Below are 254,098 nucleotides of genomic sequence, written 5' to 3'. Positions count from 1 at the left end.
TTTGGTTAAAATAATATAATTGCAGTTAATTTTTCAACTGTTTCAAGGATAAAATTTAACTCTGGTGTTACTAGTGGCTATACTAAATATTTATTTTACTCAAAAGCAATATAGAGGTGCTTTGATATCCGCATCCTTTATTATTGTAACTGCTGTTAATAGTGATAGGAATGGTGTCACTCAAATAATTCAGTCCAATAGAGAAAGGCCACCTTAAGTTATCAAAAAATACTTTCAAGTGCCATAATAATAGTTAGATAAGAGATTTTGGAGCCCCTTAGTGAGTGGGTAAGTGAATGGATAAGAATTGGTGAAAATTTCCAAATAGTGGGTGTGAGCCTAAATGCCCACCCTTTACTGTAATCTGAGGATGACTCACCAGATTTTAACAATCTCTGTATTATTTGAATTTTTTAACAGAATAATTGTGAAACCAGGGGAACTGCTAATTGGTAGAACTTCTGGCTAGATGATGAAAGCCAAATATAGAGATCCAGGCAGTGAGGGAGAAAGAAATTGAGGTTTTGCAGACTGTCCTGTTGCAGTTCCTCACCCCATCACAGTTTGTCATTGCTCCTTCTTTCCTTTCCCTTCAACTCCACCATTTGCCTAATATTGCTAAGATTATTATATTGCTAAGAGACGTTTGGGGGAGGAACAGAGGGTGGAGCGTAGCAATGTGACTTCTTTTGAGGACTGGAAGTCAGCTGCACCATATTTCTGTGCCATGCTTTTTAAAGTCTCGAAACTGCTATCTTCAGAAGAAATTTGTTTTTGCAGTCTGATTTATAGTATTAATTTGCTTAGTATATCTTGCCTTCTTCTTTCCTTCCTTCCTTCCTTCCTTCCTTCCTTCCTTCCTCCTCCTTCCCTTCCTCCCTCCATTTCTTTTTTAGCAAACAGGGCCAAGTTAAATTGTACCCAGCAATTATCTTCATCACAAATTCCCAACTAATCTAAAATAATGAGCAATCACAAAACACGGCAAGTAGAATAAAATTCATAATCTGGAGTTTGTTAGGTGCTGTGCTTAAGGAATAAATGAAAAAAAGCTGAGTTTGAATACACGAATGGGCAAATATGCACACACTCCCATGTGCCGTTCTTTCCCTCATGTTAAGTTGCCATAATCACTCTGAATAGCGAGGACCCTAGGCTCTGTTGAGCTGTCTCCTCCATCCGCTCCTATCCACACCCACTGCCTGAGTCAGTCCTGAATGTGCACAATAGCCCTTGTTTCCCAGCTCTCTCTTCTCCCATCCAGTCTCCCACATTGAATTAGCATGATCTATCTAAAACACAGATCTTAACCAGGCATCTATCCACTTGAAACTCTTGATGGCGTCTCATCACCCTCTGAATAAAGACTGTACATCTTAGAACAGTAAACAAAGCCTCTTTCCAACCTTGCTAAGCTCTTCCCTCCAGATTTGCCTCCATCCTCTCTCCCCCATAGTAAGATTTCTCACTGTCACTTACCTGGGCATCCTGTGTACCTTCTGACCTCTGAGCCCTCTCTCCTGCAGTTCGCCTCTGCCTGGAATTCCTCTTTGTCTTTGCTCTCCTGAGCTGCCTTCTCAAAGGCAGAAGTAATCATTTTCTCTTGCATTTTATGTAATATAAAACATTGTACTTTATTATAACACCTAACTTATTATTGTGTTAGTTTTGTTTGCTTTTCTATACTCCAACTTAAGAAACATATTCAATATCTTGTAATAACCCATAATGGAAAAGAATCTGAAAAAGAATATTTATTTGTATGTATAACTGAATCACTTTGCTGTACACCAGAAACTAACACAGTATTATAAATCAACAGTACTTCAGTTTTTTTTTTAAAAAGTAAACTGTAAGAAAAAAAAAGAGGGATAGCTATGTCCACTAATCATAAGGAAAATGCAAATCAAAACCACAATGAGCTATCACCTCACCTCTGTTGGTATGGCCATCAATAATAAGAACACAAATAACAAGTGTTGGAGAGAATGTGGAGAAAAAGGAACCCTCGTACACTGTTGGTAGGAATGTAAATTGGTGTAGCCACTGTGGAAAACAGTATGAAGGTTTCTCAAAAAACTGAAAAATAGTACTACCATATGACTCAGCAGTTCTACTCCTGGGTATATATCTGAAAAAAGCAAAAACACTGCAGTTCACAGCAGCATTATTTACAGTTGCCAAGATATGGAAGCAACCTGTGTGCTTATCAACAGATGAATGGATAAAAATGATGCAGTGTGTATACACACACACACACAATGGAATACTACTCAGCTATAAAGAAGAGTGAAATTTGCCATTTGCAGCAACATGGATGGACTTGGAGGGCGTTATGCTAAGTGAAATAAGTCAGACAGAGAAAGACAAATACTGTATAATATCACTTATATGTGAAATCTAAGAAATACCACAGACTAATGAATATAACAAAAGAGAGGCAGACTCACAGATATAGAGAACAAACTAGTGGTTATGAGTTGCAGGGAGGAGCAGTAGGGGTGGGGGCGTGGGAGGTACAAACTACTGGGTGCAAGATAGGCTCAAGGATGTATTGTATAGCATGGGGAATAGACTCAATATTTTGTAATAGCTGAGAATGGAAAGTAACCTTTAAAAATTGTAGAAAATGTTTTTAAAAATTTTAAAAAGAGACAGCTACACCTAGTTAATGTTAAGCCATGAAATGATTAAATTTGCCCAGTGAGACAGTATGAAGTGAGAAGAGATCCAAAAGCCAGAACTCAGGAAAAGCCTATATTCAAGAAAAAAAGAATCAGAATGTATTGAGGTGTAATCAGAGAGACAAGAGGGGAAGCGGAAGAAAAGGCTGACATAGATATCAAGAGAGGTGTGTCAGGAGGATCTGGTCACTAGGTTGGATGCTCTAGAGAAACAGGATGTGGTTGAGTTTGGCTTTTAGAAAGCTGTTGGTGATCTTTGATGAGGGAATTTAGTAGAGTAGAGGAAGGGAAGTCAGGTTGTCCATGGTGAGTAATTTTGGAGGAATTAAGAAGCAGAAATGCAAACTACTCTTTCTAGGGTTTGTGGCAGGGTAGAGAAAGAGAGCTGGAGCTAGTGAAACAAAGTCCAGAGTCCAGCCATGCTTGTGGGCTGGGGAGTGTGAAGTCACAGTTGTAAACTGACTGGAGTTATCATTCACAGCATTGTATGATGGCTAAAGTGGGTAATTAGATTGTGACAAGTTGCTTTTTGTTGGGAACTGAGGTGTGACCCTGGTAAATAAGACAGAGTTTGTTTTGTTGCCTGAAAGATGGCTTTGAGGGGAAATTTCAAGGTAAAGTTCCAAAAAAGCATTTTGAACAGTAACTTTTTTGGAAAGGACATATAGATTCTTAGGATGAATTTGGAGAACAATATTTGTGTGTATAAGTTCTGATGTCCTGGCAGGAAGAGATATAATTATTTCCATCTTACAGGTGAAGGCAGAGGTACAAAGTATTTTGGTTATCTTCCCTCCAAAGTCTGGCCTCTTCAGGCTGTCCTGGCCCTCTTTGCCTGTGAATATTGAGAAAGTCCTTGTTTGTATATGTTTTTCTACATTTACTACTAATGTGGGTAATACTGTCCAGTTTGAAGGCACAGAGATCATCTGGGTAGGGGTTGCTTGACTAGTTGCCTAGGCAAGATGTCAGAGATTGGCGTTACCTTGATGAAATCACCGGACTCCCAAGTCTAGTTTTGTGACCCAGGAACTTCACTTTCTCAGCCTACCCAAAAATGCATCTGACCCAAGTGGTCTGATTAAACTAACATCACTTTCCAAATTATCAGTTTATGATGGGCACATGACACATGCACATCTGCCCTGGGGAAGTTCTTCCTGATTTCACGATATCTTAAAGCCTGTATGGACATAAGTCAGTTGGTTGCTCTGTGAGCACAAAGTCAGAGCAAGGAGAGGGTGATGGTATGGCTGGAAGCTGAATGAGTCGTTTCTAACTCAGAGCAGGGCACTGCCCTTTAGTAAGTATATTTATTTTCCTTAGGTTCTCCCCTGAATAATGTTAGTCGGATGAACACTGCAAACTTTAGTTGTTCTCACCCCCATTTCTGTATTTCCATGTAGACCACCCTCTCTTACTGCAACATTCTTTACTAAGAGATGTTAATATCACACAGATAAATTCTCTTTCTGTTTTTGGTCAGGAATCCTTTTGATTTGTTTGTTTGTTTTTTAATTTGGCTACCTTTGGCCTAGGGGCTAATGTTTTTAAATCAGATCAGTTCTTTATCCCTTTTCCCTACCTACAAGGTACTGCCCGCACAGACATGGCTTGGTCTGAATGGGGTAACTACCACAGCTCCTTGCCAGCAGTTACTTTTAAAACTTTAATTTTGCTTGCTAAGGTAGCTATAAAAACACTGCTGGGGAAAATTTAAAAAATAACATAGCACTATTCCCCATAAGCTATTATCAGAGATTCTGCTCATTTATGTTTTGCTCCTATATTGGTTTGTTCTCCAAAAAACTCCCTTATGAAAACCTGGAGATCCTTGGACCACAAGCTCAGCTGCAGTATAGCTATTCAGGTTCTTAATACACTTTTTCCTTCGGGATGTGTTTTCCCAGATCCTATCTGCTGAATTCTTTATTAACTTGCTATTAAATGTCTTTATATTTATTTGGCTTATTTATCCATGACTGAAGACCATACTCTCCATTTGCAGTTGGTGCTCATTTTGTTTTGACTGAAACATTTTTTTAAAATTTCTTGATTTATAGTGGATATTCACCTATTCCTCAAATTATAACCTCATCTATAATGCAAACATAATACTAGTACCAATTTGTATTAGATTTTATCCATGAGTTCAGTCTCATATTACCTTCAGGCTTCCAATCACCTATGTTCTTTAGTTCCAAAGACAGGGAATTTTTATTGTGTTCTAGGAGTTAAGAAACTCTACTATCAAGTGAGAATGACTGGAAACCTTCCAAAATTCTAACTCACGTTCCTCCTCCACAGCCCTCGGGGATTTCCGAGTGGCATCCTGGACAGGTGCTGTCAGTGCCTCACCCAGATTCCTCCCTTGCCACCCCCGCATGCACTAGCCCACTTCCAGCTGCCAGTATCAGCGTCTCTTTGCCCGATGCCTGTTCCAGAGCCTTGTGCTCCTCTCAGATATAAGGGCTAGGCTAGAAGGAAGGAATGGGGAATTAATAACCCTGACCACTCTTAACCAAGAACTCTTGGGACCTGGTTTACAAATATCCAACAACTCTTCCTCTAGGGTGGATAATTTCATGGTGTGTATTATACCATTTGTTTCTAGCAGCGCTAAGCTCTAGTTGCCCACAGTAATGACTGGCTTGATAACACACCCTTTACTGCTTCCTTCTTTCCCCTGTCCCACTTCCTCATCCCTGACAGTGCTTTCTGCACCTCACAAATAAACTGCTTTCATTTCAGTCCTTGTCTCAGGGTTTGCTTCTAAGGTGAGATAATGGAGAAGAGGAAATGTCCCAGTCATAGGACCAATCAAATCCAGAAGTTACAGTTGGTGAACTGTAATGGACATAGTGGTTGGTACTTAATAATAATTGCTTTTCAGGTAATCACTGCTTGTGGTCCTCCTCTAAAAGAGTGCCCAATCCAGTTGGAGAGGCTGACATATAAACCATGAGACCTGAGTGCCATGTAGTTAGTGCTGTAGGGAAGTGTGAGAAACTTCCTGTGGGAGAATAGAGGTGAGGCAACAGTTCAGCAGGGTGGGATTAGGGGTGAAGGAGGGGTTTCAGAGAAAGCTTTATTGATGGGGGGCATTAGGTAGGGAAGTTGGAAAAGAGCATTTTGAAAGGAGGAGAATGAACACAGAGAGAGCAAGGAAAAGAGTTTTGAACGAGCCAGGAGTACTGTCACGGTGAGTGGAACAGTGGGCTAGAACACAGGGTGTTGGGGAGCAGTGACTGGGATGAGATGGTGAGAGGACTTAAATGTCATGCTGAGAAGAGATGGCCTCATCCTGCAAGTGCTGGGTAACGTGATCAGATCTTTGTATTAGAAATCTTGTTTCCGGATGTATGTGGAGTAAGTATGGGATATTTAATGCTATTCTTAGAGCTCAGTTTGTGTAGATGGGACAGTAGAAAATGAGTGGTTAATCATGTGGAGTGCCTTTATTTGAACATCAGCCCTACCACTTACTAATTGTGTGATTAAAATAACTAGCATTTATTTTTAAATATTTTTTATTGAAGTATATTTGACATACAATATTATATTAGTTTCAGGTATACAGCACAGTGATCCAGCATTTGTGTACATTGCAAAATGATCGCCATGATAAGTCTAGTTACCATCTGTCACCGTACAAAGTTAATACAGTATTATAGACTGTATTACACATGTTGTAATTTACATCCCCATGACTTATTTATTTATAAAGAGGAAGTTTGTACCTCTTTATCCCCTTAACTCATTTTGTTACCCCCAACTACCCTCTACTCTGGCAGCCACCAATCTGTGTTCTGTATCTATGATTCTGGGTTATGTTTTGTTTGTTTTGTTTTGTTTTGTTTTTTATACTCCACATGTAAGTGAAAACATGTGATATTTGTCTTTCTCTGACTGACCTATTCACTTAGAATAATACCCTCAAGTTCTATTCATGTTGTTGTAAATGGCAAGATATCTTTCTTTTTCATGGCTGACTAGTCTTTCCTTCCTTCCCTCCTTCCTTCCTTCTATCTATCTATCTTTCTATCTATGTAACTATCTGTCTATCTATCTACCACATTTTTGTTATTCATTCAGCCATCAATGGACACTTAGATTGTTTTTATATCTTGGCTATTGTAAATCATTTTGCAATGAACATAGGGTTGCATGTATCTTTTTGAATTACTATTTTTCTTTTCTTCAAAGAGATACCCAGAAGTGGAATTGCTGTATCATATAGTAGTTATAGTTTTCATTTTTTGAGGAAACCCCATATTGTTTTCCATAGTGATTGCATCAATTTACATTCCCACCAACAGTGCATGAGGGTTCCCTTTGCTCCACATCCTCACCAAAACTTGCTATTTCTTGTCTTTTTGATAATACCTATCCTTCACAATGTTCCCTGTACCCTTGAGAAGAATGTATATTCTGCTACTTTTGGATGGAATGTTCTGCATATATCAAGTCCATTTGATCTAATGTGTTGTTTAAGGCTGATGTTTCCTTACTGATTTTCTGTCTGGATGATCTGTTTATTGATGTAAGTCCTGTACTACTTTTTAATTAATTTTTTTTAATTTTAATTTTTCAGTATTTTTGGAGGGAGGAGGTTACTAGGTTTACTTATTTATTTTTTTAGAGGGGGTACTCAGGATTGAACCCAGGACCTTGTGTGTACGAAGCATACACTCTATCACTTGAGCTATACCCTCCCCCAGTTCCCTGCTATTATTGTATTGCTATCAATTTCTTCCTTTAAGTCTATTAATATTTGCTTTATATACTTTCATGCTCCTATGTTGAGTGCATATATATTTATAAATGTTGTGTTTTCTTGCTGGACTGACCCCTTTATCCTTATATAATGTCCTTTGTCTTTTATTACAGTCTTTGTTTTAAAATTCTTTTTTTTTTGTCTGATATGAATATACCTACACCAGCTCTGTTTTTATTTCTATTTACATGGAATATCTTCCTCCATCCCTTCACTTTCAGTCTCTGTATGTCTTTACTTCTGAAGTGAGTCTCTTGCAGGCAGCATATAGATGTCTTTTTTTTTTTTTTTAATTTCTTCAGCCACTTTGTGATTTTTGATTGGAGAATTTTGTCCATTTACGTTTAAAGTAAGTATTGACAGGTATGTACTTACTGCCATTTTACTATGTTTTCTGAATGTTTTTGTAGTTCTCTGTTCCTTTCTTGTTTCTTGTTTTATCTCTTTCCTTGTAGTTTGAGACTTTCTTTAGTGAAGAATAGTTAACATTTATTGAATGTACTGTGTGCCTGGCACAGTTTTTAGTGCTTACATATACTCAATTATTAAGTCACAACCTACAGTTTCTTCATCTGCACAATGGAGATAACATTATTTTATATTAAGAAGATATTATTTTGTGACAATATTTTCTGTAGCTGCCTTGCAGAATAGTTACTTAAATAAGTTTATTTGTGTAAACTTCTTATAACAGTGCCTGGTACATAGCAGGTAGCAGGTGCTGAGTAAATACTATTGTTCTTATTATATGTGCTCCTCTGCTCTGAGACGAGTTCATATAAATGGGAATCTATGATTTTGCCTAAGTTCCCTTACATCTGAGTTCAGACATTACTGAACAGGCACTTGCCCTAGTTGAAGGGCAGGTAGGAGGCTGATATGGTGCAATATCGCATAGCCTTACTTCCCTTATACAGCTGTAAGAATTTTTGTCCACTGAAAAAGCCGTTCAATGTAGACCAGACCCTGTGGGGAGCTGTTCTTTAGTGGAGGTGCTGAAGGAGTTAGGATACGTTGTTCAGCTGCCAAGGCACCTGAGTAGTGTTTTAGATCTTAGAATCCAGGAGGAAAAACAAAATAAAACAAAACAAAAAATAAAACTGGCAATGAGTTCCATGATCAAGATGAGAAGCAGTATCTGTCTGATGCACCTGACTCCAAAAAAGCTCTGCTCTGCTCTCTATGGAGCTGTCTGTAGAGACTCCAGTAAGCAAATAAGGAGTGGCCCAGCCCAGGGAGAAGATTCACACAGCTTCAAGTTGTCTGTGAAAAGGGCTGCTGAGTTTCCTTCTGGAAGGACCTTACTCCTGAAGCTTTAAGTTCTTGTTCCTAGTGCCCCAGTTGAATCAGCTATGGCATCTTGATGGACAGTGGGGAATGTGGAGTATAAAGTAATTGAGTTTCTTATACAGACAGCTTATGAAATTGCAGACTCAGAATTATGAATGTGGGCTTTAGGCTCCATGATAATTTTGGATTAGAAATCAACTTCCAAATTTCTGGAAACAAATGAGGTCTGGAAAGAGAGAGGTGTATTGATACTGTGATTTAATTTTTATATTTATAGTTTAAGCTAATTGGAACTCTTTCAGAAAAGCATTGCATGACCATGCTGCTTGCTTCTATGTATCCTTCCTGATGTTTGTCCTTTTCACTGAGTCTTCCACCCTGAGGCAAGCAGAAGAGGAGGAACTCAACTTTCTTAATAAAACATGATGAACTTGAGTCTTAAGAAGTTTCATGTCCACAAGGAACTTCTGGGCCATTTTCTGGTTTCTTTAAAACAGTGAGAGAGGACTATCTGCCCTTGATTGTGCCCATATATAACTATTGATAATCTCACTACATATTCTTGTCTCTTTCTTTTGTGTGTGTGTACTATTGACATCCAATTATATATGCTGGTCTGAAACCTGTTCACTTAAAAAAAATACATCACATTATAAAAATAACTTTGACATTTGCCAAATTTAACATTTTAAAGGATAGGTGTGAGATATCATTTTGCAGTTTGTGCTCCCTTGTGCCATGTAGGCAATAAGTGATATTTTGGTCTACACTCTGTAGTTCACTTTTTAAATTCAGACTTCAGCATCTTTTCAAAATAATATATATAAAACATTTTTTGTTTGTTTTGCTATGACAGAATGCAATAAAAGAGAATTCACTTGTGTCTACAGCCTAGAAATTAAATTACTGCTCTTTACTATCCATTTGGTTAATGTGTTTCTTATATTAGGTAAAATCTGAAGCATTAAGCAGGTTAAGTATCAACTAAGGAAATAACATTAGCCACTATTATCATCAGTGAGATAAGAAACATACTTTAGAATACCTTCATCCTAAACATACCAGTGATACCAAATTACAAGAATAAAGAATATTCAGCTTTTCACCACATAGCATCAGAAACCATCTGACCCGTTGCCCCTCTGGAGAGCATTTCTAAGTCCTATAAACAATTAGATAGCCTCACAGACGTTCAGAGTAAAACGCTTATTACAAAATCTGTTTAACAAGTGGTGAGACTGTCAGTTTATGCATTAAAAAAAATCTTTATGTATCCTATGGTCTTCCTACTCAAAGTGTGAACCCTTAACCAGCACCATTGACATTACCTGGGAGCTTGTTAGACTGCTGAATCTTGGGCCCTACTCTAGATAGTCTGAGTCAGAATCTGCATTTTAAAAAAGTTCCCTGACTCATTCATATGCCTATTAATTTGAAAGGCATTGCACTGGAGAGATAAAAACATAACTGAGGGAAGGTTTTGAAGGCTGAACCTATCTAATTGTAGAACTTAAAAATGCTCCCCAGATGAGTGAAAGAGAGAGTCAGGTGTCTCCTCCCCTTTTACTGCATCGATTCTCCATGTAGTGAAGTCTGCTGCCTGGTGTTGGAGGTATCAGGCTGCCTCTGTTTGAATCTTGCTTTACCCTTTTTATAACTTCTCTGTACCTCAGTTTCCCCACCTGTATAAAAGTAATAGTAGTATTTCAAACAGTTGTGAAGATTAAATGAATTAATATTTTTGAGGCTCTCAGAACAAGTGCTTTGCATATAGCAAGCACTCAAAAAGATTCATTACTGTCATTATCAAGGTCTGAGATTTGTAAGCCATTATCTTAAAATCTCAAGTCTTCCTCTAAGGCTGCTGCTGACAGAATGATCCAGAGATAAGGCCGGTCAGCTCAGAGAACGTGAGTTAGATGGGTTTGTCTGAAACTCCTTTAAGTAAGGTCTAGGCCTGGCATAGGACTGCCAGTTGGTAGCTTAGTGCCGAAGGGTAAAAGTCACAGAAGATTTTTAACCAATTCCCTGAAACTTGATTATCTTTACTTTGTAAAATAAGCCTCTTGAGTATAGTGAAAGCCCACTGTTAATCTATCTCCTTATTATGTAATCTGGTATCATTGATGGAATAAATTCTGGCATCTCTTCATTCTTCTCTTTACCCTCTGCAAATAATTGTAAGTAGAGTTAAGATGATAGACTGAGTGAGATGGAAATGGCAGAAACCTGATTCCATCCTTCACCAACTATCTAGAAGAGAGTAATGTGCCAGACCAAGGACTACTTGGTCAGCTAGAGATTTTGGTCTCTAATTCCAATATGGAGCCCTGGGGTATAAGGAGGAGTCCTGTTGCCTAGGTCACCACTTCTTAAATTTTAATATGCAAATAAATCACCTAATCATTTTGTTAAAATGCAGGTTCTGAGTCAATCTAACTGGGTAGGGCCTGAGATTCTACATTGCTAACAAGTTCCCAGGTAGAGTCAATGCTGCTGATCCATGGACCACCTTCTTAGTGAAGTCTAAGCTGGAACCAGTCTAAGTAGGTCAAAAGGATTCTTCTGCACCTGCTTGCCTGAGCCCTCACCTGACTCTTGGCCTTTTACATAACTAGTTCTCACCCCTTGCTCCACATTATAATCACCTGGGATCTTGGTCCCCAACTCCAGATATTCTCATTTGATTAGTTGGAGTTTATGGAAGAGAACCAAAAAGGAAGATGTCAGAAAGAGATGATTCTGGGAAAATCTGGACTTCTCACTCCCCTGTGTTAGCAGTGAAATTCCTCCTGGGCACTGTGATACAATAAAATAACCTTATCCTTGACCTTGACCAGATTTGGAGTAGAGAGTCAACAAGAATGTGGATCCTTGAGCTTTTCATAGAGGTGAATAATAATTGCATGCAATCAGCATGGATGTTAAACCATTTTTTAAAGCAATTCCAGAGTGTTTTTCAGAATGTAATACTGAAACATGTTCTTGGGAGAAAACTAAGTTCAGAAATTTTGGAATGCTGTTTTGCTGTGACAAGGGGACAACCAAGTATGTATTCACTTGAGATAAAACTGTATAAATGTGTGATCCTTTTCTTTGAGGACCTTATGCTCTATTTAGGAAGATAAGACCAATATATGTGTACAGTAGAAGCAGGTCTGGGTTGCCCAAAACCTGTACATGCCAAAGAAAGCCTGTCTCTATGATACTGGACCTTAGCTACCTCCTAGGAGATAACCTCTGATCCCTTAGGATATCCTGCCTGATAACAGTATCTTTATCTTTGAGGCTTGGCCCTACGTTAAGTCCAATCCAGAGCCCTCAAGATGGTGGCTGGCCACAATTTCTATGAAAGACTCAATTCAGGACAGTTAATGGAACAAGCTACAGTCCGCACTGGTGCAAATTGCCTCCAGGCTGTAGCTGATACTTATTGTCTACCTCCTCTAACCTCCATTCTAGATTCCCCTCCCCCTAGGCCTGCAAACTAAGCCAACAAAGTGCAAACTATAAGAAGTGAGCTTCTGGAGCATTTAAAGGAAATATATGGAATGTGTTGGATGGTTATTAAAATCCAAACTGATTCACTGTCTGGCTCTGTTGTACTCCAGGTGTGGGAATGGTTGCTGGTTGTGTAAGTAATAATTTACTTTGTGAATTGCTGTTACTGAAGGGAATATGCTATATCCCTGTGTGTTTTGAGGCAGAAAAAGAAGATTGAAAACTTCTGATCTGGAAAACAGCTAATATTTGAAAACTTGATTTAAATTTAAAATTTTCTAGAGAGTAAAGTAATATCTTGATTAAATATGTACAACTGATCATCCATAATTTATGAGACAAAGAAATTTTTTTATGCTTGTATGAGAATAATATCCTGTCATTTACTTAGTATCTACTGGAATCCTATTTCACAACACTGGTCAGTAAAGCCCTTAATTTATTACAGTGGTCAAATTATATTAAGACAACTAAATAAAAATTTAATGCCATCCCTCTTTAAATAAAATTACCAGAGAGGCTTATATTTAAGAAAAGTTTAGAAAAAGAAACACACACACACACACACACACACACACACACACACACACACACACACACACACACACACATATACACACACAGCAGTATCCTCTATTTCTGATTGGAATTAATTTCCATTTTAAGAAGGTAAAAGTTTGATGTCAGGTATGCATTTGACCAAGAGACTTTATGAAGTCAAGAGTTTAGTCATGTTTTTTTCTTCCCTCTAAATAGATAATCAGGGCAAACCTATTCAAAGAAATTAGAAAGTGTTAACATTATGATGGCAAATGCAATAAAAAATATATAAGATTATTTTATAAAAGACATAAAGATGAGATAAAACTATAGAGCTCAACTTTCACTATCACTGTTATTGTTGTTATGCGGGTCTGTAATTCCTTGTCTAAAACTCTTGGAGCTAGATGTGGGTCAGAATTCAGAATTTTTTTGGCTTTTGAAAAATAATACCATATATTTACTGTGTATTATGAAACAACTCTCATTTGGTCTGGGGAAGAATCCTGTAATGAACAAATAAATGTCTATGCTGCAAAATGTTGAATATTCAAAGCAAATGGTATAAATAAGAGCTGTGAGCAGTCTTACTCAGGCCAAGTTTTGCCATCAAATTAATTCAGATCATGTCAGATTTCACCACCAAATGAGTTATGAAACCTAGTTGGGGCTTTTGAGGCTTAAAAATTGCCATTATGGGTTTGTGGACTCTATTATTATTATCATTTTATAGCTCGCACTTGGATTCAAAAGGGCAAATATCACTTGTACCCAGAATGTTTGCTCAGCATCAGTGCTTAGAAGGCCCTTCTCATGGTGGAAGGAAATAGGCTTTCTTGTTAGACAGATTTGGGTGTGAATCAGACTTAAGAAAGCCATTTACCTACCCTCAGCTTAATTTTTCTTATCTATAAAATATGTATAGTAAGTCTGTGGACCCTTGACCCTCCCACAGGGTATATCTTGAGAGCTTGTGAAACTACAAGCTTGTGAATATCTCTGGATAATATAAATTCTCTCACAAAATTTGGTATATTGTTACTGAACCCAGTTGCTTATCTACTAGCTAAACTCTCACTGCTCACAAGTCATAGGAAGGTCTAGATGGTGGAGCTCAGATGAAGTGATTATTCAAAAGGCTCTTGGAACAAGAATGACTGTTGCTGGTTTGTTTGAAGACCTCAAATGCAGTGTCTCAGTCAGTTACGTGGAGACACACTTTGTTCTTCATGTGCAGCTAAATCTTGCCTTGAGCATGATACATCCACAAGAAATATCCAAATACAAAAATAAAATATCAGGCTTAGCTTGGACTTTTTATATCATGAAACAAAGTGCTTTTTGAAGCTCTCTACTTGAAGAAAAATATGTGTAGAAAACGTTGAAAACAGTAATTATTTATATTGAATAACTCAGTAATTTGAACTTCAGGAAATATCTCCGAGAGACTGAGAAAAAATAGTAAATACATCTTAGATAATGGCTTCCAAAGCAAGGGAACTTTAAATACTTAAACCTGCAGAAAGTTTGTTCATAAAACAAACTTGTAGAAACTTTAATTGTCACTTTCCTGTTCCTTGTATTCCTGTACATAAAAGGCATTTGGAAATAGACATTCTACTGATGTTATTTTTAATATAATGTGTGACAGGAATGTAATTTTCAAGCACTTTTTTGATGTTTAAGAATCCTTCACTTGGGGATATATGGGATTTAGGGGCTGTCTAGAATCATTTACATTTACCATAATCACTTACAATCCAGCTGAGCTTAAGTTTGGTTCATGAATTTAGAGCTGTACAGGATAAAGTTAAATAATTCAGAATGCCTTCAGTATGTCATTTTTTGGTATATAAGACTCAAAAGTGAGTCAAGTGAATTTTAAGATTTCACAATTAATAGCCAAAAAAGTAACACTTCAGTTCTATCTTGGGAAATTAAATGGACTCTCACGAAATCATATCCTCACAGAGTAGAAAGTCACAGAATGAAATCATCAATCAAACCTTGGAGAAGAAAAGAGACACTTGGTATCTTTGTAAGTTTTAAATAAGTACTATGTGTGCTTAGAAATGAAAGTCTGGCTGTCAAAGCCACGGACAGGCAATGAGAGACTTTTCATCTCTGTTCCAAGAGAATATTAATAATTCTTAGGGATGATGTTTAGAAGGAGCTGTGTTCTCTGAGCTGACCTTCGGCGTAAGAGCAATCAGTTATCTTGTGTGATTGAGTCTAGATGGTGTCCTTTTTGGGGTTTTCTTACTGTGTTTTAAAAAATGATAACCATTGTAAATGAGAATGCTAATGTTTGGCACTTTTGATACCACTAAAAATATAAAAACTAACTTCTAAGAAATAAGAACAAAATAATACATTAGAAGTCTATATCTGAAGATAATTTTCTTTTTCATTTATTCATTTATCACCTGGGCAAGTTATCAGACAATTTAATCTCCTTAAGTTATTGAAAACAATGCTAATGTTTTAATAAAATTTGATTGTAATTACTTTAAATAGTCTTCCATGCTCCTGGGATAACCAAAGTGCTTAGAGAAAAAAAGTTATTTATGAATCTTCTATTTTCTCTCCAATAGATTTTTCTTACATGGTACAACTGATGCCATCAAGATTTCACAAGAATTAGTCTGTGTCAGAATCATCCATGTTAGTCAGAAAAGCTCTAAATAGTAACATTTCCTCATTATTAAGACTTGTTTCTCTCTGAGATAATAAATCATGGGGCAATAGGGCTGTCCCTAATACTGAATGTAGAAATGATATTCTTTTATACAAGAAGGGTAGTTTTTAGGAAGAAATTGTGTATAGGCACGGATGCTCTATTAGTTTTCAGTAATCTGAGGCAGTTAATTGCTAATACCTAAGAAACAAATTGTAGATGTTCCATAATGAAATATTGTGGCTGGTTCAACAGTTTAAATACTTGGTTTATTTTTTAATGTATACATATACTTTTTCTTTTAATGTTTTAAACATTTTTTTAGGAATATTTCAAACACACAGAATTAGAGAGGTTTCAATAAGGCATTCATCCCCCAGCTGCAAAACCTTCAACTCTTGTTCCATCTAACTCACCCTCACTCCCTGCCCCTCTCCAACAGGATTATTATGAATCAAATTCCAGATAACATTTAATTTCATTTGTAAAAATTTCAGCGTTATCCTAAAATATAAAGACTCACATATGAAAATAACCCCAATGCCATCGTGACCTTAAAGAGGAAAGCAAAAATTAAAAAGATTGATACCAAAATTTGGTGAGCATGTGGAGCAACTGGAACTCTCATACATTGATGTTGGGAGTGTAAAATAGCACAATTACTTTACAGTTTATTATAAAGTTAAATATACATCTACACTATCACCTAGCAATTTCACTTGTAGGAATTTACCCCCAAAGAAACAAAAACATATACAGAGGGTCCCTAGCTTATGATTTTTCAGCTTTATAGTGGTATGAAAGTGATATGCATTCAGTAGAATCCATACTTGGAATTTTGAATTTTGGTGTTTCCCAGGCTAACAATATGCGGTATGATACTCTCTCATGATGGGGAGCCAAGCAGCGAGCCACAGCTCCCAGTCAGCCATGCAATCATGAGGGCAAACAGCTGATACACTAAAACCACTCTGTACCCAGACGATCATTTTGTTTTTCACTTTTAGTACAGTATTCAATAAATTACATGAGATATTAAACAATTTATTATAAAATAGGCTTTGTGCTAGGTGATTTTGCCCAACCATAGGCTAATGTAACTGTTCTGAGCCTGTTTAAGGCAGGTTAATTAAGCTAAGCTATGATGTTTGATAAGTTAGATGTATTAAATGCATCTTCAAGTTAATGACATTTTCATATAATGATTTTATCAGAAAGTAACCCCATCGTAAGTTGAAGACTATCTGAGTGCACAGAAACACTTGTGCAAGAATGTTTATAATGTTTTATTCATATGTCCCAAGCTGGAAAGCACCCAAGTGTCCATGAACAGTTTTTTGCAAACAATATTTATACAATGAAATACTACTGAGCAATAAATAGAAATTAACTACTAATACATGCAACAACATGTATAGATCTCAAAAATATTATTTTGATGTATACCCATTAGAATGGCTGTAATCAAAAAGACAATAACAGATGTTGGCAAGGGTATGGAAAAACTAAAACTCTTATACATTGCTGGTGGGAATGTAAAATGACAAAGTCACTTTGGGAAATAGTCTGACAGCTTCTTTAAAAATTAAACATAAATGTACCATATGAGCCAGCTATTCATCTCCTACTTATCTACACCAGAGAAATGAAAACATATGTTAGGACAAAGACTTACATATGAGTGTTCATAGCAGCATTTTCATGCTAGCCCAAAATTAGAAACAACCCAAATGCTCAACAGCAGATGAATGGATAAATAAAATGTGGTATATCTGTACAATGGAATATTATTCAGCCAATTAAAAGGAATGAAATAAAGATCCATGCTACAACATGGATGAACTTCAAAACATTACGCTAAGTGAAAGAAAAAGACACAAAAGACCACATATTGTATGATTCAATTCATATGAGTTGTCTAGAAAAGGCAAATGTGTGGAGATAGAAAATAGATTAGTAGTTGCCTGGGTTGGGTGTGGGACTTCAAAATGAGCATGAGGGATCTTATTAGGGTGATAAAAATATTCTAAAACTGGATTATATGATAGTTGCACATCTCGGTAAACTTACTAAAAGTCATTCAATTGTACAGTTACAATGAGTGAATTTAATGATATGTAATGATAAGTAAAAGAAGCCAGATACAAAAGAACGTGTTAGTGTATGATTCTTTTTATATGAGGTCCAAGAATAGGCAAAATTGATCTATGGTGCTAGAAGCTAGACATTGGTTGCTCTGAGTTAAGAATTGGGGTTATTGACTGGAACAGGAGGTAACTTTCCGGGTTGATGGAAACTTTTGACATCTACATCTATAATTTGCTTTAGGTGGTGGTTACTCAAATTGTTACAGGGGATACAGTTATTAAAACTGGTCATACTGGACACTTATGATCTGTACATTTTATTGTATGCAAATTATATATTCATTAAAATCATAACAATAATTCCCTAATACTATAGAATATCCAGTTCTGAATCCCCTAATTATTTATATATAATTGATTTGTTTAATTAGTTAAATAAATTTTATACATTGCCCTTAATTGGTATGTCTCTCCAGTCTTTTTTTTTCCTCAAGAAAAATAACAAAATTGATTTATAGGTAGTGTGTATTTTGCACATGCATTTCCTTCACTCTATTTTTTCAGTGATTTTTTGAGAAATAATTTACATATAATAAAATGCAAAGTCTCCAGTGTATAGCTTGATGATCTTTTGGATATGAATGTGTATTTCTAATTTTAAAGAGTAACTTAACCACATTGTAAAACAGGGGAAAATGAGAGAAAATAAAATAAAAACAACCACATCACCATTTTGATGTATTTCTTTTTTAACTTTTTTGAGGGGGTGGGTAATTAGGTTTATTTATTTATTTTTAGAGGAGGTACTGGGGATTGAACCCAAGAATCATGCTTGCTAAGCATGCACTCTACCACTTGTGCTATACCCTCCCCTCTTGATGTATTTCTTTTTATTTTTTTGCAACTGCCTCTTAGTGAAATAATATATATAAAGTTCAGTAGCTATTATGACTATTGTTATTACTATTATTATTCTTTCACAGCATACATTGCTGAGGAAATGGTCAAATTTGCAGCTATAAATCTTAGTAAATCAGCCAAATTGAATTTTGAAGCCCCATGCATGCTATCTGATGGATGCTATTCTGTCGTGTTAATACCTAAGCCATAGTTCAGTAAAGGACACACGTATGTAATAGCAGTATATAATTTGCCTGTCTTTTGATGGATTGATTTCTTTCAGATATTCACAAACCCGCTCAAATTTTTCTAAGGATTGTAGGAGTCTTTGTGTTAGATGCAAGGGAAAAGATACTGTATAATTCCATCCATCTACAGACCCATCCACATTCGCTCTCCAGTGTAGTTTTCCAGTTGACAGAAGGGTTACATAGCTCTTTCCTTTGACATTTTCAGGTTCTGAACTGAAGTATGTTTTCTTCAAAATGAGGTCATGTTCCAGCATGTGTTTTGTTCTACACTTATTGTAAACTGACTGACTCCTTACATGGGCTTTTTGAAAACAGTTTCCATGTAACACTTGAGGCCTTGATTTTTCTGCGATCTCATTAATGCCCTTGTAAATGCCAGGTTTTGTTAAGGAAGAAGAAACTATGTTAAATGATGGGAACCTTGGGACCTGGGTATTATTTTTACAAGTAGCATTTTTTGGGGTGGAGGTCTGGAAAATGTCACAGCATTTCTGTTTTTTTGAGTGGGCTGCTGTTCCCTTTCCTGAGATGTAATGAGATGCAATTGATCTGTCAGCAAAAACAGCTTTCAGAGGCTGCAGATTCAGTAAAATCAAATCAAAGCAAATGAGATTATCCTAAAAGTGCCTTTTGAATAAAAAGTGGTTATCCTACTTTCTGAACAGCCTTGAAAATAATACCAAAAGGATGAAAACACAATCAAAGGCAACTTAATGTTCTTAAAAGTTTATGAGAGCCTTTTCAAAAAATAGTGCTGGAGCAACTGGATATCCACAGGCGGGAAAAAAAAAAAAAAGAACCTCAAGTTAAACTTTGTATCTTATGTAAAAATTAACTTAAAAATAATCACAGACTTAATTAAGTATAAAATATAAAAATATAAAACTTCTAGGACAGAATATAAGAGAAAATCTTCAGAGCCTAGAAGTAGGTGAAAAGCTTTCAGACTTGACACCAAAAGCATGATTCGTAAAAGGAAAAATGTGATAAATTAGATCTCATCAAAATTAAAAGCTTTGCCTTGTATGACATTACTTATATGTGGAATCTAAAAAATAACAACAGACTAGTGAATATAACAAAAAAGAAGCAGACTCACAGATATAAAGAACAAACTCATGGTTACCACTGGGGAGAGAAGGAGGAAGGGGCAAGATTGCGTAGGGGATTAAGAGGTACAAAATACTATGTATAAAATACATAAGGTGCAAGGATATACTGTACAGCACAGGGGATATAGCCAATATTTTTAAATAACTATAAATGGAGTAACCTTTATAAATCACTATGCTGTACAACCTGAACTTTATGTTAATTATGTATCAATTATACCTCAATAAAATTTTTTTGATAAAAATAAAAAGATTCTAGATTTCAAAAAGGAGTTAAAAGTTTTGTTCTTTGTGAGGAGGATGAAAAGCCAAGCTACAAACTGGAAGAAAATATTTGTAAATCACATATTCAACATAAGTCCTTGTATCTAGAATATATAAAGAGCTCTCAAAACTCAATCTAATTAGAAAATGGACAAAAGATATTAACACACACTTCATTGACGAGAACACACAGATGGCAAATAAGCAAATGAAAAGATGCACAACATCGATAGCTGTTAGGGAAATGCAAATCAAACCCACAATAAGATAGCACTGTACACCCATGAGAATGGCTCAGATACTAAATAAATAAATAAATAAATAAATAAATAAATAACCATAACACCAACTGCTGGAGAAGATATAGAGAAACCTGATCACTCTATGCTGATGGAAAAGTAATATGGTAACATCACTCTAGAAAATGATTTATCAGTCTCTTATAAAATTAAACAAGCACTTACCATATGACCCAGCAATTGTACTCTAGGGCATTTATCTGAGAATTGAAAACTTACATCAACACAAAAACCTGTACACAAATGTTTGTAGCAGCTTTATTCATAAGAGCCAAAAACTAGATGCCCTTCTGTAGGTGAATGGTTAAATGAGATATAATGAAAAAGAGCAACCTGTTGATATCAACAGATATATAACAACTTGAATGGCTCTCAAGGGAATTATGCTGAGTGGGAAAAAAAAAACATTCTCTAAAGGTAACATATGATTCTATTTATTTAACATTCTTAAAATAACAAAATAATAGGAAAAATAGATGGCTGCTGCGGTTAGTAATGAGGAGGCGGGGAGGGGTCTATAAAAGAGTAGCACAAGGGAGCTTTGTGGTGATGGAATTGTTTTGTGTCTTTGTTGTGGTGGTGGTTATGAGAATCTATGCATTTGATAAAACTGCATAGAACTACAGACACATACACACACACAAAACAGGTAGAACCAGTAAAATCTGAATAAGCTCTATGGATTGTATCAGTGTTACTTTCCTGATTTTGATACTGTTCTATAGTTATACAAGATACTGCCTTTAGGAGAAACTAAGCAAAGGACACATAGGACCTTTGTAAATTTTTCTGGGCAACTTATTGTGAATCTATAATTATTTCAAAATAAGAAGTTTAAAAAGTTCATGAGAGCCAGGGTTGTGTGTTTAGTGAGAAGTCTGGGTGGTAAAAGACCATTGTTGTAATTTGTTCCCTCTCTTCCTTCTGCCTTCCTAAAAAATTGGTGGGTCTGGATCTTGAAAGTTTCATGGCAGTAAATAAATTCTCCTCTTTCTTGTCTCTTCTTCCTATTCTAGGCATTGCCACTCCTCATTATGAAATACACAAAAATGGAGTAAATTTGAGAAGTTTTCAAAACCCCCTCTTCCATTTAACGATTTCTTTTCATCCTCCATTTGTTAATCATTACCAAGATAGTAAAACTTATTGTGCACTTATTTCATGCCTGTCACTGGTGCAAATTTCAGAAACCCAGCTTAAACAAAAGAAAAGTGGAAATGCTTGATTTATGGAACTCTGAATGCCAAGGGATGGACCCGGCTCCAGGCACAGGCAGATGTCAGCATGTGTAACAGCTTCAATCTCTTTCTCTCTCCATTTCTCGTCACTACCTGGTGTCATTTCTAAGACAGTCTCTCTTCATGTGGTAACCCACCTGGTCCTTATGTGTCAGACTCACAGAGAAAGCCCTTGCCATAGCTCCTAGGCAAATTCAGGGATCAATCCTTGAATTGTGTGAGATTCTTGCAGAACAAAGAATGGTCTTCCAAAGGAAGGGATGTTATGCAAGCAAAAAGATTATACACCCTGATTTCACAAATATTAAAAACTGAATCTTTTAAAGGTCAATTATTATCCCAATGTCTTCCATCTAGTAGATGGAGCTACATGACTCACAGCCAGACTGTCCAGCTCCCCTGCTCAAGTTCTCAATCATGAGGTCACACTGCCTCCAAGAACTCTTCCTCTCTTGGTTAGATAATCCCTGTTTCTAACATTTCTATATTTATTTTTATTTTCTACCATATGCTTATTGACTCTTTTCTTTATAAATTCCAGGTTCTCAAGTCTCCCACACCAACTAAAACAGAATAGGAAATAGAGTTCAGGAAGATTATAAGCAAAGCTTTATACAGTGAAAGATCACTTCATCATTCCAATATAGCTTTAGGGTGTATCACCATTTATACAATAAACGTATGCTTAAAGGTTGTATACTATTATAAATAAAAGTTCTATAAAACAGTTTCTAAATTTTCCTTATTTATATATATTTTTGTGCCTACTACATGCCAAGTACTCTTTTTTTTAATTGAAGTATAGTTGATTTACAATGTTGTGTTAGTTTCAGGTGTACAGCAAAGTGATTCAGTTTATACATGTATATATGTTCTTCTTCAGTCTTCCATTATAGGTTACTACAAGATATTGAATATAGTTCCCTGTGCTATACAGTAGGTCCTTGTTGTTTATCTATTTTATATATAGTAGTGTGTATATGATAATTCCAAACTCCTAATTTATCCCTCCCCCACCAACTCCTTTCCCCTTTGGTAATCATAGTTTGTTTTCTATGTCTGTGAGTCTATTTCTGGTTTGTAAATAAGTTCATTTGTATCATTTTTTTAGATTACATATATTAGAGGTATCATATGATATTTGTCTTTCTCTGTCTGACTTACTTCACTCAATATGATTACCTCTAGGTCAATCCATGTTGCCACAAATGGCATCATTTCATTTTTTAAGGCTGAGTAATATTCCACTGTAGATATATCCCACATCTTCTTTATCCATTCATCTGTTGATGTTGATGGACATTTAGGTTGCTTCTGTGTCTTCACATCAAGTACTCTTAACACCAAGAACTTGAGTTACAAAACAATATGAAAGTGAATCCAAAATAAGTATTTTTTAAAGAGATAAAAGGATTAAAGACCTGAGTTGGAGTCCTCATTCTAGTGAAAAGAGACAAATAATAAACAAACCAACAACTATATAGAGATACCTAGTATGGTATGTCAGGTGATAATAAGTACAAAGGAGAAAAAGCTGTGTAAAAGTGACAGGAAATGCTCAGAGGAAGAGGGTGCTCTTTACTCTCAGGTGATCAGAGAAGGAAGACACCATTGATAAGGTAACATATTTGCCTTGAATGCTTTGCCCAGTGTAGAATTAACTCAATAGTCCTGAAGGTCTCTATTATATGGTAGAATGATAACGATATGGCGGGATATGATAGGAGTTGAAGGTAATTCTTTGATATATTCTTAAAGAGAATAATACTACAGAAGGATAGAAGAATGAGGAAAAGAAGCTCAAATGATTTTGATGGAGCAGCTACAACTGCCCTTGGTAGTTGAACCATCAGACATATGGATGCCATGATGAGGAAATCAGGGGTGACCTGCTTGGACACATACTGAGTTCAGACAATAATTGTCTTAATTTTATTTTTCACTTTTCTCTAAGAAGTAAATATATTGTCTACTTCTGCTTTTTCCTTTTAAGCTGTTTAAAAATTCTTAAACTGGAGTTGAAACTCAGAAAGGTTGAAAGTAGCTTGCATATGTTAGTAATGGGTGAAAATATAGAAAAAGGACCTCTGACTAATTTTTGAAAAAAAGGGATTTGATTACTTCACAGATGAACAAAGAGAAAAAAACTACTCGATTTTGGCTAATTTTATTCTTCTTGGAAGTGTCTTAAATTTCTCAAAATAGTATCATCTAGTATTTATTTTACAGCAACATGACATACATACATATACAACTTTGAGCATTTTATATCCACTGAAAAAATCAGAGTTAAAATTATTTGAGACTCTAGAGATAAAATGAGTAGTGATTACTCCTTTGATGATACTAAATGAAATGTCATTTGTTTTTATATCTCAGAACTCATTTCAGGTCTCTTCTGATTATTTTAGCATTTTTTAAATATAAGATCAAATTATGCTGATTTTTTTATCTTTATTTCTTTCAATTACCAAATACAGTAAAAATTTTGATTTTAACATGCCTATGTAAAGAAATTATGTATTTTTGTAAATACCAGATGTCTTTAGAAAATACAACAATGTTTTGATTCATTTTTAAATAGATTGAAAAACCAGTCTAGTGATAAAAATTGTTGTACAACTTACTGTGTAGAAATAATAAATTTTACTTGATCTATCCTTGTATTTTTATAGCTACCATTTAATTTTAGGTTCCGTTTTTACCTCATACGTCTGGAAGTATCTATTTTGCTGCCAGCTTTGCCGTGATGTGATTCATAAACATGTCAAGAAAATCTAATAAATCTTTCATTAGTACGTATTAATATTTTAATTGCAATTTAAGGAACAAAGGAGGATTCTGCCTTCAAAGGACTGGAATTTTTTTTAATGTCATGTTTCAAATTAGCAATAATGGTGCTGTTTTTCTATAATGGCTTTACCCTCAGAACATCTATCATGTGAAAATCTAGCCTTGTGGGCATTGATGTAACTGCAAAAAGTTATTGACTTTTTGCTTTTTAAAAAATTCTCTTATTACTTTTCCCCAAAGAAATTTATCTCTAAAGGCTCTCTGAGATAAATCTAGGCTGTTTTCAGGCTGCATGTCAAACTTTCCCTGGTCTGTGTGTAAAGAATTCAGTGACAGTATCTCCACCCACAACATCTCCTGACCTCAAGAGATTGAAGAGATGAAACCTAGCTCCTTTTGCAAAAACATTAGCAAGAATGTCTCTTGGACATACAGATCTTTTATTAGCCATTAGTCCACATGACAGTCACTATGTGCATTGGATAAACCTGAAAGCAACATCAAGGGGAAGGACTTTTTAATAATGTTGCTTATTATTCCTGTAAATTGTTCAAAATAAATTTTATCAAGTAATTAGAGAAAATAAGAAAAGTTATCCTCTTCTATAAAGGATGTTGTATTTTTTAAACTTTGTGAGCTGCTACATCGTTACCAGGATAAAGTTAATTATCCTACAGTAGTAAGTCTTAAGAAATGTAGATGTATTTGCTCTATGGTCCTCCATTTCTCTGTATTCATTATTCTTTCATTGTCTTTTAGAAAAGTGTTTCTTCTGGGTTGATTTCACAGTACAGTGTAGTTCATCCAAAAGTCTTTCTAAGTTAAGAGATTTTCCTGGAAACAGAGAGGTTGCATCTACCTAGTTTGAAGACGTAAGTAGGATAAGGAATAATTAGGATTATTGGAGTTACTATAAAACTCATGAAACATTATTGTTCAAAGAAACGGCAAAGCAATTTCTAAACTGGGATTCATCCAGATTCCAGAGATCTCTGTGGAGAGAGCTGAAAGGTATCCTTGTCACTAAATAATATATACCTGTCTTCAAAAATCAAATAGATCCCCAATCATTTGGTCATTTGTTTGTAACTGCCACAAATGACTATCTCCCCTTGAGTCTGAACTCTGTAGCCCTACAATTGGCTTCTACTCTAAGTTTTACTTAGAGACCATAGGCTAAATTGAGTTTTTGCAGTAGTTTTCTTTTAATTTCCACAATCTCAGCAGAACTTTATTCTTCACTTTTAGATGTCCTTAAACAAAAATTTTCTCTATTTCAAATTGGAAAAATAGGGTGGTATTTCTAAATGGATCATCCTGCATGAGCATAGGCAGTAAATAACAAGAAATTGGGAAGATTCATGACAAGGTGCAGATGGTCTTAGAAAAGATAGAACAGGACACAGAATTGTAAGCATTTTGTGAGTCTCTAAATCCTACAGCTGACACTGGATTAATAAATGCTCACTGAATGAATGAGTGAGCATCCTGTAAAACAGTTAGACAGAACAGGTCATCATTATTTCACAAATAGTATCCAGTTGCCATTATTTATATAATGAAGCTATTCATAGCTAACAGGTACATCAAAGTGACTATGAAAACCAACATTCCACACCTGGATTTTTTTTTTTTTTGTCTTAAGGACTGGGATGCCCAAGACAGTAAGGATATTATTATTATTATTTTTAATTGAGTTATAGTCAGTTTACAATGTTGTGTCAGTTTCTGGTGTACAGCACAATTTTTCAGTCATACATGATGGATTTTTTTAAAGCATTACCAAACTTCTCTTTTTTTTTTTTTTTCAAACTTCTCTTTTTTTATTGGAGTACAGTTCATTTACAGTGATTCAGGTATACAACAAAGTGATTCAGTTATACATACATACATACATATCTATTCTTTTTCAGATACTTTTCCATTATAAGTTATTATAAGATATTGAATATAGTTCCCTGTGCTGTGCAGTAGATCCTTGTTGCTTATTTTATTTATAGTAGTATGCATCTTCATCTTGGTTTTAGGAAGTATTTTCTGTCCTGAAAAATTACAGCTAATCACTATAGCATGGTGATTGATACAGACGTGTCTTAGGTGAATACCTTCACAAAGTTTGAGAGGAGGATTTTTCATAGTTACCAAGAACATCCAGGAATTAAATGACAATATTTGGATACTTCATGCCAAAAATAGACATATTTTTCTTATGCTAAATTGCATAGACTGCCACCATCCTTTGCAACAGGTCATTATTATTGTATCTTTTAAAAAGGAAGATTTCTTTCTTTAAAAAAAATTGTGATATAATTGATATGCCATAAAATTCATCCTTTAAAAACGTAGAATTCAGTGGTTTTTAGTATATTCACATTACCACTCTCTAATTCGAGAATGATTTCATCATTCAAAAGGAACCCCCATACTTATTAACAGTCACCGTTCTCTTTCCACAGCCCCTGGAAACCACTAATCTATTTTCTGTCTCTATGGAGTTGCCTCTTCTGGGTATTATGTATAAATGGAATCATACAATATGTAGCCTTTTGTTTCTGGCTTCTTTCAGTAAGAGTAATGTTTTCAAGTTTCATCCCTGGGGCTCTTTTTTCACAGGCTTTCCATGACTGGTTTCTTCTCATCTTTCAGGCCTCTTGTATCATCTCCCTCAGAGAGGCAACCCATAATAATCCTGTGTCAAGTATCTTCTCCCCAACTCCCAGCCACCTTCTATTATTTCATTACCCTGTTTTAATTTCCTTGTAGCATTTACTACTATCTGAAAATCTTTTGTTAACTTGCTTACTATCTGCCTCTCCTTGAAAATCTGTCAGTTCCATGAAGGCAGAGACTCTAACGACTTGATCACTGCTACATGCCCAGCTTCTAGAAGGGAGCCTAGAAGGTGCTCAATTCATATTTGAAGGAATGCATGTCTATCTTGCCTAACCCCTAAATCTTCCAGCTCTTGCCCCTAGTCTCAGCTCCTAAAGCTGGATCTCTTTACATGTTACTGGACTTTGCTATTGCCAACTACTGCCTGACTGAATTTCTGTCTATTGTTGACTCTCCCATACTCCTGACATTCAACCATCCTCCCCTTCCTAATGCTCTCTGTGATGACTTTTCTATTGTAAGCTAACATGTCTCACTGATTTGCAGGTCTATGTTCTAACTGAGACTTCATTTTTACAGGTTGTAAGCAGAAAGCAATGTCCAGTTGCCAATTTCCAAGAGATGAATAGGTGAGAAGAATCATCATGGTACCCAGAATCAAACTTTCAGTCTTGAACAGAGTAAGTGGAAATGCTTTAGATGCTGCACTACACCTGGGGGTATATACTGATGTATAATCTCAATTCAAATGAATGTGAACTTCTAAATGGAATATTTGAACAAAAGAAGACCTTTGGAATTAGCTTCCTTCCATTTAGTCATTTGTGGGATTCCCCAACCTTTGCTCCTAGTGTCTGTTTTCCCTCATTCCCCAATTCATCTTCTCTTATCTGCAAGTTTTTCTTAACCAGTTCTTCAAAAATAATGACTCATATACAGTAAGTAAAGGAAAAGCCATGAATAGGGAGGAAATAATGGCTACACATTTAACCAACAAAAGCTCCAGATGCATAAAGCATTTCTATAATGGGTAAGAAGAAAACTAACAACCTAATGGGGAAAAATGAGCAAAAGAAACAAATGAACTGAAGATAAAACAATAATGCCAATACATTTGCGAAAAGATATTCAGCCCCATTAGCAGTGGACATTGCAAATTAAATCCACAATGAGATGCCACATCCACCAGACAGGCAAAGATTTTTGCAAGGATGTACAACAACGGAAACTTCACGCACTGCTGGTGGAGTGTAAATTGGAACAACACATTGGAAAACAATTTAGGGTTTAACTAGATTATCCCCTATGACCTAATAACTCCACTGCTAGGGGTATAACTCAGAAAGCTCTCGCACATTTGTACCAAGGGCCATGTACAAGAACATCCAGAGCAGCCTGGTTTATGCAGGAAAAAACTTGTAGTACATGAGTCATTTCTTTTCTTGACCTGCTGGGGGTATAAAAAGCATCAAGCCCACTATTTCCAGGCTTCTCTGTTTTCACTGATGTCTCACCCGACATAGGCAGCTGAGACTAGTGATCTTTCAGTGTGCCTCCAGGAGACACAAGGAAGGCAATGGGAAGCCAGACCCCCCTCCACCTGCCCACATCCTTATGTCATTTACATCCTTTGTATTATTACTCTTTTACTTCTTTGGGAATAAATCGAAGTACAAGAATTCTTGAATCAAATCTGTTCTCATCCATCCTTGAACCTGGACCAGACTCTATAATCTGGCCTTGCACACATGCTTCATGGATATAAAGAACTTAAAAGTGATAGCCATTATTTTTTCACTTTGCCTATCAGGGTTATTTTCTTGCCTCTCTGTATTTCTGATAGAGCACTATCCCATTAGGCCTTGTCATACAGCTATTTGAGTCTGGGTTTGGGGTCCTTTACCAAATTGTAATTTCCTCTTTTTTTTTTTTTCTGGTGGTGGTGGAGAGGAGATAATTAGGTTTGTTCATTTAATGGAGATACTGGGGATTGAACCCTGGACCGCATGCATGCTAGGCATGTACTCTGCTGCTGAGCTTTACTCTCCCCTGTAATTTCCTTTTGTAATTTGGTGCAACATTTGGTGCTACTATGGAAAGCAGTATGGAGATTCCTTAAAAAACTAAAAAGAGGTTTGTGATCTAGCAATACTATTCCTGGGCATGCATTCGGAGAAAACACTAATTGGAAAAGATACATGCACCCCAGTGTTCATAGCAGCACTATTTACAAAAGCCAAGACATGGAAGTATTCTAAATATCCATTAACAGATGAATGGATAAAGAAGATGTGGTGTGTGTGTGTGTGTGTGTGTGTGTGTGTATATATATATATATATAATGGAATACTACTCAGCCATAAAAAGAGTGAAATAATGCCATTTGCAACAACATGGATGGACCTAGAGATTATCATACTAAGTGAAGTAAGTCAGAGAAAGACAAATATCATATGATATCACTTATATGTGGAATCTAGAAAATGATACAAATGAACTTATTTACAAAACAGAGACTCACAGACATAGAAAACAAACTTATGGTTACCAAAGGGGAAAGAGGGGGGAAGGATAAATTAGGAGTGGGATTAGCAGATACAAACTACTATACGTAAAACAGGTGAACAACAAGATCCTACTGTATAACACAGAAAACTATATTCAATACCTTGTAATAACCTATAATGAAAAAGAATACATATGTGTATAACTGAATCACTCTACTGTACACTAGAAACTAACACAACATTATAAATCAACTATACTTCAAAAAAATTGTCATTTCCTTTAGGAAGATTACTAAATGTTGTATCTTTGAGGACAAGCCTTGACTGCAGTGGATTGCATAGTTCATGTTTCGTACATTAAAGCCCCTAATTTAGAGAAGAAACACCTTCACAGAGTAGAATGGCCAGTGGTTCCCTCACATGATGATATCTTTGGGCAGATTGCCTATTATCTCTAAGCATCGTCAAATGAGAATCATAATACTCTTACATCCCAGAGACACCATGAATATTACATGAGATCGCATGGGAGAGTGCCTGACAGAAAGATGTCCCTTAAGAAATGTAAATGTGTTTCCTTCCTATCCTTTCCTCAGCATTCCTTTCAAAAGGGGGTCAGATAAGTTTCATCTAATTTCTTTCTGGAGAAGGAAATTAAACCGGTATCAGCCAGTGTCCTGGAAGAGGCTGCCTGGGGCGGGGGTGGGGGGGTTGGGGTGGTGGATGTTTCCACTTAGGAAGGAAGGTTTGGGGAGGGATAAACAGGTTACTCTGGAAATCAGAATGCATCAGCTAGGGAGTGACAGCAGGAGAAATGCATAGAAAAAGGAGTTGACTTGGAAATCCACAGGGCAGCCAGAGACCTTCTAGAACTGTTAGAAACGTGTGCGGTCAAGCCCCAGCCGTCCTTTCTTCCTGACCTTCTTTAACAGACAGCTGCATTCCTGGAAAGGCCTCAGACCTGGCATGAATTTGGGGAACACCATCACCTCTGAACCAGTTTCGCTCTAACACGCCCCGGGCGTTGTGCTAGGGGCTGGGGGATTGGAGAGGGAACAGAACAGAAGTGCGTGGACAGAGGTGGCTACGGGAGCTGTGGGACAGGAGGCACCGCACAGTCGGTTGGGGTAGAGAAGGCTTCACCGGGAGGGTGAAGAAGGGGCATCAGAGGCAGACTGTCGCAACCACCAAGTTTGAAAACCGGGATCCCAGCCTCTTGAGGCCGCCTGGTTTGCCATCCCCATCCAGCTCCAAATCCTTTCAAAGAAGAGAATGGACTTGCATTGTTTTAATTCCATTCCCCTCTCTCTCAGAGCCCCTAGGGCGGGGAGACCGAAAAGGCGTGGTACCCTGAGTCAGAAACTTCTGCGTGGGGCGCGGGTCCCGCTGCGGGATGGGGCGGGGGCTGGAAGCGGGTAGGGAGTGACGCGAGGGAGGCCGGGGGCGGCGAGGTGACGCGCGTGGGGACCTCGCCGCCTCAGCCCACGTGTCCGCGAGATTTAAAAGTTGGCAGCGCGCAGGGCGGTCAGTCTGGCCGCCGAGCCGGGCGAGCAGCGCGCCAGGGACGCAGAGGCTCGGCCACAGCATAGCGTGGAGCGCGGGTCGGTGTAGCTCAGGGTCCCGGGCCCCCAGCCGCCAGCAGGAGCCAACATGCCGAGAGCAGCAAGGCAGGTGGCCGCTGCGTCCCCGCTCCTGCTACTCTTACTGCTCGCCTGTTGCGTGGGCCGCTGCCGAGGTAAGCCCACCTCGCGACTCCCGGGGCACCCGCGCCGCGGTCGCGTCCCGCGCCGCTTCTCCCTGCTGCGATCGCCGCCCTCCCTTTCTCATCTCTTCTCTTGGCTCCTGGGATTTGCCACCCCCTGGAGCTGCGGGGCCCTCCAGGTTCTCTCTCTTAACCAGCGGCGCCGTTCGCCACCCCAGGGCAGCCAGCGGCTCAGGTCCCAGTAGCCCGGCTTGAGCAAGGACCTGGGCCTGGCCGAAATCCCCAGGCTGGGCAGCCTTCAGGTGGTGGAAACTTGTAGAGCTCCCTCAACTAGAGATGTCCAGCTCTCGTAGCCCATTGGTAACGGGAATTAAAACAGTGAAAATTAAGATGTTTTTCCTTTGATTGCAATTACTGGATGGTGAAGCAAAACTAGAGTGAGGTTGATACCTCACCTGCTGATGCCAGGTGAGTTTGGAAAGTGCTCAGCTTCCTTGGTGAGTGAGCTCCGGTTCTGTTCAGATAATCCTGAGCAGTAACAGGCCCCGCTGTAGCTTTCCAGTATTGATGGCGAAAGTGTAGGCTCTGTGCCTCATAGGTTTTCAGACATTACATCAGGAAAACGAGTAGAGAGACTTTCTCATCATACAGAGCTCGGGAAGCAAGTGTACAAGCCGGGCTTTCAGTCATTGCTACAGCTAAAACCACTAAAGGCAGATGCAGTTTGATAGCAGTAGGGACTTCCTGAACCTGGCTTAGAGGAGAGATGTGGGAAAAGCAAAATCAAGGACGGAGAGGGGTTTCTGAAGCCTGGGATTCAGGATAGAGCAGATACAATGTGTTCCAGTGGAGAGATCACTTCCCAGTTCTCTTAAGGTTACCTTTCCAGGTATCTCCAGGGGACCATCCTTCGCCTCCCAGCCCTGAGCCAGGGGCCCCTCTAGGGCCAGTCACTGCCCTGCTAGGACCATGAATTTTCTAGCTTCGCAACAGGTTCTCTTAGCTTCCTTCGGCTCTGCTGTCAGTGAGATAACAGTGGGCTGACTGTTCAGAAGTTAAGGATTTGAAACCATAACTGCAGGGACCTGGCAGAGCACTTAGACCATCCCTCAATTAGATGTGGGGAAACTGAAGATATTTCTTCCCTAATGTACTTGTTTTTGTTGCTGTCCTCTCATTGTTTTGATTTGCCCCTTTGCTTAAGGCTTTGGAGGTGGGGGTGGGGGACCTTCCCTGCTTGAAAGGCAAGGTAATTTGGCTTTGAAATCTAAGCATTCAGAAGCTAGGAGACCTAAACCTTCTCCATCACATACCCAGCAGTAATGCAACATGACATGCAAAGTAATGTTAATCTGTTTCGATTTTAAATCTGTTGTTGGTAAAATTATGATGGTAATAATTATCTACCTTATTAAGGAAACATAACTCTAATTTTAAAAGTGGCTTTTTCTGTAAAGCAAATGTACTTTCTGTGCATGTTACATGCTATATGCCTGCAGTAATTTTTGTATCAGTGGATGATAACTGGTTTTTTGGGTGGTGGGGGAGACTTTCAGGCTGCTGGTGATTGAGCAGAAACTATGAAAAGCCAGAGCTAATATCTAAAAAAGGCAAGTCTTGGGCTTTCTGAAAGAGCATGTCGGCCGGCCTACCAATCGTCTCATAAATATCCCCAGTATTTCTCAAGCAAAGGGAGGAGATACCTCTTACCCTACACAGAGACCCTCTAGACTACTCCTTTGTGCCTTCTTTCCCCTTCAGACCTGCTCTTGATACTATAAAATTAATTTTATCTCTCTAAAAATGTGATGAGGAGGAAAGAGGGTGAATTTACCCTCCTTTGATCTGCCCTGGTGATCTGCCTTAGTCCTGAGCCCCTAAAGATAGCACTGGGGGGTACGCATGACATGTATAAGCAAAGCTGGGAGATAATCTACCAAGATTAATGATTATGCAAGATGCAAAAAGATGCATCGAAAAACAATAAAGCACATACCACAAAGCCAGAGGAAAATAAAATAGTGCCAATAAGTACAGATCTTTGGCAAAAATGAGTTAGCAGACTATGTACTAGCAATAAGATAAAGCCACCGAATCTGTGGCTGGAAACGGTTTACTATTCAGAGAACATTAAAATAAAGAAGAAAATTTCCTAAAAGAGGGGCATATTTGGATATCTGCAACAAACCGTCACTTGATGTGTCCTGTGACAATTAAGTGATCAAGTGTCCAAGACTTAATTAAGAAGTGTCTTCTCCTACTCAGGCCCCTGCTCATGGAATAATTCTTAAAATTCAGTCAGCAGTGACAATTTCTCACTTCCAAATCCTACGCTAGTTGAGTACTAGCAATGAGAAAAGGAAATTGGCACTTTTAGAATAATCGTCTGTTTTTCTTTCTCTTACACATAGTGTATTTACAGAAGCACACGTTCTCTATCCATATTATTTGTATCAGTTAAATTGTACAGTATAAGACTAAAGATTGCATTTCACTACATAGTATGAAGTATAAATATCTTGAACCTGACTGATCAGAAGCAGTGCAGCTTTGTGATGTAGAAGATAGTGGTGTTGTCTCTGACAGTATTTAGGAAAGCATCTCCTATTTGATGGTAGAGAGCCCACATCTAGGATATAATGAGAGGAAAAAAATCACATCAACTTTATAAATAACAAATAGAGAAAGGGGGACATTTTTTCCTTTGGATTTGGTCATAGGATATAAGTGGTTTTCTATAAAGTATAGATAAACATTAAAATTTTTTGGCATCTCTACCCTTTTTACCCTGATACTGTGTTTGCATGTTTTGTGTAAAAGCCACAAGGTACCCCTTTTGATTATATAAGTACCTGGGTCTAGTTAGACATGATGACAATTTTGGTGTGGCCCATGCAAGCTTGGGGACATGGAAGGAGGCAAACTCTTAACGGTCTTGTCAAGGTAGTGTGGAGGTAGGAGATGGCCAGGAGGAAAAAGAATATGAAATTATGTTCTTTAAACAGCCGTGCCCTGTCAAACAGAAACTAACAGTGGTATGACGAATGGAGAAATCAGAAGTACAAGCAGCAAGTGGAATCCTTTGTATTTTTCCTTGCATCATAGTTAACTCTGGTTCTCTTAGATCAAATACTGCTCTCTCCCTCCATTGCTCTTTTTTTTTTTCAATTTTTCAAAGTTCACTCTTAGTAACGGCAGATGTGTACTGCATCCAAGTTGTAAGGAATGGGCCTATGGCCTTTTAGATTTTTTTCATGAGAACAGTCGTATCCCTGTTTTGGAAATATTCAGACTTGTTAAAGAGCTTAGACCTAAAACGTTTGTTTGAGCTACCTAGTTCTGTCAAATACGAGGTATCCTCCGTTTATTTCTAAAATGCAGTGCTAACTCCACTGGCTATTCAGTGTTATCCATGGACCAGCAGTATCTGTAGCACCAGGGAGCTTGCTAGAAATGCAGACTCTTGGGCCTGTTCCCAGCTGACTGAATCAGAATCTCATTTAGAAGATCACCAGTTGTTTTGCATGAATATTTGAGAAGCACAGCTTTATCCCTTCCTGAAAACAAAATCAGCTCAGAGTGATATCCACCAGACAACAATAACTTTGGGATATACATCTGTGCTAAGGTGAGAAATATATAATTGAGAAGTGTTTAAGATTGTTTGTCCACCTTGAATAGCAGTCCCATGTAAGAGGATTCCAATCAATCAACTCTCTACCACGGACTACATGACTCCAGTAAGTGACTTCTAAGGCTGAGTACAGAAAATGTAGTTAAATACTATTAATATTATTAGAGCTTAGATTAAATAATAGTACAAATCTGTGAGAACTCAAGGCAAGACATGACTGAAAGTGGTATAATTAGGGTAAAAAAATCCATCAGGATTTGGATTCAGCCAGACCTGGTTTGTAGTCAGCTTCTGCTAAGTATGTATTTCCTGAGACAAATTACTTAATCCTTCTTTCCTTCAGTTTCCTCATCTTTTTTTTTCTTTTTTAACATTTTTTATTGATTTATAATCATTTTACAATGTTGTGTCAAGTTCCAATGTAGAGCACAATTTTTCAATTATACATGAACATATATATATTCATTGTCACATTCCTTTCTCTGTGAGCTACCATAAGATCTTGTATATATTTCCCTGTGCTATACAGTATAATGTTGTTTATCTATTCTACAATTTTGAAATCCCAGTCTATCTCTTCCCACCCCCCACCCCCTTGGCAACCACAAGTCTGTATTCTATGTCTATGAGTCTATTTCTGTTCTGTATTTATGCTTTGTTTGTTGTTGTTGTTGTTGTTGTTGTTTAGATCCCACATATGAGCGATCTCATATGGTATTTTTCTTTCTCTTTCTGGCTTACTTCACTTAGAATGACATTCTCCAGGAGCATCCATGTTGCTGCAAATGGCGTTATGTTGTCGGTTTTTATGGCTAAGTAGTATTCCATTGTATAAATATACCACATCTTCTTTATCCCGTCATCTGTTGGTGGACATTTAGGCTGTTTCCATGTCTTGGCTATTGTAAATAGTGCTGCTATGAACATTGGGGCGCAGGTGTCATCCTGAAGAAGGGTTCCTTCTGGATATAAGCCCAGGAGCAGGATTCCTGGGTCATATGTTAAGTGTATTCCTAGTCTTTTGAGGAGTCTCCATACTGTTTTCCACAGTGGCTGCACCAAACTGCATTCCCACCAGCAGTGTAGGAGGATTCCCTTTTCTCCACAGCCTCTCCAGCATTTGTCCTTTGTGGACTTTTGAATGATGGCCATTCTGACTGGTGTGAGATGATACCTCATTGTAGTTTTGATTTGCATTTCTCTGATAATTAGTGATATTGAGCATTTTTCATGTGCCTATTGATCATTTGTATGTCTTCCTTGGAGAATTGCTTGTTTAGGTCTTCTGCCCATTTTTGGATTGGGTTGTTTATTTTCTTCTTATTGAGTCGTATGAGCTGCTTATATATTCTGGAGATCAGGCCTTTGTCAGTTTCATTTGCAAAAATTTTTTCCCATTCCGTAGGTTGTCTTTTTGTTTTACTTATGGTTTCCTTTGCTGTGCAGAAGCTTGTAAGTTTCATTAGGTCCCATTTGTTTATTCTTGCTTTTATTTCTTCTAGGAGAAAATTTTTGAGATGTATGTCAGATAATGTTTTGCCTATATTTTCCTCTAGAAGGTTTATTGTATTTGTCTTACGTTTAAGTCTTTGATCCATTTTGAGTTGATTTTTGTGTATGGTGTAAGGGAGTGTTCTAGCTTCATTGTTTTACATGCTGCTGTCCAGTTTTCCCAACACCATGTGCTGAAGGGACTGTCTTTATTCCATTGTATATTCTTGCCTCCTTCGTCGAAGATTAGTTGACCAAAAGTTTGTGGGTTCATTTCTGGGCTCTCTATTCTGTTCCATTGCTCTATATGTCTGTTTTTGCACCAATACCAGTTTCCTCATCTTAAAGTGGGAATAAGGAGAATAGCTATCTTAAAAGGCTGGTATGAAGGTTGAAGTGCCTGGTACCAATCAGTGTTAGCAGGTGCTGTCTTTATTTTTTAAAAGGTTCTCTAATGTCTGTTTTTTTAAGTATTTGATTTTACTGCATTTGAAATCTTAGACATATTTACAGTCTTCTTCTAAAGGATGTTTTCTTGATTTTAGTAAACGCAAGTGTATACATATAAGAAAATAAATAGTAATTGCATTTAATATTTATAACTTATGTAGCGTGAATTAGAAAATTAAACCGATGAAGAAAATGTTGTTTTTAGAGGATGTTAAGTAGTTAACGTTTTATTTCAACAATAACTAAGGCCTTAAGAAGTTATTCTTTTTAAAAAGATCTTTATTGAGATATAGATTATGATACATACATGTATACATGTATTATAAACTATATCTGTTTTAAGTATACAACTCAGTGATTTTTAAGTCAGTTTAAAGAGTTGGGCAGCCATTTGCCTGTGATGACTATGGTGAACACTGCTGTGTGGTGTATTTGAAAGTTAAGACAGGAGATCCTGAGAGTTCCCATCACAAAAAAAGAAACTTTTTTTTTCTTTTTTTGTATCGATATGAGATGACAGATGTTAACTAAATTTATTGTGTATCATTTCACAATATAAGTCAAATCATTATGCTATAAACCTTAAACTTACACAGTGCTGTATGTCAGTTACATCTCTGTAAAAGTGGGAAGAAAAAAACAGAAGAAAAAAAAAGATCCTCACTCATCAGAGTTAACATGCTATAACATCATACCATTTAAATAAATTTTACCTGATACTTCATCATCCAAATTCTATTTCAGGATCACATTCTGAATACCCTAGAGGCATTGTCTTACTTAAAAAATGTTATTTCAATTAGTTGAATACCATTCTTTACAAGATTTAAGTCAAACCAGGGTGAGCACTAAATCCAAACCAAAAAAATATGTCTATAATAAATTTTTGCTCCTGCATTATTTATTCATAATAGCACAGGTAACTCTTCAAGCAATCTGAATTAAGTAGAATTGATTTATCACTTTTTTATGCTCTGTTGTACAAACCTTTTTGTACTTTTACTTCTCCTTAATAAATACAATATTGATTCATTTCCACCCAAAAAAAAGAAAAAAGAAAGAAATGTGCAGCTATCACAACAGTACAATTTTCCATTATCCCCAAAAGGTCTGTTTTGTCCATTTGCAGTTAATCGCCACTCCTACACCCAGTCCCAAGCAACCACTAATCTTTCTAGCACTATAGATTTGCTTTCTCTGGGCATTCCATGTAAATGGCTTCCTACAGTAGTTGATCTTTTGCTTCTAGCTTATTGGATTTAGCATGATATGTCTGAGATTCATCTCTGTTGCAACATATATCAGTAGTTCATTCCCTTTTATGGCCAGTAATTTCCCATTGTATGTTTATCTGTTTACAGATGACGGACATTTGGATTGTTTCCACTTTGGAGCTATTGTGAATAATGCTGCTTTGCACATTCATGTACAAGTTTTTGTGTAGACATAGAAGTAATTCACTCTTGAGAGTAATGTTAATAAGGCTTATTTAGTAATTATGTCTCCTTATTCTAAGTCAAATGCTGAAATACCTAGTGGAAATAAGAGGGTAGAAAAAACAGTGAAAACAGTGAAGATGAGAAATATCATCCAAAATTGAATTGTATATAAATATGTAATTTTAGAAGAAATACTGTAAAATTAACATGTGAGTAAAACTTTATTTTTAGGTGCTCCAATATTACCTCAAGGATTACAGCCTGAACAAGAACTACGATTGTGGAATGAGGTAAAGAATTATTCTTACACAAATTAGTGTAAACTTTATCTTTGAAATTATCATGGTAAAATGAAATGATATAATTTAGCTTTGGGACAACTTTGATTTTACTAAATTCTGATATCATAATATTCATAATTATTTTTAAGGAAAGATAAAAAGGAAACAAAAATGTAGTAAATGGTAAAGTTAGATGGAAGAAATAAATCCTAATAATAGGGTAATTACAATAAATGTGAACGTGCTAAAATACACTACTTAAAAGATAGATTCCCAGACTGAATTCTTTAAAAAGATCCAGCAATATAGTCTCTATAAGAGTCACACTTAAAACAGAAAACAAGAAAATGTAAGCATAAAAGAATGGAACATGATGTACCAAGCAAATATGATCTGCAAGAAAATTGGAGTAGCAGTCTTAATATCTGATAAAATGGAATTCAAATAAACAAACCACTGTATCAGGCAAAGTGGTGTCTTATATGATGATAAATTACTACAGAGCAAAAAGATACAACCATCATTAATATATATTAACAAAACAACTTCAAAATTTATTTAACAATTGATAGAACTTCAAGGAAAAATAGATAAATGAATATTTATAGATGGAGATTTTAATATACCTCCCTACAAACTGATAGTTAAAGCAAGTAACATGCAGGTAGATATCACAAAGACCTAACAATACAATTAATAAATTTGAGCTATTAGAAATATTTTTTAAAACCTGCACTAAATAGTATGAATATTGATTCTGAGTATAATTGGAGCATTGAAAAAAATAGATCGTGACTTAGAAGACAAAGAAAGTTTTCATAAGTTAGAAAGAATCTATTTTATATGTTTTCCAATCATAATGTTTTTCTCCATAAAGCTATTGTATATTGTTGGTTAGGTTAATTCCTAAATTCTTACAGTTTTTGTTGCCATTGTGTAAGAATTTAGGAATTAACCTAACCAACAATATACAATAGCTTTATGGAGAAAAACATTAAATTTTAATAAAGAAAATAGAAGATGATGTGATTATATGAAGAGACATTCTTTGCTCTTGCATGGAACAGTTAATTTAATGTAATAAAAATACCGATTTTCCTCCAAATTAGTCAATTAAGTCCCATAAAAATCAATGCAATCCCAATCAGAATTCCAATCAATTTTAAAAAGAAACTTCATAAATTTAACCTAAAATTGATATGAAAAAATAAAAGTGTACAAATAGCTAAGGAAATTTTAAATGTAAAGAGCTAAGAAAGGAAACTTGCCCTACCAGATATCAAGAGATACTGTAAAACAGTAGTAATAAAAAAGTATGGTAGTGGCCATACAAGAACAGACAAATGAACCAATGGAACCAAGATGAGAGCTTGGAGAGTTAGGCAGACACTGGCAGTGCACTGTCATATCCTTTTGTCATGCTCTCCGTGGCACTCCAAACTCACTGTTTCTCTTTGCAACTGTGACTCTGCCTGCTTGGCCTGTGATTGGGGTAAACCAGAAGTGCCAGGGAGCAAATGCCCCCACCACTGAGAACAGCCTAACTTAGCTGCCTCCTGCCTCAGTTGGGATAACTCTGAGTTGTATTCTGCACTGACTCCCAGTGTTCCCTGGACGGATTGATCTCAGTTACCACTGGTGGTAACCTGCTTGATAATGTACCCTTTATTGGAGTCCTTGTCTTCCCTGCTTCACTTCTCCATTCTTCTACCAGTGTTTTTTGGGTCATCTTGGAAATAATCTACTCATATCCACATCCTTATCTCAAGGTCTGTTTCTGGGTTAAACCCACCTAAGACAGAAATGCATGTACACATAAACTTAACTCACAATAGAAATAACACTAAAATTCAGAGGGAAAAGGACAGATTATTGGGCAAATGTAGGTTGAGAAGCTGGCTTACTATGTGGGGAAGAATAAACCTAACACCCCATACAAAAGTGGGCTCTAGGTGGATTAAAGATCTAAACATACAGGGTAAAAATATAGATTTAATAGAAAATATCTTTTCTGTTAGAAAAATATTGTTGAGAGCTAGGAGCAGGGAAATAAAATAAAATTTGTTATAAATTATAAAAACAAAAACCTGATGAATTGAATTACAGTAAAAGTAAATATTTCTTTCAACAAAGGACTCCACTGAAAAAGGTAAGAGCCTTTGAAAAGATATTGACAATGTCTAAAACTGATAAGAGATTAGTTTCTAGGATATCTAAGATATTCTATTAAACTGATTAGATAAAGACAGGAATCCAAAGTAAAAATATTCAAAGAATAGAACAGACAATTTATAAAAGAGGAAACCTAAAAGGCCAGCAAGTATCTAAAGAGACACTCAAATTCTTTGGTAACAATGAAATGAAAATTAAGACAACAACAAAGTGTCATTTTCTACCTGTTGGACTGGTAAAAAATTGAAATCTAGATAATGGCAAATGTTAGCAAGGATGTGGGGTGTATGAATCCTCATCATTGCTGATGAGAGAGTCAACTGGTGAAGCCATCTGGAATGCCACCCAGATACCCCTATGGTCTAGCACTCCCTCTGCTGGGAACATAGCACAAATGTATTCACCTACAAATCCATATGTGGAGGACAGATACAAGGAGGTAATGGAAAGAATTGGAGGGAACCTGGCTGCCTATCACTGGGAAATGGGTAGGCAACATGTGGTGGGTACATATTATAAAGTACTCCATGGCAGTTAGGGGCAACATACTAGATGTGTCCAGAAGCATGGATAGATCTCAAAGTATAGTGTTAAGTTGAAAAAAGTAAGAAAAATACCATCCATGCACACAGCACAGATTTTACAAGAACATAAATGGAGGATACACATCAAATACATTAGAAGAGTTGCCTATGGGAGGATGGAATAGGAGCAGGAAATGAAAATAGAAAAGAATGAGTAAATAAAACAAGTCCAATCATGAAAGCAAGCTCTGAACTGAGGAGAATACCCTTTGTACCTAAGCCATCCCTAACAAGACCATAAGGGAAAAGATAAGATCCATGATAAGGGCCAAGTACTGAGTCTTTAATAGCATTGAAGTTCGTAAAGTCAATGTTAAGGGTCTCTGCCTTGGTATATCATAGTACATCCTAGAAATATATAAGCAGGACAAACAATAATTTAGAGAACAGATATTAATGTAGAATATAGAAATGTAATAGAATACAGAAACATTTTATTTTAGCTTGACATTAATTTTAATTATTAGTTTTAATAATTTCAATCTTATTAAAATTATTAAATTATTAATAATTATATTTATAAACAATTTATATTTATTATTACAATATTTATAATAATAAATTATATTTATTATTTATATTTATAAATTATAGTTGTTATTTATATTTATGAATTATAAAATTATTTATAAATATAAATAATTATTGAAATAATAAATTATTGATAACTGAGTGTATTTATTAAAATTATTAATTTTAATAATTTTAACATTAAAATATTTTAACATTTACTTTAGCTCTATTTCTTTGGAAAATCTTTGAAAAAACTTCTAGATGATAATTCTGGGGAAAGAAAACTCAAAGTTGTAAAAGCACTGGAAATTCTTTTCTAGAAAGAGATATTAAAAGAAGTTAAGATGCTAAGAACATAGAGTTAAGCTTTCTGCTAGAGGTTTTAAAAATTACGAATGTATTCAAACACTAGAAATACATACTTTTCAATCCGTGTAGAGACCTAACCATTTTGAAATAGATTCATCAATGGACTCTACAGAGTTCTCAAAAGCAGTTAGCAGCACTTAAAGCCATTAGGGCCATAAGCTGAGTAAAAGGAACAAGGCCTCATCCAAAGGAAAAGTGGGTGAGTGGTGCTGCCGTGCCTTTTAAAGAAAGGAGAACAAAGGCCGAAAAGTTTTGCAGTTACCTCCTAATTTTTCTAATTGGTGTTTTTTTATTCTGATATTTTTATTCAAGCAATAGTGATGCACTGATTAGTGAGCCTAGAGGTTCAAGGGTTTGCTGTTTTTGGACACAACCACTTCACACAGATGGGCAGCCTGGGCTGGGGGTGGACAGCTCTCCCCTGGAGCATGTAATGTCTTACCTAAACATCACAGAAATATCGGGAGGGAGCACTCCCTCCGACCTACTGAAGCAAACTAAACTGCATTTGGCAGTGATATATTAAGCACTGGTCACAATACAAAGCTTAGAAGTGGGGGGACTATGAGGGAGAACCCTTTTTTTTTCAGTAGGTGAAAGACTAAATTCCTGATGGTAACAATGAAAGTAGAAATGAGTGTAAAAATGTCATATTCTCAAACTTGTGAGGCAGTATATAGTCAAACAGATTCACTAATTTTTTTGTGTAACATAAAAGACTATGTAAAATTTTTTAATTAAAAAGTATTTCCTAGGGCTGTAGCTATTGGGGAGTTTCATTACCTGTTATGGTGCTTTTGACTTCCCCCTCTCAAATGACTTCTTTTTAAATTTTTTACCCCCCAAACTCAATGCAACTTAATTAAAGAATATTTATTGAACACTTATTTGGGCAAGTTAGATAGCCCCCACCCTCAAGAAGTTCACCGCATGAGTGTGTGTGAGTGTGTGTGTGTGTCTGAATCCATGATTCTGGGTTTGTATGGCATGGAAGAGGGAGCAGGAGGGTGGACACAAGGGACAAGCAGAATAAAACAATTCCCTAAATATCTGTGATATATAGAGAAGAGGACAAGTTCTGTGAGTGTAAAAAGGAGACAAAAACTTATGCTCTTCTACTAAATTAGAGAATTATTTATTTTAGTTCATGTTCGACCTGGAAACAGTAAGGAGCTTGAGAATTATGACTAAAGAGTACGATTATCCCCCTTCAGTTTGGTGTGAGAATGGAAATTAAATGAAACTGATCAACAAAGAATTGTGGAACTAGAAGGGGGCCCCTGAGATGTTATGCCATAAACAGGACTCAGCCTAAATCATCCCAGACAGATAAGACTCAGTACCATTTTAAAAGGCCACCAAAGAAATAAATACCATAAATAACTCCAGACATCCAGTTTAGTGCTTAATGTCTCAGCACAGTTTTTAATGATGAATATAAATCTCTCATACTACTGGCTTTCAAGTTTTCTTTTCAGGATAAAGGCTGATAACAGCTGGTTGCCAACTGTAATTCAATAAACCTTCATTGCAAAATAGAACTGTTTTCTAAAGCTGGCTCCTTGGTTGAGAACTGGAAGATGCCCCATGTTATGTAAGAGTTCTTATGGTGTGCTAGTTGTCATTTCCCATGTATGCTAGTATCATGTTAATTTCAATGGTGTGATTAAATCTCTGTGTTGTAAAGGACCACGATTGCAGGGTGCACCTTAATTTTGAGGCCATTCTTTGGTCACTACTCACATTTCTCAGGCTGAATTGTATTAGAAGCTTTTCCCTCTCAATGTTTGAAGCATCCTTATACTTGCTCTCTGATGATCCCTACTGACTACTAGTGGAGGCAGGTACCCCTGTGGCTGTGGGCAAATGTTGGGGAAATCCCAATTCTAGGACTTCCTTCAAAAGTTAAGACTCTTCTCTCCCAAATCCAGAGTCCTGAACTGTCGTGGAATTTCAGTTAATGTTACATATGTAACTTGACTTTGTAAGATCTGCTTTCCATTTTTTGCTGTCTTCTGTCTGTTTCCAATATGTAACTGGCATTGTTGTTTTCTACAGATAGGTGATGCTTGTTCGTCTTCCCTGTCCATGGATTCTCAGCCTCAGGTAATTCCAAATGGCAGTGTTCCGTAGTGACGTAAGCATTTCTGTAGTGCTGAAATACTATGTTTCTCCCTTTGGACCTGTCATTATTTTATAGGCCTATTAAAACATGTCAGCATATTAGAAATTATTATATCATCTGCAGGTAATTATCAGTGCTATGAGTTTCTGTTGTAAAGTGCTAGGCTTTTATCTTTAAGTAAAATAGGTTTGCAGGTAATATACACATATTTTGAAAATTTAAGTACTAATTCCAAAATCAAATTCTGTGTTAGATTAAAAATAATGTATCTTCTGCTGTATTTGGGGAGCTAATATCCTATCCCTCAATTGAGTTTGAAACCCATGGAGAGATGAACTTACAGAGTTAGACTTATGGAGAGCAAAGTATTGTAACTAAAGTCAGTTGATGAGTGTGACCTTAGATCTGATGCCAAGTGTGTTTGTTAATCTACCCCTAAAATTAAACTGAGATTGGACAGTGACTCAAGCCTCCTGCCAGAATCAGGTTGTCTGCCACAGGGCAGAGACCAGGCAAGGACAACCGGCCAGAGAGCTGGCTCGCTAAGAGGACAGGGCCGAACAACAGAGCATGCCCTCCTTCCTCCTCCCAGGCATCTGTCAGGTAACTCACTCCTCTCCCCACAGGAAAGGGTGAAGAGAGGGTTGGGGAGGGAGGGATGCCTGTACATGGGAACACAGGGACTGGGAACTAAGTGTTCCCCTTACACTGTCTCTACTGGACGCAGCTGCTTCTGTCTGCAGTTCTCTCTCTGAGTGCAGATATAGCAGAGTTAGCCTTAAGTGTCTTCACTTTCTCAATCAGTATCACTAGCCTCCTGGACAGAGAAGAGGGCTCAGCAGAGGCTCCTGGCTCAGCCTCTTCCAGCACAGTCAGCTGTGTGCCTGGGTGTAACCCCTACGTGGTCTGGCCAGGGTGCAGTGCCTGTGCTTTACGTAGTCCCTCCAGAAAGTCATCCTGGCCGGGGTGGAGAAGCAGCCTTGAACAGTGCTGTGTTTTCCCTCCTCAACCAGTTCCTTAGCCTGCAGAGGATCACGTGCAGCAAGCTAGAGGCATTAGATGGAAAAGCATGACCAGGATCACAACAGATGACATTTAGGAATAATATTTCAAATTGCTTGAGGAGTGTCAATGGATCCATACCATGTGATGGATATTAATCAGCATACAAGCTTTTGCATTGTACTTAAAATTCTGGAATGCCTTTAGATAGAATCAGTTTTATGTCTGCAGTACTAAAAGGATGAATTTTAAAGCACTCATCTAAGAACACCATCAAGATAAACTAAGGTTTTATTGGATTTGGAGGCTGTGCACCTTTTGAGGAGAACTTAGTAATTCACTCTGAAATTTTTTACATTAACTGATACATTTTAAAAAATCATTAATTTTCACATTAACTATTATTTTATTGTGTATGTGATTATCTGAATAGTTCTTCAAAACACTTTTACCAAATAGAAAAGAAAGGATCTTTAAAAGGTCCACAGATAAAAAATAAAATATTAAAAATCTACATGAGAAAAATCTTCAAAGAATAGTTGTAGCTCAGTAAATAATGGCTTCAAGTAAAGAGTTTCTGGGAACATGCAATTTGTTTTGAAATTTATTCTGTCAAACTTCAGTTTTGTTGGCAAGCCTCATCTAGCTTAGAGGCTGTTTTCTAAGGAGACATTCATGTATCTGAATGTATTCTTCAAAGAGACACATGACATTCAGTCAATATTTTCTTTTGATTGTTTTGTATGTTGCAACATTTCTAGATGGGCCATAAAAGGAAGTTTTGGGAATTTATTTCCAGATTTTTGTGGGGTAACCTGCGCACCCAACCCTGAAGGGAAAAAGAGAGAAAGGATGTATCAGTGTTCACACTCTACTTTTTTTTTCTCATCTAACTCCCAACTGTAGGCTTACAGTCAATACCAGTACAACACAGGGATGCCTACAGGTCAGACAGCCCAGCCGTGTGTGGTAGTGGGCAAGTGACAGAACCTCACTCCTTTGTATATGAGAATAACAATTCCCATCCTGCATACCTGTGTTTTCAAGACAAAATACGAATTATGTATAAGAAAGTGTTTTATAATTTATTGAAAGACTACATAAACTTGAAGAACCCCATTTAATGTTATTATTAAATAGTCCAACAATTTGCGTGGCAGGCAAACAAATAGGTGAGAAAAAAGCAGGCCTCTGACGTGCTGGGAAGGATGCTCAGAGAAGCTGCTTCATGCCTCCAACTATATCCATAAACTACAGCCAAACCTCTTAAACATGTGCTGTTGTTCAAAGGGTGAGGATATTGGTGGCCCTGAACAATCCTTTATGACATGTCTTCTGGGTTAAGAGGAACTGCAGCTGTAAATCAAGCTTTACTGGTCAGGCATTTTTTTAATGCTGCTGTTGTTAACTAATTGCTCTGTAAGTGGCACTGTGCTAAGAGCTTTACCTACATCTAATCCTTTCAAGAATTCTGCATTGATGTTGTCATCCCCAATTTATGGCTGAAGAAACTGAAGGTTGGAGAGGTTAGTTAACCAGCCCAAGGAAGGTAACACAGCTGATAAAGAGTAGACATGGAATTTGTACTGCTTTAGAGTTGCAGGCTGCTCAACTCCCTAGATACCATCCATGTCTCCCCCTCAGCCCCTCCCCCATACTGTTTCAGCTCCTCATTGCTTCCCATATGCATTTGCTAAATAATCAATTGTTTACGGTGCCAGTGTGCTGAATTCTGTGCAAAGCAGGTCTCGCCCCTGCTTGTCCATTTGTGCTTCTCCTCACCACACCCAGTTGGCTCCTAACCACGGGAGCCCTGCCCTGCTTCTGTGCTTGGATGCTTTGAAAAACCTGATCCTGTGGTGTACAGTCAGCAGCCTGGAAGGGTGGGAACTTAGATTAGGCGCACTGTGCACAGCTTCTTCCCCTCCAAACTCCCATTGTTAGCAAGCAATTGCAGGATTTTCAAATTAGCCAATAAGAGTAACATTTGGTGAGGCTCACAGCCTTGGCATGTAGATTCAGACTTTGCTACAAGCTGGGAAGAGTAATCCCTCTTTTGAGGTTTCCCTAGTTACTCTCAGTCATAGAGTTTCATAGAATTTTAGGAAATACTAAGAATGTTGTAACTGGACCCACAGTGAAAGCCTTTTTTTAAAGTGCTCATTTAGTTATTTTTTAAATTTTTACTCTTTTTTTTGAGGAGGGGGATAATTAGATTTTATTTTTTCAATTTTATTTTAATAGAGGTACTGGGGATTGATTCCAAGACTTCGTGCATGCTAAACACGCACTCTACCACTGAGCTATACCCACCCCCCAGCGCCTCCCTGATCCCCCTCCCTGCCCAGTGGAAGCCGTAATCAGTGCATATATACAATACATAACTTTTTTTTCCTTTTGCAGTTAATTAGGTAGAATTATTACACTTTGACTGTATATATACATTATATTGCATGTAAATACATGTATTCGATATACTGCGCATTTTACAATACATAACTTTTTTTTTTTCCTGATTGGAAAGAAGGTTTTACTTTTAGGAGCCAAGTTTTTATTGTGAGGGAAATCAAGGGATTCCAACAGTTTCAATAGGCCACAAGGATTCTATTTTGGGTGGTTGGAATATCCTTGGGATCCTAACATTTCATGATTATATCTTCCATGCAAATGTTGTTAAAGCAGAAGCATTGCCTATTTACCTTCTAATTTCCATTAGGCATCCAATGCATTGGAGGAGCTCTGCTTCACAATTACGCGGATTCTACCAAAGCTCCAGGTAAGGTTCAAAGAGTGTTTAATTGTAGGCAAAAAAAAAATTGTTCAGTGATATCTTGGAATGCCTCCTGGAAGAAAATATTTAGAAAAGCATGCCAAGAGGAGCTAGAAGAGCATAAACTGATTTTGGATAAGAAACAAATACTTCATTTTCTCTGACGCCTGAGAATTTAGAATCATATTAGTGGAGTTTGCAATCATCTAATTGGAAAATCACATGTTGCCCTGAAATATAAGATGTGTTCTAGTTCTGATGAGGGAAATTTGGGGTCATTTTGGCTCTTTTTCTTTCCCTGATTCATACTACAGCTGGAGCACAGACACATTTTTTCTAAGCTGGGAGGTTGGGACAATGTACTTTGTCAGAGAGGACATTGAGAATGCAAAAAAAGCAGACAATATCATCAATGTCAGGAAAATTATATTTTTCCTGTGATGTCTTGGTTTTTTATTAAAATTATTATTTGATTCTTCTGGAAGAACTTTTTGTCTTGAAGTGAGGCTATGGTATGGGAACTTGAAAAATGGCATAATGTACCTCAGTTTATATTCTGTATCTTGTAGGCGAACTTGTTTTAAAACTCCCTTATTAAAGATAAGAACCGCAGGTTTAGAAGTATATTTTTAATTAGCAATGTAATCTATGATCACTGGTACATTCTGACTTCCATACTTTCATGTACAGTAATTCTAAGAAAACAGAATATTTTGAAAGCATGTTTTCTGAAACAAAATGTGTTTACAACTGTATTTTTTTCTGATGTTTTAAATGGTGACACTTCCCAAAACACTTAATTGACTTTTTTCCTAATTAAGATAAAACAAATGACAATGGTGTTTATCCATGAGTTTCATTTTATATTAAAAGCAAATGAGAACAAAAAAGAACAACAAAGAAATGAATGATATGTCTCATTCTTTAAGTCAGATTTTTGGAGGGAGAGAGGAGTGTAGAAAAGTTTGTTAAAGAAAGCAAAAACAACCCATAATCTTATTATTTAGTGATACAACTACAAATATTTTGATATAATTCCTTCTAGTCTTTTTTCTCTGAATATTCTATCATGCGATTATATTAGAATTTCCCATTCTACCACTACTGAACATTTAGGCTGTTTCCAATTTTTTTACTCTTATGAATAATGCTGTAGTAAAGATCTTCATTCATACTTTTATTTATAAACAGTTTTTAATTAATTGCCCATTTATTTTTAGAGCAATATATGCTTAACCAATTTCAGTCCTATATTGTATACATTACATATGTGTCACATGTTTTAGAAATTATATAATAAATCTTATAATTTTATACTATATATTTATAATATATATACACAATATCTCTTTAAGATTTTATAATATAATATAATGATATTTATATATCTCCATTTTTAACAGGAAACAGATGAAAAAGATAATACCAAAAGGGTAAAGTGACTTTCATAAATATATACATTAAAAAATAATAAAGGAAACCACTAATCATCTATAGTAAAGCTCACTACTTTTTTTTTTTAACAGTTCTTATTTCATTATTCAAAGACACGAAAATTGGGCAATTCAAATGTTGTGGTAAGTTGTAAAATTACTTCTTATCAGTAATCACTAGTTTTTTTTTAAATCCTGTTTTTGTACTTTCTCTCTTAAAGGTAGATCAAAATTCATGTTTTTTCTTAAAAAGTGGATGGATGAACAAATGGAATGCAATATGTATTATACATTTACTTTATATCTCAATAACTACAAATACATTAAATTCATTTATTCATTCAACAATTTTTTACTGAGTTTCTACTGTGTGCCAAGCACAATTCTAAGTGCTAGAAATACAGTAGTAAACGTCATGGAACTTACATTTTAGAGGCAAAAAAGCAGATGATTAAGTAAGACAAATGTTTTGGATAGTGATTAGTGCAAGGGAAAAATATTTATCCAAAGTCATTATAAGAATTATTTTAAAAGATGATTGTCAAAAATGTAAGTAAATATAACAAGAAGTATCCACTTGTATTCCTAGGAGCTCCTTCTTTGTAACTAGGCATTTAATTTGAGAATTTATTCTCTAAAATTAGCCAGATAGCAATAACCTGAATTCAATTCACTTCTAAATTGTGTGGTTTTAGTGGTAGTTTTTCTTTTTATATTCATGGATTTAAAAAATACTTACCAACCTACTTTGCTGTTTCAACCTAGAATACTTAATAATTATTTGATTATAATATTCCTTCTAAACTTGTGACTCACTGCCATGGACCAATTTATAGCATGAGGAATGTAGTTATTTTAAATGTGTGTTTCCCTGTGGGAAAGTAACTGTAACTTGAAACTCAGCTTTAAATGTTTGTCCCATTGAATATTCTTACATGTGAGGAGTTGCAAGTTAGGTTATGCTGACTTTAAACCAAATACAAGTTGAATTGATTAACAAAGAACCATTATATGGGGCTTACAGTAATCCACTTGATGAATGAACTTAATATTTGTGAGTAGGTTCAGTTCAAGCCTTGCCTTTAAAATGAAACTGTATCAGGTAGACACATGTCTCAAATGTGCTTTTGTTTTCTTCTGCTTGGCATCTATACTTCTTGAGAAAATGTATCTTAGTCACATTTTTCACTATCGATGATGCATTGTCATTTTTTGTGTTCCCTGTTGTCTTGTTCCATATGTTCAGTTTTAAATGAAACATATATTTTATAAAGGAGATTACTGGATGTGTGTACAGTGTAATTTTCCAGATAAACATGTTAATGATGGAAAACTGATTCTCCCAGAGTTGGTTTCATCTGTCCCAAGTCATTTTGAGTAAATCTGGAAGCGGACAGACTGCTTCATCCTCTCAAAGATGCAGGCGGGGTTTTCCTTGTTGGCAGCTGATGATGGAGCTCAGGCCCTCAGGAAAGAGCTTTGTCAACAGAATGACCAAGATCCCAGCACAGAACTGTCGACTTTTATTCCATCTCTTGGCTTATTCACCACAGCTGATTGAAATGCTCGCAAAGGACTCTTAGGTCACATCTTTCTTGTTGTTTGTTGTCTGGAGCAAGGATAGTGGGTAAAAACAAAAACAAACAAGTAGGAAGCCGTCTTTTTGCCCAATGCTGAGAAGCCTTTGTGCTCATCATGTGTGTGTTCGTGTCTCTCAGTCATCTGTCCTGCATCCGCTGCTGCAGCTCGTTCCTCAACTGCATGAGAGAAGAATGAAGAGATTCAAAGTGGACGTATGTAACACAAACTGCATGCTCGCTCTGCCAGTCTGTGTGGGACAGCCCTTTCTGCTAATTCCCAATTGTGTTGGTTTATAAGATCTTCTTCTGGATGTGCCTCACATAGCACCCAAGTAGCCCACAGAACAGCATCTGCTTGCAGATGTGTTTTCACACTCAGGAAAATGAGAACTGTCCCCCTCCCCATAGTATGTCCCTTCTAACTCCAGCTGTGGGCCGTGGAGAAAGCTGGGATTAGACTTCCTTCCAAGAGTCATGACCCTCCCAGTGAGGAAGCCTATTGATTTTTGGTTTAAGTCAGGACATGGCAGTGTGCCTAGTCGTTAGGTAGGAAGAGGACAAAAGATTAAGGACCATTTACTGCCCCTCTGTGTACAGATCTGCAAATGGCTGGTATGGCTTTCTATCAAAGTATTAAAGTGATGGTAAGAGTAAGGCTCACAAAGTAAATAGTTCAGAAATTAAATGTAGGTATTTTGTTTTTTCCACAATTAACAAAAATATGGCCCAAATCCAGCATCTGTGTTTAAAATGAATGTTACTGAGATGACACATTTTTAAATTAGAAATTATGGCATTTTTATTGTCTTTTAAAAATAGTCCTAACTCTTTCGATGATGAAAGTTTCTAGGCATTATTTTTACGTAATGCCTTACATTGTTACAGCGCCTTGTAGTTTTCAGTCTTGTATTATCTCATTTTATTCTTGACAACTCTGTTGGTGCTTATGCAAGTATAGTTATCCCTGGTTTACAAAAAGGAAAACAACTCAGAATAGTTAAAGGAGTTTCTCAAGATCATAGCAGTAAAATGAGGTTAGAGATTACAACAATCTCTTCACTTCCAGTCTAGGCAATTTTTTTTTTCACTATGCTGTCCCCTTTATAGTCTAATCTTGACTACTTCTATTATTTCATTGTTAATTTTTTCTTAATTTATATACCATATTAATTTAATTCTACTAGCAAAAGTTTTCAAATACTTTAAAAAACACATACAGTTTAGGCAAATAAATTCCTCAAAACTTATTTTTATGTTCACATTTTCCTCCCTAAATTCTTCACATTCTTAAACTAAGCTTCCATCAAGGAAGGCAATACTGCTGCCAACTTGAATGAGAAGTGTAAGAGGAATTGTAGTAGCCCCTTAAAATTTTAGAATTTCCAATATTTAAAAAAACCAAGTAAGTTGTCCTTGAACCTTCTAGAAGTGGTACGTGCTTTTCTGGATTAACATTTACTTTCTGAAGTGGTTGCTTGACTTATGAATAATGTAAGATTTTAATTTAAATATGCAGTTTCTTAAAATATACCAACAAATTATTAGTTTACTACAAAACTTCAGTGTCATTATTTATTTACTCAGGTGTTGTGGCCAGTGGCCAGTTTGGTACTTTGAATGTTCCATCTTGAGTGAGACTATCTATATTTCCAGGTAACTAGCTGAAAATATGAATTCTGACTTGGTAATAATATCTTGATGGACAAATGACAACTCCTAAAAGTATTCAGCAGCAAGCCAAGTTTCCTAGCAATCTTTGAAAGAAATGAATGTAAAATATGAATTAAAAAAATTATAATAGAGTATTAGCTTTTCTGGGGTTGAGTCACCTAATTTTAATACACATTTTTGATAGTGAAGTATTTTGCACTCTTAAAGAAAATGAGTTTTCAGATCTCAGTGCATTCAAACACTTTTCTTAAGTTTTGTTTACTAGACATTCTCACTTCCATCCCCATAACTTTTTAGCTCTACCGCCCAAATTCTTTCATATACTGTCTTTTACTTATCTTATCTTACTTAGATATACTTATCTCCAGTGAGATAAGTATATAAAAAGATCTGTATATTTGAGTTTCAAAGTTTTAAATTTTGGCACAGTTTGAGTTACATTTTATCCTACTTTTTTTTTTTCTGTTTCATATAAAGTACATAACTGTTCTTATATAACCATATAAATACATAGTTTCTATGTGTACATTTTTAAATATTAAAAATTTCAATCTTTAATTTAGGGGATTTATCATCAGCATGAGAATTAGTGATAAAATGTTGAGAATTTAAGACACATTTATTGTAAAGCAAGGATTTCAGAATTTTAATAGATGTCAGAGCCATTGCTTAGATATAAAAAATATGATTGTGTTTATATTATGGAATACTTGTAAAAGGTCTTATTGACAAATTTCATGAATGCCATCCTGATACTTTTATAAGTAGTTATCAAAAATAGGAAGCTTTAAGAACCAATTTTATGGAAATCATAAAATGTTAAATATTTTTTCCATTTAGTTTGAAGTGAAATATTTTGAGAAAAGAAACACTTCAAAACGTACTCATTATGAATAATTAGTTTGTTCCTATTTGGTATTTTAAATATAATCATATTGGGAAAACCACTTTGAAGTTTCATTGAATAAATACTAGTTCATCCAAATTGTCCTTCAATTTCAATTTAAGTTCCTAAAGATATATTGTATATTTTAATTCTGACACAATTCTATTTTATAATTTAGCCTGTTCATTTGTTAGCACATACAATATGTATTTTAAAGGAATTATTTCATTTTAGCAAAATTCTGAAGGGATATTTTAAATATAGTTAATTATCCATTAAATGACTTCTGTCTACTTATTGATGAATATATGAACAACTGGCAAACTTCCTGGAAATAGAATCTGTTAGACTGGTAAAGAAATTATCTCAAAATACAACATTCTGATGATACTGCTAGTATCACTGAAAATTCTTCAGTTATAAATACAAAGATTACTTATTGGTATGAATTATATACTCAAGTCCTTGATTCCCTCCTTATTTAATTATGACAGATGAAACTAACTGTCCTCTCAAGAAGCGTTTGCACTTATTTTTACTGTTATTTGGTTTGTAATGCCCTTATTTTCCCTTCCAGGAAGAATTCCGAGGTCCTATGGCAAGCCGAAGTCACGGATATTTCTTATTCAGGGTATGCACATACTACATATTTTTTAAAAAAAATCAATCAACATCAGCATTGAAAAATACCATCACTGTGCATTGATTTATATTAACTCATGAGTTGCAATTAAGTTTTGGAATTTATCTAAAGGTATTTGATGTCAGATGTTATAGTCTGCGATTCACTTCTGTCACCACCTTACTTCTTTAATATTATGGCATCTCTGATATCTTCTCTAATCCACTGCTCATGTTTGTAAATACCTCAGATGACATTCACCTATTTCACAGTTTAGTTCCATAACATTTCGTATGCAGGAAATGACTGTATTAAAGATGCATTACTCCTTAAGTTCCAATACAATATTTAGGGAAAGAAGCATTAGCCAATGAATTATTTAGCTGAGGAATTTCAACTTTATTGTAAAGTCTAAGGGGAGCTATATGGTAAGACTTGCAACTTGGAAATTAATTCTAACACCAAATCAGAGAATGGATTGAAGGAGGAAGACTAGATGAGGAAGAAATATTACCACTCATTGAGCTCATTAGGCTGCATTCTGTGAAAATTAACTTCCCTTCCTAGTTACACTGATTTGTTTCTGACTTCTTATTTTCCAGCCACGCAATGGAAGAAGGTCAGAAGGTTATATTTAAAATGGTATGTGCTTCACAATTCAACTCAGTTTGAAAATTTTTGTCATTTTTCAGATCTTCAGAAAGTAAACTATGCTCAGTGTATTTCTATTACTTAATTGCATGTATACATTAATATTCTATATAAATACTACAAATATAGGGGCTGTGAGGACTTCATGTGATGGAAAATACTAGTGTTTTAGGGGCAGATTTGCTTTGCCTGTGTCATGTGTTCCTCACACTGTGTTGCAGTAGTCATCATCAATTTTGCAGACATTGACCTGATCATCATTTACTGTGCAAGAAGAATATGTTAGGGATCATGTTCTCATTGTGCTTATCAGTGCCTGTAACAGTAGGCCAGAACTTACAGCCGAAAGCATTTCTGTCTTCCAAATGACCTGTATTCAAAACTCTGTATAAGAGCTGTGATTTACCATTACTAGAGAACTAAGAAAATGTAGAAAGACAAGAGAGCATGACTTCTACTATGGGACTCCCAGAGTTTCCACATGAATGCTGGAGATATAGTAGACACTTAGTAGCTATTGAATGGCCCTACATGTTTAATAAATATGAATTTTAAAGTTAAATGCAAATGCACACTGAAAAATTTATATCACAGAAATAAAAAATATTCTAGTAACTTTATGCAGTCCTAAATACAGATTCTATGCTGAATGTATTTTTGCAAATATTTCATTCATATCATTTATCTCAACCCTTAAATACATATTTAGCAAAAGAATGTTAAAATGCTTAATATTTTCTTATAGAAACAAAAATCAAAACACACTTTCTATCTAAAGAAGATGACATCAAAATTATACAATATCTAGAAAATGAAGACAATGAAAACACTGCATTGTAATACTTATGGGACTCTGACAAAGCCATATTCTGTGGAAAATTCAAACAATTTTTACACTTTAAACTATTGTCAAGCAAGAAAGAGTGAGTGAATTAAGAATTTAAGTCAGTAAGTTAAAAAGAAAACAACATAGTGAACTTCAGGAAGCAGAGGATAAAAATTATAAAATGAAAGATGAAATTAATTAATTATAGTAAAAAGCAAAAATTGGTAAATAAACCAAAAATCTGATTCTTTGAAAAAAATGAAATATACTAGCCTAATGAGCCTAGGCTAATCTATAAAAAGGGAGCAACCATATATATACAAAAATACAAATGAAAAGAGGGAGATTAGAGCAGATACAGAAAAAAATGGGAATCACAAGAGTACTTTGCAAATCTCTGTGCCAATAAGTTTGAAAACCTAGATAAAATGGAGGATTATATAATAAAGTAGGTGCTACCAAAATTGACCTCAGAAGAGAGAAATAAATCTAAATACTGATGGCCATGGGAGAAGAAAAATGGAGAACGTTATCTAGAAACTCTCCCCTCAAAAATACTAGGCCAAGAGATTTTGTATTTTTCCAGCTCAGAGAAGGAAGAAAAAAATCTCAAAATATTTTTTATGAAGTCAGCAAATACTAATAACAAAACCTTACATTAGTATGAAAAAGGAAACTGTAGGTGAATCCTGTTTAGAAACATCAGTGCAAACATTTAAAATAGCAATATATTGAAAAATGATATGACCCCATGAAGTGAACTTCATTCCAGCAACTAAGATGGTTCAACATTAGGAAGCCTATTAAAATCTTTTCACTATTAGAAAAAAAATTATGCAATCAACTCAATACAGGCATTCCTCTGTTTTATTGCACTTTGCTTTATCGCACTCCAGATACAATGTTTTTTACAATTTGTAGTTTTGTGGCCTGTGTTGAGCAAGTCTATCAGCACCATTTTTTCAACAGCATTTGCTCACTTCATGTCTTATGTCACATTTTGGTAATTCTTGCAGTATTTCACACTTTCATTATCATTCTATTTGTTATGATCTGTGATCTGTGATCTTTGATGTTACAATTGTAATTGTCTGGGGTCGCCATAATCCACGCCCATGTAAGACGACAAACTTGATAAATGTTGTGTGTGTTCTGCCTGCTGCAGTCCTCATCCATTCCTCCATCTCTCCCCCTCCCCTTGGGCCTCCCTATTACCTGACACACAACAATATTTAAATTAGGCCAAATTAATAACCCTGCAGTGGCCTCTAAGGTCTAAAGTGAAAGGAAGAGTTGCATGTCTCTCATTTTAAATCAAAAGCTAGAAATGATTAAGGTTAGTGAGGCAGGCATGTCAAAAGCCGAGACAGGCCGAAGGCCAGGCCTCTTGAGCTAGTTATCCAAGTTGTGAATGCAAAGGAAAATTTCTTGAAAGAAATTAAAAGTGCTACTCCAGCGAACACATGAATGATAAGAAAGCAAATTAGCCTTATTGCTCATATGAAGAAAGTTTCGCGGTCGGGACGGAAGATCAAACCAGCTACACCATTCCCTTGAACCAGACCCTAATCCAGAGCAAGGTCATAACCCTTTTCAGTTCTCTGAAGGCTGAGAGGTGAGGAAGCTGCAGAAGAAAAGTCTGAAGCTAGCAGAGGTTGGTTCATGAGGTTTAAGGAAAGCAGCTTCTCTTCAAGTTGAAGCAGCAAGTGCTGATGGCAGAAACTGCAGCAAGTTATCCAGGAGATCTAGCTCAGATCGTTCATGAAGGTGGCTACACTAAACAACAGATTTTTGATGCGGACAAAACAACTTTCTACTGGAAGAAGATGCCATCTAGGACTTTCAAAGCTAGAGAGAAGCTTCATAGCTTCAAAGAACAAGCTGACTCTCTTTTTAGGAGCTAGTGTGGCTGGTGACTGTAAGAGGAAGGCAGTGCTTATTTACCATCTTGAAGATCCTAAGGCCCTTAAGATTATGTTGAATCTATTCTGCCTGTTCTCTGTAAATGAAGCAACAGAGTCTGGATGGCAGCACATCTTATGAAACATGGTTTACTGACTATTTTAAGCCCAGTGTTGAGACTTTCTGCTCAGAAAAAAAGATTCCTTTCAAAATATTACTGCTAATTGACAGTGTACCTGGTCACCTAAGGGATCTGATGGAGATGTTAATGCAGCGCCCCATGGATCAAGGAATACTTTGGACTTTCAAGTTTTTATTAATTAAGAAATACATTTTGTAAGGTGATAGCTGCCATAAACAGTGATTCCTCTGGGGAATCTGGACAAAGTAAATTGAAAATCTGCTGGAAAGGATTCATCTTTCTAGACACCATTAAGAACATTTATGATTCATGGGGAAAAGTCAAACTATTAATGGGAATTTGGAAGAAGCTGATTCCAACCCTCATGGTTGACTGAGGGATTCAAGGCTTCAGTGGAGGAAGTAACTGCAGATGTGGTGGAAATAGCAAGAGAATTAGAATTAGAAGTGGAGCCTGAAGATGTGACTGAACTGCTGCAATCTTATGCTAAATCTTTAACGGATGAGGAGTTGCTTCTTAAGGCTGAGTGGAGAAAGTGGTTTCTTGAGATGGAATCTACTCCCGGTGAAGATGCTGTGAAGATTATTGAAATGACAATTTTAATGACAAGGATTTAGAATATTACAAAACTTAGTTGATAAAGCAGTGACAGAGTTTGAGAGGACTGACTCTAATTTTGAAAGAAGTTCCACTGTGAGTAAAATACCATTAAACAGCATTGCATGCTACAGAGAAATTGTTCCTGAAAGGAAGAGTCAAATGATGCAGCAAAATTCATTGTTATCTCATTTTAAGAAATTGCCACAGCCACCCCAGCCTTCAGCAACTAACACCCTGATCCCTCAAGCATTCATCAACATTGAGGCAAGACCCTCACCAGCAAACAGCTTATGACTCAGCAAGGGTTCAGATGTTGGTCAGCAATTTTTAGTAAGACAGTGTTTTTTAATTAAGGTATGTACATTAGTTTTTTTTAGACAAAATGCTATTACACACTTAATAAACTATTGTATAGTATATACGTAACTTTTATATGCACCAGGAGACCAAAAAGTTTGTGTGACTTGCTTTATTGCAAAATTTTCTGGGACTGAAGCTGCAATATCTGAGGAATGCCTGTAGAAGCTTTTGGTAAAGTTCCACATAAATTTCTGATATTTTCAAAGAAGATCCTATAGAAAGAGATGAATCTTTAATAATAGTATTTCTTTAATGGTCTCAAACAAAGTCAGTAGAAGGCTTGATAGTAAAACATTTTGGAGCATTTCTATTAACATTAGAAACAAAACAAGGATGCTCTGTCCCCTTTTATTTCATGTAGTTCTAATGCATTAACCAATTCAGTTAGATGAGAAAGAAATAAAAGTTATTAATATTGGAAAACTGAAGAACAAATTTAATGTGCTCATAGGGCATAATTAGGAACTTGAATTTTCAAATTATATTTAGTATTAACTAACGTTTTGACAAAGGCATATTATGTTCACATTAAGAACATGAGCAAACATATTCCTAATTTGTTCTTTTTTCAAGGAACTAAGAATAAAAGTTGATGGAAAAGAAACTATCTTTTATAATATTACAAATGTAGAGGCATTTACAAAATGTGAACAAAAACAATTTAATACTAAATGGTAAAAATGTCATGATTATAATACCAAATTAAGTGTTAGAGTGGTCATAAATGTGAAGTGGAAAATAATCCACGATTTGATCAAGTTAGTAAAAAAAACTCTGAAATTGTGAAAAAGAGCTTTATTTGGGTTGTTTCCAACATTAGGGCCCACATGTGCTAATTCACTGAAGATTTCAATTTTATTTTGTCAATAGAGAAATAGTTCAATAATCATTTTTCTTTGTTTTGCTCACCTGATTATCTGAGGTCTTACTCTGTCCTTATAACTTACATTTAGAATGTGTTTGGATGTAGAATAGGATGATTTAATTGCAGATACCCAAAGAATAACTGCAACATTTTATTCATAAATCTTATTGGTATCAATGAGCTTTAGGAAACCTCTTTTATGTAGTTAAATAAAATAAAACTTTGGAAAATATAGGCATACAGAAAAAGTGCTTCATCAGGGAGAGATTAAATGACAGTTAAAAATATGCAGATTGAAGAATAGCTGAGAAATACCTCAGATGTCAATTTTATCATACGTGACAAAGTATTTATAGAAATGTCTATCTACAAGGAATTATATATAGATTATATTTATACTTGTTACATAGATACATTCACATACCATTTATATTTGAATCTAAATTGTTTTTTTTTTTAACAGGATGACAACTATTTTCTGCAGAAGCAATGCCATGGAATACAAAATGTACTGACATTTTTTTCTTCTCAAAAACTATCCTTGCTAAGTTTACAGATTTGAGAATCCCTGTGTTGTAAACATTCTCCGTAAACGCTGAGATTGTAAATGTTTAATTTGTTGAAAATTTAAAAAAGCATCTTAAAATATTTTTTCTTAGTGCTGTAATGATAAATAGTGTGTAATAAATCTGTAAATAATAATGTTCCTTAGATCCCTGAAGCTTCTGATGGAACTCATATACAATGCTCTTTTGTTATTTTTATTAAAGGCGCTTAGTAGAGAGTTGAGTTTTAATGAGATATTTTAGTTTATCTTATTTAGATTTCATCAGTGACAAAATCACCAGCTCTTATAAAATACCAGAATGCCCAATAGCTGTAATCTTAGAATGTGAATACTAACTAAAACTATACTAGTTGGAGGATTTGGCCATGATTCATCCAAAAGTCCAATAAGCAAGTTCTGATTTACATACTGTAAAATAGATGTCTGACTGCTACAAACAAATCATGAGACCAGCTTTTTCTACCAAGTAGTAGTATTCAGTTTATCTTAAAATAAGTTGTTTCATCCTGCAGCATCTGAAAGGCAACCAGCCTTGTCCATTACCAGAAAGAAAACCTTACTCGTAGGGGATCATGAACACAGTGGGTGAACTTTTTACATCAAACTATGTTTAATGGACACAGTGAACCTCAGATAGATGTTGAAATTATCTCCCTTCAGGTTCCCCTGAGTTTTCCCTTGCAACCCTATCTCTTGGATAACCACCTTCTCTACCAAGCAGGTTGCTGGCTGATTAAAGAAGGGCGGCTCTCCGTGTGGGTAGCATTAGGTTTATATTCTTCAGAGTAGAGTATCTAATAAGCCTTTGTCTTACTAACATTGACCACTAACTATAGCTTAAATTATGCCTTTTACTAACAAAATCCCTGAATTTCAATTCTTGTCAACCCATGTGAAGAACATAAGAAGGAGCAGAAGAGAACAAAAAGTACACCCTTTTTAAAAAAATGAATTAACTCAAAATGAAGCTCTTGCCATATGCATTGAATCCATAGCTCAGCCCCCAAAGCTTCCTCAAGTTTGGAAGTATAATTAATCAGATTGGCCTCTCCCCGGCTTTTCCAATGTAATGTTTTAATGCTCAGAAATTTCCAGCAAAGAAAATGGCCATGAATAAGGGAATGGTTATATAAAAGGATTTACATCTTTGCCACGGAATTATTATGTAGTCATTTGTTGATACAAATTAAGTTGGCAGAGCAGATTCCACCATCTTGGTATTGTACGTGGAAAAAAAAGTCATGTTCCAGAGAGAATGTGTGTCATATGAATGCATTTTTATAAAGCATGCAGTTACTAACAACCATACATGATTTCTGGGCCAGAGAGAAAAAGCATGAAGGATCCACAGCAGATCCTAATATTGGCTAATATTGGGTAGGGCGTGGGGATGGGCAGGGGGAGCACAAATGTATTTTTTTAAGATTCAGTACATATTGTATTTTTTCAAGATTCAGTACATATTTACATAATGCCTATCATGCACCAGTCATGATTTTAAGTGTTTTATAAATATTAATTCATCTAATCCCCTGACAACTACCTGATACATGTTCTTTTATTATCCCCACTCTATAGATGGGAAAACCGAGGAACAGAGAATTAAGTAATTATTCAGGCAAGCCCAGTAAGTGGTAAAGCTGAAATTCAACACCAGAGTTGGCTCACAGGCATGATGTCTGCTGTGTGTATAAAGGGGGATGATGGGACTCCAGGCAATTTTTACTTGCTTCATGGACTTTGGTATATTATTTAAATGTTTTATGATAAGTATGAACTATTTATTCAATTGGAAAGAAATAAAATATTATTTGCCCCCCTTAAAAAATGAATATTACATTGATGAGATGGGGACTTGAGACAGAAAGGGCCTTCTGCTCTAAAGCCATAAGTGCATAATAGGGCAACGAAAACATTAGCTAGTGGTGTGTAATGGAACCGGCCTGGATTTTGGATTGTCAGAATAAGAAAGGGGCTTCACTGCTAATTTAAGCAGCAATTCCAAGGGCCTCTCAGAAATCTGGAGAGACTTAGGCCCCTTATATTTTGGGGGCTCCCATAATATTAAATGGAAGGAGGAGGAGGAGGGGAAGCGGAAGGGGGAGGAGGAAGAGAAGAAAATATACCAAAACAAGATTATAAAAATGGTGGGATGTTTTAAAATAGTTTATGTTTTAACACATTCATATCACACAAGTACAACAAAACATATAGGCTATTGGGAGTGTAGGATTTGTATTAACCGAGCACTACAGATGGAATGGTCCAATGCTGAGCCCAAGTTTAAAATTGGATCCCTAAAAACATGTTTTCCCCTTCTTTTCCAAATCCTATTATATCTCTATGACCACACATATAACTATTTGGCAATAACACTAGATGTTTTCCTCATGTTTCTGGCAGCTCCCAGTAAACATCCTTTCCTTACTGTAAACACCAAGGAACCTAACTGTCTAGGTTTTTTACGTAAAGATAGAGCTCCTGCCTCCTAAGGCAGAGGGTTTTTAAGATGGGGGTGGAGAGCCATTTGAGAATCTGGTCCTTAAACACACACACACAGACCCACACACAGACACACACAGACACACACACCTGACCCAAAACTCACGCAGACTGCAACACCAAATGTGCTTAACAACAGAGGCTATACCCCCTATGCCGCCCGCCGCCCTCGGCCCCTGGGAGAGCAGGGGCCTAGTAGAAATCTTCCAGGTTGGAGTCTGGCTCTGAGCCTTGCTGGTTCTGAACGTGACCAGCACCAGTATCAACACCCCGAACAGGAGAGGCACCGCTTGGGGTAAATGCCCAAGACCAAGTGCGTCAGTACCCACAGCCACCTCCTGGGCCACGCCCCCGCGTTGCCTGGCAACAGAGCGGCGCCAAGCGCACCGCGTGAGAGGCTCTTGTTCTCCCCTGCCCCTCTCGATGGGCGGCGGGAACCGCTAGGAGCGCGGCGGGCTCCCTTGCCGCCTTGAGGGGCATCCGAGTCAGGAGTCCCCGCCAGGGCTAGGACGACGCCTGTGCGTGAGAAGCGAGGCGGAACACCATGCAGGTGGGAGTCGCGGCTGCCTTGGGGCATCTCAGCTGGGCCCCGGCTGGGCATGAAGCTGAGCACTGTCGGGAGGGAGGACTACGGGGGCTAGGTTCTAACGTTTGTTTTTTGTGAGAGCTAAACTTTTCGTGCGTCTCTGTCACGATTTGCTAGAAATTCAAATTAACCCTAGGAGAACGCCATTTTTCCAAATGAGTGTTTTGATTAAGACTTGGGTTTGTCGCTGGAGGAAGCTTTCCAATTGCATCTCACACCTGAATCCTGGAAATCTTAACTGCAGCACTATTTCTGACTTAAGAAATAGACCAGTAACTTTAGCCCAAGTGTAATTCAATTTAAGTATCCTGCCCCACCACATGAAACAAAAGATCAGATTTGCCTCATATTTGCCTCTGTCTTGATAAAGACCAGCAGTCCCTGGGGTTTCTCCGATGTGATCACAAAACTCAGACTTCCAGTAATTCCTAAGAAGGCTGTTCCTCTGTCTAAAGCTGCCTTACTAACTAGAAGCCTGTGCTTTCATTTTTTATCGGAGTATAATTATCTACTTCTGACTTCAGACACAGCTTCCCACCTGCTCCCCCAAATTAAAACCTTTATTTTTCTTGTTTTACATATTTAGTTTTGGTAATTGTGTATGCTGTATAACTTATTAACATGTTTTCAACATAAATTACGTATAATTTTTATGCATATTCCTTTTGTGTTAATAATAGGTTCCTAGCAAGTACGTTTTATTCACTATGTAAAAACATTGCAGATTTGTCCTGATCTCGCATCTGCTCTTCAAGAAATAGCCTGAAGTGTAATTGAGAGTGAAGGCAACAGCATGTTAATCTTTGTTCATTGATTGATTGATTCAACAGCCAGTTATTTGGTGCTTATGTGTAGTTATGGACTTGTTCTAAAAGAGCTTACTATGGGGGAGTAAGAGGGGGTCAGATTTAACTATTTATGTTATGATAAATGCCATAATACTTTTATCAAATAGATTATGGTGCCTATTTCTGTTTTTACAATTTCATAGATGATTTCTAAAAGCAAAGGGAAAAACAGAATATAGAGCATTTACTATTAAATCCTATTGCAACTAACTCCTAGATCAGTTAAGGAATAGCAGCTAGAGAGGTATGAATAAAACCATAAGTATTGTGATGTCATGAATATCAAGAAAGTGTTTCAACAAGAAAAGAATGACAAATTCTCCCCAGTTCTGCTTAAGGGATCAAATACAATGACTATCCACTGAAAATAACAACATGGAGCTCTTAGGTGACTTTAGAACAATTTCAAAAGGAATGCTAGAGATAGAAGTCAACTTTTTGAGCAGTTTGAAGAATGAACGAGGTAGAAGTGATTACAGCATATACAGACAATTACTTTAAGAAATTTGAGTAGGAAGGAGAAAAGAGAGGATGGTAAGGGATGTGAAGTTCAGGGATGATTTTTTTTTTTTAAGGCAATTGCTGGATATTTTGATGATCGTGGGCTAGATTATTTGGACCAACTCTTCTACTGAGTAGAAGTAAAAATTTTGGCTAGAATGTAAAACATACCTCTTTAAGCACATCCAAGGTAACATAATAGTAAACTACGAGACCAAAATCAAAGGGAAAGTAGACAGTTAGGTGAATGGATTTCCAGAGCTTTAACTCCACTTTTACCCCAAGGGTATCATAGCAATTTGCATTTTGGTCCTGGGTATAATCACAGGGTGAGGAGGAACCAAAAGGTGTGATTCATCAAAGTATGGGAGACTAATAAGAGTATGAGCCAGAGATAAAAACTCATGTCTAAGGAAATTCAGGGAAAGTTGTCTTGACGCTTAGCAGGGGAGGAAAAAAAAAGAAAGAAATAAAACCTATCCCAAAGAAGTTATGGATCAGACAATGTTCACATAGATTGAACCTAAGGCATGTTGTCTGAGTGGTTCAACAAACTTCAAACTGCAAATTTGTTACAAGTTAGTTATATATTGTAGTGCTCATAAGTGCTTGGAAGAAATAATGAATCTTCTGTGGAGGAATACGTCTTTATTTTAGTTCTCAAAGAATTCTTGCAGATACATTCTCAAGGACATTAAGCAGAAGTCAGTCAAAAGGAATCAAGCACACAAGGAAATAGGGCACTATAAGCATCAACCAACAAAAACAGACTTGCAGAGACTTCAATTATCTGAATGACTAGAAACAGGTTATAAAACCTCCTATGCTTACTATGTTTAAAAAACAAAAAACCAAATTGGAATTATCTTCAAGGAGTAGGAAATTATAAAAAGTGACCTTAAAAATTTGATGAAGACATTTGTATACACTGCAATGAATAATCAAGAAAATTAAGAAAAATAATTCCGTGTATAATTGCATCAAAAAGAATAAAATATTTAGGAATAAGTGTAACCAAGGAGACAAAAGACTTGTACACCAAAAACTACAAAACATTGATGAAAGAAATTTAGGCATAAATAAGTAGAAAAGCAGCCCATGCCCATGGATTGGAAGACTTAATATTGTTAAGATGTCAACACTTCCTAAAGCAATCTATAGATTCAGTGTAATCCCTATCAAAATCCCAATGACTTTTTTTTTTTGTAAAAATAGAAAAACCCATCCTAAAATTCATATGAAATCTTAAGAGACCCCAAATAGTCAAAACAGTGTTGAAAAAGATGAACAAAGTGGAGGACCCACATGTTCTAATTTCAAAATACACTACAAAGCTGCAGTAGTCAAAACAGTCTGGTAGTGGCAGATTAAACAAACATACAAGTCAATGGGATAGAACAGAGAGCCCAGAAGGTAGCCCTCACATATACAGTTAAGTGATTTTCAACAAGAGTGCCAAGACCATTCAAGTGAAAGAATAGTCTTGACAAAATGTGTTGGGAAAGCTGGATATCCATATGCAAAAGAATGAAGTTGGACTCCTAACTTACATTACAAGCAAAAATTAACTGAAAAGCCATCCAAGGCCTAGATTTAAGAACTAAAACTATAAAACACTTAAAAGAAAACATAGGGAGAAATTGCTGTGACATTGAATTGACATTTATTTCTTGGATATGACACCAAAAACAAAGGTAATTTAAAAAATAGATAAATTGGACTTCATCAAAATTTAAAATATTTATGCATCAAAGGCCACTATCAAAAGAGTGAAAAGACAACCCACAGAACAGGAAAAAATATTTGCAAATCATATAATTATAAAGGATTAATATTTATAATATATAAACAACTCCTAAAATTCAACATCAAAAGACAAACCAACTAATTAAAAGTAAGCATATGAAAAGATACTTCAGATATGTCATTTGGAAAATGCAAATTAAAACAAGAAATCACTACAAACCTATTAGAATGGCCAAAATCTGGAACATTGATAACACCAAATGCTGGAGTGGACTGGAGAAATAGGAACTCTCATTCATTGCTAGTGAGAATACAAAATGGTACAGCCACTTTGAAAGACAGTTTGGCAGGGTTTTTTTGTTTTGTTTTGTTTTGTTTTTTGCAAAATAAACATACTCTTACCATATGATCCAGCTATCAAGCTCCTTGGTATTTATCCAAAGGAGTTGAAAACTTACGTTCACCCAAAAACAGATGTTTACAGCAGCTTTATTCAGAATTGCCAAACTTGGAAGCAACCAAGGTGTCCTTCACTAGGTGAGTGGATAAATAAACTGTGGTACATCCAGATAATGGAATAGTATTCAGTGCTAAAAAGAAATGAACTATCAAGCCATGGAAAGACATAGAGAAACATTAAATGCATATTGCTAAGTGAAATAAGCCAATCTGAGAAGGCTACATACTATGTGACCCCCAACTATATGACAATCTGGAAAAGGCAAAACTGGCGATAGTAGAAAGATCAGGGGTTACCACAGGTTGGTAGGGGAGAGAAATGAATATGCAGACCACAGAGGAATTTTAGAGCAGTGAAAATACTCTATATGATATCATAATGGTGAATATATGTCATTATACATTTGTCTAAACCCACAGAATATACAGCAAAAGTGAACCATAATGTACACTCTAGATTTTCAGTGATTATGATGTGTCAACAGAGGTTCATCAATTGTAACAAATATTCTGGTGGGGGATGTTGATAATGGGGGAGGCAGTGCATGTGTCGGGGCAGGAGGTGTATTGGAAATCTCCTTGCTGTTAACTCAAATTGTGAACCTAAAACTGCTTAAAAAAATAAAGTCTTAAAATTAAAAAAAATTTTGTTGCTGTTTTGTTTTGGCTTTAAATGAGGAATTTTGCTTTAAACAAAAATATCACTTTGGTGAGAAGTGTTGATAATGGAGGAGGTTAGCATGTGTGGAGACAAAGGGCATATGGGAGATCTTTGTTATCACACCCCTCAATTTTGCTTGTGAACTTAAAATGACTCTAAAAAATTGATATAATGGAAAAATATTTTTTAATAAAAAAATTTAATGGGCAAAGAACTTGAATAGACATCTCTTCAGAGAAGATATACAGATGGCCATTAAACACATAAAAATGTGCTCAGTATCATTAATCATTATATAAATGAGAAATGTAAATCAAAACTGCAATGGAATAGTAAGCCCATTAGGATAACTATTATCAAAAACAGAAAATGACAAATGTTGGTGAGGTTGTGGAGAAATTGGAACCTTTGTACATTGCTGATGTGAATGTTAAATGGTGCAAATTGCTGTGGAAAATATTAGGGCAATTCCTCAAAAAATTATACATGGAATTATCATATGTCCAGCAATTTCACTTCTAGGTATATACTCAAAAGAACTGAAAGCAGATTGCTTCTCGGCCTTTTGGCTAAGATCAGGAGTAGAACTGAAAGCAGAAACTCAAACGGGTATTTGTGTAGCTATGTTCATAGCAGCATTATTCACATTAGACAGAAAGTGGAAACAACTCATACGTCCATCAGTGGATGAATGGGTAAACTAATTGTAGTATATACTTAGAGTGAAATATTAGTCAGGCTTAAAATAGAAGGAAATTCTGAAACATGTTTCAACATGGATGATCTTTGAAAACATTTATGCCAAGTGAAATAAGTTAGTCACAAATGGACAAATATTGTATGATTCCATTCATATGAGGTAGCTAGAACAATCCAATTCATAGAGACAAAGTAAAATAATGGTTACCAAGGCTAGGGGACAGCTCAAGATGGGAAGCTGCTGTTTAATAGGTACAGAATTCCAGTTTGAGATGAAAAGTTCTGGTCATGGTTGCACAGTGTGAATGTACTTAATGCCCCTAAATTGTACACTAAAAAATGGTTCAAGTGGTAAATTTTATATTATTTATATTTTACCACAATATAAAATGTTGATAAAGAGCTAAATAAAAATTCTTAAAATGAAAAGCTAAAATAAAAGAAATAAAAATATCAGCAGGTAAGTTTATCAAATAGGTTGGACTATAAATATGGAAAATATGAAAAAATAACAAATGAGATATATAGCATTTTAAGTTGTCATCTCAGATGTATAATTGAGAGAGAAAGGGGTAAAGGATTATTTGAAAAGAGAGTTGCTGTGAATTTTCCAGAACTATTAAAAGATACTATTCTATAGTTTCTAAAAGCCCAGGGAATTCACACAGGACAAATAAAAAGAAATACACAACTAAACACATTATAACCAAACTGCAGAAAACTACAAGGAAAATCTCAAATGCAGGCAAAGGAAAGACAGATTATCTTCAAAAGTCTGAGGTTGACAACTGAGTTCTCAACAGCAACAATGTATCCAAAGGTAATGAAACAATATAATCAATGTGTTAAAAGAAAAAAAAAAAAAACTATACTCAGAAAACTTATTTTTACAAAAAGAGCAAAATAAAAACATGCTTAATGTAATTGAGAGAATAATGCCCTAGCAGGCTAGGGGGAATTCTCAAGGTTGTACTTCAGGCTGAAAGAATTTTCCAGCTGGAAGTTCTGAGATTCAATTGAAAAAAAAGAAAGTGGTAAATAACAATGGAATACTACTCAGCCATAAAAAAAAGAATAAAATAATGATATTTGCTTCAGCATGGATGGACCTGGAAATCATCATTCTAAGTGAAGCAGGACAGAAAGAGAAAGAAAAGTACCATATGATATCACTTATATGTGGAATCTAAAAAAAAAGACACAGATGAACTTATTTACAAAACAGAAACAGATTCACAGACATAGAAAACAAACTTATGGTCACCGGGGGGAATGGAGGTGGGAAAAGATAACTTGAGAGTTTGAGATTTGCAGATACTGACTACCACGTTGATAAACAACAAGTTTATACTGTACAGCACAGGGAACCATATTCAATATCTTGTAGTAACCTATAATGAAAAAGAATATGAAAATGAATATATTATGTATATGTATGACTGAAACATTATGCTATACACCAGAAATTGACACAACATTGTAATCTGACTATACTTCAATTAAAAAAAAGAAAACAATATTAGTTATTATTATAGATAAAAAGATTTCTAGAAGAAAAAAGAGGAAGGAAAAAGAAAGAGAAAAGAAGAAAGAACAAACTAACAACAAAAACCCCAGAAAATCTGAATGGACAGGTACTATATCTAATATCCTGAAATTTAGCAGCTTAATACAACAAGTATTTATTATCTCATAGTTTCTGGGGAGTCAGGCATTTGTGAGAAGCTTAGCCAAGGTGGTTCTGGCTCAGGGTCTCTAATGAGATTGTAATCAACATGTCAGCTGGGGCTGCAGGATCTACTTCCAGTTTGACTGACATGACTGTTGGCAGAAGGCTTCAGTTTCCCACCACTTGGACTTTCAATAGGGCTGTATTTTGGAGTGAACTGTGTCTCCCCCTAAATTTGTATGATGAGGCCATAACCCCACATATGACTGTATTTGGAGACAGGATGCTTAAGGAGGTAATTACAGTTAAATAAGGCAATGAGAGTGGGGTTCTGTTCTGATTGGACTGGTGTCCTAAAGAAGAAGAGACACTAGAGCATGTGCTCTCTCTGCACACACACAGAGGAAAGGCCGTGTGAGCACACAACAAGAAGATGGCCTCCTACAAGCCAGGAGAAGAACTCTTACCAGAACCAGCCTTGCTGGCCCCTTGATCTTAGACTTCCAGCCTCCAGGACTGTGAGAAAGTACATTTCTACTTAAGCCACCTGGTCTGTGATATTCTACTGCAGCATCCCAAGCAGATTAACATAGGCTGCTTGAGTGTCCTCAAAACAGGGCCACTGGTCCCCTCAGAGCAAGTGATGAGAGAGACTCGAGAGGAAAAAGCAGCAGCAGTGCCTTTTACGACTGAGTCTTGGAAATCACACAGTGTTTTCAGTTTATTAGAAATGAGACACTGGGTTCAGCCTATACTCAGTGGAAGGAAGATTAAGCTTCACCTCTCAAAAAGAGTATGAAAGAATTTGTGAAGATATTTTTAAACTACCACAATAGGTTAAAAAGATTAGATATAGTTGAGGGCATTTTACAACTATATGGCAGTGGGTGACAGCAAACCACCATCTTACCGGGGATGTTGGAGGGCAAAATTTGGGGCTGGTAGAGTGATAGAATTGTGAGGAAGTCTCAGAAAGGAAGGTAATCCAGAAGGGATGATCCTTAAATCCTATGTAAAAATCCACACAAATCCTTAATTGTCAGCTAAACTTCATATGTATGTGGGAGACCCCAGGAAGCCTGGCAAAAAGCAACCACTAGAAGGTGAAAGAACTGAACTGATCTGAAATTTCGGCTGCTGTCCATTTCAATTGTAATAGTTGGTGTTGAGTCTAGCCAAGTTTAACTGCCTGCAAGTATAAAAGTCAACACACTTCAGAGGAACATAAAAAGTCATGAATTTCTATGATGTGTCATCCTCAATGTCTAATATTCAATAAAATTTAGACAAGAAAAAAAAAAGCCATATTCAAAACATGACTCACACTCAAAAGGAAAGCAATCAATGGAAACAGATCCTGAGATTATTCTGATGTTGACATTAGCCAATAAGGAATTTAAAGCAGCTATTATAAATATATTCAAGGACTTAAAGGAAATGAATTCACAGATGGAGAATGTTAACAGAATTAGAAGCAGTCATTAAATAATCATATGGGAATTCTTGAACTGGAAATATCAACAACTGAAATTTAAAAATTCACTGAATGGGCTTAATAGCAGATTGGAGATGGCAGGAGAGTCAGGGAACTTGAAGATGCATCAATAGGAAGTATCCAATTTTAAGAACAGATAGAAAACTATTAAAAGTCAATAGAGATCCAGTGGACTGAGGGGACATTATTAAATGGATTAACCATGTATTAAAGGAATGCATGGTTAACATGTAACAAACTAGGAGGGGAAAGATAGAGGGCAGAAATAAAGTAAATGATGGGTAAAATTGCCCAGTTTGGATCATAAACAAGGCAATACATTTCAAAAAATGGAAACTTTAACAAAGTATGTTTTCTGGCCAAGCAGAATTAAGTTAGAAATTATTAATAAGATACCTAGAAAAGCCCCAAATATTTGAAAATTAAGCAACATTCTTCCAAATAAAAATATCAGCAAAAATCACAAGTAGGATTAGAAATGTTTTTAACTGAATAATAATAAAAATACAACATACCAAAATTTGTAGGATGTGGCTATAGGCTTTGTTAAAGGGAAATTTGTAGCTTTAAGTGGCTATATTAGAAAAGAAAAGTTTATAGTCAATGATCTAAGCTTCCACTTCGAAGTAGAAAAAAATATGAGCAAAACACAACAGGATTTTCTTTTTCTGTTAGGTGTTCCCCTTTTTGTTTCTAATATTGGTTATTTGTACCTTCTCAGTTTTCTGTATCAATCTTGGCAAGTGTTAATTAATTTATTTGTCTTCTCTAAAAATTATTTTTTGACCTTGTTAATCTACTCTGTTATATATATTAAATTTTTCTTTTATCAATTTCTATTTTATTATTTCCTTCCTTTTACCTTTGGTTTATTTTGGTTTTCTTTTACCAACTTTTTAGGTTGGATGCTTGTATTTTAATTTGTAAGCCTTTTTCATTTTCAAATATGTTAAATTAAGGGTAAAAAACTCCTTTTATGAACTGCGTTGGTTGCAGCCCACATATTTTTGGTATGTGGCTTTATTATTATCATTCAATTCCCAATGCTTTTAAATCCCTATTGTGATTTCTTCTTTGACATTAAGGTCATTTAGAATTTTTTAAATTAAATTCCAAATAAATGATAATCTCCTAGTTATCATTTTCTTTTGATTTTTGTCCTTGGTCACAGTACTCAAATCTGTGGACCTTTATTCAATTTCTCCACCTCCTGACCTCTTCCAGAATTGGCAGTTGACCCAAGGGCAATGGACCCAAACATAAAGCTGCTCTCTCTGGATCTCCTTTTCATCTGGGATGTTCTTGCCATAATTCTTTTCACTGCCTTATTGATTCTCCAGTGGCTTCAAACTGGTTTTCATCTATATTGTCCAGTTTTACTGGCTGTTCTCAGTAAAAGGCTTGATCCAAAATATCTAGTCTGACATTACCAAATGCGTAACTCCTGCTGGTGGTGATTTTTAATTGTTATGACATATAGAAAGAATGGGGATCAGAAGATCCTGTGGATGGAGAGACCAGTAAAAGACCCTGTATGAATAAAAATCCAAAACTTTGGCCAAAGAATAGAATGAAGAGGAGAAATAAGATGATACTTGTATTATTTATGCATTGTTGCATAACAAATTTCCACAAACTTGGTGAGTTAAAATAACACATTTATTATCTCAGTTTTTATGGGTCAGGGGTCCAAGCATTGCTTATCTGGGTCCTCTGCTTCAGAGTCTTCCACAAAGAGTCAGCTAGAGGTGGGGTGCATCTAAAGGTACAACAGAGGAAGGGTCCACTTCTAAGTTCACTTACATGGTAGTTGGCAGAATTCAGGATTTTTTTGGAGGTATTTGACTGAGAACCTCGGTTTCTAGCTGATTGTTGAGTACATTCTCCTTGTCACATAGTTGTCTCCATGGCAGCCTCACAATATTTCAGCTTACTTCATCAAAGCCAGCAAGTCAGAGAGAGTACTGGCAAGATGGGAATTAGTCTTATGGAATAAAATCACAGAAGTGATACTCCTTTACCTTTGCCTTATTCTATTGATTAGAAGCATGTCATGGTTCTCACCCATAATCAGAGAGAGGATTATGCAGGTTGTGAATACCCAAAGGTGGCAATCATTCAAGGCCATCCTATCCTTTGTTTGCCAAAGTATTCACTCAAAACAATAGTTAATATGTGACAAACAACTTCAGGAAGAGCAGCAAATAAAACATCAAAGCCTAAGTAACAAAGAAAACAAGGTTAAATTTCATAGAAGGAAATTATGGTTAGACAGAAATTGAACTATGAAAAGATTCCTAGCTTCTTCTAAGATTTAACTTGTGAGTAAGAGTCCCATGAAGCGATATAACTGAAAAGAAGCAAGTTCACCTGGAGTTCTTGAATGCCTATGTAGAAAAAGAAAACAGTATTTGCATGCTGTGGATTGGTTTTACCTACTACAGTCTTCAAATAATTTTCCATGACTTATACAAGTTTCTTCATTAACACTTGATATATACATAACTTTAAGAGTAGAGGATACATTCTGTTTATCAAAGTATATAGTCATATTAGTACTGGGAAATGGGGAAAAAGTAGGCCATTTTGTTCTATTCTTTGAAACTAATGATCTAGTGTATCTGTAGAGTTCATGAACAATTACATAGGAAATGCAATATATCAATTTTACACATATTAAAATGCACAATTATGCTAATAGATTTTCTATTTTTTTTAATATAGGATCCAAATGAAGATACAGAGTGGAATGAAATTTTAAGAGATTTTGGCATTCTTCCTCCAAAAGAAGAGCCAAAAGATGAAATTGAAGAAATGGTTTTACGTTTGCAGAAGGAAGCAATGGGTATAGTTGTGTATTTGGTGGGCTGGATGAAAGGAATAATACAGTTATAATAGTGATAGTGCATTTCATGAACTTAGAGAGAAGACATTAGAAATACTTTAATATAAATCCCACCCGTACTTTTGAAATTAGGATGCTGGCACCTAAAATTCCTAATTCATGTGTTGAAAATTACATGCTAGTTAATATCAGAGCCGACATGCCCTGGTATCTAACCTAGTGGGGTTTCTCTACCTTGTGATTACCTCTATTTTGATCATTCTATATAGGATGTATTACTTGTCAAGGTTTCCAGGTACTTGGGAAAATTAAATTTGTAAAGCCTAATTGATTTTTGCATCTATTTTAAATGTAGTCTGATAGTTCTGTGAACTCTGAGGGACTAAATAACACTTTAAACAACCTGAAGCAGTCAGCCACAATATAGCTTTGTTTGTTGGAGAAACTGCAAAATTAAAGATATTCTTGATCTCCATTTATGTAATATATTGTTTTTTCTAGACATGTGACTATAAAGTAAAATTAGTTTTTAAATAACTGAATTATCTACAATTTATTTTGTTTTAGTTAAACCATATGAAAAGATGACTCTTGCACAGTTGAAGGAAGCAGAAGATGAATTTGATGATGAAGATTTGAAAGCCATTGAAATATATAGGTACAGTGATTTATTTGGATAATTTATGAGTTTTTGAATGAAATATTGTAAGAATGAAATAAGAAAAAGCCCTATTTTGTCTATAGAATATATTTTAAAAAGAACAAAACTAATTTTTAAGTAATATTTTAAAACTAACTCACTTTATGTAAGATGGATTTTTTTCCTGATCTTTTTGCCTTGGCTTAAACAAAAAACTCTTCAATAATATATAGCAGAACTTTATCAAGTTATATATGCATAAAGTAGAAAATATCAATAGAAGGCCAGTAAAAAGAGGGCCATGATTTTCCTTTTAGCATGATGTATGTCAAGAGTTTCTGTCATTTAATGAATAATTAATTATCAATCATAAACAAATTCTTTCAGAAATTAGAACAAGTGCATAGATTTCCCAACTTATCCTGATACTAAAAACAGAATGCTACAGAAAAATATCTCTTATGAATGTAAGCATAAAAATTTTTAAACAAAATATTAGCAAATTAAGTCTAGCAATTAAAAAAAAAGAATAATACATCCAGATCAAGTGAGATTGGTCCCAGGAATCCAAGGTAGATTTAACGTGAAAAAAATCAGTTTATTGGGTTAGAAGCAGCTATCCTCTGGTAGCAAGGAGTACACCCAGCACTCAGTTATTGTTTCATATTACTGTTCTCCGACAAAAGGAGCCAGTGTTCCTTAGAGGACTGCTTTATTCCACAGTGAGAGTTGAAAAAGAAGAGTATGAGCCTGGGGCATTTTGTGGTATCTGAAAGTTAAGGAAGTGCTAAAAAAATTTTTTTAAGGCACAGGAGCCAAACAAAAAGATATTACAATGGCCAGAGTTAGAACAGTTTGAACAACAAAATAAATAATTGTAATATGGGATTATAAAAATAATTATCCTTGAGCCCAAAGTGATATAGATAAGTAAATGAATATATAAACAAATTCACTTCTTCTTCACTGAAGATTTCTGATTAATAAGTGTAGATGGAATGAGAAAAATAGAAAAATGACCATCAGAACACCACAGTAATAATACCTTATGGACAAGATCTGCTGATAGATGCTAAAATGAGTGGGTGAAAGTTTAAATAGAAACAGGATATTTGCATAATCTCAAAGTATCACTCCCAAATATTTAGTAATTATAAAGGAGGAAATAGTAAGTTTACAGTGTAGATTTTGGCAGACCCTGTCTTTAGGAAGTGACCAAGATTAATATCACCAATAAAACATGTTGACATCAAATGACTCCTAATATGATGTAATGAGGACACATCAGCTCTATGTTACCCTTGTCAAAAATGCATAGCCTCAATTTAATCATAAGATACATCAGAGAAACCCAAATTTGAGAGATTTTCTAACAAAAACTGGCCAGGTTGATACCAGGAGAAATGGCAGAGGTAGAAAGCTCCAGGAATCCATCTCTCCACGTAGGCAACACTGTACTTGCAGAAACTGTCTGAACTAATGGCTTTGAAACTCTGGAGTCTATTTGAATACTTGCAGGATGAAGCTTGGCTGATAAATTGCAGTTAGTATTGGTTGATTTCAATCCTTATTCCCCCATCCCCAAGGCAGGCAGCTGTTTCAACAGCAACCTGTGTTTCTGGCACAGCTTGCTGGAGCCAGGGTAGGCAATGAGAACTTTGTCCTCAAATATCAAGATTCTGTGTTCTGATTGCAGATTTTTGCTTCTGAATGCAGAGGTGCAGGCACAGAGAGCAGCAACCATTGTGTCAACCCTCACTGGCTCAAGTGGCTTCCAAGGGACTTTAAGGAGCTTTATCTGTGTTTTGCTTCTGGTTGGTTTTTTTGTTTGTTTTTTTGTTTTTTGTTTTTTGGTTTTTTTTTTAGATTTTGGATATACATTTTGAACAACCATATATATGGGGGGAATTTAGAAAGCCTTGGGAAAGGTGGAGGCTCAGAAAAGACCTAAGAAGACCTTATGCTTTCATCTCAGGCTGATCCCTGATGCAGGCACACCCTATTAAAAAAAAAAAAATGGGGCAGGAGAAGAATCTGATTTCCAGAGTTATCAATTATAAGAATCAAATGTTTTTCATTGAAAAATCACAAGGCATAAAAAGAAACAGGGAAGTATGACCCTTTTAAAGGAACAAAATAAATCAACACAAAATATACTGGGAAAGCCAATATATCAGACTTACCAGACAAAAACTTTAAGGCAACTTAGTTAAAAATGTACAAAGAGCTAAAGGAAGCCATGGACAAAGACAAGAAAACATCATATGAAGAAAATGAGAATAGCAATAAAGAGATAGAAATTATTAAAAGGAACCAAAAAGGCATTCTGAAACTAAAAAGTACAATAGTTGTCTTAAAATATACACTAAAGGGCTTCTAAAGCAGATTTGAACCAGCAGAAGAAAGAGATGATTTGAAGATAGGACAATTGAAAGTATTGAGTCTAAGAAACAGAAAGAAAAAATAATGAAGAACACTGAGCAAAGCCTAATTGGCCTTGTGGTACATTTTTGGTGAACTAGCTAGCATACGGGAGTCCCAGCAGAAAGAAAATGAGAGAGGCAGAAAGATTATTTGTGGAAACAGTGACTGAAAACTTCCCAAATTTAACAAAAGATAAATCTGCAAATCCAGGGTGCTCAATGGACTCCCAGCAGGATAAACTCAGAGACCCACACAAAGATGCATCCCTTAAAATAAGACTTTCAGCCAGTTTCTCATCAGAAATGTTGGAGGCTGCAAGAAAGAAAGAAAAAAAAAAACTGTCAACCAAGAATTCCATATCTGAAAAAACTATGCTATAAGAATGAAGGAGAAATTAAGACATTCCTAGATAAAATCTAAGTGAACTTGTTACTACTAGACTTGTACTGAAAATTAGCTAAAGGAGTCCTTTAGGCTGTAATTACAAGATACTAGACAGTAACTCAAAATTATGTAAAGAATAAATAACATAGGTAAAGGTAACAATATAGGTAAATATAAAAGCCAATATTACTGTACTTTTGGTTTTTAACTTCCTTTTTTCATATGATTTAAAGGGCAAATTCATAAAACAGTAATTATAAATTGATGTTAGTAGACACACCATATATAACAATGTAGTCTGTAACAATAACAATATAAAGAGGGAAGGATGGAGATGTACAAGAGCAGTGTTTGTATGCTGTTTAAGCTAAGTTGGTATTATTCACAGTGGGTTATTGTAAGATACTAATTTTAATAAATCCTCACTAAGAAAAAACTAAAAGAATATAGAAAAGGAAAGCAAAATGGAGTATCACAAAAATCAACTAGAATATGGAAATACAAAAAGAAGCAATGATGAAATAATTGAGGAACAAAAAGCATATAAGGCATAGAAATACAGAAAATAACTAAATGGCAGAAATCAGTCCTTCTTTTTCAGTAATTACTTTGTTGTTTCAGTTCTAGCATGTTGATAGTGATGCTGTATGCTAGGAATGCCTGAGGTGCTCACTTGGGCCTATGTGACTCATAGCTGTGGCTGGACTGGTTATTGTGACTCTTACTATGATTTTAGGATGCACTTCAGCAAGAAACTGTCAGGGAAGTTTGAGGAACAAGATTTATTCGTCACAAGTCCTGAAGAATACACAATGTGCCTGAGAGCCACTCAGCCAGGTCTTAGAGAGGGGGAGGAGGGCTGTACCTTTATTAAGGTCCATTGATGGGATATCTAGGTTTCATGGGTTCACTCTTTCTTGGCTAGTTTAGAGCAGAAGAGCTGGAATTAGGGCACAGGAAGGGAGAAGAGGGGTCACTCAAGTGGTCATTTATCTAGGTTATGAAGGGCTCTCTGAAAGAAAGCGTTTTCACAGGGTGGGGAAGCCTAATTCTTTATCTGGTTGTTTTGCTAGTAGCTGTGTCATACAGTTGGCAATATGGTTTCAAGGAGGATGGGTGTCTTTTGAAATGAATGCCTCAGTAATCAAAAGCTTAATGTCAGACACTTACATTACATACTTTAAATGTAAATGGATTTTAAATTACTCCAATTAATCTCCAATTAAAGGCAGAAATTGGCAGAATGAATAAAAAGAAACACATCCAGATCCTGGAAACCAAGTAATTTGAGAAAGATCAAAATTGGAGGACTAACACTTCCAGATTTCAAAACTTACTACAAAGCAGCAGTAATCAAAACAGTGTTATAGTGACATAAGGATAGATATACAGACTGAAGGAATAGAGTAGAGAGACCAGGAAGAAACCATCTCATATACAGTCAGATGATTTTCAGCAAGGGTGTCAAGACCATTCAGTGGGGAAAGAACAATCTTTTCAACCAATGGTCTAGGAAAACTGGATATCCACATGCAGAAGAATAAAGTTGGACTCCTACTTCACATTATGTACAAAGGTTAACTCAAAATAGATCAAAGACCCAAATGTAGGAACTAAGACTATAAAACTCTTCAAACAAAACACAGTGAGAAATGTCCATGACCTTGGATGTGGAAATGATTTCTTGGATATGACACCAAAAACACAGGCAACAAAGGGAAAAAAATAGATAAATTGGACTTCATCAAAATTTAAAATATTTGTGCATCAAAGGACACTATCAAGAGAGTGAAAACACATCCTGCAGAATGGGAGAAATTATTTGCAAATTATATATATGATAAGGGATTACTAACCAGAATGTATAAAGAATGTATAAAATATGTATAAAGAACTTCTAAAATTCAACAACCAAAAAACTAAATAATCCAATTTAAAAACATTCAAAGGGCTTGACATTTTCCCAAAGAAGGTATACAAATAGAAAATAAGCACATGAAAAGATGCTTAATATCATTAGTCATTAGGGAAATGCAAATCAAAACCACAATGTGATTCCACTTCTCTCCCACTAGGGTGGTTATAGTAAAGGAAAATAACAAAAGTGTTGGTGAGCAGGTGGAGAATTTGGAACAGTCATACATTGCTGTTGGGAATGTAAAATGGTGCACTGCTTTGAACAGTCCAGAATTTCCTCCAATGTTAAACATAAAATTACCATGATCCAGCAATTCCACCCATAGTTATATATACCCAAGAGAATTGAGAACACAAAATGTGTACGTGAATGTTCATACCAGCAGTACTCACAGTAGCCAGAAAGTACAAAGAAACTTACTGGCCATCACCTGGTGAGTGGATAAACAAAATGTGGTATATTCATACAATGGAATATTATTCAGCCATGTAAAGACATGATGAACTGACATATGCTACAACAGGACTGAACCCTGTAAATATTATGCTAAGTGGAAGAAGCCAGTGACAAAAGGTCACATCTTATATGATTCTATATATATGAAAAATCCAGAATAGGAAAATTTGTGAGACAGAAAGCAGATTATTAATTTCCAGGGCCTGAGAGGGAGGACGAGGGAGTAACTGTAAATGGATATAGGGTTTCTTTTGGGGCAATAAAAAAAATTCTGGAATTAGTGGTTATAGATACACAACTTCATGAATATTTTAAAAATCACTGAATAATATACTTTAAATAGTTTAATTTTATTGTATATGAATTATATTACAGCTTAAAACTAAAGATTGTGGAGAAATTGATATGATCACTTTGGAAAATAGTTTGGCAGTTTCTTCTAAAGTTACATATACATTTAACATATAACCCAGTTACATTCAGTTATATTCCTGAATATTTACTTGAGATAATTGAAAGTATAAATCAATACAAAGACTTGTACATGAATATTCAGAATAGCCAGAAACTGGAAACAACCCAAAAGTCCATCAATAAGATGACTAAAGTAAAGTAAATGAATAAACAAATTGTAATGTATTCATGAAATGGAATACTACTCTGTAAGAAAGTAATCAAACTACTGATACATACAATAACTTTGGTGAAATTAAAAAATGTTATACTGAATTAAAGAAGCCAGACACAGGAGAAAATTTAATATATTATCATATACATCATTTTTAAAATATGATTTTTAATGAAAAAATAATTTCTGAAATAGACTCAATAAGAGATAGAAAAATATAATTGAGAAGAGCACCTGTGTCTTAAAATTTGTTGTGTAGCTGATTTTTCTCTACTTTTCAAGGTATAGATATTTCTGTTTTTAGAGGGATGGCAAGCTTACTAATTTACTACATGTAACATTGTTGTATTATTGATAATATGATACTATTATCATAATCAGACAAGGCTAGTACTTAAGTTGGTTAGTCAAAGTAATCACCTAGCATCATTACGAAAAATTTAGATTTCTTGTGTGAATTGATTTCATGATAGTGAATTAAGCTAAATTCAGGCTGTGGGAAAGTTTGGACAAGCAATCTGGTTTCCTTCATCAAAGAAATTTCTAGGGGAAAAACAGATAGAAAAGAATCTGTGTATTAAATGAGATTTTAGAGATATAATAGCCACTCTATAAATCTAATTTAGATCTGCATTTGAATAAATAAACTTAAAAACTGGAGAACTTAACTCTTAAAAATGGTTAACATGGTAAATTTTATGTATATTTTACCACAATTAAGTAAAGTTATTAAATGGATAATAGGATTATTTGAACAATATCTGAATATATTAAGGAATTGCCATTGTTTTAGGTATGATTATGCTGTATGAATTAAATTTTTTAAAACATTCTCATCTTTTAGAGATGTATTATGAAATATTTACAGATGAAATGACATGATGTCCTATATTTGTTTCAGAAGGGCCCTTGAAAGGGGGAGCTAATGGGGTTAGCCATGAAAGAAGATTGACCATGAATAGAAATTATTGATGGAAGATGCATACATCTGGGATCTCTTAACTACTGTAAATGTTAATAAACGTCCATTATATAAAGTTAAAAATGCATATTCCTGAGACCAGCACTAAGAGTTAATATTACTGAACTTCAGGTTGAGTCTCAGGAATATGCACATCTGTGGAACCTGCCATTCTCAAGTGATTCTCATATAGGATGTCCGCATGCCTCAACTTGATAAATACTGCTTTAGATCAATATCACTCTTGAAACATAGATGCAAAAATCTTAAAAGAAATATTAACAAGTAAAGAGTATTTTAAAATAATCAGATACAGTGAATTATTAGGGTTTTTCAAAGTATGCAAGTGTTGTACAGTGATCACCAACCTACTGATGTAATCATTTATGTCAGCAGAATTTATTAAGATAATCAATGCTATCTGCTGGAACAAACAGCTAGAAGATCTGTGGTTTCACACAGGGAAGTTCCTCACTCACAGGGGATGTATGTCTTATAATTCTTCTGGGCAGCTCTCCTCCAGGTGATGACTAGGGATCTGGGCTCTTTTCATGTGGAGCTTCATCAGCTCAGAATCCTTTACGTCCAGGCTTGCAGACCAGGAAGACAATATGAAAGATGGGGTGGGACATTTCAGGGATAAGTCATAGAAATGCACATACCTTTTTCACTATGTTCCACTGGACGGAATCCAGTCTAATGGCCCTAATCTAACTGCAAGGGAAGCTGGCAAATGCAGTCTTCTTGTGAGTCCTGGAAGAAGCTGTGCTGATGACAACCCAAATGGTCTCTGCCACAGAGATTAAAGGGAGATATTATACACAGAAGTTCTTTTACTTGTATATTCCACATCAAAAGTACAACTCTAATTGCCATCAAATTCTGGCATTATTTCAATATCTGTTGTCACTTCGGATCTAAGGAAAAAGGGACCTGTAGCCTTTTAAAATTTTACTTGTCCTTAAGAGAAAATTCTGTAGTCATCTTGATATTGCTGATTTAAAGCAAATTCCCCATTTAAATCCAAAACAAAACAGCAACAACAACAAAAAGTTTTAAGACCACCCCCCCCCCTTTTTTAAGCAGTTTTAAGTTCAAAGCAAAATTGACTGGAAGGTATAGATTTCTAATATACCTCTTGTGCCCACACATGCATAGTCTCCCCCATTACCAACATTCCCCACCAGAGTGATATATTTGTTATAATTATGAACCTGCATTGATACATCAGAATCACCCAAAGTCCATAATGTGCATTACAGTTCATTCTTGGGTTTGGACGTATATTCATTGTTATGGTACCATACAGAGTTTTTTCACTGCCCTAAAAATCCTCCGTGGGTTGCCTATTCATCCCTCTCCCCTGCCAATCCCTTATATATTTATTGCCTTTGTGGTTTTGCCTTTCCAGATTGTTATACAGTTGGGATCATATAGCCTTCTCAGATTGGCTTATTTCACTTAGTAATACGCTTTTAAGGTTTCTCCATGTCTTTCCATGGCTTGACTGCACTTTTTTTTTAAGCACTGAATAATATTCCATTATCTGGATGTACCACTGTTTATTTATTCATTCACCTAGTGAAGGACACCTTGGTTGCTTCCAAGTTTTGGCAATTATGAATAAAACTGCTATAAACATCTGTGTGTAGATTTTTGGGTGAATGTAAGTTTTCAGCTCCTTTGAGTAGATACCAAGGAACTTGATTGCTGGATCATACAGTAAGAGTATATTTCATTTTGTAAAAAAAAAAAACACTGCCAAACTATCTCCCAAAGTGGCTGTAACCATTTTGCATTCCTACTAGCAATGAATGAGAGTTCCTGTTTCTTCAGTCCCCTCCAGCATTTGGTATTACCAGTGTTCCAGATTTTGGCCATTCTAATAGATGCGTAGTGGTCTCTATTTTAATTTGTGTTTTCCTGATGCCACAGATGTGGAACGTCCTTTTATATGCTCATTTGTCATCATCTATTTCGATGAAGTGTCTGTTAGGATCTTTAGCCCATTTTTAAAAATCAGATTGTTTTCGTATTGTTGACTTCTTACTTTTTAGAGTTTTTTGTATATTTCAGATAACAATTCTTTACTAGATATGTCTTTTGCAAATATTTTCTCCAGTCTTTGCTGAAGAGATAGGTTCTGTGAATAAAAAATACTGCAAACCATATCAGGTAAATAAAGAATGCTGAAGTCAGCCACTGCAGCACACTCTCCCCCCCACCCCCCAGCCTCCGAAGACAAGCCTGCAGCCCAGCCTCTGCAGCCACTCACAATGGTGCACCCTGAGGGGACTCAGAATAATAAAGGACAAGATACTGGCCCTAGATAGCTAGATGCTTGTCAAAGGAATGAATTCAATGAGCCCAAATGTTTGTTACCTCCCATACATAGAAAAGCACTAAATTCTTTAACTTGAGATGCCTTTTTTTTCTTAAGATAGCAAATAATCTTTTATTGTTCCAACTACCTGGCCTTTGTTAAAAAGTTTCTATATATCCTAGCTCCTCCCCTACCTCTTCAGAGCAGTCCCTCAGGGCGATCTGAGAGGCTGTCATCCCGGCTAGAGTCCTCCCACCAAATAAAATATAACTCTCAACTTTCAGGATGCGCATTTATTTCAGTCGACAGTTTCTAGAGACAATAGTTGTTCCAGCAGTTTTCTGACCCCTAGAGTAGTCTGATATTAGGACACTATTGGAACATTAGTTTCAGATTCCCCAGTTTCTGGATTGCAGCAGAGAAAGCGGTTCCCTTGGCAGACCAGTTTTGCAATGTCATTCTGGGAGTCATTCGTAGTAGCCAAGTCTGGAGCCTCCTCCTTCATCTTTCCATTGAGTTTGTAAAGCCCTTATTTCCTCAGATTAAGCTTCTTGCTGCTTAAAATAGCTAGAGGGCTTTCTGTTTATGCAACTGAATCCCTACTGATATGATTGTTAGGTGAAAAATGCAGGCCATTGAACACTTTGTCACTTCCTGATGGCAAAACTAACCCAGGTATGTACGTCTTTCCCTGCCCAATTCCACTGAAAATAACAAAGGAAAATGAGGAAGAGAAGGTGAAGGAGAGGAGGACGAAGAAAAGTAGTTGATTGCACCATTAAGTGGGGCATTGTGCCATCACTGGAACAAAAACTTTGAAAAATTTGAAAGATATTAAGCCAATGAGATCAAACTGAAGGAAGTTAATGACAGTGATGCAAAATACTCAATACAAACAAAATAGGGCTACCCAAAGACTGGAGTATGTGTAAGTTCTGAATATCTGGGCCAGTAAAGGGAAAATTGAAGGACTTCAGTTTGAGAACAATGAGAGGACCCTAGACTTGGGTTACTATTCTTGACATTCTCCTCTAGGCTTAATTTTGCTTGGATTACTTGTTATATAAAGTGAGTGGTTTTACTGGACATGTTTCTAATATGGGAAATAAGGACCCTGTGGTATTTACTCAGAGGATCTGAAAACACACCTGAGTGTGTTTTAAAACACACTCAGAATTTTGTATGTATTCAGGTGAAATCAACAGATCAGGATATAACTGCCATTATTATTCTCAGGTCTCAAGAGTAGGGGCATGCCCCACAATGCAGGGCCACAATGGGAAGCACCAGAGTTGGTTAAGAGGCAGGAGGAGTGAGGGGATAACATAGACATGAGCCATTATGTAGTTTCTGTGGGAAAGACAAGCTAGGCAGGGTAAGCAGGTTTAGGACTGGCAAGTTTGTATGATTTTGGCAGGCTCTGGACTATAGTGTCTATCTCTGGTTGTCTGGTACCTGGCCCAGGGATGATTTGGTCAGGGGGGTAGGGGCTCAGCCCAAGTAGAGGAGGTGGCTGAGGGACTGGGCTCTGGATTGGTTGGTTTATATCTGAGGAATGTGCTCTCTGGTGAGTGTTACCTCTCTTTGGGAATTAGCTTGCTCCTGGGAGGGGCAGCCTCTCCAGGATCAGCAAAGTCCCAGATGCCAGAGGATCAAGAATACAGAAAACAGGAAAATATTGTTAATACACACAGAAAGAAGGGGAGTAAGTGCTCCCAGATAACTTAGAGATACAGAGCAGTAACTTTTTGAGATACTTGTAGATGTGTCAGAAACCATTTGGATTTACTTCATGAGTTCAAGTATTCAACACCTAAATCAAAGTATGTAAATTTTGAGAGAGTTGTTTAACAAAGTTTTAAGATTCTCCATAGATGAAGTAACTAGGTAACATTTATTGAACACTCACTGTGTGCTAGGAAATTTACATGTTTACATTTAATCCTGACCAATCCCATGAAAGTCTGTATTAGTATTATTCACACTGGGGAGAAACTGAAGCTTGAAGAGATTAAATAAGTGGCCCAAGTCCACACTACTGATAAGTGGGAGATGGCATTTAAACCCAGTTTAGTCTGATATTAGAGTAATCGTTCTTCTCTACCACCTCTCTACCTGCAATAAATTTATAATAAGTAACTATACATATTCACAAAGGCTTTGAACTGAAACTCAGCATGATAGTTAAGAGCATATAAATGGGGAAAATAATAGTATTAACTTCATAAAGTTTTTCAAGGATTAAATTAGTTAATGTAATGCATTTAAAACAGTTCCTGGCAACATAGTAAGTACTCAATAAATGTTAGTTATTATTATTATGTATATTCTCCCTTAATAATGTATATGAGAATTTGTTGGCCCAATGCCTAAATAAACTATATTGATATGATTAAGACTTAGTATTAAATAAAAATAGTCAATAACTAACTTCTTATACTTTGCAATACCCATGATAATACATATTCCCATATAATAAAGAGAAATTGGCATGATAAGGCCATTAATAGTTATTCTATCATCATTTAAAGTGTTTGATACATACTAGCATTACATCCATTGCTCTAAATTGTTATTGCATATGGGAATGGCCTTAAGAATATAACAATTTTCTTATGTAATTTAACTTCATTTTTTTAATTAGAGAAAAGCGGTTACAGGAATGGAAAGCTCTTAAGAAAAAACAAAAATTTGGGGAATTAAGAGAAATTTCTGGAAATCAGTATGTGAATGAAGTCACAAATGCAGAAAAAGATGTGTGGGTTATAATTCATCTATACAGATCAAGGTAATTATCATAGCTTTTTTTGCAAAATGCTCAATACTAATGTTTTAAGATACATATTTTTGGCTTTAATGTTGTATAAAGCATATAAAAAGACTAATCAAGAAAAAGAAATAAAGTAAATTAACTATACTTCAACTTAAAAAAGAAAATTTAATATATCTATAGAGTCATTGGCTTCAGGGATTAAATTAAGCACTTTAATATATTTTCATGCCTAATTGAAAGAACTTGTCATACTTCTTAGAAAAATAAGTACTCTTGGTAGTTAATTTTTAAAAAACTTGACAAATTTGAAACACACAGAAAAGTAGAAAGAATGATAAAGTGAGTACTCTAAATACCAGCCAGGTAGATTCAACAATGAACATTTTGCTGTATTTGTGTGATTGTGTGTGTGTGTATTTGTAGAACCATTTCAGACTTAAGTTAGGCAGTACATATTTTTCTAATATTACTTTTAGCATGCCATCCACTAAAATAAAGCAGTATCTAGATTTGTAGCAGATTATAATTATCAAAAGAAATGATATACGTGTGTTCTGAAATGTAAATTAAGCACAATGCATTTACTTTGTTTTTCTTAGTTTCTTGTTCCATAAATCGTTAAATAACATCACTTAGTATTAAGAGGATTTCTGGGGATTTTCTAGATGCTGGAGATGCAGAGACATCTAAGACATCTACCTCTTCCATTAAAGAAATGTTGGTGCAGTAGAGGGAGACAATTAAATGTAATAATAACATCTTTTAGGTCTATGTTTGAATTCTATACAGAGTAAAGACACTGAAGAGGGTGTAGTAAGCTCTACCCTTGGAGGATGGAAGTACTGAACTTTAATTCTTGATGTTGGCCTCAAAAATTAAGATTCCCCAAGTTTATGGAATTGGAGGATGCAGACAGGCTGAATGGGGTATTTTGGGTGGAGTATACAGCTCAATCCGAGGTACAAACATAAGTGGTATCATCTTGCTTTGGAGGACTTTACATAGTATTAGCAGGCAGACACTGTTGCAGGAGAGATCAGCAGGCGCTGGACCATGGAGAACCTTTAAAATTATGTGTAGGAGCCCAGACTTTGTCCTGAAGGCAGTGAGGAGCCATTGAAGGATTTTATGCCTGAGGGAAGAGCATTTGCTCCATGATGAGATTTTCATGCTGAGCTAACTTTGTCAGCAGAGTCTAGAATGAATTTGGGGAACCAAAACTTGGAACACAGGAACCATTTAGGACAATCTGATGCTGCTCAGATAAGATAGGTAAGAAATAAGACAGCAGAGAAATAGAGGAGAGGATAGATGAGGAGGAGATAAGATAAGGAGATAGAATCAATATGACTTGATTACTTATTAGATGTTGTAGAAGAAAGGGAGATGTTTGGTTTGAGTGCCAAACTATGAAAATACAGAAGACAATGAATGCCTGATGGTGTAGTTTAGATGAAAAAAGCTACAGAGAACTCCAATGAGCAACCCATGAGCCAATATCAAAGATTACTAAATGAATGTATGTTTATATATGTCAGATGAAAATAAAATATTTAAGTTAAAAAAGATATTTTTGTGATTCCCCACTTTGAATATACATATTTGAATAAATATATATATTTATTTATATATATTATATATATTTAACTTTGGCCTCCCTTTACCCATTTCCCTTACCCTCCATCCCCCTCACTCCTGACAGTCACCAGTCTGTTTTCTGTATCTATGAGCATTTTTTTCTCTTTCTAGATTTCACATATAAGAGAGATCATGTGGTATTTGCCTTTCTCTGTCAGACTTATTTCACTTATTATATTGTCCTTGAGGTCCATCCATGTTGTCAGAAATTGGAAAAATTTCATTCTTTTTAGTGGCTGAATAATATTTCATTTTATATATATACACACACACCACAATTTCTTTATCTATTCCTCCACTGATGGATACTTAGGTTGTTTCCATATCTTGGCTATTGTAAATAATGCTGCAGTGAATATGGGAGTGCATATATATTTTCAAGTTAGTGTTTTTTCCTTCAGATAACTACCCAGAGGTAGAATTTCTAGATCATATAGTAGCTCTATCTTTAGTTTTTAAAAGAACTTCCATACTGTTTTCCATAGAGGCTGCACCAATTTTTCTTCCTACCAACAGTGCACATGCATTCTCTTTTTTCTACATCCTCCCCAACACTTGTTATTTCCTGTCTTTTTGATGATAGCCATTCTAACAAGTGTAAAGTGATAGCTCATTGTGGTTTTGACTTTTATTTCCCTGGTGATTAATGATGTTGAGCATCTTTTGATGTACCTGTTGGCCATCTGTATGTCTTCTTTGGAAAAATGTCTATTCAGATCTGCCCATTTTTAAATTAGATTGTCTGGCTTTTTGGTATTGAGTTATATGAGTTCTTTATATATTTTGGATATTAGTTCCTTATTAGCCATATGATTTGCAAATATTTACTCCCATTCAGTTGGTTGCCATTTCATTTTGTTGATAGTTTCCTTTGCTGTGCAGAAGCTTTTTAGTATGATGTAGTCCCACTTCTTTATTTTTGCTTTTGTTGCTTTCGCTTTTGGTGTCATATTCCAAAAAATCATCTCCGAGACCTATGTCAAAGAGTTTATTATCTATGTTTTCTTCTAGGAGTTTTAAGGTTTCAGGTCTTACATTCAAGTCTTTAATCTATTTTGAGTTAATTTTTGTGTATGATGTAAGGTAGCGGTCAAGTTTCATTCTTTTGCGTGTGGCTGTCTAGTTTCCCCAACACTGTTTATTGAAGAAACTGTCCTTTCCCCACTGCATATTCTTGGCTCTTTGTCATAAATTTATTGCCCGTATATACGTGGGTATTTATTTCTGGACCCTTTATTCTGTTCCATTGATCTTTGTGTCTGTTTTATGCCGATACAATAATGTTACAATTACTATAGCTTTGTAATATAGTTTGAAATCAGGGCACATGATGTCTCCAGCATTGTTCTTTTTTCTCAAGATTGCTTTGGCTATTTGGTTCTTCTGTGGTTCCACACAAGCTTTAGATGAATTTGTTCTATTTCTGTGAAAAATGCCATTGGTATTTTGATAGTGATTGCATTGAATCTGTAGATTGTTTTGGGTATTATGGACATTTTAACAATATTAATTTCCAATCCATGGGCACAGAATATCTATTTGTTTCTTCTTCACTTTCTTTCATTAATGTCTTGTAGTTTTCAAAATACATGTTTTCCACCTCCTTGGTTAAATTTATTCCTAGATATTTTATTCTTTTTGATGTAATTATAAATGGGATTGTTTTCTTTATTTCTCTTTCTGATAGTTCATTATTAATGTATAGAAATACAACTGATTTTTGTGTATTGATTTTTCATCCTGCTACTTTACTGAATTTGTTTCTTAGTTCTAACAGTTTTTGTGATGGCGTCTTTAGAGTTTTCTATATATAAGATGACATCATCTGCAAATAGTGACAGTTTTACTTCTTCCTTTCCAATTTGGATGCTTTTTATTTTTTTCTTGACTAATTACTCTCACTAGAACTTCCAATATTATGTTGAATAAAAGTGGCAAGAGACATCCTTGTCTTGTTCCTGATTTTGAGGAAAGGCTTCAGCTTCTTACTGTTGAGTATGATATTAGCTGTGGGCTCGTCATATAAGGTCTTTGCCGTGTTGAGGTGTGTTCCCTCTATATCCAGTGTGCTGAGTTTTGTTTTTTGGGTTTGTGTGTGTGTGTGTGTGAAATAAGGTAAGCAAATATATTAAATAAAAAAGCCAGAAATTGGTAAAGAAAGTCCAAGCAACAAAAAAATATACAAAGTCTTTCCCCAGGTGCTGATAAGAACCTAATACATTATCATTGATTTCCATTATCAGGGTGTGTTTAAAATGGAGCAAGAACTCAAACATACGTGCAAAGCAATTGGAGTGCAGAAATCTGTATTCTTCCCTGATCATTTATATCTGTCTGATCTACAATGAACTAAACATTTTTTTCCTCAGTGGTTCACCTTTATTAAGTTTTTCCAGAGTACACATTTAATTTTCATAAGAACTATTATTTTTCCTGTTGCACTTTTATTTATTTGCTAATTTTAATAAAATGTGCAGTTGACACAAACAGGTGTAGAGGGAAAAGGTAGACAAAGTCCAGGAGGATCACCACCTGCCTAGAATAGGCAGTATGCCCTGGTGTGAGTCACTTAGTTACTTCACCTTCAAGAGCTTCACCTTCGACTGTGGGTGTGACAGGTTTTAGGAGTTGAGGATACAAAGCAGAATAAGAAGTTTTATGGTATAGTGCAAGAGGCCATTTAAACATTATGTGTATATATATATATATATTTTGAAAATACATACAAAGTAGTACAAGAGAAAAAAGCACTAATTTTGTCTGATCAAAGTATCTTCCCTAATTAAGAGTGCACACTAGTTTTTCTTTCCTCATACACTATTATTTCAAATATGCTCCATATAAATGATGAGGAAGTGAGTACAAAGGAGAGATACACTTCTACCGAATTTAGGTGTTTTTTTTTTTTAAAGAAAATATGGATAAAGATCAGATTTTTTTTTGGTTGAGGGCAGAGGGGAGATTAAGTTCATCAGCTGTTGATATCAGAATGGATAAGATTGCCCAGTGAATGTGTCTAGGATGAGAAGAGGGTCCAGGACATAATTATAAGGAATATCTACATTGGAGGCATAGAAACAGAAAAAGGAAGTCAAAGGAATAAAAAGAAATTTAATAGAAAGTGTTATCAAAGAAGTCAAAAAAGGAGAGTTTTTCAAGAAGGGAAGTAAACAGAGCATAGAGGTTTTTATCTTTTTTGTTGGGCTGTGACCAGGAGAGAGAGTAGTCATTAGAAGGGGAGAGAATGGGAAGGGACTTTTTAAAAAATGTAGTAACTTGGATATGTTTATGTAAAGTGGAGAAGAAAAGATTAAGAGAACAGGAGAGTAGGGAAGCTGAATAACAAATGGAGGAAGACCCCATAGGAAATGGAAGGAGTGTGGGATAGAGGATTAGCTTTGAAAGAATTTGATAAAGCTGTGCGTGAGTGATAGACTGGAAGAGAAGGGACTAATCAGAGCATGAATGTAATGAGAGTTAAGTGATAGAGCAGGAGGAATTGCAGGTTTGGGTTACATTTCCGATTGATTTTAAATTTCTGATGAGGAATAGTTCTGGATAATGGGGAACAGGACATGGCATGTCAGAGAAAAGGGTGGATGAAGTTTGTTAGAGTAAAAGAATTCAAAGAAGTCTGAAATAAGAACTTTGGATGTGATTATCTCATGTGGAAATAAACCCATGATGATAAGAATTGGGATCCTCTTGTTTCAATTCAGAATTGCTAAAGATTTCCCTAAATGTGTCCAGTTTTTTTCTTTTCTCTTTCCTCCCTCCCTCTTGCGTTCTATAAACTGGCTCAATTAAATTGATGCTAAGTCAGATGTGGTCAACCTCAGCTAGGCATCAAATTACCATGGTAGCAAGCTTCCTAGGCTATAACAATGTTTGTAATAAAAATTACTCTAGGGTAGGGCTGGGGGTAGAGTGCATGCTTAGCAGGCACGAGGTCCTGGGTTCAATCCCCAGTACCTCCATTAAAATAATAATAATAATAAAATAAATTTTAAAATAAAATAATTCAAAAATCAGAGAACTCATTATTTCATCATTACTAAAGGTAACAATAGAGGATGACAGTTGATATGCTCTTGTATTGAAAGGATATCTAAAGATATATTTTTGTCATGGAGATGTTTCACTTATTTTATTAGACTGAGATAAGTTGTCTTGTTTTTTTTTTAAAATGTTGTATGTACTGTTTCTCTTTTTAGTATCCCAATGTGTTTGTTGGTTAACCAGCATCTTAGTCTTCTAGCAAGAAAGTTTCCTGAAACTAAATTTCTTAAAGCCATCGTGAACAGCTGTATTCAACACTACCATGACAATTGTTTACCAACAATTTTTGTTTATAAAAATGGTCAGATAGAAGGCAAATTCATTGGAATTATAGAATGTGGAGGGCTAAATCTCAAGCTAGAAGGTAATTATGTTATTTTCAAAATTTGTAAAAAAAAGGTGAAAACTTCTATAAATTAACAAATATCATAAAAGTTTATTTCCATAAAACGTAAGTTGTTTTCCTCCTTGTTTCTAGTTTCTTTTTATATGCCTCCAGAATAAGTTTCCTACAATAATACTCTTAGCATAACACCTACTGGCTTAAATCCTTAATGGTTCACTGTTTCAAATAAAAAATTCAAAATCATCTGCTTGAGATTTTTAGCCACACCTATGCAACTGTATTTCTCAATGCTTTCTAGTTTCTGCTCCAGCCAGGCTAGTCTTCATTCACTACCCCAGACACAGTTCATTTGTGCCTTTGTACTTTGTTTCATACTCTTTTCTTCTAGTTGAAATACCCTACCATTCTTTATTCTTCCTTACAAACCCTATTTCTTTATGGGTCCCCTAGGTTTCCATTTATTCCATTATGTGATTCTGGACCAATTTATAATCTGTCTTCATCTTCTCTCCTGAATTTATATAGCATACATTCCCTATACAACTTATTTCGTGTCTTATCAGATATCATTGGTTAGTCAATTCCCTTTCAGTTTTGTCTCTCTAACAGGTACAAGGACTATGTCTACCACTATTTTCTTTTTCATAGTGCACAGCATAGGGCTTCATATTTTCACCTTCTTTAATAATGTTTACTTCCTAACATAGTTCAAAGGCCATATCTTTCATCTAGTCATTTCTTAGAACTGCTTTAATTCTACAGTACTACACTTTTTTTCTTTTATTATCATGTTAAAGCCATTGTGAACAGCTACTTTGAACAGCACTGCTTTCACTCTCTCATTCCACTACAGCTGTTTTTGGCCTCACCTCCAGTACTTTAGTTGTTCCAGAATGACTCCCTTTTCCTTCTCCCAGTCTTTAAGTCTGCTCTTTGTTTTACCACCTTGTTTTTTCAGTTTGTACCTTATCCATCTAACTTAAAAGAATACATAAGAGTACAGACAATAATACAGCAAACATTATGCAATTGTTACCAAAAATAACAAATAAGAACCTTTGTTCGTTTGTCAGCTCAGCTATTTGTTTATTGTTGAAATTAACACTACAGATACAGTTGAGGTTACCTATATTTCCATCCCTAGTCCCATACCCCTCCCTGCCTCACTAAGCAATCACTGTCATGAATAGAGTGTCGCCTGGTCCATGCTTTTTTAAATTGTTATATTTAAAAAACTTTGTCGTAAAATACACATAACATGAAATTAACCATTTTAACCATTAAAAAATATATATAATATTATTAACTATACTTACTCTACTGTACATTACATACCCGGGACTTATTTTATAAATAAATAAGTTATTTTATTTAATCATTTTAAGTATGTAGTTAAGTAACATTAAGTATATTTTCACTGTTGTACTATCATCCCTATTATCCATCTCTAGAACCCTTTGCATCTGGCATAACTGCAACTCCACATCCTTAAACAATTCCCTGTTCCCCTACCCCCCCCCCCCCCCAGCAACCGCCATTCTACTCTCTAACTCTGAATCTGACTACTCTCAGTACCTGGCATAAATGAATCATACTGTGTTTATCCTTTTGTGACTGGTTGATTTCACTTGGCATAATGTCCTCAACGTTCATCCATGTTGTAGTGTGTATCAGCATTTCCTTCCCTTTTAAGGCTGGCTAATATTGCTGTATGTTTTTATAGCACATTTTGTTTACCCATTAGTCTGTTGATGGACACCCGGGTTGTTTCTACCTTGTGGCTATTGCGAATAATGTTGCTATGAATGTGGATGTACAAATAATTAGTTTTAGTCCCTGCTTTCAATTCTTTTGTGTATATACTCAGAAGTAGAATTGCTGGATCATATGGTAATTCTACATTCATCTTTTGAGGAATATCCATACTGTTTTCCACAGTGGCTGCACCATTACACTCCCACCAACAGTACTCAAGAGTTCTAATTTCTGTACATATTCATCAACACTTGTTATTTTCTGTGTGTGTGTGTTTTAATAGTAACCACCCTAATGTATATAAGGTGTTTTCCCCCCATTGAGTTTTAATGTTTCCTGTGTCACTTTTCATGGTTCCAAAAATGCTTCAATTTGTTTCAGAAGTCTACTGTGTTCCACTGGTCTGTTTGTCTATCCCTCAGTACAGCACTGTGTTAATTACTATACCTTTATAACAATCTAGTTGCCTCTAGTGGGGCAGATATTTTTCAGAATTTGATATAAATGTTGGAATTAGTCAAGTTCTGTGAAAAATCCCATTTTTAACTTATTACATTATATTTATAGATTACTTGTTGGAGGCTTGATATCCTAATAATAGTGACTGTTCCTATCCATGAACGAGATTTAGCTTGTCATTTATTTTGGTCTTCTTTTATGTTTTTTGTAATTTCCCTCATAAATGTAATGTATTTATGTATGCATATACAGTTGACCCTTGAACAGAACAACACAGGGGTTGGGAGCAGTGACCCCTGTGCAGTCAAAAGTCCGCCCATAACTTTACAGCCAGCCCATGGTATTTGCGGTTCTGCATCTGTGGATTCAACCAACCACAGAACATGTAGCACTGTAGTATGCTTATTGAAAAAATTCCACATGTAAGTGAACCCCTGCAATTCAAATGTATGTTGTTCAAGGGTCAATTGTATTACATTATGTAATGTAATATATTTTGTAATTTTCCTCATAAGTGTATTTTGTAATTTTCTTCATAAATGTTCTGTTCATCTGTATAGTACTTAGGAATACATTAACAAAACCATGAATTTGCCAGGATGGGGGATTTTGGTTATCCATTCAGTTCTTTTCAGATTTCTCTCTTGGATATTTTTCTGTAATTCACATTTTTGTTGAAATTTTCCCTTTAAAATTTTCAAAACTATTGGCATAAATTTTTTCATAGTAGTCTTATGGCTTTAAAATCTTGGTTATGCCCCATGTAAATTCTTTATATTATTTGATTTCTTTACTTTTCTTGTGATCATTTTTGCCTGAGGTGTGTCTATTACTCTCTTCAAAGAACCAACTTTTGATTTTGTTCGTCACCTCTACTGATTTTGTTTTTCTATTTTTGCTAAAGAATTCTCTTCATCATATCCCTCTCTCTGCTTGGGTTTACTTTATTGTTCTTTTCCTAGCTTCTTGATTTGAACTTTCAAAGCACTATTTTCAGGCATTTTAAAATAAACATTTTAACCATAATTTCTCCCTTTAAGTATAACTTTGCTGTATCCAATGTATATTTTGATATTGTAGTACATTCATTATAATCCAGTTCTAAATATATCATTTCCACATTAACTTTATTAGCGTCAACTTCTATTTCATATAGATGAAAAATTCTTCCTTTCATTTTTTCCAAGATTTTTATCTGATTTAATGGGCTATTTATTGCAGAACTTGAATGGAAGCTAGGAGAAGTTGGAGCAATACAGACTGATTTGGAAGAAAATCCCAAAAAAGGCACTGTGGATGTGATGGTATCTTCAATTAGAAACACTTCTATTTATGACGACACTAGTAGTTCAAACAGTGATAATGATGATACCAAGTAGAAATACTTAATAAATAGCTTTAAGGTGTTAGTATATGGAATACTTTATTTGTCACTGCCTTTATAGTCAGAGATGAGAAAATTTATACATAGATCTATTTTATTTCGTTTTTATATTAGAATTATAGCTTATATGTCATTATAAAAACTTACAGCTGTTTCTGAATATTCATTGCCTCCGACAAAACCGGAATTTGTACTGAACTCCCTTAAGTTTTTCTGTAGTTTATCCTTTTTCTGATCCTTGTTGGACAAAAACGAACATATTCCAAGTCCTCTGTGTGGCCTGCTCACTTCCAAAGAGGCCTATGAATGAAAATGATGAAAGAGCACCGTGAGATTTCATTTAATTTACATCAGTAGATATTAAAGTCTATTATTTAGGGGCTTGAATGAAAAATCCTTAAATTTATGACCATGCGCTTTTTCTTTAAAATCTTATATCTATTAAAAAAAATTTAACCACTCAATAGAAAAATGCAATTTAAAAAAAGTACATAAGAAATATCTCCACTCATTAATATCGTTTTTAATAGTTGTTCTATTATCATTAGAAAATACCAACTTACTAAGTAGTCCCACTAACAGACTGTAGAATCTAGAACTGTATGACATGTAAGTTTCTAAATCATGAGAAGTGAGAAAAATATATTGTGAGGCTCACCTATGTCTTCACAGTAATCACAGAAGAATTCATCGTGAGAAAACATACAATATTAGGATGCTGCAGAAGACCTGCAGGATTTTTTTTTATCTTGGCTTAATAAGGAACATCACATTTAGAGAAAATGGTGGTAAATCTAGCATGTAGTAGTTCAATAACAGATTTTACTCTTCTACTTTGTTTGCATTGATGACTCATCATTCTGATTATAGATATTCACTAATGTTGGTGAAGAAATCTAGACTAAGTTTAAATGATTAGATTACAAAAATAAATTGGCGAGAATTGAGACAGTTGAACATGGAGTCAGAAGAGGCTGTGCTGTTCCTGGGGGTGGGTAGGGATCATAGAGGCTGCAGAGAATGGCGAAGTGAAGGCAAGTTAAGTACGGACGTGAGGAAGGTAATAGTAATTTATTTCACCAATAAGGTAACATCAAATGATCTAACTTTGGAAAGAATTAGAAAGAGCTCTTTCTTCCAAGAAAGCAAAGAAAAGGTTTTAAAAATATACTAATTGGAATGAAGGGAAGGAAAGTTGGGAGTTGCTCACAATGGTCTGTATTATAGCTTTATGCACACATATAAGAGAATTATGTATAGGGTCCAACTCCTGAAATTCTCTAACAAATGGATGAATAAACTCCTATTCAGGATAAAACAGTTATGGAAATGAAAGGAAAAGCCATATTATCATAAAGTTAAAATGTAACTTTAATGCCATCTACTGCATATAAATAAAGGTTCCCCTAAATGTAATCTTTTGTTTAAGTAAATATACATTTTCCTATTTTCTCTTTTTTTATGTTAAAATTAACAAGGTAGTATTAATAGTATTTAAGGTAGCTGAATAAAAAGACACAGATTTCTTAACTCTTAATTCAAATCCACCAGGTGGCAGTAGTTTTTATCCACAAGTTTCATGAAAACTTTAACATTTGTAAAAATCATAGAATTACAGCATGTTGGAGGTGGCTGGTCTTGATTCCAGCCTCAGCCTTTTTCAAATGATGCACAAACACAGACACATTCTTCTAGCAAGTACTCATGCTTGCCAACACAGGTCAGTACTACTTCATACCCTACTTCATTTTTTACATTCTCATTTAAATAGGGTATAAATATTTGTTAGAATGTGGGGAAATTATGTAATATTTAATATTGTGTATCCCATTTTATTGAATGAATTTTTATTCCATGGGATACAAATGTGAAATGTTTTTAGAATTTGCCAATATTAAACTGTTTTTGACCTACAAAAGTGAATATTTCATATATTCCAACCTAATACTTTATTTCTTGCTGCCAACCATGCTCTGTTAGAACTCCCTTACCTACTTTATAGAGCCTTGTTTGTCAAAGTGTGGTCCTCAAATCAGCAGCATCCCCAGGGAGCCTGTTAGAAATGTAGAATTTCTGGTCCCATCCCAGACTAACTGAATTGGAATTTTTGTTTTAATGAGATCTTTAGGTGATTAAGCAGTACTGGGTAGCAGACCCCTTAAAGACATCTTGAGCAGATTCTTTAACTCTTCTTTCAAAATTTCGTTATTAAAAGTCTGTCTGGTTTAAAGTCCAATCTCAGTTCCGAGGCAAGTGTTCTCTGGCTGAACTTGCGACTCAGGAACTCTGAAGATGGAAAGTAGAGTTTGTTTTTGGCCAATTATTTCCCTCTCTTTTCACGGTCCATTCTCTCTGGTATTGGAAACTGGGAGGGAGATTAGGGAAGAAAGGGATAAGTTTTTCTTAACTGGGTAAGTACAATCCATATTGCATCTAAATGCTCACTCTAACGAGCACACTGAGTTCTCCTAGAAACTCTGAGGCAGCCTCTCCATGGTAAAGCTCCTTGACATGAGAGATCAGTTTGCAGAGTGCCCTCTGTTTTGATCTCTCTCCGTTCCCACTCCTAGAAGTACACCCAGCTGCTAGCTGCTAGAATTTCTTTTCCCCTTATGTGTCAAGATGTTTCAAATCTGGTTGGTACTTTCTACACATCATTGATGGACCCAGGAGAAACTTATACATCCTTGCCATGCCAAGTTGTAGGAGTGCACGTTGCTTTCCTTTAACCCTCTTCCTGGCCATTTGTTTCTCTCCAAGTTTCTGTCTTCTTGTTTATGTAGATGTAGGGCATATCAACAAATCCATAAGGCATGAGATGCCAGTCTCTTCTCTAGCTGATTCTGTTGGAGCCTTGTTTACTTAACTCAGAATAGGTAAGTGAAAAATAGGAAAGGAAAAGCCATAGTACTCTCCAGGAATTTAGTTAAGACATGGCTCCAATGATTCTCTCATCCTCCTTTTCCCATATTCTCTGCTTATATTGCCTGAAAGTAGGGGTTGGAGGTTTTGACCATGTTGGGTCGTTTTGCCAGCTTTTAGTCCTGGCTAAAGGAATAAGTTATCTGGCCCCAAATGTTGGCAGCTATTTAGAGGATGAGTACTTCATGTTCTTTGTTCCCATTTTGAACTTCACTCAGCAGCCTCTTATTTAGGTGTTAGCTGTGTCCGTTACAATATTACATATTCTTGTGGGTACTCAAATAGTTACTAACACAGTACTTAGTGTTTCACTGTTTTCAGTTTCTCTCTCCTTTGCACTTTAATACACATTGCTAAGTTTACCTCTTGACAACACTGTAATCTGCCTACAATCTTAATTTAGGATATAAGAATGAGCCTAAAAATCTTCTAGCATGTTTTATCTCTCATGTCATTCATTCATTCAGTTTAACTCAAGTACTGAAATGGATGCTGCATATGCAGGGGTGAACACAACACATGGTTCTTGCCTCCTGGAATTTACCATGTGATGGTGGTGGTGGTTGGGTGGGGAAGATAGTTAATAGATAAGAAAACAAATATCAAAAAAAAAAAAAATAGTGAGTGCGCTAATAGAGAATAACTGTGGGTACTGGGTGGGGGGCATGTGAGAGTTATAAGGGAGACCTCCTAAATAGGATAGTTAGAACTTTGAGACATGAAGATTGAGGAGGAGTCAGCCATGAGAAAAGGTAGGAGGGTGGTCCAGTCAAGGGCACACCATGTGCCAAAGCCTGAGAATACAGAGAGATTAGCAAGGAACTGAAGGAAGTTTCTGGGTGGAAGTGTTATGAAAAAGAGAAAATGGTAGGACATGAGGTTAGAGAGGTAGCAGGGGCCAGATCAAACAGGGTATTATGACCATGATTAGGCTAGGGGACAAACTTAGGGTCTATGAAACTATGAGGCAGGATTTTTGTTTTAGGGAGAAGTGCAATCTCGTAGTTGGAAAAGTTATCAAAAATATCTGATACAGTTTTCTTCTTGGAGAGATATGGGGAGAAAGGGAAGTTGTGAACTGAGCCATGAGAAATGCTCAAGCAGTGGCAGAGGACTGAGCAGAAAAACGGGAGTATCAACAGGTCTTGGTAAATGATTAAATACAGAAAGTGAGAGAGGAGGGAGTCAAACACGAACATGATTTGTTCCTAGTGACTAAGAGGACAGTGGAATCATTAAAAAGGGCAAAGGTATTTTTGAAGATATGTGTTCTAGATGATGGAGAATAAGAGGGATCACCTTCTCTAGAATAAAATCCAAACGGCCACAACCTGGGAAAAGCATTTAAACCCTCTTGTCTGGCTGCAACCTACTTTATCGGTATTATTAATCTTGCCTCCTCTCTTGCTACCAGTATGTTGTTACCATCACAAGTGACAGAAAACCTCTCATTTGTTTTAGCGATAAAATAAACACATGAAAGGATTTATTGACCAATTTAGCTGACATTTCTGGAATTATCTAGTCCTCGTTGGATTCAGGGCATCAAACATGCCCCAGGCCACATCTCCATTTTGAATCTGCCTTTTTTTTTTTTTTTTTCACACAGCCTTCTCTCTCAGAATCTATTGAGTAGGAAGATGGCTTTAGGCCTCCATTTTTTCAGACTTATATTCATTGGAAAAGAGTGAGCACCCTTCTTGGTTAAGTTATGGCCAAAGGCAGAGGATTAACTCAAATATGTTTTCCCCTGGAGTCCTGCCCCAGCCATAGGGACTGAGAGTGAAGAAAGGATAGCTCTTCAAAGGAAATTATCAGAATAGGGAATAAAAGCTAAGCAGGAAAATATGTCTAGTAAAATCTTGTCTGCTATATAATGGAGTAAGTTAGCAAATCATGTTTTCCCACTCTGGACAGAAAAATCCGCAGGTGAATGATCTGAATAAGTTCCTCAATTTTGATGTTCTTTTTCTCTAGAGCACACAGCTAGAATTTGAAATGTTTATTGAGATGAATGTTAGCTTGAAGAATTTTATAGCCAAAAGTTTTATTTTTTGAAACAAGAAAATGGCTTCTATTTCAAATCCAAAGGACATTCATTAAAATATGAAAACTAGGAATTTTAGGAGTGTAAAGACCTTTTTTCCAATCACTTTCAGCTACTTAATGTGCCTTCCTATGTGGACCAAGGGTGTCTTCACATCAAGGAAAGTAAGTTCTCCCTAAGACAAGTGGGAGGTAGTCACGTTTTTCTAACAAGGGAAGCGGTGCAAATTAGGGTCCTGGTGTATCCCCACTGCTTCATCCATCCTTCTTCATACTTCCTTAAAGGCCAGGTGAGAAACTCCAAATGGGCACATCCGGACCTTCTTTTGCCTCCCTACTCCTGCCAAGGGCGCTCGTCCTGTCTCCCCAGGCCCAGGCGGTCCAGGCACCTTCGAAAATCCCCTCTTCCAGTCCCTGGAGAGGAAACGCAAGTGACGTTGAAAGAAAAATTTTCTTTTCCTGGCGTCGTCAAAGTAATCCGCTTTTCAAGGGAGAGATGGCACCCTTTTTGGCTTCTGGATCCCTCATGTAAGAACTCTTCTTCCTCCTCCTCGCTCCCTGCATCCAGGGTGAGAAAGCCAAAGCCGCCCCTACCTAACGCTAACGCTCCCCGGACCAGCCGCTCCCTCCCAGACCAGGCCCCGGCTCCCCGGCTTTCCAGTAACCCGTGCGGGGAAGGGGGCGCCAGGGAGTTCGCGGTTTCCCTCTGCGCCCGGCGGCGGCGTCGGAGCTCGCACACGCGCGGCCAAGGGAGTCGAAGTCTTCAGCGCCCGGGATCCCCTCCGCAGCTCCGCGCCACCTAACGGGGCAAGCCGCATGCGCACCGAGACGCGCCGGGGAAAGGGAGAGTGAAGGGAGGGGCGAACGCAGAGCGCCGGCCGTCGGAGTCCGCGGGGATCACTGACGACGCATGCGTCGGGAGGGAGCGCAATCACAGACTCGGCTTGCGGCTACCGGCTTATAAAAGGAAACCCCCGAGAGCAAGAGCGCGAAGAAAATCTGGCCGCTGACGCGTGCGCGCTCCCGGTGAGTGGCGCCCCACCGGTGGGCCCAGGGCCTGGCGTCCGCCGGTAGGCTCGTCTGGGCGGCGCATGCGTGCTCCCTGTGCCGGTGGAGGAGGGGAAGGGAAGGGAGGGGGAGGAGGAGCGGGCGGCAGTAGCGGTGAATGTTTTTGGGGTGGGTGGGGGGCTTCATTCAGCCCCAGGTGCTGCTCGTGCTGGGAGCCTCGGCGTCTCCCGGACGCAGCTGGGCTGTTAGTTCCGAGTCACCTCAGGTAGACACGGGGGTGGGGGAAGGAAGAAGCCGGAGCCGCCGCAAGCCACACGGTGAGGGCGCGGGGAAGGGGAGGGAGTGGGGAGGGGGCGGCCTGTGTGGGGCCAGGGGGCGGCGGCCAGGGGAGGGGCAGGTGGGCGCTGAAGCCCAAGTTTTGCCTGTCGCCCTAATGTGTCTTTTCTCGGGAGTTGGGGCGGAGGCCCGCCCCGGTGGCGGGGCCCTCCTGGACCGCCGGGGTTACCTGCGGGCCAGGGGCGGGATTGGGGTGCCCGGCGGCGCCGGGTGGCCGGAGCGCACCCAGGGGCAGGGTCCGATTCGAGCCGCAGAGCGGCGGGGAAAGCCCGAAACCCGGTGCAGAGAGGGCTTTCGCTGGGGACCCGCTAGGCCTTGTGACCCACTTTATTCCTGTCACAACTCGGGCACGTTTGGAGCGGCGCCCAATGGGGCGCCGGGGCGGCCAGCTCCTCCGGGGAACCCCCGCCCTCCCGACGCCCGGCCCGCGCGCGGAGGTCCGCAGTCCGTGCGGCGGTTGCCGCCGCCGGTGGGCTCGTCCCGTTAGTGGTCGCGGTTCCGGGTCTCGGTCCCCGGGGAGCGCGCGGCTCGGCGCCTCCGACTCGGGCAACTGCGGGGTTTCGAGGGCTCCTCGCGCAGCGCCGGGTCTTTCTAACCTTCGTCCACCCGCGCCTGCCCACTCGCTGTCACCTCCGCGGCTGGCTTATGGATCCCTTTCCGTTTAAGAAGCCGGGGTCTGTATCTGGTCCTGGCGCTCTGGCCCCTGGAGTGTAATTTCCAGCACGTAGCGTCGCAGAGCGTACATTCTTGAGTGTGTTTTCGCTGGTGTAGAAGTCGTCCTGTTGATAATAGCAGAATCCTGAAAGGTAAAGAAGCCTTGGCCTCTGACCTGGCAGGTGAAAGATTGAATCAGGTGGCGGTTTCTTATTAGAATGCCCGCTATACGACTTAAAGGCTTTCTAACTTTTTTTTTAATCAATGTTTTTTACAGTGAAAGAAAAGCACAAGAAGTAAAGAACTTTTACAGTCAGTGTTGATTTGGTTATTACGTTGATCCCCTGAATCAAAAAAAGGTAATTTCATTTGAAGACTGCGTCCTAATTTGTAGTGATTTTTATTTCATTTTAAGTGGTAAGAGGAGAAAATTTTGCAGCGTTTTTCCTCTTCTACCTGGTTGAAAAACAAACGTTCTAAAAAGGATGTAATTAAGACAGTGTGTTGCTTTCTCTGTTTTAAGACCTTGTTGGGGTGGGGGAGAAACTAACTCAGGTGTTAGTAGTTGACTGAATAGACTGTCATTAAAGGTAGGCCTGAAGAAGATAGATGAAAGTTGTGGTAGAACTAGTCGTGATCAGCTATAAAAAAAAGAATGAGGAAGCTTTCTGCGTACTGACATGGGAAGATCTCCGGAATATGTTATAAAAGTGAAAAAAACAAGACGTAGGGCGGTGTGCTCCTTTGTGTGTTAAGGGGGCAGGTGTGGAGTAAGAATACAAGCCTGTGTTTGCTTTTCTAAGTGTAAAGAAACACTGGGAGGATACTGGAAAACTAGTAAGAGTAGGGGAGAAGGAGAAGTAAGTGGCCTGGGGAGGGGAGGGTGGGAAATGACATGTACACTGTGTATGTCTTTGTATTTTAAAATATTTGTAACTATATTATGGATTCATAGACTAGATTAAGCAAGAATCCTCCTCGCCAAAATAATTTGCTATGTAGTTTTTGTCTGATGCTTTTGTCTCTCCTAATTTATGGTGATTTTGACCATTTTCAATATGGTTTTTAAAAATATTTTTTAGGAAAATGAACTAAAATTGAAAGAAAGTTTAAGTTTGGCTATCTATACTTCGGTTTTTAAGATGCTGAAGTCACAGACAAATTTAACTTTTAAGGACATTTAGTCATATTTTGCTTTGCTAAAACAGTATATTATTTACATTTGGCATTGTGGCTGGATTATGCTGTTTTCATAGCATAGTTTGTCCTCGCTTCCTTTTCTTTCAGGAGTCATAGTTGTAGAAAATTTTACTTTTACCTTTTTTAACCCCAAAATTGTCATGACAAGCAGCTGGAGAATATGAACATTCCATTAAAATGAAAATAGAATTGGTTGTCCAGGTAGTTTGCTTTTCATATTGGGATATGCTTTTCTCAAGACACGACCCTCAGCGATATGTAAATTTATATGTGTGTGTGTGTATATATATAGAGAGAGTACTGCTTATGAAGAATTAAAACTGAGAGGCAGTGTTCTGTTGGTCCAAAGAGCTACAGTTTTTTTAATGACTTATAGGTTGCTGAAAATAGTATATAATTTTAGGGGGAGGGTGCTCAGAGTCCTTCTGGTGGCTAATATTATATAATCAAAGTAGTCATTGTTGAGTAGTGTGTGACAGTTGCTGTGGCCATTTTTGTTGTGTTACCAGCATTTCTTTTTATTTTGCAGGATAGAATATTTGTGTTATTTCTGTTTGATCTGTAGATCTCTAGTAGCCAAACTTCTGCAGATGGCATTTATTTTTTATTTGAATTCCATGTGGGTCTGTTCAGTCTTTTTGAAAAAAAAATCACATTTCAAAATTTTACTTACAGTTTTGCTTTTAAAATTATAGACGTGAATCAATGTCCATGAAAAATTAATACAATGTATATAGAATAAGTGAAAATGCCCTTTGCATGCTTCCACTTCTATCTCACATCTCTCCCCAGAGACAAGTACTGTTAACGTTGTATAACCTTCTAGTTCTTTTTCTGGTTATTTACAAACGTAGACTTTCAATTTTGAGAACTGAATTGTCATGATTGATTGTCTGCTTTGTCATTATGCCTCTGCTGTAGGCTCTTATACTACCCCCAGGACAGGCAGATGACCTGGAGTATGTCAAAAAGTTTTACATCTGGTATACGTCTTAGAACATTCTCGTATTTTCCCTTGTAGGGGACACTAGGTTTGGGGTACATTTACACAGTTTGTAGTGAGGTCTTACTGGCATGAACTGTATCTGGTGTAGATTGACATCAGCTGTAAGACTTCGAGCCTGGCTTTTATAGGGCTCTTTGAGGTCCTCATTCTAGGTTTTTCTTTGAGTTTTGACGTGTTCAGTAGCACACAGGTGAAACTTTGATTTTACTCTTCTGTGCTTGCAGACCACTAGGAAGCCTCTTAGATTGCATCAGCCTCTCCAGGTCCTCTGAAGGGAACTTAGGTAGGCTCTGTCCTTAAGAGACATTGATTGACTTGGGATAGAATCTAGCCTTTGAAGGGGAAATGGGAGGTGTTTTTATCTGGTTTGTGCTTTACTGACAGAAAACAAGTAGTATGCACACCCCCATCTACCCCCATTGCCTCCTGCAGACAGAACACTACCTTTCTAAGAGTTCTAGAGTTTTTTGTTGTTGTTGTTTGTTTTTATTTTTATTTTTTAACCAAGTTGCAAGTAATTACCAAGACTTAATCTTTTTAGGTGATAAGAGTCTGCAGAAAGTTGAGTATTAGTCAAGACTCTTTATTAAGCTATGTGAGATACATAGATTCAGTACAATTGACCCTGCCCTCAGTGGGTTTGAAATCTAGGATGGTTAAAAGAATATGTGAGTAAAGATTATAACACAAGATAGGAAATGATAGATTCCAGAAAATATACATAAAATTTGTAAGGATGAAACTTTCCAGCTTTCTGTTTTTGGGAGCATGGGGTTTGGAGGGAGAGTAGATATCTCAGCACTTTAAATAGTTAAGAAAGGATGGAACAAACTTAGAAAACTCAACTCTTAGCTCTTAAGGGTAAGAAAGTAAAAAGTTGTGTCCTCATAGCAGGCATTTATGACACTAATTGATAGTTGTTTATTTTTGTTTGTTTTTTACTTTATCCCACTGGAAAACACTGTATAATCTTTTATTTGATAATTATAATACAGCCTGTCTTAGATTTCAGGATTTTAGAAATATTAGGAAATTTAATTCTGCCAGTTAACTATTGTCTACCATCTAATATGTCAGGCAGTGGTAGTATTGAAAGTAAATTATTTTTTCCTCAAAGCTCATATTTAATGTACCCTCTCCCCCACATTTTTACTTCTGATACTGTGTCAAATAAAATATTTATTTGCTGTAAATATTTTAAACTATGAAAGCAAACTGTGGTGAAGAATCAAAGTTCCACATTACAGCAAAACTACCCTTTATTGTTTATGTTTCCTTTAACTTCTTTGCAGATGCATAAAGTAAAAAAATTTTTAAAGTGCGGTTTTTTTTGTAGATATTGTACCAGTGGACATTGCATTTTCTCCTTTTCTGAACCTAAACTTCTAGGTGGAGTTGTATGAATTATAGAATACTTTCAAGTGTCAGAGCAATTTAATTCTTACTAATTGACTAATTATTATAATGGCTTTACAACCATTTGTTAGTCATTTTTATAGCTGTTAGCTGTAACTTCTGTGAATTAGGTGGGTAAGAGATTCTTGTTTTTCTCCATGTTTTTGATTTTGCAAATGTTAAATTACCTGAACTTATCCTAGTGAGTATAGTATCAACTCTGAGTTACTGTTTTAGGCGTGTGTTTCTCAAAGATGTAGTTCTGCTTATTGTTTTAAGTCATAGAAGTCTACAGAAAGGAATCACTTGTACAAAAAAATTTTATGAAATTTTTTTTTTACTTTTATAGGGTATTGTTTAGAATGTGACTTGCTTTTTGTTTTTCAGAAATCTTTTGTTTTCATTTTTACATTAATAAGATTCAATAGTAAGACAAAAATTCCTATCTTTTTCATAGTTCACATTTAATCAGATACTTAAATTTTTAATTTTTACCCAGAAAAGTAGTAGAAAGTGAAAATACAGATTGATTCATGTTCGAGGTTTTGTATTTAAAAAATAAAACACAAAAGGGTGTTGCACCAAAGAGGGTTAAACCATATGTACCTACCTAAGAATTTATCATTTGTGGCTGTAATATAGTTTCTTTCTTAATTTCTTTCCTCCCAGGTATAAAAGTATTGTATCCCTAATGTAGAGAACTTGGGAAAACACAAAGAGCATGAATTAAATCATTAGATTGTCACTGGGATTCCCACAACCACAAGATGCCATTGTTAATCTTCTAGAATGTCTTCTCCCTGCATTTTTTTTTGGCCATTATGTAAGTATATGTACACTTACAGATATATGATGTTTACAGAATGGGCTCATAATACATCTTCTGTAGTGCAAACTATTCTATTCACTTAACAGTGAATCTTGAACATTTTTATGTCAGTATTTTTCTACATTTTTTAATAGCTATGTAGTATTTTCATCTATGTTTGTGTAACAGTTTCCTTACTGATCTTTTTCTGTTGGACACACGTTTTCAGTTTTTAAAATTATAAATAATGGTGTCATTTAGAAGTGACAGCATTAGGAATCAGGTAGAGTTGATACCTGAAAAAAATTTCAGTAGGATAATCTTTAGAAGAATTAGAATTCAAGTAGAATCACACTGAATTTGTATTAATGTCCAGATTAAACAAATTTTGTGCTTCTTGTTGAAAAATATGGTGATAAATTACCTAGTAATGATCCATAGTAATGAAGAATCCAAGAGTTTTATACTGATATATTTTCTTTCTAAGATAGGTTTAACTTTGAATTGTATTAAAGTAACTTTACATTTCAAGAGCATAAATTATTTGAATAGCAATGCTCTTGAACAAGCCTTCTAGGTAGTGTGGGTATCTATGAAGCAGTCTGCACACACTCAGTTAAAAATTGAGCTATAGTGTTTTTTTGTTGTTTTTGTTTTTTTTTCTTTTTACAGTGGAACAGAGAGTTTGTTTGATTGCTTCAAAAACTTCCTTAAAAGGAAAATCTAAATACCAAGAAAGAATCCTTTCACCCAAAAAAATTGACATTACTTTTTTATAGGGCTTCGGTGACATTTTATTCTACTCCTAGATATCTTTAATCCTCCAATGTAAATAGGGGAGAGAAACTATTATGTTAAACTATTTTCAGGAGAAATAGATACGATCTTAAAGTTGTATGCAATAGTTTTAATGTGCCTTCTCTTGTCTGTTTTTGAAAGTTAACGTTTTCTCAGGTTTCTGTGACTGTTCTTTTGATGGTGATTGCCTTTTACTTTTTTCTTTTATTATGAAAAAAGGAAGTTTTGTATTTATATAGAGAGTTTGGGAGTACTTAACCTTTTTATATGACTTACAACAGAGAAAAAGTTATTAGAAAATGTTACCAAGATAACATGGTGTTGAGTAATTCTTTGAAATTCCTTTGCCATGTACAGTTTTGAAAAACTGCTGACTGGTTTTCTTATATGTTGACACTTACATTTTAGTTGAAATAATATTAGAAGTTATTTAGGAAAAACCCCACAAATTAAAATGAAAAATGTTAGAACTAATTTTATTTTACAACTTTAACTTAGATAGTTCTATAGAAACTTCATAAATTTTTATTAGAAACAAGAAGAGAAATGAGAGAAACATTAGTTAATGGAACAAGCTATTTGCAGCTCTTACCTGATAATTTTTGTCTCCATCAGAAATTGTGATAATATTGTATATTTGTAATTATAAATGTCTGTTTCACCAGGAGAGTTTATTGTATGAAACAAGTTTACATTAGCCTTTTTTTAGACTTGATCAGATTCTTCTGTTTTCTGTTGTCTCTTACTTTGTTGGGGCTGATCATTATTCACATTTGCGATTTGATTTTTTTCTTTTGAAAATAGTTTTATGGTTTATATAAAAATGAATCTTGCTCCTTGGAAAAGAGTTAAAGTACCAAAAACTACAAAGAAGATCTATGATGAAAAAAATCACCCAAAATCTGGGGGATAAAGCTCTTTAATATTTTTTTCAACATTTTCTAAGGCATTTGGTGTGTGTGAGTGTGTGTGTGTACATGTTACAATTTTATAACAAGTGGAATATATGCAGTTTTATAAACTACTTTTTTTTTCTTCATCATGTTTTCTGGATGTCCTTGCCTATAAATTCAGATTTTCATTTTTATCTAGTCTTAGTCTTTTCCTTTGATGTTTTCAGTTGACCCGTGAGCAACATGGGGGTTAGGGGCATTGACCCTCTTTGCTGCTGAAAATGTCAAAAATCCACTTACAGTTGGCCCCTCCGTGGTTCCTCTGTATGCTTTATAGTCATAGAGCTTTCTGAATCTGTACCTTAATGCCTTTTAGTTTTGGAAAGTTCTCTCATTATCTCTTCAATTATTGCCTCTGCTCTCTCTTCCTTTTTGGATTCTAATTTAAACATTTGTTACATCCTGTCAGCATGTTTCACATGTCTCTTAAATTTTTTTTTCTCTTGCTATACTTCAGTTTGAGTATCTTCTAATGACCTATCTTACAGTACACCAAAAACTGTCTTCTTTTTTCTCCAAGCCAGTCTATTGTGCTCTTCATTTTACATTGTAACTTTTGAGTTCTGGAACATCCATTTGATCCTATTTTATGGGTTTTTTAATAGACTCCAACTCTCTTGAACTAATTGATTATAATTATTTAAGTGCTTGTCTATTAATTACAATATCTGCATCGTCCATTGGTTTGCTTATTACATTGTTTTTCTATTGGTTGTTCATCCTGTAGTTGTATGGGTCTGTCTCTTCACATATTTGCTAAATTTCTCAAGGAATTGTCCATTTCATCTAAATTGTTGAATTTATTAGTAATTTATGATATTTATAATCTTTTATCCTTTAAATAGCTATAGAATATATCATGAGTCTCATATCTGTATAATATGCAGAGATTTGGTATCATTCCTGATACTGGTAATTTGTGTCTTCATTTTCCTTATCAATCTGGCTTGAGATTTATTGATTTTATTAAGATTCTCAAAGAATCAGCTTTTGTTTTAACCAATTTCCTCTAGTTTTCCTGTGTTTTATTTTCTTATTTCTGCTCTGATCTTTATTAATTCCTTTCATTAACTTACTTTGGTTTTAGTTTCTTTTCTTTTTCTAGTTTCTTAAGGTAGAAGGTGAGATCATTAATTTGTGACCTTTTTCTCCTAATATATGTGTGCTATAAATTTTCCTCTAAATATTGCTTACAAATTCTGAAATATACATTTTTAATTTTCATCTAGTTCAAAATACTTTATAATTTCTTTTCTGATGTCTTGTTTGGCCTATAGATTATTTAGAAGTGTATTATTTAGTTTCCAAATATTTGAGGATTTTCAGGAGATCTGTCTGCTAAGTTAATTCCATTGTGATGAAAACATACATTTATGACGAATCCTTTTAAATTTATTGAGATTTGCTTTATAACCCAGAATATGGTCTATTTTGGTAAATGCTTCATGAGCAGTTGAAAATTATGTGTATTCTGTTGTTGGATGGAGTGCCCTATAAATGTCAATTAGGTCAAGTTGGCTGTTTTTGTTTGTCTTGTAATTTTTGATTGAATGCCAGACATGTGCATTAAAAAAACCAAAATAACAAGCATTACCAAGTATGTTGTGCCAGAATGTGTTCACCTTTTCTTCTACACAGTAAAATAAGGAGCCAGTCACCTTAATTTATATGGAGGCTGGGTTGTTGTTTGAGTGGTTTGGTGGTACTCATCTTTGAAGCTAATCAGAAAATACAGAGGCATGTTATCTATAATTGTGGAGATAAATATGAAAACTATAAAAAATAGGTGAAAGAGATTGCTTCTTGGTAACAGGACTGCAGTTGTTTTTTTAAAACCATGTGCATGTATTACACCAATAACATGCATGTTCTAAGAAACTAATAGGATGTATAAACAAAAGCAGCCTATAAACTGTCTTTGCATGATAGCTTCTTATCCAGTAAATGTTAGTGTAACTTTATTCCTTTGCATAAAGTGAAAAACACTCTAGTTTATTTTAGATTTTATTACAATTAATTTATTCTGAAAGTATTAAAATTTTTTCTCAGGCACCAGTTCTCTTCCACTTAGCAATGAGGATAGCAGGCAGCTCTCTGTGACTTTGGACATACATTACATACCTTTTTTTTTTTGACTTTTTTTTTTAATTGATTTATAATCATTTTGCTATTACATATCTTTAATGGACAAAAATATTTAATTTGATTTCAGTAGTCAATAAAAGATTCATCCAAAATATTTGGAGCACTTTAAGATTTTAATCTAAATAAACATCTTTCAAACATCAAAAGGGTCAGGAGATAAAAATCAAAACCTGTATTTACAGCCCCTGAAGACTTATGATATATTTCAAAGGCAATTTCTCTTGGAATTTCTAGGGAACATTTTAAATATAAGAGTGACAGCTTTAACAAGGCCATATGGCAAATAATTATATGAAAGTTTTACTGCTTATATAATGAAGGTATTGGTTATTTAGGATACCATTTATATTATATTATTTATTCATAACGTGTTGCTTTGGTTATTGCTGTGGTTATTTATTTTCAGAACTATATTTTATCTTTTTTGCAGATTCACTATGTGAGAGGAGCAATAGATAAGGGTTAGGGCAAAAGAGAAGGAGGTTTTGAACTGTCATTTGAGACTATCACCTGAAAGCATATAGGCAGACTAGTTCACATTGTTTGTTGAATGTGTACAGTACTTGATTTTCACTTTCCCAAATAGACTGGCCAAGCTGGTTTTTACAGTTTGACACTCTGAAACTGTCAGTATATTGTAGTTTGATGATTCAAGTAATTTTGTACATAAATAAGAACATTAAACATATAGGGATTAAATCTAAACATTTATCTTAGAGGAAAACATCAAATCATCAGAAGGACCAAAAATAAATCCCCAGTGAGGTGGAAGATATAGGGAGTATGGTGTTACTAATTTATTTTTATAATAATTGTAGAGTCTTGGTCTCCAAATACTATTTTCAACATTTTAAAATTCAGTGTTTTAGAAATAACGTTAGGATACTTTTCTGTCTTAGAATGTAATTTAAATCATCGTAATGGCTAAAGAGCTTTATGATTATACTTAAATCAATTATAAGGAGCTTGCTGAAAATGTGGGAGATTGGAGACTTGTTTATTGACTTTAAGATACAGTATAAAATTTTACTTTTAAATAGGTCCATGATATTTTCTTGTTTGCCTTTGTCCTAAAACATTAATGCATGTTATAAAAAAAAAATCCAGTAGTAATGAAATGTTCTAAAAATGTGTTTGTCACTAAACCTAGGTGTACCACAGTAAGATTACCAGCCCTAAAATAATTACTTTAATAATATAGTTTACAGTATGCAGCAGGGGTCTGCTGAAGCACCATTGGAACCATACCCAACCTGAAACAAGTGCTTTTTCTATTCTTTCAACTGTCATCAAGCCATATGTTTGTATAGATTAGAAGAGAGTATCTCTTCATCTTTAGGGCTCCCTCTGTCCCTCTCTACCTTTTGCTGAAAGCCCTGACATTTTGAAATTGTCTAGAGATGTTACTAGTGAGTACTTTTCTATAGATATTATGAGAATAAAAGTGAAAATGTTATGTTCCTAACATAAGCCATAGTTTCTAATGGTAGGGACTTTGTCTTGTTAAATCATATAACCCTAGTACGTAAAGTGCCTGGCCATAGTGTATACTCAATAATTTTTGAACATAAGGAAGTGCAGAAACTACTAATGTATCCATTATTTATATGTATGTGTATATGTACATATTTTGCAAATATTTTGACATTATTGTATATAACAATAGCCCTGCAATTTATCTTTCCATCTAAAAGAAAATTTAGTTGACTGTAATCCAGTTAGACTGTAAACTCCTTAAGGAGTTTGAAATTAACTTCATACCACTGAAATACTAAACTGTGGATGGGAGTATTATTCCACATTATAATCTAGTTGCCCAAATGTAAATTCTCAAATTTGTACCAATTGAGAGTTCTCACTCATACTAACTTACTAATCAGCCACTTAAGAAAATTAATGCTCTGGCAGCTTTATTTGGTCAAACACATTTTATTTAAGTAGTAAGATATAAACCATATGTTTACAACTTTATTTTTAAGTTTCTAAAATCTTTAATTATTAAAGATTAGCAGTTATACACAATATTATCATCAGCATATATAAGATTTTATCATTGGACTAAATTGGCAGCATAGGAATTTCTGGTGCTCATCCTTTGCCAAGTCATCAGTTTTGCTCCTGCAAACCCAGGCCCCATCTTGCTCCGGTGCCTGTCAGCCCTAGTGGCCCCAGGCAGCTCCTGTAACTCCTCAGCTCCAGACTCCGAGAGTCCTAGTAAACCTAGTCTTTACAACATGCGTGTAAACCCTGATCCATTGTAGCACTAGTCAGCTCCTGTGAACTCAGGCTGCAGGCTCACCCTGGTGCTGGCCAACTTCTATGGCACCAGGCTCTCAGCAGGCTCCTGAGAACCTGTGCTTCCAGCTTACCTCAATATTGGCTGGCTATCACGGCACTGGGCAGCTCCCGTAGCACCAGGCTACTGGCAGTTTTCCTGTGAACCCAGGCTTCTGGCACATCCTAGCACTGTCTTCTGTGGCCTCTGGATCCCAGTCAGTGCATGTGAACCGAGGCTCCCAGCTGGGCTCAGCACCTGTCCAAATAGCATGGCCACAGGTTCCTGACAGACCCGAGCTCTAGGCTGGCCCATGTGGAACTAGACTTCAGATGGGCTCCTGTGGCCCAGATCCGGGTCCTCCCTCTTGGACCCCGGCACTGGGATGTCTGAATATACAAGCACCAGGCCTGCCCCTCTAGTAGTTCCAGCAGTATGTGTGAACACCACCTGATCTCTGGGTGGACTGGTGAAGGACTTTGCCTACTGAAGCATGTTGTAAAGACTAAAAGAGGTGCCCATTTCCTCAAATGTGCAGTTTCCAATGCAGGCCACAGGGATCATGAAATAATCAAGGAAACATGACACTATTAAAGGAAACTAACACAACTCTAATGACTAACCCTAAAGAGAATTATGAACTCTCCTGCAAAGCATTCAGAGTAATCCCCTTGAAGAAATTTGTTAAACTATTAAAAAAAAAAAAGACAAGAAAATGAAACTGGGAAAAACAATGCATCAACAAAATGAGAAGTTCAACAAAGAAATGGAAACCATTAAAAAAAATCCTCAAGTTGAGAAGTACAGTTGACTGTTCAACAGAAATCTTGCAACTACAGACTTGACAAAGCAGAAGAAAGAGTGAATGAGAAGACAGGTCATTTGAATCCTTCCAAAGAAACAAAAGAGAATGAAAGAAAAGACAAAGAAAAGAATACCATTAAAAGAAACAATCTACCCGTTATTGAAATCCCAGAAGAAGAAGAGTGGGAGAAAGGAGTATGATGCTAATTTAAAGAAATAATGGCTGAGAAGTTCCCAAATCTGGGGAGAAGTTTGGACATCTAAGTTCCTGAAGCTTGAAGTGAATAGGTAACCCCCAAATTTCAACTGGAAATGATCTTTTCCAAGACACAATATAAAATTGTCTAAATCAAACACAACATTTTAAAAGCAGTAAGAAAAAAAATTCTTCACATGTAAGGGAATCCCATAAGGGAATCTCCCACAAGGCTATCAGCAGAATTCTCAGTAGAAACTTTGCAGACCAGGAGAATGTGGGATGATATATTCAAAGTGCTGAAAGAGAAAAACTACCAACAAAAATACTTTACCCAGCAAGGCTGTTTTATAGGAATGAAGGAGAGAGACTTTCCCAAACAAAAACTGAGGGTTCATCACCATTAGACCTGCCTTGTAAGAAATGATGAAAGGGGTTCTTCAAGTTTAAAGAAAAGAATGCTAATTAGTAACATGAAAACATAAAACATACTGGTAAAGGTAAGCATGTAATTCATTTCAGAGCATTAGATAATATGAGAGTATTCAGAGTAATATGGTGATATGTTAATTACAAACTAAAGGTTTAAAAGGCCAAAAGTATTAAAAGTAACTATAGTTACAGTAATTTGTTAATGGATGCACAATATTGAGGTAAATCATGACATCAAAAATAAAGAGTAAAGTTTTTGCATGTGATCTAAGTTGTTAGATCTATAAGTAGACTATTATATGTAGAAGATGTTTTATGTAAGTCTCAAGGGAACCAAAAAGCAAAACCTGCGGTAGATACCCAAAAGATAAAGGGAAGGGAATCAGCATACCATAATGGAAAATTATCATTTCACAGAGAAAGCAGCAAAAGATGAAGAAAAGAATAAGGGGACTACAAAACAGGCAGGAAACATTTAGTAAAATGCATTAGAAAGTTCTTATCTATAAATAATTATATTAAATGTAAATGGATAAAATTTCCTATCAAAAGGCATATGGTAGCTGACTGGATTTAAAAAATAGCCAGCTATTTTCAGCCACATAAGAGATTCATTTCTTCATTTCACCTTTAAGAATATGTATAGGTTCAAAGAGGAGGGATAGAAAAACACATTCCATGCAAGGGAAACCAAAGAGAGTAGGAGTAGCTTACCTTTTATCAGACAAAATAGACTGTAAGTCAGAAATTGTAACAAGAGATAAAGAAGGTCATTATACAATGAAAAGGGGATCAATTTATCAAGAGGATATAACAATTGCAGATATATATGCACCCAACACTGGAGCACCTAAAAATCTTAAGCAAATACTAACAGATCTTAAGAGAGAAATCAACAACAATACAATAATAGTAGGGGACTTCAATTATTCCCTCTTTCAGTAATGGATAGCTCATTGATAACTCATCTAGAAGAATGAGGGAAATGCTGGAAATGAAATATACCTTGTACCTACTGTTTGGTACTAGGTACTGGACCTAAGAGACATATACAGAACATTCCATCCAATAGCAACAGAATACGTATTCTTCTCAAGTGCACATGGACACTCTCCAGGATACATAATGTTAGGTCACAAAACAAGCCTTAGCAAATGTAGGAAGATTGGCATCATATTAAGTGTCTTTTCCATACAGTGGTGTGAGACTAAAAATCAGTAACAGGAGGAAAACTGAAAAATTCACAAATGTGTGGAAATTAAATGACACACTCCTACACAGCCAATCAGTTAAAGAAGAAATCAAAAGGGAAATAAAAAAAATTGGAACAAACAAAAGTGGAAACACAATACCAAAACACATGGTATGCAGCAAAAGCAGTTTTAAGAGGGAACTTTATAGCAATAAATAATGCCTAGATTAAGGAAATAAAATCATGAAGAAACAATATAACTATATTTCAGGGAACTAGAAAAAGAAGAACATACTGAGCCTAAAGTTAGCAGAAGGAAGGAAATACAGATTAGAGCAGAAATAAATGAAAGAGACCAGGAAAACAATACAAAAATAAATGAGACTAGTAGTGTTTTTTTGAAAAGAGAACATTGACAAATCTTTAGCTAGACTAAGGAAAAGAGAAGACTCAGAAATGAAAGGGGAGACATTACAACTGACACAACAAATACAAAGGAAAATAAGACTACTATGAACAATCATGCCAACAAATTGATTAATCTAGAAGAAATGAATAAATTCCTAGAAATGTACAATCTACCGTGACTGAATCTTGAAGTGGAAAAAATGGACAGACCAATAATGGATAAGGAAATTGAAAAATAATCAAAAGCCTTGCAACAAAGAAAAGCCAGGACCAAATAGTTTCACTGGTGAATTGTTCTACCAAATATTTAAAGAATAATTAACACCAGTTCTTCTTAAACCTTTCCAAAAAACTGAAGAGGAAAAAACACTCCTAAACTCATTTTGAGACCTGATATCAAAACCAGATTAGGATACTACAAGAAAACTACAGGCCAATATCCTTGATGATATAGGTGCAGAAATGATAAACAAACTACAAGTAAACTGAATTCAACAACACATTAAAAGGATCACACACCATAGTCAAGTTCAGTTTATCCCTGGGATGCAAGGATGATTCAGTATACACAAATCAATAAATGTGACACACCATGTTAATAGAAAGAAAGATAAAAATCACATGATCAGTTACTATTGAATAGATGAAGAAAAGCATTTGACAAAGTTAAAGTTCTTTCGTGATAAAAATTCTCAACAAATTGGGTATGAAAGGCATGTACCTCAACTGTGAGAGAGAAGTATTTTGTGTTTTGAGTCACCCAGTTTGTGATCCTTTGTTTTGGCAGCCGTAGGAAACCGAAATAAGTTCCCATTAGAAAATGATGTGAAATCACAATATTTAAAAAAAAAAAATTGGCGCAGACCCTAGATAAAACTTCTGCCAAAGGAAATGAATAGAAATGTAACATGCAAAAGAGAAGTGACTCAGAATAAATCTTATTTTAGGAAATGGAAGGAAACTTGACAAAATATTCTCTGTACTCAGTAAACATAAACAGTATAGCAACAGAAATGGTAAGGAATATGAAAAATTGGAAACATAAGTATGAAAGTTTAAGCACAGTAATTTATGAGGGCAGACTTTTTTCCTCCTGATTTTTTGATTAATTTTCTAGTTTTATTACATTGTGATTTCTGTATACCCACATTGTCTAATAGAACTTTTTGTGATGATGGAAGTGCTCTATAGCTGCTGAGCGATAGAAACCACTACCATAACAAGCAATCACTTTTAACCATGTTTGCAGGTTTTCTGATATTTATCTTTATGTTATAACTAACATGTCTTTTTTTAGATTATCTTAGAAAAACACATAACATTAAATTTATCACCTTAATCATTTTAAAATGTCCTGTTAGTGATAAATATATTCACACTGTTGTGTGGCAGATCTCTAAAACATTTTTCATCTTGCAAAACTGAAACTCTAATCATTAAACACTAGTTCTCCTTCCCCTCTGCCCCTTGCCCTTGGCAGCTGCCTCTCTGCTTTCTGTTTCTGATTGTGACTACTTTAGATACCTCAAGTAAGTGGAATCGCGTATTATTTGTCTATAAGCTGCTTTTGCTTAACATAATGTCCTTGAGGTTCATCCGTTTTATAGTGTGTGACAAGATTCATTTTTTAAGGTTGCATAATATTCCATAGTTGTATATCCCACATTTTCTTTATCCATTTATCTGTAGATGGACTTTTGGATTGCTTTCACCTCTTGGCTCTTGTGAATAATGTTGAAATGAACATGAGTGTACAAACAACTCTTCAAGATCCTGTTTTGAATTTTTTTGAATACGTATCTGGGAATGTGATTGCTGGAGCGTATGGTAATTTTATTTCTAGTATTTTGAGGAATATCCATACTCTTTTCCATATAGCTGCACCATTTTACATTTCCAGTAACAGTGAACAAGTTTCCAGTTTCTCTATATCCTCACTAACCCTTGTTATTTTCTGTTCTTTTAACAGTTTCCATCCTAATAGGTTTGAGGTGATATCTTACTGTAATTTTGATTTGCATTTCTCTTATAATTAGGAATGTTGAACACCTTTTGTATCCTGTTGGCCATTCGATTTATCTTCGTTGGAGAATTGTGTATGTCCATTACCCATTTTTTTAGTTGGATTATTTGGTTTTTGTTGAGTTATAGTTTCTTAGGTATTATGAATATTAAGCCCTTTATCTGATATATACTTTGCAAATATTTTCTCCCATTCTTTTGGTTGCCTTTTTGCTCTGTTGATTTGTTTCCTTTGATAAGCTGAAGCTTTTCAGTTTAATGTAGTCCATTTGTGTATTTTTGTTTTTGTTGCCTGTACTTTTAGTGTCATATCCATGAAAACACTGCCAAATCCAATGTCTTGAGTTTTTCCCCAGTGTTTCTTCTAGGAGTTTTATGGTTTTAGATCTTATGTTTATGTCTTTAATCTATTTTGAGTTCATTTTTGTAAATGGTATGAGGTAAAGGTCTGAATTCATTTTACATATCCAGTTTTCCCAGCATCAATTGTTAAAGAGACTGTCTTTTTTCCCATTGTGTAGTCTTGGTATTCTTGTTGAACATCATTTGGCCGTATATGCAAAGGTTTGTTTCTAGGCTGTCTATTCTGTTCCGTTGGTATTTTATATCTGTCCTAATGCTACTGTCTTAATTACTGTTGCTTTATAGTATGTTTTGAAATCAGGACTTGAGAGTTCTCCAGTATTGTTCTTTTTTTCCCCCAAGATTTTTTGGGCTATTTGGGATTATTTGGGAAATCTTTAAGGTTCCATATGAATTTTGAGATTGTTTTTACATTTCTGCAAAATATGCTAGCAGGATTTTAAGAGAGATTGCATTGAGTCTATAGGTTGCTTTAGATAATGTGGACATTTTAATAATACTGAGTCTTCCAGTCCACAGAGTGTCTTTCCATTTCTTTGTGTCTTTGGTTTCTTTTAACTATATTCTATAATTTTCAGTGTATAAGTTTTCACCTCTTTGATTAAGGTTATTAAGTATATTCTTTAATGCTGTTGTAAATGCAGTTGTTTACTTAGTTTCCTTTTTTGGATTGTTCATTGTTAATGTTCAACAACAAAACTGATTTTTGAGTCTAGTTTGCATTGGGCAGCTTTACTGAAATCATTCATTTGCTTTAACAGTCTTTTGTGGGTGTGGAATCTTTAGGGTTTTCTGCATATAAAACCTTGTTATCTGTGAATAGAGGTAATTTTTTGCTTCTTCCTTCCGTATTTGAATTCCTTTTGTTTCTTTTTCTTAGGTAATTGCTTTAGCTAGGATTTTCAGCTCTATATTGAATGGAAGCAATGTGAGTAGGTATCCTTGCTTTGTCCATAATTTTAAAGGAAAAGCTTTTAGTTTTCATTGTTGAGTATGATGTTAACTGTGGATATTTATTATATGGCTCTTATTACATTGAGGTGGTTTGCTTCTGTTGATAGTTTGCTTAGTGTTTTTATTTTGGAAGATTGTTTAATTTTGTAAAATGCTTTTTCTCCATCAATTGAGGTGATCTTTTTTTCCCCTAGATTCTGTTAATGTGGTGTATGACATTGATTGATTTTCATATTTTGAACCATCCTTGCCTTCCAGTTATAAATACCATTTGATGATGGCACATAATCCATTTAACTTGCTGTTGAATTTGGGTTGTTAGTATTTTGTTGAGCGTTTTTATATAAATATTCATCAGGAACATTGGTCTGTAGTTTTCTTGTCTTTTTTTGGCTTTGGTATTGTGGTAATGCTGGCTTCTTGGAATGAGTTTGGAAATGTTCCCTCCTGTTTAATTCTTTGTAAATTTGAGGAGGATCAGTGTTAGTTCTTTAAATGTTTTGGAGAATTTTCCTGCAAAGCCATCTGGTCCTAGGCTCTTTGTTGGGATCTGCTTTTATTTCTTGATTAATTAACTTTATTCTTTTGATTTTGCTAAGAAAGATAAGGATTTAGCTTACTTATGTTGTCCTGAATGTCTCTTCTATCTTCATTCTGAAGTTCAAAACTTTTATTATAGTTAGTTCTTTTATTAGTACTTTTTAACTGTAAATAGTTTCTTAGATATTGTATTTTAATCCCTAGTATGACAGATGAAGACTTTTATCTGTTTCTCCATCTTGTCTCTTCTATTCCCTCACTTCCATTCCTACTTTTTTTTTTGGTATTTGACCAGGCTGATCACATGACATTTACATTCTGCTCTATAATAAGATTTAGGTCTGAAAGACATTCAGGCTTTTCAGTATGTTGATTCTAAAAGCTGAACACAGTAAATTGCAGTTGATCATTTAGCTAGAATTATTTTTTAATTTTCCATGGGTCCAAAATTATGTTGCTACAGGAACTCAAAAAAGTAAAATATGTGATAATCAAGGTAAGGTTGGTTCTCTTTATTTAGGTTCATAAGTTTTTTCCACTATCTTGTCACTATTTTGCTTTATATTCTGATTAGTTTGCTTAGTTTTGTTCATTTCCTCCCTCCCCAGTCTGTAATTGCCTTTTTCTCTTTGGTAGAAAAAAAATCTACCTTCACCCTATCCTCAAATGTTTCCTGCTTGAATCATAGTATCTCTTCTTTGTTGGATGGAATTCCTCATTTTCCTGGAGACATCCCTCTTAGAGTTCTTCTGCTTCCTGCCTCAGTCTTCATGGGTTGGTAGTCTGCTGTATATCTTTCTGAGATACTCCTTCAGTGTATTTCTGCATTAGATTTACTGTTTCTTAGGTATCTTTCTCTTTCATGGCACTCCCCTTTTTGCTGGAATGTATTCTAAATTAACTTAAGTACACAGGGTATTTAAGATGTAAACATTATAAATTCTTGCATGCCTGAACATAGTTTTTGTCCTGGTTCATAATTGCTTAATAGTTCGGGTGCAGAAATTTAGATTCAAATTAAATTTACCGTAAGAACTTAATGGATTTTGCTCTATTCTGTTTAGATCAAAATGGAAGGGAGTCTAATGCTACTCTGAGTCTTGTTACTTTTTTAATAACCTTTTCCCTCTCTCTTTGGAAGTTTTAGTGTTTTATCTTTGTCCTTGTAATTCTGGAATTTTAGAGTTAATGTGTCTAGGTATGAATTGTTTTTGTTGTTCTATCCAGACTCTCTGGAGTTTGTAGGCCCTTTCAGTTGAAATACAGGTCTCTCCCTTCAGGTGTGGAAAATGTTCTCTTATTATTTCTTTGGTAGTATTTCCTGGTTGTCTATGTTCTCCCACTTGGGAATGCTCACCAGCAGATTATTGGCTTTCTGTTTGATCCTTATGTCTTTATCTCTTCTTCTGTTTTCTGCCATTGGTTTTTAATTCTGTATTATAACAGATTTCTTCAACTGTATATTCCTGTCTTCCTATGACTGTAAGCAGATTGTAAATATTTCAGTAGCTTTGCTTGTTTTCTCCGGGTATAATATAGTAGTTAAAAGCATATATGATGGAACCAGACTACCAGACTATGGGTTAAGATCCCAGCTCCACCCTTAATAACTACGTGGCCTTCGGCAAGTTATTTAACCTCTCTATGCTCAGTTTCTGAACTACAAAATGAGGTTAATAACTATTTTGTGGACAAAGGAGTTCATATTTGTTAAGCATTTATAACAGTTCTTAGTGTAATGAAATCTGTATCATTGATTATTAAATATGTGGCATTCTGGGTTTTGTTTTGTTTTGTTTTTTTAAATTGAGTGCAGTTTCTTTAGAAGTATCTCAAGGATATTTTGTTTTGTATCCTTTTTTTCTGTACCGTGAATAATCTTTAGTTCTTCTGGGGTTAGTTGATCTAATTATTTATTTTGGTCTTTTTCTAGCTGTGGTTTTTCCTTGTATGGCTGGGGATTATTATTGTTGGTTCATGTATATTGCTACAGGATTATCTTGATTATTTTAAGTAGCTGTGGTAGGTTTTTTTCCCTTGTTGGATAGGTGGATTTTTGTTTGAAATTACCTTCTCTGTTTGAAAAGAGTAGTTGGTAATTCTCTGTACATAGATGGAGCATCTTGTCTGCTGGCAAGTTTGGGTTTAGAGCAGAAGAGCAGAGAAGTATTGTTATTCTCAGGAGCTTTCCAGTTGTCATATTGACATGAGCCCTCCGGACACTTAACATCCATCTGATTTCTTTCTGAGCAGTTTGTTAGATTTCTTTAGAAAAAAGTTTCGCAATTTTAGGCCTAGGGGTGACACTGGGCCTTGTTTAGCCAGGGAAGGGGTGCAGAGAAAAGAGACAGATAAAGCTTTTTTTATAGGTTGCTTGTTTTCAGCCTGCTTACCTGCTAACACTGAGCCTAGAGTCTCAGCATGATTGACTTAGAGCTCCACTCTAGTCCCTTTTTCAAATTTTTTACTTACTTTCATTTTTTTAAATGGAGATACTGGGGATTGAACCCAGGACCTCATGCATGCTAGGCATGCATTCTACCACTGAGCTATACCCTCCCCCAACTCTAGTCCCTTTATGTGTGTATTTTGAACTATGCTTTCCTTATTTCTGTGTAACCTGTTAACACACTTGGATCTGCTTTCTGTTCTCCAGAAATCTACTGTGTCATTTCATCTCTTTGTAATTTTCTTCTGCATTCTTTTCATTGTTTCATAGATTTCACTTTTTCTACATTTGTGCTCTCTTATCAGTAGGCTTTCCAAAGGCAAAAGAGGCAAAACAAAATGTTTGTTGTCATCATCTCTTTCACTCTTCAGGTTTTCTTTTGGAAAAAAAAAATAGAAAAAGAAAGAAAAGGATGAAAGAAATTGTCACTTCACCCCTAAATACTTCTATATGTTTCTTTAAAAAGTAAGGATATTTTCTCACATAAACTCAGTATCATTACCACATCTAACTATAAATTAATGGTAATTTATTAATGTCATATAATGCTTAGTCCATATTCAGAATTTTTCAATTGTTTCAAAAATGCCATTTGTTATTGGTTTGTTTGAATCAGGATTCAAATGAGGTATTAACAATTGGTTGTTAGGTTTTTTTTTATTTTGGAAGGAGAGTGACATGAGTTTATAGATCACCTTTGATTGAAAATATTTGAGCAAACTATGTGTTACACAGTTCTCCAGTTTCTTGAGAGTGCAAAATCTTCCTCAAATAACACATGCTTTTGTTTTAATGGAATATTTTAAACATACACAGTGGTATACAGTGTAGAATAATGAACTCCCATCAACCCATCACCCACCTTTAATAACTATTAATTCAGGATCTGTCTTGCTTCATCTATATCCTTACCCATCTACTCTCTCCTAATACTATTTGAATCATATTTCACATATCATTCATTTGTAAATATTTTAAAGTATATTTCTTAAACTAAAGACTCTGAATCTTTTAAAATTTTAGGACAGTTGACAAGGCCTTACTCCCTTTTCCCTTTTTTTCATCTGTGTTGAAGAAACTAGGTCAGTTGTCTTTTGTAGAATGGTTCACATTCTGGATTTATCAGATTGCTTCTTCCTGATGTCATTTTACTAAAGCCTTTCCTGTATTAGTATAACCTGAAAGTTTGGTCTAAAGCAGTGTTACTCAACCTTTATTTTTTTCCACTGTTTTTCACTTGAAGACATTTTTTTCTTTATTGTCTGCCCCCCAAGACCGAAGAATAGATAAAGCATTGTGCTTTGGAGGGCAAGAAACCATTTTAATTTACTTATTTAAGATTTTTTCACCATTTGGGTGTGACATTGCTGCTGTTAAGAATATATGATACAAAGGTTTGATATATTCCAGTTTGACTCTTTCTTAAACAAGAACATTTTATAAGTAGTACTACATACTGCATATTTCATTACATCAAGAGGTGCAGAGTATCTGTCTCATTTTTGGAGATGCTAAGATCAGTTGCACTCAGTTGGTGACAACATGATCCGTTTGTGCAATTCATTGACTTTTTCTCCTAATGGTTTTAAAGTCCAGTGATGATTGTTGCCTACCTAATTATGTCATTGCTTTTGTTCTTATTAGCTAAAATATTTTGAAGGACTAGCGCTCACTGATTAGGTCACTTTAGTTACTTTGAAATATAGTTTAACAGGACAGGTAAGAAAAATGCTTTATTAGTTACCTTTTACTTACCAATTTTTGATTAATCCTTAGTATACATCAATATCCATTGGATTTAATTCTAACTTTCTGATTTTTTTTTAAACATTTCTATTTGTAAGGACTAGTATTTTGTGATTAGTTACTATGGAGGTTTTCCAAAGAACAAAGGCAAAATTTACTTTAAAAATTAAATAAAACTCCCTTGCATCAATTGTATTCACTTACCTTTAAATATTGTGCTAGTTCATCATCTTAAGATTTATTTCATCATGATTCATTATTTCCATCTTTCCTAGAAAGATAACATGAAAATAGAAGAATAATGGTGTCATGTGGAGGAGTGATAGAATATGGGAAAAAATTAGCACTATTGCATCTTTTTTTCAGTTTTTTAATTTTTTTTGTATTGCCCAAGTTACTGCATTATTTTTCAAGAAGTTATAAAAGAAGATTGGAGACATTATTTTTGTGGGCTGCTTTTAGTTTTCATTGAACACAGTTGTGGATTCAGAAACTTTCATTTCTACCCATAATGGGAAAGAGAAGAAAAATGACAGTGGAAGATGTTTCACATCTTTCTGACAAATCAGCAGATGAATGCAGAGAGGTTAGCAGCACTCCAGGCTCTAGACCAGCATTATCCAATAGAAATACAATGTGAAAGACAAATGTAAGCCACATACATAATTTACAATTTACCTTAAAAAGAGTAAGCAAAGAAAATAGTGTCATTGAGGGAAAAAGAAATATTTGGAATTCCTTTTAGGAATTAACACTCTGTGGGACAAACTTTGATGGATCTCTTCTGTCTCTTTTTTTTGGCCCCAGTTAGATAAATTCTCTCTCTTCCTATTCTCCCCTGCATTCACCTCGAATTGGCCATGTTTCTCGTGGCTCTGTATAGCATGGTAACATACTACCTTGCCTTTGCTTTGTCTCCTTATATGCCTTTCTTTCCTTTTACTTCTTCACATCAGGGTATTGAACCCTCCCTTTCCAAAGAGTCAGTTTGTTCCTTTGCCCAGGCTCTTTTTGAGATGAAATAATGGCTTCCAAATTTCCTTGACCGCAACCTATAGTGAGAACTATAATTTATGTTATGACCCAGTACACACATAACACACATTAACACATACCTAATAAAACAGTTTCAGGAAATACCCTTACCATTATTAGATATCCTGTACTTTGACTTTTTTTTTCCTATCCTGTTTCATTTAAAAAATGCTGGTTATAATCTTCTGTTTTGCTGGACCAAAGCATAAGAACATTTGTAATTTTGTAAGGTATTGATGTATTGTTCTTCATAAGTTGGTACCAATATTTACTCCCAACAGCAATATGTGAGAGTAATGTCAAAGTTGGTATTATAAGTGCTTTGCAAATTCTACCCCTAGAGTATGTGACTCATCCGTGTCCTCAGACTTGTTCAACATCCATCCTGCCTGGGGATAGAGTAGCCTTAATTCAACTCCTTTTTCAGTAATAGTTGGAGATGGAGAAAGAAGCCTGTGGACTAGTTGAACATTTTTTTAGGATTCTGTCCTGTTTTATTTATAGTGTTTTGATTGTATCTCTTTGAATAGCTTTTCTGTAGTTGTTCTAGGTTTTATATTATGTGTACATAACTTACTATAGTCTACTGGTTAAGTTCCTTAACTACCACCCCCCAAACCTCCTTTTCTAATTTAATTGCCTTTTATATTTTCTTTACATATCTTGAGAACCATATCACACAGTGTTAGAATTTTTGCTTAAATCATCAAAAATAATATAGAAGACTTAGAGAAGGGAAAGTCTGTTGTGTTTACCCATACTCTTTTTACTCTTTCCATTTTTTCCCTCCTGATTTTCCAATGTTCCTTTTTTTATAACTTCCTTTAGGTTTGAAGAAATTCCTAAAGTCATTCTTTTTTTTAAGGCAGGCCTACTGATGGCAGGTTCTCTTAGTTTTCCTTCATCCATGGACATTTTAATTTCCCTCTCTTTCCTAAACGATATTTTGTCTGGATATAGGATTCTTGGTTGGCAGTTCTTTTCTTTCAGTAGTTGAAAAATGCTTCTGGACATCAAAAATATGAATATAAATTGAAACTCAAAATGTTTATTAACTGTGTCTATGATGGTCTAAGTGTTAAAGAAAAGAAGTTTCATCACCATGAATGAATTTAAATATATTAGAATTGAATGAGACTGGTTTCAGTGGAAATTAATGGTGAAGAGAAAAGATACTGGGTAATAAATAAATATGAGGTTTACAAGACACTTATTTATAATTTTGTTAGGTATATAATTTATAGTAGAATTTATAGCATATTCCTGCTAAATTAGTCCCAGATCTTGAGTTGTAAATATTTCTAGATAAATTAGATAAGGAGTCTGGCCGTAAGCTTTTTACCTGAATGAACTAACTGACAGCTTTCTTCAATATTTATCATCACCATTTTCATTGGATTCTCTCTCAGATGGGCTTCTTAGTGAAAAATTTTTGTTATTCTCAGTTCTTGAGGATTTAATAGTGCACTAGGGCCAAAGTATCTCCTTTTTAATGTCACGTGTTTTTCTTAATAAAAGTGTGTGGCGGGGGAGGGTATCGCTCAAATGGTAGAGTGCATTCTCAGCATTTATGAGGTCCTGGGTTCAATCCTCAGTATCTCCTCTAAAAATAAACTAACCTAATTACCCCCTTCCCCCAAATAAAATAATTTAAACAATATAATAATAAATAAATAAAATATTTTTTAAAAAAGTGTTTGGGATAGGGAAAGACAGGACCACCTTAAGTATGTGATATCTCCATTAAAGGATACTCCCCTGATATTAGTATTTCAGGTTATTCCTTTGGTGTTCTGGATATTTCTTCAGGGAAATGCATTGTAGTGAGATTTTGGATATGTGAGAGATGTCTTCCTCTTGTGAACTGAAAGAAGGTGAATATAAAATAGAGTATAGGAAAGGAGAAACCAGCACGATGCTCTGACTTATTCCAGTAACTGGTTGGTAATTATAGACATTGAGAATCTGGAAACTGATACCTTTAAAAACTATCTGGTACCCCGCATGAAGACTGCTGGATTAAGGTATAATCTTTCATCACTAGATTATAATCTTGAATCCTCTGCTGTGTAATATGTATTTACTTTTTATTTTCACAACTGTTTTGAGTCTCTTAAGGACCTTCATCATTGTGGGTGATTACTACTACTTCTCTGTGCTCTTTTTGAGTTAGGGTTCTTTTTCATTCTTCCTGAGTATGTTCCTCTGTGGAATAGTTTTTTTAATTAAGTTATACTTGACATACAATATTATATTAATTTCTGTATACAGCATAGTGATTCAATACTTTTATACATTATGAAATAATCATAATATGTCCAGTTACCTTTTGTCACTAATCAGAGTTGTTACAGTATTATTGACTGTATTTCCGTTATATCTCCTTGACTTTATTTTGTAGCTGAAAGTTTTATACAACTCTTAATCATCTTCACCAATTTCATCCATTCCCCCTACCCTGTTACCTCCTGGCAGTCACCAGTTCTTTGTTTCTCAGTCTGTTTCTGTTTTGTTTTGTTTATTTATCTTGTTTTTTTTGATTCTACGTAAGAGTGAAATCATTCAGCATTTGTCTTTCTCTTTCTGACTTATTTCATTTAGCTTGATACCCATGTTGTCCACCCACGTTGTCACAAATGTCAAGATTTCATTCTTTTTATGGCTGAGTAGTATTCCAGTGTGTGTGCGTGTGTGTGTGTGTGTGTGCGCGCGCGTGCGTGCGTGATCTTTATCTAGTCATCTATTGATGGACCCTTAGGTTACTTCCATATCTTGACTATTGAAAATAGTGCTTCAGTGAACATAGGCATACACATGTCTTTTCAAATTAGTGTTTTTGTTTTCTTTGAGTAAAGCCAGGAGTGGAATTGCTGGATCTTGTGGTAGTTTGAGGAACCTCCATACTGCTTTCCATAGTGGCTGCACCAGTGTACATTCCCACCAACAGTGTACGAGGGTTCCCTTTTGTAGTGGAGCAGTTATTGTTCTTCTTCCTCCTCCTTTAACATGTGTTTAATTTTTATTCACAATCCACTTCCCTCAGATTTTGATTTTCCTCTGTTGCATCAGATTTTTGTCTGGTTGGTTGTTGGTTCTTCATTCATTCAAAAAACTTAGGATATGTTGCAAAAAGAAAATTAATTAATACCCAGGGGATATTGATCCTTATTGTATTTCAGTGACTAAAGCTCCACGAGGGCAGAAATTTAGTGTTTTTTCCCTGATCATTGGATATGTAGAACTTATCATAATAAGTGAATGAATGAGCAAGGAACAGAATTTCCCCAACAGAACTGCTAGTTAATCAGGAAATTACCAAATTAAAGTTGGAAAGTCTTTTGTTTTTGTTAATTGATCTTTAAAATAGTATTTTTTTGTTTGAAAAGTAATTAAAATGCTTCTGATATTGTGGTAAGAAGTGTTGTTAACATTGCCAATAATTTTTATTTTAATCATTAATAAAAATTAATGACCATGATTGGACCGTTTCATAAAACCATACTGGAAATAAAGGGTAATAAAAATAGCTACCTCATAGGAATGTTGTGAGGATTTAATTAATTAACACAATGTTGAGCACTTAAAACTGGGTTTCATACATAGTGGAATGCATGGCAACTGTTAATTAGTAATTGAGAATGGTGCTGAGACTGACTTCTTCCCTGTCATTTTGCCAGAGGGTCAGTTGATCAAATCATCCATCCTAGGCTGGCTATTGGCCTAGGGCAGTTTTCCCTCAGACCCTCACAAAAGCCCCCTGAAAGGATCGCCTTCTTCCTTCTCAAGTGGAGTGTGTGACTTGGGGCAAATTGCTTCACCTTTTTCTTTCCTCCCTTGCCCATCTTAGAGAATGACCTTCTCATCCCTTTTCTTACTCTGAGCAGCCACACTGGACTTGTTTCACTTCCACATGAATGCCATATTCTCTCCGAAATCTGACCTTTTGAACAGGCTGTTCCCTTCCAATGAAACACGTTCTTTCTCTCCCCTCTCTGCTTACTTTATTTGGTCAGATCCTACTTATTATGCATTAAATGCCCCTCCTTTAGGAGACCTTTCTTAACCAGTTCCCACCAGACTGGTTTGTATCTCTGCCATGCTTTCCCTTCACACCATCATAATTCTTAAAGCCTTCTATCCCATTTGGAGTTGCTCTATAGACTGAGGTCCCAGAGGGGTTGATGGGATCTGACATGTTCATTGCTAAATCCCCAATTCCTGGCATATAGGATGCCCCAATTAATGCTGTATACGTGGATGGGAAAAAAATACTGGAAGTATTGTTATTTAGAATTTGGTTAACATTATTTCCACAGCTGCACTTGTTTTACAGAATTTTTTTTTTTCCTGTAAAGCTGCTGAAACTTAGAAGCTGATTTTGTCACAGTGTAAGATGCCTTTGGAAAATTCTGCATTCCTCTTAGATGAATCTTTACAACTTGGTGAGTTTCACTAGATACCTTCAATCTTCATTTTGAGCTCAGAGGTATGCCATCTTTTTTTTCTTTTCTTTCTTTCTTTTTTTTGGCATAATTATTGGTTGCAGTGAGGTTTGCAATCTTCTGGCAAGGAGCAAAGGACAGAGTATTATAAAAATATATGATCTACTACTTCCCTTGATTTATCTTTAGAATTTTTATTCTTATGAGGAGTGAAGTTATTTGTTGGTATAATTGATATCCAGATGGTAAAGTTTTTTTTTTTCCCAGCAATTCTTGAAATTTTTCCGTTACTACCCCTAAGTAAGAATTATAATTTGTCCTTTTCTGAGATAAAGATAATTTGCAAAATGACTGAAAAGTAGAATAAGAACTATTTCCTGTCAGATTTTAGGTTTAGATAAAGGTAGAGATAATCAGTTGACTGAGGTAGAGAAGGGCCAGTCACCTACTGCAGCTCCAGGTTGCAAGCAAGTCTTTCCATCAGGGTCTGCAAACCACCAGATCCAGCCTGCTGCCTGTTTTTGTGTGACCCAAGAACTAAGAGTGGTGTTTTCAGTTTTAAATGGTTAGGGGGAAAATGCCAAAAGAAGACTATTTTTGACATGTGAAAATTATGTGAAATTCAGATTTTAGGGTGTATGAATAAAGCTTTATTGGAATACAGCCACTCTTTTTACATATTGTGTATGGCTATTTTCAAGCTGTAGTGGCAGAGTTAGGTAGTTGCATCAGAGACGTTAGGACCCAGAAAGCCAAAAATATTGACTGTGTGACCCTTTACAGAATAAATTAGCTGACCTCTACATAGTTGGAGAAGTATTTGTAGATTGAGTGCTAGGGTAAGAGATAAATTGGGGGAAATTAGAGGGAGGTGAAAGTTGATAGCAACTCTCAGTGACTTACCCTTTTTTTCTGTCCTGAAAAGTGTAATCCGTATTCTTAGTAGATTGACCTATGTTTCTGTTTAAAACCGAAAATAAATCAAGAGAAATTGATTCTTCTAACCTTTCTTCTAAAATAAATGTATGTGGGCATATGCAGAAAGAAATTAGTATATACTCTCAGTTTTTTCTTTTTTTTTTACCAGGTTTTAGTGTTACGGTAATATAGTAAGCACTTAAAAATGTATATCCCTTTTGTGTAGTTTCTGTTTTTCTCTGTGTTTGGAGATAACCTGTTACTTTTAAAGTGAAAATGCTAATACATTTTTTGGAAACTAGTTGGTGACTGACTCAGTGGAACAAAGCTAGAACATATGTTGGGGATGAAGGGGATGTGGTCCCTTTTGGAGTCTGTGGATAGGTTGGAGGATATTCTTAAGCAGCTCTTCTGCAGTCTGATAGAGGTAGGTTAAGTTTTGTATTAGGAGATAAAATACCAGGATTTTAGGATCTACCTTTCTTGTCCCTCTAGAACACTTAATAGTTTTGTGGCTTTGGACATATTTATCACTCTGCATCATAGGTGCTTCATTTTCAAAATAGGGGAAAGTAATACCTGTCCTGTCTGAAAACAGGAGTCTTTAGGTTTACTAAATTGTAAGCTTTTTAAGGGTAGGTACCATGCCTGTTTCTTAGCTGTTGGATCCACATGCAGCTGCCATAGATCTGACACATAGTTGGCATACGGTCACTATTTGTTGAGTGAAGGAATAAATCCTGTTGTGGCTAATAGCTGTTACATCTATGCATAATCATAATAATGCCAGTACCTTTAAAGATTTGCTTACTAGAATTGGGTGTTTTTTGTTAACTGTAGGAGGGAATTTTGATGAAAGCAATAGTTTTCTCTGGATCCATTCCTTACAGATAGCTGTCAAATCATTGGCCAGACTTATTTTGTCTCAGTTGATTATATATTACAATTTTTTGAAATCTTGAGGGACAAGATAAACCACCAATCCAAGAATCAACAGTCTCAAAGAAATCTAGAAACCCCCTCATTAAAAAATTTTAAAATGTATATATACTAAAGCCACTCTTGGATAGGAAGATTTATATATTCTCATTTAAGTTGTCTGAAACTTTTCCCAACTTTTCCATTGAGCCTCTATTTTTAATGAAACTTCCCTATATAGTCTGCTCAAGAACCCAACTTTTAAAATATTACCTTGGAGAATACCTTGTAAAGATGAGATAGTTTAAAAGTTATTTGGTTGAGGAAAACATTTACAGATTAAAGGAGTCTAGGGAGATATGATAACTGAATCTAATACATGACTTTAAACTGTATCCTGTACTGGAGGAAGAAGACACTCCTACAGGACTTTATTTGCTCAGTTAAAAAATTGGAAAATAGACATTAAAATACTTTATACTTGTTAAATTTCCTGAGGTTAATAACTATATTATTATTGATGAAAATGTCTTTGTTCTTAGGAAGTACACACTGAAGTATTTTGGGTTAAAAGGACATGATATATGCAACTTACTGTCAAATGTTTCAGGAAATATGTTTATCTTATATAAAGAAAATGATGCAAATGTTAACAATTAGTGAGCTGGATAAATATATAGGAGTTCTAATCATAATATCATTAAATATCTATTAGTATAATTTAGAACTTTAAAAAATCTTAGATACAATCTATTTAATTCTCATCTGTCCTGTAGTTTCTTTGATGTTCACTTCAGCTTGCTTCATTAAAAGTCTGTTAAGTCCCTTGGCTCCATAAATATGCTTTGTTTTTAAAAGTAGATCTTTTTTTTTTATTTTAAGTATTTTGAAGGAAATTCAAGAATAAGAATCTATTATAGTGTTTTTCAAATTGGTATAAATAATTGCAGATATTTTTTGAGTATTTAGTTTGTGCTTGTCATATTCTAAGTATTTTACATTTAATAATATATTTTATTTCACAACCTTATGCTGACACCTTGCCTTGATTTGTTTTTTCAATTCTAGCTAAAACAGAGCTTAGATAGTAAGCCTCAGAAGCTTTGTGTTTTCTTATCTCTTTTTTCCAAATAGAAGCTGTGGAAACTGGTAATCAGGAACTTAATGTAGAAAAATTGATTGTATTTATATTAAGAAAAATTCCATATTTAGATCTAACTTCAAGCTAGGCTTTTGCCTTTATAATGTGGGAAGGAGCCACATATCAAGACTATTCTTTGGTAATTACTCAGAAAAAGGAAGTAAATAGGACTTTTTAGTACCCAAGTAAGAGGCAGACTGATGGGGAAACCCCTAAAAATTAAAAAATCAAGGGGCCCACATAGTATTGCTAACTTTAAAAAATATTTTATATTGAGTTAAAACATGCATATTATACAGTGCATAGATACTGAGTGTCATTTTGATGAAATTTTATGAAGTCAACACTCATTTAACCAATACCAAGATCAAGATATAGAATATTTTCATCAATCCAGGAGCCTCCTTCATGCCCCCTGACAGTCATCACGCACTCCCAAAGGTAACTATTATTCTGACTTCATTCAATATTCATTAGTATTGTCTATTTTTGAACTTCTTGTGTCTTTTTTTGATCAACATGTTGTTATGTGAGTTGTTCATGTTGATTCATATAGCAATAATAGGTCATCCTTTTTCACTGCTTTGTAATACTCCATTATATGTATATACCATAATTTATTTATCCATTGTACTTTCCACTAGCATTTGGATCATAATCAGTTTTTGGCTGTTATGATGAATTTTGCTGTGAACATTTTCAAGTATGTCTTTGTTACGTATGTATGCATTTCTGTTGGATAAATATCCAGGAGTGAAATTGCTGGGACAGGGTATTTGGCTGTTTAGCTTTAGTAGATACTCCTAGTTTTCAAAAGTGGTTGAAACAATTTACACTTCTCCAACAGTGTGTAAGAGTTCTTGTTGCTCTCCATCTTCATCAGCACTTTGAGTTATTAGTATTTCAAATGAATAGCTCTTCTGCAGTATATGTTGTGAAATTTTATTTGTACTTTTAATTTATGACTCCCTGATAACTTTAAAAATTAGCAGATGTTTGTATGCCTGTTGATCCTTTGGGCATCCTCTTAAGAAGTGGCTGTTTATGTCTTCTGCCCATTTTTGTCTTGGGTTGTCTATCTTACAGATTTGCAGGAGTTATTTAAATTTTTTGTTGAATTAAGTATTAAAGACATCTCTCTTACTTCTTCACTCTTTTAGTAGTGTGTCTTAGTTAAGATAATTTCTTAATTTTAATGAAGACCTTTTTATCAAATTATTTGTTTATGATTAGTGCTTTTTGTGTTTTAAGGAGTCTTTTTTTATCTCAAAGCCAAGAAGATATTCTGCTGTTTTCTTCTATAAGCTTGATTATTTTAACTTTTACATTTAGATTTATTCTTAGGTGGTAGGATTCATGGTTCATTTTATTTTCCATATGGAAATCCATTTGGCCCAGCATTATTTATTGAAAAGACTGTCCTTTCTTACTGTAATGAAGTAAGTTGCCTTTGTTGTAATTCAGGTGACTGTGAGTCTATTTTTGGACCCTGTTCTGTTCCATTGGTCTGTTGTTTTGCCAGTGCTATATTCTTTTAATTATTGTAGTTTTAAATCTTCCAACTTTTCTTCTTTAAAATTGCTTTGGTTCTTCTTAGTCCTTATGAATTTCAGTAAAAATTTTACATTCAGCCTGTCAGTTTCTTAAATAAGTAAATAAATAAATTCTGTATTTAATATTAAGCAAATTTAATATTATTTCATATTTTTGACTTGTTTAATATTGAATCTGTAGATCAATTTGGATATGTTGGACATCTTTCAATATTGAGACTTTCAATACATTAACCATGGTATATCTCCATATATTTTGGTCTTTAAAATTTATCTCAGAATATTTTGTTGTTTTGTATGTAGAGTTTGTATACATCTTTTATTACCTTTTAAAAATGTGATAATGATATTGTGGTTATGCTTTTGTAAAGTCTTTGTAATTTATAGATTCATATTGGAGTATTTACAGATGAAATGATACAGTTTTGGCAATTTGCTTCTAATGATACAAAGGATGGGAAGGAAGGGGGCAGGGGCAAAGATGAAACAAGAATGACCATGATTTAATAATTGTTGAAAATGGATGATGGATATTTGGGTTAATAATTAGTCTTTTTTACTTTTGGGTATGTTTGAAATTTTCCATAAAAATTAGTTTAAAGATAAATAATGACTTAATGACTGTTGTAGATTGAAACACAAATGTATAGGAATTTAGAAGTTCATAATAATACTTAAAAAAAAAAAACCCTCATAGGGAACAGCTGAAAATCATTGGTAAATGAAAGACTCAACCATTTATCTTTTTTTGCGCAGATTATATTCCAGGATAAGCAAATAGTTAAGACAGAAAGTTTACTGTATAGAAGAATCATAGCTAACAAGAAATCCTGGGAGAATGATAGGATTAGACACTCACCACAATGCAGTATCTTAATAGAATTATGGATCTAGATAATGATCAGTCGTTGACTAAAGCCATTAGGTGAAAAGTGTGTTAGGAAAATGGATATAATACAATGGACAATACAATGGATAAGCCTCTCTAGAGCTAAAAATTCTGAATAGAATACAGAGTAACTATCTCTGAAAATTAATAATAGCAGGCAGATTGAGAAGGGGAGTCATAACTTGAGGAATAGTCTAGATAATGGTGAATTTACTTTTCTTTCTTTCTATGACCCAACTTTGACCAAATGGTGGGCTAAATTATGGAACTGCACAATGGATGTAGAAATTTGCAAAAACCCTTAGAAAAACTCCCTATTTCTAGCCAGAGGACAAGGGAAAAAAACCCCTTTTTTGCTTATTCTTCCCCAAGCCTTTCCTGAGACCATCTCCACCTATAAAGTTGCATTGTCATGGTGGCACAAGCACTTAAAACCTTGAGAGAAAACCGATTTTCTGGTCAGAGGTTTTCGGAAACAGGCCCCTGGAAACTGGAGCATGCTAGGGAAATATCAGAAGAGAGCTGATCTGAGAGGATACCCACAAAGGTCCCATGTCACTCATGAGCTACATGTGCACAGAACAGATCCAGAGAAACACAGCGAAGACTTAGAGAACTGATGTACAATACAAACCAGTGTTCAAATCCAGACTTGCCTCAGTGATGCGTGTAAGGATAAGCCCAAATAACATAGCAGAGGCTTTGAAAACTGAGCTAACATTAGAACTCCCACTCTTAGAAGGCAATACAGAACTTGTAGTCTAAACTTAAGCAAAAAACCCAAATTCTTCAAAAGATAATAGGATCTAAACTTTCATAACCTAATATTCAGAATGCTTAGTATATAATCCAAAATTACTTGACATACAAAGAATCAGAAAAATGTGACTTTTTTTTTAAACTTAAGGAAACAGGGAAAAGACAATAGATGCCAGCCCTGAGATGATGCAGATGATGAAATTATCAGAAAAGACTTTAAAGCAACTGATATATCCATGTTCCATGAGGTAAAAGTGAACATTTTTTGAAATGAGTAGAAAAATAGTTCTCTGAAACAGAAATCATACAAAAGAATCAAGTAGGAAATTCAGAACAGAAACATACAAGAAATAGAAATTTATTGCATGGGCTCGGTAGCAGACTTGAAGATAAATCAGTGGAAATCTCAAGTCATTTTCTTCTGTATCAAGGATATGTATCTATTCTATAATACTTGTTAAGTCTAGGTTGCACCCTGTGAAACCTGGTCATGGGCCTTCTGGCTGTTAATTAGCAGGCTGTTTAAACATCCTCTTATCCTTAATTACTCATACTTGCATGCTGCAAATAAAAAAATGTATCTGTGCAAGTTGAGTTCCATCTCCCTTGATACTCCACAGATTCAGATAGGATCTTGCCCTGCAATTTTCTCAGACCTTGTCATTTCAGGTAATAGGTCAAAATAATTGTCTTTTTTATGAAGTGATTACACTGCAAAAAGTTAGGGGAATACTTGTGGCTTTGAAAGTTGGTGCATTTTTTAGTATTCTATATGGATTTGGTGACCTCATTGATGAAATACATAATATGTCATAACATTGTCATTATATTTATACAGATTAGTTATAAGTTAGTAAATATCTCATGAGCTGACCCTAAGCCTATCATTTTCATAATACTTAAGCAGATTTCTTAACAGATCCCTATAGATTTACAGCACTAATGAAATTCTGTACTTTTTTTAGGTTGTTGTAATTCATTCTCTCTTTTTCTGGAGATCCATCTCAGATGCCTTTTGAAAAGAAAACATTCCACAAAGACTTGGATTAATTAATTTTTTTGTACATCTGTTTGATACTTATAAATTATGCCAGAGTGTAGTATATATATTAAATAATTGTCCAAAAGGAGAAGCATGCTCTCATATTCATTTGGGCATTAAACTAAGCAAACATCCATAGAGCCTGTTGCTGCTATATAGCAATAAAGTTAGACTTCAGTTGCAGTTGAACTTAGGCATCTGAAACTGTCATCCACATTGCTTCTCAATTCCCTTGAAGGAACATAAAAGGAAAAGATAGTTCAGAAGTTACAAACTTATGGGCATGATGATATGATCTTTTATCTGTTGATAGATCAAATTATTTAATGTTTATCCCCAGAAAATACTTTGTCTTGACGAAAGAGACTTCTTGGGTCATGGTGTGTGATAGGCAGAATAATGGCTTTTCGAAGATGTCCACATCCTAAGTTCCCAGAAACTGTGACTGTATTAGGTTATGTGGCAAAGAGGAATGAAGGTGACTAATCAGCTGAATTTATAATGGAAGATTATTTTGGATTATCTGGGTGGGCCCAGTGTAATCACAAGGGTCTTTATAAAGAAAGAGGGAGGTGAAAGAGATGGCAACGTGAGAAGGACTTGGCCTGCTGCTGGCTTTGAAGGTTGAGGAGGAGATCCATGCGTGAGTCAAGGAATGCACAGAGCCTCTAGAAGCTTGTAGAGGCAAAGAAGCGGTTTTTCTGCTCACGTTTCCAGAAAGGAATGCAACCCCGCTGACACTTTGAGTTTAGCCCAGTGAGACCTGTGTTGGACTCTGACCTACAGAACTGGGAGAAAGTAAATTTGTCCTGCTTCGTTCTATTAAGTTTGTGGTGATTTGTTATAGCAGCTATAGGAAGTTAATACACAGTACCTCTGTTTAAGTTTTTCACTAACATGAGTTTTACAAATTGATGAATTGAATCCTGATTCACTGTCGGGATTGACAGTGTGATTTCCTGGAAGATCAATTCTGTTTTGTATACTAGGAAGTCATTTGTGTTGATAATATGTTGGGCAGATCTTTGTATACCAGGGATCTTTATTTTTGACTTAATAGGAATGGTGACACATTTAGTGTGGCTGGAGAGTAGGGAGTATGTAAACAGTGAGGGTGGAGTGGGAGATGAGGCTGGAGAGAGAGAATGAAGCTAGAAAGGAAAATTAGCGTCTTAAAATGTAGCAAAGCAAGTGATCTTCAGAAGCCTTAGTTTCCCTCCACATGTTCTTTAATATTTGTATTCTTTGCACTTCTATTAGTAAATGCTGTTAAGTTGGAAGTATAGGAAGTTTTTATTATCAGCTTGACTTTAGCTGTATTTGAGTTGTAAGCTATTACTGCATTTTGCCACAGAATGGCTCATGGAATGGCTTATTTGTATGTTAAACATACAAAGGAATCAGTGGCAAAAAGGAAGGCTAGAGTTTGGACAAACATGAAAAAGAATTAAGCATTTTTCATAAAGGATGATGAGCAGCCTGACCAACAGAGACTGACACTATCTCTTATATCCCCTGACCATCTCAGATAACCTGCCTTGCTCTGTGAGATGAGAAACTGAAGGCCCAGCAAAGATTAGGAGGATAGGACAGGTTAAAAAAAAAAAAAGCATAAACATAAATAAATAAATTAGAGCTATACAGCCAGTTAGAAAAAAAAATGTGCATGTTTTTTAGTGTATGTGGTGTGTGTGTATGGATTCAAATCAAGCAGATCACATGCTCTCCCAGCTCTTATGTAAGATACAGAGGGATAAAGTGCTTGAAATTAAGAATATGGAGGGGCATGTGATTGTTGGTAATGCTGAGTTCTAGAGTAACTTCAGGGGGATGAGTGGGAGGTGAGCACAGGATTGTTGGAGGAGAGGAGATCAAGGAATTGGCCAAGATGTTCGAAGGATCATTTTTGTGGATATCACAGTCCAAAAATAATGACAAAAGAGGTATTGGAGAGAGAAACAGCCCTCAGGGAATGAGAAGGCTTGTTCTGGGGGTTTATGAATGCTTACAACAAGGAGATGATAAATAGCTTAATTGGAGGCATGAGATTCAAAATTGGGGAGTTTAGTGGGGGAGAAAGGAGAATAATTCAGGACAGTGAGAAACAAGTCCATCTCACACCAGGGCTACTCATATGAGATGTGAGAGAGAAAACCAGTCATCATTTGGAAGGCATGGAGCTAGAGCAGAACTCTTAGAGAAGAGTGAACTTTCTGTTGGTGCAGGAAAGGTGGAGAGAGTATGCAACAACAATATTGAAGAAGTAGGATATTTTGCTAATAATATACTGTAAGTTCCAGAGGACACAATTAAAGGATTTTGGAAATGGGAAAGAAAAGGGAAAGGGGTTAATGTGGGGATATATAAAGTATAAAGGGACAAGAGTCTAGGTGATGGGAGATGACCTGGGGGTCTTGGGCTCCTCCTGGTGACTGATACAAAAGGAAAGTAGGGTATAATGGGATTCATTCTAATGGTTTCCTAGGCAGATTATTTTATTTTATTTTTTATATAATTTTTTTTTTATTTTGTGGGGGAGGTAGTTAGGTTTATTTATTTATTTATGTTTAGAGGAGGTACTGGGAATTGAACCCAGGACCTTGTACATGCTAAGCATGTGCTCTACCACTTGAGCTACACCCTCCGCCCTCAGATTATTTTAAATATGCATAGAGAGAGGGTTTGAGGAAGGCAGATTTATCAAGAGCAGTCAGAGATTTTGGACCTGTATTAAATTTCTTTTGCTGCCATTAAAGTACCACAAATTTAATGGCTTAAAACAATACAAATTTATTATCTTAGAGTCCTGCAGCTCAGTAGTTCCACGTGCATCTCACTGAGCTAAAAGCAGGGTGTCAGTAGAGCTGCATTCCTTTCTGGAGGCTTCAGAAGAAAATGTTTCCTTGTGTTTTCAAGCTTCTAGAGGCTGCCCATATTCCTTGGCTTGTGGCTACCTTCTTTCACCTTCAAAACCAGCAACACAGCATGTCTCTGACTGTTCTGTCTCACAGCTCTCTCGACCACAGCCAGGAAAGACCCTCTGCTTTTAAAGACTCATGTGATTCCTTTGGACCATCTAGATAACCCAGGATAATCTACCATCTCAAAATCTTTAAACTTCATCACATCTGCATAGTTCATTTTTGCCATATAAGGTAACATAGTGCAGGTTTCAGGGGTTAGGGCGTGGTCCTTTAAGTGGGGCCATTATTTTGCCTACCACAGGGCTGCCTTTCTTTTGCTGTGGATACTAGTGTGAGGCCTGGTGCAGAGTGTACAGATTCAGGGTTATGGTACCTGGTTCAGTGTGTAGTTCATGCTGAGACCTAGGCTTGGGCTGTCCTTGCACCTTCAGATCTTCTGTAGGGCTCATTTGAGGCTGAGGACAGGCTCAGGCCTCAGTCTCATCTCAAGAAAGGATTACGGTGCTCATGTATTGTGTGGACCAGATCAGTCCATTATATGAAGAGGGAGCTCAGACATTATTTGAAGAAATACATTAGTTGAATCATTGGAATAGTCTTGTGTGCCACTGAGAGAGCTTATTAATCTTTCAGTTTTTGTTTACTTAATAAGGCTTCAAAAATACCTCACGTCTAAACATTTGACAGGCTAGAATTTATTAGCATTTAATGTTTGTCTTGAAACAGAATCTTCTTTGGTTGTAAGAGGTCTGGTTCATGAGACTTTGATTTGGGGTGTGTTTCTTGTTCTTACTGTCAATTTTTAATTCATGTTCTTAGAAATTGTTGTAGAGTCTAGAGTGTTTTTCATCATGCTAATATTTTATATCCATTATAGAGGAGGGCTAATGTTCCCATTCACTACTGAATTGAGAACAGCTGTTAAATTTCACCTTTACTCATACATTAATTAATTTTAAAGATATTTCAGTCTTTCTTTACAAGTTAAAATTGTTCTCTTAGAAATAATTATCTTCTTAACTATAATACAAACAGTAATCTGCAGAAGTACATTTGAATTTTTCATAAATGGTGATGAATGTAGTTAAGGATTGTTGCTTGGATTTTGTATTATACTGGTCAATTTCAGCACGACTTTTAATTAATGTTATTAGATCCATCAGTCCCAGAAATACCTGTGATATCAGATTTAACTAACCTAAATTCCGAAGTAGGTCAGTGGGTCAATAGGTTATTAGGTTAGGAAAGGATTTATTTAATTTGCATTTTTTAAACCCAGGTTCTTGAGTTAACTTTTTAATAGTTTTAAAATTAGTAATGATTAGATTAAATGAAAAGTTATTTTCTTTAAATTATGTGAAATACATAGGAAAATAGCCTCTTACTCATGTTTTGTAACAGTAGCATGTTTCTTTGTTATTCATGTCTTGTTCTCTGGAGTGGATAACATGTATTTTATGTTCTTTTGCATAGCCAGGGCTCTAGTATTGGACAATGGAAAACAACCAAAAATTAAAAAGGCAGCAGTTAAGTTTTTCTGATTATTATTATTTTCAAAAATAATACGTGCTTATGGGAGAAATTTTAGAAAGTACTAAAGAAAAAGTAAAAAAGGAAAAAAAATTCGTATTATTACTCAGGAATAACAAGAGTTGATACTTTGGCATATTTGGATTTATGTTTGATGTATTTTGATGCCCCTGTTACTGCTGTTGGATGTTTAAATCTTTCTAGCTTTACTATTTTAAATAACAGTGTAATGAATATAAAACTTTGGATACATCTCTGATTATTTCCTTTTGTTTTTAAGTGAAATTACTAGGCCAAAGAACATAAGTATTTCAAGTTAATGATACTTCTTATCAAACTTTTTTTTCAGAAAGAGAGCCCTAATTTACTTTTTTTTTTTTTTTTTGGCTTTCTTCTTTTTTTTTTAGTTGAAGTATAGTCAGTTACAGTGTGAAATTTCTGCTGTGCAGTTTAATGTCCCAGTCATGTGTATGTATACATAAATTAGTTTTCATATTCTTTTTCATTAAAGGTTATTACAAGATATTGAATCCAGTTTCCTGTGCTATACAGATATATTTGTTTTTTATTTATTTTTGTATATAGGGGTTAACATTTGCAAATCTCAAACTCCCAAATTTATCCCTACCCAAATCCTTCCCCCCAGTAACCATAAGATTGTTTACTATGTCTGCGAGTCTATTTCTGTTCTGTAGATGAGTTTGTTAGTGTCCTCTTTTTTTTCCTTTCCTTTCCTTTCCTTTCCTTTCCTTTCCTTTCCTTTCCTTTCCTTTCCTTTCCTTTCCTTTCCTTTCCTTCCTTCCCTTCTTTCTCTTCTTCTTTCTTCTTTCTTTCTTTCTTTCTTTCTTTCTTTCTTTCTTTCTTTCTTTCTTTCTTTCTTCTTCTTCCTTCCTTCCTTCCTCCTTCCTTCCTTCCTTCCTTCCTTCCTTTCTTTCCTTTCTTTCCTTTCTTTCCTTTCTTTCCTTTCTTTTCTTTCTTTCTTTCCCACATGAGTGATACATGGTATTTTTCTTTCTCTTTCTGGCTTACTTCATTTGGAATGACGATCTCCAGGTCCATCCACATTGCTGCAATGGCATTATTTTATTCTTTTTTTATTGCTGAGTAGTAGTCCATTGTGTAAATATACCACAGACAGTAATCTGTCGATGGACGTTTAGATTGGTTCCATGCCTTGGCTGTTGTAAATAGTGCTGCTGTGAACATTGGGGTGCATGTATCTTTTCGAATTAGAGTTTCCTCTGGATATATGCCCAAAAGTGGGATTGCTGGATCATATGGTAAGTCTGATTTAGTTTATTGAGAAATCTCTATACTGTTTTCCATAATGGCTGCACCAGACTACATTCCCACCAGCAGTGTAGGATGATTCCCTTTTCTCCACACCCTCTCCGGCATTTATCATTTGTGGACTTTTGAATGATGGCCATTCTGACTGTGAGATGTTAATTAACCTCATTGTAGTTTTGATTTGCATAGCAGTATTGAGCATTTTTTTTATGTGCCTATTGGCAATTTGTATGTCTTCGTTGGAGAATTGCTTGTTTAGGTTTTCTGCCTGTTTTTGGTTTGGTTGTTTGCTTTTTTCTTATTAAATTGTATGAGCTGTTTATACATTCCAGAAATTAAGCCCTTGCCAGTCTCATCTTTTGCAAGTATTTTCTCTCATTCCATAGGTTGTCTTTTTGTTTTGCTTATGATTTCCTTTGCTGTGCAAAAGCTCGTAAGTTTAATTAGGTTCCATTGTTAATTTTTGCTTTTATTTCTGTTGCCTGGGTAGACTGCCTTAGGAGAACATTGCTAAGATTTATGTCAGAGGACGTTTTGCGTATGTTTTCTTCTAAGAGATTTACAGTATCTTGCTTATATTTAAATCTTTAAGCCATTTTGAGTTTATTTTTGTGTATGGTGTGAGGGAGTGTTCTAACTTCATTGATTTACATGCTGCTGTCCGGTTTTCCCAGCACTACTTGCTGAAAGGACTTGTGTTTTCTCTGTTGTATATTCTTGCCTCTTTTGTCAAAGATTAATTGACTGTAGGTCTGTGAGTTTATTTTTTGGGCTCTGTGTTCTGTTCCATTGATCCATATGTCTCATTTGTGCCAATACCATACTGTTTTTATTACTGTAGCTCTGTAGTATTGTCTGAAGTCTGGGAGGGTTATTCCTTCAGCTTTGTTCTTTTTCTTCAGTGTTGTTTTGGCAATTCTGGGTCTTTTGTGATTCCATATAAATTTTAGGATGGTTTGTTCTAGTTCTGTGAAAAATGTCATGGATAATTTGATAGGGATCATATTAAATCTGTAGATTGCCTTGGGCAGTATGACCATTTTAACCATATTGATTCTTTCAATCCAAGAACAAAGGATATCTTTCCATTTCTTTAAGTCATCTTTAATTTCCTTAGTCAATTTTTGTAGTTCTCTGTGTATAAGTCTTTCAACTCCTTGGTCAGATTTATTCCTAAGTATTTTATTGTTTTGGATATGATTTTAATAGGGATTGTTTCTGTACTCTTCTTATTCTGATATTTCATTGTTAGTGTAGCGACTGATTTCTGTATGTTAATCTTGTATTCTGTAACGTTGCTGAACTTTTTAATCAACTCTTGTAGTTTTTGTGTGGAGCCTTCAGGGTTTTCTCTATATAGTATCATGTCATCCACATATAGTGACAATTTAACCTCTTCTCTTCTAATTTGGATCCCTTTTATTTCTTTTTCTGATTGCTGTGGCTAGGACTTCCAAGACTGTGTTGAATAGAAGTGGTGAGAGTGGGCATCCTTGTCTTGTTCCAGATTTTAGTGGAAAGGCTTTCAGTTTTTCAGCATTGAGTATTATGCTGGCTGTGAGTTTGTCATAAATAGCTTTTGTTATGTTGAGATATGTTCTCTCTGTACCCATCTTGGTAAGAGTTTTTATCATAAATGGGTATTGAACTTTATGAAATGCTTTTCTGCATTTATTGAGATGATCATGTGATTTTTGCCCTTTTGTTGTTTGGTGGAATTCCTCAGTGAAGCCATCTGGTTCTGGACTTTTGTTTGCAGGGAGGGCTTTTTTTTGTTGTTGTTTTGTTTTTTGCTGATTCTATTTCATTTTTAGTGATCAGTCTGTTCAGTAGAGCCCATTTCTTTAAATTCTTTGCTCTGCCTCCTTCCCATTTTACTAGCTAATTTTCTACCTGTCTCTAAGATAACTAATTTTTCACCTGGTTTCAGTCTTAGCCTTTTTTTCTCGTTTTGTATGTTCTTTCTAGAAAAGCCCATCTAATCATTATTTTTAATTTACATGTTTGAGTTGATGGCTCCCATTGACATCTTCACCCAGTTCTTTCCTGAATGCCAAAACCCACACTTCCTACTGCCTATTGGACACTTTCCTTGCATGTCCCATAGATATCTTAAACACAACATGTCTAAAACTGAATCCATCATTGAAAGTATTTCTGAAGTATCTGTAACAGAGTGATTAAAAGCATAGTTCAAGCTAAGCTGTCAGGATTTGTATCTCAGGTTTACTGCTGAACTTGGCCAGTTTACCTCTTCTCTTTGTATTTCATTTTCCTCATCTGTGAAATGGACATAATAATAGAGGTGAATATGATTTTTGAGTCTTAAATGAGAGAAAACTTTGAAGAATGCCTGGCACATAGTAAATGTTCAAAAAATGTCAGCTACTGCTTTCAACATCATTCCTTCCCACTCCCCTCTAATTTATTCCTCCTATGTTACCTATCTAACTGACACATGTGTCCAAACCAAAATTTGAGTAATACTGTTGACTGCTCCCTGCCTCCGACTTCTGTTCATCAGTCACCAAATTCTGTCTAATCATCTTAGTATCTATTAAAATTTCTATATTTCTTTCTGTAACCTCTGCCTCTATATCTGTTACCTGAACCATTATAATACTCCTACTAGTCCCTAAATCTAGTCCTGCCTCCTTCAATTCCATTCTCTATATTGTATCCAGAATGATAGTTCAAAAGAACAAACCTATTAATGCCATTTCCCTGCTTAAAACCTTTCAATGTCTTCATGGGTAGGGGGAGGGTCCCTTTGTGTGACTTTTCATGATCTGCTCACCTCATTCTCATTTGTTACCCTACCCCTGTCCTTAGGTTTTTGCTCTAGTAATACTTAACCACTTATAGTACTCTAGACGCACAGGTCTTCTTATGTCTCCAGACTTTTGTATACACTGTTTTTCTGGCATAGATCAAATTTATCTGTCTCTTTGCCTGGTGAACTCTTATTTATCCTTTAGATCTCAGCTTAGGTATTACTTCTCCAGGAGACTTCCTTAACTTCTCTGTCACTCCTAGTGTATCCACAGAGCACTTTGTGCCTTCTCTGGGAAGTGCCTCAAAAGTAGTGGCTGTGTCTATTTCACTATTTGAAAACTACAGTCAGTATAGTATTAGTCACTTGTGTTGGTGCTCAGTAAATATTTGCTAAGTGATAATATATGAAGTAGAATTTTTAAGGAATCACTAATATTTAACTATAGTATGTTTTAACTTGAATTTCTTTGATTTCTAGGCAGGAATAATTTTTACATTTATTAATAATCTGTTTTCTTCATGGCTTATTTAGTTATACTTTTCTTTTCTTTTTGGCTGGGTTTTAACTTTTTAACGCGTATCTTTTGGAAACCCTTATTTGTTAAAAATAATAACCCGTTTTCGTACTGCAAATTAAGTATTTAATTTTGGTTTTTAAAGAGGGAAATGCCATTTGTGTTTATTTTGTTAATAATTGGTATCCTTGTGGATTGTATCCTTTGGTCTTCACAACAACTGCCTTGGGTAAGAATTCTGAGGCTTAGGATAATAAGTAAATTGTCCAAAGATTTTCTCCCATGCTTTTCTGACTCTAAACTCCTGATCTTAATTTCTATACTTAATCCTTCTCCAGCACAGTGAGTTTGTTACATGCTTTAATTCTGACTAAATAACCCTATCCCAAAGTACCTTTAAAAGCAAGTAGGACACTAGAATCTGGTTTCTGAATTTTACTTCATGTGTAGTTTAGGAATTCAGTCCTGTTTCTCTGGTGTTTTTGACTTAGACCTATTGTTTTTATTTGACTCCTTCAATCTCCAAGGATTTTGTTGTTGCCATAAAAAAAAAAAAACCCCTTTTTGTTGCTGTCATATTACATATACAATATATTCCTGTTTTTTTTCTTTTTTTAAATTAGAATGGACATTGGATGTGTCAGAAGCAAACTTTTGAGTGTAAAGTTTTGTATTAACTTTGATGTGGCAAGGTTGGGTTGATCTTGGTTAATTCAGTTATTCACAATGCTTGTTGAGTTTTTAGTATTTGCCAGATATTTTGACAAGTCCTAGTAATAGATGAATAAGTAAAGTATAATTCCTGCTTTGAAGGAGCTCATGATTTAGAAGAATGTTAAAAATAAGAATGTTACAGTGATATCCCACATCTACAATGTAAAATAGTAAGAAAATTCCTGATTTCCTTGTTAATGAAAGAACATTTCTAATTAAAATTGATAGGTCTTGAAGTTCTTTCCATACCAAAAATTTTGCCTTTTTGGTTAAGTTTATTCCTAAGTGTTTTATTCTTTTGATGCTATTTTAAGTGGCATTGTCAATTTCTTTTTCAGTGTTTGTTGTTAGTGTATAAAAATGCAACTGATTTTTGTATGTTGATTTTGTGTCCTGTTACTTTGATGTTTATTAGCTGTAACTTTTTTGTAGACTGTCTTACGTATAAGATTATGACCTCTGTGAACAGAGATAATTTTTCTTCTAACTTTCCAATTTGAATGCGTTTTACTTTTTGCTTAATTGTTCTAGCCAGGACTTGCAGTATGGTGTTGAATAGAAGTAGTGAGAGTGGAAATCCCTATCTGGTTCCTCATCTTAGAGGAAAAACTTTCAGTTTTTCACTCTTGAGTGTGATATTAGCTGTGGAGCTTTTCATAAATGGCTTTTATTATCTTGAGAAAATTTCTGTCTGTTCCTCGTTTGTTTAGTGTTTTTATCATAAAAGGGTGTTGATTTATGTCAAATGCTTTTTCTACATTAATTGTGAGGTAATCATATGATTTTTATCATGTGGTTTATCACATTAGCTGATTTTTGTATGGCAAGCCATCGTGTCCCAGGGATAAATTCCACTTGATCATGGTGTGTGATTCTTTGATGTGCTGTTATATTTGATTTGTTAATATTTTGTTGAGAATTTTTGCATCTGTATTTATCAGGGATGTTTGCTTGTGGGTGTGTCTGGCTTTGTCTCAAGGTAATGTTGGCTTCATAAAATGACTTTGGAGGTATTCCTTTCTCCTCAGTTTTTTGGAAAAGCTTGAGAAGGATTGGTGTTAATTCTTTAAATGTTTGGTAGAATTCTCCAGTTGAATATTTGGCCCTGGGCTTTTCTTTATTGGGAGGTTTTTGATTACTGATTCATATATCCTTATTAGTTACTTGTATGTTCAGATTTTCTGTTTCTTCATGATTCAGTCTTGATAGGTTGTATGTATCTAGGAATTTATTTCCTCTAGATTACCTCATTTGTTGGTGCTTAATTGTTCGTGGTAGTTTATTATGATCCTTTGTATTTCTGTGGTATTGCTTGCAGTGTTTCATATTCTTGTTCTCTGCTGAAAACTTTCATTTTTTAAATTTTTTTTTTAATTCTCTATTTTGTTTCTTCTTTAATCTTTATTATTTCCTTCTTTCTGCTAGTTTGGGGCTTAGTTTGTTCTTTTTCTAGTTCCTTGAGATGTAAAGTTGGGATCTTTATTTGAGATCTCTCTTCTTTTTTAATGTAGTAGTTACCACTGTAAACTTCCCTCCTAGTACTGTTTTTGCTGCATCCCATAAGCTTTGATGTGTAATGTTTTTGTTTGTCTCAAGACATTTTGTAATTTCTTCTTTGACCTGTTGATTTTTCAAGAGTGTTTAATTGCCATGTTTGTGAATTTTCCAGTTTACCTTGTACTACTGATTTCTAGTTTCATTCTATTGTGGTCAGAAAAGATACTTGATAGGATTTCAATCTTAAATTTGATAAGACTTGTTTTGTGACCTAACATGATCTATCCTGGAGAATGTTCCATGTGCATTTGAGAAGAACATGTATTCTGGTGCTGTTGGTGGAATATTTTAAGTCCATTGGTCTACAGTGCTGTTCAAGCCATCTGTTTCTTTATTGATCTCTGTCTGAGGTTCTGTCCATTGTTGAAACTGGGGTATTGAAATCTGCTAATACTGTGTTGCTATCTCTTTCTCAGTTCAGTTCTGTCAATGTTTGCTACAAATATTTTGAGTGCTTTGATGTTGGTTGTGTATGTATTTATAATTGCTATATCTCCCTGATTAATTTGACCCTTTCATTATTATATAATGTCCTTTTTCTCTCTTGTGACAGTTTATGACTTAGTCTATTTTGTCTGATACAGGTGTGGCCACTCTCGCGTCCTTGGTTATCATTTGCATGGGTTATCTTTCTAGTCTTCTACTTTCAGTCTGTGTGTGTCCTTAAATCTAACGTGAGTTTCTTATATATAACATATAGTTGAATCTTGTTTTTAAATCCATTTACCTAGTTTGTCTTTTGATTGGTAACTTTAATTCATTTGCATTTAAATTCATTACTGAGAGGGAAGGAGTTACTATTGTCTTTTTTGTTCACTGTTTTTGTCTTTTTGTCACTTTTTTTCTCTTGTCTTCCTTTATGTTTCACTGATTTTTTTTTTTTTTAATAGTGACATGCTTTGGTTCCTTTCTCATTTCCTTTTGTGTATCCTCTGAAGGTGTTTTCTTTGTGCTTATCATGGGTCTACATAAAACATTATGTAGTTGTAATGGTCTGTTTTAAGCTGGTAACAACTGAACTCAAAAAACTCTATTCTTTTACTTCTCTCCCCCACCACACTTGGTTTTCTCTGTCACTAATTACATCTTTTTATATTGTGTATTTATTAACATATTTTTATGGTTACACTTATCTTTATACTTTCTTTTAGCTTCTGTAGTAAGAATTATGATTGTTGTAGTTTACTTTTTAAGTTATTTTCTTTTAGAAACAATTTGTAGAGTTTAGCGTTTGTTACATGCATTTTTGTGATGAAGTTCTAAATTTTGTTATGTTTCAAAATTATTTTAAAACCTTTTTCATGATAAATGGCTATGTAAGTTGAATAAATCTAACAATTTGTTTTTCTTGTTTAAACAGAATTCTGAGACTGATGGTCAGCCATACAGAAGGATACATTGAACCTATAGTTTTCTGAAGAATCAGTTCAAAAGATCCAAAAAATACAAAAGGTAATGAAAGGGTTGTATCTTGGAATATACTTTGAAATGACATATTCCCTGAAAAAATATATAAAAAATCCATAAACTATTTTGACACACTAATTTGAGTAATGTTTTATTTAAAATTTTTTCCTGTTGAGGATTTTGCTTCTATTTTCATCAGTGATTTTAGCCTGTAATTTTCTCTTTTTGTGGTGTCTTTGTCTTGTTTTATTATCAGGGTGATGCTGGCTTCATAGAATGAGTTCAGAAGTATTCCTTCCTCTTCAGTTTTTTGAAATAGTTTGAGAAGGATAGATACTAACACTTATTTAAGTGGTTAGTAGAATTCGCTTGTAGAAGCTGTCTGCTCCTGGACTTCTTTTTGTTGTGAGTTTTTAAAATTGCTGATTCAATTTCATTACTGATAATCAGTCTTTTCATATTTCCTGTTTCTTCCTGATTCAGTCTTGGGAGATTGTATGTTTCTAGGAACTTGTCCATTTCTTTTAAGTCATTCATTTTATTGGTGTATAGTTGTTATAATCTCTTATGATCCTTTGTATTTTTGTGGTGTTATTTATAACTTCCCCTTTTTTACTTATGATTTTACTTGGGGGTCTCTCTCTCTCTCTCTCTTTTTTTTCCTTGATGAATCTGGCTAAAGGTTTATCAGTTTTGTTTATCTTTTCAGAAAACCAGATCTTTGTTTTATTGGTCTTTTGTGTTGTTTTTTAGTCTTTATTTCCTTTGTTTCTACTCTGAGTTCTTACTTCTTTCCTTCTACTAACTTTGAGTTTTCTTTGTTCTTCTTTTTCTAGTTCCTTTGGGAGATTAGGTTAGATTGAGATTTTTCTCGTTTCCTGAGGTAAACTTGTATCACTATAAACTTCCCTCTTGCAGCTGATTTTGCTGCATCCCATAGATTTTGGATCATTGTGTTTCCATTTTCTTTTGTATTATACTGTAGGTATTTTTAAAATTTTCTCTTTGATTTCTTCAGTGACCTGTTGGTAGTTTAGTAGCATATTGTTTAGATTCTACATCTTTGTGTTTTTTGCATTTTTTTCTCATAGTTGATTTGTAGTCTCATACTATTGTGGTCTGAAAAGATGCTTGATAGGATTTCAGTCTTCATAAATTTATTGAAACTTATTTTGTGGCCTAGCATGTGATCTATCCTGCAGAATGTTCCATGTACACTTGAAAAGAATGTATTCTGCTACTTTTGAATGGAATATCCTTTATATGTCTATTAAGTTCATCTGATCTAAAGTGTTGTTTTAAGCCAGTATTTCCTTACTGATTTTGGGTTTGGATGATCTGTTCATTGATGTAAGTGGGGTGTTAAAGTCTCCTACTGTTGTGTTACTGTTAATTTCTCCCTTTATATTTGTTAGTATTTGTCTTGTGTATTTAAGTGCTTCTGTGTTGGGTGTGTATATATTTACAGTTGTTATATTTTTTTCTTGGGTTGATCTTTTTATCATTATGTAATGTCCTTCTTTTTCTCCTGTTAAGTCTTTATTTTAAACTCTGTTTTGTCTGATATAAGTGTTGATACAGCTTTCTTTTTGTTTCTGTTTGTATCGAATAGCATTTTCCCTCTCCTCACTTTCATTCTTTGTATGTCTTAGTTCTGAAATGAGTCTTTTGTAGGCAGCGTATGTTTGGGTCTTTTTTTTTTTTTTAATCCATTTGGCCACTTTGTGTTTTTCGATTGGAGCATTTAGTTCATTTACTTTTTTTTTTTTTTAACATTTTTTATTGATTTATAATCATTTTACAATGTTGTGTCAAATTCCAGTGTTCAGCACAATTTTTCAGTTATTCATAGTTCATTTACTTTTAAAGTAATTATTGTTGGATATGTACTTCTGGCCACTTCATTAAGTGTTTTCTGGTTGTTTTTCTAGGTTATTTATTTATTTATTTTTTTGCTTTGGTTTTTTTTTTTTTTTTTTTTTTTTTTTTTGGTTGTTCCTTTCATCTGCTGCTCACTTCGTTTGTGATTTGATTTCTATCTCTAATGTTATATTTATTTGAATTCCTTTCTTTTCTTTGTGTATGTATCTATTAAAGATTTTTGAGTATTGGTTACCATGAGATTTACATATAACTTTGTGTGTGTGTATGAGATTATTTTAAGTTGGTTTGAATGCAGTGTAACAAACCTGCATTTTTACTTGCCACCCCCACAGTGTTTAATGGTTTTGACAGCATATTTTACATCTTTTTGTTTTGTGTGTTCCTTAACTACTTTTTGTGGATGTAGATGATTTTACTACTTTTGCTTTTCAGTCTTCCTCCTACCTACTATCTTTACTGTATGTTTTCCTTTACCAGTGAGTTGGTTTTTTTTTTTTTTTTTTTTTGGAATTTTTGTATTTCTGGTTATGGTATTCTTTTCCACTTAGAGACTTTCCTTTAACATTTCTTGTAAAGCCAGTTTAGTGGTGCTGAACTCTTTTAACTTTTGCTTGTCTGTAAAACCCTTTATCTCTCCTTGAAATCTGAAAGATAGCCTTGTCAAGTTGACTACTTTTGGTTGTCGGTTTTTCCTTTCATCACTTTGAATATATCTTGAAACTCCCCTCTGGCTTCAAAATATCTGCTGAGAGCTCCCTTGTACTTAACTAGTTGCTTTCTCTTGCCTTTTTTTTTTTTTTTTTTAAAGATTCTGTATCTTTAATTTTTGCCATTTTAGTTACAGTGTTTCTTGATGTGGACTTTTTTGAGTTGATCTTGTTTGGAACTCTTTGTGCTTCCTCGGCCAGGACATGGATCTTTCCCAGGTTAGGGAAGTTTTCAGGTTTATTTTTTCAGATAAGTTCTCTGCCACTTCCTCTGTCTCTCACCTTTCTTGGACTCCTGTAATTTGAATGTTAGTATGCTTGATGTTCCAAAGGTGTCTTAAGGCATCTCATTTAAAAAAAAAAATTCTTCTTTTTCTCTTTAGCTTGGATGATTTCCACTACTCTGTCTTCCAGTTCAGTGGTCTATTTCTCTGTATCATCTAATTTACTGTTGGTTTCTTCTGCAGTATTTCTTATTTCAGTTTTTGTGTTCTTCAACTCTTTTTGATTCTTCTCTATATTTTCTAACTCTTTGTTAAACTTCTGCCTTTGTTCATTCTTCTCCTGAGTTCTTTGAACATTTTTTATGGTCATTACCTTGAACTCTTTATCAGGGAGATTGCTTATCTCTAGTTAAACTTAGCTCTTTTTCTGCCTTTTTTTCTTGTTCTGTAGTTTAGAACATACTCCCCTATCTCCTCATTTTGCCTGATTTTCTGTGTTTATTTTTATATACTATGTATGTCAGTTATGTTTCCCAATCTTGGAAAAGTCACCTTATTTAGAAGTCCTGTGCGGCCCAGTAGCACACTTGCGTCTGGTCACCAGAGCCATATATTCTAGTAGTGTCCCCTTTGTGGCTTTTCTGATGTGATGGGGCTGACTACTGTGTGTGCTTTGGTAGGTGAGGGTGGCTTTCAGTCTTACTGGCTGCCGGGCCATTCCTCAAGGACATACCAGTACTAATCAGAGAAGGAGCAGCTAGTGAGATGGATAGAAAAGTAGGAAAGTGTTGTGTCACAGAAGCCAGGAAAAGAAAAGTAATAAATGCATAAATAGTCATTTATATCCCACGTTACTGAGAGTAGAGTAAAGCAGCTGTTTGTCAGCATGAATGTCGTTGATAACTGTAGTAAAGAGTGAGCAGTATATGTACTGTAAGTTCTGGCAGGTACTGCTAGCTGACTTTCTCAGTGTCATCAGCAATAAATATACAAAAGTGCTGGTTTTCTCTACATCCTTCCCCCACCCTCCAAAAAAAAAGTGAGCAGTCTCAGTGGGAGTTGGTGAGGATGAAAGCCTGATTAAAACTGATGAAGTGAGAATGAAAAAGTTCGATTAAAGATGGCAAAAAATACAGTTAACTTCCATTTTCTCTCGAAACTGTATTAATGCTAAAGGATTTTTCTGAACGAGCAGAGAATGGGAGAGGAAATAATTGCAACAAAATTTTGGATCCTGAAAAGCCAAAGGAAGTGTGGTAACTGTCTTATAGACCCTAGAATCCCAGGCCCACTGTGGGAATGTTCAGAAACAAACTTTGTGTTACTGTAGGGCCTCTAAAATGTTCAGGAGTTGAATGTATTCTTTACTTCTGCAAATAAGAGTGAGGGTGGGACTAAAAACAGGATGATTTGTTGAAAATCTGTTTATAAGGTTATTCTGCTCCATAAATCCTTTCCCTGACTTTGGAAACCCAGGCAACTATCCCTCTTGCCTTTCTTAGCAGAGGGCTAGAGATTTATTTTCTAGCAAGGACAAAATAGAGGGCACCAAACATAGTTGAAAATGTGGGTACTATATTAAAAATAAGGGATTAAGATTCTAGGCTAATCAGATTTTTGTAATTTTCAGTGAACAGTTTAGAAGAGTCTTCTCTAGGAATTAAAACCAACCTAGAGAAATGGTCTGAAGATAACAACATTAAGAATTTCCCCAAAGAAATATTCCAACCTGGTATTGCTACAACAAAGTTCACAGTATCCTACCCTTAAATATGGGCCTGTGACCAAAGATCACTAGACATTTTAGGAATGCCTCTTTTGTGAGAGTCAAAGACCAAACCAAAAAAGAAAATACCAAGTTAGGGGAAATGGAGACCAACTCAGTAGGTAAGAATTGAGAGAAACACATAACTGTCATTTAATAGTTTCAGAAAGGTAAGAGGAGATGCTAAAGCTGTGAAATATAAAGGAGAAACAATAAAAAATGAAATTAGAAATGGAAAACTCAATGGAAGGGCTCAAAAATAGTATTGATATATTGAAAGTGAAGCAAAGAGAAAATTGGAGAGAAGAAATAAGAAAATTGGAGCAATTGTCAGGATCTTCAGTGTTCAAATAATACGAGTTCCAGAAAAAGAGAATAGAGTAATTAGAGGGGAGAAATAGGGAATAGAGAACGATTCAACAAAACTGTCCAGAAATTAGAGGACACAAATTTCCAAGTAGAAAGAGCCCATAGAATGACCAATACAAATATGAAGATTAGTCCAAAATAGGGCATATTATTGTTTAATTTTAGAACACAGTGGAGCTTCCAAAATAAGAAAAATAGGAGGTCACATATAAAGGATCAGTAATCAGCATGGCTTTGGACTTCTTGATCCCACACTGGAAACTCGAAGATAGGGAAGCCTTTAAAAAAATTCTTAAGGAAAAATTATTTCCAACTCAGTATTCAATATCTAGCTAAACTGTTGATTAAAGATTAATGACGGTTGTAGACTTGTGATGACTCAGAAAAATTTTATCTGCTGTGTTTCCTTTCTTGGGCAGTTATTGTAGGAGGAACTCAACAAAAAAGAAGTAAACTACAAAAATGAACCGATAGAATAGGAAAAACAGGAAATGCAAGTTAAGTAGAGACCCAGGAAATCACTAGGATGATAGTGAAGAATGATCCTACGATTACCAGTTACAGCCATCCAGTCCCAGTAGGAATTGGTCAGAAGGTACCAAGAGAAATATCTGTGAGAAGAGTAAATTGGTAGAATTTGTAATAGGTTTGAAGATATCAAGAGTAGATTTAGACAGAGAAGAGTTTGGGGCTGAATTGGTGATAAGTATGTAGAAAACTAGGTAAATAATAAAACAATGATTAACTCTAGGGAAAACTAGAAAAGAAAAGTAATTAGTATACTATATGGCTCAGCTGTTAATTGCATTTACAGAATCATAATAATGTTAATTCTGAGTATAACCACCTAGCCAAAAATCACGGTGTTGGGAATCTGGGCAAGTAGGCATATGTATGAGGTAAGGATAGGGGAGTTAAAGCTATATTATTATTTTTCATAGTGAAGTTCAATAGATAAAACCTAAAAAACAAAGACACTTTTGAGGGCAAAAGCAAGCAATGTAATTATTGCTTGCTTACATTGGGAAAACTCGAATAAATTGGGAATGTGTAGGAGGCACCCTACCTAAAACAGAAAGAATCAAGAAGTAACAAAGTAGAAGTTATTAGAGAGTTAACTACCCAAGGAGACAGTTAAAGAGATGAAAGTGGTTGGAAATAGGCAATGGGGATCAGAGGACTTCTGATTTTTTAAAAAGTCTCATAAGTCTGTTTGGACACTTGAAACTTTGAACAAGGATACATTTGTGAAAATAAACACTAAATTTAAAAATAAGAGAGTGGAATTAAAGATGTTGAAACACCAGCTGTATACAACTCTGGTAAGTTGTTTCTCTGTAAAAGCAGGCAGAAAAGGAAGGCAGTACCTGAAGGGGGATGGTGAGTCAGGGGGGTTTTGTTTGTGCTTTGTTTTTTTAAGGTAAAATACTAAGATGTTGATCAGAATAATCCAGTTATAGAGGGAGAAATTAGTGTTGTAGAAGTGGAAAGCCTTGAGAGGTGACAGCAGATGGGATTCAGAGGACAAGTAGTATCATGTCATTAGATACTGCATAGTTTATTTTTAATGCAGAATGTGTTATTTTATACATGAGTTCTTTTCCAAAGATGGAATGCCAGGCACTGAGATTTTCTGTTAATTATGTGTAATGTTGCATGCTGAATTTAAAACATATCTGCTTCCATATTTGGCAAAGTTTGAATTGCTTACAGAGTTTGTTATTAATACCTTCCCATTTGATAATTTTTTTAAATGGCTTTTAAAATATTTGTAAAAAACATATGCCGTTCTTGACCATCACTGTGATAAAATAGTATCGTGGTACTTACTCAGCTGGGAAGTCATATCACTGAATGATTCTGAGCTCAAGTTTCTTATATAAAGGAGCATTTGATTCGTAACTGTAACTTGATCCTTTATGATTTGTGATCTTTGGATTCCAATGACTATAACTGATCCTCTCAAAGTCATTATTGCATACCACACTGGCCTATTAATGTCAATATTTAAGAAAAAAGGCTTTATTGACACAACATTGTAAACTGACTATACTTCAGGAAAAAAAAGAAAAAAGGCTTTTAATAATAATATTTAATCTATATTACACCATCTATTTGAAATTCCTTGCTGCGTGTAGGGACATTTCATGTCTTCTAAAAATGAATCCTTAGAATCCATAGCAAGAGCAATTATGACTCTGCCTACTAGTCTTTTTGTACTGAAAGCATCAGTCCTAGGGTAGTCCCCACACAAGACCTTTTGGGTGCTCCCCCATTACCGCTTTGTTTTGTTAAAGTTAATTCAACACCATTTAAAGAAGTCAAGAGGAATCTTGTAACAATTGCTCTAGAGTGCTTATTTGGGCCTACTTCACTTCTTCCCTTATCTTCCCTTAAATATAGCATGTCTGTCAATTGTCTGGGAAAGTAGAGAAAAGATCTGGGACTCTTGGACTAGACTTTTAGAGATGTAGTTTTACATTATTCAGTTAGCTAGACAACAAATAGTATTTGGAAAAATATTGTTAACAACAATATTAAAACAGCCTAATGCTTACCAGTCTGTCTTCCTAAAGCATTTTGGATTTATTTCCCTTATAATTAGCATGGCTCCTGTTTATATAGTCTTAAGCCCTGGTTTTTAGGGTCCTTTTTTCCCCCGTTGTTTGCCCTGTTCTACCTTTTGGTAATTAAACAAGCATATACTTGTTGCTATGTAAGTCTCAGATCTGGTCTTTTAAGTTTAAACTGAAACGGTTCTTTTTAAATTCGTCTAAATTGGCTGTGTTACCTTTGCACTGTTCTTTTTGTTCTGATGATAGAACCAGCCTCTGTTATTACCATGATAAAATAAGTATGTCTGTTGGACCAGAGGTGATCTTTAAAATCTATTCTCTAAAATTCTGTAATTTTGTATTCCATCTGCTGATGTTGACCCAGACACTTAAAATCATTGTTTTATCCTGGAGCTAGTTATTTTTATTTTTAAATCTGACTCCCCCACTCATTATCTTTTAAGACTTCTTAGCCCTTTACAGTCCCATTTCTGCAGCCATAACCGCATAGGCAGTGCAGCATCATTTATCAAGGGTTATTCTCTCTTATTCTCATAAATGTACATTTGAAAACAATGATAGAATATTTTAGAATCTCATGCCCTTTAATCTTTTCTGGTTTAGTTAGAGATACACATTAATTTACACTATTTTCTTAATTTTAAATGAAAAATATAATAAAGTAGAATTTCTTAATGCCTCAGACTGTTAGGATATTTATTAGAAGTAAGGTGATTATTCAGTATTTAATTAATGACTATAAAATATAAGTATCATGGATAAAACCTGCCTTATACTTTAGAACTACATAGAATATAGAGAGAGAAATTTTAGGCTTATGATTCAGTTTTAAAGCAGTAAATTTTAATTCCTTCAATGTTAGTATGAGACCCTTTATAGTAAGGCTCTTCTTGACTTGCTTCCACCCCTCTACCACTCCTACTCTCTCTCACTTCATGCTCTAGTAATTAAAACTTCCAGTTGTGATATGCCTAGATTTTTCTCTAAAGAAAATGCTAAGCCTCTTAAGTTCTCAAATAGGATGCTCTCTCATCTCATAAAGGCCTGTGCCTTTGCAAATTGCTATTCTTATAGTTTCGAATCCTTTCAACTATTACCTCTTCCTGTCCTTTAGTTTGTTATTTCTCGAACTTAAATTGTCATACAAATCACGTGGAGACCTTGTTATAATGAAGATCTGTTTCAGTAGGACTTAAGGTTGGGCCCAAGATTCTGTATTTTAACAAGCTGTCACATGATGCTGATGGTCTCTGGACCACATTTTCAGTAACAAGAATCTAGACTGCCTTGTTCAGTATCAAGAATCTAGAAATAATCAAGAATATTTCCCCGACTCCCCCCATATGCTTTCTTTATTCCTTAATTATAATTATTTAGTATCTCCCTATTCAATGCAGATTTTTGCCAACCATGACTGTGTCTTTCATCCTTGTATTTCCAAAGCTAACTGTACTGTTTAACAGAAAACAGGCTTTCAACAAATGTTTATTGCCCATTGGATGGTGTTATTACAACCTATTTATAGTTGTATAGTCTAATATATACTGAACATTAATAGTGGCTTTTAAATTTTGATCATTTTGTTTTAGAAAGAAAATGAATTATGAGCTTCATTTTTTCCCCCTGTAAAATCCTTTTTTAGAAGGAAAAAAAAGCCTTAAATGTGCATCAACTAAGGATATTTGCTTGAAAATAATATTCCACCCTTTGGTACAAACAAAAACATTTTGAAATCTCTAGGATAACATATAGTGTTTCTCAAGTTTACTGTGTGTGTAGAAATAAGTTTTTTAGAAACCAATGATGATTTATCTTTCTTTCTACCCAAGGAGAAGTACAAATGTCTACCACAAGACGAAAACGTAGTATGTTATGTTGTTTACCGTAAGCTGTAGTAAAATGAGCTCACTTGTTGACAGGTATGTTTTTAGAGACTCTTTATCTTGAATTATATAAAACTATTTTAAAAATTCACAGAGTAATGGTCTATATCAAACTGATAAAAGGAATTTTATGCTTAGCTATAATTACTATTACATTCACCTTCTGTACTGAGCAAATACTGCATGATAGTAAGTACGGTATTTTATCTAGAGCCAAATAAACAGTGTGCAACTTGTGTTCTAAATGAATCTTGAGTTATAATTTTGAATGATTTAGTCTGAACTGCTCTGAAAGAAGTTAAGACATTTGCAGATAATTTCCTTGGCACTTTCTGGAATCATCTGTCTCCTTATCTGTTGGTGCTAACCTCAGCCCTTTAAGCATCTTAGCATTTGACTGCTAAGAGGTAACTAATTAGGATTTCATTAGTTGAAATTATAATCTTTAACTCTTACTCTTGGAAAAAGGATAGACTTCCTTGTTTATTTGATTTTAAAACTTTATTTTTAATTTTTTTTACATTTTAACATCTGACATTGAGACTCATCTTAACAGTTGGCTTATCATTGTTTAATTGGTAGCATTTTTTTCTTTCTTAATGCCACATAAAATAAGTCTTATAGTCAGTGGTATCTTAAATTTGTTAAAATATAGTAACATTTTTAAAAAACACCTATTCTTTGACAACTAATGTGCAGAATATTGTTTTATGTCTTACTTCATTTAACTTCACAGTAATTCCATGAGATTTTACAGATGAGGAAACTAGGTCAGAGAGGTTAAATAACTTGTTTAAGGTCACATAGTAAGTAATGAGCTGGAATTATGACCTATGTTGGTCTGTCTGACACTAGAGTTCCTATGCTTTTATTATAGCATACTGTGTGACTCTTCCACAGGAGATTCTTTAAGAGTTTTGTAGCTAGAGTTGGGTGCAGAAGTGACTTTTGACATCTAGGGGCAGCTTTCTTCCCTTTTCTATGACGTAAATAGTTTGGAGCAAGATATTTACCTTCTGATTAAATTAAATTCTTGTTTATTATGATAGACTTTATTTATTTATTTTAATGATTATCATTTTAGTTTATTCCCTTGTAGTATTTTTCCTGGACAGTTTTTTTTTTTGAGATATAATTCATGTGCCATAAAATTCACTCTTTCAAAATGTACAATTCAGTCATTTTAGTAAATTTACAAAGATGGTCAAGCATCCCCACTTTAAGTCTAAAACATTTACATCACCTGCAAAAACCCAATAGCAGCTACGCTATTCTTCATCCCTTCAGCCCCGGCTCTATTTCTATACGTACTTATCAAAGGCATGTTTTAAAACCAGTATGAATTGCCTGCCCTGTGTTTTTTTTTTTTTCCTCATTGCGGCCTTAATTTGCATTTTCTGAAACATGTGTTTCCATATTTTTTTTTATTAATAAACTTTATTTTTTAGAGTAGTTTCAGGGTCATAGCAGAATTGAGCAGAAAGTACAGATTTTGTATGTAGCCCTCCACACATATACACCCCTACCCTCAGCATCCCTCATCAGTGTGGCATATTTGGTACAAACGATGAACCAACATGGACACATTATTATTAACCAAAGTCCTTAGTTTACATTAGGGTTTACTCTTGATGTTGTACATTCTATAATAGACTTTAAAAAATGTAAGACATAGTTAAATTTAATTGTCCATATATATATCAGAAAACACATTAATAATTATTGAGTTTGAATTTATGCAATCTGTTAACTCTACAAAAATGCTAGGATAGAACTGATTTGAGTCACATGTTTCAGTTATTGCTGTTCCTTAGTGAGTCTGCTCTTTCTCTGTCGACTTTCTTTTTCTTTTAGAGATGATGGTAGTATTTTTGATGGATTGGTGGAAGAAGATGACAAGGACAAAGCAAAAAGGTAGTTCAACTTAAGATGTAAAACAGTAAATAAATGAATAATAATTAAATGTAATAGTAAAAAATGGTAAATCAGTGATATCTAGAAGCTATCTGCGTTAAGAAGTTAGATATGTTCGCAGTGTGAAGGAGCTTAGAATATTTGTATGACATTTATAAATTGAATAAAATTATCCTCTAGAAGTGCCCTTCTCCCCACATATTGTGGTACATAAAGTTTATGTGACATCACTGGTGATGTTAGGCTTCACCACTTGTCTAAGGCAGGTTTGCCTAGATTCACCATTGTAGTTCCTGTTTTTTCCTTAACCTACACTGTTCTTTGGAAGCAGTTTGTTTAGTATAGCCCACCTTTGGAATAGGGATGGGAGAATTAAGCTTCACCTCCCATAGGAGGGGATATCTACACATATTTGAAGTTCTTCTGTAAAAATACTTGTCTCTTTCCTATTTATATCTCTATGCACTCATATATATATTGTATAGACTCATGGATGTGGCCAGACTCTGTGGCCTGTTGTCATTGAGTTCATCACAAGGGCTAAGTACTTCCAACCTGAATGTAGTATGAAGTAAAGTTACTTTAATGGGTGTGATCCAGTGGTAGAGTTGGCAGTGATATTTGATTTCTATAAATTTCTTATCATGGAGCCAAAATACCTATTTTGAATTGTTGCTTCATGGAAGCTATATGATCCTGGACATACTCTTTTTTATGGCTGAGTTGTCACACCTATAAAATGAAAAATAATAATGAAGTCTATCTCATAGGAATTAGATTTCATAATGTTTTCAGTAGTGCCTAACATATAAATACACAACAAATAACAGCTCTAAATTTTAACCCCGCCCATGTCTTCAGATGTTTCATATATACTAATTCTGAGATACCTGTTTTCTACTTACTCCTTTCTAGAGAAATATAATTAGACCCATTATGTCTAACTTCCTCTGGTATAAGTTCTTTAAAACATCCAACAGGCAATTTCATGATTTCTAAATTCCCCCCACACTATTTATCCACCAAAATCAGTATCTCATGTTATATTTCACTTATTGATAAACAGCATTATCAGTAACTTGGGAATCCTTTGATTTCTCTTTTGCTTCCCCACTCTAAACCAATTTCCCTAGAATTGCTGAGTTATGCCTGTTAACCCTCAGATCCACACTGCTTTGTTAACACTGCCACTGCCATGGTTTATAGGCTAGGATATTGCAGTTGCCTCCTAAATGGTCATCTGACCATTTGGTCTTGTTCGGCATACAGTAAGTTTTCAGTAGTATTTGTTAAATGAATTTGTTTTGCCAAGCACTGGTCCTTTCATTACTCTAATGCTGAAATGGTCTGATGAACAAGCAATTCTCTTCATGTCATTTCTTTGCTTAAAACCTTTCAGTGCCTTCCCATATCTTTCAGGATTAAACTAAAATCCTTTTTCATAGCATAAAAATTTCATAATTTTTTTCAGTACTGCCCCACTTGCTCCCCATCCACAGCCTAACTCCAACATAATTGGGCACAGAAAGCCTGTACACGAGCCACTTAGCCATGCCGAGCTACTTGTGATAGGTTTTTGTTTTTGTACAAGGTTACTATGTCTAAAATGTCCTACTCACCCCAACTGTCATCCCTTTCTCACTCAGGCTCCATGACTCAATTCGGCACACTTAGGAGTTTCCATAGGAGTTAGATGAATTTCTTGAAACGGCTTATCATTCCCCAGTTATTTCCTGCCCTTATTAGCACAGTCTCTGTCATTATAACAAAGCACTCAATGCTTGGTGAGGGAGTCAGTTCATTTGTGTTATGTTTCTTAAGAGATTTGAACAGTTGTATTTTTTCACAGTGCTAATATAGAATACATGCTTCTTCTTTATTGAAGTAAAGTTAAATTACATTAGTAGAATTATCCTCTGACCTTTGGGGAAAGTATTATACTTTGCTTAAACAAAAATTGAATTCTGAAATACAACTTCACAAAGCAGATAATTAGAAATATTATAGAATGATTAATTGCCCTGTAAATAATTGTATTTACTTACCTCTAGAGGTCTTAGTGCAACTTAGAGTTTGTTTACAGGTTACTGCTTCACACGGAACAGTGGGAATTATTCACTTAGCACATATATTTTGAGCACTTACTGTTTGTTAGGTGTTATGCTTAAGTGCTTAGATGAAAAAATTTGGGCTCTGTTACCAAGAAGCCCACAGCCAAATGGAGAGACAGATATGCAAATAAGTGGTTACAGCTCTGTTCTGGAGGCTGGGATGGAGGAATAAAGAGGAAGAATATGTGGGTAAACCTGAGGGTAGGGAGATTTTCATTTTTAGATTTCTGTTTGTAATTTAAAACTTACAGAAGATGAATAACTTTCTCCTATTCAGTAATTATTAGTAATTTGTATTTATACATTATATGTACTTTCACAGTATATCTCAGTAATATTCATAATAACCTCATTAGGAAAATACCAGTTCTTGATAAATAATGACATTAAATTAAACCTGAGATTTGAATGTAATTTGTCTTACTCACATTTTCATTAAAACATGTATGCCAAATGCTTAATATGTTTCTCTAGTGATAAATTGAGAAGAAAAATTATTGTCCTAATTAAATGTATATTGTAACCTAGGAAATAATATTTATTACTATCCATATTGACAGAAGTAACATGCCATGTGGTTGTGTCAATATTGAGCATTGTATTAAACTACTTGTGTAATTAAATGGATTGTTTGAAAACTGCTTATTTAATTTTTTATTTCATCAGAGTATCTAGAAACAAATCTGAGAAGAAACGTAGAGATCAATTTAATGTTCTCATCAAAGAATTGGGATCCATGCTTCCTGGTAATGCTAGAAAGATGGATAAATCTACTGTTCTACAGAAGAGCATTGATTTTTTACGAAAACATAAAGGTAAATTTTTAATTTTGTAAAATGGATTTATTTAAAATAACAGATCCTCTCTTAAAGCATAATGTGATATAATCTTGGCAGTAAAGATTGGATGCTTCCTAAAATTTTTTTAAGAGGAAGAAATAATAATTGCCTTTTTAAAGATTTCCTAATATGTTCTTTCTTTCATTCAACAAACATTTATTTAGTGCCTACTGTATCCTAGTAGGTTAACAGTCCTGACCTTCGAGTAACTCAAGCCAAGGGAGAGAAACATATAAACAGCTAATTACAATGAAGATAATTATAATGTGAGTAGTGCTTGTAAACCATAAACTTTATGTGAGAACACAGAGGAAAGAATGTGTCAGTAAAAAAGTAGTTGATTTTTCAACTGAGTCTTCCTTTTAGATTAACTAAGAAAAACAGCAGTTCACATGAGGAAATAGCATGTACCAAACCAGAGAAGCTGGGAGAGTTCAGTTTAACTGGAGCATAGTTTGAGTTGGAAAATTATGGGTCTATTTGAAAGCAAGGGAAGAGTACGATTGAGAGGGTCTTACATATCATTTTAAAAGGGCTTCAGTGTATATTTAGGGAATAAACACTGTGTTTTAAAGTGATTATTTGTTAATCAAACAAAATCACTTTGACTAAGTCATGAAAAGAAAATTTTTAAGAATATTAAGTATTTTGGTAATATAATAATTGGAAAACTTGTAAAAGGACATTTCGTTTTAGATACAAATGAAACTGCAAAACTTCTCAAAAGGAGAATTTATAACTAGTGTCTCTTTTTCTTGCGGGCTCACTGTGGAATGCATTATTAGCCTGGTTTATGACCCACCACTCTTTAAAATTATTTTTGTTAATTTCTCTAATGCCATCACCCCCACTCCTCATGCCCTCTTCTGCCAATGAAGCAGTAGCTTTTTGTTATACCTCATCCTCTTCAGCATCTCTGAAGCACTGGACATTTTCATTTATCCTCCACTGGCTTTCTTTGCCCTTGGCCTGAGTTACTCTACACTTCTTCATTCACTTCCCCCCTCCCTAACTGAGCTGATTTCTTTCCTCTTTCTTTTTCTGTCCTCTAAATGTAACAGTTCTCAAGTCTTTTGTGCTTTTGCCTTTTTTTTTTTTAAACACTGGTTCCGTTGGTTATCTCAGTTCATAGCTTCAGCTCTTGCCTCTCTATTAAACTGCTAAATCTGTATTTTTAGATGCAAACTTTTCAGTCTTTTATTTCCAGGTAACTTCTGGATCTTTCTTGTGCATGTCCTCAAACTCAGTGCATCTAAAACTGAACTCATTTTCATTTTGTCAGGTCACCTGTTTCTCTCAACTTTCTTGTTTTCATTTTTATACCACCATCCTTTCAATTCCCCAGGACTCAGACCTGAAAAGTTATTTTAAATCTTCCTTAGTATAGTATCACAGTGGCCAAATTTTGTTGATTCTTCTGTAAATGTGTCAGAATTGCTTGTCTTCATTTTTATTGCCACCATCATCATTACATTTTACCTCTACAGATAGTATTTTCACTAACCTCAGTGTCCCTTGCAAGATGGCACATTCAGTCCCTCAGACATTTTAGGAGTTCAATAAATGATTGTTGAATGAAATGAAGTAATATGCATGCATAATTATTTCACCCTGACAAAAGAGGACTAATTTTGGCATTAAGTAGGTAAGTTTTTTCAAAATTGGATATATGATTCTCACAAAAATAAAATTTACCTTAAATTGAAAGGTAATTTTTATATACTTATTGCTCTAAAAATAAACCTGTGTTTAACTAAACTTACTGGGATTTATTTGTGGATTAAGTCCTTTTTTCTGAATATATATAATTGATGTGAATTTGAAAAGCATGACTGTATTGCACAGAATCAGTAGCTCTACTTCACAGTTACTCTTTATATCTAGTAAAGACATTTCCAGTATGCCAGATTTGGGATACCAATTTAATATGCCATATTTACATATCTGGTCAAACAACTTAGTCCATATTTTTCATTGCAAAGTAGAGTATATTTTGTAGAGTAAAATCTGTGATACAGGTTTTTATTTTACCTGTTTTAATATATCTGCATTTAAAAATGGAAAAATGTTTATTGCCTAAGTAGTTCAGATTTTATCATTTATGAATAGCTTTCTTATAACTAAATCCATTAGAAGTATGTTACAAAATAAACTATAAAAATTGTTAAAATGTATACCCCAAGCCAAGGATCTCCAAAGTTTTGACCAACTTCCTACTGCTAGGAAACATGCAAGAAGACACTAAGTAGAATCAATCTGGGATTATTACTATAAAGTTTTTGCCTAAAGTCTTAATTCAGTCTCACTGATTAATTAAGAGTAACGCACTTCAGACTGGGAAGAATCTTTCTGCTTGGCAATAGGCAAGCCTAACATCTTCTTTTCTAAAAGCAGACTGACTGGCCTCCTTGACTCCTTTACTCCAAGTTCACGTCCTTATATCTTCTCTAGGTACTACCATTTGAATAGCAAGAAAAAGGAAGGGGAAAAAAGAGTATGTTCCTAATGCTTGATCTAATCTGCTTGTTCTGATTCTTGTTTGGTCATTGTGTCAAGGAGGAAGCAGTCTCAGGCCTGTCAGCAGCACAGGCTCTCAAAGCCCCCCAGAGAAAATCCAAAGAGGCTAGTATTTTTAAGAGACTAAATCTAAGGAGATAACTTGCTGTATTAGCTCAAATATTTTTCATCGTACCAAAACTTGTACCTCCTGATACCTACCTAGACCAGTAAATATTATTGCCTACGGTTCTTTAGAGTGGGAGAAGAGAAGGCAACTTGTAGGACTTCTGTACTCTATCTACCCCACTACCCCAAACTTTTGGTTGGACTATGCCACTAATGTGTCAATCTGTTTGCAGAAATCACTGCACAGTCAGATGCTAGTGAAATTCGACAGGACTGGAAACCTACATTCCTTAGTAATGAAGAGTTTACGCAATTAATGTTAGAGGTATGTCCGTATTTAATTTTTGAAGTTTATTTTCCTTAAAAAAGAAATCACAGGGGTTACTAATTTTAGTACAGTTTTAACGATATTACTTTAATATTTAAAAACCATAATTCAATGTAAATCAGTAAGCTATCTCTTCAGTTAAAATTAGTAGATGTAAATATTATAAGGAAATAGTACTATGTGGTAAAATAATGCCAAATTTTCATATTTTCATTATTATCTGAATTTTTGAGAGGCTTAATAAAAGTTCAGAAATCAAATAATAGTTCCAATTTTGTTAAATTTTTTCTCTAAAAAGTAATAATTTGTTTTCAAAGATGACAATCTAGCTTCATGCAAGAAAAGCATGTTCTTAACAAGAGATACCTAATTATCTCTTTAGATATAAATATGTTTATGAAAGGGTACACACAAGCTGATGTTTTCAACAAAAAAAAGGAAATAAACTCATTTAATTACTCTTTAATTTTTAATTTATGGTATTTTTCAGTGTAATCATTTAATAAGATCTGTGTTAGTTATAAACTACCCTGCTTTATTGGTATGAAAAATTTCTTATAAAGTTATAAATTGTTGTAATATCTATACGTACTTACTAATAACCTTAATGAAGGTAAATTACCTGTTTACTAATAAGCTAAGTAGAAAGCATTGTCTTCAGATTTTTCTTTACGATGAACAGATTTTTAATTTATTTTTTAATGGAGATACTGAGGATTGAACCCAGGACCTCATGCAAACTAAGCATGAGCTCTACCACTGAGCTTATTTCCCTCCTGCTATGAACAGATTTTTTTAAATTAATTGCCGAGACACATGTAGTGCATACATAGATAAATATCAAAGACAAATAAAATATTCTAGAGATTATAACATTACATATAATATGCAACAGAAAATTTAAACATTAAAATTTTGAAAATATAAATTAGTTGTCTCATGATTTCCTCACAGCTTTTAAAATTACATTTCTGAAAAATATTACATTTAAAAATTTTTAACATGTCAAGCATATTTTTTATTTTTAGTCTATGTTTACACCTATTAAGTAAATATATGTTTTAATGTTAATATGCCAAAATTGAAGGATATGTATAAATGTGTGTATATATTGTAACCTGGGTCCAGCTAACCTAGTTGTGTTACTGTTGGCTAGTTATGTTGATCAGATTACAGATGGGCAGTCTGAATACCCTTCTCAGCAGAATTTCAGATGTAGGCTATATCTTGGAATGTTAGAGCTGCTAGTAGAAGAGTTGAGATCATTCAGGTCAACTTCTTCCTTTTACCAGTGAGGCCTGAAGAGGATGCAGCTTGTTCAAGGTCAGATGGCTAATTAATCGAAGAACTGAGACTAAGATCTTAAAATTCACTTACACCTTGTATGTTGGCTATCTCTCTCCATTCTTCCATTGCCACCTATCCCACTCCCTCTTATCTCTGTTACCTAAGGAATATTCCTTGCTACCCTTGATAGTAGGCGGTAGAGGGGTGTGGGAGGGTGTGGTTTGCCTGACTAAACCTCTATGCAAAGTCTCTCTGTGAGAAGTCACCTAGTAAGGAGTTCTTTCCCCTTAGCAGCTGGCAGCTCTCTTCAGTACTCTACAAGGAAAGGGTCAGTGCCTTATCTGCCTCATCAGAAGGAGGTACTGTCCCTTTCCCTAGAACTTTCATCCAGTCTTCCCAGATTAAACACTCAGTAAGTAAACTATGAAGGTTTACACAGGCCTTTTGTTGAGGGTCAAGTAGATATCAAATAGGAAGATGAATTTTAATGAATGAACCCTTTCCTTTCTATCACACAGTGTAGGCAAGGGGTAAGGTTCACAGTCTTCAGTCTCTGGATGAATATGTCCTTCTCTGTCTTGCTCTTCCTTCCACATCTGTCTGATCTTCCTCCTCAAGGCCCCTTCAGTTTTTGGTATACCTACCTACCTTATTGGGAAATTAAATCCTTCCATTCAAAAGAAGTCTGATTCTTTCTTGTGTTAACACTTGGCCAGATGCTTGTGGAGGCTTTTCTTTACTGAATCTTTGCCTGCTTTTAAAGAGGAAGGGGCAGGCTCTAGTTCTAGGAATGGGATTAAGTCATTAAGAGTTCTGATTTTAGTTTATTCTCTTTACAGAAGAGAGCTGCATCCCAGTTCTAGGGAATATCCTAAGAGCAAATAGAGATCATCATTGAAAATAATAATTTGTTTTCAAAGATAACACTGTCTAGCTTCACTCGAGAAAAGCATGTTCTTGATGACATTTTGACCCTTTTCGTTATGAAATAATACCAGCATTTATTGTACCAAAGAGTTTTTGTAAAAATTTAATGAATTTGCTTAAATTACAAGTTTCACCCTTTCCCCTTACATTAGCCAGGAATGAGTTTGTCTGAGCCATTCTAGAAGATAGACATCTACACAAAATAAGTTCTTTCTAATATCCAAATTTCTTCCTCAATAGAAGGGGTGGGGGGGATGTCTTTTTCCATACATTCAACGATTGCTTAGAATTAGAGGGAGGTTGCTTAAAACATCAGATTCATAAATTACATGCAAGTATTTTTATTTGCCATGTGCCAAACATATGCTAGGTGCTACAGATACAGTGTTTATGTAGTTCTTACCCAGAGATTGCTATCATTTGAGAGAACCCTATACTTAAAACAAGAAATTCAAATTTAGTTTGATAAATACTTTGGTAGGAGAAGAGAACTCTTCTTATGGTTTATCTCTAATGCTGTATGTCTTCAACATCTTTTTCATTGAATCTTCTTTTCCTTCAGCCTGCAAATATATTTCAGTTACTATTTTAAAAAATGACTTCCCTTGATACTTAGTCCCCTTAAAATGAGACCTCTCATGAACTTTAGAAGGGAAGAGTGGTTTATAATAGCCTTCTGATCATCCACCCATCTCTAAACTCATTGTAGTGTGACTCACCTTCCTACTGATATCAGTGACTCTTGAAAGTCACCAAAATTCAGTTTTATTTTCTCATTCTTTATCTTAATTGATCTCCTTTTATACTGAACCATCGCTCTTCCTCCTCACTCACTTTGTCATTCTTTCCCCTATTGGCTTCGTTGACAGCAGTGCATTTTGTCTTCTCTGTCATTTTCTCTGGCACTTTTCCTCCTCCTCATCCCCTTAAGTAGATAATTCCCCAAGGATTTGTCTTTGGCATTCTCTCTCTTTTGCAGACCTCATTTCTTCAGCTGCCACTTTGGTACCTAGGATTCTTAAATGAAAAACTTTGTAATATGTATTAAGGTACAGGATTTCTTTAATATTAACTGTTCTTCCCCTGTGCTGATTTCTCTCCTGAACTCTAACATCACATTTCTTAATGATTGCCTAAATCCTTTCTTCTCTCTTCTTACTGCTGCGAATTTCATTTGAATTCTCATTAACTTTCCCAACTATTCTGAAAGCCACTTAGTATTTTCTTCTTAATTCTCTTTTCCTCTGAATCCACATTACACACTGCTTCCAGACTGTTCTTGAACAAAATCCTCATGTCTTACCCTGGTATTCAAGGCCTTTCACGATCTGACCTCAGTCTACTTTTTCAGTAGACTAAGGCTAATTTCCCTTTCACTTTATTCCACACATACCTCCCTGTGCTTCATTCACATACTTCTCTGTCAATATATCCAAAAAGTGATAATGTATTCTTTTGTGTGCCGAAGACTTATTATCAATAGCATGTGTGCTTTGGAAATACTAGCATCTTCAAATAAGGCCATCTTCATATAATAACTAATATGCTAAAAGTGGAAGAACATTAAGTCTATCTTCTAGAAACCAACAATTCAATAATGGCCATAGTTTTGTTTGTTTTTTCTTCTTTTTTTTTTTCCCCAGCAGCATTTTAAAATGCACAAAAATAGGTACTAAGGTAGTAAAGGGGAAAAGCTAACATTTTGACAGTGCTCTGGAAATTTCCACAGTAAGCCCTTTGTCATTTATTTTAGGTTTTTATTTCTGTCCTGTGAAATACATTTTTCTTTTCATTTAACTGACCATTATGTTTAATTTCAGGCTCTTGATGGTTTTTTTTTAGCAATCATGACAGATGGAAGCATAATCTATGTGTCTGAGAGTGTAACTTCATTACTTGAACACTTACCAGTAAGTATAAAAATGCTGTAATCTCTTTCTTATTTAGTGCCTATTTTAAATATTCTAAAGCCCTTGAAAGTGGACAAGTTGAACATTAGTAGAGTGGGAATGAGACTATGTATTTGTTTTAGCATGTCTATGGTTTCCCAGGTCTGTCATGACTCTGATTTATAGTAACTAAATAAATACTCAACTGTCACTTTATCTCACCTCTCTTCTTCCTGCTCTCTTTATTCTAATGCTGAGTTTTCAGTATTTGCTGTTTAATCAGTAATTCCTGTGGTGAAGATGTAATCACTGAGAGTGTCTCGAGAATAACTAAATTTCTACTGAGATATTTGTTACAGCTAGAGTAAGTCATAAATGATTTTCTCAAAAGAATGACTTACGAAAACATACTGGAAATAGTAGGTACAGACCTTTTGTGCTCTGTGGCTTGAATTGATAATGTTTCAATGGACATATTCAATTTGTTATTAATATGACCAAAAGGGTAGAAAATTAGAGAAGAATTACACATATAATTTTGATTAGAATGGGGAATAACTGAATTATGTGTTTGCTGTTTACTTAACATGTATTTATCGAACATCTACTATGTGTCAGGTACTATGCCAGGTGCTCTGCTGCAGTTGACAGTTTATGAATTTGAAGTTTTTATTTAATATGTAATGTTCTTATCTAAAGTGGGGCTTGTGGTATAAATATTCTGAAATTACTTAAAAATTACTCTTAAAATGCCCATGTCCTTAAAATTTATAACAATACATAACAGAGTCAAATGTTCTATAAAGGTCTCTTTCGAGAGAGAATGACGAGCAGTATCTCCCTCCCTCTGATTACTCTGCTGCTTTGTACTTTATAAAGAAAATGGATTCTACACTTAAAAAGGCAGATTCTAAAAGGGTACTGCTTTGTTTCTGAAAGCCGGGCGGTAGTAATTTGCCAGTTTCTTTGGGTAACACAGAAAATAACTTGGCTTTACTGGTTCTCTAGGGACTCTACCAGTAAGCTCAAACAGTAGGTGATTTAGCCTAATATCTAAAAATTGGTTAAGCATAAACAGTGCAATTATAGCAATATGTAAGTAAACTATTATGGGCAGAGAAAAGGACAGACTGATAACTGAATTTGGGGCGCAGTTCTTTTTAAAAAATATTTACATAGTGAAAAAAGCCAGGGAAAAAAATTCTTTATAGGATTAAGATAAAATTGAATAGTAGAATCTAATAAATAAAACAAAAGAATGTATACAACAAAACAGAAACAAACTCACAGATACAAACTAGTGGTTACCAGTGAGGTGGGGGGGGTGGGATGAGGAGCAAGATAAGGGTATGGGATTAAGAGACACAAGCTATGTATAAAATAAATAAGCAACAAGAATATATTATACGGGAGAAGGGTATAGGTTAGTGGTAGACTATGTTCTTAGGATGCACGAGGTCCTGGGCTCACCCCCCATTATCGTCATTAAAATCAATCAATCAATAAATCTAATTACCTCCCCCAAAAAGAAAAAAATGCCTTAAAAAAAGAATATATTATACAGCACAGGGAAGTACAGCCGTTATTTTGTAATAACTTCATGTGGTGTATAGTCTACTGAAAATATTAAATCACTATGTTGTGCACCTGAAACTAATATTGTGAATCAATTATACATCAACTTAAAAAATAAGATTAATTTAAATAAAGGTATAATTATATGCTTTTAAACCATAGATGATTGTATTGGCTTTTCTTTTCAGTTAAGTATTTATAGAAACTATACAATCTTTAATTAGTCATAATCAGAGCATAATTTGAAATGTGGTTACATTTTTTAAAAGCCTGCTTCTTGGATACTTTCCATGGATTTCATTCAGAATTAGGTGCTTTTTTTTTAATCTTTTTTTTTTTTTTAAATTGAAGCATAGTCAATTTACAGTGCTGTGTCAATTTCTGGTGTACAGCACAATGCTTCAGTCATATGTGAATATACATATATTCGTTTTCATATTCTTTTTCACTGTAAGCTACTATAAGATATTGAATATAGTTCCCTGTGTTGTACAGTATAAACTTGTTTATCTATTTTATATATACCAGTTAGTATCTGCAAATCTCAAACTCCCAGTTTATCTCTTCCCACCCCCTTCTCCCCTGGTAACCATAAGTTTGTTTTCTATGTCTGTGAGTCTGTTTCTGTTTTGTAAGTAAGTTCGTTTGTCTTTTTTTTTTTTTTTTAATGATTCCACATATGAGTGATATCATACGGTATTTTTCTTTCTCTTTCTGGTTTATTTTACTTAGAATGATATTCTCCAGGGCCATTCATGTTGCTGCAAATGGCATTATTTTATTATTTTTAACAGCTCATACAACTTAATAAGGAAGAAAAAACCCAATCCAAAAATGGACAGAAGAACTAAACAAGCAATTCTCCAATTAACACATACAAATGGCCAGTAGGCACATGAAAAAATGCTCAGTTATCACTAGTTATTAGAGAAATGCAAATCAAAACTACAATGAGGTATCACCTTACACCAGTCAGAATGGCCATCATTCAAAAATCCATAAACGATAAATGCTAGAGAGGGTGTGGAGAAAAAGGAACCCTCCTACACTATTGGTGGGAATGCAGTTTGGTGTAACCATTGTGGAACACATGGATATTCCTCAAAAGATTAAAAATAGATTTACCATATGATCCAGCAGTCCCACTCCTGGGCATATATCCAGAGGGAACCTTAATTCAGAAAGACACCTGCACCATAATGTTCATAGCAGCACTGTTTACAATAGCTAATACATGGAACCAACCTAAATGTCCATTGACAGATGACTGGATAAAGAAGTTGTGGTATATTTATACAATGGAATACTTCTCAGAATTAGGTGCTTTTCTTCTCTGTTCCCATATTACCTTATACATATTGGCATAATGACAGTGAATTGAAGTTTTCTGCTTATTTGGATAATTATGGTAGCTGTAAGCTTTCTAAGTACAGGCACTTTATCTCTGTAGCCCCATAGGCTGGCTGATTTCTCAGAGGCACTTGGTAATTATTTATTGAATACATGAAAGTGAGTAGACTATTGGATGTAGTTGTTTTAAAAATTCCTTCCAAATGGCACACTGGTGTTAGATCTTTAGTGAGGGAATGTTTAATAACATTTTCAAATAGGCATGTCTGCAGCAGATCTAGTTCGGATCCAAGTGTTTGATCAGTAACATTCTTCCTCAGTGAAAACCCTCTTCACCTTCCCATTCCCTCCTGGATTTTTAAAAAGACCCTTTTATTTTAAAACTATTTTTAGACTTACAGCAAAAGTCAAGAAGATAATATAGAGAGTTCCCATATGTCCCATAGCCTATTTCCTCTGTTGGTAACATCTTCTGAATCTTTTTAATTGTTTATGTCATCCAAAGCGTGTGGACTGGCAGGTGAATTTTGGGGCAGTGGAGATTACTGCTGATCCAACAGACTCACTTCATTCCACACTGAGTTAATAGTGTCCTTTATTAAAACAGTTCTTTACTGCTCTCCAGTTACTGTGGATACTTTCCTTCAGATCACTGATATTGCTGTATTGTATGTCACTTGATGGTTTTGAATCACAAGTGTGTTTTGAGAAAATGAAACAGTACTTGTTTAGGATCAAACATAATAAGGAAAAAAGTACATGATTTTCTGTTTTGACTTGTTGTTAATAATTAAACTGTAACAGGTGCTAAATAAAAATTTTAAAACAATGGTGTTCCTTTCTTTGTCTTTTAACATATATACCTTTTTGTCTAAAATAGAATTTTGGCTCTTGCCCAAAAGGAAAAGAAACATTAGCAGATCCCTAAATATAGACCTTAATGTTTATAATTCAGTTCTGTGGAGAAATTAAAACTTGCCATCTTAATCAGTGGTCAGTATGACTTAAATTTTTTTATTTTAATTTTTAAATCTGACTATAAAAGTACAAGGCTGATTCTACAAATCCTGTAAAATTTTTTTTTCTTAACTTTGTCACATCATACTTATGAAATTAATTAGGGTACATTTTAACCAATTTGTGGATGATAATCAGGAAAGGAAATCTATGGATTTTTTTTTTCCTGGTATGGCTTTCTGTGGCACAATTATAGTGTTGTACCACCTATGCCGGAGGGGATTTTAGACATCCTTAGCCCAACCCTGCTATTTTTATTGGAAGCATACATGAAAACCAGAGAAATTGAACTTAATTGTGCAACAGCTTAGTGAAAGCGCCAGGACATTAAGTTGAGTCTCTTTACTGGGAACTTAAAATTTGTAAAATTTTTCAGTGTAAGATTGGTTTACTCACAGTTGTTTAAATGTATTCCTGAGGAGAGAGTATATTCAATTTGTACCGTGTAATATAGGGAGGAAGACTAACCTTGTTACAGCCTAACAGTCCAGAACTAAAGGTGCCACTGTTAAGATACTGGACGAGCCTTTCCTTTTCTACTCTCCTAACTTGACAATTTTGAAATAACAGATACAGGTGTGTTGTAAGAAAGTCAGTGCAGTCTTTGGTGTAAATGCAGTATGCAGAAATAATGATTGAGACTTTTTTTTTTTTTTGGTAAGTTATGAAATGATTATTTACAAATAAATCTTTTTAATAAGGAAATAAATATTTGAAATAAGCAAATAAAGCTTATTTGATAGGGCCAGAATCTTTGTTCCTTATGAACTGTACTTAAGGAACACAGTTGTTTGAAAACATGTTATGTTCAGCATATACTTGACTTTTTTTTTTTAGAGGAGCTTTCCGTCCCTTTTGAGCAACTACACTCTATAGCAGTTATTTAACTGTCCTTTGGCTTCCTGAGGGAAAAAATAGCGGTAATAGTTAATAATTTTTACTAACTGGTCCCATTGACCTAATGGAGAAAAAACAGCCTATTGATTTATATCATATGACAATCAGAATTTACATTCACAAAAATGAGGGAGATAGAAGAATCGAGATAGCTGCTGTTTTCTTTCCTTTGAATTGTGCTTGGGAACTGAGTGCATGGTTTGGCAACATCAAGTATGATCAGCTTCATTAAGAGATTTGAAACACAGTGGTTAATGGAGAGTTTCACACAATAGTTAATTTGTTGCCTGGTGACTCTGGTACTTGGGGTTATCAAGTGTCAGGGGAAGCAGAGTGGTGGGAAACCAGTGCTTGTGATCATGCCACTCTGTATACTGGCCAGTCATATTCTTTTCTCTATGACTATGAGACACCCTATAAATTTATATATGAAAATGCAAGGGTACTATAGGTCAAATCATTTACTGAAATAGTGTAAGAAATTGTCAGGAAGAATAAATAAGAGTAGGAAAGTATAACCATCTCAAAAATGAGTTTTAGTTCTCCAAATTGGTGTCTTACGTTTCTGTTTAGACTATTTTTTACATTAATATCAATGCCTATATTTTGATACTTTTTTAATAAAAGACAACTTTCTGGCCTTTGTTGTGCATGCCTTAATTTTTAGTTTATTCTTTCTGTTCTACAGGCTTTTAGACATTCAGAAAAATCTCTTATTAAAATGCAGATGTGTTTTTGATGTGGTTAACTCCTAAGGCTTTATCAAATAACTCCTTAGTCCAAAATCTTTTACTGTGCTAGTAACTGTTACACACAAAGTACAGTGTTAATGTGTCTTGATTTCAGGGATAGGAGATGAAGTTGTAAGAGAGAGGGCCCTTTTACTCACCTGTGAGGCAGTAGGACATAAAGATTAAAATTAAGTATTTTTGATGGGAAATGAATTATATGAATAATAAGTACTTAAAGGAACTTTATCCTTTTTACTGTGGATTATGCAGTTAAAGTGAATTTTTTTTGAAGAAAATAATTTGAACTGGGCTTTGAAAGATGGAAGGTACAAACGTGTGAGAGAGGGGAAGGATTTTCCACTTTGTAGGATGGGCCTTGAGGGCTAGAGAAAAGAAAGGAGGGAGAGTGTGAGTGTATGGCTTGTACAGAGAGTGGTAAACAACCCTTTCCCACCTTCTACAGTCCCCAGTGACTCTTTGTTATTTGAGGTTTTGTTGTTGTTTTGCTTTTAGCAATCTTTACAATGTTTAAGATACAAGCAGAATAAAAATGGAACTTCTTAATGGAACCCTTAGCCCTGTCTTCATGGCTCCTTTTCACTTCCCTTGCCCTCCCATACTTCAACAGTCTTGAAGATAACACTTCAGTATCACCAGAATTCCACAGAGCAGTCTGAAAATGTAGAGAAACCAAGTAGACTGGACTGGATTTGACAGGAAATGTGAAGTCACTGAAGTTTGGTTGTCAGTTTGTTCTTCAGGACAGACTCTTATCTTACTCACTTTTGATTCCACAGCAGTGGCACATTGTAAGCAACCTGAGGTTTGTCAAATAACTGTTGATTAAAGCCATATTTTAGCAAGGTTTATACTATTTAACATATTACTTGCCCTTTTTTGAGAGGGGGAGAATTACCTTAAAGCATAGCTTTTGACAGTGGGTTACAGAATAGATGGCTGGGAAAGATGAAATAAAAAAGAAAGGACACCAAAGTCAAGTCTCCTCTTCATGTAGCCTGTGCTAGTGCTGTGGTCCTTTGTGGTAGTGTACCACATTGTTAATATTGACATTAATCCTACCACCATAATTTACCAGAGGTTGTGATGTATGGTAAGGTTACGTAGTGTAGCCAAAGATTCTTCTAATCAACTTCCTCAATCCTGTTAACATTTTAAATGTTCAAATTTGATGGAACTGAACTTTATAAATAATTTATCAGCCTTTCAAGATCATACTGATCATGGATCTGATGACTGAAGTATCAAAGGTGCTGAGGTCATGTTAGCCTTCTTCCACCTTCTCACTCTTGAGTTTTGGGTTGTTTTCTATAACTTGACATTTGTCAGTTTTTACAAATAATTGAAAGTTAACCATATGCTCATCTAATGTTTTAAGAGTGATTATATACTTTTAAAATAAATGTCTCTTGAATCATTATAATTATTTAATTTTTAAAAATTTCTTTTTCAGTCTGATCTTGTGGATCAAAGTATATTTAATTTTATCCCAGAGGGGGAACATTCAGAGGTTTATAAAATACTCTCTACCCATCTACTGGAAAGTGATTCATTAACCCCTGAATATTTAAAATGTAAGTAGTAGCTGTTAAGCAGAGAGTTAAGTGTATTTGGCTGTGTTATCCTTTACTTTTGTAATTTTGTGACAAACACAAGCATGTTTAACCAAATTAACACTTAGCATCATTCCTTATACCCTATTTGATCTTTTAAAAATATTAATATATATAAAATGGAATTTTGACCATATTAAAAGTCTAAACTCTATTTCAGAATACATTGAAATCTCATCTTTTTAATTATAATATGCCATAAAACTATATTTTACAGAAAAATGAAACTTGGTAATATTAATTTTTATACAAAATCTTACTGTAATGAGAAAAAATTAAACATTCTCATTTTCACCATCACTAACCAATTGAATGCTGAAACTATGGGACAGAACTTCTGTATTTAAAAAAATTATTTAATAAGGGAAATTGTTTGCTTTATAAATTAAACAGAATTAAACAGTAATTTATTGGATGTATCTAATGTGCCAGGCAATTGTGCTATATCATGAAAGTGCCAAGAGTAGTGAAAAATAGTCCCTGCCTTCAAGAAGTACAAAATATTATGATATAATCTGACTTTTCCCCTAGATTTGTTAACTGAATTAATTTGATCAGAATACCTCATTTTCTTGAATAAATTATCCTGTGTAAAATCTGAAATTATTACAGCTCTACATTTGGTCATTAGTTAATAGATATCTTCTTTAACCACATTTCCATGATTTAAAATTTTTTACTTTTTTGTTAATATTGACATTAATCATTTTAAAGGTTCTTTGTATTTTGAACCCTTAAATTCTGTAGCATACTAACTGTTCAAGAATTGAGATACACATACATACACACACACATGCACACATATTTAAGTATATATGAATGTGTATCTTTGATCAGAATAGATAGCCTGTCAGAAGGAGTTGAGAAGAACTAGAGACCAAGAGAATCCATCTGAAGCCAGTTTATAATTGCTTAAAAATTAAGTTCAGATGACACTGACCAGAAGACCATGCTAGTCTCACCTAGGGGAAAGATTTGGGTTGGGTTTAATGATGTAGGGGCCAATTGTATGCCTGTAAGTAGTATTTGAACTCAAGATTTGAATGACATTGCTTGAGATAAATATATAGAGTAAGAAGAGAAGAATTAGAAAGGTGGAACCCTGGGACACGGCAAGAGATGGGCGGCAGAGAAGGAGTCTGCTTTAGAGACCTTCGCGAGGGTAGCACTGGCTGGAGAGCTGCCTCTGGCGGAAAGACAGGCCTTAGGCTTCTGTTCCCAGGATCAGAGGTGAGGATGGCAACAATACTTTTTGATAGAGAAAAGCCTTAGTTAAGTGACTAGCTGACCTCCTGCTTAAAGAACTGATATACAAAAAAAGTTATTTCCCAAGATAAAAAGGTGTTTCATGCCAAGGAGTAAACACGATTTAACACAGTGGGGAAATTGCTTGGGAAATTCAGGTTCTGTAAATGGGTCATTTGGCCCATAATGAAGGTGAGGTGGTACAATTGCATAATTTGTGTCTAGAGAAGGAAATAGGGCCCAATATTTTGCAGTAAACATTTTGGTTTTTATTTTTTACATAATGAGGAGCCAGTGAAGGGGATTTGGGTAATTTTGTGGTCTGAAAAGAAAATCTCTCAGGTGGCAAATTTTTAAAAATGACCAGACTGGAGATTAAAAGGATAGCAGTAGGAGAAAGAGTGGAGAGGAAAGCACATATATGAGTGTTGAGTAGATAAACTCAGTGAAGCTTGGTGTAGGGCACAGGTGTCCAAGCAGCTGGGGGTCATCAGCGCAGAAGGTTTTAGGAGAAGGTAGGTAGAGTTTGAACCTGTTGAGTTTGATGATAAAACCATTCCTGGTAATGACAGAAGAGTATGAGTTTGATGCTGTGAGTGAAGAGAGGTGTTATTGGTCCTTGACTGCTGAAATAGTAATGAAAGTAATGTTAATTTAAGAGTAATAGGCAAGGTTGAATACGAATGGCATGAGTGTGGAGACATAGAGAATACATTCTTGGAGATACTAGATGCAGGGTAGTTTGCATCTGTACTAAATTGACAGTACTGGATGCTCAGTTGGGAAAAAAATAACTCGTTAGAGCTTCCTTGGTGAAATAAATAGCAGGCACTGGTAACAGATTAGTTTGTGAGCTGGTGATAGGAAAGAAGAGACCAAATTGATATGGTTTCTAACTAAGGTGATAAGCACACATAGGACAAAGGGAAAGGACAGCTGGCTTAGGAAAGAAGAGGGATAAATTCACTCTTAAGTATTTTGAATTTAAGTTACTGATGGGACAATCTAGTCGAAATATCCTGAAATCATGTAGTGATACGAGGCTTGGTGTTATATAACATGTTAGAGATGTTAGAAGTGGGGAGACAGATTTAGGGGTAAATAAGTTTATCAATGCTGATAGATTTGTAAAGGATAATAGATGACTTTTTTGAATGCCTATGGTTTGAAGACTTAAGCAAAAGAGATAGAAATAGTCAATAAATAGGAAGGTAAGTTTCATACTATGATGTGTGAATTTTAAGAAGAGGTAGAAACAATGAGGAAACACCATTGAAGTTAACAACACAGATGTTACTGATTTTTAGAAGAGCAACTTCTACAGAGGTGTGAGGGTGAAAGCCACAGTGCATAAAGTTAAGGGAAATGAATACCTGGAAATCAGAGCACATAATGAAAAAAGTAGATCTGTGTTACTAAAGAGAGTAGCATGAACAACCCTTTATATGTTTGAGTTGGAAAGACCTGAACAAATTTAAAAGTAGAAAGTAAGGACCCAAAGAAGAGTGAGTCTGGATGCTAAAGGAATGAAAAAAAGTGGTGTGACCCTGGTCCTAGAAAAAGGAGATAGACAAGACTTGTAGAGATAGAAGTATTAGCTTTAGAATAGGAAACAAACCTTTCTTTGAAATTACAGTGAAGAATGAGAAGGAAGGACAGGTAAAAATGGGGAAACATGGAGTTATTTATATCAGAAAATCTGTTTTCTTTATTACGGACAATGTCAGATCATCTCCCTAAAGGAACACTGCTTTTATGGACTAACTGTCATTGAGGACCTCTGTTGAAGAAAAAAATGATTATAAATTTATACAGCTGTTATAATCTTTATTTCATGTGGTATATCATTCATTGTGATAAATCACAAATATGTCATATTTTCCCTCTATTTCAGCAAAAAATCAGTTAGAATTTTGTTGTCATATGCTTCGAGGAACAATAGACCCCAAGGAGCCGTCTACTTATGAGTATGTGAAATTTATAGGAAATTTCAAATCTTTAAACAGTGGTGAGTTAAAATACTTCTATAACTGGGTATTCTTTTAAGCTTTTAAAGACATACATGTTTGAATGTCAGTAAAAACTAGATTTTACTGAAGTAACTGATGATACTTATTTGTCTATTGTTTTAGTATCCACTTCAGCACACAATGGTTTTGAAGGAACGATACAACGCACACATAGGCCTTCTTATGAAGATAGAGTTTGTTTTGTAGCTACTGTCAGATTAGCTACACCTCAGTTCATCAAGGTATGTTCCTAAATTTATTCCCAAAGGGGATTTCACTTTATATTATGGGAGCTATCTGTATGTAATTTTTTGTTTCCAGAATAACTGAAACTTCTTGCAGACATTGACGTAGTAATGGCCATGAGTTATTAAATATATATGATCATGATATTATTGCAGGAAATAATGAGTTATCAAGGCACTCATTAAATTATATAACTAATTTTAAAATTTATACCCTTTAGAGTTAATCACTGGTTATATACCACTTGTCCTGTTTTTATGCAGAATTTTAGGATGCTTTTTTTGTATAATTTACAACTACATTAAAGGGGAAAGGCCAAAAATCTAGGTAATTTTAAAGCTTGGCTATGAAATTTTCTTTTGAAATACACAAATGACTTTTTACTGCATTTGAATTTACCTTTTCAATTTTAAAATCCAGTTAATAATTTATTTCTGTATCTTAGGACCAGGAAGCAGATGATTAGTAGGGAAGTGGGAAAATGAACAACTTCAGTCACTGGAAAGTGGCTGGAAATAAGCCAGGATAAGATTTTAAATTAAGGGAGATACAATATTATGGACTAAGTACTGAACTAGCAGTGAGAAGATCTTAAACCAGTCTCACTCTGCTCGTTTTGATCTTAGGAAATGATGGCAGTGGCTAACATATTTATTGAGTGCTTACCACATGCTGTATACTTTACATGCATTATCTCAGGTAATTCTTAGAGATGCTAGTATGATCACCATTATACATATAAGGAAACTGAGGCTTAAGGAAGTTAAGTTCCTTGCCCAAAGTCACAACTATTAAGTAGTAGGACTAAGATTGACTGTAATTCTTTTTCTCTCAAAACCAGGCTCTTAATGACTACATTGTGCTACAAAAGGTCTTTCAAGGACATAGAGGCAGGTTGGAATACACTGTTGAGTATGGCTGAAGTCTAGGGTTACTGCATGTGGAGGGGAATAGGGATGGTATGAGATGAGGTTAGAAAAGTAAGCCAAGGCCAGAAATGAAATGTATTTCTTTCTTTGTTGTTTGTTTATCCTCGCTGAAGAGTTTAGATTTTATCCTAAGCGAATGAGGAACCATTAAGGTTTTTAAGCAGGGAAGTTATATAATTATATTTGAGTATTTGTAAAGTGATTGTGGCCAGACTAGAAGATGACTTGAAAGACAGGGAGACTTGTTCAGGAGACACTTTGGCAATAATGTGAGCCAGTGATGGCAACAGTTCAGAGTCTAAACTAAGAGCATGAAGATGGATGGGATGGAATAGATTTTTTTAAAAACTTAGAAGGTGAAATTGAAAGGATTTAGTCTATGGCCGTACCACCATGAACGTACCCGCTCTCATCTGAAAGGATTTAGTAGTGATCATTCAGATGGTGAAAGGTGAAAATGAGTGTGTCTGACTATCAGATGTCTAGACTAATGGCACAGCACAGGTATGCCTACACTGATGAGATGGAACATTGTATAACTGGGTATGATAGTAAGGCAGTTAGTTCATTTTAGGACACATGGAGTTTGTGATGTGCAGGAACATCCCGACAGCTAGAAATAGAGAACTGTGTCAGGAGAGACCTCTACATTCAGAATTTGGGTTATGAGCATGTGAGTGAATAGAGAAGTATGCAGAGTGAGAAGTACTCCCCTAGAAGCCTGCATGTATTTATTGCCACATTCCTTAGTACTAGAAAATAAAAATGTGTTAAAAACATGTTTAGGAAAAAGTTAGCTAATAATGACTTTAACAGCTAACAATATTTGGGATTCTTCTACTGACACAGAAAAACATTTCTAAATTTTAATTTTTAATTTACTTGTAGGAAATGTGCACTGTTGAAGAACCTAATGAAGAGTTTACATCTAGACATAGTTTAGAATGGAAGTTTCTATTTCTAGATCACAGGTAACTCCGTTTAAAAATTCTAAAAAAATTATACATTATAATTCTTGAAATTAATGGATTTCAAGGACAAACTTTTTCTAATCAAGATGTTCAGATTTATTGTCCATTTTTCAAAGTATAAGGGTTCCTCCCAAAGTTGATTCTTGGTTGAGTATTTTTCATTATGGAAAAAATCATAATATTGATTGTTTTATGTGTAATTTAGGGCACCACCTATAATAGGATATTTGCCATTTGAAGTTCTGGGAACATCAGGCTACGATTACTATCATGTAGATGACCTAGAAAATTTGGCAAAATGTCACGAGCACTGTAAGTAGATTTTAATATTTCTGGTGATAATAACTCTTTAATTGTATAAATAACTATCATGTTAATAGAAGGTGGTAAAATACAGACTTATCACCATTTTTGTATTTTTGAAATATCCTGGAGAATTTTACTTTATATATATAACCAATTCCAGTAGGAATCCTCAATCAAGTTTAAATTTCTTCCTGTTTTACATATTTCAGTCTATAGTAGTATGTCCATTTTTATAATACTGTATCTTTTACACTTTGTTTTGAGTTATATGAGCTCTAGTCTGGAATAAGAGATGTAGATTCCTTTGAAAACTGTGTATCAAAATATTAGAACAGTATTTCATAAATTTTGATTTTCAGGCATGTACAGCTGCCCAGGAGATAAGTACACATTTAAAGAATCTCTTTTAGAAAGCTTATAGTGCTTCATTAATGTTACCTGCTGTTACTATATTAGCGATAAGAATGGTGTCATCTCATTTTGCCCTGTTCTGAACAATTTATGTACATTGTCTACATTATTCATTGCCACAGTTGTAGAAAGTAGGTAATCATTATTATCTCCACAAGTAAACTGAGACACAGTAAGGTTAGCTAATTTACTTACAATCCTATATCTCATTGGTGGCAGAGATAGGACTAGAGTTTAGACCCACCTCTATACCACATGCTATTCAGAAGTTTGTTTTAATAATAGGTTTTACTTGCTTCTCTGATCCTCCTCCGCAAATCTTTCCCTCTTAGGTGTCCTCTAAAGCTTAATTACATATTTAATATACATTTATAATGCCTTAGGCTGGTCTCATAAACCTCTCTCTATGAAAATAAATCATATTATATAATATCAACTATATAGAACATTTTTAGAGTAAAGTCACTTCACAGAAGAAACATTGTTCACTCCAAGTGATGTGGGCACTAAGCTCCATGGTGTATTAAAAAGATCTGACATTTTTTTAAAACATTTTTTAATTGAGCTATAGTCATTCTACAATGTTCCGTCAAATTCCATTGTAGAGCACAATTTTTCAGTTATACATGAACATACATACATTCATTGTCACATTTTTTTCCACTGTGAGCTACCACAAGATCTTGTATATATTTCCCTGTCCTATACAGTATAATCTTGTTTATCTATTCTACATATGCCTATCAGTATCTACAAATTTTGAAATCCCAGTCTATTCCTTCCCACTCCCCTCCCCCAGGATCTGACACTTCTATTAACTAGCTGGGCAATTTTGGACTACTAGTTTCAAGTATTAGACCTTGGTTTCCTCATTAATGTAAGTGAGAGAATGATTCTTGACCAGCGTTTCCTAAGGTTTGTTCCACTGAATGCCAGTCTATCAAAAATGGATTTCATGATCAAGGAAGGCTAAGTAAGAGTTCACAGAATTATATATGTAGATTTAAATGTGAATGATACCTTTGGCTAAAAAACAGATTCATAACTAATAATGTGAATCAAAAATATTTTTTTCTTTTCAGTAATGCAGTACGGGAAAGGCAAATCATGTTATTACAGGTTCCTGACCAAAGGACAACAGTGGATTTGGCTTCAGACTCACTATTATATCACTTACCATCAGTGGAATTCAAGGCCAGAGTTTATTGTTTGTACTCACACTGTAGTAAGGTAAGAATTCTTTTACAGAATTTCTGAATTATAGAAACATCCATAATGATTCTAGAAAGTAATTTTATGTATGACTTGTTAATTTGTTAATTCCCCCTCATTTTTGATACATATTTTCAATTTATTATTAAATTTACTTGTAAGTATTATATAGAAATATAAGTATATAGAGATTTATAATTCTTCACATAAATTTTATGACTTAGAGCAGTAGTTATAACTGTCTTTTATATATTAGTCAGTTATGTAAAAGGAGAACTGGAGGAGATAAAGTATACTTCCTATTTATTTATTCATTTCCCCATAATTTAAGTTCTGTGTAGTTACAGATCATTTGCAGTAGCACATAAACTTTTGACATACATAGGAAAACGGAGAAATTTTAATTAAGATAATATGCTGTAGCTATGTTTTATGTTTCTGTGGTACATAGAAAATGGCCTAGAATTCATGATGAACAAGACACATAACAAGCACTGAATGGTTGCACCTCTGCAGTATTTTAAATGAATGATCAAACACTGAAATTCTTTTTTTCCCCCGTTTATAGTTACGCAGAAGTTAGGGCTGAAAGACGACGAGAACTTGGCATTGAAGAGTCTCTTCCAGAGACAGCTGCTGATAAAGTATGTATCTTACAGTTTTTTTTTAATTATTTTATTTCTTCACAATGAAAGACAAGACTCAATAATTTACGGGAAAATTATTTTTCAAATATTTCATTTCCTCACTTGTGACAGTGCTGTAATTATACTTTACTGTTTTTTATATTAAATTTAATTTTTTAAAACTTCATCTGCTTCTAAAAAAGATTTGAAAGGCCTGCTATTTAGTGCTAATTATATGAGAGACATATACGATCTCAGATTTAAATTAACAGTTATTACAATGTGCTAGTCTCTGCCTAGGTTTTTATATGAATTATGCAATGTCATTTATTCCTCAGACATCCTTATCTGGGTAGATAATATCTCTACTTTGAAAATATTAAAACAGAACATGAAGACTCATGGTTGGGAAGTTATAGTCAGATTTTGAACTTTGGTTTCTCTTATCATTATATTAGGTAGAAGTGTAGTGTATTAGTTACCTTTTGCTGTGTAACAAAACTTAATGATTAAATTAAATAACATGCATTTATTATCTCATAGTTTCTGTGAGCCAAGAATCCAGACACAGTTTAATTGGGCCCTCTGGTTCAAAACTGGTCATGAGGCTGCAATCCTGGTGTCAGTAGGGGCCACAGTCACCTCAGGGCTCAACTAGGGCTGAATCTGTTTCTTAGCTTACTCAATGGTTGTTGAAATGATTGGGTTTCTCACTGGCAGTTAGACTGAGGGCCTTGGTTCCTTGCTGGCTGACGGCCAGGTACAATCCTCAGTTCCTTTCCAGGTGGCTCTTTCCATCAGAGCAAGTATGCAAGAAAATCTAGGGAGAGAAAAATCCAGCAAGTCAGTCTTTGGTAACCTAATCACAGAGGTGATGTCCTATCACTTTTGTCTACTCTGTTCATTAGAAGCAAATCACTAGTGTAGGGTAGACCCTTAATCCAATCCCCATTACTATACTAAAGGGGAGGGATTATACAAGGTTGTAAATACTCAGAGGTAGGAATGATAATGAACCAGAAAGTGCTATAACAGGTATTTTTGATCTGTCGAAAAATAAGTGGGAGGAAAGAATCAAGAATCTATATAAAAAGTGAAATAAAATAGGCAGCATACTAGGGGACAGTATGGGGGAATATCATCCAGTCATTCAACGAACCTTATTAAGTACCTCCCATGCACAGTGAGCGAAACCATCAACAAAATGGAAGGGAACCCTACCGAATAGGAGAAGATACTTGCAAGTGATATATCCAGTAAGGGGTTAATATCCAAAATATGTAAAGGATTCATTCTACTCAATAACAAAAACTGAACAATCTGATGAATAAATGGGCAGAGGACCTGAATAGACATTTTCCCAAAGAAGGCATATGGATGGCCAGCAGACACATGAAAATATACTCATCATCTCTCTAATCATCTAATCATCAGGGAAATGCAAATCAAAACCACAGCAAGGAATCACCTGATACCTGTCAGAATGGCCGTTTTCAAAAAGACAGCAGATAACAAATGTTGGTAAAGATGTGGAGAAAAGGGAACCCTTATGCACTGTTGATGGAATTGTAAGTTGGTGCAGTCACTATGAAAAACAGTATGGAGGTTCTTCAAAAAATTAAAAATAGTACAGTCTATTAATTCTACTTCTGTATATTTACCTGAAGAAAACAAAAACACTAAGTCGAAAAGATTTATGCAACCCTGTGTTCATTGCAGGATTATAACCAAGATATAGAAGCAACCTAAGTGTCCATCAGTAGATGAATGGATAAAGATGTGGTGTGTGTGTATGTGCATGTGTATGTATATACATACACACAATGAAATACTACTCAGCCATTAAAAAAAGAATGAAGTCTTGCTATTTGCAACAACGTGCATGGGTCTTGAGGGCGTTATGCTAAGTGAAATAAATCAGAGAAAGATAAATTATCTCACTTATCTGTGGAATTAAAAAAACAAATGAACAAACAAAACAAAACAGACTCACAGATACAGAGAACAGAATGGTAGTTGCCAGAGGGAGGGGGTTGTGGGGTGGGACAGAATAGGTAAAGGGATTAAGAGGTTCAGACTTTGAGTTATAAAATAAATGAGTCACAGGGATGTAATATGCAGCATAAGGAGTATGGTCAGTTATGCTGTAATAACTTTGTATGGGGACAGATGATTACTAGACTTAATGGTAATCACTTTGTAATGTATTTAAATGTTGAATCACTATATTGTACACCTGAAACTAACAATACTGTACATCAGCGATACTTTAGTTAAAAAGTGCCTTTCCAGGAAGTGCTGGATATGGCTCTATATGCTGAGAATATAGCAGTGAATAACACAAACAAGTTCTCTGCTCTCATGGGCCCACATGAAAGGCTTTTTCCAAAGAGGCCTTGTCTGCTTAGAGGAAGAAGATCCAGTATGTTTTAGTAAAAAGAAATTTTCTGAGAAAAGTGCTTAAATCTAGGATTCTTTGAAATAAGGGTCATTATAGAAACCAAGGTCATATATATAGACGTTGTTCCTCCTTACTTTCTCTTTTTCCCTCATGCCGGTGTCCAGTGCTAGGAAATTCATCTAGCCCTACTTCCCAAATATACTCAACTATGTCTACTTTCTCACCACGTTTACTGTTACCACCATAGTCTTCCTGGAGTTTAGGGAAGAAGTACACTTGAGATACATTTTTCAGAACTTCAGTGTATGAATGGTTTTAAAGTCATGAATCTAAATTGATCACCAAGAGAATGAGTATAGAGAGAAGATAACCCAGGACTAGGCACCAGGGCACTCCAACATGAAGAGGACAAGGAGACCCAATCACAGGAGACCAAGGGGAAATAGCCAGTGAGGTAGGAATAAAACTAGGAAATTCAGTTGTCCTAGAAGCCAAGAAAAGAAGATGTGTCAGTGAGAAGTGGACAATCAGCTTTGTCAGATCCTGCAGAAATTGGTTAAATTAGATGAGCACTGAGAATTGAGCAGAGTCCAACAACGTGTATTCATTTATCCATAAGAACAGACCAGGAGGAATAGTAATACGAGGGAAAGCCTGATTAGAGTGGGTTTAGAAGATAATTTTCTGGGATAAGGGGAATTAGAGTGATTTGCTTTTTAAGGTGGGAGAAATAATAGCCTGTTTGTATACTGATGAGAATGGTCTGATGGAGAAAAATTGGTGACAGAGAAAGCAGGAGAAATGCTAGAGCAATTTTCTTGAGTAGGTGAGAGAAGATGGAATCTAGTCCACAAGTGGACAGATTAGGCTTAGCAAGGTAGAGGAGCAGATGATTCAGCTGTAGAAGGGATTGGCAAACTCTGGCTCTTAGGCCAAATCTGGCCATCTGCCTCGTTTCATAACACCCACAAGCTGCAAGTATGTTTTTTTACGCATTTTTAAGTATTGAAGAAAGTCAGAAGAAAATGTTTTGTGACACATGAAAACTATATCATCAAATTCCACAGCCACACTCATTTATATGTTGCATATGGCTGCTTTTGTACTATAGCAGTTGGCCTGCAAAGCCTAAAATACTGACCCTCTGACCCTTACAGAAAAGGGTGGTGATCCCTGATCTATAGTAACATAAAGAAAGGTAGAACATGTGAGTACATATGCTGGAAGGGAGGCTGGTGTAATAGTGGGAGCTGTGGCAATACTCTACTGTGAAATGTGAAGCAGAGTCAGAGATTTGAGAAGAGGGAGGAGTGTTAAATAGTTTTCTACGAGAGTAAGAAGGTGAATGGACAAGGGAATTTTAGTCTGTTTGGCAGGAAGGATTAAGGTCTCATTGAGGTTCTTGGCTATAAAGAAAGAACAGTCACCATGTTGTGTTTCTTCAGCCATGTTAGCTGTGCAGGAACAGATGTGGACTAGGTTAAAAAAAATTGGGGTTAACCAGCATTGAGATTTTTCCCACGGAAGTGTGGTGAAGGGAGATAGAAACAAGGGAGTTGATGGTATACTCAAGAGTGTGGTTGTAATGGTTAACCATGATTTTAGGTTGGGTAAAGAGGGGAGAGAAGACATAAGTGAGAGAGTGATTGTGAAAATGTGGTAGAATCAGTGTATGAATTTGATTCCTATAGGTACCTCATGTAAGTGGAGTCCTACAGTATTTGTATGTGACGGGTTTATTTCATTTGGCATAACGTCTTCAAGGTTCATTTATGTTACAGCGTGTGTCAGAATTTCCTCTTAAGGGCTGAATAATATCCCACTGTATGTATATACCACATTTTGTTTATCCATTCATTCGTTAATGGACACTTGAGTTGCATCCATCTTTTGGCTGTTGTGAAAATGCTGCTATGAACATGGCTGTACAAATATCTGAATCCCTGCTTTTAATTCTTTTGAGAATACACCCAGAAATGGAATTTCTGGATCATATGGTAATTCTATATTTAATTTTGTGAGGAACTGTTAAGACGCTATTTTTTCATAGTAGCTGTGCTAATTTTACATTCTCGCCAGCACTGCACAAGGGTTCCAGTTTCTCCATATCCTTGCCAATGCTGATTATTTTCTGGGGTTTTTTTTTTCCTTCTTTTTTTTAATAACAGCCATCTAGATGAATGTGAAGTGTTATTTCTTGGTTTTGATTTGCATTTCCCTAGTTATTAGTGACATTAAGCATCTTCTTGTGTGTTTATTGGCTGCTTATGTATCTTCTCTGCAGAAATGTCTATGCAGGACCTTCCCTTTTTTTAATTGGATTGTGGGTTTTTTTTTTTAACTCCTAGCCGTTGAGTGGTAGGAGTCTTTGTATATACTGGATATTAATTCTTTGCCTGATAAATGATTTACAAATGTTTTCTCCCATTCCATGGTGCCTTTCCACTCTGTAGTGTCCTTTGATGCACTTTTGTTGCCTGTGCTTTTTAGTGTCATATCTAAGAAATCATTGCCCAATCCAGTGTCATAAAGCTTTTCCCCTTTTTTTCTAAAAGTTTTATTTCTTATGTTTAGGTATTTGATCTATTTTGATTTAATTTTTCTGTATGATATAAGAGTCCAGCTTCATTCTTTTGCATCTTTTGTTTCTTTAAATAGAGAATAAAGCCACAACTTTCTGGCTATAAAAAATAAGTTTTAATTTCTTTTCCTAATACTACACAAGTACCTTTGTCTTGTTACGGGTAAAAACTGACTTTGGGGAGGAGGAATTAACAAGTAATATTGCTAATTTGGAATCTCCGAACTGAACCCAAGAAAATATTTATTTTACTCTTGTCTCCTTAGAGCCAGGATTCTGGGTCTGATAATCGTATAAATACAGTCAGTCTCAAGGAAGCATTGGAAAGATTTGATCACAGCCCAACTCCTTCTGCTTCCTCCCGGAGTTCAAGAAAATCATCTCACACAGCAGTCTCAGACCCTTCCTGTGAGTACCCTAACTTGAAAGTAGGCTTCCTTTAAAGAAAGTGCTTCTAAATAGTTTGTGTTACTGGTATCAGAATTTTTATCAAATGCAGCTTTCAGATAATAAGTGTTTACATTTCTGAAATACATCCCAGTGAGCAGGAGGTACATTGCTCACATTTAGCAAAGAATTGAGTTTATAAAGGAGCCTATAAAATACATAGGTAGCAATGTTGGTATAGTTTTTAATCATTCCTCAAAAAGAAAGCAGAACTGTTACAGCAACAGTTTCTTGTTTCTTTAAGTTCACAGAAGTTTTTTGTGTATGTATCTTGTCTTTATGAGACTTGCATAGTTGTCGTTAAATTGGTAACCTTTAACATTTTTTAAAAAGAGCTTAGCATTTTTATTCTGCAGAGTATTAAAACTATATGTAATAAGGGAAAGGGGGGTTGTTTGAATTACTCAACATTGTGGGTAGAACATCAAAGAGGTTAAACATACAAGTTCTTAGGAAAAAAAATTTTCCCTATTACAGCTATTTCACTGTTATTTTTAATAAGTTATTTTACTGTGGCAAGAATACTTAAAATGAGATCTCCTCTTTAAAAATATTAAGCTTACAATACATTATTGCCGACTACAGGCACAGTGCTGTACTGCAGATCTCTAGAGCTTACTCATTGTGCTGAGACTTTGTGCTCAGTGATTAATAATTCCCCCACACTTGCTAGTCACCATTCTGTTCTTTGATTTAGTGAATCTGACTGTTTCAGATACCTCATGTAATGGAGTCATACAGTACCTGTCTTTCTGTCATTGGCTTATTTCACTTAGCATGACGTCTTCAAGATTCATCTGTGTTTCATATTGCAGAATTTCCTTCCTTTTTCAAGTTGAATAGTATTTCATTGTATGTATACACCACATTTTGTTAATTTATTCATCTGTCGAGGACATTCAGATTATTTTCGTATCTTAGCCATTGTGAATAGTACTTCAGTGAAAATTAGAATGTTAATATCTCTTCAAGATGCTGATTTCGATTCTTTTGGATAAATACCCAGAAGTGGGATTGCTGGGTCATATATAGTTGTCTGTTTTGAATTTTTTGAGAAACCTCCATTCTGTTTTCCATTGGCTGCATGATTTCCCATCCCACCAACGGTGTGCAAGGGTTCTAATTTCTCTACATTCCTGCCAACGCTGGTCTTTTGATTTTTTAGTAATAGCCATCCTGACAGGTAGGGGTGATATCTTATTGTGGTTTTGATTTGCATTTCCCTGATGATTAGTGACGTTGAGAATTATTTCATGTACTGGTTGGCCATCTGTATGTCTTCTATCTATTCAAGTCCTTAGGCCATTTTTTAATTGAGTTATTGGTTTTTTTTTGCTATCGAGTTGTAGGAATAGTAAACATTTTTATACTTAAAGTTTTCCTATTTCGAGTATTTTCTTTGTCCTTAAAAAAGAAATAATTAAAATGAATTATCTTACTGTCATAGATTTCATTTTTACTGAATAATTTAGAAAAATAAAAATCATTTTTATTCACTGAAATGCATTTTGAGATTAACTTTTGAAAATTGTGTTTTATAAAGTACTAATGGTCTTCCGGTTTTGTTGACTACCCTCAGCAACACCAACAAAGATCCCGACCGATACTAGCACTCCTCCCAGACCGCATTTACCAGCTCATGAAAAGATGTCTCAAAGGAGGTCATCATTTAGTAGTCAGGTAAGCTCTTTAGTTAGTACTCTTCTGAATAAAGATCTGTTAAAAGGGGAGAGAAATCATCTAGATCTTCATAAATTCATTTATTTATTGTCCCTTTCTATAAAGTTCAAAACAGTTGACCATCTATAACACTTAAAGATCTTAATTTTTGTGTGAAGTGGTTGTCAAACATATCCGTCCTTCTGAATATTTTTCAGGTAAAGTGTTAGGTTTTTTTTTTTTTAATTATGGAAAGCTGGTAATTTAGAGCCATTTTATATCTAATCTCAAATACCAGTCACCTTCAGTACAGTCCAGTCAGCTTTTATTGAGAGCCCATGCAAGGGAATGTGGTAGGTGCTTTGGAAGACAAAAAGAAAAATATGGCATAGGCATTTATAGATTAGAGTGGGGGACATGCCTGTACTCAGCTAAAAAAAAAAGAAAAAAATGAGGCAAATTGTAATTCAGTTATAAAGATGCCGGGGTGATATTTCTGGTGGAAGTACTCATGTATGGAAACAATTGTCACTCTAGTGTTATTTTTTATTTTGCCTCTAGTCTATAAATTCCCAGTCTGTTGGTCAATCATTAACACAGCCAGTGATGTCTCAAGCTGCAAATTTACCAGTTCCACAAGGCATGTCCCAGGTATTTTTTGTTTCTTTGTTTCAGTTGAGTATTTTAAAATTATAAATTGTATTTAATCTAATAAAGATTTTTGAAAAATATATACTTGTAGATGAAATATATCTCAACTGTGGGCATTTAAAATATCTTGGGATAGTTTTGATTGTTGATGATGTTGGGGTACCATTGGCCCCTTAACAGGCAAGGGCCAAGGGGGATAATTGTCTTTTAGGATGCACAACAGTTTTGCACAACAAAGGATTATCCTGCTTAACCCCTATTGAGAAACACTATAGACAGAAAGATATTAAAGATGAAATATGGCTGTTCACTTTGTTCTTCCTTTGGATATTAGAAGAATTGAGTAATTTTATTCATATATTGATTCATTTGTTCATATATAAGACATTTATTGAGTTTCTTGTGTTAGATACTGCAGGTGCAGGCAGTACAGATACATCTATATTAAAAGACTTGGTTGCATCTAGAGGGAATGACAGATAACTACAATGCAATGTTACATAGTCTGTGCTCAGTGTGTAAAGACTAATAGTGAGCACATTAGATGGACTTTTCATGCAGCCTGAGGAACTGAAGGAGGACCTTCCGGAAGAACTGTTGCTTGGGCTGTGTCCCAAAGGAGGCCTAAATACAGAAACCAGCATGACAAAGGAGGGGTATCACAAAAGTGACACTTCTGATTTTAATTTCACGCAACTTGTAATTTATGACTCTGTACTCATTCAGTGCTTCAAACACATTAAAAATACTAAGTTGTGGTAAAAATAATCCAAAATTTTCTGGTTTTGGCTTTAAAGATAACAGTATCTTAATTTCAAATAATGATCATTAACAGTAGATAGAAACAGTATTTTTCTAAAAATACCTTTATCTTACATGTTATTTAAATTATACATATATAATTATAGCTATTATAAATTATGACACTTGTACAAATATATTGACAATACTATAAATTACCTAAATGTCATAATCTTGACTTCTAACAACATATGATCGTGTTAGGTATTTAAAATAGCACTGTATTATTAGTGACTGGAGTTGCAATAGTTTTTATTAGCATTGAGTCCTCAAATGCTTTTTATTCTGAAGATTAACAGAATTTTTATGTAAGTATTTGACATATTTTCAATATAATTAGTTCATTACTCTGAAGATACTGAATAAGCATTTCTTAACATTATAAAGGAATATTTTAATGAAATAAATATCTACTACTATGTCAGAAATGTTAATAAGTTTTAAGATCTCATATTTCATTCAGTGATAAAGCCAAACACTTTGCCTCTCAGTTCTGTGATTTTATTTCGTATTATTTTGCCTTCTGTGTTTGTTATTTTTCTGTATGTACTTAATAGAAATCCTTTAAGTGGTAACAATGTAGTATTTCCTTAAAGGTATAGATAACTTTAGTTGGCATAAAATATATTTGTATGACATAAATATAACATTTTGAATGATAAAAAATAATGTAAGGCATGATAAGGTAAAGGTACTAAAATCAAGATACTTAATTTGTAAGATTTCTGCACACTTACTATAATCTGTTGTATGATATGATCTGGTTATTGGCAACTTCAGAAGTCAGAGTTGTATACTTTGGAAAGTAATGTTCAGTATTCTCAATACAAACTTTTGAGGATAGAGTAAAAAAGCTTTTGGGGGGCATTTTTCACTTTCAGGTGCATTCACTATTTTAAGATTAAGACAGATTTCCAATTAAGTTTCTCTTTCTGCTCTTATCCTGTATCTTGTGCTGAATAGTCATGGAAATAATTAAATGGGCCTGTATAGACTTAAGCAGTAAATTATCAAATATGGCTAAGTTTCAAGCAGGAGTAAATAGAAGCTGCTTGTAATTCAGATAAAACATAGAGAAATAAGTAAAATTGAAAACCTTATTTACGTTGAAAGTAGAATAACTGTGCTTTTATTCACTCCCTATTTACAAATGCTTAGTCTTTAAAAGCCTAGGTTTTGTACTTGTCTGAGAACAGTTGCAGTGAAAATATGGGTAAAAATGTTATGGTTGGTTATCTGTCAGACTTATGTAACTTTCTAATGACATGCACAAAGAGGATATTCTAGGGATTCTAGAATTTGATGTGAATAACTAGGTATGAGCTACTCTTTCCTTTGTTAAAGGGGTAGAAATGAAGTAAAGTAACTTACTTTAGCAAGTGGTAGTGCCACAATATGAGCTCAGGTCTTCTAATGCCAGTGTGATTTATTCATCCTGTCATCAGTCAAGATTCAGTCAGAAGTTACAAGCCAGACCAGAAATTTAACAGCGATAATACAGAAAATTATTAACTGGTAACAGGGATTAACTTAAGAGAATTCTAAAGAATACAGGGAGAACAGGTGTAGAGAGCAGCCACTAACCGTAAGTGAGAGAGAGAGAGAGAGAGAAACTGAGGATGGAACATCTCAGAAGACACCTCCAACTAACTCCTGCCCCTCCAGGCCAGGCTAAGACTCAGATTCCATTGGGACAGGTATGGCTGTAGCCGCTGGGTGGTAGACAGATTCACTGAGGTGCCACACCTAGAGCTGAAGAACATGAAGCCACCCGCTGGGATATCAGTAAAATTTGCTGGGCAGCTGCCCACCGGGATGCCAGTGAGACTTGCTGGAAAACCACCTGCTGGAGTGCTGATGACACACATTCTTACTAGGATGCTACCCACTGGCATCAGAGCAAGAAGTAAAAGCACCAGAACCCAGAACCCAGACAGATAAGCACCTACCTCTGCAGTATTTCCCTCCAGCAGCATCTACTGACGTGACTGTGCCTACTGACAAAGAAGGAATATTAATAGGCTCCAGCTCCGGCTCCAGTATCACAAAGTTGAGCAAAGATGGGTGAATTAGGAGCTGAGAGGCAGTACATATAAAACTGGTGTAGCATTCTTAGCTCGTGATATGCTGCTTACATTTCACATTATACAGTTAGGAGGAGAAGTGATTTTAAAGTATGTTACACTTTTTCTGTCCATGGTACTTCAGTTTCAGTTCTCAGCTCAGTTAGGAGCCATGCAGCATCTGAAAGACCAATTGGAACAAAGAACTCGGATGATAGAGGCAAATATTCATCGGCAACAAGAAGAACTAAGAAAAATTCAAGAACAACTTCAAATGGTCCATGGTCAAGGGCTGCAGGTCAGTTATTATTATATTTGAATACAAACAAAGCCTGCTGTTCACATTTTGGTTTCTTAAGAAAATGACTTAATTAAAAATGAGATGCAAGAGATACGTGTCATCAATTTAGTTCAGTAAAATACTCATTGGTTACCTATTCAGTATGATTGCTTTTACAATCTCTAAAAGACAATTCATTCCTAAGAGTGTTGCAATCAATATCATTGTTTCTCCAGATTGGAGTCATCCTTTAGCAGTCTAATATTTAGTAAGCTTAAATCCATAATATCAAAGTAATACTTTATGTAGACTTCTAGGTGCATGCAGTAGGTACAGAATTTATAAGTCAATCATCAGCTATTTTTAAAATAACACACCAGTAGGTATGATTCAGATTAGTCTTATTTGGTCAGCAAATAGGGCCACTGTAAAGATATGTCTGTTTGAGGAAGTGAGGATTTTGGTAACGGGAAACTTTTAAGTGAAAACTACTTGTGTCTAATGCCAAGTATTATAAATATGAGTGATGCCAAGCTGCCAGTCCACTGACTTTGAGTAGCACCATGTTAGGGTAATGCTGGCTGATGTAATAATCTCCAACATGTAAAATGTCAAACAAGTGGAAGTTTTGAAATTTAAACACTTTTTCTGACAATTGGAAACATGGTAAGGGTTAGGATGATTGGAAGAATAAATATGAAGTACCATGTTTTATGCAGTAATTATTTATTGCTTGTTCATTCAGAATGACTTGTTACTTGCTTTTTAATCTTAATTTGTAGCTGCTTTTGCTTTTTTTAAAAAAATGCTTTCATTCTTTTTATTTATGAAGCTCATTTTAATATAATCTTTATTTTTAAAGATGTTTTTACAACAATCAGCCCCTGGTTTGAATTTTGGTTCTGTTCAACTTTCTTCTGGAAATTCATCTAACATCCAGCAACTTGCACCTATAAATATGCAAGGTCAGGTGGTTCAAACTAATCAGATTCAAAGTGGAATGAATACTGGACACATTGGCACAACTCAGCATCTGATACAGCAGCAGACTTTACAGAGTACATCAAGTCAGGTAACATGATCAAGTGCAGTGGGGCTTTGGAGTGTTCGATGACTGAAATGTATGGTGCTGCTTAAACAAAAATAAAGCTGTTATCTTGAACAATGCCGTATTTAAAACTTTAATAGTAATCAGAGACTGTAGTAGTGAGTGCTTATTAAAATATTTTGTGCAAAGTTGTTCTTAAATTGTTGAATGTTAAATGCTTTCAGTATTTCGACATTTAAAAATTTTTGCTGTTTGCTTAAAATGAACATACAGACTACTTCTGTATGTTAAAAGAGTTTGACTTGCAAAACAGGCTAACCAGGAAATGTGTTACCATATGTGAAGAATATATTGTTAGGATATGATTTAATTAACATTCCAGGAGATTTTAGTAATTGGTGTGCATCTGTGAGTATAAATCCAAAGACTTCAAATGAAAAATATAAAAATGTCTAATGTCAGTCACTCACTTTGAAGAATTTTTGAAATTCTTCATGTATATTTTATATCATCCCTGTCAAGATCATGCTCCTTTTCTGAAGTCCTATCTTCCAGCAAGATATTGAAGACTAATTTCATTCTCAGTCATTCCTTTGTAGTTAGCTTTCTCCCAGAGTAATGTGTCCTGCCATTTCTTTCTCTGTCATGTCAGCTATTGACAGAATGTTGAATAGTAGGAGCATACTTCTTGAATACATTTTTTCCAGGTAATCTGTCTGTGAAATCTTCTCTTTTCTAGCAGAGTCAACAGAATGTACTGAGTGGGCACAGTCAACAAACATCTCTTCCCAGTCAGACACAGAGCACTCTTACAGCCCCACTGTATAACACTATGGTGATTTCGCAGCCAGCAGCCGGAAGCATGGTCCAGATTCCATCTAGTATGCCACAGAACAGTGCCCAGAGTGCTGCAGTAACTACGTTCACTCAGGACAGACAGATAAGGTAGTTGTCGTATTTCTTAGTCATTTCAAAGATATAAATAGATTGATTAAAAAACAGTACTTTGATTTTTTAAAACATGATTTTAATTTGTTGCCTACTCTTGAATCTGAAATAGAAATACAGAATGTGTCCATTGTTTAAGGACTTTATAATGAAAAGAGTAACAAGAAATGTTATTTCCTGTCTAAAAATGTCCCAACAAATATTGTAGAATCCAAATTCGCAGCACACTGTTATACAAGTTTTACAGAAGGCTTTGTCTGAATCAGTAAAACTTGTTTCAGTACAGATGCTGATGAGTTTTCTGTGTCGTGACAATGGTCAGGGTGTATAACCACCATACTTGTTATAGAGTAAGTATAGCTCACCTTTTGAATTGGTTAAGACTGTACTAAGTGTTGAGAAAATATTATCTCATTTAATTCTTACTTAAAAAATGTATTAAGATCTTTTATTTCTCAGATAAGAAAAAAGTGAGTTTTTAATAGTTTAGTCAAGGACCAGTAGCTAGTTAAGAGGGTCAGGGAGGGAATCTGAATTCAAGGCTGGGTGTCTCATTTCAAAGCTCAAGTTCTTAGATATATACTACACTAAACTGTGGGCCATTCTTTTGAAAAACTGCCACCTATGGCTTATTTTAGTGGGAAATCCAAATAGGGGACTTAGAAACAAATATTTTAAAGAAATGCCCTTTTCAAATATTAAAAAGGTATCTTTCAACAACTATAGGATTTTTATAGTCTTAAAAGTTCTATTTTTAAATACATTTTATTTTTTATGTTTTTTAGTACAATATAAGTAGGCTGCTGCTATAATAAAATCTTGCTGTTGTATTAGACCATGTAATAGATTTTATTAAAATCCTATTAGTAATTTCCAGAGAGTAAGGAAGCTGCAGGATCACAGAAGGAATAAGAGCAGGGAGAAACTCACTGCTTCTCTTTGGAACTCAGTTCCTTCAAGTTAAAAAGTCCAATTTTCAGCTCTTACTTCTAAAAGGAAGTATTATGAATGTGCTCCATAAAAACGTAGAGGGCTAGTTTTAAAGCCTGAGGAAAAAAATCCATTAATGTAGAATGTTGACATGCATTTTAGAGGACACAATTTAGCAATTATTTGTAGACATCTGTTTTTTCAGAGAGGGAAAAAACATATTTTAGCAAACCTCCCAGTGCCTACTTAGATGAGCGTGGCACATTCCTTGTCCCAGGAGATAGATCAGACTAGTAAAAGCCAAAGAGAGGTAAACAAATCAGTATTATTTGATGTGATAAATACTAAGTCTTTAGAAAGGAAGAAGTAAGCAGTTTTATGGGATGAGGCAAGCAGGTGAAGAGAGGAGTGTGGTCAGGGGAAGCTTCACGGAGGAAATACTGGCCTGAGTCTTTAAAGAGCTTGGCTTTGGGTGTGCATGTGGCGGAGAGTCCAGGGAGGGTGTTCTAGGCAGAGGGAGCAGTATATTCAAAGCCACAGAAGTGAGAGTTAAGACAAAGTAGGTTGCAGAATGTCTTTTGGTGCCAGAAATGAATGAAGTACTCTCATTACAGTTTACCAGTGGGCAGTTGGGCAATTCAGACATTAATCTCTTTCCAGATTACAAAGAAATTAGTACTTAGCACTTCTGTGACTAAGCCATATTGTAAATGTTACTTATTTCTTTGGGCTTTCTTTATATGCGCATTTTTTATTCTTTTATATAGATTTTTGCATTAAATAATACATTTGGCCCTGAAGTATATAAAAATACAGTATTTTATTTTCAAAATTTGGCATGGATTCAAAATAGATTTGTTTTGTGGAACATATAAATAATAAAGTATATGCCTGTGCTCAGTCTAATACAGTTAGGTACGTTTAAACAGTTTGTGATTGTCGTTGTGTCATGCTAAGTCTACAGTAATGTCATATCTCAATTTTCTCACTGTAATGGCCAATGTTAGAAACTAACTTTGTCTCACAGAAATGGCAGATAGAATTAATATTATTCCCTGAAGAGGCATCATTTTTTTGTTGTTGTTCTTTTATTAAAGAATATGGAAGAAGAAAGGTGGGTGAGAGGCAGTATTAGTGAATTCTAACACAATGTGTACTATGTTGTTAATAAATTTGTAAATTGAGAGTAGTTTTATGTACTGTTAGAATGTCATTTTGTTTTGAATTATAAGATACAACTTGCATTGTAAATATCTTCTATAAACCTAGAGTTTTTTAAATTCTGTGACAGCTTTAAGTTTATTTTAATTAGCAATATATCTGACTCCCAAGTATCTAGAAATTTTATAAAAAGAAAAAAGTTGGTATTTTTAACAGGTTTAAAAATTGTTTTATTGTGATGAAGTATACATATTTACAGTGTTAACCATTTTCACATGGCTGTTCATTGGCATAAGTACATTCACACCGTTGTGATGATCACTGCTGTCAATCTCCAGAACTTTTTTCTTCTTCCCAAACTGAAAATCTGTACCCATCAAACAATAACTCCCCCATTTCTCCTCCCCTTAGCTCCTGTAAACCACCATTCTGCTTTCTAAGCACATAAGTCCATGAATTTGACTACTCTGGATACCTCATATAAATGGACTCATACAATGTATGCCTTTTCTGACTGGCTTATTTCACTTGTAATGTCCACAGGGTTCATCCCTGTTGTAATGTGTGTCAGAATTTCATTCATTTTTAAGGCTATATAATATTCCATCGTGTGTATATACCACATTTTATCGACCCATTCATCTTTTGATGGATACCTGCGTTGCATCCATCTTTTGGCTATTGTGAATGAACATGGGTATACAAATATCTATTTGAGTCCCTGCTTTCAGTTCTTTTGAGTACATACCCAGAAGTGGAATTGCTGGATCATATGGTAGTGTATTTTTAATTCTTTTGAGAAACCACCATTACTGTTTTCCATAGTGGGTGAACTACTTTACATTCCCACCAGCAGTGCATAAAGATTCTGATTTCTCCACATCCTTGTCAACAGGGCTACTTTCTATTTGTTTGATAATAGCCATCCTAATGGGTGTAAAGTGGCATAACATAGTGTTTTTAATTTGCATTTCCCTAATGGTTAGTGATGTTGAGCATCTTTTCATGTGCTTATTGACCATTTGTATATCTTCCTTGAAGAAATGGCGTTCAAGACCTGTGGCTGTTTTTAAAATCAGATTATTTGTTTGTTGCTGAGTTGTAAGATTGCTTTATATTTTCTGGTTATTAACCTCTTATCAGATATGATTTGCAAATGTTTTCTTCTGTGGGTTGCCCTTCCACTGTGTTGATATTGTCCTTTGATACACAAAATTTTTAATTTTGATGTCTAATTTATCAACTTTTTCTTTTATTGCCTGTGCTTTTAGTGTCATATCTAAGAAATCATTGCCCAGTCCATTGTCATGAAACTTTTTCTTTATGTTTTCTTCTAAGAGTTTCATCATTTTAATGTTTATGTTCAAGTCTTTAGTCCATTTTGAGTTAATTTTTGTATATGGTGTAAAGGTCAAATCTCATTCTTTTGCATGTGAATATCTAAAAAAGTGTTTATATTTTTGTTTGTGATTGTTTCATTTTGCTATATACATTTTTGTTTTACTGGTATCCCAAAGGGGATCTTTAAAAACATTGGAATCTTGAAAAACATTAAGGGGATCTTAAGAAAACTGGAACTTACAGCTTTTAAAAAACTAAATTGATGGTATCATGGGGATCACCTAAGAGAATATTCAGCCCACTTCCTTTTATAACGTATACCTTCTGTACTCCTGACTCCCCTTCTCTCTCTTTCCTCTTGACAGATTTTCTCAAGGTCAGCAGCTTGTGACCAAATTAGTAACTGCTCCTGTTGCTTGTGGGGCGGTCATGGTACCCAGTGCTATGCTCATGGGTCAGGTGGTGACTGCCTACCCTACGTTTGCTGCACAGCAGCAGCAGTCACAGAGCTTGTCAGTCACGCAGCAGCAGCAGCAGCAGCAGCAGCAGCAGCAGCAGCAGCAGCAGCAGCAGCAGCAGCAGCAGCAGCAGGGCTCCCAGGAGCAGCAGCTCCCTCCTGTCCAGCAACCATCTCAGGCTCACCTGACTCAACCACCGCAGCAGTTTTTACAGGTAATTCTCCCCGGGGGGATGCTGTCCCAGGCCCGTTTACTTTTACAAAATGAAATTAGGGATTAAATGAACAGCTGTGTAAATGATCTGAAAAATCCATAAAAGCTTATTGTACAAGTTAAATTTCTATAAAGACAGAAAGCTTGTGCCATTTGGCTGTTTTTTCTTCCCTTGTTCTGTGTTTGGAAGACTTTTAACCCTGCCATGGACGTACTCAGTTATCTGAACTACTGGATGAAAAAAGTGGCTGCTTCCTGCCCACATCAAGGCAGGTTATGTAGAGCTCTCTCTGGCTAGAGTTTCTGGAATTCACCTTTCTTCTCTTCCTTTCTCTAGCAGCTCAGCAGGCTGTGCTCTCTACAGGGCAGAGGTATCAAAAGGGATTTTAAAAACAATTAGTATAGATTTCTTGAATATGTGTAAGCACATTTGACTGTCCTTTATGATTGGATTACTGCATTCTGTTGATTCTTATTTTGTGGTTGGCTTTATTCCTTTGATAACTATGTAAGTTTAAAATTAAAGCTAAAGCTCTAATCTTGTTTTTAGAAACAATGCTCAGTACACATATGTAAACTAAAAAAAAGTGTAGTATATTATATATATATTTACATGCAATATAATGTGTATGTGCAAACTAATAATTCTACCCAATAAAACTGAAAAGGGGGAAAAATAATTAGTATAGATATTATCATAAGTTATTTTGTTGGATTAAATTTTATAATAACTTTTCAATTGTAAATTAATATCAGAGGAGAAATACTGTGGAGGCACATGTCGTAGTTAAGAACTTGGACTCAAAAGTCAGTCTGCTCTGAAATTGAGTCACTGCTGCATCCATACTGTGTGACCTTTGGCAGTTTCCTTAATTTGCTGAAATTTAGTTCCCTCATCTACCATATGGTGATGCTAATAATTAATATCTCATGGGTAAAGGGTGCATGTGAATCAGTGAGCATAATATAAGGCACATAACTAGCTGTCATTTATGACCACTGTCTTGCTCAGTGTAATAGACACTCAGATTAACCCAAATGTAAACACAGATCTCATGTAGGTATACCAGACAGGATCTACTTACCTAAAGGATACAGAAGAAAGTCACCTAGATTGGGATTGTCAGCAAGGAAGTGAGCAGGACAGATTTCCAGACCTCACTACCCTCACTGGGGGTACATAGGAGCAGATTATGACATCTGGAAATCTGTTTTTTTTCCCTACTGGTCTAAAACCAGTAGTCTTGAATGTAGGCTAAGCCTTGACTTGTGCTGGATACCATTCCATGTGTGCCAGGTACATTATCAGTTTAAAGTTATACAACACATGGTTTGATTAGAAGATTTAGTATTGTACTGTATACCCAGCATAAATACAGTATTACTTTATCACCATTGGTGTTGGTGCAAACATAATTCTTAACTTGGTGATGTGGGAAACTAAAACAGGCTAGTTGCCTAAATATCTCTGAGAGTCATACAGTCCTTTAGACCTTAGGCCTATAGTGCAGCCATTAATGACTAGGTTTGTTATTGTTATAAAGGAATTAATGATAAGAATTTATAACAAGTTATAAACTATTATCTAGGGGAAATATATTCAATGAGAACTAAGCAAAAGCTTCAGAAGGGAGAAGGCTTGCCTTAAGATTTCAGTTTTCTGAGTCTCTCAGGGAATGAAAGCCCTTAAAGGAAATGAGCATTCTCTTCTACTTCTTAAAAAACATTCCAAAGACCTGGGACCCTGAAAGAAATAAGGTAGACAATGCCCTTTAGAAATACACTCATAGATAGAAATACATAATTTGGCTTTTCTGGTTATAAAACTCCTGGTTCCAAAACAAAACTCTGTTTTAATCCTGTAAGGCTCCTGAGTATCTTGTGGTCTTCATCTTACAACAGTTTTTCCTAGTAACAAAGAGAAAAAGAAAATTTCTCTAGGTCCTTAGCAAAGGTAAGTTTCAAGGATCTGTCCTTTTGTGTATTTGTGCAGGCATCCTTTATAGACGTTTGCAAAAATCACCCATCACAGTTTGATTTTAAAACTAGGAATCCTGTCTGAAGTTACGCTTGTCAGTAAATGAGGAGACTGTCATTTACAAAATCCACCTTCTTTTGACTAGTTTCCTTTGTGTTTCTAGCAGGAGAAATCAGGTGAAAGAGACGGAGGCTCAGAGCTGACGCTTGCCTGAGGTCACACCGCTAGTCAGTGGCAGAGCAGAACTCAAATCCAGGGCTTCTGACTTCAGATCCTGTTTCTGATCTTGTTTTGTTTTTGTTACACCACACTGCTACGTATGGGACATAAGTTTCTAACTTTGCTCTTTTATGGTACTTTTAAATAATAATATTGATATTTAATTTTCATAAAAACCTCATGTGGGAGGTACTGTGATTATCCTTATTTTGTAAATGAAGAAACTGAGACCCAGGGAAGTAAATAGCTTGACCAAGTCACAATCTGGTAAACAGAGCAGCCAGAGTTTGAAACCCAGGCAGTGTATCTCAGGACCCATTCTCTTGGCCACTGAACTGCTGCTCTAACCAACCACAAAGCTTTGCATTGTCTGCTTGACCCCAGAATGTTCATGTTTCTGTGCTCTTAGCTATGCTTAAATTGTGTCATCTGTTTAGGTTTAGAATTGTCATCTTTAGGACATATAAAGTAAAAGAATATTTGTGGTTTTTCTCAAGACATAGATTGCTTTCTGTACCATAAAATCACTACCTCAGATTTCTTCAAAAAATGAAATTCCCTCTTTCAAAAAGAGGGAAAGCCTCATAAGCATTTTCCAAAATACTATTTTTAAATAAGAAAGCAAAACATTTGTACAGATTTTTGTCCCTCTGGAGAGTGGAGAACTTGAGTAAATCTTAATGTAGAAAGTGTAATGGGGGGTAAAGTGGTGTTGTGTGATCCTTTTTTTTTTTTTAGACTTCTCGGCTGCTTCATGGGAATCCTTCAGCTCAGCTCATCCTCTCTGCTGCATTTCCACTGCAGCAGAGCGCGCTCCCTCAGCCGCATCACCAGCAGCACCAGTCTCAGCAGCAGCAGCAGCAGCAGCAGCGGAGTCGGCACAGGACTGACAGTGTGACGGATCCGTCCAAGGGTCAGCCGCAGTAGCGCGCGTGCTTCCTCTGTCCTCGAGGGAGGAAAGGGGTGGCCCGCGAAGAGCTGTTCAGATGAGCTGAGGATGGGATGGGAAGTTCCAGTGGTTTCATGAGATGCAGTGTTGAGTGTTCTAGTTCCTGGAATTAGTTAGCAGGGAAAATGCTGCCTAGGACTGCAGATAACACATTCAATACCAGCGAGCAAGAGACGGTCATAGGGCCATAGCCAATTCTGACAGTGTTTTTACTTGCCCAGATAGTTTTTGGTGGAAAAAAGAGTATATTGCCAAATGTTAAGAAGCTCAGCTATGAAATATGACCTCCAGTGAATCAGAAAGGCACTTACAATGTTGATAACTTTTAGTGGTTCTATGCCTGTTTTCAAGTGTTACAGAGGACACACCACTGCCACGTCAGGGGTTTGCTTACAATGATGCCATGAAGACAGTCCAGTAGAATCAGTAGGCCCCCTTCCCCATACCCTCTCCCTTTTCAGGTAATGATGGAATAGTAATTAATTTTAGAATGTTGTGTGAGTTCAAATTCTCTATGTACAGATGCTGTAAAAAGAATTTTATGTATATGTCTGGATAAAAGGAGAGAAAGCAAAACATTTTGTATGCTGCATGAAAGCATTATCTCCTATTTAGGTATGAGTACATTTCCTTAGATTCTGATGCCATGTGCAAACTAATACATCCTCTGTTTCCTTTTGTTTACAGTATGATAGTGTTCTGTTCACTCTTCCGGGGCACAAGTCTTTTTTTGTTCATACTTTGGCTGTGATGTCACAGTTTGTTCAGTGAGGTATGATGTGCTGCTGGGAATGGATTTTTTTTTTTCAGGTTAAATTATTTGAAACAGGATGTTCAAGTTACTCAGAAATATCCCTCATTTCATTATTTTTCAATTATGTTTGAAAATAGGATTTGCACTGCTTTATTTTAGATGGTTAGGAGTTTTGATCACATATTTTGATCTAGTTCATAGTTGGAAATAGTTGTATGAACGGTTTTCAGCAAGCCTGAAAGTAATTTCAAGAATGTTTCAGTTATAGGAGTAAAATTTGCACACAAAATATTTTAGGCACTTTTTAACATTCTCACTGGTGGGAATTTTAACTTTTAGGATTTGTTGGAATCTTTATATTATCCTTCACAGTTTCAATGCTTCTTTTAGTCAGAAATGATTCAGGGTTATTTGAGGGGAAAAAACCCATAGTGCCTTGATTTTGATTCAGGTGATAACTCACCATCTTGAACTCATTGTCTGGTTTCAGTAGCAGTTTTGAAACCTTAGTACATTTTTAATAGCATGTGGCTGTCAGTGCCATTATTATGCTCCTAAATTCCTAAGACGACTGCTTTGAGTCTCTCAGATTAGAGTTACAAATAATTTTTAAATAAAAGTTGACATCCTAATGACATTCAAAATTATTAATATGCTTACAAAATTATTTTCCTAAATCAGCATTTTCCTTAAAGTTACATAGTCATTTAAGAATTACCAGTAAATATTTGCTCAGTATGATCTTAAAATCCTACAAAGGAAAAAGAAGGGGTCAGAATTGGCTTTGCCTTCACTGCAGCTCTAGAATATTGTGACTCACATGCTCTATAAACATGAACTAAGATTTCATTGGCAATATCATGGTCTAAAGTTAGTTCAGTTCCAACCAAAATTGCATACATAAAGCATTTTATAGATTTTATGGTACTAATAATTAAATTTATAACTATAGAACAAAGGAAAATAATGAGAAAATACCTTATTAGAATATCAAAAATTACCACTGAGGAAAGGGAAAACAGCAAGCTGTAATAAATCAAAACTGACCTTAATGGAAAATGTATGACAGAAATGAGGTTGTTAAGCAGAAGAGGTTTGGAACAATGAAAATAACCTAATAGAAGTTGCTAGATAAATTTTGCAGGGGAACTCTCATTCAGTTCTTCAGACTCTTCTGTCCTTAGCCTTGCTGTCATCCTTAAGGGATATACTTCGTCTTTCTGTGGAAAACCATACCTGGCCACACTTAAATTAGAAAATTAATGTTGAAACAGATAACAACCAAAGAAAGTTGGTACCTACCCTTCTACAAAAGAAGTGTCAATAGATGCCAATCAGTAATTAACATATCAAGGAGCTCCTCTTCTAGCTAAATGATCTTCCAGAAGAGATTTCTTTCTCATGAATGTCAAGAATGGTCGTCAGAGTACGAGTGGACTTGAGCACACATGCTCACAGACAGCGTCAAAGTTGTAGAGAATGGCAACGGTACTTCCTCCCCTTTCAGATTGCCTTTCTTAACCTGACCATGCCACTCTGTATGTATCTGAGTTGTGCCTCATTTGTTTATTGGCAATATGTAGTGCTACAGATTTAGCAAACAAAAGATTATGTTAAGGTTTATCCTCTAAGTCCCATACTTTAAAAGAGAGATGGTGAACCCTGAGTACTGGGTACTCAGGTTAACAAGAGCAAAGCATAAGACAAGCCACAAAGTGAATCTAGACTGTTTATTCACATTCTCTTCCACCAGTCCCTTCAAGCGTTTCCCATCCTCACAAATATTTGGGAAAGAAAATTAGACAAGATTATGCTTTATGATTCCTGTTGTTCTTCACAGCTCATTTTTTTTCCTGCCTAGGAAAATTGATTGCTAAATTTAAAGAAGCAGCTGGCTGCTTTTCTTTTGCTGTCAGAATGAAGTGTGTCAAAAGAGCTAGTAACTGCCTCTCAGCTCCTTTAACTTTGTTTTCCTCCTGCTTTCCTTGAACTTGCATTGCAGCGCTGTCCCTGCTCCCTCCCCCATGAATGGAGACTGGAGCATTCTGACTAAGATGCAGTAGTTGCCTGTTCTTCATTCATTTCCGTAGCCAAAGTTGTTCATTAACATCCCAAATCTAAGTCATGGAAAAATACCAAATAGGAACACCTTTCAGCTACTTAAAAATCGTATCTTCCCTCGTCTTTACTCTTATAGATCATTCAGTTTTTCTTAAGAAACACTTTATTTGGGATGGCACTTTTTAGGTAAGAAACTGTTGAAGATAAGGAAAAGCATCAGCTGTTCTGGGACTGCCGTGGCACTGGGTGAGTCAGTACCGTTCTAACCACCACAGGTGAGGGCTGCAAAGGTTGATAAAGTGCTGCTGAGAGTGGTGTCAAACCAGAACTGAGACATTCGAAAGCACTTTGTTGTTTGAGTGAAAATATTGGCAGAAAAGCAAATATGGGGTAGCATTTAGGTAAATACTACAGTTCAGTCCCCCAACTCTGTCCTAAGTTGAGGGGGTAATTTGAGTCCTGTGCTCTGCCTTGTCACTTCATTGTGGTTTGGGAATGTACTAGTAATGAAGGATGCTGGTGACTTTGAATAGTTTGTTATAGAACACTCAGTGCGGAAAAGTGAAAATGTTATTTGAATTCTTCAAGTGCTTGAGTTGTCAGTCATTGCCTTAAAGCAGTCGGTCTGCTTGCAGTTAGTCAAGGGCACTGAAGCAGTGCAGCTCTGTAAAGAGCGTCGTGTAGAAGGGAGATGAACCCTTGTTCAAGAAGCCTTAGAAAGCGGCCCCTCAAAATAGTACTCTTCCTGCTCTGCATAGAGAGGTGAGAATTATTTTAAACTGGATATTACTCAGTGTGTTTTAGAATGTTTCCACTACATCGAGGTAAACTTTTTTTTTAAGTGGGATGCAACTAGCATTTTACTTTGATACTGATCATTTCTACTTTTCTTTTCCTGTATTTCTCTGCTAATCAAAAGTTTGTTGACAAACATTTGTATAAAACTCATTCAAGTCTGTAACCTTTCCAATGTCTGTGACCCTGTTCTTAGTCCCTCAGGAGTCAGTGTTGGAAGGTGTAAACACTGGATATTACTATTGCTGAGTGAGTCTAGCCAGGAATAAGCTGATCGGAATTTTTAAATGGAGGAAAAGAAACAGCACAAAGGCACTTGCCGGTTTAGTGGTGATTGGAGAAAGAGCCTTTTGTTTGGGGTGGGTGAGTGTTCTTCTAAAAGGAGCTTCTGAAGTAATTGCAAAGGAAAAGAGTTGACTATTTTTATAGTATATTTAATATATTTGTATATAACTATGAATATAGTAGGAACCCTCCACATGCCTCCCACTTTTCTAATTTACTCCCCTTTTGCCATAGCACTAGCATAGCCTCATCCGCATGGGTAACGTGCCTACCGTCAGCCTACCAAAACATAGTGCTGCTGCTTTCTGAGACAGGTGAGAAGACCCAACTCTCATGCCTGGGGATCCTTTGTATATGAATAGCACACATTTCGCAAACAACACACCACAGTCTGGAAGCATCATTTTGAAATGTAATAAGCACTTTATTGCAATTATTCATTTTGATAAAGTTTATTATCTTATAAATAACCATTTCTAAAGGATCCCCAAATCATCACTTAGGTGAAATTTTTAAATGACACATTTCTGAGAAATGTTTAGATCCAGTGAACCATAGTAGGTTTATGGGAGTGATTTCAAGGTAGCCAAATGAACTTTGACTTCTGTTTTGAATGTGGTGGAGTCGAGAGATTGTAGGTGCCCAGTTCCGTGTAGACACTATTGTAAACCTATCTTGCCTATTGTGTGGACACCAAAAGAGACCAATGAGCCTGTCTTTTTTCAGAGGTCTAGGAAAATTGCATCAGTGTGAATAGATGTATAGAACTAACCTAAAAGTGATTGGTAGTAATATTTTAGAATATAATAATTTCAAGAATTATTCTGGGTGTTTTTAATGTGCTCTGAAATGTTGGCATGTCATTTCAGTGTTTCCATTTGAATTGCTCTTGTAATATTTTTGCACAAAAAGGACTGAGAAAGACTACTTTGGTTGAAGAAAAGGAAAAAAAATTGATCTTATTTTAAGATCTCCTGTGGAAACACTGGGGATGAATTTTGTTAGTATAATTCATTAATTCAGGATTTTAAAACAGTATTGAACAGCTCACAAGAAATTAAGCAAACGTGCATATTGAAAAATTAAAACTTTCTTTCCATGTGACTGTTGCATATTTCCCCATGTCATAATTTAACACTACATTCCTTGTTTTTCTTAAATAAAATAATACTTTGCAGGTTCTGGTTTTGAGTATTTAACAATATTTTGTAAGCTGCCTGGGTTTTCCTAGGGAAATGTTTAGTGAAATAGGATATAGTTTATGAAAAGACATTATTAAGTGAAATTCCATTACCACCACCAGCAAACACTGAGGTGCTGCATTTAAGTGACAATCAAAATAGTAAGTATTTATGGAAGAATTCAGAAAGTGGTTTTTAAAGAAGCAATTGCTTTGAAAGCAGTTCTCTGGGTTTCTTGAATAAAAATGGCTAAATGTATTTATTTATATTTTTAAGTATCTTTGTGTTCTGTTTTCTCAGAGTGATCTTAGTGTCATGTATTTAATTGTGGTTTTGTTTTGCCTCATAATCCTTAGAGGACTGGTTCTTCTTAACCGGGGTGCAGTCCCTAGCCCTCGTCATCTGTTTCCCTTCAGGACACAGTGGAGCCCAATCCATACGCCCCAGTGCTCCCCTCCTACTCTCAACTTAGTTAAGAGAAAGAAAAAGTAAAAGTAACTCCTTTCAAATCTGCTTCGTGTAGCTCCAACCTTTTTCTAGTTTCACTTGCTGCCTTTTCTATTTTATGGGCATTTTTTATGTGATAACTTCCCCAACACAGCCAAAGGCCATTATGACAGAAAAGAACCCAGGCACACGTTGCCTCTGTTTTGCCCATTTGAAAAAATGTTATTGAAACATCATCTAAAGGCCATCGCTATCATATCCATATTAAAATCCATTTAAAGTCCTTAAACATAGAGGTTGAACAATGTATACACACTGCAAACTCTTCAAAAAATGTGTGCTGTCTTTATATAGTGTAATGTTGCTTGGCCCTTTAAACACAAAGTAAAATCAAACCTCCATACACAGCACTGCCCAATAAAGCAGTGTTTGACCATTTGAAGCCTAGAAATTTGGGGGTACTTCTTGCTGGTCTGCATTGGAACAGAATTCTCCACCTTCGGGCTCCTAGTGTAGCTCTTGAGTCCCACAGGCCAGGTACAGAGCACACTCTAGCTTTTGGGATCCCTTAGAGAATGGTGATTAAAGCACGTCAACCACAAGTTGGATTTAATGATATATAAAAAGTGTTTCTTAACTCTGAGAGTTAAATTGAAGATGTGATGTTTTCAAATGTATGCTTTTAAATTTCTGAGGAAACAAACTGTGACATCGCTTTAAAAACGACATTAAGATGTTTTATGATGTGTTTTGAGTTGGCCTCTACTGGTGCAGGTTCACTGCTGGCAATGGTTGTGCCAATACTAAAGAATTAGAATGCAGGAAAAGCTGTATGTATTATCTTCAAGACTGATGTATTACATAGCTAGACAATCAGCATCAAGCAAAAAAAGGGGGGGGGGGGCAAGGAAATGCTGTTCTCCTTTACGGATGTCAGCCAGAGGCCAGAGCTATAATTTAGACCATTCTGAAATCTGTTTTATCGCAGCGTGAGCTGGGGGAGGTCCTCAGCATGCCACTTGCACACTCTATGTAAAGACTGAAGCCCAAAGACAAGTTAAAAATCCGTGCTGTATTGAAACCAGTTAGTGCAAAAAAAAGTTTTCTCTGTAAATTTTTAATTGTTAACATCAATTGGTAGTTGGAAAAACATACACCACATCCTTTCTCATGTTCTGTGTGGTTCTTAGTGTGCTACCCTTCACATTGATGTGTCCTTACTGCTTGGTTCTTGGTTTTAAATTAATATTAGATACAGCCTGTCATTCTACCTTCCGAGGGTGGAGCTATAAATGGCTAACTGATACTGAAAGAATACCTATTTTTCCTAAAGCGAACATTTAATTGAAATCCAAACTGATTAACAAAAACAAGACTGACAGTGTCCAAGTATTGTCTTTGGCCCAGATCCTAAATTACACGGAAGCACGATGGGATAATGCATGGTTTCAACGGTGCTATATTAGGTTCTCTGATTTTCATGAGCTCTGTTTGGAAATCCAATGTTGTGTAAAATGTGGATCATTTTGTTACCAATTTAATATTGCCATTTTCACTTGGTGTTACAATTGGTTACACTTGTTTTTCAAAGCTATCCTTTGAGAAAGAGGTAAAACGTGTTATTAGCCTACCTCCACTCTGGCCTCTTGCTGTATAATCATTTTTCCAGGTTATGATGTGTGTAGTTTTTAAAACTACAGGTACAATTATAATGCTCTCTCCCGTAGACTCTTGTAATGTATTCAGAACCTAAAATTATAGCAGGAGAGCCAAGCAGTAGCATTGGGGTTTTTTTGTAAATGTAAAAGTGATTAGATTCAGACTTTGTTTCCTTATTCAGTTTTAAAAATAAAAAAATACCTCAGTGCTGTTTTCCAGTATCACCTGCATTTCTCAAAAAAACAAAAAACACCTCCTTTATGTGGCACATAACTTGTAAGAATCACATTATTTTGGATTTTAAAGAAAGACTATTAAATATTTTAAAATCACTACAATGACACTTTCCTTTCTTCTCTTCAACAATGGAGTGTAACTGTATTAGCGGTTTTTACCATGTAGCTTGGGTCTGCACTGCCGAGTTCTCCGAGTGTTTGTCCTGTCACAAGACTGGTGCCTCAGTGAGTTACACTGTTATTTGCTATCATGCTAGTGCTGGGACCAGTCTGCCGCCCTGCCGGGTGTGGGCCATGATGGTATGTACTAGCTACTTTCGAACAAAGAATTACCCTTTTTCACTATTCTTGGAAAAGAAATAATGTTAATCTTTCACTTGTTTGTAATAATCTACAGCAGTACTGAGTATTTAACTACTGAGCATGATGGTGTAATGTGGGGACTTAACCTGAGATTTCTTTGAAGTGTTTATCTTGACGCATGGACATTGTATTTTTCTCCCCTATAATAACACACTTTTTATGGTAGAGAACGCCTGAAAAGTTTCTAAACATGACTTCGTCATCCATATGTGAACTACTGCTTTTTTACCTGACAGCCACATTGGCTCTCTTCCCAGTGGTGGGCAGCTGTCCTCCCTGCACACAGGCACTGCTGCAGGCCGACCACTGCACTGCGTGCGGGGCGACTGACCCGGCTCTTCAGTCTCATCAAGCTGCAGGTCACTGTGCGTTGTGGACTTTGGCAGTAGCTCAGGACACCTGAATTGCTCTGGGTCTGTTACACCCCACACACAGCACACATGGGAGTTTCTACAGAACTGTTGCTCTGGTTTAAAGAGGCTATTGATGGCAGTGTTACTGTCTATGGTGACAGAATCAGGCTGGGAGAAAGCAGTTACGCTGCTTGGACCGAATACAGTCAGTTACGTTTGAACACACTTCAGTGACAGTGATGACTGAAGCTGTGCTGGTCACGTGAAGCAGCCTTACAAGTATCTGATTGTGGGGTCCAGAGCCAAACTGCCTGGTTTGACTCCCTGCTCTACCAGGTAGCCTTGGGTGAGTTAACTCCTTTTTTAACTTTGTATTAGTACCCACTACCTCAGAACTGTGTGAGGGTTAAGACAGTGCTTTTAGAACAATGCTTGGCTACTTTTTAAAAATAATCAACTTTAGAAATTCATTTATAAATATTAATATGACTGATAAATCAGGATGTTACGAACTGGCATAACACAAGGAAAAACAAGCACTGGTCATACCACTTTTATTTATGTTGTATCTATGTTACATTGTTTATTCAATATAGAAAAAATATGAATACACTCATAGTATTCTGTTTTAATTTGGTAATTCCACATGGTCAAATATTGACTGTTATTATATTGGGTTTCCTACCCAATTAAAAAAAAGAGGAAGAATGGACCTGGCAAACAATTCTTATTGTCATGTCATTGATATAAATAACAGTGATACATTTCTCTTGCTCTTTAAAAAGAAAAGAAAAAAAAAAACCTAATTAAAACCAAAGTTGAAACTGCTACCTGAGAAAGGTAACTGATTTTGGAAACATTTCTGATTAAATCACTGCTTACTGGCTTATGAAAATGTTTTAAAAGATAGAAATTAATTCACTCTTTCCCCCATGAAAAATTTTAAAGGTAAACATCTTAAAACACCTCAGTGATCCAGGAGAAATTTTATATTCCTTAAAAAGGGGCCGGTGCTGAAAGAAAATCAAGTGGCAGACCCCACTGCACAATGGTTCCATATGTCCCCTGCTCCCCCCTGCCCAAAAAAACTTTAAAAAATAGAGACCATATTAAAACATCATTATGCTGGAGAAAAGAAAAATCCACACTTAGATATCAGGTTTCTTTTAAAAACCCATGTTGCAAATAGAATCAATGATTATTTCTTTTTTTGGACATACATAATACTTTCATTAAATGGGTCAAACTCACAAATCAATGCTACAAAATACAGTATTTTCCATCACTTTTAGTTATAATATACACCATGTACATAACAAGTTGCCTATCTTAAACTAAATACAAATGAACAATAATAGCTTGTTAAAAACCAGATTCAGGACTTATAAATAGTGCAGAAAATGCAAACGCCAAAAATACAATGCCTCCTATGATTGTCACTGTAAGAGAACAGAAAAAAGTTAAATAAAGCAAAATTCCCCTAAATAAGCCAAGACATTGCCCATTATTTTTCTAATCTACTAAACATTAAAAACAAATTAGAAACACTTAAACCTCATTTCCACAGCAAAATATTTAACATGCCCAACTCTGAACAGTTGACTCAGTTTATTTTCCAGCAGTTTTAATAACAATTATATTAAAATGAGAGTGCTGACACGCAAAAATAGAACTGTAATTCATCTTAAAACAATTACAAAAACTTTCAACAATTTCTGACTAGCGAAGAGACTTTTTATTCCATCTTCTAAGAACTACCAGGATATTTTCAGCAGAATCAGTAAATGTGATCACCTATGATTCCCAATCTTGTAAGAGACATTTCTAAAGCTAAAGAGTTCTCATATTTCCACATGATTGTTTCACCGACTTAAATATGTTGACAAAGAGCTACTATGAATCCAGTAATGTTTTTAGATGATTTGTATTTTATTAACATCTATGCATGTGAAAAACAGTCCCTGTTTGCAACAGCAGGGACTTCTAAGAGACTGTCATTACAAAGACCAAGTCTGCTTCAAAAGACACAAACTCCCTTTTTCTAATCTTTCTCAGTAATTTTAAGAGTTAAATGATACTTTCTTTCTAGTTAAAAAATAAAAAACCAACTTACCAGTTCTGACAGAGATTTTTTGTGCTATCATTCTTCCTCCAATTACTGCCAGCCCGGTGCACAAGCAGTGTCCCACTGTTCCACCCACTGCTACGCCGTAGGGGTCCTAGAGACGAATATGACCAACATTAATCTAAAACCAAAGCTGAAACTGCTACCAGAGAAAGGTAACTATCAAGCACTGAAGAAGGAGGTCAGCAACAGCAACAAAAGCATAAAATAGTTCTAAGAAAATTCAGGTGTATAATTTACGAAAAGTATAATAGCTGCTTGAAGGAATACGCTCCAGTTATACCTAAGACTAAAGATAAAAGTAGAAAAAAAATCAGCGTGGAAGATCAGAGCAATCTAATTCGACCTTTCAGCAGTAGGTGAACTTCTTTCACAGGCAACATTCAGCTCAAGTGAGGAGCTTCCCGCAGACAGCATTTGATATTGTGAAGAAACTAAGTAAGCCTTTACCGTGCAGTCTATGCCTCCTAAGAACAGAGACCCTGCCTCTCTTTTTTAATTTTTAAAATTTTTATACAATTTTTACAGGTTACCTTCTATTCACAGTTATTACAAAACGTTGCCTCTGTTCCCCGTGTTGTATAATACACCCCCGAGCCCGTCTTCCACCCAGCAGTTTGTGCCTCCCGCTCCCCTACTGCGGTACTGCCCCTCTGCCCGCCTCCCTCACCCCCGCGGCCCCGTGACGGCGAGTTCATTCTCTATACCTGCGAGGCTGCTTTTTTGTTTTATTTGAGACCCTGCCTCTCTTAATGTCCCCTATGTCCTCAGTGCTTTGGTTCAGTGCCAGGACACAGTATTCATTCAGTAAACACCGGCCACCAAAGCAAATGGGAGGCACTCAGATTAGGAAGACCAGTGACAGTTTTCCAGAAAAGCCAGCACTGAAGAGCAGGCCGGAGGCCCCGACTAGGCAGCCGGCCAGCAGGAAGAGACAACTGCACAGCACTTCGGCGCTTCTAGAGAACCAGCAAGTCACGAGACAAGGGTCCGCCTAGGCAGGAGGGGCTAGGTCAGGAAGGCCCCCTACAAGGTTAGAGTTTAGACTTTTAAGACACTGATTGCTTTTTCGCTGGGGAGTGCACAACAGGTTTATGCTTTAAAAGTCGAGTACAGAGAGCGAATTGGAGGACAAGAAGACTGAAGGCAGGGTGACCGATTGGGAGGCTATTCCAGCAGTCCTGGTGAGACATGCTGGCCTGGACTGCCGTGGGAGACTCACGGCACAGAAAAGCAGATGGATTTGAGAGAACTTAAGGAGGCATAACTGATATACCTTGGTGATGAGTGAATGTAAGGGTATGAAAGAAAAGCCAGGCATGACACCTGAGTTCCTCACCCATAGTTCCCGGATAAATTATGGCAACACCAATGTGATTAAAAGGGTAGAGGAAGCAGTGGAGAAAGGGGTGGGGATGCCAACAGGAGTTAAAAACGGAGACGTTCAAGAGTCAGTTGAGTTCAATGGTAAAGAAGCTATGGGCTTGAATGTAATAACCCCAGGAGAGGAGGTATGAAGGCGTGGACAGCACGATCACGAGGACAGCAACACTGAAGGGATGACAGGAAGGAGACTGAACAGGCGGCCAAGCAGTTGGCCTCCCACGCCGACCACAGCAGGGCCTGCTGGTGGCTGCAGTGAACGCGAAGCACCAAACCAACAGCATCGGTGCGGTCAGGAGCTAGAGCCCAGTGGGTTTAGTAAGCGAGGATGCAGAGCCAACTCCGGTTCCCATCACAGCCAAGCCCTCTGAAACTGGGGGAAGGGGAGCAAGAAGCTCGTATTTGGACGAGGAACAGAACTGAGGAAGGGGTAAAACCTTTTTAGATGAGAATAGCTTGTGCATGCTAAAATGCTCACAAAATTGGGCTGGAAGAGAGGCAAAGATTTATGCTAAGTGGAACACAGGGGACTGGCATCCAAACACAGGCAGGAAAGGACCGTGGCTGTGACAGTAGGAGTGAAAGGGCGACGACTTCTGCTCCTCCCGTGCGCGGGAGGCCGGCTGTGTGCGCAGCCTGGGGAAGTGGGGACAGCCGGGGATGTGGCTGTGAAGAACGTAGAGTGGGACTACGCGTCCCAAATTCTGTTTGTCTAAAACTAATATCCCATTCTATATGAAAGTAATACTTGAAAAATCACTGGATTAGATAAAAGTAAACGTTTCCTTTAATACAGGATTTCTCAGTCTTTGTTATTTTGTTATGCTCCATCTTCAAAACAAAAAAACCAGAATATATTATTTGCCAAATTTATTTGACCGTGGAACCTTCTCCCCAACCGTTTTTCTTTCCTTCCTTAGTACCCATCAACATCTTAAAGGACACTAGGGCTGTGAAACCCAACACGGGAACACTAAATGATACTGAAGGCAGGAGTGAAGTTCAGACCACAATGGACTGAACCAGACTACTGCATGCTTTATACAAAAAAATTACCCCTTGCCCCAATTAGGACTACTAAGGGAACAAAAACAGACAACTGCACCTCTGCCCCTGAAAAGCTCATTCCACGTCCTGGGTGCTGACAGTGCGGAAGGGGGCTGACAGTGCTCACTGGGTCGGGGACCCTACGCGCGTTATCTTGTGTCATCCCAGAACATGCAGGAAGAACCACGGGGAAGCGGGTTGCAGGGAGGGGCTGCAGCCAGAGACTCAAGCCCGGTCAGCACGGCTGGAGCTCAGGGCACAGAGGCAACCCGGGGAGCCTGAGACTTTCACACACCACTCTGGCCATTTAGATGACAGGCTTTCGAAAAGTGCGATGACTCTGCAGCCATGACAGATCGCCACGCAGAACCACTGCCACCAGCACAAACTGCCTGCTCTCAAGTTCCAGTCCTGGCAACCTGACTGCCAATCAAGAAGGCTCGAAATCATGAAAAATACAGAGCAAGGACACTGAAATGACATTTTTAAAAAAACTTTTTTTTTTTAAATATGGGAATCAAATGAAAAATTCCTACTTTTTTCAAGATACAGCATTTTTAAGGTTTCTCTGACAAAACAGGCCTTAAGCCTGGCCTTCAACTCATGTTTATATTTTAAACTGCGGCCTAATTTATTTTTTTATGATAGATATTTCCTAGGAGTTAAAAAAAAATTCAAATCAAGCTTGTTGTCTAAAATCTTACCAGCTGATTAAAAACAATGTAATTTAATAGACATAAATGAGATAAGAAGTAACATCATGGAATTTGACACAACCTTGTAAAATGACTATAACTCAGTAAAAAAAAGTTAAAAAAAAAAAGTAACATCAGTTAAGATCAAAAAGAGCTGATAACAACCTGATTTTTAAAATGGGCAAAGAACCTGAATAGACATTTTTTCCAAAGACGACATACAAATGGTCAACAGGTACATGAAAAGATGCTCAGCACCACTAATTACCAGAGAAGTACAAACCAAAACCACAGTGAGATACCACCTCACATCGGCTAGTATAGCTACCATCAGAAAGACAAAAGATAAACAATGGCAAGCACGTGAAGGGAAAGCTTGCACACTGCTGGTGGGAATGTAAACTGGTGCAGCCACCACAGACAAACAGTATGGAGGTCACTCAAGAAAGTGAAAACAGAACTCCCACGTGGTGCAGCAGCCCCGCTTCTGGAAATGAAACCATCACCTCAAAGAGAGACCTGCACCCCCATGTCCACGGCAGCATTATTCACAATTGCCAAGACGTACAAACAACTTAAGTGTCTGTCCGTGGATGAATGGGTAAAGAAGATGTGGTACATAGATACAATGGAATATTCAGCCTTTAAAAAAGGGGAAATCCTGTCATTTGAGACAACATGGATAAACCTAGCATTATGCTAAATGAAATAAGCCAGGCAGAGAAAGATGAATACTGCATGGTTTCACTCACATGTGAAATTTTTATTAAAAAAAAAAAAAAGTGAGCTCATAGAAACAGAAAGTAGAATGGGTCAGAGATGTCAGGGCCTGGGGGGCAGGGGGAGAGGGAGAGGTTGGTAAAAGGGTACAAACCTTCAGTTAGATGAATAAAGTCTTAAGAGCCAATATATAAAGTGGTGACTTTTCTTGAGATCCAATGTATAAAATAGTTGTTAATACTGTGTTGTAAAATTGAAATTTGAAATTTGCTAAGAGGGTAACTTGTGTTCTCACCAAAAAAAAAAAAAAAAAAAGAATAAATAAAAAAGTTAAAAAAAAAAAAAAGCAGCAGCTTCTCCTCCACGTCCCTCGGCAGCTCTTCACCTATGTGTGTAAAAACTTCACTGTTCCCCCCCAAAGAAATAAAGATGAAACATTTTCTTAGAAAACAGTTACCTTTGAAGAGTGGCATCTGACAACTATGAACAGATGCAGCAGAAAAGGCTGGAAGGCAGACGGCCTGGCTCTAGTCCTTGTCCCTCCTGGCCACCACCCAGCTTACACCCTCGGACAAGCCCCCCCCCCGCTGCCCTCGGGCCTCAAGTTCTCCACCCGCAGAGCTGGCCTAGAGCAAGGAGATCTGCGGCCTCTCTAGCCCACCCTCCTAGGACTCAGCGTTGTGGGGCCGACTTATCAAATGTTCTGAGTAACCTTTGTAACACACCATCATTTCTTTTGCACAAGGAACGGAAAAACCCGAAGATTTCTACTTTTAAAGCTTTAGGTATTTGTTGCCAAATTGGCCTCCAATAATAATATACCAATTTATATCCTCAACAAGTACACAAAGGAAAGTTCTGAGAAAAGAAAACTAAGTCACAGCAACTGCCACACCATCGTTTTGGCAAAACTGAAGGGAAAAGGAGTCAAAAGAGAGCCATCTGGCCGATGGTAAAACCTGGACAGGCTGGTTTTAAAGAGCCGCAGGGTGATTAGATTTAAAACAAATAGTCTAGCACATGAAGTCACCCCATGGCCCACCCTGAGTCTGCCCAGTGTCCCTCTGGAGCAAAGTAGCATTAGTTACACTGAGTTTTAATACAGAAGCAGTCATCTCTCAAGTACCACTCACCTCTCTAGCTGCCAAAACAATTGTAGTCAGCTGAGAGCGATCACCCCATTCTGCTAAGAACGTTAACGTAAGCGCTTGAACAAAGATGGGTGAAATAAAATGCAGCCACTTTTTCTGAGGTATCGTTGTGCTTGTACCCACTTCAACATCTCCTGGCCCATTTAAGAGTTTGGTGCGTTGGAACTAAATTGAAAAAAAAAATAGCATAAAAGACATTAATCTCAGGAACCAAGTCAGTATAGCACAAAATTACTTAAATCTTTCCTTTAAAAGGTGTTTAAATTCTATGGGAATATCCTGAGGAACTAAAGTTATGTGCCCCCAAACTTGGCTTTTGAACCACTGGTCTCACAGCAGCCAAGTCCTATCTTCTTAGTTCTTCTGTTTCTCCCCAACAAAATAAATCAAACAATATTTACTGATCACTTGTTATCTTAGATGCTGTGGAAAGAAAATGATAAACTACAGTTCCCGTTTTTCAGGAGCTTATAATTAGTCTAATTAAGGAACTTGATTGCACGTGTTCACTCTTCTCGCCACATTCACACTAACCCAGAGTCACACCAGAGCCAGATTAAGAATGGAAACTAAGCAAAATAGCTATTTCTGTTCAGCCCACACGCATCACAGGTGTGCATGACCACTGAAAACCCCTGGACAGTATTTACTCCTAATAGTTGAGTGCCTTTTTGGTCCTGGTACTTAACAATGCTCTGACTTACTTCTTCATCTTTTTTCTTTAATTCTGCTTGAACTTCTTCTAACTCCTCTTGACCTTCATCCGGACTCATCTTTAAGCCTTCCCGAAGCATTCTAATGCCAAAAATGGCAAATAATGCCGTTGAAACATAGTACGTGTACACCCTGGGGATGACTGTGGTGGCATAGCCAAACAACACTGGAAGAAAATGCAACAAACAGTCTGGTTAATTCGCAGATTACACACCAACCGAAGAATCAGTTACCTTCAGAAATCACAATTTGCCACTGTTTTAAAGGGAAAATGGTTCACATTAGAAGCTAATCTAAAACATAATAACCTTAAATTCTAATTCTTTCCTTCCACCAACACTGAACCCTTAGGTCTAGCCAATGACTTAGCACAGCTCATCAAAAAATCAGTGGTGTAGTCGAAGATGGCAGGTGTTCCAAACGCTCTCACAGAGATCTCCTCTCAGACACCTGCAGCCGGGGGCTGGCCAGCCCCATGTCATGCGTGGGAAGTCAACTTTGATGCCCTCTACTGATCCCATGACCTTATAACCCAGAAGCTATACCACTGCCCTATGTGACATTTCTTCATTACAAATCTTTCAGTTACAAACTTCTACAGTGAAGAATCATGACAAGATTCTCATGTGGCATGACAAACTCCGCTCCTCTACAACTATTAAAAATACGTATATCTTAAGAAAGGAAACTAGTAATTTCACATATATAAAAGTAACATAACAGACTCAAACTGACTCAGTACAATTCTTCACTATCATTAAATATAGAAGACAACTGTGTAAATTACATATAAAAAACTATACTTGGAACTAAATACAGTACCCAAGCCCCAACTGTGAAACATATTTGCATCAATAATATGAAGTTAGTAATTAAAACTTAAGAACTATGGAAGAGCCAGAGGATATTTCCATATATATATATAGTACATGTGATTACTTATCACTTCACCAGCTCTTTTCATCAAATGGGCACAACACATAAAAAACTGCCTGAACATCAAATATACAACTGCATAGGTAACCCATTCCCCACTTCATTATATTACAAAATGAAAAAGATTTAAAAAGCATGTTTAGCAATGCAAATCTATGCTTATGTGCATATCCATGTCTAAATTACATATGTATATGTGTGTATATATGCCCACACACACACACGATACAGACGTGTATTTCCGAGTTCTACTTGAAAAAGCCAAGAAGCAAAGACATCTCAGTAACAATGATCTGCACCCAGACCTTGGTTTCTAATACCATTCCCCTAAAAGGCTCCTAGAGAAATGGCTAATCCCAAGACTAGGCAGAGGACTACAAGATGAACTGCACTGTCTTCTTATACTAGAAAGAAAGGAAGAAGAAAACAAATGACAGCATGTCACAAGGACACAGGGGTCAGCTTGGAGGGGCTCCCAGCCACCAAATCTGGGACAATTTAGGGAACAAGATAGTTAAGTAATTAGTTATAAACCACTGAAAAAAAAAGTAGTTCATGAGTTTATACTGACAATAAATAGACAAGCCAATGGGAGAGGAGGGAGAAGTCTTTCTCAGAGCAGCATGCCAGGGCTCACTGGTAAATGTGGACAGAGTACTGGAATTAGCCAACATTTTGCAAGTGTCACAGTAAAGTTTAGAACATGTAAGAGACATCAATTGACGCTAAACTGTGGGGAATAGGGTATTTGTATTGTTTTAAAGTGTCTCCTTAAAAACTGCATATTGGCTCCGAGGGAAGAAAAAAGATTGTCTACAAGAGAAACTCTGACCGGGTGATCAAAACTAACACCAGTGAGGGACAAAGGACATCACGTGCTTACAGATGTGAAACTTAAGAATCACCCACGCAGTGTTCTAACCAAGAATGCATAACCTCAGTATAATCGTGAGGAGACATCACACAAACACAAAATGAGGAACAGCTCATTAAAAAGAGGTGGGCTGTATCTTAGAAAAATAGTATTATAAATAAGAAAAGGCTATAGAAATATTTCAGATTAAAAGACTAAAAAGAACTAAATGTACTACCTGACCTAGACTAGATCCTCTACAGGAAGGAAAAAACTGCATTAGAGAATATTATTAGGTCAACTCACAAAATTAAAACATGGATGATAGACTAAGGTGCTAATCTGTCTATAAAGATACGTGTATATGCACACATTGTATGTGTGTATGTCCACATATATACCTACAGGTATATAAATTGTGTGTGCACATACATAACTTTATTTAGATACAGATAAAGGGATACATAGGTCACAAATGCAAAAGCAAATGGGGCAAAATGTTAAAAAAGGTAAATCCAGATAAAAATTTATAAGTGTTCTTACACTATTTTATTCTTGTGACTTTGTAAATTTAAAATATTCTCCATAAAAGGTTTTAAAAATTTTTTAAAGGTAGCAAATCTTTTAAAATCCCCTAAACTTAGTTTTCCTTTTATCTTCAGATAATTTAAAACAACTACTTACTGACATTTACAATCCCATGTTGTCGGCCTTGACATCTCCACAGAGAGCAAAAAAACTCCCTGGAGTTATAACCCTGTCCTTCTTCCCTGGTTACTGTCCCTCAGTTTCCTTTCTTTGGAAACCTTTCCTCAGACACTGGAGTTCTTTGGTTCTGCGAACCATGAGAAGTTATTTCTCTTTAAGCAAGTGCTTTGTATCAAGTCAGAAATCACTGACTTGTAAGTACTTAAACTGAGAACACTTGGCACAAGAACATTAGTGTGAGGAGAAAAATATGGCCCAGGGATAAAACTGTGGGAAATGTCAATATTTATGGTGCAGAAGTTTTTTTTCCAGAGAAGTAAAAATGTACCTAGAAGCAGGGGGTGTCACAGAAGCCAAGAGAAAAGGTGAGAATGCCCATGGCTGTGATCTGAGGGGCTCATGGAAATGAAAACTGAACTCTGTAATTAGGAAGGCTGATTACTGAAGGCTTTACAACAGTGTTAGCGACTTCCAACGCTGTACTGAATAGAAGTGGTGAGAGTGGGCATCCTTGTCTTGTGCCAGATTTTAGCGGAAAGGCTTTCAACTTCTCACCATTGATTATTATGCCGGCTGTAGGTTTGTCATATATAGCTTTTATTATGTTGAGATATGTTCCCTTTATTCCCACTTTGGTGAGAGTTTTTATCATGAATGGGTGTTGAATTTTATCAAATGCTTTTTCTACATCTATTGAGATGATCGTGTGGTTTTTGTCCTTTCTCTTGTTGATGTGGTGTATCACATTGATTGATTTGTGTATGCTGAACCGTCCTTGTGTCCCTGGGATGAATCCAACTTAAATACAATGTATGATCTTTTTTATGTGTTGTTGGATTCTGTTTGCTAATATTTTGTTGAGGATTTTTGCATCAATGTTCATCAATGATATTGGCCTATAGTTTTCTTTTTTGGTAGTGTCTTTGTCTGGCTTTGGTATCAGGGTGATGGTGGCTTCATAGAATGAGTTTGGAAGTACTCCCTCCTCTTTGATCTTTTGGAAGAGTCTGAGAAGGACTGGTATGAGCTCTTCTTGGTATGCTGGATAGAATTCCCAAGTGAAGCCATCTGGTTCTGGACTTTTGTTGGCAGGGAGGTTTTTTATTGCTTATTCTATTTCACTTCCAGTGATTGGTTTGTTCAAATGATCTATTTCTTCTTGATTCAGTTTTGGTGGACTGTATGTTTCTAGAAACTTGTCCATTTCTTCTCAGTTGTCTAATTCATTGCCATATAGTTGTTCATAGTATTCTCTTATGGTTTTTTGTATTTCTGTGGTGTTTGCTGTAATTTCTCCACTTCCAATTCTTATTTTATTTGTGTCCTCTCTCTTTTCTTCTTGGTGAGCCTACCAGAGGTTTGTCAATTTTGTTTACTTTTTCAAAAAACCAGATCTTGGTTTGCTTGATTTTTTCTTCTTCTTTTTTTTTTTAATCTTTATTTATTTCCTCCCTGATCTTTATTATTTCTTTCCTTCCACTGACTTTAGGTCTTATTTGTTCTTCTTTTTCTAATTCTTTTCGGTGGTAGGTTAGGTTGTTTATCTGAGATTGTTCTTGTTTTTGAGGAAGGCCTGTATCACTATGAACTTCCCTCTTAGGACTGCTTTTGCTGCATCCCATAGATTTTGTGTGGCTGTATTTTCATTGTCATTTGTCTCAGGGTATTTTTGAATTTCTTCTTTGATTTCATCTTTGACCCATCAGTTTTTTAGTAGCATGTTGTTTAGTCTATAGTATTGGAAGTCCTAGCCACAGCAATTAGACAAGAAAAAAAACTAAGAGGGATCCAAAGAGAAGAGAAGAGGTAGAGGTAAAAGTGGAAGAGAAGAGGTAAAATTGTCACTATATGTGGATGACATGATACTATATACAGAAAACCCTAAAGGCTCCACACAAAAACTACTAGAGTTGATAAAAGAATTCAGCAAGGTCGGAGGATACAAGATTAACATACAGAAATCAGCAGCATTTATTTACACTGACAATGAAATACCAGAAAAGGAAAGGAAAGAAACAATCCCTTTTTAAACTGCATCCAAAAAACTAAAATACTTGGGAATAAATCTGACCAAGGAAGTGAAAGACTTATACTTGGAGAACTACAAAACACTGACTAAGGAAATTAAAGATGACTTAAAGAAATAGAAAGATATCCCATGTTCTTGGATTGGAAGAATTAATATTGTTAAAATGGCCTTAATACACAAAGTAAGCTACAGATTTAGTGTGATCCCTATCAAATTACCCAGGACGTTTTTCAAAGAACTAGAACAAATAATCCTAAAATTTATATGGATTCACAAAAAATCCAGAGTTTCCAAAGCAATACTGAAGAAAAAGAATGAAGTTGGAGGAATAACCCTCCCAGACTTTAGACAATACTACAGAGCTACAGTAATCAAAACAGCTTGGTATTGGCACAAAAACACACATATGAATCAATGGAACAGAACAGAGAGCCCAGAGATACCACCACAAAATTTTGGTCAATTAATCTTTGACAAAGAAGGCAAGAATATACAATGGAGTAAAGATAGTCTCTTCAGCAAATGGTGTTGGGAAAACTGGGCAGCTGCATGTAAATCAATGAAGTTAGAACACTCCCTCACACCATACACAAAAATAAATTCAAAATGGCTTAAAGACTTAAACATAAGACAAGATACAATAAACCTCCTAGAAGAAAATATAGGCAAAGCATTATCTGACATAAGTCTCAACGATGTTGTCCTAGGGCAGTCTACCCATGCAATAAAAATAAAAGCAAAAATTAACAAATAAGACCTAATTGAACTTACAAGCTTTTGCACAGCAAAGAAAACCATAAGCATAACAAAAAGACAACCTATCGAATGGGAGAAAATACTTGGAAAAGATGAGACTGACAAGGGCTTCTTATTAAGTTGTATGAATTGTTTATTCTGGAAATTAAGCCCTTGTCAGTCTCATCTTTTCCAAGTATTTTCTCCCATTCGATAGGTTGTCTTTTTGTTATGCTTATGGTTTTCTTTGCTGTGCAAAAGCTTGTAAGTTCAATTAGGTCTTATTTGTTAATTTTTGCTTTTATTTTTATTGCATGGGTAGACTGCCCTAGGAGAACATCGTTGAGACTTATGTCAGATAATGCTTTGCCTATATTTTCTTCTAGGAGGTTTATTGTATCTTGTCTTTTGTTTGAAATATAAGAAGCTCACACGATTTAATAAGAAAAAAACAAACAACCCAATCCAAAAATGGGCAGAAGACCTAAAGAAGCAGTTCTTCAATGAAGACATACAAATGGCCAATAGGCACAATGAAAAAATGCTCAATATCACTAATTATCAGAGAAATGCAAATCAAAACTACAGTGAAGTAACACCTCACAACAGTCAGAATGGCCATTATTAAAAAGTCCACAAACGACAAATACTGGTGAGGGTATGGAGAAAAGGGAACCCTCCTACACTGTTGGTAGGAATGTAGTTTGGTGCAGCCATTATGGAAAACACTGTGGAGATTCCTTAAAAAACTGAAAATAGACTCACCATATAACCCAGCAACCCCACTCCTGGGCATATATTCAAAGCGAACCTTAATTCAAAGAGATAACATGCACCCCAATTTTCATAGCAACACTATTTACAATAGCCAAGACATGGAACCAACCTAAATTGACAGATGGCAGAAGACAGATGACTGGATAAAGAAGTTGTGGTATATTTATACAATGGAATACTACTCAGCTATAAAAAATAAAATAAAATAAAATAATGCCATTTGCAGCAGCATGGATGGCCCTGGAGATTGTCATTCTAAGTGAAGTAAGCCAGAGAGAGAAAGAAAACTGTCACTGATATCACTCATATGTGGAATCTAAAAAAAAAAAAAAAGAAAAGAAACAAACTTATTTACAAAAAAAAACCAGACTCACAGACATAGAAAACAAACTTATGGTTACAGGGCGAAGGAGGGGTGGGAAGGGATAAATTGGGAGATCTAGATTTGCAGATACTAACTAATACACATAAAATAGATAAACAACAAGTTTATACTGTATAGCACAAGAAACTATATTCAACATCCTGTAGTAACTTATGGTGAAAAAGGATATGAAAATGAATATATGTACGTATATGTATGACTAGAAATATTATGCTATACACCAGAAATTGACACAACATTGTAAACTGACTATACTTTAATAAAAAAAAAAATAAACACACACACACACACACACACACAAAAAACGGTGTTAATGGCAGAAATCAGTCTGCAAGTAGATGAGGAGTGAGATGGGAGGAACGGCAGTGACGGTAAAAGTCTGAAGCGGATGTGATTGCCATCCCTGTTGCAGGACAGCTGAGGCCAAGTCCGCCCCCAGCCAGATGAGGACAGAGCCAGCCTGGAGCTCTCAGTTCCCTGCCCAAGCAGGAGACCAGAGATGCAGGTGAGTGACTGCATCAAACTAGCAGAGACCACACCCCAGGGGACACAAAGACTCTCCAGGGAACACCAATGAACAGTCTGTGAAAAAATCTATTTGCAAATCAAGCCTTTGTCAGTTTCATTTGCAAAAATTTTCTTCCATTCCATAGGTTGTCATTTTGTTTTCCTTATGGTTTCCTTTGCTGTGCAGAAGCTTGTAATTTTCATTAGGTCCCATTTGTTTATTCTTGCTTTTATTTCTATTGCTTGGGTAGACTGTTCAAGGAGAACATTTTAGAGATGTGTGTCAGATAATGTTTTGCCTATATTTTCTTCTAGGAGGTTTATTGTATCTTGTATGTTTAAAATATAAGCAGCTCACACGACTTAATAAGAAAAAAACAAACAACCCAATCCAAAAATGGGCAGAAGACTTAAACAAGCAATTCTCCAAGGAAGAAATACAAATGATCAATAGGCACATGAAAAGATGCTCAATATCACTAATTATCAGAGAAATGCCAATCAAAACTACGATGGGGTATCACCTCACACTAGTCAAAATGGCCATCATTCAAAAGTCCACAAATGACAAATGCTGGAGAGGCTGTGGAGAAAGGGGAACCCTCCTACACTGCTGGTGGGAATGCAGTTTGTTTGGTGCAGCCACTGTGGAAAACAGTATGCAGATTCCTCAAAAGACAAGGAGTAGACTTACCATATGACCCAGCCATCCTGCTCCTGGGCATATATCCAGAAGGGAGCCTGCTTCAAAATGACACCTGCACCCCAATGTTCATAGCACCACTATTTACAATAGCCAAGACATGGAAACAGCCTAAAGGTCCATCAACAGATGACTGGATAAAGAAGATGTGGTATATTTATACAATGGAATACTATTCAGCCATAAAAACCGACAACATAACACCATTTGCAGCAACATGGATGTTACTGGAGAATGTCATTCTAAGTGAAGTAAGCCAGAAAGAGAAAGAAAAATACCATATGAGACTGCTCATATGCGGAATCTAAACAAAAACAAAAACAAAAACAAAAACAAAAACAAAAAACAAAAATACAAAACAGAAACAGACTCATAGACATAAATACAAACTTGTGGTTGCTAGGGGGAGGGGGCGTGGGAAGGGACTGGGATTTCAAAATGTAGAATAGATAAACAAGATTGTACTGTGTAGCACAGGGAAATATATACAGGATCTCGTGGTGGCTCACAGAGAAAGAGAATGTGACAATGAATATATGTATGTTCATGTATAACTGAAAAATTGTGCTCTACACTGGAATTTGACACAACATTGTAAAATGACTATAACTCAATAAAGAAATGTTTATATATATAAAAAAAAATTACTGGGTAGGACAGCACAGAAAAAAAAAATCTATTTGCAGAAGTTCCACTTCCCCAGGGACTCTTCCCTAAAACTCCTTGGCCTGCAGACATGCTCGGAGCTGAGAAGGTGTGCGGTTCTCCTTTCTCACGTCCCTTCTTCACAGCTGCCCTCTGCCCACTCTACAGAGATGCCTTCCATCCCCATTCCAGTAGTGCATTTCCCCATGGTAAGGAAAAACAGACATCCTACAGCACCAAATAGGGGGTCTGCCAATACCAGAGTCCTCAACCAAGGAACCCCAAACCAGAGAGAAGGCTTTGGGTCTTCCCTGTCTTACCTGAGTGTCCAAAAAGGCCATGGCATTAGCGACAGTGGCACTGTGGAGGCACTGGAAATAATGGTCACGGGTAAGAAATAAGGTATTTTGGCCTTGGTAGGAATAATTTTTACTTAGCAATCATGCCTCTTTCATCTCCCAACCAGTGTAAACAAATGCATTTTCCCTAAGGCAGAGTCTTGGTACAACAAAGAGAGCATCAGAGAGAAACACTAAATCCCAGTGGCTTACTTTCCCAGGCAGCTCACTCCGAGGTGGGTCCCAGGCCCAATCCAGCCAGCCAGCCATTTTAGGACAGCCCTGAACAGATGGTTGTCATGTGTATTACAGTCAAAAAACCAAGTAAATGCTTTCTGACAGAAAGTAAGCCTTACTGACATGGTCTACTGTGGAGCAACTGCATGGCAATTAGGTACTGCGGTAGACATCTCCTATAAATTGAATGAGCTAAGTCTGCACCTCCAAGGTTCCAGAAAAAACATATTTAAAACATGTGATATGTTACAACTTTTAAAATGAAACCATTTATTGGTAAAAGTATGCTGAAGTTAAAAATATTTCAATTTTCTCAATCATTTCTAAATATATCCAGTTAAACAAGTTACTTCTAAGTAAAAGACTAACATGTATAAGAACAGTCATTTGATGAATTTCAGAAAAACTTTTTTTGGTATACTGGACAGTTTCCAACTCTGTGCTTTTAACAAAATTGACAGAAGACCTTATTAAGCTGTCAGCGGGTAAATCATTAAAAATCACTTGATGACAGAGCAGTATGTGATTTTTAGCACATAACCCAGGAGTTCCATGAACTGAGTGACGTGGCTATAATGTCACTCTTTTTCCTGTCTACTTATTTATAGGGATAAAATTTCTCAGCCCTTCTATCTATTTTTTAAAAGAGAGATCAGAATTGATTCTCAACCTGGCTTCACTCTAGCAATAAGTATCATCCATGAACATATAAACTAATTTTAAAAGAAGAGTTCTATCATCTCATTAAGAGATGCATTTCCAACTTTTAAAAAATGTTTATTTAAATTTGTGATATATTTTGCTTTGCTCAAAGGTGTATTAATAACTACAACTCAATAAAAAATGTTAACATTTAGAGACTTAAAGGAAATTTTCAGCATCTTCTAAAATTCAATTTATATGCATATTTTTGCTGCAGATAGATAAGATACTGTGATCCACAAAAGATTTTCAAGCAAAAAACTTATCATTACAGTAAAATTCTATGAGGAAATAAATGAAAATAAGAATTAAAGAAGAAAAAAAAAACAATGTAAATTTCCAAATGTTAAAGAAGAATTTATTCATGGTTTTTTTTAAAGGAATGATGCTGGTGGTGATGGTGAAGATCAAACTGCTAGCGGTACTCAGATTCCACTGGGTTGTCTTAAAGGAATAGGCCACGTAGGCCCAAGGCCCGGGGAACATAAGGCAAGTGCCGTGTTAGCCTCTGGGCAACTGGCACAGGCCCACTGGCCCAGCCAGCAAGGATATACTTTTGACCTTGGAGCTACTCCTACCTCCCCCTGATCCCACTCCTTCATCCACATCTCCCCTGCACCCCTCCATGGCTGCTCCTCCGAAGGAACAAACTCACAAAAAGTGAGATGCTACCTCTCTTGATGGCCCTGAATTTTAGTGAGAAATTTTGAAAAAAGCCAAACACAAGAATGTCCGATGGCGCTGCTCAGACATCAGCTCTTCAGGTGGGACGGGCGGGAAGAGATGCCGCTCAGGGCGGCAGGATTACCGCGCTGCCCCCGCCTCGCACCAGGCCATCCCTGCTCACAGACCCAACACAGTTGGTTCTAAATAAATATTTGCTGAATTAATTAGCCGTTATTGTAAATAATGTGAAAATATCCGAATAAATGGTTCAGTTGCACTCGGGGCACAGCTGAGCCCTTTCTGGCGCAGAGCGTTTCTATAAGAGGGAAGAGAACAAACTGGTGGGGAGGCCTGATCCTGTACCAGATGGTTTGCTTATTTTAACTCCATCTAATCTTTCTTACAATTCTGTAAGGACTGTACTAGTATTATCCTGAGTTTACAGGAGACAAAGAGTCACCAGGAGCTTAAATAACTTAGAAAGGCATAATGGAGTAAAAATATAATTATTTTCCAATATCTTATTAGCTTCAAAACTTTTCCCAGTAAACTCCTAATTCTCAAACAGATGACAGCAGGCTTTTTCCTAAAGGAGGATTTGGGGGGTCTCAACCCCCCCTCCCCCCCAGCAAACTGGGCAAGCTCCAGCCCTCACCCTGAAGAAAACTGTCAGAAACCCCTGGATTCAGAACCAGACACAGCTGTCTTTGAATCCCAGCTCAACTGGCCATGAGCCAGGAGGACTTACTGTCTCTGCTTTCTGTCTGTCTATCTGTAACAGGACAGGGGGCCTGACTGAGGCAGGCCTGCAGCGTCACACACAGATGGTGCTCAGCAAATAGCAGCCACGTGACCGGCTCCTGTCTGCACAGTGAGGCAGCGGTAGAGGCCGGATTCAGCCCCAGGCCCAAGACATCAGAGTTCATGCCTTTCCTGTGCACCCCAACCCACCCCCAACAGCAGCTCCCCGCCACTAAATAGAATGCAGAGAAAGGGCTCAGAACCCAAAGACAAGCCAGTTCAGGAACGATTCTGGAATGCTAACAAGAAAGAAGTAACACTGGTAAAGTGGAAATTCTGCAAAGGAAAGCAGTGGCCCCCACACTTACAGACTTGAAATTGCCCACAATGAACTCAACCATCTAGGGGGGAATCGGTTCATGTGGGCGAGGCTGGTGGGAAGACAAATGTGTCAAACACGAATGACGGGTGAGGCAGTGTTTAGTCTATCTTGAAAGACTGTTAAAAATGTATGATGTCTGAAATTTCTTTGATTTTGGAATTTCTTTTCTAATCGGTTTGCAAATATGATATGAATTGAAATATTTTGTAATAAATGTTAAAACACTTACAAGACAAACATTTCAAAAGAAAAGAATACCAACCATAACAATTTTACACAATATACCAAATATTAGGTCTCTGCAACTCCTTAAACTAAAGATGAAAAGTGAGTGGAGGTACACAGTTTTTCAAGCTCATTTTAGAGACACAAAGAAGAGGTTTGAAGACCACTGATACAACCCATTCTTTCAAACAGTTCGGGTGAGAGGAGCTGTCCCTACCAGCAGCCAGAGGGAGGTGGCTGGGGGTCAGGACAGGAGAGCCTGATGCCGCTCACAGCTGAGGGAAAGGAGCTGACCGCAGAGAAGGGGCAGGGGGATTGGAGGAGCCAGCTTCCCAGGAGGGACAGGCAGAGAGGGGGCAGCCTTCGAGTTATCCTCAAGGCTCCAAGTTTCAAAAATAAATTCTCTGATATTACTCAAACTCATTCCCAGCAAGTGATTTTGCCCTACTTTTCCAACCTTCCCCACTTTTCCTATTTCCTAGAATCAAAATTTGCTTTTGAAGAGAAAATTGCTTTTGTTATGAGATATGAATAATGCTAATACTAATAACCAAAATGTGAAAAGTAGTCAAATTATTTTATTCAGTAAAATACTCATTATAATATGTTTAAAAAGACGAACTTTTACAAGCATTCAAGCAGCCAGAAATAGAACTTGTTCTGTACTTTAAAACTGTGTTTCACGAGAAACCTAAGGCAGGGGGGAATGAGAGGGGGGAATGACTGAGAGAGGGGGGAGAGGGGGGAATGACTGAGCACGTGAAATATAAAGAAATCATTTTAATACAAACCACAACCCTGTGAGGCAGCTAGATATTATCTTCAGTTTACAGACGGAAACTGAAGCTCAAAGAGGTTAAGTAACTTATTATGAGGTTAATACATGGCATAATCAGACTCCAATCCAAGTCTGACTCAGGAAAACTCACTATTTTCCACCCAACCATGTGGTTAACGGCAGCTTTTGAATCAGAGACTAAACTATGCTTAATTATTCAGCAATAAGTTTACTTTCTCATGGTCTTAATTCTTTGAAAAATTGAAGCCTATAATAACAGGAACTCAAATAGTAACAGACTGGGAATCTAAGAATGTTTCATTCTTTTACTGTAATGAGCAAGAATAGCTTAATAGAGCACAATACACTGAACGCGACTCTTCATTATTAAAAAAGTCCTTCAATAGGAAATACGCAACTCTCTGTGGCTGCTTGAGTCCTATTTCTAAGCTATCAGATGTAAATAAACCTATCTGGACTTAAAAAGAAAAAAAAAAAAGCAAGGATATCCACAGCAAAAGGATAAAAAAAAATAGTGAATAAATGAGGTGTATGTATCTTGACTGAATAGCTGAAAATTTAATTTTACAAGTGCAATATGATATTTAAGAATTTATGTACTAAAAATATTTTCTGTTGACTAAATTCTGGAACACAAACTAAATTCCACCATAACCAGTTGAATGATTCAGTCACTTCAATGCCACACACCATGCTTTCTCTAATTCAGTAAACTCATTAGGAGGAAAAAGCACACTCACCTGATAAGCATGTCATCAGGCCCAAGGCAAGCATGGCACCGGCCAACACCGTCAACCGGTTATAGCGCATCGCCATGATGGCTGCTATAAAAAATGTCTTATCGCCCAGTTCAGACACAATGATAACTGATATGGCAGCCACAAATGCATGGATAAATCCCAAATTCGTTTGGGTAGCTGGATCTTCTTTATTGGTGAGAACTGGAGCAGCTGGTGTAAATCCTTTCTGGGAGAAAAAAAAAAAAAAAATATATATATATATATATATCAGCTATTTTTTTAAAAGTCATTATTTTAAATTAATTTATTTTGTATACCATCATCATTAGGCTTATTTATTGTCTAATATCTTTGAAAGCCATTGGTAACGACAGCAACCTCTGATTGATGGCTGCTATGGCAGGGATTCTACAGAGCTAAAATTCTAAGTACAATTCTACGGAACTTAAAAAAAAAATAGAGACCACTTATATCCACACATTAATATTACCTTGGTTTCTAAGTATTTGTAGGTTGAGATTTAGTTCTTAACTATGTCTCATTCAAGTTTTTATTCATAACTTGGACATAAGACCAAGGCATGCTTATCAAACATCCAAATAGCAGGAAACTGAGAGAAATTTCATTAACACTTTAGAGAACAGAGGATCCAGAAAGCTCTCAACAGGCTAGAGCAAGAGTTGGCTCTAGCTAAGATGAGGTCTAATATAGCAGGATATGTGGATGGTCCTAAAGTCTAAAACTAACCTAGGGTGTAAAATGGCCTAATAAAAAGTACAGGCCAGAGTCTTGGCTGGTGTTAAGGTCATTTTGAGTTGAAAACATGACAAAGCTCCAAACAGGGAGCAGGCACTTTAAGCCCTTCAAAGAGTTAGTGACAAGCCCATCTTCTGTGCTGCTCAGCTCTTACTCAAAGTTCTGTACTGGTTCTGAGGTACCACCTATCAAGAAGGCACTGCCCTCTGAAGATCATGCCAGATGGAAGAGACTTTACAACCAGGATTGGCAGGCTTCTGCTGAGGCTAAGTCCAGCTGAGAATGACTTGTACATTTTTAAGGGGTTGCAAAAAAAGAAAAAGAGAAAGAGGGAGGGAGGGAAGGGAAGGAAAATTATGCAACAAAAACCTTAAGCAGCCTGCAAATATGTGGCCAAACCTAAAATATTTATTATCTGGCCCATTACAAAAAGAAGCTTGCCAAACTCATGCTCTAAAACAATCACAGAAGGCACCGGGAAGGACCGGATGCCTCTGTTCCAGTAACTGTGAAAGTCTGTATGAGTCTGTATGGTCCCAAGAGGGAGACTTAAAAAGCTCTAGATTGTAGCTTAACACAGAGAAAAGATTTCTACCAGATGAATCCTGGAAGCTGAGGTGGACTGCTAGAGAAAGTGGTAAACTCCCTGGGTAGAGACCCAGAGAAAAGAACCACTACCTACAGGAAATGTGCTCATCAGTGGTCCCAGACCAGGGCGGCTATGTCTCCCAGCGGACTTCTGGCAATGTCCAGAGACATTCTGGTTGTCACAGCTGAAGGGGAACTAATGGCGTCAAGAAAGTAGTGGCCAGAGATGCTGCTACAGACAGGACATGATTCATAGAACAATTCCCACACAAGAAAGAATGATCTAATTTGAAATATCAATAGTGCCCAGGGGCAGAGGCGCTGCACTAAAGAAATCACTTCTAAAGGTCTCTTCCAATCCCAACTGCCTATCCTTAATTATTTTTTAAAGCCTATGAATCTCTAGAAACCTAAGAGATAAAAAAGAAAAATCAACAACAAAAAGAACCAAGACCGAATGTGAGATGACAGGGTATAAACAGAACTTCTTTCTCTTACAAAGGCCCCAGTCAGAAATAAGATTAAAATCCTAAAGTTTTAGTATGTGTGTCATTTCTTAACACGTGACATAAACTGGACTCCCAAATTACACAGTGAAGATCAGAAACCTTTAAGCATTACTCAGACGAGACTCCTGTGCTAAAAATTGGGGAAATTTAGAAATTAACCATTTTAGAAAACATTTGGGGATAGGGCTAAATCAAATGGGCAGCCTTGGAAGCCAGCTCTTGATGAAGCAAGTACCATTTTAAGGGATTCTAGCTTTCTCATCATTAGCATTTTAATCCCAACTATGCTGGTCTTCCTATAAAAATGAGCTTCCTTCCTCTTCCAATACCCTATGAGCTTTAAGTATGATTTAAAAAAAAAATAAATTAGCGTTTTAATTCAGTTTTCACCACTACAACATTTTCATCTTGGATATACCTTTTGTATGAAGAAATTTCATTGCAAAATATTTCAGACCTGAAATCCAAGAAAAATTTTAGGAATAAATATTCACCATTTACGACCAATTAGCTGCAAGCTCAAAAAAATGTTTATTTTAAAAAACAAACAAAATAGCGATCAAAACCACAAATTCCCGTGGTTTTACAATTCCCAGCCATAAAACCTTGGCCACATTACTTAGCCTCCCTGTTCCTCTGTGAAATGAGGAGGATAAAATAAAACTTGCCTCTTAGACACAAAGCAAAACAAAAAATATGGATTCTTAAAAACTTTAAAAAAAAATCAACTTATAGCTTTTGTTACATATTAATCTGCTGTCTATTAATCTCAATAGACAGCATTTTGATTTTGGAGAGCAGTGGTAAAGAGCCACCAGCCACGGTATGGTAAGAACTGAAAAGTACCAGGGTATTATGAAGACAGATTTTTAAAACTTAAAATATTAATAAATGGGGGCAGAAAATAATCAGTTACCATTCAATCATTTGTTGTCAACTGCCCAAGTGCTTACTGAATGCAAGGACCATCTCCTTTTTCTAATTCACCTTTAGAGTGACAGAGTGGAGCGGCTTAATAGGTGGGCTCTGGAACCAAACTGCCAGGGTTCATGGCCAAGGCATTACTAGTTCCTGTATGACCTTGGGCCAGTAAGTTTCCCTCTCTGTGCCTCAAGTTTCATCTGAAAGATGAGGGATAGCTATACCTTGGGGGCTTGTTCTGAGGATTAAATGAGTAACTACACATAAGCCCTTAGGAACAGCACACCACAACATGACCAGTCTAGTCTTCCAAAAACTAATTTCATCACGTTACTTCACTGTGTAAGAAACTGTAATGACCTTCTTATGCCTAGAATATAAAATGCAAATACTGGTTAACTACCACCATCTGCTATCTAATAACATACCAATTACCCAAATGCACCTTACACTCCATAACGAAGGATGAGCCAGAGCAGCACTGTCCAACAGAAAACAATGCAAGCCACATAAGGTAATTTTGAAATTTCTGGTAGCCACATATTAAAAACACGAAAAATTATTTTTAATATTATTTTATTTAACCCAACATATCCAAAATACCACCCTAGGAATATTTTTAAGTGACCAATGAGATACTTAACATTCTTTTTTTTCCTACCAAGTCTTCAGACTCCAGTGTAACCCTACTCCCTGCACACACCTCACGCACACCTCAGCGTGGACTGGCCGCACATGCTCCAGCGCCCGAGAACCGCCACACGGCTCGGGGCTGTGGTCCGGGGCAGGGCAGCCCAAGAGCATGTCAAGCTCTCGGTAACCACAAGCCTTCAGTCATGCAGTCGCCTTCACTTCCTACTTTCTTTTCAGTATCCTATTCATCCAGATTCCTGAAGATTCAACTTACGTAGAACCTCTTGGGCAAGGCCTCTCCCAACAGCTCCAGCCCCTTAATGAGCCCACTCCCCTCAAACTGAACGCAGACTGTGGCAGGTACCTGGCAGGCACATGACTGAAATAAAACCTGAGACAGGAACACTCAGGGAGTTAACTGTACTAGAAACACGTACAAATGTAATGCTAACATTTGCAACAATAAAAAGAGACAAAGTGACTGAGTGTCCATCAATAGGGAACTGGTTACATAAATGGCAGCTCCATATATTAGAATATCATGGGGCTAAAATTAAGATTGTTTTATATATACTAATAAGAAAAAAAGAACACTAAGATTTTTTAAGTTAAAAAAAGTATGTCTTATGTATACAGTCATGGTAGGTGTGTGGAGGAGTGGAGATTTGGGTAAGCATATAAAGTCCATACGCAGTTGTTAATGTACTGGAAACCTCAGGAAACAGTGTCTGTTTCCAGGGAAGGAGCCAAGATGACTACAATAGGGGTCAGCAAACTTTTAAGAAAAAGGGCCATAAAGTCTCTTTGTTCATTACCCAACTCTGATGCTACAGCCTGAGAGCAGCCATAGGTAATACTTAAATGAACAGGCATGGCTCTGTTACAACAAAACGCTGTTTACAAAAACAGGCAGTCAGTGGTAAACTATCATTTGCTGACCGCTGAACTAGAATACAAGCACTTTTCATTCTGCACTCTTCTTCACCTTTTGGATTTTTTTTACCAGGCACATGATTAGATACCTATTAGGCCCCACTTCAAAAAGTTCTTAACCCAATCTCTTACTCTAGATACAGAGGACCAGTTGCTTATAGGTTGTAACTGACTTCAGGCAGGTCCAACCAGAAGGGAAGTGCTCTGAAGGTACTGATTCACTAGACAGCAATATGGAGGAGTTAAGCCCTGTGGGGCAACGTTTCACCCATCTTTCACAGTGGGGCAGTCAGTTCTGAGGTTCATTTCAGAAGGCTCTTCGAAAGACTCAGCAGGATTTGTCCTCATTACTCATGGAGTGGCTAACTTGAAAATGCACTGGGTACATGCACTTACCCTCTTCCCTGGATTGACAATTTGAAAGAAAACAGGCATATTCTAAGATAAGGGAGTAAATCATCAGAATAGTTGGGGTGAGCTAAAGAAAGATAAATTGGGCCCAGACTGAAAATCCAGTATGTTTACGAACTAGCTTAGGGGTAAGCAAGAAGCCCTTTAAAGTTTTTGAGTAGAAGACACAGACATGATTAAGGAGGCACTATGACTAATAGATCAGGACGGAAAGCAGAGAACACCAGCCACCGGACTGATGAATTAGGAGGTCTGCCACACAAGACCAATGTTGAGGATAAAATAAAGGAAAACATTCTGCACACAATGGAAAAGAAAAATTAACAGAACTTTTCAAAGGGGAAGAATCAAAGATGATATTCATATTCCAAGGCATATAAAGAGTAATAAAAATAGTGTGGCTTTAGACACATTCAATTTGAGGATAAAAAGCATTTCATATAAAGGTTTCCAAGAGGACATCAGAAATGAGACACCTGAGGTTAGGCCAGCACAGCCTCAGATATGTATTTGGTTACTGGTAGCCTGACTTTATCAGCTGGAGCTCTGCAAGATTAGTTTTCCAAGGGAAAAGGCAGAGATTACATTGAAAAACATGAAATTCAGAGAATGTCTATATTTAGGGAAGGGGTTGGGTGGGGAAAAGGAGAAAATAAAATTGTCTTAGATATTTAGAGAGCCAGGCAGGAGAACATCACAGATGGTCAAGTTAGGGGCAATCACCATTTCACTCAGCTACTAACTAAATGCCAGGTTATTTCCATATACATTGCTTTATTTGATACTCAAAAACCTTAAGAACTGTTATCCCAACTGCACACAAGAGGAGACTCTGAGGACCAATAGGGTTAAACAGTTTCCTCAAGTTCATACAAAACGAGATGGTGTAGGACTCTTAAAAAGTGGAGAGTTAACAGTGTCAAACGAGAACTGGAAAAGACCCCTGGATTTAGCCATTAGGTAGGTTACAGGTATCCTTCAAAAATGACCTTTCAATAAAGACAGGGGCTCATGCCAGATAACATAAGACTAAAGCAAAGTGACAAAGCAGCTAATTCCCTAGTTAGAAATGTGGTTTATAAAACTGAAAAATAGAATGCAGTCAAGTAGAGTTAAGTCAATGGCCTTTTCCCCCTCCAAATTGGAGAAACCTGTGGGCACAGGAACCAAAGAAAAGGAGAGAATAAAGATACTGAGGAAGGAAAGTACTGGAGGTCACAGGAGAACAGGCACATGGACACAGAGAGGGATGGAAACGATGACAGTTTTGTTCGATACATGAAGGCAGAAAGTACTGGCAGAGAAGCAAATACTTAGATTAGTACAGGAGGGTCAGACGCAGTGACTGTAATTCCAGTTTTGGCATTCCACTGTTCAATTACACAGTGTTACAGAAAGTGAGGAAATACAGTGTTTTCCTTAGTACGAAGGCCACTCTTTCAGCACTTTATTTTGGGTCTGAAACCCAAAGTATTTACATCTTGAGAGTAGGGTCAACAACTTATAATTAAAAAAAAAAAAAAACCTTCCTGAATAAAACACTTCTTTAAAGTTAAAATTAGCTCCAAATTGAAAAATGTTGAAAAAACTCCCTCATTTAGAGAGTAGCCCTTTATTCTTCCATGATCTTCAGAAGAAAGAAAATGACAATTAACAATGAAAAAAATCATTCCTATTCTAGTTGTAGAGTTTAAATGAACACATATGCGACTGTATTGAAATTGACACACATACCTGCATCGGAATTTCCATCTACACATAAAGAAATCAGAGAAGATGAAGATGCGTTCTTTGAAACAAAATCTATAGCCTGCTACCAAAAAAAAAAAAAAAAAAAAAAGACTAAAGTCCCTGCAAAAAAAAAAGCGAAGTCCCTCAACAAAAGTTACGATACAAGAGGTGAGATTATTTGAAGATAAAGGAGTCACAGGAAAACGCTTAGAATTGGCTTAGAACTGTCTCCTTGCCATTACTTTACTGTGTGAAGTCAGAAAAACCTTTCTCAGAAGTTGGAAAAATGTGCCCAAGAATACATGTGTAACTTAAACAATGACACCATGGATAAACTTGGTTTTAAGAGACTGCATTAAAATAAAAAACTAAAATTGTCTTTCATTATAAATTTTCACTCATATCTTTTATTTGTGGATGGTTTAGTTTGTTGCTTTTAAAATAATATTTTATTTTTATGAATGTTATTTGTTAATTTATATTCGAATATATTTAACACATTTTTATTTTAATGAATGTTTAACAGCTTTGTTTCTGAGAATGTTACTGTTTTGTAATGTATTCATACATTTTGACATGTGAAATGTATTGTGTATTTAGTTTCACTGATTTTTATTTGTAATGAATCGCTTTGCTGGTAGAACACCAACAAAAAAGTGCAGTAACATCATGATCATTTCATTCTGACACAGCAACCCTGAGTAAGACGAATCTTCACACCTGACGGCCTCAGTCTCAGCCATAAAGAGCCTTGAATTAGGAGTTTGGATTGGATGGAGCAGGACTGCAACTTAATAAAAATGGAAAAATGTTTAAAATATTGTGTGGAAAGCTTCCGTGTTAAAAGATAATACATGAAAGAAATGCCAAGAAACAGTAAAGGAGAAATACAGTAAGGAGAATCGGTACTGGGTCAGGTGGTAGGCTGCTGTAGCTTTATCAACAGTGTTAATGCAACTGCGGTCCTTGGCCTTCCAGAACACGCGGCAAATTATAAATTACTTTTATTAAATCCATCTGACCTCCCAGAATATGCAGCAAATTATAAATTACCTTTATTAAATCCATCTGACCTCCCCCAACTAAAGGGACTGAATGCTTCTTGTATTACATACTCTGCCCAGGGAAGGAAGAAAAAAACTGAGTACGTCACTAGAAGCATAAACTGCATAAATGAAAGGGTCCCAGTGATCCACAGTGCTTTTTTCATGGTTTTAATTTTAACTATAACTTCAGAGTAAACTTCCCAAACTTTTTTTTTATCTGATTATAGAGGAAAAAAAAAATCAATGTAGAAAGCCTTATTAGAAGTTCAGTAATCTTGCCTCAACGCACCCTATAAGATGCAGCTACATTTTTATAATACATCTTACATTTAAATGCCTACCAGTAACAGAGAGATTTTCCCCTCTCCATTTTCAGAAGTCCACACTCAGTGGCATGAAAGCGTAAGGTTAAATATCCTACCCCTTTAAAAGATCTGCTGCCTGTAGTTGCAAAGCTAAAGAGTTAAAGAGTTGAAACTTTCAGATATTCAGCTATGCTGAACCCTTGCTTATGTGAATGACTATTAAATTAGGAACTATTAAATTAGGAACTCTGACCACATCTTAACTTTCACTAAGTGGACAAAAAAAGCAAATGATATTTATATTACAGTTTAGAAAATGTAAAAAAAAAAATCTCTTCCAATATACTGCAGTACAGTAGGCAAAGGGGAAAAAAACCCCACTTGATCCATAACAAAAGTTATGTGAAATACCAAGACAATAAAGACAAAAATCGTATTACACTGTGCCTGCCCTTTCCCTTCACATCCCCAATTTTAAAAACAAGGATCCTTAAGACACTTACATATGGTCCCTGGACACTGCTGCCTTTATTTTACATGGCTGTATTTTTTATAGCAGTGTAAAAGGGTATTAATAGCCATACCTACCACTATTTTTATCTCAAAAATCACTATCTAAAACTTTAATGCAAAGCCTGGAAAGTTACATAACCCCAAATAGTTATAGCTTTAAATAAATTTCTGATAATGAGTTAAATGACAGCAGGCTAAACGACGAACACTAACAATGAGTTTCATGAATCAGCATGTCAGTTCAATTTCAGAAGTGGAAATGGCGAGCCAGGTCCGTGGAGCCCAGGAGTGACAGGCAGGAGAGAGAAATCACTTCCAGCCAGGAAATTTTAGGAAGCCTTCACAAAGAGGCGATATCGGATGGTTCTTGAAAGGTGGGAAAAGTTCTGACCAGTAGGCTTCAAGCTCACTAAAGCTCTTTTATTTAAAAAGGGTTTTTGTTGGAGAGAGAGAGCACATGGCAAGTCTGAGTACAGCATATGAGTGAGCAAGGGAGTGGTGGCTAACAGCCTGGAGGTGTTGACTGGAGCCAGACACCAACAAACGTGCACATCCTGCTGAAGAGGCTGGGCTGAAATCAGCGTGCGGGGCAACTCGCTGGAGGTTTCTGAGAGGTAAAACGGAATTCAGTGTTCAGGAAGATTCGTTAGATGGGGACAGGCTGAAGGTAGCCTGGGGTGGAAATGGGAGGTTTGAGCTCCTATTAGAAGAGACTACAGAAGGCCTGAATTCAGGAGTCCAAATTGGAAATGAGGAGAAAGCCCAGGGCGCACAGAGCATTTAAAAAACGCTGCCGAGATCTTGAACATAAGTGACTAAGGGATTCTACTAACATAAATTTAGATGCTAATTAATATCTTTTAGTGGAGACCAAAATGTAGGATTCTGGTATACTTATAAATTTAGTTTTGGCGTCCCACACCGCTGCAGCACTCTGTACTGTCAAAGACGGATGATTCCTGTGCTTTCCTAAAGGCTACTTCCTGCAAACGAGAACTTGTTAAAAAAAAATAAAGTGAGAGTTGTGCAAAGCTGAATGTGCTAAACAGTATGGGATAAACTGCTTCAACAATGAAATGGCCGATGTTGTTATTCTCAGAGAATACCAAAAGCCTCCCAGCTGCCCTCTGTTAAAAACTTTCCACTTGGGATGATGAGCATTCCCAGCTCTCTAGGATACATCTGATCAACAAGAAGCCCATTCCTTGGCAGCATCTTTATCCTCCGGAACTAAAGGTTTACAGCGGACTCCTAGTTCGGCTCCCCTCCTCCCCTCCCCCATAAGGAGACAGGCAAGGCCAGGCCTGACCCAGGGAAAGCGCACTCAGACGTCTTCCAGCCCAGAGAGCCGCAACCGGGCTTCCCTCCCCCCGCCGGCTGCCTGGGCCGAGGGCGGCGCTCTGGCTACGACGAGCCTGGTACCCGGCGCAGCCGGCTCCGCAGCCTCGCCTGCCCGGGCCCGTCCCGCTCACCTCGGCCCGGGCCGGCTCGGGGCCCTGCACGCCCGCGGGCTGCGGCTGCAGCTGCTGGGCAGGGGCCGGCGGTTCCTTGTTCCGGTGGCTGTCTTCGTCGGGAACGGCCCGGACCCCGGCCGGGGCCCACAGCAGCGGAACCAGCAGGAGCAGAAGCAACCGGGGTTTAGATGCACGGCCGCTCCCCCTGGCCGCCGCCATCCCGCCGGCCGAGACGGCCGTGCACCGGCGCCGCAAGAGGAAGTGCGGGCGACAGGAAGCCTCGACCCCGAGCCGCCCCCAGGAGCGTCCCTGACGCCTCGCCGCCGCCGCCGCCGCTCAGGGAGGAGCCGGCAGCATGCGGGAAGTGGCCGGGGCCGGCAGAGGCTCAGGGCAGGCCGGCGTCCGCAGCCGGCGGCTCTTTCTCCCCCTACCCGCGGTGGCCACACGATTCCTCCAACTGTCTCAGTGCGGCCCAGCCCAATTCCTCCGGGCCCCGCCCCTGCCCGCGACGGCCTCCCATTGGCCCGGCGTCCGCCTCGGCGTCGTGACGTCATCCGGCAGGTTGAGGTGCGGCTCGCGCCCTCCTCCCATTGGGCCCGGCGCTCCCGGGTACCGGGCGCCGCGTGACCTTCCTTGTCTCGCATCCTTCTCGCACCCGAGATGGGACCCTCTTCCTCTCCCTCTGCCCACCGTCCCAGAATTGCACGGCTCTTTACTCCTTGTTTCCTCCTGAGTCTTCTGCCCTAATATCCAGGCCAGCCTGTCGCTTCTCGTAGCCTTTCCTAGATGTCAAATTAGTTCGAGTGCCCTGGTTACGTGGCACTTGCTGCGGGAACGGCCACACCTTAGCCGGTTCTTGAGTGCTTCACCGATTCTCCGTGCCGCCGCCGGCGCGGCCATCTACCGAGTGCAACGTTCTTAGAGGCTCCAGATGCGATTATTTGAAACAAACCTCTGAAACAGGACTTAGAAAATAACAGACGAAAATTTTAAAGACTTGCTTTAGACAGTTTGCCTATAATCACCCCAGACCAAAAACAACTAACATTACCCTTTTCCTGCAGCGCCTTTCCGTTTTAGGCGTCTGTGCCGCACCTATCTTAAACTGACCTCTTAAAATATTTGGCTTTTGAAATTGAATCTAGGATTTTTGAAGTATGGGGATTGGAGGAGCAGGAATAGAAAACAGGATAGTTGGTTGAGAAAATTTTTACATCTTATTAAAAAAAACTGAGCTATTTAGTTATCAGAAGTTTGACTAAGATTGTGCTAACCATGTGGCAGGCACTATTATAAATATTGTATATGCATTTACATATAATAAACCTTTACTTTGTTAAGAACTAAGGGAGGTTATCAGTAAACACTGGAACAAGAAATGAATCCACCAAAACACTGTCGCAGAGTGGATAAATCTACTTTGAATTCACTGAAAATACCATGCTGTCATGGGTTAGTAAAGCTTTTGTCCATGCTGTTCTTCCTGTCTGTAATTAACTTCCTCTATTCTGTCATTGTAAACGCCTACTCATTCTTCCAAATCCTGTTCAGGCCTGACCTCTCAGAAGTCTTCCCCCAACACCTCCTCTTACAGAACTTACCACTTCTTGCTTCATGCTGCTGTAGCATATTCATGCTTCTATTACTATGTCAGTGACCAGGATGCCCTACACAGTTGGTGTACAACTATTATGCCTCCCATTTCATCCCTAGGGTGCAAATGTTTGAGCTCTCACAAACCAGTGATAGAGAACTGTCCTCCCTCCAACTCCCTCTCTTTTATGCCTACAGAATTTGCCATACTTTAGAGGTACCTGAACGTGAATCTAGTGGCTTGATCTAATGGCTGAAGCAGAGGGTGAATGCGGCAAAACTGACCACGTATCCGTGATCCTGGAAGGTGCTTGGCTTATTTTCTGGGGCCTGCCTCCACACTCCAGAGCTCTCTAACAGGAAGTACTCCTGGCTGAATTCCCAGTCACCTCGGCAGATGAGGCAATGAGGACTTACGGCTTACAGCTGCAGGATGCCTATGCGCCAGCCACTGAAGGGGTGACTCAGGGGCAAGGCAGCAAAGCTTTTTAGCAGATGTAAAGTACATAGAGATAAAGCCTTGCCCTCATGGGGGTCCTGCACAGTGGGGTCAGTGCCGCGTCAGAATCTCAGCCAGAGTGGGGCCCTTCTGGCCTATTCCAGTGTCACCATGATCCAAGTGCCCTCAAGCTCTGCCAGTTTAGGCTCCAGGTGTCAGATTCCAAAGGATCAGCTCTTTCCATGCCCAGGAGTGCTAAATCAGGGCTGGTTCTGGCTTTCACCACCTTGAGGATTTAGAGCCATCATTGTTCTAGTCCTCACTGGTGACTAACTCCTTTGGGGATAAAAAACCTACCCTAAAAACACAGGCAGTTTCCTGATACCTTTCTTGCAAACAGAGCCACTTACTTGACTCCTACCCAATAAGAATGTGGGAAGCTCAACAATTCCAAGTCGGCTTTTTTTTTTGTCCTGGCCTGCATAGGTATAATCTCACTAAAATGTAATCGTTGGTAGGCACCCTTCTGGTAAAAAAAACTTTACTAATGTGCATTACACTGTATTATATTTTTATTCCTACCTCCTTACTGAGCTTTAGATGGTAAGATTATGTCTTTTATCTTTTATATCTTTGGCACCTAACAGATCTCCTAACATGGTAACAGTGATAGCCACCACTACAGTAGTAATAGTAGCAGCAAATCTTTACTGAGTGTTTATTCTGACCCAGGCAGTGCACTGAATGTGTTACATGAATGATTTCACAAGGCAGGTACTCTCATCCTCATTTTTACAAATGAGAAATTTGAGACAGCTCAAGTAACCTTCCCAAAACTATACTTAGTAAGTCGCAGAATTGTGCTTGATATCTGCCTGTTGAACTTAACAGTGTCCTACTTACTGAAAAGCCAAACATATAAAACCAGCCAATTAATGGTGAACGTTTCCATTATCATTAGAGGAGAAAGTCCTCTCTCCACCCCAAGTTTCCATGAGGACTGTTTCCTCGCTTCTCTCAGAGCCTTAACTGTTTCACCTCTGATGATGTAAAATAAATCTGGGCAGAGTAACAGCATACTGGGCTCAGTTCTGCCACCTGTTTCCTCTAGGGAGGTGCAGCCCACAGGGAAGAACAAGTTTCTGCCGCTCTCCCAGGGGCCTGCCTGCTCCCAACCCAGAGCTGCTGGGAACTGGGTGGGGACAGCTTGTAATTCTGGAATTCAGTATTAGCTCAGCACACTTGGCTACCAGACCTAAAGTCACTTGTGGCAGCCTGTCTGTCTCACTCTTTGTTTTCTTCCTCAACTTTTCAGAAGTAGGGAAGAGGTAAGCTATTTCTTAAGCTCTATTAGAGACCTCTCCCTGCACCCCAGAAACATGAAAGGATGGATTTAAACTTTTTAACATGAAGCAGTCCACAGAGGAAAGGCTGGTTAGAAAAGCGAAGGCAGGGAGTGATAAGAAAGGAGAGGGGGAAGCAGAAACCAAAAACTTCCCACTGAGAGTCAATGAAAGACAATTCAACATTAAGAAGAAAGTGTTTGGCAAATTGAAAGGTAAGTTAATGACAAACAGTAATTCACAACTTGCTTGACCTGTAGAACTCTTTAAAGCACTTGCACTATGTGAAATGAAGCATACCGCTACCCACAGGTGTGCTAAAACCCTTTAGATGATGGGGATCTGGACCTCGTGGGGACCTCTGCTGGTCCAGAATGCCCTTTCAGGCCCATTCTTGGACTTTCCCAGGTTTCCACAAGTGGGCTGAAAGTTCCAAAAAGAACGTGGAACATGTGCTCCATGTGTTCTTATTTATCCAGCTATATGCTTGCCACCTCCATCTAGATGTTTCACAGGCATTTCAAATAAAGCATGGGACAAATACTTCTCTGGATTTCCTTCCCAAAACCTGTTCCTTCTTCAGGCTTCCATCTCAGTGGATGGGACCAGGGGACCCCTATTAGATTCCTCTCATTTTCTCCTACTCCAGATCCAATCCACCTGCCAGGTTCTGTTGTCTCCACCTCTAAAATAGATCCTGAATCTATTCACTGCTATCTCCACTGTTACAACCTTGTCCAAACTAGGTGTCAGTTCTTACCTGGACTGTTAAAATAGACTCCTGATTGGCCTACCTGCTTGCACTCTTGCCAAGTTATAATCTAACCAGCATCCAGGGAGAGCTTTCAAAATTAATATAAATCATTCATTCCCCTACTTAACATTATCCAATCGCTTCTGAATGCCCTTAGAATAAAGTTCACATCTGAGTTAAAGTTCTGTGTGATCAAACCCGTCTTCTGTGTGACTTTACTGCTTGGCTTTCTCTACCTCACGTGTCATGCCCAACCAAGTTTGCTCCCACCTCAAGACCTTTGTACTTGCTGTTTCTCTTCTTAGAACACTCTTTTTTCAGATCTTCTTCTGGTCATTTAGGGTAAGTATCACTTCCTTAAGAGGAAACTTCCTTCTTATCCATCTAAATTAGACCCCCGCCCTTTCCTCTTATCACTTTGTCTCACCTTTTCTTTTAAGTTGGTTTTTTAAAAAAGTTCTTTAGTTTTTTAATAGCACTTATTACTATCTGAAATTATCTTGATTATCTAATTGTTTACTTGTATTTATTATCTGTATCCCTTAACTAAAATGTGAGCTCCATGAGGGCAGGAATCCTACCTGTTTTGCTCACTGTATTCCCAAGGTCTGAAACAGTGCCTGGCCACAGAAGTCACTCACATATGAAGGACTCATTATGAGTTTAATGCAATTCTCATAATGAAAAGACAAAGCCAAGTCTAGACACTGACACAGACATAGTTTGGCTCAAAAACACAGATTTCTGATCTTGTCGTGGCTTCCCCTTTGAAGGTTAACCTCATTCCACACCCAAAATGCCTGAGCAGCTTTGAAGGGTCTTTGTCTTTGAGTTCATTCACAGTCAAAGATAAGAATCAGTCTTTACTTCACCAAGATCACTTCAAGTCAGAACAACTCTCCCCCAACCTACCCCCAGTGATTGCCAGGTCCATTTAGGTCTGATGGCAACTGAGACTCCAACCTCCATCCCCTCAGCCCCTTGCCCAAATTAGGGGGAATCCCCTCAGGCCATGTCAAGTCAATGCAGGAATTCTGGGGGTGATGCTCTTTCACTAAATAAAACTTTAGCATTAGTGAGAAATTGGATCAAAATTATGTGGAAGAGAGGAACACAAATTCATTAGACTAGAAGAAGATCTTTAAATTGAGAAAAAAGGTTGCAGCCATGGAATAGAAGATGCTCTGTACCCCTCCTCCCAAGCTGTAAGAGTGGAGTTTCCCCACCATGAGAAGTCTGCAGACACTGCGACCTGCTCCCTCCTCCCACAGGCAGGCCTGTAGGACTGTGACTGATGTAGTCTCTCCAAGGGTAGGAGAAGGCCTGTTTCCACCAGCATCAGACACATCTTCCTTTGTGGACTGCACCAATTTGGGAATGTTCCTGCTGCAAGTGATGCAGAGAGAAAGACAGCAGGTTATAAGGATGGCATCAATGATTTTCCATCCTGCCCATTTCCCAAAAAAGTGGCTGGAGAAACAGCCTAAGAGGACAAAAAAAGTTTGAGCAAGGGCCTATCACACTGCAGAGGTAAAACTCCAACAGCCATGTCAGGAAATAGCAAGCTCAAATGCTTTCAGGAACTTAAAAGAGAAAAACCTGGTGGGGTTTCCATCTTTGTCTAAAACAAGCAAGCACCCATTCTCCTGCCCTAGGCAATTGGTAACATGGGAGCATGACCCCAAGTTTAGCAGATATGCCAAATTGTCAAGGGAGAAGCCAGAATTGGAATTTTTATGTGATATTTCCTGATTTTTAAACTAGGGTTACATTCCACTAAATAACAGAAAATCATAAATTAGATAAGAATGTCTTCCTCTGCGAGATGCAGTTCAGAACTACTCTAGCATCTCCACAGTGACCAGGGATCCAGCTTCCCCCAGCTTCCTGCTCTGTTGTCCCTAGGGTATGGCCTTTGTCTTCATGACCCAGTAGGGCTGCGAGAGCACTAACAGCTTGTTCTAGGCAGCAGGATGGAGGACTAGCTGGAAGAAGTGACACAGGATTTGCCTTCCACGGAAGCTACCACAGAGCATATCTGCTTACATCTTACTGGTTAGAACCTAGCTACATGGTGACTGTTAACCGCCATGTCACATTTCCCAACTTTCCTGTGCGGATATACATATATATATGCATGCAGAGAAAGAGATTTATTTTAAGGAATTGGTTCAGGTGACTGTGGGGGACAGCAAGTCTGAAATGCCTAGGGCAGGACAGGAGGCTGGAAACTCGGGCAACATTTTAATATTACACTCTTGGGGCATAATTCCTTCTCTAGGAAACCTCAGATTTTGCTCTAAAGGACTTCAATTTATCAGCTAAGGCCCATCCACATGATTGAGGGCAATTTCCTTTACTAAAAGTAAACTGATTATAGATGTTAATCACATCTACAAAACATCTTCACAGCAACATCCAGACTAGTTTTTGAACAATTTAGCCTTGCTAAATTGACACATAAAATTAACCATCACAGTCACTCATTAAAACATTTTTAAAGCTGTGCAAGTAAAAGAACACCTGTCTGTGAGTCTGGTTTGGCCTGTGGCCTGCCAGTGTGCAATCCTTCCTCTACATGTTAGAGCAAGGAGCGTGGTTGTTTATAGACCTAGAACATAACAACCCACTACACCCCCTACACACTGCAGTCACACATGTGTGATAACAACAGGTCTGCAGCCCTGTCCCTTCTGGGAGACTAAGCCTAGATAGAGAGCTAGTCTTGGGGTTTTGTGTATGTGTGTTTTTGGTATTGTTTTGCCACTGTGTTGATGGCATCTGATAAACAACAAACTCTTCTCTTTGACCTTGCTCTAACTCCTTAAATTATTTTCACTGTAAATTCCAAAATTCTGGTGTAGAGAGGCACAGGAGGGAGGGGTGAGGGGGCAGGTCGGGCATTTTCGCTAACAAAGCCCACAGCTTTTCCACTGATACCACGTCACTCCATCCCCAAGCACCACCGGACAGGGGAAGCCACTTATTCCCCCACGCTCTCAGATAGTTCTTTTTAACTTGCTTTTGTCTTTCAGAGCTGACTTTGATAGTCAGCCTGGAAAACAGAGGCCTGCTGCATCGTCTTGTTGCTGAGTTGTTGGAGGACTCTGTGTACGATGAGTATTGGTTTTCTCATTGGTACATGTACTGCGATCGTTTTTCCTAATTCTGTAAACATTGTTTGTGATGTCTTTCTCTGTATTCCTGTACATGCTTGCAGCTTTTCTCAGTCTATTTTAACATTATAGGTACTAGAAATGGCTAAAATGGGCCCATTAAAAGCACCGATACACAAATTATATCACTTAGAAATCCATAATTTCACTAAAAGTCAAGAAGATAGAACTAAATCTGTTTTGGGTAAATATGCATCTCCTTTATGTTTCTTAATTCCTGAAATAAAGTCATTATATATAACAATCTTCATATAAAAATAAAAAACAATTATAATTAAGTGGTTCTTTCTTAGCTTTATGGGAAGCAAATTTGGTTTCTCTAGTTTCAGTGCTTTTCCCTGATGTTTCATTTTCTTTTCTTTTCTTGAAGCATAGTTGATTTACAATGTTATATTAGTCTCTGGTGTGCAGCATAGTGATTCAGCTACACATATATATATTCTTTTTTGTTATAGGCTATTATAAGCTACTGAGTATAGTTCCCTGTGCTATACTGTAAGTCATCTCTATTGTGATTTTGTATCTACAGTGAAGTCCATTGGAAGTTGTCAGTTCTGAAGAAGCCAAGAACAGAAGGGGAGCTCATACTGTGGTGCCATTTGTCTGATATTTGGAAAAATGGCTCTCCGTGCTTGAAAATCACAGAATGCTGATAAGACAATCTGATGGCTTACTCCTTATAAAGTATCTCAGTTTGACCCTCATTTGAATGTATGTTTATCCCCGTTAAACTCATGCTTTGTATGGCAAAAAATGTAATTTTAATGAGGATGCCAACCCACTGGAAGCATTATCCCAAATCGATCTTTTGTCACATCTATTTTGAATCAAATACAGATTTTTTTTCCTTATGCCAAATTCTGCTCTTTGGCTCACAGAATGACAATATTTTACTCTTAATATAGATGAAATG

General features: G+C 36.1%; 4 protein-coding genes across 22 annotated transcripts; 3 read left to right on the top strand and 1 right to left on the bottom strand.

Moving 5' to 3' along the window:
- The first annotated feature begins 30,963 nt into the window (after window positions 1-30,963).
- NMU (neuromedin U) lies at window positions 30,964-61,542 on the top strand. Its single transcript, XM_032497885.1, has 10 exons — window positions 30,964-31,268; window positions 38,481-38,539; window positions 44,227-44,274; window positions 48,012-48,071; window positions 49,469-49,498; window positions 49,592-49,642; window positions 51,217-51,291; window positions 54,213-54,266; window positions 54,860-54,899; window positions 60,067-61,542. The coding sequence occupies exons 1-9, from the start codon at window positions 31,184-31,186 to the stop codon at window positions 54,893-54,895; spliced, it is 498 nt and encodes a 165-aa protein (XP_032353776.1). The 5' UTR covers window positions 30,964-31,183; the 3' UTR covers window positions 54,896-54,899; window positions 60,067-61,542.
- An 8,406-nt stretch (window positions 61,543-69,948) lies between these two features.
- On the top strand, window positions 69,949-96,651 carry PDCL2 (phosducin like 2). The gene is made up of 6 exons (XM_014552940.2): window positions 69,949-70,137; window positions 74,062-74,182; window positions 74,750-74,840; window positions 86,561-86,704; window positions 92,542-92,750; window positions 96,168-96,651. The coding sequence occupies exons 1-6, from the start codon at window positions 69,949-69,951 to the stop codon at window positions 96,323-96,325; spliced, it is 912 nt and encodes a 303-aa protein (XP_014408426.2). The 3' UTR covers window positions 96,326-96,651.
- Window positions 96,652-101,744: 5,093 nt separating this feature from the next.
- On the top strand, window positions 101,745-214,517 carry CLOCK (clock circadian regulator). 19 transcript variants are annotated; one of them, XM_032497761.1, is made up of 26 exons: window positions 102,429-102,623; window positions 103,574-103,655; window positions 107,567-107,720; window positions 130,373-130,459; window positions 133,834-133,877; window positions 150,345-150,436; window positions 159,746-159,835; window positions 161,654-161,713; window positions 164,491-164,639; window positions 167,522-167,613; window positions 171,651-171,740; window positions 178,761-178,881; window positions 182,060-182,173; window positions 182,298-182,416; window positions 184,238-184,320; window positions 184,526-184,632; window positions 186,120-186,267; window positions 186,818-186,893; window positions 192,124-192,265; window positions 193,884-193,984; window positions 194,525-194,614; window positions 197,624-197,776; window positions 198,621-198,830; window positions 199,546-199,751; window positions 203,552-203,858; window positions 206,793-206,981. In XM_032497761.1, exons 7-26 carry the CDS (start codon window positions 159,789-159,791, stop codon window positions 206,979-206,981), a joined length of 2,604 nt encoding a protein of 867 aa, XP_032353652.1. In that variant the 5' UTR covers window positions 102,429-102,623; window positions 103,574-103,655; window positions 107,567-107,720; window positions 130,373-130,459; window positions 133,834-133,877; window positions 150,345-150,436; window positions 159,746-159,788. The 19 variants fall into 19 exon arrangements, with proteins under 19 accessions (XP_032353645.1, XP_032353689.1, XP_032353729.1 ...); XM_032497744.1 differs by having other exon boundaries at window positions 130,373-130,503; XM_032497749.1 differs by lacking the exon at window positions 133,834-133,877 and adding an exon at window positions 118,598-118,735 and having other exon boundaries at window positions 130,373-130,503.
- A 1,157-nt stretch (window positions 214,518-215,674) lies between these two features.
- TMEM165 (transmembrane protein 165) lies at window positions 215,675-246,321 on the bottom strand. The gene is made up of 6 exons (XM_032497878.1): window positions 245,899-246,321; window positions 236,081-236,306; window positions 222,963-223,138; window positions 222,241-222,423; window positions 217,251-217,356; window positions 215,675-216,576 (listed from the first exon to the last, which is right to left on the bottom strand). The coding sequence occupies exons 1-6, from the start codon at window positions 246,097-246,099 to the stop codon at window positions 216,500-216,502; spliced, it is 969 nt and encodes a 322-aa protein (XP_032353769.1). The 5' UTR covers window positions 246,100-246,321; the 3' UTR covers window positions 215,675-216,499.
- Between the last annotated feature and the right edge of the window lie 7,777 nt (window positions 246,322-254,098).

This window comes from Camelus ferus, chromosome 2 (genome assembly GCF_009834535.1).
Source record: "Camelus ferus isolate YT-003-E chromosome 2, BCGSAC_Cfer_1.0, whole genome shotgun sequence".
In the NCBI taxonomy this organism is placed as follows: domain Eukaryota; kingdom Metazoa; phylum Chordata; class Mammalia; order Artiodactyla; family Camelidae; genus Camelus; species Camelus ferus.
The sequence above is the reverse complement of the archived record's forward strand: the minus strand, read 5'-3'. Positions and strand labels throughout refer to the sequence as shown.

Excerpts from the sequence above, each read along its gene's own strand:
- TMEM165 (XM_032497878.1), bottom strand. The coding sequence starts at position 246,099 with ATGGCGGCGGCCAGGGGGAGCGGCCGTGCATCTAAACCCCGGTTGCTT. Across the intron at positions 223,139-236,080 it reads CCTGATGACATGCTTATCAG|TGTTGTTTGGCTATGCCACC; the intron begins GTGAGTGTGCTT and ends ATTTTCTTCCAG. Across the intron at positions 222,424-222,962 it reads TAAAGAAAAAAGATGAAGAA|TTCCAACGCACCAAACTCTT; the intron begins GTAAGTCAGAGC and ends TTTTCAATTTAG.
- CLOCK (XM_032497773.1), top strand. The coding sequence starts at position 159,789 with ATGTTGTTTACCGTAAGCTGTAGTAAAATGAGCTCACTTGTTGACAG. Across the intron at positions 171,741-178,760 it reads CATTACTTGAACACTTACCA|TCTGATCTTGTGGATCAAAG; the intron begins GTAAGTATAAAA and ends TTTCTTTTTCAG. Across the intron at positions 182,417-184,237 it reads CTACACCTCAGTTCATCAAG|GAAATGTGCACTGTTGAAGA; the intron begins GTATGTTCCTAA and ends ATTTACTTGTAG.
- NMU (XM_032497885.1), top strand. The coding sequence starts at position 31,184 with ATGCCGAGAGCAGCAAGGCAGGTGGCCGCTGCGTCCCCGCTCCTGCTA. Across the intron at positions 48,072-49,468 it reads GGATTCTACCAAAGCTCCAG|GAAACAGATGAAAAAGATAA; the intron begins GTAAGGTTCAAA and ends CATTTTTAACAG. Across the intron at positions 54,267-54,859 it reads ACGGATATTTCTTATTCAGG|CCACGCAATGGAAGAAGGTC; the intron begins GTATGCACATAC and ends CTTATTTTCCAG.
- PDCL2 (XM_014552940.2), top strand. The coding sequence starts at position 69,949 with ATGTCAGCTGGGGCTGCAGGATCTACTTCCAGTTTGACTGACATGACT. Across the intron at positions 74,183-74,749 it reads TTTGCAGAAGGAAGCAATGG|TTAAACCATATGAAAAGATG; the intron begins GTATAGTTGTGT and ends ATTTTGTTTTAG. Across the intron at positions 92,751-96,167 it reads GCTAAATCTCAAGCTAGAAG|AACTTGAATGGAAGCTAGGA; the intron begins GTAATTATGTTA and ends TATTTATTGCAG.